Source organism: Phyllobates terribilis, unplaced genomic scaffold (genome assembly GCF_046119375.1).
Source record: "Phyllobates terribilis strain yellow unplaced genomic scaffold, ASM4611937v1 Scaffold_5__5_contigs__length_657084704, whole genome shotgun sequence".
NCBI classification, from domain to species: Eukaryota; Metazoa; Chordata; class Amphibia; order Anura; family Dendrobatidae; genus Phyllobates; species Phyllobates terribilis.
The window spans coordinates 135,204,579-135,409,744 of NW_027362765.1; the positions used below are offsets into that span (position 1 = coordinate 135,204,579).

Sequence of the window (205,166 nt, forward strand, 5' to 3'; positions counted from 1 at the left end):
TGAAAAATCAGACACTCTCAGTACCGTGGTTTCAACAGCCTTGCCATTAAATTGCGCGACTGAGAATTCCGGTGGAAGATGGGGCCCTGAGAAAGCAGGTCTGGCCTGTCTGGGACCTTCCAAGGGGCGTTTGCAAGAGGATTGACAACCTCTGCAATCCAGGGCCTCCTGGGCCAATCCGGGGCGATCAGGATGACCGGCACCCCCTCTGCTTTGATCTTCTTCAGCAGCTGGGGAAGAAGAGGAAGGGGTGGGAACAGATAAGGTAGTGAGACCACCGTCGACGCCCACCGCGAGAGGGTCACGGGGTCTGGAGATGAACTGCGTCACCTTTCTGTTCAACCGGGACGCCATGAGAGCCACATCCGGAGTGCCCCACCTCAGACAAATCTGAATGAAGACATCCTGATATAGGGACCATTCCCCTGCCGCGAGACCCTCGCGACTGAGAAAGTCGACGACCCAGTTCTCTACTCCGGGGATATGCACTGCGGATATTGCTGGAATCCTGCTCTCTGCTCAGAGAAGGATTTTGGAGACTTCGGCTAAAAAAAAGGGACTCCGGGTCCCTCCCTGGTGGTTGACGTATGCCACCGCCATGGCATTGTCTGTCTGGGTTCGGACTGGTAAGCCCCTGAGAAGGGTCTGCCAGTGTCGAAGGGACAGGATGGCCTTGATCTCTAGGATGTTGATTGGCAGAGAGGACTCCTTCTGAGACCAACGACCCTGGACCGCAAGGTTGCGGAAAACCGCTCCCCAGCCAAGGAGGCTGGCGTCCATTGTCAGCACCTGCCAGTGATTCGGAAGAAAGTATCGGCCCTGGCGAGTGAGAGGAAGACAACCACCAGGTCACTGACCCGGTGTGGGATCCGAACTGGATGGTCCAGAGACAGGACGCATCTGTTCCACTGGGATAGGATGGTTTGTTGAAGCGGCCTGGTGTGAATTTGCGCGAAGGGAATCGCCGCTGCCACCACCATCATTCCCAGGACAGCCATAGCCGAGCGGAGGGATGAGGGAGAATAAAAAAAAATGTTTCTCTTTTCCATTCTGTCAGTCTGTTAAAATCGGACCACAGTTGGATTACAAACAAGTGCCGTCCAATTTTTTTTACAGACCCAAAGGCTGTGTGCCCACGTAGCGTTTTACAAGCGTTTATGCTGCGGAATTTACACAGCATAAACGCTTGGGAAACGCTTGGTAATCCGCCCTCCCATGGTCCCCAATGACAAGCCGCACTTTCAATGCCCATGTTTGGATTTTTCCGCAGCGTTTATGCTGCACTCAAAAATCCGCAGCATGTCCATTAATTTTGCGGACACGCAGCGTAATCGCCGCCATTGACTTGCATTGAAATGCGTAATATCCGTGTCAGTACATTTGTACACACGGATATTATGCGTTTCTATGTGCGGATGGTACCCAAGTCTGGAGGAGAGGAGACCCTCATCCAGACCTGGGTACCATAGAAACTGTAAAAAAAAGAATTTAAAATAAAAAATAAAGTTTATACTCACCTTCCGATGTCTTCCCGGTGTTTTGTCTGCTCCGTCCAGTGTCTTGCAATGTTCGCGTAGATGTGAAGGACCTGCCATGACATCACTGAGTCATGTGACCCATCACATGGCTCAATGACGTCACCGCAGGTCCTTCACACAACCGCAAGCAGTGCAAGACACTGGACGGAGCAGACAAAACACCGGGAAGACATCGGAAGGTGAGTATAAACTTTATTTTTTTTATTTTTCACCATTCTTATTCTTTTTTTTAACTAACTTGGTCACACTACTATAAATCCATGCCGGTTGCATGGATTTATATAGTGTGAACAAGTTGTCAAGCACTTTTCCAAGTGATGCTAAAATCGCTTGGAAAAGCGCTTGATAACCCGCATGCAGAAATGCATGCAAAGACGCTTCACAAACGCTTCTACCTGGCGGGAAAACCACATGTAAAAAACGCATGCGTTTTTCCTGCCAAGGAGAAGCGTAAAAAATATGCAGCATTTCTGCATCGTGGGCACATAGCCTAAGACTTCAGTGGCCAAGTGTTCTCCGATCGAAGGCAAATTGTGCATGCTGCCTCATTGAATAACATTGGTCCAAGTAAGATGCTTCATCTGCACGAGCACTTAGACTATTGGCCGAATGATGGTTCGGCTGAACGTTCTGCCAGCAGCCGTCTCTCCAATACACAGAAGCGCTTGCTCTTCCGCTCTATAAGAGAGATGCTGCCAGACTTCTCTGGCGGCTTATCTCGGGGAGAACAAAAGGATCAGCAGTACAAAATCAGACATGTTGGATACTTAACTTCCCTGACAATCATTTGTCAGGGGGGCCCCATACACATTTTGTTGTCTAAAGCCATTGACAGATTTGGCCGATGTTACTCTGATGTATATGGGGGCTCTAGTCTGTAAAGTAGCTGTCAGAACAGATTTTCTATGCCCTAAATATAGGGATGATGATACACACCTCATACACATGATGTAGGATTGTGTAAACATAAGGGCTTATTGGAATGGAGCTCTAGATTTGATCAACCAAGTGTAAAACATCCAGCTGCAAAAGATTTGCATGTTAGGGAGGGAGTTAACCCCTTAGCGACTTATGACGTACTATGTCCATCATAAATCGTTTCCCTGCCTTTGGTGTGGGTTCACACCCCAAGCGCCCATTTTTTCGGGCAGATGATGGCTGCAGTATTCAGCCATCATCTGCCTCTAATAGCCGTGGGTGGAGCAACGCTCCGTCCGTGACTGTTCACATGTTAAATGCCTCTGTCAGTTTGTGATAGTGGCATTAACAGCGTGTCGGCAGGGGGGCGTGCTATTCTATTCTCTTATGGTGCTCCCACAACATGGTCTCGGGACGCCGATGTGTTGCCAGGACAGTCAGGGATCTGCTGAAGACCCCTTTGTCTGTCCACACTGTACTCTGTACTCCCATGAAAGCGATCCCGTGGCTGGCATTCATAGGAGACTGTGATTTCTGCTACATACAGCAAAGCTGTGGCATTGCAGTTTATAGCATAAGCGATCAGACGATCAGAGGTTCAAGTCTCCTAATTGGACTAACAAATACTGTGAAAAGTAAAAAAAATGTTTTAAAAAATATGAAAAAAAAATATTAAAGTTCAAGTCACACTCCTTTTCCCCCATTAAAAATTTAGGAATTAAGTACACATATTTGGCATCGCTGTGTTCGTAAAAGTCCGATCTATTAAAATATAAATTAATTCAATAATAGAAACACGTGACCACTTCTGTATTTATCACCCACTCCTGGTTTGGGCTTACAAATATGGATGTAAAATAATGGATGTGGCTTTAGGCTGTGTGCCCACGTAGCATTTTTCAAGCGTATATGCTGCGGAATTTCCGCAGAGTAAACGCTTGAAAAACGCATGTATATCCGCACCCCATGTTCCCCAATGGGATTCCGCAAGTTCTATGCACATGCTGCGGATTTTTCCGCAGCGTTTATGCCGCATTCAAAAATCCGCAGCATGTCATTTAATTTTGCGTTTCCGCAAGCGGAATTGCCTTTGTCCAATGCATAAAAAACGCAAGGCAATTCCGCATGTGGAAAACGCGTGATAAACGCGCGAAAAATGCGCGATAAACGCGTGCGGAATTCCGCATGCGTTTTTCCGGGAGAGGACTTGCATTTATGCAGCAGAAATTTTCTGCTTCATAAATGCAACGTGGGCACATAGCCTTATACACATTTTTAGTTTTATGTGCTGTAATGCTGTGTTTCCTAAACCCATAACTATCACCCCAATATCTAGATTTAAGGAAGAGCCTGTAAATAAAATTAAGTGCAAATACGACCATTCTAATTCTAATCTGATCAGTATGCAGCTGGCCATTGTCTTTACTTCTTGTGGGGGTTGTGCAGGATGAGAAACCATGGCTGATTGCTTCTAAAAACAGCGCCACACCTTTCTAAGGTTTTATATTGTATAACAGCTCAGCGACATTAATGTGTATAGAACTGAGCTGCAATACAATGTAAATCCTGTTGCCATTTGCGAAGCTGGTTCAGAAAGAAAGCCATGTTTTTGTAATCCTGTTCAGACCCTTTAATATTACTGCAATTATTTTGGATACATTGCATATTTTCCTTTTATTTTGCAATACTGCACTATATTAATTCCTTATTTCTACAGATGCATAATATGAAGGAAAATATGAAGGCCGTTCAGGATCGACTTCTGAAAGAAATGGTAAATGTCTGAATATGTCTCTCCTCCATAGCACTATACACCTTAGGGTTCGCTCACACGAGCGTATAACACGGCCGAGTGCTATTTGATGCTTTATCAGATAGCACTCGGCCCAGTGTTATACTATGGGGCAGTGTCGTTCTGCGATTATTTCTCATGCCGATTCAGCATAAGAAAACAATTGCAGCATGCTGTGAGTGGATCCGATAATCGGATCTCAGCACCTATACAAGTCTATGGGTATGTGTGAAACATCGGACTGCACTCGAATGTCATCCGAGTACAGTCCGACATACGCGCACAAAGACAATGGATAAGATGGAGAAATTATGTTCTCCATCTTCTCCGCACCTGTGATGCGATTCTCTCTTGTGAGAGAATCGGAGCACATGCCGATGACACTCAGATCAAACTGTGACAGAGTTTGAGCCGAGTGTCATTAGAATAAGAGAATCTACGCCAGTGTGAGCGAGCCCTTATTCAAAGGAAATGTTCTTGCTATGTATACCCCTTTCACATGTAAAGTGCATGGAATAAATGTCAGTAGAATAATAAATAATAATTAATTATGTAAACCACCCACATCAGTTTTCCTGTTTTAACCAATTCAGAAAATCGTGTGTGTCATATACATACAACACCCTTAGGGGGCACCAGATAGCTTTTATTGTTTTGTTCCTGGGAAGTCCATGTTGAAATGATACGTCTGTTTGAATTACATGTTATTATTCAGATGCCGATTTTTATTTTTTATATCTGTTTTACATCAGTGTGCTGGATCCAATTTTCATCCATTTTTTGGTCTGTGTCAAGTTTTACGATAAGTGTGGCATCTGTTTTTCGAGTATGCAAAAAAAAAAATGACTACCCATTAAGCAGTAAAAATGGACAGCACATGTTCTGTCTTTTTTTTTTATCACAGGTTCATTTAGTTGAATGGTGGAGTTTGATCCAAAAATGAAATAAAAAATGGATGTGGCAGTTTCTTTCTTTTTTTTTTTTTTGCCTTCTATCAGTCCAAAAAAGGGACACATGAACAGCTCCATAGATTATAATGGGTACATATTCTGTCCGTGGACAGAACACGTACGTGAATCACAGAGGTGTGAATTGGGCCTAGCAGAGCCAGTTGCCTGAACTCTGTTTGTCATTTGCTTTAACACAGATATTTTTGTAATAAGAACCATCAGTGTCATTATGTTCAAATACCCCAAGTAAATATTGTGCAGCTCAGCAGGAAATCTGTTACGTTAATCCTAAAACTAAAAATATCTAATTAGTTGAATGGAGTTACACATTAATCAGGAGATCATAGAGGAAGACGTCGTGCAGCTTGTTAGCGTGCACCACATAACAGTAAGATGACATAGGACCATCTGCAGTATCCAATAATGACGCCATCTGTTAGCGACTCCACATATGGTTAATTTTTCCAGAATGCTCGTCTCTGTTTGCAGCTCTATGGCTCATACAAATGACAGGCATACTGTGAGTTGTAGTTTTGCAGGTCAAATTGTTCGAAAAGTACAAAATTACCAGCCCTTCTCACTCCGGCTGAAAGTCTCAGTGTACTTGGTCTAGCCAGGCTTGGCATGTCACTCTCCACAAGGAGAAACTTTACCCCTTGGATCTAGATCAGACGCCTCTCACCCACCCAAACCAGATCTCACAGTTTGCACTGATGAGGGGCAGTACCCCGAAATACACTGCTTGCAAATTGAGATTCTGGTTTGGCTTTTATCCTAGGTGATGTGGCAAGGGTCGATATTGACTTTTAGGATTGTTACTTCCAATAGGTGGCACTAGAGTTCTAGTCCTCTTCCTCTCTGGAGAGGCAATTTGCATATTGGTTTAGCCTTGTTACATTACTATGATTTAATAACATGCTCTCTTTTCATTGCCTTTTTTTTTGTCTCCTTGTCCTTTTTCTTCAGCAAGAAGATGAGCTGCTCAGCGTCCGAAGAGGACTTCAGTCTCTGTTCATGTCCGGCCCTAGTCCATTATAGTTTGTTTCTATGTATCTGTTGTTGTTTAATGTAGAAGTTCTGCTATTAATTTACCTTGTTTTTTTAATTATATTATTGGTTCATATTGTTGCATACAATTTGCATGTGCTTTTTACTGACCCCATAAAGAGATTATTTTACTGTTTACTGAAAGGTACGTGTAAATTAAAGGTTTTCTTAAAGATTAGTGCATTGCTTATCTTCGAGTTTCTCTTGATAAGATATGGGCTTTTACTGCTTAATGAGAGGTAAAAGATTTAATCAGCTGATGATCTAGTGTTTTGCTCAGTTATCGAATGATGGTCGCCATGTTTACACAGGTGAATAATAGGAATGAGCCTCCTTATGACCATTCGCTTGTCGGTTTTTGGATTTCTAACCTGTGTTAAAGAGCCTTAACATGACTGCAGAATAAGACTATGCATTGTATTTCATGGAGACTATTTGCAAAGTTGCTTCATTTTAATGCAAAAATGCACATAACCTTGAACTATATGGTGAACTGAAGCCGAGTGATGAATTTAGTAGTCCTGTTTCCTGTTCCTACTCTATCAGCTCCAAGCACATAGCTGGTCATAATGAAGTGGTAAAGCCAATGATCTCCAATATTCTTACCAGATCCTTCAAATCTCCTATGGATGACGCTGATATTTTTCCAGCAGCTGTCAGATTTTGCTTTATATTTTTTTCATTATACTTATTGCACTTGAGGTTCATTTTAAGGCCACAGCCCCACTACCATTATTCGGTCAGTATTTTTTCTCAGGAGTGGGAGCCAAAACCAGGAGTGGATGATAAATGCAGAATTGGTGACTTGTTTCTATTATACATTTTCTCTGATTGTTCCTCACCTTGTTTTGGCTCCCACTTCTGAGAAAAAATACTGACCCAATACTGACCAAATGCTGATAGTGGGACCGTGCTCTAAGCCTGATCTCCACCTCTCCAAAGTTAGCAACCTCAACATTGACTATTTATCCTCAAATAACAGGTTTTATTTAAAATAGATGTCTAGAAGCAATAATTCCCTTTGATAGGAACATCACTTCTGTGTACTGCCCAGCGATGTACATTACACGTGACATCATATTTATTATGTGCTATATCTCGTCTATCATAACAGTATAAACTGAGACTCAGATCCACATTTTCAGCAACTCTTCTTTTTTTAATAAGATTAACTTAACCAGGAAAGTGTAACATCTTAAAAAAAGGGAAACGAAATAGAAAACATGAAAATATCTTGCCGAGGCATGAACTTTACAAAGAAAGTGTGATTAGGCTGACATGTCATTGTAATACTGAATGATGTGCTGGCCGCATGTCCATAATGATGTCGCCATGCACAGCGTTTCGCTGCAATATACAGCCTCATACAAGTTTCCTTCCAGTGTCTTTCAGCGACACCCACTTTGTTTTGCGTGTGTATCCTCGAGCTTGATTCTCTCCCCATAAGGGGCTGATCAGTCCCCAGATATGTGCAGTGAACTCATCGCCATTCCATCCTACGTTAGGAAGGGTAGCAGACAATCCCTCCATATCGCCCACAACCGCTCTCCGCGAAAATGGCTGAGCGCCAAGCGCCCAACTTCACAACTGAACGCCATTGCTCCTCGTGGAACATGTTCAGTGGTAACTGCAAAGTAAGACCATACTTCCAGCACGAAAGCGTTTACGGTCTGTGATACCTGGAGAAGAAAAACGTACACTTATATCTCAAGCAAAGTACTTCTATTATATACATCATATATTTATATATATATATATATATACGCACACATTGCACAACATTCCTATTTCATGTAGGTAATATCAAAAATGTATCTGTACTGTAGCTGGCAGCTGATGAATTGCTATGTTTTTCGGTTGACAGATGACATTATTGTTTATTGAACAGCATTTATTTGTAAGCCAAAATTTACAGAGATACAATTTCCTTGCAACCTTTCACATATAGAGCTAACAAGAATGCAATTAAATGGCCCCTGCCACATCATTTAAACCAGGGTTCCCCAACTCCAGTCCTCAAGGCCCACCAACAGGTCATGTTTTCAGGATTTCCTTAGTATTGCACAGGTGATAATTCCATCATCAGCACAGGCAATAGTTACATCACCTGTGCAATACTAAGGAAATCCTGAAAACATGACCTGTTGGTGGGCCTTGAGGACTGGAGTTGGGGAACCCTGATTTAAACGACAGCTCGTCCTAATGATATTTGTGTACACATGACATGAACCTCTGTGTATGGCCACATTCACATGTTCAGTATTTTACCTCAGTAGTTTATATCAGTATTTGTAAGCCAAAACCAGGAGTGGGAGATAAATACAGAAGTGGTGACGTGTTTCTATTATACTTTTCCTCTGATTGTTCCACTCCTGGTTTTGGCTTACAAATACTGACCAAATACTGAACGTGGGAACATGACTGTTAGGCTGTATGCCCACGATGCGTTTTGGTGCGTATTTGCAGCGCGTAAACGCACGAGAAACAAATTGCATACCTTATCCCATGACTTCCTATGACATTCTGCAAGTTCTGTGCACATGGTCCGTATTTTTTCTGCGCAGATTTTACTCGCAGAAAAAATACTGACATGACCAATTCTTGTGCGTTTCTGCATGCGTATTTGCCTATACAATGCATTGGAAAAACGCATGCAAATACGCGTCAAAAAGCATGAACCACATGCGTTTTTCTGCCAAGGACATGCAGAAATACTCAGGAAAATTTCTGCTTCATTTCTGCATCGTGGGCACTAAGCCTTAAAGCACACAGGTTATCTCCTTCACAGAGCTTACAAAACTCCAAACTTAAGGCCCCCATACACCTAAGGCCTCATTCACATGACCAAGATAGTCCTATATTTTGCAATGTTAAATACGTACAGTCCACGGATGCAATCCGTGTGCTGTACGTATTTTTCACAGACCCATAGATTTGTATTGGTCCTTTTCATCTGTGAAGCTGGAAAAAAACGGACATGTCTGTGTGTTTTGCAAGGACACACGGTCCGTTAAAAAACACAGACATGTGCATAGCACCATAGACTATAATGGGTACGTGTTGTATCCGTTCAGTATTGGGTCAGTTTTTTCCATCAGTATTTGTAAGCGAAATCCAGGAGTGGGTGATAAATACAGAAGTGGTGACGTGTTTCTATTATACTTTTCCTCTGATTGTTCCTCACCTGGTTTTGGCTTACACATACTAATGTAAAACACTGATCAAATACTGAACGTGTGAACGTGAACTTATTGTAGATTCTTCCAGTGCTGCTAATTTTTTTTGCCATTTTAACTACCAGTATAGATAGACCTGTAGCAGTAATATGCTGTCCTCATGTAGGGCGGCATATTAAGCTGACAGATCCAGTTTAAATATGTTTAATTTGTGTCCCCTTGTCACAGTGGATGTCGCTATATTGAAGTCCAGAGTCCTAAAAATGTCAACTCCATCATATACAGTTATTTCCAGCTCCACCCTTGTACTATTGTATGTTTTGCACACGTACCTGGTCAAGTGTTTGCTTGAGGCATGTACTTCCATCTCATTGCTTTTATACTCATTAAGTTCTTTACGAATGGCAGCCTGCAAAAACAACATAGAAATGCTGGTAAATGAATTATAAATAAGGTTTACAGATGGCAGCACCATGCACACATCCTATTCCTAAGCTTTGCTGAATGCTCTATACAAGAATCCTCTAAAGCTGTTGACTATATATATTACACTATATATCATTGAGGACATAGAGTTGCATATTATTGCAATTAGCTCACCATCATTTCTAATACTTCTTCCACAAGTGCTGCTCTTAGACATAGTATACCCAAATAGTATTATGGTGTTAGTACCTTGTCTGCTGCTGATAATCTCGTCCAGGGCTTGTCTGCTCGTCTATCATAATCCTGAGCTTTCGCCACCTCCACGTAATCACTAAATCGTATCAGAATTTTTCTCTCCCTCAGTTCATCGACCGTTGGACGTTGATTGAGCTATAAGAAAAAAATAAAAAGATAAAGATTGCATATTATTAATGTGACTCATGGGGTGTCTACATTAAAACCAAACACTAGGATTTCCTAGGTAAAGTGAATGTAAAAAATAACTGAAAAGGGTTTTTTGTCACGCATTTTCAAGGGTAAAAATACGCTACAGTTTACAGTACCAGCAAAATAAATGAGATTTCTGAAATCGCATGCTTATATTTTCCTTGAGGATTTTAACTGTAAATGTGTTTTTTTTCTTTTTCCTTTATTTTCAAATCTTGTCAATTCTTTCAGCATTTTTGCATCATTTTTCACCCATTGAAATGAATAGGAAAAAACGCACTTCAAAAAGGATGTATTGAACTCGTGTTTTTATTACCCTAACATTGCCTTTAAGGTGTGTGGTAAATCTTAGGGCTGATTCGGATGTCCATGATAATCAGTCTGATGTCAGATTGCAATGCACGGGCTGGCCGCACATCTCCTGACCCGAGCGTGATAGCTTCATATATTTCTAAGAGGCTGTCACGTTGGGGTCTAAGGATGTGCGGCCAGCCCGTGCACTGCAATCTGACATCGGACCGATTATCAAGGACGTTTGAAACGGCCCTTAATCTGATGACAAGTGGTTTGGCGGCATAAAATGAAAGTGCATCCATGTTCCTAGGAATTACATGGTACTATATGAGGATATACATATGTATGTATACAGCGACTGACATTCTAGTGTAGCACTGTAGCAGTATTATGTCCAATGTAATTCTCCACTAATCAGGTCTCACAGTAAACACAATCAAGTAAAACTGTGGTTGGCACTCTTTTCCCAAATTGGGTGTTCCACTGCATCATTAGAAATGAATTGCTAACAGGTAGCCTACTGTTCTTGGCTGCATGGTTTCTGCAAAACAATAAAGCTATTTATTAGCAATTAATTTGTAATTATGCAGCGGAAAGTCGCTATGACTTTTAGGAAGATGCATATCAGCAGACGCATGTCTTGTGAATGTGTATCCAAGAGCCCCTTATAAAAGCCTGACAATATAGATGCTAGAGTACACTGTCTATATATACTGTAGCATCATAGTAGGGGAGCACCCACCTTTCTGGTTAACCTTTGTTTGATTTCTCTTCTTTCCTCTTGTTCTATCTGGTCATTTCTTTCTGTGAAGAGAAGGAGATAATAATGATAAGTTCTCTCACTGAAACTTGAACCAAAATATACCTGAAACATAGGAAACTGATGACTGGCAGGAACAGGCAAGTACGGTGCGCATTTATTACCAAAGCTCAGGGCTAGGGGAGAATTTATATTTTACTATATAACATGGAGCCTTTATTGACATGACTTATGGAGCCAAAATTGAGCCCATATAGAATTGAACTGTACCCTGGTATACCTCAAATTTCAATTGGTAGCATATAAACCCCGGATTGATCACTTTGTTTTTTACTGTAATTAGATCCATCCCTAATGACCGGGAAATTCTGTGACCAAGATAATTTTGTACCTCAGCTGTACAGAAATGCCTCATGGTGGTCTATGGCTCTGTTCATGTTGAGTTTTTTGAGGCATCCAAAAACCACAAGTTTCTCAATTGGAAACCTCTTCAAGAAATGCTCCGTTATTGGGAGTTTTTGGAAGATTTTTTTCTTTCTATGAAGCAGTTTTGGAATAGTTTTTGTTTTTTGATTGGACAGTGACTAGTTTGGAACAGATTGTATCAGGATTTGCTTAAAAAGAAAAAGCAAGCGACATGTACTTTTTTTTTTACATGAGGCATTTTTTCAAAACCTCTATAGAGACAAAAAAGCTCAAAAACTCATATGAACAGCAAAGTGGATTTCTAATAGAAATGAATAGGGAGAGTTCTCCAAACATTTTTTAACCATTTTTTATGAAGATTTTGAGGTGGATCTGTTGCAAGATTCTCTAAAAACCCAGTGCGAACATATCATAATCCTTAGGGCTCTTTCACATGTCAGTATCTCCGGTACGAGTGGTGACAGTTTCCACACGTACCGGAGACACTGACACACGCAGACTCATTCAAATCTATGGGTCTGCGCACATGTCAGTGTGTTTCCACGGACCGTGTGCTCCACATGCTGACATGTCTGTTTTTTTTTTGCAGCTACACAGACCGCAAAAGTGCCTCACGCTGAACACACGAATGACATCAGTCATGTCATCAGTGTGACACGGACTAGCAGTTTCCAAGAGCCCTGTGCTGAACACTGCCCTCATCATGGTTCCTGCTGTCTGCTCCCGCAGTGTCCCCACCTGCAAAAATAAGAAATAATCAAATCCATATACTCACCTCTCCTAGGTGTCCCCCGCTGTAATCCATGCGACCGCTGCTGTCAAGGAGCCGGGGAGAATGAGCGGCTCCGGAGCAGCGCTCAGTGAGTGACAGGACACGGCTCCTGAGCTGCAGCTCATTCTCCCTGCCTTCTCTGCAGCAGCGGTCGCATGGATTACAGTGGGGGATACCTAGGAGACGTGAGTACATGGATTTTATTATTTTATTCTTATTTTTAAAGGTGGGGACACTGCCGGAGCATACTACAACGCTTATCATTATCCCTGCTGGTGCTGATCACAGCGCCGGCAGAGAACCATGATGAGGGCAGCGGTCAGCACCTGGCGCTTGGGAACAGCGCTAACTGTACCGCTGATTCCCAGGTGCTGGTTCGTGTGATCCTGATGCGGCACACGGTTGCCCCACGTGTGACACACGGATATCTCCGGTATCGTTTTTTCCGGTACCGGAGATATGCGGACTTGTGAAACCGGCCTTAGTTAGGGACAAGACAAAATTCTCCTGCTTAGGTATGCTTTGGTTATTTGGGGGGGGCGGTTATTATCTACACCAAAAGAAAATACAGCAAAAATAAATCTGCAATTAGTGTATATGAAATGAGCACAGACCCCCCACTAAAGTGTAAAGCCAGTAAAATGCAAAGTGTCATTAACTCCTAATGACTACGAAGCAAATACACCAGCAATACCCCCATGCTAGAAACAGAAGGCGATGCTCACACTTCTCTTTGCTACACGATATGTATTAATACATAGTTGTATGTGCATTATATAGTACAGGGACGGCCTTGGCCAAAACTAATAATGCCTGGCCTTTTTGTGAACCCAGGCGGTGGGGTGGTGATGTTGCTTTTGTAGCAAAGACTTTTCCTGGGAGACAGGGCTTCCTCCTGTAGCAACATTAGCCTCCACACCGCCTCTGCTCTATTGCTATACATAGCTCTTGCTGCAGTGCTGGTGGGTGGAATACATTATCTGCCGTAGGATTGTAGTAAACGAGACTGCTATTTATAGAGCTGTCAGCTAAATAAAGATCCAGGTCAGTGTTACGAGGGCTGCATCAAAAAAAATCCAGGGATGCCATATTTAGGAATTGAGCAAGGGGAAACCCCTGGAAGCATAGTATAAAACCTCTCAAATACCCGGCAGCCTTCTTATGAAAAAACCTGTGTCGTGCAGGTGGGATAAGCACTATCTATAGGGGAATTTTGTACTGAGATATTATACTCTGTATAGTATCTCTATTGTCCTTTATGTACATTATTTTCATCTGATTGCAATGCTTTATGGTGTGTAAGGGAAGGGTGCAGTTTTATTGCAGTAAAGACAAACATCTTGCCATATGGATACTATATGCATTGTGATCAGCTCTATATCTGTATTATTCTACATCTATTCTGCTTTTTCATGCAGGCGTGTTATTAACCACGAATCCGCTATGTGGGAAATTGCTGGCGTCCTTGACACTACTGGTACCTGTGCGAGAAGCGCTCTTTGTGTTATGAAGGCTCACTCCAGGAACAGACTGAACATCGCATGAACACAACTAATTGATATAAAGGCAAGGACATGCAGATCACAATGAAGGCTTTTGTGGGGGTTGATATATGGAGCAAAACATTTGCAAACATCAGAGGGGTCGCCCTCCTAACTTAGCATCATTCTTTCTATGCAAAATAATAAGGAATGTAGTGGAATAAAGCCACACCAGGAGGTGCCCCTTTTTCACTTTTGCTCACTGCATATCCCCAAATATGCAAGTGGTTTAGCCAGTCTATATTATATTCTGCTACTGAAGGGGTTAATATTAGTCACAAGATGTGAATTACAAGCTGCTTGATATAGATGCAAGCTTACCCTGTCCAGAACCAGGGAAGGATTACAGCAGGGAGGAGACAGCATGACCTAATGACTACTGTCTGGTCATCTTCTCCATGGAACTTGTGTTTACTATGGATGGATTTTATATCCATGCCTTCAGGAATAGTGTTATGTTTCTAAAGTGGAAAGGCCAGATCCCTGGGTGACAGTGCAGCTCACAGGTGGCCATTCACCAGAGAGCAGACGATTTTTTTTTTCTATAGGAAGGTCCAGGATTTAGCTGGAAGCTATGTTACTTCCCAGCCAGATACATAGCTCAACTATGTGAATAACTAGAGGCTTTAATTTCAGTTCAGAGGTCATAGAGAAAGCTCTCACAACATAGCCTCCTCCTAACAGGTGGAGAAACAGAGGGATACTTAGATGAGAGCAGAGGAATTCAGGAGTCATTCCTGAGCTCTGGTACTGATGTATTTACATATAAGGGATGGCGATAAGGCAGATAATCACATTGGCCTCTCTGTACTGGAATATTAAAAAATCTTTTGGTGTTAAATGATGGGTGTAATACTAGGCCATAGAGAAAAATGCCATCCGTCTCATCATACAGAATTTAGCTGGTTTACAACAGGAGGAGTGAAAAGTAAGAAATCAGAAATTAGTATTAGCTGTATACAAGATGGCAGAATAGGGTCAGTGACATCATAGAGAAATCTACTGATATTATGCACAGCGAGCTATATTTGGATGCTTCCTAACCCATATACATTACTGCATATACCTCACGGGATGCTTATATCATGACCACAGCCAGTGTCGGACTGGGGTGCCAATTGTCCACCAGTAACATTGATGCTGGGGGCACACTGTTCAGCTGCATGCAAATATTACATTACTCATTCACAAATGTACCTTTGCTTCTATATAATTATACACTGGGCAGTTTGTTAAATGATGAGACGCTGCTTTCTGTACATAGCAAATCAAATGTATTGTGCCAATTATTGCTCATATAGGGTAACAAGGGCACACTCCTGCTCAGGGGCCCACCTGGGAATTTACCTGTTCTCCTGTGGGCCAGTCTGAGCCTGAAAGCTCTCCCTCAAGCACCCCAGGCCTTGAGGACCCTTTGTTGGTAATAAGCTCAATATAAAATATATACGCAGTATAGGAACAATTTCTAGCATATACTAACAAGTGACATAGAAATATAATTCTGTACTTACGCTTCAGTATATTCCTTCTCTCCAGTTCTTCTACAGCTGGTCTTTGGCTCAGTCGCCTGCGGAAAAACACCATAATCACGTTTTGAACCATGCTGGTAGATGTAGAGGTCTTAGTTAGACACAAGAAAGCTGTAGTAATTGTGCCGTGCAGAAAGATCCAGTGATGGAGCTGGGAACAGACAGTGATATTCGGCTACAGGTGACAGGAGCAGCGAATCTCTCTCGGAGTCCCCCTGTAGTGAAGCTGCTGCTTAGCACTGTGTGGTGTTCCCTGCACCGACACACTGGCTGTCTTCTATACTGCTCCATGCTCACTCCCACCCGCACCGCCTGGCCAATCCACAGTCTCTTCACATAATTAATGAGGCTTCCCCCTACTATTCCCCCCCCTCCCATCTCTGTACTGTACATCCACAATCTCACAGAACTAAGCACAAAGTGTCTTCTCACATCGGTTCCAAGTGTTGTGACTCTCCAGTTTACGGAGATACTTGTCCCGTTTACTAAAAAGCTCATGAATATTTCATCCATTAGACACTAATGTTTCTTAAATGCTAGAACAACGCAAAATCTAAATTATTGTGACAAGTGTAGGATGGTGAGATTATGGCTGTTGGCTCCTTGCTCTGAGTAGTTGCTCTACTGGGTGAAACATAAATCTATACAGATGCTTTTGTGCCAGGGAAACAAAGTGCTCAATGACCACATGACAAGGACAGCTAAAGTAAAACAGCTCTCCATATCTCAGCCTCCTGCACTTAGAGTTATACTGTGGGATTAAGATATTAGAGATTTCCAAAATCACACCTATATTTTGAGGTTTTGAGAAACAAAGATATATTCTTATGTGGCAGATTTGTGGCTCTAATTAGTCTGTCCGATATCTGTTCTATACATTTACATGGATTTCTGCAAGGACCATTCAGATTAAATTAACAGATTAAACTATTATATATAGTGGCGCTGGTAGGTCGGCCGGTTAGACCTGCTGCGAATAAGACAATTACCACAGAGTTGTCAATGTAGGAAAGGTAAAACAAAGAAAATTAATTTGCGCTGGTCTGCTTGACCAAGAATGACGTAAGGTTTATTTTCACCAAGCCTTACGTCATTCTTGGTCAACCAGACCAGCGCAAATTAATTTTCTTTGTTTTAAATTAAAAGATTATTGACAAAATATTAAGTTATCACCTAGGGATAGGGGATAAATTTACTGAGAGTCCAACCACTGGGACCCTATGCAATCCTGAAATCAGGGTGGTGGAATCCAGGACTTACCCACCCACCCCTTGTCCCGAGAGACACCCCGCAAAACAACAATATACATTTATGTGTTGATTTGGATACCCAATAGTCAATACAGATTGGGAAAGCTTTATGGCAATACCATAGACAATGAATGAAGTGGAAGTCAAGCATGTGCTTTTTCACCCCATTCGAGACGCCAGTTACCAGGTTTCAGAGCTGTGATCCCTGTGGATAAGGGATGATTTGATATTTTGAGAATTACCCATTAATGCAACAAACCTGTTATTAGTGAATCTAGCCTAAGGCTGGTCATGCTGTCAGATGAACTTGGTGGGAACAGTCTACCATCTAAGGCAGGAGTCACACTAGCGTATAAAAAAAATCGGTCCGATGTTGATCCAGAAAAGAAGTACGAGTGTCATGCGAGTACAATGCGATTTTTCTCAACTAGCATCTGTAATATATCCGTATGACATGCTTATGCAATGCTTTAACATCAGCTTTTACATACTGTAATTCTCAGTCATTTAAAGCTAGTTTACAAACTAATAAAGCAATCTTATATATGGATAGATAGAATAAATAGGTTTGATGTCTTGTAGATATTTAATGTCACAAGCCCCCTACATATAATAAACTAACACTCTTTAGTGCCTTTCATGTAGCACGAAAGGGTGTTTAGCCTTATTTAACCTATTGAATAAATAATTTTTAAAAAATGGCTTGGGGTCCCCCCTTTTTTTAATAACCAGCTAAGTGTAAGCAGACAGCCGAGGACTGATATTACTAGGTTGGGAAGGGCAATGGATATTGGAGCTTTCCCAGACTAATAACACCAGCCATCCCAGAAATAGCGCATCCATTAGATGCTCATAGCTGTCTACTTTCTCTCAGCTGCTTTGTAAAGGGGGATTCTACGCCATTTTTTTCATTTAATTATTTAATTATTAGCTGAATACAAATACAGAAAACTACACAGGCAAAGCACTGATTATATATCTCCCTGACATATTCCTATCTATTCTATTCTGACAGTTTGGGCTGTGAATTTACTGTACTTGGCTGATGAAATGTCGGGTTTCCTTTGAGATGTGTGCGTAAAAATCAGTCCGAATGCCAGGCGATTTGTTTTCTCGCATCCATTGACTTGCATTGGCGAGTGCGATCTGATTCTTGCAGACAATCTCAGCATGTTGCAATTTTTTTCTCAGTCCGATCCAAGCTGAGAAAAAACTCACAGAAGAGCACTGAATCATTCTACAGGGTGGGCCATTTATATGAATATACCTAAATAAAATGGGAATGGTTGGTGATATCAACTTCTTGTTTGTGGCACATTAGTATATGGGAGGGGGAAAACTCTTCCAGATGGATGGTGACCATGGCGGCCATTTTGAAGTCAGCCATTTTGGATCCAACTTTATTTTTTTCAATGGGAAGAGGGTCATGTGACACATCAAACATATTGAGAATTTCATAAGAAAAACAATGGTGTGCTTGGTTTTAACGTAACTTTATTCTTTCATGAGTTATTTACAAGTTTATGACCATGTCGCAGAGGTTAACACGTGAGGAGCGGATAGAAATTGTGTCGATGTCTGGTGAACGCAGTACCCGGGTCATTGCAGCAGATTTCAATGCAAGATACCCTACAAGACCACGAATCTCCCATGCTACAGTTAGCAAACTGCTTGCCAAATTTCGTGAAACAGGTTCAGTGTTGGATTTGCCAAAATGTGGACGCAAGAAAACTGTCACTAATGAAGAAACATCAGTGGCTGTCCTAAGCTTCATTCAGCAAGAGCCCACAGTGTAGCACGCGCCGCATGTCACTGGAGAGTGGCATCAGTCGAACATCCCTTCGGTGGGTGCTACCTACTCACAAATGGCACCCTTACAAAATCCAGCTGCTGCAGCATCTCAACAAGGATGACCCAGATCGTCACACTGAATTTGCAGAATGGGCAAAACAAAAATTGGAACAGGACCTTCAGTTTACACAGAACATTATGTTCAGTGATGAGGTAAACTTTTTTGTGAATGGTGAAGTTGACAAACAAAACCACCGCTATTGGTCTGACACTAACCCACAGTGGATAGATCCTTCCAAGACTGTTGGAACGCAAAAATTGATTGTATGGTGTGGTATATGTCGTACAAAGATAGTGGGGCCATTCTTCATCTATGGAAATCTCAATGCCACTGGATATCTGAAATTGCTATATGATGATGTGTTGCCCTCTTTGCACATATCCCCATGCAACGGCCAATATGTTTCATATTATTAGCATAGAAGTAAGTGAACATAAAACATATAATCACAGATATATTAAAAATATATATAATCACAGATATATTATGTATATATATATTAATCGATTAAAAAGTAAATGTATATAAAACATCCAAAGGTAAAATATACTTATATATATATATATAAACAGTACAGACCAAAAGTTTGGACACACCTTCTCATTTAAAGATTTTTCTGCATTTTCATGACTATGAAAATTGTACATTCACACTGAAGGCATCAAAGCTATGAATTAACACATGTGGAGTTATATACTTAACAAAAAAGTGTGAAACAACTGAAAATATGTCTTATATTCTAGGTTCTTCAAAGTAGCCAACTGTTGCTTTGATGACTGCTTTGCACACTCTTGGCATTCTCTTGATGAGCTTCAAGAGGTAGTCACCGGAAATGGTTTTGACTTCACAGGTGTGCCCTGTCAGGTTTAATAAGTGGGATTTCTTGCCTTATAAATGGGGTTGGGACCATCAGTTGTGTTGTGCAGAAGTCTGGTGGATACACAGCTGATAGTCCTACTGAATAGACTGTTAGAATTTGTATTATGGCAAGAAAAAAGCAGCTAAGTAAAGAAAAACGAGTGGCCATCATTACTTTAAGAAATGAAGGTCAGTCAGTGCGAAAAATTGGGAAAACTTTGAAAGTGTCCCCAAGTGCAGTTACGAAAACCATCAAGCGCTACAAAGAAACTGGCTCACATGAGGACCGCCCCAGGAAAGGAAGACCAAGAGTCACCTCTGCTTCTGAGGATAAGTTTATCCGAGTCACCAGCCTCAGAAATCGCAGGTTAACAGCAGCTCAGATTAGAGACCAGGTCAATGCCACACAGAGTTCTAGCAGCAGACACATCTCTACAACAACTGTTAAGAGGAGACTTTGTGCAGCAGGCCTTCATGGTAAAATAGTTGCTAGGAAACCACTTCTAAGGACAGGCAACAAGCAGAAGAGACTTGTTTGGGCTAAAGAACACAAGGAATGGACATTAGACCAGTGGAAATCTGTGCTTTGGTCTGATGAGTCCAAATTTGAGATCTTTGGTTCCAACCACCGTGTCTTTGTGCGACGCAGAAAAGGTGAACAGATGGACTCTACATGTCTGGTTCCCACTGTGAAGCATGGAGGAGGAGGTGTGATGGTGTGGGGGTGCTTTGCTGGTGACACTGTTGGGGATTTATTCAAAATTGAAGGCATACTGAACCAGCATGGCTACCACAGCATCTTGCAGCGGCATGCTATTCCATTCGGTTTGCGTTTAGTTGGACCATCATTTATTTTTCAACAGGACAATGACCCCAAACACACCTCCAGGCTGTGTAAGGGCTATTTGACCAAGAGGGAGAGTGATGGGGTGCTACGCCAGATGACCTGGCCTCCACAGTCACCAGACCTGAACCCAATCGCGATGGTTTGGGGTGAGCTGTGCTGCAGAGTGAAGGCAAAAGGGCCAACAAGTGCTAAGCATCTCTGGGAACTCCTTCAAGATTGTTGGAATACCATTTCCGGTGACTACATCTTGAAGCCTTTTTTTTGTTGTTCTGGGAGACATCCGTCTTTTGGGTCATTCTCCAAATTGGTTTGGGCTGTGCCTGAGGAGGAGAGTTTTTCCGGTGATTTGGAGAGAGTTTGGACAGATGTGCGTGGTAATCTTCAGGAGGCTAACAAAAAATCTAAGAGGTACTTTGATAGGAAACGGCAAGAGGTTTTGTTTGCTGTTGGTGACATGGTTAGGTTGTCCTCTAAGAATCTGAGATTGAGGATTCCTTCTAAAAAATTGGGTCCCAAGTTCGTAGGGCCCTTTAAGGTAATTCAGATAGTTAACCAATCTGCTGTTAGGTTGGAGGTTCCTACGTCCTGGAAGATTAACCCGGTGTTTCATGTTTCTCTGTTGAAAAAAGCTGATGTGTCGGATGGTGACGCCTCTGCCACTGTTCCTCCGGTGGTGGAGGACGGGGAATATGAAATTTCCCGCATCCTAAATTCTAGACGGTATAGAGGGAGTTTGCAGTATCTCGTCGCTTGGAAGGGTTTCGGACCTGAGGATAACTCATGGGTGAGGGCGGATGATGTTTCTGCTTCCAGACTTGTCAGAGTGTTTCACAGGAGGTTTCCTGGTAAGCCTGGGCCTAGGGGATCCAGAGGATCCTCTTAGAAGAGGGGGTACTGTTAGAACTCTCCTGTTAGGTTTTTTTTAGTTTGCTGGTCACATTACCATTTTTGCCTATTTAATCCGGCTCTGCCCTCCTGGTCTTGCTGGACTTCATTGTATTTACTACTCTTGAGCTAGCTTGGTGCTCTGTTGCCGTTCTCTGTTAGTTTTGCTAGGTCTTCTGACCTCTATGCTTTTCATTGTGTGTTTGTCTTTGACTGCTACTATTTCTGCTGGGAGGTGTCCAACTTATCCCAGTCCCTAGTTCTTGTAGGGATCCCTCCCTCACATCTATAGGTCTTCATACAGACTAGCCGAGGACTTTAGCGGGTCTGATCGCAGGATCAGGTTCCCCGTTACATCGTAGGGATCTAGTTTAGTTCTATTGTAGGGACAGATCTCCTGTCTTTCCTTAGTCCCTGTAGCAGATCATAATACCTTTAACAACTAACGTATCCTCAGCGTGATGATGAACTAGGCATTCTGGAAGTGATGATATGGCACCACACAGTGCCCTGATCTCAACATCATCGAGCTTACGTGGGATTACATGAAGAGGCAAAAGGATTTGTGCAAGCCTACATCAACAGGTTGTTTGGAACAACCTCCCTGCCGAGTTCCTTCAAACACTGTGTGCAGGTACCTTGAAGAATTAATGCTGTTTTGAAGGAAAAGGGCGGTCACACAAATATTGATTTGATCTAAATTTCTTTTTTGCTCGTGTACTTTTCATTTCAATAATAAAAAGAAAAATAGTACCACTTCTAATTTTGAAAGCATTCTTTTCAGCATTTTTTTTCGTACCTGCATGAAACCTTTGTACAGAACTGTGTGTATATCTATCCATCTATCTATAGATTATATAGACACACAAGATTTAGATTCCTATAGGATCAAAGAGGTAGATAAAGGCTCAAGAGGTGTCTATGGCCCGATTGCCCTCATTATAGACTTTCCGCCACATTAGCAGCACTCAGCTTCCTCCGTAGCGCTATCTCTGATTATCACTGTATCGTTTAACACAAACCCACCCAGAAGGAAGCAGTGCCATGGGGGATCGGCTGGAGAGGTAAGTGTTTCTTTTTTTTAACACAAGTGGGGGGTGAAGGCGGAGGAGGAGAGGACAGGGACTGTAACTACTCCATGCACGGCCCCAATGACTGGAAGAGAGCGGCTACAAGGAGTACATAACTTCATTTTTTTCCTGTAGCCGCTGTTCCAGTAAGCCTGCCAGGCATAATGAAAATGCTATTTACCTACAGATTACCCCTATATCTGCAGGTAAATTGCGATTTTGGAGGTGACAAGTTCCCTTTAATGTTCATAAATAGGTATATGAGAGATAGACAGGCAGATACATACTGTAGAGTATGAGCCAGATTACATGTTTATTACTGAATATTATTCATTATATCTCCTACATTAGAATGATTCATATATATAATACAAAGCATAACCTGAATATACAACTGTCTTTTTGTCTATGAAGCTGCTTTCCACCATAACTGCCTTGTAAGCAATGTCAAGTGTGTGCTCAGTGAAGATCTAACCATGTCATCTGGTAATACCTTCCAATCAAAGCCTTACAACCATTGTGCCTTTTACTTTTCCAAGCAGAGAATTCTATTCAAAGAGACACAGAAGAAAAAAAAAAAAAAAAGATTGTGTGTGGAAATCAGGATATTAAAGCGTCGTGACTGCACTTGTGTCTGCGTATGCTAATACTGGGGGAGGGAGTCTGAACTGACTGCAGACACACAGCTTCTATCTGTAGCATCTCTACAGGGTTCCCTGCGCAATGTTACCTGACACACGCCAACCAGCCCAAATTACAAGCTCTATAGGCATTCCAAATGCAGATCCCTTTCTGATAGGCTACCATCAGATTTTAAGAAGTCTGAGAAGGGTTTCCAGCTGAGAATCCTCATCTATTGTTCCAAGCAGTTATGATAAGGAACCCCCACTATAGAAGATCTGTTATGTCCATGCCTTACTGAGACAGCCCATTGATTTCAATAGGAACTATGTATTACTTAATTTCCCCTGTGATGGCACTGCAGAGAAACTGAACATTTACAGCTAGGTTTCCCCATAGACTATTTGAAAAAATTCCCAGCAACTCATCTATTGGTACCAGCTTAATGAGATTCGGTGAATTATTTAGCCATTCAAATATACAGGGTCATCATAGCAATATACTCGATATTCATATCAATAACAGGAAATATTTCTTCCCATCCTGAGACTTTGACAACTGGCCCGAAACTTGTCCTGCTTTTTTATGTATATACTCGATAACCATAAAAATAACAGGACGCATTTTGGGCCCATCCTGAGCCTTCGAAAATTGGAATTCAAATACTCAGGGTCATCAAGGCTATATACTCGATAACCATAAAAATAGCAGGACGTGTTTCAGCCCGTACTGAGCCTTTGACATCTGCCATTTAAATATACTGGGTCATCATGGCAATATACTCGATATCCATAACAATAGCAGGGTGCATTTCTGCCCATCCTGAGCCTTTGACAACTGGCCCAAAATGAGTCCTGATTTTTTTATGTATTTACTAGATAACCATAACTTCAAAAATAACAGGACGCGTTTCGGACTCGTTCTGATCCTTGAAATCTGACATTCAAATATACAGGGTCATCATGGAAATATACCGTACTTGATACCCATACAAATAGCAGGATGCGTTTCGGGCCCATCCTGAGACTTTATCAATTGCCATTCAAATATACAAAGTCACTTGGCAATATACTATACTATATACCCATAACAATGGCAGGATGCATTTCTGTCCATCCTGAGCCTTTGACATTTGGCGTGACAAGTGTCCTGCTTTTTTATGCATATTGCTATGATAACCCTGTATACTTGAACAGCTAAATAAAACACTGAATCTGGTTAAACAGTATGAGAGTGCTGGGAATTTTTTCAAATGATTGACTGGAGCAGCATCCTTATCCACATGCACATCAGAAAGCGGAATGCCGATTGTGAGTTTAATTTCCCCACAGATTACAGCTGATTATTTGAAGGTCATAGTAGTAGACTCTCTGATGAACTATCTATCACTGATAGATGAGAATTCTTCATGTTTGTGTTTGCATTACGTGCTGGTGAAAGTCGCTCTGTTTCGTGCATGCATTCCGTTAGTGGTTCTCATGGATATAATATTTACCCATTATATGCTATGGGCTTGTTTACAGGTATGTTTTATTGTGGACCAATTGTCCATAAAAAAAACAAAAAAATGGAGTCATATCCAATTTTGATCCAATTTGCAGATCCAAGTCAGTGGGTCTGTCAAAAAAAACAACTCAGAGAACATGGATGTCATTCATGAATAGGTGATAACTTAGATTGCTAGTGGTCTGACTGTTAGGACCTCACCGAATACCAAATCGGGGCACTTTTATTCTGTTTAGAATAGAGCGGCAATGTGCATACTCAATCGCCTCTCCAGCTGCCGAGGACCATGTTGGGCTTTTTGTGTTAATCCCCATACAGAATAATTGGAGCAACAGGTGAGCATGTGCAGTTCGGCTCCATTCATACAGGGTTACGCTGTCCTGTTGTGCACATGCTCAGTAGATGCACGGAGCCTTGACGTTATTAGGTTGGGGGCTTGCAATGATTCTTTCAAAGTGCAGAATGCTTCATATTTCACCAGTGAAAAAAAAAAAATAATCACAGCTTTTACATTTCCTAGGTCGCTACACATTATATTACGGCCTTGTTTACACAGTGTATCTGACTCCATTCTACATTTGTGTTATGTCATGGGATGAAGAATATTGCCCCCCCCCCCACCACCACCACCACCACCACCACAAAAAAAATATTTTTAAGACTATTTTTTGGGGGATGGTAGTTGGGGGAGGGTTGGTTCCAGGAACTGATGTATGAACCTAATATGTCTATTTTAGTCACAGAGAAGTCACATACATGTACAGTTACAAGGTGTGGGTATCACACCATTTCTCTGGATAAAATCTGCAATATTAGGTGCAGTGTGGATTACTGGGGACGTCCCCCTGAGCGGACAATGTTACTATGGAAACCTCCGACTCTATAGACTAAAAACTGTGTCAGGGTGTCTGTTCATAGAAGAACTACCTCCCTTCGAGAAATTAAAGGAAATTACTGATGACAACCCTAATTTTCGAAACCAAACTTATTCCAAACACACAGTACATGACCCTAGGTGCTGTATTAGTTAGCATTACAAACGGCGCCTTGCAATTACTCTTCATCTACCTGGCAGCCTGAAACTCTTTATGCCCCAAGGTGCTATAGATACAGTTTCTTAGGCAATTAGCACATTATTAAATCTGTAAACCGGTCTATGAGCCAAAAAGGAAAGCATTTTGAATAGAACGACTCCCACTGCAGTGAATCCAGCCTAATATTGTATTATGTAGAAAAAGCTTTCTTAATACATTGTGGAAATATATGGGCAGACATGGCTCTCTGACAATAACAGCTAATTGCTGGGAGTAAAGACTGTTGATTTGGTCATGAGCTTCCATTTTTTTGTTAAAGTCTGTCTTCATAAGACTACCACTTGAAATTATAAGATTCCAGCAGCCTACTGTCACCACTAGGGGGAGCTTTACTGCCAAGTTTATTGGCTCCAAATAAACTAACTGCCTCTGTTTACAATCTGCCAAGGCTTCCATTTTTACAGATCATAACAGATCCTGTAGGCTTAAAGTGGTTGTCCGATCTTCTTCTAAAAGTCTGTAATGACTCTATGTGACTTCAGAATCCTCTCAACACACGCTGTCAGGATTCTCCGGTGTTGCCAGTAAGCGCAGGTAGTCTCTTAACAGCAATTATGCAACTTGTGTACATTCGGACATGTGCCGACTAGACATGCGCGGCCTCGCTCTAAACAAGTGAATTGAGCGAGGCTGGACACGTCTAGTTGGAATGTGGCCAGAAGTATGCAAATTGCATACCAGAGAATCCTTACAGTTGTGCAGTGCATGTACTGTAAGGATTTAGAGGTCTATAGTCACATAGAGTGACTGCAGACTTTAACAGAAGACCGGACAGCCACATTAAGCCGTTCATATTGTGCTTAAGTCATAGATTTGCCTTGCACATCTGAAGTGAGCTTCTACAATTGCCAACATCTGCAACTAAATGGCATTTAAAGGGAACCTGTTACCCCTATAGTGGTAGCACGCATGTAAATTGCGTTTACATAATTTATGGCAGGCTACCTGGAGCCGCGGCTACAAGGAGAAAATTTACATTCCCCCTGCAGCCGCTCACTTCCAGTCATCCAGTTGCAGGGGGTGGCTATTGTCACCACTCACTATGCAGTGAGAGTGCTGTGCTCACTCCTTGGAACTCTGATTTACAGCCTGCTCTACAGCATATGTGCTCACTGTATAGTGAGTGAAGACTAACAGCTCGCTGTACAGCCCTATTGACTGGAAATAAGTGGCTGCACAGAGAATATGTCTTTATTATATCCCTGTAGCTGCTGCTCCAGTAACATGGTTAAACAGGATTTAAATGCCATTTGCCTATAGAATACTACTATGTCTACAGTTAAATAGCATTTCTGGTAAGGTCAAGTTCCCTTTATACCATATGCTCATACACTGGCACTCTTGAAATAACACTGTACCACCACTACAATCTCAGCACTGCTACATCAGCCTCTGATGCTACAACCCTGTTATTCCTATCATTGTTATTCCAGTGCTAATACATTTACCACTGTGGCTACAGCTCTGTTATTCTAGTCATCATTGTCCCACCTCTGCTATATCAGTCATTGCATCCCTGTCCAAGCTATTCTACATCAGACATCACTGTCCCAGTTCTGCCACACCAGTTTGGTAACACCTCTACAGACCACTATTTCTTTAACTTCACCTCAACCTACTGCACCAGTGTCACTTGTCTGTGTTGCTCATCCAAGCCAGGGGCTTCGAGGATTCACCTCACATGGTGAGACTTAACACCTCTTGTACTTAAAAGCTGATTACGCTTTATAATATAATTTATATATAGGAGGGGGCTGGAGACAGGCACAGCTAGTGGGAAGCCCCCCCATGACCGGGATTGGCCGGGTGGTTTCCTTTTAAAAGTATAGGGCTGTTAGGATTGGATGGGAGGAAGTTTAAGGGGTGGGCAATTAAGAGAGGCTGGGGTATATAGGGAAAAGTGCGGAAAAAAAACGCCATTGTGGGAGGAGCAGCCACAAGAGAGTTCTACCATGGAGTCAGTGGAATCCCTCGTGGTCCGGCTGAGGGACGTCGCCCGGTCTCGGAGTGGTGGATGGCTCGAGTCCCAGCTGTCTGCTTTGCTGGGAGCAGCTGATACCCATGATGCGCCGTCTGTAGCAGCGAGGAGAACCAGGAGGACCCGGCCCCCGGAGATACTGTCACCGAAGGTAACCACGCGCAACAGGCGCAGGCTCCGGAGCCCCTCCGGGGACCCTGCGGGAGGCGAGCGTGATTTGCGGTCCCCTCCCGCCGCGCTCGCCCCGGCAGGAATCCGTCCTGCCTGTGGGCGCAGCACACCAAGGATCTCGGGCCGCGCCGGATGTGTGGCCTGCATCAGTAGCGGTGCCGGAGGTCCGGGCCCCGGCCGAGCGGCGCATGCGCACAGCAGCTGGGCCGCAAAGGCCAGCTGTTAATCAAGGCGGGGGCCATCGGAGCAGGCAAGGGAGCAGGAGGACGCTGGGAGGAGGACCCCATGCGGCAGGCACCGCTGGCGATGCTCCTGTCGGGGTGCCTGCTGGGATGAACACCAAGAGAGCATTTCAGCAAGGTTCTGCGGGCAGGCAGCAGTGCAGGGAACCCCTGCTGCCTGGCTCACCCAGCCGACGCAGAGTGGGGGTGGAGGCGGGCAACGACACCATATTGCCTGGGAGCTTGCGTCCTGTCAGCTCGGACTAGGCCCGTGCGTCTGGGTCTGGTGATCAAAGAGGGTCCAGAGCTGCAGCCAGGAACGCCAGGAGGTCTGTCGGGAGGCGATCCTCTGAAAGAAGCCCGGCAACAACATCTGCAACTGCGCAAGTCCCCCCTGGTGATGGGGAGGCCGGGGGCGCAGGCCTTGAGCAGCGACATGATTCAGAGGGATCTGATTCCAGCGGCGACCGTGACGGAGGAAGAGATCATCAGGATTCAGGATTTCCGGCTGGCGGGGACACAGCACCTGCGCAGCTGCGTGAGTATGACTTTGTCTGGTTTGTTGCCCGCAGGGGCTGTATTGCTATGGGAAGGCGGGGGTCAGTTGGCAGGGCCAGGGGGGAGGAATATAGGCGGGCCTGGTGGCGCAGAGGTATCGGGGATTAGGGATATCTTGCACAGTATGTCACAGATTTTGCTTAGAATGGAGGGCGGGGCAGCAAGTGGGTCAGGGGCATCGCCCTTGGGAGCCTGGTTGCCAGTACAGGCCATGTTGCCACAGTCTAGTTGCGTAGCGGTTGGGTCTGCGGCGGGCGCAGAGGTAGAATCTACGGGGGTTTCAGTGTCGGTTCAGACGGAAAAAGACAAAGGAGATACGGTGAAGCTGGACGATAAGGCAAAAGGTGAGGTGTATGTGTGCTTCGAGGGGCCACTGGGGGCACATTTGAAAAAAGAGGTGAAAGAGAAAATTTGGCGCGATGAGTATGTCGAAATTTTCTCCCTCCTTCCCTTGGAAAAGTTTAATGTAGACAAAGGGAAGAAGGACGATAGCCAGAAAGAGGAGGAGGAGAAGCATAGGTGGCGGTTAATCCCCCAGACATTTGTAAATTGACTTCAAGCGTTTGCTATATTGGCTAGTGTCATTGGGGAGAAGTTTCCTGAGAATTGCTCGGGTTTATTCAGTTATTTAGATTCTATTGGGGAAGCACATCGTACTTACGGGGGTCAGACATGGCTGAGGTATGATGAGCAATTCAGGCAGAGGAAAGCGGTGCGGCCAGAGATTAAGTGGAATCAGAAGGATATTGGTCTTTGGTTAAAAGTTATGGCCCCGGCTAGGTACGGGTAGTCCTTTCATGGGAGTGGAGGTAGCGGGAGTCAACCGTCGGGACATGGGGGGGTGGTCAGGGAGCACAGGGAGGAAAAGAGAAGTATGGGACGTGCTGGCAATTTAATGACGGCCAGTGCAAATATGGGAACAGCCGTAAGTTCAAACATGTTTGTTCCCATTGCAATGGGAGCTCCCATGGAGCCTCCAAATGTTTCAAAAAAGGAAAAGGAAAGCTGTCTGTGGGTACCGGTCAAGGGGGTGACTCCAGTGAAGCTGCTAGGGATGGCCCCCTTTCTAAGTAGATATCCCGATCAATTGAAGGCTACAATTATTCTGAATGTTTTTTTTGGAAGGTTTCAGGATCCTGCCACCTGATCATAAGGTTCCTTTTTCAGTTAAGAATTTGAGGTCTTCTTTATTGCATCCAGAGGTCGTCAGTGTAAAGTTGTCTAAGCAGGTGGAGTTAGGGCATATGGCAGGACTGTTTGAAAGTTTGCCGGGTGAAGGGTTGATCATTTCTCCTTTGGGGGTCGTGCCCAAGAAGGAGCCGAATAAATTTAGTTTGATTCAGCATTTGTCGTATCCGAAGGGGTTTTCGGTCAATGACGGTATCGCGCCAGAATTATGTTCTGTAGAATACACATCATTTGATACAGCGGTGTCATGGGTGCGCAGGTACGGGCCTGAGTCATTGTTAGCAAAAAACTAAATTGAATTGGCTTTCAGGTTACTTCCAGTTCACCCGGCTAGCATTCCTTTATTGGGTTGTTTTTGGAACAAAGGTTATTACCTGGATAGGTGTTTGCCTATGGGTTGCTCAATTTCATGTTCATTGTTTGAGACTTTCAGTACTTTTTTGGAGTGGGTGGTTAGGGATGTTGCAGGTGTGCAGTCCGCTATTCATTATTTGGATGACTTTTTGTTCATAGGTCCTCCAGATTCGTTTGTTTGTGGTAATTTGTTAGCAGCCATGGTGTGGTTTGCGAAACGTTTTGGTGTTCCATTGGCGAAAAAAAAACTGAAGGTCCCTGTACCGTGTTGAGTTTTTTAGGAATATTGATTGATTCGGAAAGAATGGAATGTCGGTTACCCGAGGACAAATTGTCATTGCTCAGGCAGGAGGTTGAGCGAATCGGTAAATTGCGCAAGGTGACATTGAAGGAGCTGCAGTCGCTGTTAGGGAGATTGCGTGTAGGATTATGCCTATGGGCAGAATATTTTGTCGCAGGTTGTCAGGGGCAACAGTAGGTGTGCGGGCATCGCATCATTTTATTCATTTGAATAGAGATCACAGGGAAGATTTGTTGGTATGGAAGCACTTTTTGGACAATTACAATAGTAGGTCATTGATTCAGCAGGAGTTTTTGAACAGCTTTGATTGCGAGATTTATACGGACGCTGCAGGTGGAGCTGGCTATGGGGCCTATTGTAAGGGAAAGTGGAGCGTTGGAAAATGGCCCAATTCGTGGAAGGAGAGCGTTTTACTACACAGTAAGGCCGAATTCAGACATTCATGTATAATTATCCGAGTAAGGACAGCAATGCATGGACTGGCCACTAGTCTCCTGATCTGCAGCCTCAAAGGCAAATTCGAGGGTGTTGAGTTCAGGTCAGGAGACCCACAACCTTTCTGTGCATCACAGTCCGTACTCAGACCGTGATATATGAATGTCTGAATTCGGCCTTACAGATAGCGGAACAGATGGCAGCTTCCAAGGACCTTCCCAACAGCCTTTGACCCATAACCTACCTATAACCTACCTTACATCTACTACTGATAATTTTGAGATTTTTGACGGTTTTTGCTCAATGCTGGGTTTTCAGAAATTTTGATCCCTAAGGTTAATACATCATTGTAGCGTTTCTATATATAAATAGGATATTGACACCAGGCCGTGATGTTCTGCTCATGTTCGCTTCATGGCCTTTAGACACCACACGCTCTCACACAATAATAGCTCATGAACACACTGTTTTACTTTTCTGTTGCCCTTGAGCCAAGAATGCCGCATTATGTCTAATAGAAATCCCTGAGATTCTTTCTGATGATTATTGTCACACTATTTATAAGGAACAGAAGGTGAAAATATTCATCTCCATAGCTAAATATACCCACCAGAAGTTACAGATCTAAATTTACACGCAATGACAAGTCAATCTATTTCAGAAACAGCTTTATACTTTACAAAGGTGTATTTATGGAAACCCACACAATTCATTGACACGTCTGGCAATGTGTGTGATCATATACGACACGTGCCAACATTCTCCTTACATATCACCAAGCACTTAGCATGACAGTAATGTTCACTCAACAGGAGGTGACAAACCTGGGATTAATGCATCAGAGGTTACTGCTACGGAGTTATGAAAAAATACATGCAACCCCTGGTACTTTGATATTTTTTTCTATTAAAATATCATACTCACTCGCACTGTACTAAAGATGTATGGTCCTTGTTACAGGCGTTCTTCCACTATTACAGTTAGGATATGCCATTACTTCCTGATCACAGACCTCACAATGCTTCAAAATTTTTCTCTATGTAGCGGTATTCATGGTATTGATGAACATTGTGCCATAATAGACATTTAAAGCGGATTTCAGGTTTCAAAAATAAAATGTATTCATGTAATCATAAAAAGTATACTATTTTCTAATGTACAATGGGCCTGATTCATCAAAGCTTTCGTACCAGCTTTGGAAAGTTGCAAAATTTAAGCTCAACTCAGAGTTCCGCCAAATATTTTACAACTTTTGTCGCAGGGGCTGGACGAGTGGCGTACATGAATCAGGCTGGAGTCAGACACTCCTATCTACTTATCAAGGCAGGCTTGAACAACAACGGTCTTGATGAATCGGGCCCTATGTGTATAAAAATCCTACTAACTTTTTAAGATCTCTGCTTACAGTCATTGAAAGGCAGTATTCACTGTTTGAGGAAGATGGAAATTAGGGAACACCAATAGAACATGTTTCTTATGTTGACTATTGATGTATTATTATACAGTATACTGCCCACTGGATATGTTACTGGCCACCTCTGCAGTTTATCAGCATTGGCCTGTCTCCTAGGCAAAGAGTGCAGAACTTGCAATCTCTTTGGTATAAAGCTTGTAAGTGCTGCTCTATAGCTGGCTGGATCACTGAAATTGGCCAGGTTCAGTGTCCCTCCGTTTCTCCAGTGTTGCAGAAGCAAAGATACTGTACCTCTGCTTGCAGTATGGGTGAAGCACAATTCAGACCAGCAACATGACCATGCCCTGGTCCAAATTATCAGTCACTCAAGAGTGCACCGTGCACACAGCATTTTGGTAGCCTGGATGCTGGAGAGTAGCGAGTTCCTGAAGAAAAACATTTTGAGACCAACCCTTTGCGTATCAGGTTAATACACACAGTCCTGAAGATGAATAACTACTGGACACTTGGTATCAGACCCCTTGAAGGAGGCCAAGAGAACTGCACATAGATCCACAGCAGAAAACTGCAGTTTGAAGAGCGGAGAACGTGCTCCAGAGGGACGGGTTGAGCTGGCACAGAGACTTCCCACTCTAAAGAAGCTAACTACGTACATTATGTTTGCAAACTGCAAGACAGTGGAGGGATGCACTCAGAGGTGGCCTTGTACATGTTGTGTTCAGGCAGAGAATAGCATACTGAGGGAGGCAGCCCACTAACACTATTCACAGCCATCTAGTGCAGAACAACCTGGATTCCAAGTAAACAGCATAAGGACAGTAATATCTATAGCACCGATCTGGCCTTGGTAGTACTGACTTAACAGATGGCTACTTGCTTACTCGCTTCTTTAAAGAAAAATTGTTCATGTTGATGGACTGGAGGGCAGATGGTCCTTATGAGACCTTGAACAGTCGCTTTTATAGAATTTTGCGAGTCATGTTGGGTATGAAACCAAAATGAAAAAAAAAAAACAATAATAAATTATTGGCGCCAATTTCTGTGATATACCCTTAAGGGGAAAAATCCAAATTTACATTGAAATCTGCATTTATCATAAAATTCACTGCAGAAAATATGTATGTATAATCATACACTAAAAATAAACCAACAGATCCAATATGGCAGATTTACCTGTATACATTATATGACTAGTGGATCCCAAAGGCAGAATTCATACATAGTGTCACTTCAGTAATATCCCAAGTGCCGTGTCCTGAGGCAGATCTCCGCTTCTACTTCTAGGACGTACAGTACTATCATGGGATTCTTCATATTATATTTACTATCTATGAAGCACAAGTGTAATTGCACATACACATACAAAGACAGTAAGGTGCTTTTAGTGCAGAAGGGATATTTTGTGTAGATACCTATATGTATAAAGCATAAAGGATCTTCCTCCTTGCACGTATTCAGAATTCTAACAATAAAAGGGTTAAACCATCAGTCAATAAAGAGGAATCTTCTGGGATTGGCTGTGCGGTGGATTTTCCATGTCAGAGTCAGGGATGCTGTTGTCAGGCAGGATATCTCTTCCTTGGGTCTAGGGCTTCCCTACTACTCGGTGAGACCCCTCCTTACACAGGTTTCTAGATACTGCATGTAGCTCTGTGTATCCAGGCAAGTCCTTGGTGCTGGGGGGTGTGAGGAATAATACATATTGGGTTTGAGTGATTGGATTAGAATTCTGCAGCCGATGCAAAGTATAGGAACAGCTTGCTTCTTGAAATATCTTTTAACTGTAAAGCACATTTCACATCCCTGAGGTTTGGATCCGATATAGCCAATGATATATGCAAAGCATGTTACATATACAAACCACACAAGGGGCTACTCAAACCCGTACACTACAGCCAAGAAAACACTATGGTTTGGAGAATACATGCAAATATATGGTGGCATTCTAATACCACCAAAAATATCTATATTACAGTGTGTTTATCATCAGCACAATGATAATGTATCACCACATATTAGTCGTTGTAATTGCTTGGTCCCTAAAATCATCCCATGATGGGATAGATAGATGGATAGATAGATAGATAGATAGATAGATAGATAGATAGATAGATAGATAGATAGATAGATAGAGTAGATCTATCATAGGGGTACATATTTGGAGAAATCTACAAGTTCTAATGGACATTTACTCCTAAAGATGTTTGTCAATCCTTTTCTGTTACAAAGGTGCCCGATGGTAATCCCATGGTATCCCGTTATAGTAATCAGCTATAAGCAGTGTGAGAACTTTGCAAAATGTGTGCAATTTCTCTGCAGCAACTCCACAGAGAAAATTAAGTATTTCACGCTTCACATTGAAATCAATGGGCCATCTATGTAGTACAAGGGCTTATCAAGTCTAACACAGTAGCTGAGGGACCTTAACAGAAAACCACTCTCTGTTACCTAAGAATTATATACAGGACTACCATATTTAAAGGTGTATTCACATGTTCTTAAATTGCTTTAATTAGTTAGTTAGACAGCATGAAAATAAGCAAGTTTGGAATCAACTTGCTTTTCCTATCTGCTTTCATTGTCCTGCTGTGAGCGCTTTTATCTTTTATAGTGTACAGCTGGTCTCCATAGAGCTTGGCCTCCAGACCCTGGCTGAGAGAATGCAGTAATTACATTCCAGGAGAGAGGTTAACTATTAACATCCCAGTTAGCCCTCTCCAGCCTATTGGTTTCAACAAAGCAGTTAACTGCTCATCTCCCCCCCCCTCCATCCTCTCCCTTTCATCTTCTGATGAGATGCAGTTATAAATCACCAGCCTGCATCTTTCAGAGCATATCCCCAAAGCAGGGCTATCTGTTCTATTTGCTGTCTGGAGCCGTGTGCTTGTTCAAATGCTATGTTATCTCTATGTGTAAATACAGTGATACAGAATGAACCACCACTGAATGTGTTACAGCAGAACTTGTGCTGGGCTATATAGTTCTACTAATACTACGGTATTACTATTCACCAAAGCTGTCACTCAAGGAGTACAACTTGCCTGCTAGAAACCGGGATGTAAGAAAACTAAGAAGAATGCATTTCTCTCAACTGCTGAAGAGACAACTTGACATCACCCCATAAATACCGCCCCCCCCCCCCCACCCAGCCTGAGGAGGAAAAAGAAACACCAAAAAATAAATGTTACTTTTCTTGCCTTTTCTAAGTCATCTGTTTCTGTGGACACATTTTCAGCTCCTTGGTGTTGGTTATTTTGTAATCCTGAAAATCTCATCTGCATAACTGTACTTGCCATTCTTGCCATTGAGTAGTCAAAGAAAGCTTGGTGAAAATCCAACAGAGCAATGGTCAGATTGGTTGGTTGTTCATGCCGGTCTCGATGAGAGGGGTACTGGAGTTAAACATTGCTGATTCATGAAGAGCTACATGCCTCTTCATGAATCTGGAGCATCTGACAAGTGTCGCACTTGAGTGAGATTCCTGTTGTAGGGAATGTCACAGCTCATCATGAATTACACAAGCTGTGGCATCACGTCGCGCTGCGCTTCAATCCCTCCCCAGCTCCACCCATTTTCACAGAGCTGGGAGAAACTGGTGCGGAGATGCCAAAAATCGCAAAAATTTTTTGCAAGTCCAGGTTACTGCTAAATTTTTCTATTTTTCAAAGCTTTTATACCAAAATTTTGGGGTGAAAGCTTTGATGAATTGGACCCAATATGTAGCGATTTATTCCAAGATTTGAAGGTACCAAAAAACCTTTGTCATAGTGACATATCAGAAATTTTGAGGACAGCCAAGCAGAAACATTCAGAAATAAAAAGGCGTAGCGCTCAGCTCAGTACTTCCTGTCAATTAATTTTATAAATCAGTGGGGGTTTAGCATCTGGACCCCAAAGAATCTAAACTTTGTCTCTGTGACATGTACATTTTTTTTACTAAGGGATGAACCACCCCCAGGACCATTAATGTCTTTGCAGTTGCTTCAATCACATGTAGTCTGTAGCGCCGGCGTCCCTGCCCTCTGCTAGGCAGGGACGCTGTTCCCCTCACCTCTCTGCTCCGTGCCCGGCGTCCTCCTCCCGCTCTGCTGGCAGCGCGCGCTCCTTCCCGGCCACTGTGCTTAGGGCGCGCGCGCGCGCTCTCCCTCCCTCTTAAAGGGGCCGCGCGCGCCGTCCTAAGGAGTCCCCGGCCAATGGCCGGAGGACTTCACCATATATAAGGCACCTCCTCCAAAATGGAGGTGCCCGAGCAATGTTGTTGCACTGTTCACTACTCTGCTTCAGCCCTCAGGTCCCGTTGCCAGTTACCTGCCAGATACCTGCCAGATTCCTGCCAGCTTGCTGTCTTATTCCTGCCTGATTTTCTGCTACCTGCCTGCTAGCCTGAGGTCCGACGGTCTGCCTTACTACTCCTGTCAGTCTGTCTAAGGACCAGCTTGCCCGCTCACCTGGGAGCGCACATCAACTACCTGCCTGCTTGCCTGAGGTCCGACGGTCTGCCTTCCAACTCTTGTCAGTCTGTCTATGGACCAGCTTGCCCGCTCACCTGGGAGCGCACATCTGCTACCTGCCTGCTAGCCTACCTGGAGGCTCTGCCGTCACGTGCTGTGACCACCTGCCTGTCCAGTGACTCCTGCCCGCTCACCTGGGAGCGCTCATCTGCTGCCTGTCTGCTAGCCTACCTGGAGGCTCTGCCGTCACGTGCTGTGACCACCCGCCTGTCCAGAGACTCCTGCCCGCTCACCTGGGAGCGCTCATCTGCCGCCTGTCTGTTGGTCTTCCTGGAGGCTCCGCCGTCACATGCTGTGACCACCCGTTTATCCAGAGACTCTCGCCTGCTCACCTGGGAGCTCACGTCTACCGTCAGCCGCCACAGGTCGTACCAATCCTTTACCCTGAGACTGCCCCGGTCACTTGCCGTGACCATCTGCCCGTTCACCCAGAGACTGCCCCGGTCACTTGCCGTGACCATCTGCCCGTTCACCCAGAGACTGCCCCGGTCACTTGCCGTGACCATCTGCCCGTTCATCCAGAGACTGCCCCGGTCACTTGCCGTGACCTCCTGCCCGTTCATCCAGAGACTGCCCCAGTCACTTGCCGTGACCTCCTGTCCGTTCATTCAGAGACTGTCCCAGTCACCTGCTGTGACTGCCTGCCCGTCTACCCTGGTCGCCACCCGCTCCCTTACAAGGACCGCCCCCTTGTATAGTAGCTCAGAGGTTCCGCCTCCCAGACCCGTTACACAGTCACAATTTTTACCAACAGCAGGTCTTTATAGACACCAATGCAACCATGTCCCCACTAATAATCTTCTAAAGAAGCCCTCTCGTCTATATTATCTTTTATTAAATGTGTGTATATATGCGTGTAATGTACTGTTTGAATTAATGTACTCACATACCGCCGCTCTCTATTGTATCCTGCGCCGTTCTTCTCCTTTTCTCAGTGACATCACCGCACTGCAGACTCTTCAGATCACACGGTGTTCTGCATGATCCGGAAGTGGCTTTTACAATGTACGTCTATGGAGCGTCAGAACGAGGCTGTCACACAAGGTGTAGGAAATACTAAGTGCAACATGAAGGGAAGGGGGAAAAGGGGGCCCAGATTCTAGGGAAAGGAGGTAATGGAGACCTCCAAAGCTTATCTACATCACCCTGTCTCCCCTAACGTCCCTAGATTGGTTCCGCACCAATCGCCGCACAGGAAACTCACCCTGTCTTTCCCTGGCGTTTGGCCCTGGCTAGGGAAGGGAGGGAATGAGCACTTGTCGATCCCCACTGACAACTAAAGACAAGGGGGAACAAACAAGGGAAGATAGCTTAGCTTTAGTCGACTTCAGAGAGGTGAACACACGTTCTCTTAGTATCAGAGAGGAAGAAGTACTGCTCTAGCTCCAAGCCTTCACAATGGGTCATGTGAGTATCGCCTGCACTTCGCTGTAGCAAACAGCAGGTATTTATGCACCCAGGCCAGGGTGTTAATTAACAAGAGGAAGATAGACGCTGGGTCCTAGAGAGACAGCTTCTAAGAAGATGTCTGTAATGGCAAAAGAAGAGGTCTCCTGCAACCAACTGCAGGGCGACTATCACTTCTGACACACCCGTGTCAGTACCCCCCTCTACGAGTGGCCTCCGGACACTCAGGACCGGGTTTATCAGGATAAGAGGTGTGGAATAAACTAACCTGGGAGCGTTCACCTCTGATGCTGAAACCCACATCCTCTCCTCAGGACCATAACCCTTCCAGTGCACCAAGTATTGTAGAGAATGACGTTGGAGACGAGAATCTACAATCCTCGAAATCTGGAACTCCAGATTACCATCAACCATTACTGGGGGCGGTGGCAGCAGAGGTTAGGGCTCACGAGGTTCCACATACTTCATAAGTAAGGATCTGTGTAACACGTTGTGGACCTTAAGGGCCTGAGGAAGTTCAAGACGAAATGCTGCTGGGTTAATGACGGTGGTTATTTTATAGGGATCAATAAACCTAGGTCCCAGCTTCCAAGAAGGAATTTTCAATCTTATATTCTTGGTAGATAACCACACAAAGTCATTCACATTCAGGTACGGACCTGGCAAGCATCTTCTGTCAGCCATACGTTTATACCTGACTCCCATGATCTTTAAATTACTCAGAACACCCCGCCATACCGAGGAGAGCGACAAAGCAAACCGTTCCTCCTCACGAACTTCCGAAGCTCCTCCCCTACTAAAGGTACCAAACTGTGGGTGGTAACCGTATGCACCAAAGAATGGTGACCGGCCGGTGGATTCTTGTTGATGATTATTAATGGCAAATTCTTCCAGCATAAGTAGGATGGCCAATCCTCCTGATTTTTGGAGATGAAACACCTGAGGTATGTCACCAAATTCTGATTGACACGCTCGGTCTGTTCATTCGACTGAGGGTGGAAGGCAGAGGAAAAGGACAGCTGCACCCCCAGTTGAGAACAGAATGCCTTCCAGAACTTGGAAACAAATTGGGTCCCCCGATCTGACACCACATCGGAGGGAACCCCGTGAAGCTTCACAATCTCATTTATGAACACCTGAGCAAGTGTCTTGCCATTTGGAAGTGCAGGTAATGCGATGAAGTGAACCATTTTATTGAACCTATCTACAACCACCAAAACCACCGTTTTGACTGCAGAAAAAGGTAGGTCAGTAATAAAATCCATGGACAAGTGTGTTCATGGCCTACTAGGGATATGTAGCGGAAGAAGAGTACCAGACGGCCAGGTATGCAAAACCTTAGAAAGCGTGCAATTACTACAAGCAGATACGTGTTCAATCACATCCCGATGCTGCCAGTAGCATATGTTTGTCTCAAAGATTAAGCCATGCACGTGTAAGTACACACGGACGGTACAGTGAAACTGCGAATGGCTCATTAAATCAGTTATGGTTATGGACGAGAAAGGAGGTCCGCGGTTGCTTTACCACCTGGATGACCAGCAACCACAGAGTTATGATCTTTAATAACCTTACGGCGCAGATTGTATAGTACAATTAACCTTCCTGGAGGGCAGGAGGCAAGGGCATCCCCCTGTGCCTCCAACACCTCACCCTCCAGTTCAGGATATAATGCCGAAATGACTACCCCCTTCTGTAATATCGGGGCAGGGTTCTCATGGTCACCACCACCAGGGAAGTCCGGGACGAAGCATCAGCCTTGATATTTTTGACCCCTGGACGAAAAGTGACAACAAAATTGAACCTACTAAAAAACAGGGACCATCTGGCTTGCCTAGGGTTGAGATGTTTAGCTGACTGGAGATATGACAGGTTCTTATGGTCAGTAATAACAGTAATAGGATGGACATCCCCCTCCAACCAATGTCGTTCATTCTTCGAATGCCAATTTGATCGCCAAGAGTTCCCTATTACCCATGTCATAATTTCTCTCAGTCAAAGACAATTTTTTAGAAAAGAAGGTGCATGGACACCTTTTACCAGGAGACGGACCCTGAGACAACACAGCCCCAACCCCCACATCTGACGCATCAACTTCCACAATAAAGGGCTGGGAAACATCGGGTTGACTGAGTATAGGTGCAGTGGCAAAATAATCATTTAAGGAAGAAAAAGCCTGGCGGGAGACCTCCGACCAGTCGATCCCCACTGACAGCTAAAGACAACAAGGGGGAACAAACAAGGGAATATAGCTTAGCTTTAGTCAATTTCAGAGACATGAACACACGTCCTCTTAGCACCAGAGAGGAAGAAGTAGTGCACTAGCTCCAAGCCTTCATAAGGGGTCATGAGAGTATCGCCGGAACCTCCCTCTAGCAAACAGCAGGTATTTATACACCCAGGCCAGGATGTTAATTAGCAAGAGGAAGGTAGCCGCTGGGTCCTAGAGAGACAGCTTCTAAGAAGGTGTCTGTAATGCCAAACTAAGAGATCTCCTGCAACCAACTGCAGGGCGACTGTCTGTCACTTCTGACACACCCATCCGTGACAGAGGCTCTGTAGACAGAAACTGTAAAACAGACTTTCCATCTAATACACAGAGCATAGAGTGAGCTAGGTTGTCACAACTGCGGTGACATCACAGAGAAGAGAAACAGAACGGCACTGGACACCAAAGAGTGGAAGTAGGTGAGTATATATATACACTTAGACTACATTACATGTATGTATACACAAACATTTAATACAAAAATATAGATAGGAGTGCCTCTTTAAGTATAATACCTTTATTACGATATTATGAGGCATCCATAACAAATAACAAGATCTATATTCTAATCAGCAAAAATAATTATAAGTTGTATTTCTCCAGACAATCAATTCTTCAACCCGTTTTTTGTTACTTTGAAATTCATCTTAATGTAGGGAATATACAGTAGCCTGTCTAATTAAAAGTTCGACAAATGTATCGAAACCTAGAATGTATTGAGTAGAGATAAATAAAAAACATCGTTGGAAATGGGAGTGGGGGAACAAAATTTTGGTAAGTGGAAAATTGGCAGAACACTGAGATTACGCTTCCAAATATCATCAATTTAACACATTATCATCACAGATAAAATAAATAACATCCTGATAACAGTCAAAGCATGGAATAAACAGAAAGCCTAGTGCTTCAAGAGGAAAAATTCTTAATAAGGAAATTTTGAGCTAATGGTGGGAAGTGTTTCAGATCCTCCCCCTCCTCCTCCTTGTTACAGAAAGTCAAGGTCCACAGTCTTCAACAAAAAATACAGACAGCTCTAAAATATAGAATAAAAGTGTCTTATCCACAAAATTCATCTTTTCTTGGATTTTGATACAGATGATGAAAGTGCAACAACTCTCCCAATCCACACCCCACTTACCCTTGCCCAAATTTAGCCAATTTTGCCTAATGGGGGAAAAAGTAACCTTTCTGACCCAATGAAGTATATAATTTCCCTGGATCATATGAACATTATTCAATATTATAGAAAAGGAATGATCTCATCAGGACAACCCTGTCCATAGGCCTAATAAGGATATAGGGACACCATAGAGTAAGGTCCAAGCTCACAACATCCTTTTTATGAGCATACATCTGCTAATAAGAAAGGAATCTGGACATTGAGGACATGTGATGTCTATGTATCACAAGGACATCTATTCATCTGAAGTGCTGCCATGTAATACGACCCATCTTCTGTTTGCCAAAGGTCTGGGGACCCCATGTATGGGGGGGGACCAAAGCATATCTGTAATTTCAGGTACCTTTTCAAAATAATCAACCATTTGTGTTTACATGAGGAATAACATTATTTCTGCCCATAATTTGACTTGCATCCTTCATTTTTCACCAGTTTTCCCCTGTGCAGGCTCTATTTCTATTTTTCAGCTCTCTCTGAGCTAGTGGGTGGAGACTAGCTGCTATGATGTCTGCCATCCAAAATGCACAGAAACAGATGGATTTCTGCTCTTCTTTATCTGTAGCACATGAGACAAATGCAGCAGCGGCAGCATGGATGACGTATCGCAGTACTGAGCTGTGTGGCTGTGAATCCATCACTGGAATGAGGTAAAATAATTTCTTGAAGCTGCAACTGGATCTGTCTGTTGCCGTTTGTCTTTCACTGTGCTAAGTGATCCTCACTCCTCATCCCGCTCATCTCATAGAGTATAAAAGGAGCTGTAACTTAACCATAGTCCATTTTGCTTTGACCAAAACAGAGTTGATCTGTTTTTCACAGTGGATGGTGAGTTCACGATGCAGGAACAGAGTGAGGCTGCTTATAAGTGGAAAAAAAGCAGATTTCTGTGACAAGACATATTACATTTAGTGTCTCCCATTTCCATACTACCTTCTCACCCATCCCTCTCTATGTTGGTGTCCCTCAAGCCACTGTCCTAGGACCCCTACTCTTCTCAATCTATACCTTTGACCTGGGACAGCTCATAAAGTCCCATGGCTTCCATTACCACCTATACGCTGATGACACTCAGATCTACTTCTCTGGCCAGTTGCGTAATTAGAGACTGATGGGCCCCAATGCAAGATTTGAACGTCATCTCTCTGCTGTCCAGAATCCCAGAGGGTCTATCAGCCATATTCTCCTTCACCTCTCGCTTCCTAAAACTCAATGTGGACAAAACTGAACTCATGATCTTTCCTCCATCTCATCTAACTTCCGCACCCGATCTATTTATCTATTACAATTAACGACATCACACTTTCCGCAGTACTGGAAGTCCGCTGCCTCTGAGTAACCCTCGATTCTGACCTGTCCTTCAGACCACACATCCAAGCTCTTGCCGCCTCCAACTCAAAAATATTTACAGAATCTGTCCTTTCCTCAATCTACAAAAATGTTAGCGCATGCCATCATCATCTCCCACTTCGACTACTGCAATATCCTTTTTTGTGGCCTCCCTGCTAAACCTCTCGCACCTCTCCAGTCCGTCATTATCTCTGCTACCTGACTCTCCCCACGCTGCTCCTGTGCAACTCCCTATATTGGCTCCCAATTCCCCAACGTATCCAGTTCAAACGCTGACCTACCAAGTCATCCATCCGTCTTCCCCGTATCTCTGAACTAATCTCCCGATATCTTCCAACACGCAACCTCCAGTCCTTCCAAGACCTCCTTCTCTCCTCCACACTCATACGTTCCTCACCCAATTGCCTCCAAGACTTCTCCCAAGAGTAGCCCATCCTCTGGAATTCTGTGCCTGTGCCAGAAAATCTGCCACACTTACAGCCTGAAATGACCCCCTGCCACATCACCACCACCGAAGCTGTCGCAAACCCTAAACCTACTGTCTCTTTTCCCATTATCCCGTAGACTGTAAGCCCGCAAGGGCAATGCTCTCTACTTTCTGTACCAGTCTGTCATTGTTAGTTTGTTCACCGTATTTTATATATAACCCCTTTTAATGTACAGCACCATGGAATCAAAGGGAAAAAATAAATAATAATAATAATATTCTACTATTTATGCATAGTTTGTTGAAATGACAGTCACTGTTTAAATTTAGTAATGATAAATGTCAGTGTCCTTATTTTGTGAGATAAGTGTCTTGTTCCTTTTTAAAATGCTGTAATCATCTCTGCCATTACTACATCTTGACATAGGGCATTTCAAAGATTAGATGCTTTTACTATAAAGAACCCTTTCAAATATTAAAAGAGTTGTCACTATTTTAAAGGAAATTCTTAATAAGCCCAAGGTGGTGCAAAAAAAAAAATGATACTCAACCATCGGACCCACGTTACTCCACTGTACTATGTACTATATCCCTCAATGGTCTCCTGGCTTCCTTTTCTGATGGGAGACATCAGGTGACTACTGCACTTGATGCCCACTGCAAAAAATACAGTGAAGAGGATGGAGGAGTGGATTGGGTCTGGTAGGCAAGTATGGATAGATATATTACTTTTTATCATCCTGGATCTATTAATAATATATTTTCATATTCTCATTTAATATGTATTTTTACGTTACACCAGACAGACTATGTAACTTACCTGCCTGGTTCCAGTGACAGTGTGCACATCTCTGCTCTTTGGCGGCTGTCTCCCTCTGCTCTCCTGGGTGCTAATTTGCTGTGGTAACCCGACACTTAGGCTTGGACTGGCCCACAGGAGAATCCTCCGGTGGGCCCCTGTGCAGAAGTGGGCAACCACCCTCTTATATGAGCAGTACTTGGCACTATATACTTGAATCACTATGTACAGACAAAGGCAGCATCTTATTCATTTAATAATCTACTCAGTTCATTGTCATACACATTTGTGATTGAGGATAATATCACATATGCATGTAGCTGAAAAGTGGGGCCCTGGAGTTGGTTACTGGTGGACCCTTGTCACCCCAGTCTGACACTGCTGACACTTCTTTGATGTCATGTCCCTAGGCCTTTTAAGGTCCGCTCAGGAGGCTGCACCCTGCCTGAGCATTCAGATAGTGAGGTGCGTACTGACTAACTTGCTTGTACTACAAACTAACTCTACATCATTAGTCCCTGCCTCTGCTCTACACTCCTCTCTGGTGTGTTATAACAAGGTGCCTATTTGCCAAATCGGCTGTGCTTCTCCCTGATGCTTTCCACACACTCTGTTCTGCTACAACAAAATGTCTTTCTGCCAATCTGTCTCTGTTCCTTTGTGCTAACCACACACTCGGCTCTGCTACAACAAGGTGCATGTCTACCAATTGGCTCTGTTACTCCCATCCTAGGTACTGTCTGTATACTCGGCTTTACTACAGCAAGGTTCCTGCCCGTATACCCTGCTTCATGATTCCACATGCTGTGCAGTTATCTTGCTCCCTTATATTCCTGCACCAACACCTCTAGTCCGAGCTGTGCATTGTGACCTATGGCTCAGTGAAGCCACCTCACCAGGTGCTCCATAACAGGCTAGACCTTTAAGGAGGACTTTCTAGCGATACTTCACTGCTACAGATTTGCCATGAAATACATTATATTTATGTCATACATACAACTTTCAGTACCATCGAAATTTCCTTTGTTAAATGACCCCCTATTACCTCTGCTATTTATGTGAGGCCTCTGCACTTTTACACCAAGCTGTGATGTACGCTTTGATAGAATAACAAGACAGCAGGAGTAAATTTCTAGAGACATGTGACGAGCTGGTCTCATGTATTTCTGGTAAATTTCTTGAAGATGACATAGAGAGTAGAAGCGTTGGCGTCGGGTCTGTCAAACAAGATGCACAGTGTAGTAATAGCATCACCCCTGCCAAATTCCAACACAAATGTCACATTTAGAATCTCGCACAAGTAAAGGATGGATGTCGCTATGTTTACACCCAGTCTATGAGAAATACTGCAAGGCAGACCGCTAACATGAAGCCAAGCATTTAGCCTGTGCGTGATTTCATGTACAATATCACCGCATGTCAATATTGTGAAAGGTAATGCATCCTGGAAGGTGTTTGTGGCAACATAAGCGTCGTGATTTGTGAGACGTGATCACTTATTTCCAATAATGCAAACTATTGTATAGCATTATAGAGTTCAGAAACTGCAGTAATGGCCATAAATGACACAGGCATGGAATAGCTATTGAACAGCAGGTGGCATGGCTTTATCAAAGGGTACAAAAAATACCATGCACTTGTACCTTTCTAAGAAAATATCCTGTGGTTATTAAGGAGGCCACGCCTTCCCAAAGCACGATCTGAACTATGTAACAGTTCAGATCGTGCCTTTGTAATACTCTCCACACTGCAGTTATCTCTATCTCATGAGCGTTTGAGTGTTTTAAGGCAGCATGGTGGCTCAGTGGTTAGCACTATCACTTTGCAGCACTGGGGTCCTGGGTTCAAATTCAAGGACATCTTCAAGGTAATTGTGGGTTTCTTCTGTATTATCCACTTTCCTCCTAGACTCCAAATAACTGCTGTTGGGGCTCACAATCTAAATTTTTAACAGGGACAATGATGATGAAGTTTCCAATCTTTAGTTCTTGTAAACATGGCAGCAATCAGCCGACCAATGAGTTAGCGGATCACATCTTTTATACAATCTAAAAAATAATTGCTATTGGCAGCACATATCTCTCTGTTAATAGGGACATGGTGCCAACAATATGGAAACTGATAATATTAATCAGAACAAGCAGAGCCGGCTTTCAACTCACATTAAGGTTTTATAAAACTGCAGCACACCCTGAAAACTGCAATGATGTCTCGTGGTGGCGTGTCGTGATAACATACCACAGTATTGTATTTGTTTGCCTGTGAGGATACATGGTAACAAATTCCTATGAATATTCCTATCTCAGTATCTCAACATTGAAAAACACACAACTTGTTCAACAAGATTCTTTTTATTGACCATGTGCTCCCCGCTGAGGGCAATATTATGTCATCGACATATAATATTGATTGCAGCATTTGTCTGATACAGTCCTGTACTGCGGTCCATATGAAGGGCGTAACTATAAGAAATGCAGATGTAGCATTAAGGCTGTGTGCCCACGATGTGTTTTTTAAGCGTTTCCGCAGCAGCAAAAATGCTGCAGAAACGCTTAAAAAACGCATGGTAGAAGGCCTGCCATGTTCCCCAATGATAATCCGCATGTGCTGTGCACATGCTGCGGAAATATCCGCTGTGGATTATCATTGCGAAAAAAAACGCAGCACTACCAATTATTTTGCAGAAGTGCTGCATTTTTGCCGCCATTGACTTGCATTAGATCGCATGGATTCTGCATCACTGTATATGTAGATGCGCATTCCATTCGTTCTAATGTGCGGATGGTACCCAGGTCTAGAGGAGAGGAGACTCTCCTCCGGACCTGGGTACCAGAGAAAACTGTAAAAAAAAAGAATAAAATAAAAAATAAATATATACTTGCCTTCTGGCGGCCCCCGCTGTACTCGTCATTTCATGCGGATTATCATTGGGGAACATGGCAGGCCTTCTACCATGCGTTTTTTAAGCGTTTCTGCAGCTGCTGCGGAAACGCTTAAAAAACGCATCGTGGGCACACAGCCTTACATATATCTGATAGATGGAGACTCTGTTTCATGATTGTGTAACTGAGGTCCAAAAAAAGTCCTTTCATGTGATTCACACCAATCAAAACCCTTGGCTCCTGGCTTAACTCCAGGAATGTACAAATCCCAAGAGCCTATGCATCATGAAATGTGCTCCCATCACCTAACTTTTGACTGATGACCTTTTTTGCTGTCAAGCTCAAATCTGAGTTTTTCTGATTGAGTCCTATAGCCTGCAATACTATATCCAGCCTGCAGGATCCCACTATTTGCTGGACAGTTAGGTCTCATTCCTATAGTGTACAGTCAAATCCATTTTTACTTGCGTAGTTTGGCTTTCCCATAGGGAGATGCTATGGACAGACTGTATTGCTTGGAGCACCACTAGGGAATAGAGAGGAAGATGCTTACAACCTTGGATTTGATATATCAGTGACAGCCTGACAGCTGTGAGCACCTCAGCATGCTCAGCGTCTTCTTCACAGATCTCGTACATAGGACACTTTGTACAGACTCTGTCAAACAGCAGCCTCAGCACAACAAACACCAAGAAATACATATTCACATTGAGAAGACAAGAGGCGTGCCGGCAACTCCACCTGAGAAAGACTAATGTGTAAATGACCCCGCAAAAACTGGGAACATGCCGTTCAGACATCAGCTCCACACAAGAGATGTTAAGTGGATACAAAATATCACCTTAACCGCAGGAACATTAGGATACATTGTCTAAAGTAACAATAGTTGTCCTGATGAAGGGCTGAATTGTTAAAAAAGACGTGTCAAAGAAGTTCTTGTGAGGGGTCAAGAAGAACATGGAAAAAAAAGTACAATTCATAAATGCAAAAAATCGAGGTCCCAATGAAGACAGAATGGGGGGAACTTTCATTAGACAAACTTACTTCTAGATTAAGACTTTTAATGGACACAATGATGCAGCTTAAAGGACCCCATGGCATGTCAGATGACTAATTTTGAGCCCTCTCCTCTGCTCTACCTGTTTCTCAAGACTTCAGGTAAATATTTTATATGAAATCTCTTGGATCTACTGATTGGTGAATAATGTAGGGGAACAAATGTAGAAGCTGTGTCCCCTTGCACTGATTTGTATTTTTGATGGGTACTTAGATGGTTCAATGCTCTAAGGACAGGTTCGCTAACATACTACACACAGCAAAGCTCAATGTACCCACAGTTTTGACTATTAAAAATTATAGGGACGATCAGAGCACCACAAGAGTGTATCTGCCCCAAGAATGATTTAAAGGGTTCCTGTTTGGTGTACCAAAATGTAAGGAGGTACTGTATATAAAGCAGTGACCCTCTGGTGACATAACAAAAAGCGGTGTGAGTTTCATCAGTGTTTTTTTATCAGAATTTAGTCAGTGTGTCAGTTTTTACCATCAGAGTTTCATCAGCTTTTCTAGTGTAAAAAAACGGATGAAGGTTTCTCATGCTTCCCCTATCAAAGAGTCCATAGACTTGCAGTCCATAGACTTGTTGATACTCGGATCAACAATGGTCATGTGTCTGTGATTTTTCCCCGACTACTCACCCACAAAAATACAGACATGTGAACAGCTCCATAGACTATAATATGTACGAGTTATATCCATGAAAAACTCGGATGAAACCTGTACGTGAAAATCTAACTTCTGAATGTAGGCTAGTCAGTAAACTTGAGCCAAATCTATCATGGTGGCTCTGGCTGGATGATGGGGCATCTTTAAACACTTATGTCTAACATTGTTAAGGCTAATATTTTATGTCAAAATGTTGGGCAATGTTTTTCACTCATTGTCACATTTAAGCCATGCCTCTTTTGGCTAGGTTGCATCTTTTACAGTTAAGACACATGTATTGTCGAAAGGCATAGTAAGGCCCCAATTCATCAAGATTGGCATTTTGTAAGGGAGTCTTGTTCCAGGGTATGCTTAGTAAGATGTGCCAAATTCATTAAGAAATGTGGGCCTGTAAATGCATTTGATGAATCTTTTAGCTTCGTGCGCCTGTGTCTGAAATGTATCAGGAAGAAAAGGTGCGAAACGACTGTTGTCCATACTCTGAATTACTCCATACAGTGCCACACTTTCATTTTACCAACTTGGGATAAAGTTTGCTGAATGTTTATTCACAGGTGAGTGCCGAAATTTCATTCTTCTTCTTTACATTTATATCCTTAGGATAGGTCATCAATATCAGATCGGTAGGGGTGCGGCACCCTGTATCCCTGCTGATCAGCTGTTCCCTGACAGTACCAGCAGGAGTCGGATGTGCTGAGTTGCAGAGCTGCAGAGCATAGCTTCATTAACTTCATAGTGCGCACAACTAGGTACTACACATCCACCCCATATTGATTCGAATTGGGGTAGATCTGCAGTTGCTGGCTGCGACAGCAATTGCACCCCCACGATCAGATATTCATGACCTATCCTAAGGATAGGTCATCAATATAAAAGTCCCAGACAACCCCTTTAAATTGACCTTTTCGTAATGTAAAGACGCATGGCAATCTTAATAAAGGGCTCACTGGAGTATATTGCGCCAAACTCATTTACAGTTGCATGCCACGCCAGTTAATGAATTTGCACACTTTTTGCTGAATTTGACAGGCGGGACTAGCCACGTTCTGTCGCAACTCCTCCCTAGCTTGGTGGAAGTACTTGAAACTGTCGTGAAAAGACCAAACGTAGCAAAATTTTTGTACAATTCCAGAATGAACAAAAATATTGAGACTCTTCAAAGCATTTTACACCAATATCCAAGATTAAAAACTTTGATGAATTGCCTTCCATGTCTTCTGGGGGATCTCATACAGTTTCTTGCGTTTTTTTATAGGTGTTGCACAGGAATATGATTACAGCTTCATTGGGTAAACTGTATTATTCTTGTCATAGGTGCACTGTGCACAGGAACACAGTATTACATGTATGGTCTTATGTAAGAAGAAGGCCACTATACAATGCATATAACAGAACTGAAAATATACAGCCATAGAATCTGGTCTAGATCAGGGGTTGGCTTCTTAACTAGGTGCTTTTCGGGAGAGTTTATTTATCACATGTGACCGGAAAAAAAAATAGAACCTTCGTTTCAATTGACACAGATTTCTATCCAGAGTTCCTGAGCTAATTGTTCATTTAATAGGCTTGTATAATGAGAGCGATAATCTGTTCTAAGACAGCAGCCAAGTGCAAGTGAAAACAGCGAATCATCGCCCTCCCATCTGGATATTTTCCCCGTCTTGTTCCACAGATTTTGTTAATTCTGTGTTAGTTGGGTAAAGGCAGACATCAAAGAAGACATCAGATCTACGCAAGTCTCTCTCCTAGTTGTTAACCTGTCACTCCGCGTGCCGGCTGTTGACAGGACGTGAAGTTAGTCAGTACATGTCAGAAAAAAGTCGCAAAGACGTTATTTTGGAGAAATTATTCATGGAACGTTTAATTGCTTTACATCATAGCTGAGTTTTTTTTATAGTTCTGTGCTGCGTGCCGACGTTACCGAGATAATCAGAGATTTCCAACGTAATTTAGTAAGGGACCCTCGGTTTTCGTAAAGGGTCACACTATATGATTCACATATAATGACTGAGATGGAAAGATGGGGTGAGTGTAGAACGTGATTGGCACCATGTGGAGTATTAACTACCATAAAGCCATAGTTCTCATTGCTATTTAAAGGACAACTCCACTCAAAAAAAGGAAAAAAGATTTAGAGGTATATTTTATCCAGGGTTAACTGTCAATGGTGGGACCTGGAAGTCCATTGATGAAAGTGCTTCCATGTCGATAACCAGAGGAATATTCCAAAGCTCAGAAGATACACATGGCCATAATTGTTACTCCAGTTATGAATCGAAGTGTAAAGGAAGAGTTTAGGACCATACCCCTTGGCCACATGTGCCCCATTACTGTGGTATGGCCTGAGAGGAAATGAAGATATTGCCTTCAATAGGGCTTTGCTTGTAGGCTTTGTGGATGTTAGTGTCACATTAGAATTTAGGAGACCTCTGCCACTTAAAAAGAGACTAGTAATCTTACAGATTTTCCAGTGGGGCCAGGAACTTCAAGAACTTGGTTCCTTGTGTCAAATGGAAAGCCATCAGAAACACCATGAGGGAGAATAGGCCACCGCAATTCTAAACAGAGATGGTCTAAGACAGCAGTATCCAACTTTTGGTGTTTCCGGCCCACATCACAAGAAGAGTATTGTGGGCCGCACATTAAATACACAAAACGCTAAAGATAGCTGGTGAGCAAAAAAGGTCTGTGAATAATTTGATATTCGACACCACATATGAGCAAAAAAGACCTCACATAATAATTCTAATTATGCAATAGCCCATTCAGAGAGTCTTTTAAAATCATCAATTAGGTCCCAAGTTTGAGATCACTAATGTAGAAAATGAACATATCTAAGTAATAAAACGCTACACTGAGGCTAGTGTATATGTTGCATAGGATACACTGACGCTGCTGTATACATCGCATAGAATACAATGAGACTCTGTTGTATACGTCACATGAGAGACACAGAGACTGCTGTATACATCACATGGGAGGCACTGAGACTGCTGTATACATCATATTGGACATACCAAGACTGCTTTACACATCACACAGGAGACAATGAGACTGCTGTATACATTAGATAGGAGACACTGAGACTATTTCATACTTCACATAGGAGATATGAGACTGCCATACACCATAGGATACACTGATATTCTGCTGAATACAGACTCACCTAAACCCTGGAGATGAAGAGCTACGATAGTGGAAACGGGACAGAAGACCAAAGCATGCTAACTCTGACCACATATACCATCCTTTACGCTGGCACTGGCCAGTGTCATTCTTAATCCAGTCCTGTGTGCACCGCGGCGGCGTTCAGTATAGAATGCTGTGTGTGAACACAGTTTTCTGCACAAGAATTAAAAGGCCAGGAGCCTATTATGCATTTTAGCTCTACAGCCCACTGGAAATCTGTTTTGGCCAAGTAAACTAGCCATCTGTGGGATGGACACCCCTGGCCTTAGGTCAAAAACTGGAGGACATGGATCTATGTGGAGATAAGGGGATTACTATACTTTGCAATTGGATATTTGCAGCTGTTAACTGCAATTTCATAGAGAATGAGTCTTGCTGAAGGCAGGAGTGTACCTGTAATGTTTGCAATGTTTCAGTCACATTTGGGCCCTAAAGCCCAATGATGCACTAAAAGTCCCTTTGGCTGATATATTGAAGATCAATTCTATGAAAGACCCTTAATACTTTGGGGGTCCTATGAAAAAAATTTGAATTAGAGCTCATGAGCTCGACACTGTCTGATGGTATAGGTGGTCCCAATTGTTCCAGTGTCATGAACTATGAGGTGTATTATTCAATGAATTTCCACAGTAGACCCACAAATTCTCTTCACACATGCACTCATAGTTCATAGTTAATATCTGTCTGGTCAGGAAGAACTCTGATGGAGGACAGAAATGGAAAAGGTTCCGATGATCAGGAATATGGAGCACTGTGATGGGCCAAATCTCAGTAAATCTTCATGTAGTTAATTAACCCCTTGCCATCTTCCATTGTTTATGGTTCTAGGTACAAATAGATTTGCCATTAGAATTGACTACAGTGCCTACAAGTAGTATTCAACCCCCTGCAGATTTAGCTGGTTTGATAAGATGCAAATAAGTTAGAGCCTTCAAACTGCAAACGAGAGTAGGTTTTATGAACAGAAGCATAAATCTTACAAACCAAAAAGTTATGTTGCTCCGTTGAATTTTATTAAATTTTAAACATAAAAGTGTGGGTCAATTATTATACAACCCCTATGTTTAATATTTTGTGGAATAACCCTTGTTTGCAATTACAGCTAATAATCGTCTTTTATAAGACCTGATCAGGCCGGCACAGGTCTGTGGAGTTATCTTGGCCCACTCCTCCATGCAGATCTTCTCCAAGTTATCTAGGTTCTTTGGGTGTCTCATGTGGACTTTACTCTTGAGCTCCTTCCACAAGTTTTCAATTGGGTTAAGGTCAGGAGACTGACTAGGCCACTCCAACACCTTGACTTTTTCCCTCTTGAACCAGGCCTTGGTTTTCTTGGCTGTGTGCTTTGGGTCGTTGTCTTGTTGGAAGATGAAATTACGACCCATCTTAAGATCCTTGATGGAGGAGCGGAGGTTCTTGGCCAAAATCTCCAGGTAGGCCGTGCTATCCATCTTCCAATGGATGCGGAACAGATGGCCAGGCCCCTTGGCTGAGAAACAGCCCCACAGCATGATGCTGCCACCACCATGCTTGACTGTAGGGATGGTATTCTTGGGGTCGTATGCAGTGCCATCCAGTCTCCAAACGTCACGTGTGTGGTTGGCACCAAAGATCTCGATCTTGGTCTCATCAGACCATAGAACCTTGAACCAGTCTGTCTCAGAGTCCTCCAAGTGATCATGAGCAAACTGTAGACGAGCCTTGACATGACGCTTTGAAAGTAAAGGTACCATACAGGCTCGTCTGCAACGGAGACCATTGCGGTGGAGTACGTTACTTATGGTATTGACTGAAACCAATGTCCCCACTGCCATGAGATCTTCCCGGAGCTCCTTCTTTGTTGTCCTTGGGTTAGCCTTGACTCTTCGGACAAGCCTGGCCTCGGCACGGGAGGACACTTTCAAAGGCTGTCCAGGCCGTGGAAGGCTAACAGTAGTTCCATAAGCCTTCCACTTACGGATGATGCTCCCAACAGTGGAGACAGGTAGGCCCAACTCCTTGGAAAGGGTTTTGTACCCCTTGCCAGCCTTGTGACCCTCCACGATCTTGTCTCTGATGGCCTTGGAATGCTCCTTTGTCTTTCCCATGTTGACCATGTCTGAGTGCTGTTCACAAGTTTGGGGAGGGTCTTAAATAGTCAGAAAAGGCTGGCAAAAGAGATCTTTAATCCACACATGTGAAGCTCATTATTCTTGGTGCCTGAACTACTTCTTAATACTTTAGGGGGACCAAACAGAATTCTTGTGGTTTGAGGGGTTGAATAATAAATGACACTCTGAATTAACTTTTAACGTTTTAAAAAAAAAAAAAAAAAAATTTGCTGCAGTGCATTTCCCACTTCCAGGCTGATCTACAGTACAAATGTCACAATGCCAAGTTAATTCCGCATGTGTCAACCAGCTAAATCTGCAGGGGGTTGAATACTACTTGTAGGCACTGTATATATCAGCAGCCAAACCATAGTAAGTGAAAAACAAAAATCAGTGTGCCTAAGTCCAGCAAACTAGAAAATCAGGGGTAAAATCCCGAGCGTGTCAGCTCTGCTGCATTTTCCACTAATCAATGCCTTGGGAGAAACCACAACTGCATTCATCTAATTCCATGTACTAGAGGATTCCCCAAGCAGCAATATATGCAATTTGCACAGTGAGCATAGACAGATTAGGTAGTCCTCCCCACGGCAGAGGTGGGGGATCTCTTAAAATAGCTTTAGAGAGAAATCACTTTCTGTTCAGTGTTTAAGGGAGGTCTGTCAAATAGAAGGGCTGCAGAGAGGCCACCCCCGGCGAGCTGTGTGGCTCTATACAAACAAATATGGATTAATGACAGCAGGGGAACTCAAGATTGAGGCCCTCGGCTAGGAAAGTATATATCTCACCGAATATCTAAGGATTATATGTGACAAACCTTTTATGAAGAAGTCATTTGAATATAAATATAGCACGAGAGCTGTCAGTGACACAATCCATAACTGGAGGCATAGGATACACTATATGTGTGATACATTGACATGAATGTAAAAGGAACTGCCTCATTATGAATAATAACCCAGTGTAATAGGATTACACTGCCAAATCATCAGTTTTTCATGACTTATAACCGCATGTGTTATGGCAGCCTGAGATATTATACTGAATACATTGAGGATATTCAAACCCTTATCACTCTAAAAAGGGCTTTTCCGGTAGAACCCAAAAATTGCAGCCTCAGATGCAGCATTGTCTGCGGAACCACATCTTATTTAAGACAGAAAAAAAGAAGAACATTAGTAATGTAATTTTCCCAAACCATGGTTCTCCGTAGTGAGAGAGGATCCACCCCTAAGAACAGAAACCTATTGATAAAAAGTGCGATCCCCCCTGGATGTCACAGTGTGTTAACAGAGCTTAACAGGTAACCACCATGAATTAATCGGAATAAACAAGCAAAGTGACTTCTGACTGCATAAGTATAGTCACTCCTACCAGCTACATGGAGAGGGTTTTTTTTTTTTTTGCTATACCATGTGTCACAGGAGCCCGTAGCCATATCATGGATAGGGAAAATAATTTTCCAGTAAGTGATAACGTTTCCCTACACCATGACAGCATGGCAGAGAGACTTGAAAAGGAAGAGTAGTTTTAGGGAGGGACCACTGCCTGGGGAACTTTTCTGCTAAAGGAAAGATCAGAATTCTCCAAATCCAACCTGTAGTGCTAGTAAAAGGTATATGCTCTTTAGATTTATTGATAGAGGCATTTCCCTTTAGCGCCCAAGAAGCTATAGCTCTAGTTGAGAGTGCCTACGGGTCCTGAAGAGGATCCTGATTCTACAAGGAATATATTAGGGAAATAGCTGATCTAACCCACTTAGCCAAAGAGGCCCTATCAGCTGCCTTCCCTTTCCTTGGACTGTGAAATAACACAAAGTTTAGGGGATTCTTTCCAGGCACATGTGGCAGGTAGGTAGTAGAGAAGACATCTTTTTACATATAAAAGTATGAAATTCTTCATCCTTCTTAGACTTTAGGGTTCTAATAAAAGTACAAAAAATAATCTCCTGAGATCTATGGAAAGTAGAGTCAACACTGGGCAAAAAAGTTGGGTCCGGTTTGATGATAACTCTATCCAGGCCATGAAAGGTAGATTCACAGAAATAGCCTGTAACTTTTTAATTCTACAAGGATTGTTTTAAAGATTAGGATATTGAGGGATGCAGAAGATAATGGTTCGAACGGACTCAGAACTTAGAGCCCCCAATAATAAGTTAAGATCCCATGGGGCTACCCTTGGCCCAGCAACAGGTCAGGATGTATGGGAAGCCTTGATAAATCTCATCACCCAGGGGTTATCAGCAATATTATAATCAAATGAGGTCCTTAGGGTTACAATCTGGACTCTAAGTGTAGAGAACTTTTTCCAGCCCTTTTTGCAAAAGCTCAAGGATAGACGTTAAAGGAAGTACCTTACAAGAGAAAAATATCTATAGTAGAACTCGCAAGGAACTTATTCCAGTTTCCAGCATGTATTTTTGCAGTAATTGCTTTCCTCTTTTTTCTTAGACAGCAGTGAAGAAAATCCTCTAGCCTTCAAACACTGCCATTCAAACTTCTGGCTGTCAGGTGGAGATTATGTACCTGATGATGGAGTACTAGTCCCTGATATAACAGGTCTGGAACTTCATGAAGGATCCATGGGTTCAACACATAGTGAGCCAAGTGAACTACGCTCTTCTGTGGCTATACCTATGAGGCTGCGTGCCCACGATGCGTTTTTCAAGCGTTTTTGCTGTGGAATTTGCGCAGCGTAAACGCTTGCAAAACAATTGGTAATCTGTCCCCCATGGTCCCCAATATCAATCCGCATGTTCTATGCCCATGCTGCGGTATTTTATGTGCGGAAAAATTATTTGTGCGTTTACGTATGCGGAATTGCCTACTCAATGCATTTGAAAAACGCATGGCAATTCCGCATGTGCAAAACGTGCGAAAAACGCGTGTCAAATTCCGGGCAAGGACATGCAGAAATGAAGCGGAAATTTTCCGCTTCATTTCTGCATCGTGGGCACAAAGCCTTACTCTTGCCCAGTCCTCCCGAAACTTCCTTAGTACCACAGGGGTCAAAGAGAAGAGGGAAAGGCATGTGCTAGACTGAAATCCCAATTTAACAGCAGTGCATCTAGAGGGATTCCTGATGATTTAGGGAGAAAAATGGTGGGACCTTAGATTTTTTTTTCTGGTAGAAAAGAGATCTATTATCGGTATACTCCAAAGGGCAACAATCTGACTGAACACTGTGGGACACTGTCGAACAGTGTAGTACACTACCCTAGACTTAAATGGTGGCAGTTTAGAAAATCTGCCACCGAATTCTCTGCACCACCTCAGGTGGGGAGATGAAAGAGACAGGGGTCCTGCTTCTGCAATACTGAAGATATTTTCTGTCTTCCTCCTGAGTAAAAATGATCTTGTTCCCCCCTGATGATTAAATGCTGTTGTCTGACAAGATACTGTAAGTACATCTTATCCTGCATTACAAGAGAGCATTCCCCCAGAGCCATCCTAACAGCTGACAGGTTTGTCAGATTTGAGGAGATGTTCCCTAATCTCAGATCCAAACTTCCCTGACGATACTAATCTCCCTAATGAGACATCCACCCAATTGGGACTGTGTATCTCGGGTGACTTGTGCAATGTGAACTCCGGCCTTCGCCTCCCTATCCTGCTGTAGTTAACTGACAGGTCTTTCCGTATGAGGAGAGACCTGTCAGTCATGGGAGCCTTGGCGGGGATTAGCCAACCGCAGGACTACTCATTCAAGATGCATATTCCGCAGCTGGCTTTTAGTAATACATTTGCTCTAAAACACCCCAACATCGAAGAGTTTAACATACTAGGCTTCAATCCTGTAGCCAGTGTCTGATTCATGCCGATCGTGGATCAGGAAGGTTGAATCTGCTGACAGGTTCCCTTTAAGTGCAATATTTGAATGGGGGAATGAGTAATGAGGGGTAAAAACAAAGGAGATATACTATATCTTGCTTCCATATTATGTATTTATCCATCCATACTACTTCTCAATATCTAATGATATCTGCAAGGATCATCCTAATCCCACAAGTACCACCACGGAACCATAAATCCCTCTGTAGACAAAGTTTATACATTTTATTGCAATAACATGCATATAAAAGATTCATTTTCCTGTGTACTTTTACTTAGTTTATAAATAGACATTTCCAGGAATAAAAACTTTACAAGGTCAAATCTACAATACCTGAAAATATAACTAGAGCTAAGAACATATGGTGTAAGTGTAGCACCCTGAGGATTCGGCTGCTACAGGGGTATTGCACCTCAACCCAGAGGTGTGATATTCCACTCCCGGGTAAGGATGGAGTGTGGATCTGAGCTCGGTAGGCTGCATGCACTACACACATCCCATTTCCGAGGAGCAGACCGACGGTACTCCCACTTAGAAATGTGCAGGTACGACCGAGTCTGTTCCTGGCTGGAGTGGGAGGGGGGTGGTACATCCCAAGTAGTGTAGGGGCAGATAGGGGGAGCAGCCTGGGTAAAGATAGGAGCTCATTGGGTGCTGGTCACCTGAGCTCACACATAGAGGGTGTATATAAGGTGGGCACCATCAGAGAACAGGGTCAGTCAGTCAGTCTTTGCAGAGAAGTAAGAAGCAGAGGAGCAGAGCAGCCTGAGCCAGAGTGAGAGAGGAGAAGAAAGAGAGACCCAGAGGGGGAAACAGAAGAAAGGACTCTAAGAACCCAAATCCAATCCACGGGTGAAGAGTCGGCATCAGGGTACCGGAACCCAAGCTGGTGGGGGCAAAAACACACCCCAGCCAGAGACCGGAGGCCGTGGGCAGCGTCTGCCACGGCCACCCACCACATCCACCACGAAGGCATACCACGTGGAGGGTCAGGGAACCCAAGGCCAAGGGTCTCCCAACAGAAGGCCCGAGGGAGCTGGACCTGGGTGGATCACTAGTGGGGACGGCCAGAGAAAGGACAGAAGGAGAGCTCAGGATCACGCTCCGGACTCGCTTGGGGGTTGGCTGGATCCAGGACCTGGTGGATGCAGCACGGCTCGGGAGGTCACTTGAAGCTGGAGTGACCGGAACATCAGCAGTGAGTAAATACCCTTAACTGCATAACCCGACTCTGTCTTCCTTTAACACCTATGCTGCACCACCACAACCCCCATCCTCTGCACCTGACCCCCTGAGGCTATACCCCACCCGTTGGGGGTTATACCATCACAAGCTGCACCTACACCATCAGCCTCAGCGGACCCTGCTGCAGCGGCGGCCATAGTGACCGCAATACGACGGGTGGCGTAGTCGACAATAAAGAACTTAATAACATCTGTAGGACTGCCACATACAACTGAGTTTGACACCCTGGGCACGGACCGGGTCACAGCCACTCGGAAGACTACAACCCCCATCTGATCCGGCTCCGGGTATTCCCCTAAAGAATATGGCCCAGGGGGCGCGTCATAAGCTTAGGGACATAAGTAACTTGGAGAGCTTGAAGAAATACTGAAGGCAAGACTTTAAGTTTAGTTATAGCCTGAAAAAAAAAAAGAGTAAGGATTTGTTCACAAGTTCCGTTTGGTACATTTTTTTGAGTGCGGAGAAATGCAGCATTTTACAGGAACAGGAAAAGTGAATGAGATTTCTAAAATCTCATTCACACAATGCATTTTTTTCTTGCGTTTTTGACCTGTGGTGAGTTATTTAAACAATGCAGCATGTAAATCCTTTCAATGCTTTTACTGCAGTTTTCCCCATGGATATCCATGTCAAAAGTGTCCACAGCCTATAAAGAGGTTGTTCACTACTGGATAACCTCCTCTTAATTGCTTAAGCGCCCCACATAAAATAAAAAAATCATAGACTTACCTCCAGGACTGGCTCCACTCCTGCAATTCCCAGCAGTCACATGACCACTGCAGCCAATCACAGCAAATACACTGCAGGAGTGCAGCCAGTCCTGGAGGTGAGTGTATGATTTTTCTTATGTTATGTTGGCTGTTCTAATGATACGTAACCAATGTGTAATTGGTGGAGGTTTGACCTTGGTCCCCACTAATTGTCAGAATGAGATGTCTGTGGCACTCGCTGGAGTTGCTGTTGACACAGTGCACCCGCATAGGTGGCTGTGCCTGGTACTGCAGCTGAGCCCATTCAGGTACAGATATATGTATGGATGCACAGCCCCCAAACTAGTGATTGATGGGAATTCCACAACCTGCACTTCACTATTATAGGTATGTGTGCTATCCGTGGAAAATAGACATTAGTTCGGGTCAAGAGACCCACAGTCGATCTAGAAATTGCAGTCTGTACACAGACCATGAAGCGGGTACATGTGGACCTGTCCTAATACTTTGTAGAAAATGACCAGAGAGATTTGTGCCGGTGTTGATGCATTTATATAAAGGAGATTTGTCTAGACTGGGTATAATTTTACCCATTTCTTAGCTGAAAGAACCCATCTGACATTGGGCGGGAGACGCACCACTGCACTGTGCCTGCTTGAGCGGTTGAGGCAACAATATGACGCCTGATGGTTCTAATCCAGCTAATGACCAATGTATGATAGTTTAATCTCCATAGACCCAATGTCATATAAGGAGTAGCATAGGCATCAATGCCCTCTGACAGGCAGAGACGCCACCCCCCTTACCGCCGCGCTCCTGGCCCGGCGTCTTCCGGCTCTCCTGCTGCTGCTGCCGGTGCGTGCAGCTTCCCGGGCACTGTGCTTAGGGCGCGCGCGCTCCCTCCCTCTTATAGGGGCTGCGCGTGCCGTCCTAAGGAGTTCCTGGCCAATGGCCGGAGGACTACTCATATAAAAGGCACCTTTTGCCCGTGCAAGGTTGTAGCACTGTGTACTAACTCTGCTTCAGCCCTCAGGTCCCGCTGCTAGCCTGACTACCAGTCCAGTCCGCCAGCCTGACTACCAGTCCAGTTCGCCAGCCTGACTACCAGTCCAGTCCGCCAGCCTGACTACCAGTCCAGCCCGACAGTCTGCTTACGGTCCAAACCCGCCAGTCAGTCTATGGACGAGGCTTGCCTGCCTACAGAGAGAACGTACCAGTTACCTGCCGTGCCTACCAGCCAGCCTACCTGGAGGCTCCTGCCAGTAACTCGTGGTGTCTGCCAGTCCGTCTACCCGGATCACCCGTCAGCCTGCCTGCCGTGCTCATCTGCTGTACCGGTCAGTCCCTGCCTTCTGACCCGTGGGAGTCACCTGCTCTCATACAAGGACTGGTCCAGAGTAGCACCTGGTCCCTCTGCTCGGTCCTTCCCTGGTTCACGGAATCGATTGAGCTGCCGTGCGACCTTGGTCAGTCCGAGTTGATACCTAGTTACGCCCCTCTGGTCCCTCCTTGCACCGCAGCACAAAGGTTCCACCACCCGGATCCGTAACATAAGGCAGAATATATACCCTTAATGTATATACGAAGCTTGATTAATAATCTTTAGGCTGCAGGTGACATATGACAGCAACTCTCAAAATTGACAATAACATTTCTGCAACTTGCTGTTGTGTGATCATTTTAGCAATTTTGCTTAAAAAATGGCAATACAACACTGTGATTTAAGTGTCGCAAGATACCTGTCATCATGTAGCCCTAGCTCTAAACTTACATACATGTACATACAGTTATGTTCAGTCTATGGCACAGGTACAGAGCTACGCCCTCATCCTCATGAGCAGGTGTTGGCTATAACAAGTGGGATCAGAGACAACTCTATCTTTAGGCCACGTGCATACGTTCAGTATTTGGTCAGTATTTTACATCAGTATTTGTAAGCCAAAACCAGGAGTGGGTGATAAATAGAGAAGTGGTGACGTATTTCTATTATACTTTTCCTCTGACTGTTCCTCTCCTGGTTTTGGTTTACAAATACTGATGTAAAATACTGACCAAATACTCAATGTGTGCATGTGGTCATACTGTTTAATGCCTAAATTCCATGATCTATAGAGACCACGACATCTAGCTGGTTAGAGAGGGGGATGTGAATCCTCTGTGACCTAAATGACATGATTAAGGGACACCAATTGAGTTGCAATGGCAGCTCGGAGCCTAACAAAATACACAGGCCAGCCATAGCTATATTACTATTAGGTGTCCCAGAGATTGAAAAGTGGTTATATATTTCACAAAGTGTTAAAATCCCCCAACATATATGGTATCATCCCACCTGTAATAACCTGTATAATAAAGCTAACAGGTAGGGTTAGATAGTCAGTAGAATTGAAACATTATAGCTCTTGGAAAGTGGCAGCATAGAAACAAATTATTTTTTCCATGAAATATACAATTGTAAAGTGGTGCGGGGCGGTAGTGTGACACCCCAGGGGTCTGGTTGCCACAGTGATAGAGATATTATGTCTGAGAGCAGGTGGGAGGTCCTTTGGTCAGGGATCCTGTGCATGCCACACCTCCTGCCCAGTCTTGGGAGGGGAAGAACTTCCCCTGTATAAACCCTGGGCTGAGGCAGGGTTAGTCAGTCAAGGAGAGTAGAGACAAGAAACAGTCACAGGAAGAAACAGCAGAAGCTCAGTGGGAGCAATACTACTACGAGTCAGGGGCTGGCAGCTGCAGAGCTCGCCCTGACTGAGAAGCTTTCTTACCGGACCCGGCGTCCGAGGCTGTGGGGACTAACTCTTACCCAGCAGCAGAAGCCGACCGGCAGGGGATTTCAGGTCCTCAGGCCCAGAAACCCGAAGGCACGGTCACACGCGTGGGACCAGCACCGCCATCGTGGAGCGGAAGCCATTAGAAGGCCCCGAGTCACCGGCCATACGGGTGAGCACCACACGGTACACTCAGGGACGTGGGCTACTTATATCCGCTTCTAGCAAGGTAGCCAGAAGAGTACAGTCAGTTTGGGAGGCCTACAACTCCGCCTGGCCAGGGGAGATCCCATCTGCTCAAGGACTGACCAGGCCCCGTTCACTAGCAAGTACTCCGGGAGGGTCTATCGTTGTTACCAGTAAAGACCCTGAATTACACCGCACCGTCTCTGAGTGGTTCCTGCTACCCCCATCATCCACATCTGCTGCCCTGAGGCCATACCCCTCCCGTTGGGGGTTATACCATCTACGCTGCACCATCCATCCACCGGCCTCAGCGGACTGTCCTGCAGCGGCAGCTCCATAGCTGCATTCAACGGGTGGCGTAGTCGTCCTACATCTACCGCTGTTACATCGCCGCTCAGTTTGACTCCCTGGGCACGGACCGGGTCACCGCCACGAGACTACAACCCTCAAGAGATCCGGCTCCGGGTAAGCTCCCGCGTGCGCAACGCAGCGCGACACAGGCCCAGGGGCACGTCAACTTTGGCGTAGTCGGCAGGATTTCGTGCCCGCGGCCACCGGGTACTGCGTGCCTGAAAAAGAGACTTTTCAAACTTACATGTGGTGAAGATTCCCGCCATCCGGCGCCATCTTCAGCCTTCTTCCCGCCATCGGTGAAGTTTCCCGCCATCCGGCGCCATCTTCTGCCTTCTTCCCGCCATCCGTGGAGTTTTCCCGCCATTGGACGCCATCTTGAGGACGCCGCGCGGGAAGAAGAGGGGCGTGGACTCCGAAAGCGCGCGAGAACTGAAGCCCCGCCTCACGTCCGGACGTTGCGTAAGGTCCTGGAAGGAGCCCAGCAGACGCCGACGTCACAGGAGCGCGACGGAAGGTCCTCAACCCTGACGATCCACTGCGGAGCCGCGGCCTACGGAAGAGGATCATCGCAAGGTAGGCCACGGTCCACTAGGGGGGAGGAAGATGTCGGATACGGAGGAGAGCTTCACTGCCTCAACCCCCGCCAGCGCTACCGCTGCTGCAGTTATGCCCTTCACCATGCCCTATATCCCGGGAGCAGCTTGGCTACCCCAGTACTCAGGGGAGTCACATACCCTGCATGACTTTAGAGAAAAGCTGGATAGCCTCTTCCAGGTGTACCCCCTCACAGAAGAGCAAAAAGTGAGCATCCTGGTGGCCCAACTAACCGGGGCAGCCAAAAGGGAAGTAAAATCCTGGCCACCTGGGAGGAAGACTGTCGCAGGGATACTAACCCGGCTGAAGGACACCTTTGATACCCGCACCTCAGCCGAGATTAAGCTTAGATTCTACGGGTGCAAGCAGCGAGCGCATGAGAGTATAAGGGACTATGCACTAAACCTACAAGAGGCCCTGAGGGCCATTAAGCAGACCGACCCTGATGGAGTGGGAAACGAGGACAGGCTGTTGACCGAACAGTTTATAGAGGGACTGTATTGTAATACCCACCGAACCCAGTTGCGGGCAATGGCCTTACAGGATCCCCATCTGGGCTTTGCACAGTTCAAGGACAGAGCCATCCGGGTGCTCCGAGAACCGGCACCGGGTGGCGTTGTGACCCACAGGCGCCCAGCTATCACTTACCACCAGGAGGCGGCGCCCTTGTCGGCAGGGCCTGTGGGAGCTGATGCGCAGGCTTTGGACAATGACCCAGCTCCAGACCTACACCATCAGGTCCAAGAGCTAGCTAAGAGCGTTGCTGCGCTAACCCGAACTGTGCAGTCTTTACAGGCTTCCACCCCAGGGAAGATCCAGCTGGCATCCGGACCGGAGGACATCCCGTGGCGTCGACCAAGGAGGACCCCACCGGCCAGAGGAAGACCCAGTGACCGATACAGCGAAGACGGACGACCCATCTGCCGCCGCTGCAATCAACCCGGACATATGGCAAGGTACTGTTCTTTAAACGGGCACAACCTGGGGTAGAGGGCCAACCCCCAGGAAAAAGATCACCAGGCCCATCGAACTGGCGCGACAGATATGTGGGAGGACGTCCAGTCTTGCCTGTGGTACTGGATGGCATTCCCATGAGTGCCCTACTGGACACCGGGTCACAGGTCACCACCATCCCGTACGTGCTCTTTAAGCAGTACTGGAATGACTCGGATATTACCCGCTACCCTGACGACGACTTGAGTATCATCGCCAGCAATGGCCAGCCCGTGCCACAGATCGGATTTAAAGAGGTGACCATCAAAATCGGTAGAGTCGAACTGGCAGCACAGGGACTGATCATTGTAGATATTGACAAACATGAGAGTCACCCAAAAATAACTCTAGGAACTAATGTAATTGAAAATTGTCTTGCAGAGGTGATTTTCCTTTTACAGCAGGTTGCCAAGAACGCCAGCTCCGGCGAGCAGCGGGTGCTCCAGAAAGAGATCCGGGCACTGATGCGACGGCAACAGGTGGAACTCTCCGGCGGTGAGATTGGTAGCGTAAGAATGTGTGACCCTTTTCCTATTGCCATGCCCCCAAAAAGTGAAATGATGATTTGGTGCCGGGCAGCTATTGGTCTGAGAGGTAGAGATTACCAGGCAATGGTAGAACCAGTTTACTCAGACAGTAGGCCCACCATCTTGACAGCACGGGGGGTGGTTAATGTACGCCATGGGAGGGTGCCCGTTCGCATAATAAATATCGGGGAGAGGGAAGTGTACCTGCCCCGGTATGCCACGCTAGCCAAATTATATACCATTAACCAAAATTCTATACAATCTGTGGAACCCTTGCCTCCATCTCACCCGGAGGAAGGTAACGGCTCTAAGAAAAACAAGGAGGACTGGTGTCAGCAACTACATTTGGGTACTGACTCCACTCCCTCACATCAGAAACAGGGAGTCTATCGGGTGGTTCAAGAGTACGAGAGAGTGTTTAGTAAACACCCGTTAGACTTCGGGCGAGTCAAGGGGGTAGAACACCACATCCCCACGGGAGACCATCCTCCCATAAAAGAGAGGTATCGACCCGTACCCCCTGCACACTACCAACATGCCAAGGGGATGCTTAGAGACATGAAGGAGGCTGGGGTGATCAGGGATAGCTGTAGCCCCTGGGCAGCTCCACTAGTCTTAGTCAGAAAAAAAGACAACACCATGAGGATGTGTGTAGATTACCGGAAAATCAACCGTATCACACACAAGGATGCGTACCCCTTACCAAGGATAGAGGAGTCATTGGCTGCTTTAAGATCTGCTAACTTCTTCTCTACCTTGGATCTCACTAGCGGGTACTGGCAGGTTCCTGTAGCAGAGGCGGACCGGGAGAAGACCGCATTCACCACCCCGATGGGACTTAGCGAGTTCACCTGCATGCCGTTCGGACTCTGCAACGCACCAGGAACCTTCCAACGACTAATGGAGTGTTGTCTGGGCCACAGAAACTTCGAGACGGTCCTGTTGTACCTGGACGATGTCATCGTATATTCCAAGACGTATGAGGACCACCTGAAACACCTGGCGGAAGTGTTCGAAGCTCTGGCGAGTTACGGCCTAAAGGTGAAACCCTCCAAGTGTCACCTCCTGAAGCCAAAGGTGCAGTACCTGGGACACGTGGTGAGCGCTGACGGAGTGGCTCCCGACCCTGATAAGATCACCGCAATTAAGGAATGGCCAAGCCCCTCCAGCGTAAAAGAAGTGCGGCAGTTCCTCGGGTTGGTAGGCTACTACCGAAGGTTTATTCCCGGTTTCACCAAAAAGACAGCACCTATGCAGGACCTCCTGATAGGCCAGTCCCGGAAGGCCAAGAACCAGAAGCCGCCCTTCAAATGGGAGGAGCTGGAAGAAGAGTCCTTCCGCCAGCTGAAGATGGCCCTCACGGGGGACGAAATCCTGGCGTACCCGGATTATAGCCAGCCCTTTATCCTCTACACCGACGCCAGTAACATCGGGCTAGGAGCCGTACTGTCCCAGATCCAGCAGGGGAAGGAACGAGTAATCGCCTACGCCAGCCGAAAGCTGCGACCCACCGAAAGGAATCCCGAGAATTACAGCTCATTTAAGCTAGAGTTCCTGGCCATAGTATGGGCAGTCACCGAGCGCTTTAAGCATTACCTCGCTTCTTCCCGGTTCACCGTGTACACGGATAACAACCCGTTGACACACCTGGACACGGCAAGACTCGGTGCCCTGGAGCAGAGGTGGATGGCCCGTCTGTCCAACTACGAGTTCACAATCAAATACCGGGCCGGACGCTCCAATACCAACGCGGACGCCCTGTCCAGGATGCCCAACCTGCCGGACGAAGGAGAAGATCCGGAGGGACTGGAAGAAGTTGAACTCCCTGCGTTCCACCGTCATGGGACTATCCAGTACTCCCACCGGGTAAGGAGTAAGCAGGCTGCTACGTTGAACCCCTTACCTCACTACAACTGGGCGGAAACGCAAGACAGCGACCCTGCCGTCCGACTGGTGAAGGAGATGCTGACTCGCCCGGAGGCTTGCCTTGAACCAGACGCTCCGGAGGAAGCCAAACAACTATGGGCGGAGAGGAGTCGACTGTTCCTTTACAAGGGGAAGTTGTGCCGCAGAATGGTTAACTCCCGGACGCATGAACTACTCTGGCAAGTAGTGGTGCCACGAAGAGACGCAGCCATGGTGATGGAGGCATACCACGACGGAGCTGGACACTTCGGGTGGAAGAAGCTGGAGTTCCTGCTGCGCGAGCGATTCCACTGGGTAGGCATGAGGGGAACCATTGAGAAGTGGTGCAGAGACTGTGGCCCGTGCAACCTAAGAAGGAAGGATCGTGCCAGCCAGAAGACTCCCCTGCAGTCCATCGTCACCCGGCAGCCGTTGGAACTGGTAGCCTTGGATCATGTAAAACTGACCCCAAGCAGAAGTGGCTACGTCTACGCACTAACCATCGTGGATCACTACTCCCGGTTCTTGGTTGTCGTCCCCGTCAAGGACTTAACAGCTCGAACAGCAGCGAGAGCCTTCCAGCAGCATTTCTGCCGTCCACACGGGTACCCGGACCAAGTGTTGACAGACCAGGGACCTGCCTTTGAAGCGGAGGTCTTCCAAGAATTCTGCACTCTGTATGGCTGCCGGAAGATAAGGACGACACCCTATCATCCGCAAACTAATGGACTTTGTGAGAAAATGAACCAGGTGGTAATGGATCTTCTGAAAACGTTGCCCCTGGAAGAACGCAGTCTGTGGCCTGAGAAGCTGCCCGATCTGGTGGACCTATACAACCACATCCCGGTAGGTTCCACCAACTGTACCCCGGCTTACCTAATGAGGGCAAGACCTGGTAAGTTACCTGTTGACCTGGAAATGGGAGTCCTGACACCCGAGGACACTTCACCAGAAGCAGACTGGGACACAGAGAGGCAGCAGCAGTACCGGAGAGTACAGGAGAGCGTGGAGCGAAGTCTCTGTCAGGCTAGGGAAAGACAAGAGAAAACTTACAACCAGTATGCTCCCGCTGTTCCCCTGGTACCCGGAGAGCAGGTCTTGAAGAGGAAGAGACGGCTCCACAAGTTGGACGACCAGTGGGAGAAGGACCCGTACACCGTACTGCCCTCAAGCCACGAGAACCCGAAGGTTTGTACCATCAGTAAAGACGGAGGGGAAACTACAGCCATTGTATCCCGGGACCACCTGAAGAAGTGTCCCGAACAACTGAGGAACCCTGAAGAGGAACAAGAAGACCATCGACCCGTAGAGGAAAGGGAAGATATGGTTAGTACTGTGCTCGGGGACTTCCCTCGGTCTTGGACTCAAGTCAATGGTGCAGTTGTGGTACCCGTACTCACCTTCCTCCAACCAGCATCCCAAGCACCTACGGAGCAACAGGTAGAGCTGGAAGAGCAGCCGGTCCAGGAGGCAGAAGACTCCACACAAGCAGAACAGGAGGATCAACCCTCTGCTTATAGTGAGCCTGCCGTACCCCTAGTGAGACAAAGAGCCGGTAGACAGCTGCCCAGTTTACCCTTGACAGCTCCTACACCCTGTAGTTCAGGGCCAGACAGTCAGCTCCGTAGGTCCACTAGGGCCACTAGGGGCCAGTTACCCGCACGCTGGAGGATTTGAAGTGTATAAATTGTTTTATTTATGTTTATCTGTGTATTGTTGCTTGTGTATAATTTTGTGTTTCCAGTTATTTTTAGGAATCCTTGGTGGATTTACCGGGAATCCTTGTACATAGTTGGAGCGTAACCCAGGATGGACTAGAGACTGTTAAGGACTCGGGGTAGGACAGACCCCTACCTGGTTACGTCTCCTTGTTTTGGTGAAATGGACACCTTGCTTTCTTCAAAGACTGCACCCGGTTACGGACATGCCGTGACCACCTTTATGTGTTTCTTTATTGTATTGTTATTGTTATATCTTGTTATGTTTTTCTAAAATATGTTTAGTCCCGGAGTACTAAATTTCACTAGGGGGGAATGTGACACCCCAGGGGTCTGGTTGCCACAGTGATAGAGATATTATGTCTGAGAGCAGGTGGGAGGTCCTTTGGTCAGGGATCCTGTGCATGCCACACCTCCTGCCCAGTCTTGGGAGGGGAAGAACTTCCCCTGTATAAACCCTGGGCTGAGGCAGGGTTAGTCAGTCAAGGAGAGTAGAGACAAGAAACAGTCACAGGAAGAAACAGCAGAAGCTCAGTGGGAGCAATACTACTACGAGTCAGGGGCTGGCAGCTGCAGAGCTCGCCCTGACTGAGAAGCTTTCTTACCGGACCCGGCGTCCGAGGCTGTGGGGACTAACTCTTACCCAGCAGCAGAAGCCGACCGGCAGGGGATTTCAGGTCCTCAGGCCCAGAAACCCGAAGGCACGGTCACACGCGTGGGACCAGCACCGCCATCGTGGAGCGGAAGCCATTAGAAGGCCCCGAGTCACCGGCCATACGGGTGAGCACCACACGGTACACTCAGGGACGTGGGCTACTTATATCCGCTTCTAGCAAGGTAGCCAGAAGAGTACAGTCAGTTTGGGAGGCCTACAACTCCGCCTGGCCAGGGGAGATCCCATCTGCTCAAGGACTGACCAGGCCCCGTTCACTAGCAAGTACTCCGGGAGGGTCTATCGTTGTTACCAGTAAAGACCCTGAATTACACCGCACCGTCTCTGAGTGGTTCCTGCTACCCCCATCATCCACATCTGCTGCCCTGAGGCCATACCCCTCCCGTTGGGGGTTATACCATCTACGCTGCACCATCCATCCACCGGCCTCAGCGGACTGTCCTGCAGCGGCAGCTCCATAGCTGCATTCAACGGGTGGCGTAGTCGTCCTACATCTACCGCTGTTACATCGCCGCTCAGTTTGACTCCCTGGGCACGGACCGGGTCACCGCCACGAGACTACAACCCTCAAGAGATCCGGCTCCGGGTAAGCTCCCGCGTGCGCAACGCAGCGCGACACAGGCCCAGGGGCACGTCAGTAGCAGTGGGCAAGGTATTCGTCTTTGACGCCACGGCACGCTACATAAAGATGGGTGTCCTGGCTGGGTGTGTGGGCTTCGTCCATGAAGTCGCTATGCCCTTGCAGGCAGCTTGATGCCAGTGACTTTGGCTGGCTAGGATCAGGTGTTGAGAGGTTCAATAAGGGAGACCACCAGCCAACAATAAACAGTTTTTTACTTAACAGTAACTTGGCGAGAACTATGTACAATAGATAACGGGTGCATAACTTCACAAACATTTCTTTTAGAACATGGAGCATCTTCACACATATTTTCTGCTTTCCTTCCCCAGGCTCACTTGGCTCTGCCTCAGCTAGGATCTCTATTTTCACCGCCACCCTGCACAGTACTTCGGGAGTCTCTCCGGTCCCCCACTAACAGTACCACTGTCCAGTAAGTGAGAGTCCTATACTTCAACCTGCGGTTCTGCATCCTTCTTTCCCTTAGGGGAACTCGTTTGCCATTATGGCCGGTACTTAGCTGCTTTACTTGCTGATACCTTGGAACTAAAGCTCAGAGCACTCTATTCCTCTCACGTTTCCTGTTCTGTCCTGGCCCGTTACCTCTCTGTTCGGCGAACTTGGGGCTGTAATGCTAGGCGTCTTGTCCAAGCATTCGTCTCCTGTAACTCACTCTGTCCTTCTATCGCTTTTCCTTTCTATGCTCAGGATCAAGGTACCCACTGCCTCGGTGTCTGACTCACTACCAGGAAGTTATGTCTGATCTTGCTACATAGCCCCTCCCTCTCTGGGCTAGTCCCATCTATTACTATTATTAACTATGTACTTATCCACACCTACTCACTACCTGTTGCTGGGCAAAACACCACTCTATCACATAATGTAAAACATTATAATGCATCCCATCACGTATCACCAAGGAGAAATGTGGGCACAACTTCCATCTTCTTACACAATCATTGTGCAAAAGTGGTATAAAGAAAAATAAATATATATATATATTTATATATATATATATATATATATACAGTATATATACATATATGTCATGTCCCGTGATTTGGGAATTTACAGACAGCATTGCAGTTCTTTCACTTGTCACGCATTGCTGTTTTATTGCTATGTAGTAATGTTTGCTTTTCTTAGTAGTTTGTCCTTTCTCTCTCCCTGTCTCCCTCTGATGTGGCTGTGATGTAACTAACCCCTCCCTTCTTCCCCATGCCTTTTCCTCATTCTCCATCTTAACCATGATAGAAGCTCATGTGCTCTCAGCCTGTGTCTGAGAAAAATCCTTTTACCTGCTGCTGTATGCACCTCAAAACAAGTATTCTGCAAGAAAAAATAAAGCTTTTTCTGAATCTTCACCAACATGCCATCCTGAAGTCGAGTTAAACTATCTGAGGACATCGCTTCTATGTGAGTAAGGTTAAAAGAGACAGCCTAGAAACGGTGTCTCACAGTGCCCCATACTTGCAGCACAGCTATGGAGTCAGAATAGTAAAAAGACTTTGCCAGATTCATCTGTAAAGCCAGTGTACAGCTTCTATAAAGCTACAGAACAGTCAGCGGAGCATCTGCTGTCAGCATATAAGAGATCGTCCAGTGTTCCTTCTCCCTGTGAACTACTATGGCTGAGGGGAAGGTTACATGGTCTCTACTAGATCCATTGTTAGATGAAGAATGTATAGAGCTTGATCCACCGTCCAGTGAGAAGGCTAAACGTCTTACAAAACCTACATGGAAAGTTAGAGAGAACTTTGGAACCATTAAACATGAACTTTCCTGTGTTATAGCAGACTTATGGCAATAACTGCTGAGTCACATTAACAGCCTCTCTCAGCCTGCTTCTCTCGAACTACCACTAGAGAGAGCCCTTGCTCAACTGTGTTCAGATTATCAACTGTATGTCAAAAGGACAGATGAATATGCCACAGTTCTACAAAAACTTCATATATCTTTTTCCCGTGAAGAACTGTATGTTTTCCAACAACTTAACTCTGAGAGAGATTGCATGGTGCGTGATATTAAAGCCAAGACAGAGGCAAGAATTGCACTAATGGCCGAGATGTTATCTCACATTTCTGGCTCAGCCAGGCAGTCAAAGCGATCATCTAAATCACGCTCTTCAAAATCTTCAACCCTCAGCGAACAGCTTATAAGAGCATGTGCAGAAGCCGAGGCTACTAAGGTACAAGCCGCTTGTGCGCAAAGGAAAACTGAGATGGAAGCAGAAGCGGCATGCAAGAAGGCAGAAATGAATTCCGAAGCAGCATGCCAAAAAGCAGAAATGGAAGTGAGTGCAGTATGACGCGTCCCCTGGGCCATGGGGTACTTGGTAACCGGGCTGGTCGATGCTGGGGGATGTCACAGTGGCAGTGACCCGGTCTGTGACCCAGGGCGGTCAATAAAAGAGGATTAGAGTAATAGGGGAATGAAGTTTTTATAGATAATGTTCGTGGCGCCACCTGTGGTATCCGGCTATATGGGGCCGCCGCTGCGGTGCAGATCCTCTGGAGCTGATGGTGACGCAGCAAAGTTGGTACAGCTCTCTACAGGCTGAGCTTAGCCCCAGGGCAGGAAATAGTGATGTTATGAGGTAGATGTTGCTGGTGCTGTGTAGTGCAGGGCTGGTGATGGCGCAGCAATAATTCTAGGACACAGTGGGGTGCAGTCTTCAAGGTTTTACTCACAGTTATTCAAGACTCCAGGTTACCAGCGCCAGTGTGTAACCTCCCTCGTCATGCGTTCACCAAGGAAGGGGTTCAGCAATCTCTCAAGTATCTCAGGAGTACTTAAAAGGGACCCCGTTCTATGTGCCTTCCTCGGTCGTCTTCCTGTGCTGGCTCTCACCCTCCTGCCCTGCACCTCACAATCAGTGTCCCAAGCCAGTAGCCTCGGATCTTATCGGGTGACCTGCAGTCCACTGAATCCTATGCGGCCACCTTTTCGGCAATATAATTGTGGTTTTGGGCAGCTGCACCTTGAAAGTACAGTAGCCTCTGGTTTTCTAGCTGAGCCTTGTAGTTCTCCACTAGTTAGGGGCCGGTCCCCTTCTGCGGCCTAATCCCTCCACGTCCGTGTAGATTCGGGCACACGGAAGGCTTCTGCACTCGCCGTGCCCCTGGGATCCCCTCTGTTCCTGGAGCCTTCCCTCTGCTCCCGTCCTCTCTGTCTGTCCTCCTGGGCCTCTCAGACTAGGCCCGCTCCTTCCTCCTCTCCTCCTGAGCAGTGCTCCTACAGAGCTCCTGCTCCCAACTCTCTCTCTCTTCTGACTCTCTCCTCAGACTGCTCTGACTCCTTCAAGATGGCTCCCTTCTTATACTCCTACTGAAGGTGCTCCCCTGTCTACTTCCTCCACCCACACCCACTACATGGTTCCCCCTCTCTCAGTTCCCCCCACTTCCAACCAGGGACAGGGCTCAGCACTTTACGCATGCATCTTGCCCCACCTGCTGGTCTGGAATGGTGTAGTGTTGGATGCAGGTGGGTGGGTTCCGGGCAGTACTCCATTCTTACCTGAGAGTGGGGCACCACACCTCTGGGTGAGATGCAGTACCTCTGTGGCGACTGAACCCGCAGGGGCGCCACAGCAGCAGCCGAAGCAGAACGCAAGAAGGCAGAAATTGAAGCCAGTACAGCACGCAAGAAGGCAGAAATTGAAGCCAGCGCAGCACGCAAGAAGGCAGAAACAGAGACCCTAGAAAAGGAATGTGAACATGCCACAGCAAGGTTAAAGGTCCTGGAACAAGCTATCAATGGGAGCCAAAGAGACAGCATCAGTTTAAGTGATTTTGATACTGAAGACCCTCTTAAGCGTACAAGAGACTATGTACAAAGTCAAAATTATGATTCCAGCAATCATTCCTGATGCCACAGACGTTCCTCTAAAGGTACCGTCACCCTTAGCGACGCTACAGCGATCCTGACAACCATACGACCTGGAAGGGATCGTTGCTGTGTCGCTATGTGGTCGCTGGTGAGTGTTATGATCTGCAACAAGTACTAAGGAAAGATAGGGGAAGGATGTCCCTACAGTAAGACTAAGCTGAATCCCTACGATGTAGCGGGCTGACTGTTCCTAGCGAACAGACCCGCCTTAGTCCTCGGCTAGTCTGAACGAAGACATATAGCATAAGGGGAGGAGTCCCTAAAAGAACTAAGGACTGGGACAAAAATGGGACACCTCCTAAACAGAGAAGTTGTTGCAGAACACAAAAAGACAAACTGACAAAAAGGTACTAGAGGTCCCAGAAGGACCAAGCGAACTGACAGAGAAAGGCAACGAAGCACCTGGCTAGAGAAACAGTCAAACACTGAAGTCCAACACAGCCAAAAGGGCGGAGCTGGAATATAAAGGCAGATGGTCAAGTGACCTCAAAACACAAGATGGAAAAAACAAACAGGAGGGTTCTAACAGTGAGATGTCAAACAGTCAGATCTTCCCAACGACGCAGCAACGATACGGCGACCCATAGCAACCTGTATAACGATGTCGGCGGTCGTTGGGACCCTGTCACATAGCAGCTACTCTGACGATTCAGTTCTGAGTCGCCAACGAGGTTGTTGGTAAGGTGTCAAACACACTGATGCATGCTACCCAGCGGGACCTCAACGATTAAAAAATGGTCCAGGCCATTTCGACACGACCAGCGATCTCACAGCAGGGGCCTGGTCGCTGCTACGGGTCAAACGTAGCGAGATCGCTGCTGAGGTCGATGTTGCGTCACAAAACTTGTGACTCAGCAGCGATCTCGCTTAGTGTGACGGGGGCTTTAGGCAACAAGATGCAGAACATATATCAGCATCCTTCATTCAAGGTCAGTTTAACACACTGCCAACCCTTCATCCTGAAGCTCTTTCTTGCACCAGAATGTACCAGGCACCTGCACCTCACCAAACCCTACACACAGAAGCACACGTGCAAGCCAATATGCAGGCAAGTCATCACTTTCCGGTCAGTCACACAGTTCTATGTGTGGCAGAAACTGTGCACATTAAGCCAGTTACTGGACTGAATGCCTACACTGCACCATACTTTCCTGCATTCCTACATCAAAACACCACAGACTGTATGAATAATACTACCCAGCCAGCAACTGTCTTTCCAAAATCAGAGAATACTGACATGTCTGCCTTTGCAAGGTACATGGTTTGCCGCAAACTAACCAAGACCGGTCTTACAAGGTTTGATGATCAACCTGAAAACTACCAGAGGTTGGAAATGTGCCTTTAGAACCACAATTAGTGACCTCGGCATCACCTATGCTGAAGAGGTAGATCTGTTGATCAAGTGGCTTGGGTCACAATCCACAGAATGGGTTAAGAGACTTAGATCTTTCCACATCAGTAATCCAATTGCTGGTCTCACTCCTGCATGGGAGGAACTAGAATGAAGCTATGGTAGTCCTGAAGCCATAGAAAATGCCCTGTTCAAGCGACTAGAGAATTTTCCAAAAATATCCAATAAGGACAGTTTAAAATTCCAAGAGCTCAGTGACCTTCTGTTACAGCTTCAACTGGTCAAAGCAGACCCACACCTACCTGGCCTCAGCTACCTGGACATAGCACCTGGGGTAAACCCAATAGTTTCTAACCTACCATTCAATATCCAAGATAGGTGGGCCACACTTGGATCAAAGTACAAAAGGGAAAACCAAGTCTCCTTTCCTCCATTTTCCTACTTCTGTGAGTTTATCGAAAATATTGCAGAGTGTAAGACTGATCGAAGCTTTTTCTATGGAGAACCCAGTGGCCCTGGTTCATTCCCTCCCAAGTATGAAAGTCCACGTTCAAGCAACAGAAACCGCAGCAGTCCAGTGTCAGTGAAGAAGACTGATGTTCTTCCCACACCTTCACCAGCTCCAGACAAGAGTGAGGTAAACGAAAAGGTCAAAAATCCTAATCGTATGTGTCCCATTCATAAGATGCCACATCCCCTAAAGAAGTGCATTGGCTTCAGAAAGAAACCGCTCCAAGAACGCACGGAGCTTCTAAAGAAGTTTGGGGTATGTTACAGATGTTGTGCGTCTACTGAACACTTCGCTAAAGACTGTAAAATCTCTATTAAGTGTTTTGAGTGCGACACTGAGGACATTGTACAAGCGCTCCATCCATTTCAACCTGACTCTGCACTTCTTACGCCTTCTCCCACCACAAGGCATGGCGGGGAGGATGCAGAGCAAGTGTCAAGTGCTACCACAGTATCTTCTTCATGCACAAAAGTCAGCGCAGAAGACCTGCGCGACAAGTCCTGTGCAAAGATATGTCTGGTGAACATGCATCCTAAGGGTCAACTAGAGAAAACCTTAAAGATGTACGCCATTCTGGGCAATCAGAGCAACCGATCCCTTGCAAGGTCAGAACTCTTTGAGCTGTTTAACTTAAAGGGAAACGCTCACCCCTACACCTTGGGCACCTGTAGTGGTGTTACGGAGGTCTCTGGAAGAAGAGCCAATGGACTCACAGTATCTTCTCTTGAGAACAATATGAAGATACCCCTACCCAATTGCGACGAGTGCAACCAAATACCATCCAACAGAGAGGAGATGCCAACTCCAGAGGCTGCTCTTCGTCACCCCCATCTAAAGACTATAGACAACAAGATACCAGCTCTTGACAACAGCGTGAACATCCTGATTCTGCTTGGCAGAGACATTCTCCGGCTACACAAGGTAAGTCAGCAAATCAACATGATGCTCCATTTGCTCAACGCTTTGATCTAGGATGGGTTATCATAGGTGATGTGTGCATGGAAAGGACAGAGAGATCTACAAGGATCTTCTCATTTAAGACTCATGTCTTGCCAAATGGTCACAGCACTTACTTTCAGCCATGCATACATCATTACTGGGTGAAAGAGAAGCTGAGTGACAGTAAGTGGCAGCAAGAAACCCCTGACAACATGAACACGTTCCCCTCCTGTGATGACAACCTCGGGTCAACATTGTTCAATACTACAAGTGAAGACAACAGGCTGGTACCAGCAAGAGAAGACAGTGGAAACTACCTCAGGTTCCTACGGCACAAGGACAATGATGTCCACAACGAGGTCATAGACTACCGGACGAAGGTACATGTCTTCGGAAACAGCCCCTCACCTGCTGTGGCAATCTATGGACCGAGATGGACAGCCCAGGAAGGTGAGAGAGTATGGATTTGATGCTCGTCTATCTGTGGAGAAGAGATTCTATGTAGATGATGTGCTTAAATCTCTACCCACAAGTAAAGAGGCAATTGATCCGCTCTCTAGAACGCAGGATATGTTGTCGGCAGCGAACCTCAGACCTCACAAGATCATCTCCATCAGCCAGGAGGTAATGAAGGCATTTCCATCTGAGGACCGTACAACGAGCTTAAAGGATCTCGATCTGGGTTCTGATGTTCCTCCTATACAACGCAGTCTTGGTCTGCTTTGGGACATTATACAGTTCTCATTCCAGGTGTCAGTCTGCGATAAACCCTTCACCAAACCAGGAGTCTTATCTGTTGTGAACAGCATCTACGATCCTCTCGGGTTTACAGCACCCATCACCTTTCAAGGCATGATACTGTTGAGACAGTTGACCGCTGAGAGCACGGATTGGAACACTCCACTACTGTCCCAGAAACCACAAAGGTGGGAGACATGGAAGACGTTTCTGAAGGTCTTAGAACATCTCCAAGTTCCACATTGTTATTCCTTAAGCTCTCCTCCAGCCGCCACTAGAAGAGAAGTCCACATTTTCTCTGACGCAACTACAAAGGTCATACAGTTGTGCTCAAAAGTTTACATACCCCGGCAGAATTTTTCCTTTCTTGGCCTTGTTTCAAGAGACTATGAATGATAACTAAAAAACGTTTTCTCCACTCATGGTTATTGGTTGGGTGAAGCCATTTATTGTCAAACTACTATGCTTTCTCTTTTTAAATCTTAATGACAACCAAAAATATCCAAATGACCCTGATCAAAAGTTCACATACACCAGTTCTTAATACCGTGTATTGCCCCCTCTAACTTCAATGACAGCTTGAAGTCTTTTGTGGTAGTTGTGGATGAGGTTCTTTAATTTCTCAGATGGTAAAGCTGCCCATTCTTCTTGGCAAAAAGCCTCCAGTTCCTGTAAATTCTTGGGCTGTCTAGCAGGAACTGCGTGCTTGAGTCTCCCCAGAGTGGCTCAATGATATTGAGGTTAGGAGACTGAGATGGCCACTCCGGAACCTTCACTTTTTTCTGCTGTAGCCAATGACAGGTCAACTTGGCCTTGTGTTTTGGATCGTTGTCATGTTGGAACGTCCAAGTACGTCCCATGTGCAGCTTCCGGGCTGATGAGTGCAAATTTGACTCCAGTATTTGCTGATAACGTGCTGCATTCATCTTTCCTTCAACTTTTACCAAGTTTCCTTTGCCTTTGTAGCTCACACATCCCCAAAACATCAGCGATCCACCTCCGTGCTTTACTGTAGGAATGGTGTTCCTTTCATCATAGGCCTTGTTGACCTCTCTCCAAATGTAACGTTTATGGTTGTGGCCAAAAAGTTCAATTTTGGTCTCATCACTCCAAATTACCTTGTTCCAGAAGTTTTGAGGCTTGTCTTTGTGCTGTTTGGCGTATTGTAGGCGAGATACTTTGTTGCATTTGCGCAGTAATGGCTTTCTTCTGGCGACTCGACCATGCAGCCCATTTTTCTTCAAGTGCCTCCTTATTGTGCATCTTGAAACAGCCACACCGCTAGTTTTCTGAGAGTCCTGAATTTCAGCTGATGTTATTTGTGGGTTTTTCTTTGCATCCCGGACAATTGTGGCCGAGATTTTTGTTGGCCTACCTGACAGTGGTTTGGTTTTTACAGAGCCCCTGATTTTCCATTTGTTAATCACAGTTTGAACGCTGCTGACTGGCATTATCAATTCCTTGGATATTTTTTTTGTATCTCTTTCCTGTATTATACAGTTCAACTACCTTTTCCCGTAGATCGGTTGACAATTCTTTTGCTTTCCCCGTGGTTTACAATACAGAAACGTCAGTGGCTGGATGAAAGATGCAAGAGTCTGTCTGGATCCCAGACACTCACTCAGCTTTTATGCACACACACTGATTACAAGCAAACAGGTCACAGGTGAGGATGTTACCTTTAGTAGCCATTTAAACCCATTTGTGACAAATTCTGTGCATGTTATCAGGCCAAAATCACCAGGGTATGTGAACTTTTGATCAGGGTCATTTGGATGTTTTTGGTTGTCATTAAGATTTAAAAAGAGAAAACACAGTAGTTTGACAATAAATGGCTTCACCCAACCAATAACCATGAGTGGAGAAAAAGTTTTTTGTTATCATTTACATTCTCTGAAACAAGGCCAAGAATGGAAAAATTCTGCCGGGGTATGTAAACTTTTGAGCACAACTGTAGCTGCAGTAGCCTAACTGAAGACCTCAGAAGCCGTCAACAAGGTACATTGTGAATTTGTCCTGGACAGGGCCAAACTAGGCTCAAGGACTGCTCACACTGCACCAAAACTTGGTCTTTGTGCTGCTGTACTGGCGGTGGAAGTTGCCGAAGTTGCTCCTGAACAGTGGCACCACATCTCCACTGACATGCATCCAACTTACCCAGAAACGGGACTCATGGCTGCATCTAGTCTTTGTGACAACACCGGGCTGTCGTCTCCAAGCTTTATACATGAGGATCCTTGTTCCGTTGATGCTAGCAACACATTTGAACTTAAGGAACCAGTGGCTGACTGAGACATCAGACCAGCTGTCTCCACAGGCTGCGTATCTGTGACACCAAAGTTGAAGCTGAAATCTCACCACTCTGGACGCTTCTCAAGCTGGTCATCGGTTGTGCAGCCTGGTATTCACCGGACTTATACCGCCAAGTGCTTCATGGGAGAAGGCATCACATGAAGGACATTGCTACTGGACACAGCTTACGGCGTTATTGTTGTATGCTTTTCTGTTTCTTTTTTATCTTTCAGGTCGACAATGACATCATCAAAGGACATCTCGTCAAACTAATCATCGTGAAATCGAATTGAACCGCCTCTATCCAAGGAAAGAAATCGGACATGTACACTGCCCCATAGCATAATATTGGTCCGAATGCTATCAGATGTTTGTCAGATCGCACTCTGACCGATAATACGATCATGTGCACGAGCCCTAAAAGTAACACACCATACAACATGATAAACAGCACAAAAAACAACACAGAGTTTTCTTTTCCCTAAATAAATTAGTCAACAAAAGTTCACAAATAAGTTGTATGTACCCCAAAATGGTGCCATTTAAAATAATACAACTATGTTTTCTACAGAAAACAAGCATATGTACAGTTACATAGACATAAAAATAAATCTCGGCCATGCAAAAAAAATATATATTCCTACGGTCCTAAAGGCCAAAATTGCTCACAAGTTCAACAAACTCACATTAATAACTTTAGAAAGTTCTTTCTGTAGAAACTTATAAGTTCAATGTAGAAATTGGTGATAAAAAGCAAGGTGATCGACTACTCCTAACTGCTGAGCATCTTTGTGTGTCAAGTGTAACCTGCAGGGAAAATGTCTCTGCACACATCACATCGCTTGCACATTTAATATGGAGCATTTTGCATCAGCATCATAGTTTGCAGACGCTAAAGTGCAATTACTGTCACTTATTCACATACAATGCGGATCCTTCACCCCTATAGATGTAAAGCATGCGCGTAAGTGCTTCCTACTAATCCTCGGTTAATCCCGTGCTCCATTCTCAGTGCACTGCTGGCTTTTCAGTCATAATTATGGGAAATAGCAGGATATGTCGACCTTATTACTTCCAGCAGGGAAATCAGAGCTATGAGATCCTGTTTGCAGGGTAATTCTGCGATAAATTACTTATTTTTTCTATATTTTATTGCGTAAAACCTGACATTCTGAACTACACGGCTGATACTTTGTGACATAGACAAATGCCATTAGCTACACAGGGGTGGTTAGTCTATTACCAGCCCCTGGAGGCCAGCCTTTCACGTCTGGGTTTAAAGAGGCCACAGTTCCAATATGCATATGTGGGTTTTAGAAGACACCGTGTCTATCTTCACTAATGGCTTACCCTATTTTCATGATACCATATGCCAAAAGTCTGCCAGCCCCAAAATTAGTATGTGCTTTTCCATCAGATTTGACTATGTCTACCACCAACTCCAACTTTTTACATGGTACCTTACTGGAGATGTACAGTATGCTGCTCATCAGCTACCACCTTAAAGGGGTTTTCCATAGGATAGGGGATAACTTACTGATTACTGAGCGTCTGACTGCTGACACCAAATAAATCTGTGTGTGAATCTTGGAAAAACTCCATTGAGGAAGCAACTAAGGAAGCCGTAACTTGAGTCTATAACTTCAGTTTAAGCGATGGTTTAGGCATCAAATTAGAAAAATCCATCCCTTGGAAACTATAACATAGGCATCCAACTAAAAAAAGCCCATACCTTGAAGACTATGTTCTTGGTAACCAACAAAAAAAGCCTAGACCTTGAAAGGCATGATCTGGGCATCCAACCAGGAAAGTCTATTGGGTCTCATGTGAGCAACCAACCAAGAAAGTCCAGACCTTGAAGATTATGATCTGAGAATTCAGCCAGGTAAGTCCATACCTTGAAGACTATGATATCGACAACCAACCAGGAAAGTCTAGAACTTGAAGGGCATCATCTGTTCATCCAACCAGAAATGTCCAAAGGCTATGATATTGGCAACAAACCAGTAAAATCGATACCTTGCAGACTATAAGCTGGATATCCAACTAGAAAAGTACCTTAAAGGCCATGATCTAGTGCCTGAGGGGATGTCAAGCCACTCTGCCACATTAGAAGACACTATTATTATAAATGGCAAGTGATAAGTAAGGGACCTGTTACAATTTTGGTGTCAAAGAGCTTCAAGTTACATCTCTGCTTCTCATCCCAAGTACGCTACCAACAACCATATAGCGATACAATCGCTACTCGTGAATTTCAATAAACTCATGTATGTTCCTGACTAGTGTTGAGCATTCCGATACTGAAATATCGGGTATCGGCCGATATTCACTGTATCGGAATTCCGATACTTAATTCCGATACTTTTATAATATCGAATACCGGAATCGGAAGTTCCCATAATGCCTGCGCTCTGCAGTGTCTGTGAAGGATGACAAGCTGGATGGCAGCGCTCAGCTGCGATCCAGCTTGTCATCAGAATGCCATCCCAGCGTGGGAGAATTCTCCTGATTGTTTAAAAGCCGGCGGGCGGTAAAAAGCCGCCGGCTTTTAAACAATCACACAGCCCCATACTGCTTCCCCGCAGCCTCCCACCCCGATCCTCCGCTCCCCTCGCCACCTCCAATCCCAATCGTAAATTAGGACCGGGCGGGGAGCGCAGCACCAAGGAGCGAAGGACCCGGGCGGGGAAGCCGGCAGTGAAAAGACTTCACCGCCGGCTTTCCCGTTCTGTGCTGCGCTTTCCCGCCGGTTATTTCAAATGAACAGCTGAGGTATCAGGTGATGCCGATCAGCTGTTCATTTGAAGTAGCCGCGGTGCCCTCAGAGGGTTCATGTGAGTTCATGCTTGACTGCATGAACTCACATGAACTTTCCCACGGCCGCACAGGTCAGCCTCACCTCCCAGACCCGTCATGATTAGTGTGTGCGGGGTGTGTGTGTGCGGGGTGTGTGTGTGTGCGGGGTGTGTGTGCGGGGTGTGTGTGTGCGGGGTGTGTGTGTGTGCGGGGTGTGTGTGCGGGGTGTCTGTGCGTGCAGGCAGACATAGGCCGATGTGACACTACTACTCCCATCGGCCTATGTCTGTCCCCCGTCCACTCGTGCCAGCAGGATCAGCTCGATGGGAGCAGTAGTTCCCATCAGCCTGATCCTGCTATATAAATTGCCCTACTGTGTCCCCAATAAATGTTAGATACATGTCATTGGTGGCCAGTGGTTACCTAAAAGAAATTAGTTTATACATTACCTGTCCCCGCCGATCGTCACCTAAAATAAAGTAAAAAATAAAAAACTACACCTATACTCACCTAGACACCTAATTCCCCGAAGCCATCGATCTCCTGTAATAAAATATAAAATAATAAACCACAACCTTATCCTTACCCCTCCGTAGCAGTCCACGAGTGTCCCACGAAGATCTCCAGTTCAGAGCAGCCACATAGAATGTGACCGCTCTGAACCGCTGCCGCCGCTAGAATGACGGGGCCGTAAGGGTTCACCAGAGTTAAGGCAGCGCTGCTCCGGTTAGCTGCTTTACGGCACTGCTGTATCGTGAGAAATTCCCACGGTACAGCACTGCCGTAAAGGAGGTCTCCGGAGCTGCGCTGCCTGAATGCACTCCGGTAACCTCAGTCAGTGGCTCCCGCTGCCGGGAGCGGACGTGTTCCCGGCAGCGTGAGCTTACAGCAGCCATGCACAGCTGTCACCATCTCCAGATGTGACAGCTGTGCATGGGAGATCAGCGCAGGAACGTGGACAGGTAACTATTTTTTTTTAGTAAACTAAGAATTAAATAAAATGGTGTTTTATTTCAAATAAATTATTTTTTTCTGGGTGTAGTGTGTTTTTTCTTTTTAACACTTTGTAGGTTAGTAATGGGGGTGTCTTATAGACACCCATCATTACTAACCTGGGCTTCATGGCAGCTGGCGCTGACATGAACCCCACCACTATTACCCCCTGCCACCGCACCAGGGCAGCGTGGAAGAGCGAGGCTAAGTGCCAGAATTGGCGCATCCTATGGATGCGCCATTTCTGGGGCGGCTGACGGCTGGTGTTTCTAGCCTGGGAGGGGGCCAATATTCATGGCACCCTTCCTGAGCTATTAATATCAGCCCCCAGCTGTCTGCCTAGCCTTTGCTAGCTATTAAAATAGGGGGGACCCCACGTCATTTTTTTTGGGGGGGTCCCCCATTTTAATAGCTAGTAAAGGCTAGGTATTCAGCTGGGGGCTGATATTAGTAGCCTGGGAAGCTCCGTGGGTTTTACCCCCTTCCCAGGCTTCAAACATCTGCCCCAGCCGTCTGCTTAACCTCCGCTAGAGACTAAAATTATGGGGGATCCCACGCCATTTTTTTTTTAAATAAATCCTTTATTTTAACACTAAATGACATTTGAGGACTTAATAAAGATGCAGTCCCTAAATTATTATTTATTTTTTAATAAATTTTTCCCAAAACTTTTGACGTGGGCTTCGCCATATTTTTGTATGCCAGCCAGGTACAGCATCCAGCTTCTATGAACGCGCCATTTTCCGGGGCGGCCGCGGACTGCAATTTTCAGCGGGGGGCAGAAAGCTTGGGCCTCCCTGCGCTGCAGATTCCATCCCCCAGCTGCCTAGTTGTACCTGGCTGGACACAAAAATAGGGAGAAGCCCCACGTTTTTTTTTTTTTAATTATTTCATGAAATTCATGGAATAATTAAGAAAAAAAGGGCTTCCCTATATTGTTGTGTCTGGCCAGGTACAAATAGGCAGCTGGTGGTTGGGGGCAGCCCGTTCCTGCCTGCTGTACCTGGCTGGACACAAATATAGTGTGAAGCCCCACGTCAATTTTTTTTTAATTATTTCAGGAAATTCATGAAATAATTAAAAAAAAATTATGTGGGGCTTCGCCCTATATTTGTGTCCAGTCAGGTACAGCAGGCAGGAACGGGCTGCCCCCAACCACCAGCTGCCTATTTGTACCTGGCCGGACACAACAATATAGGGAAGCCCTTTTTTTCTTAATTATTCCATGAATTTCATGAAATAATTAAAAAAAAATTGACGTGGGGCTTCGCACTATATTTGTGTCCAGCCAGGTACAGCAGGCAGGAACGGGCTGCCCCCAACCACCAGCTGCCTATTTGTACCTGGTTGGACACAACAATATAGGGAAGCCCTTTTTTTCTTAATTATTTCATGAATTTCATGAAATAATTAAAAAAAAAAAATACGTGAAGCTTCTCCCTATTTTTGTGTCCAGCCAGGTACAACTAGGCAGCTGGGGGATGGAATCTGCAGCGCAGGGAGGCCCAAGCTTTCTCCCCCCCCCCCCCCCCGCTGAAAATTGCAGTCCGCAGCCACCCCGGAAAATGGCGCGTTCATAGAAGCTGGATGCTGTACCTGGCTGGCATACAAAAATATGGCGAAGCCCACGTCAAAAGTTTTGGGAAAAATTAATTAAAAAATAAATAATAATTTAGGGACTGCATCTTTATTAACTCCTCAAATGTCATTTAGTGTTAAAATAAAGGATTTATTTTAAAAAAAATTGACGTGGGGCTTCGCCCTATATTTGTGTCCAGCCAGGTACAGCAGGCAGGAATGGGCTGCCCCCAACCACCAGCTGCCTATTTGTACCTGGCCGGACACAACAATATAGGGAAGCCCTTTTTTTCTTAATTATTCCATGAATTTCATGAAATAATTAAAAAAAAATTGACGTGGGGCTTCGCACTATATTTGTGTCCAGCCAGGTACAGCAGGCAGGAACGGGCTGCCCCCAACCACCAGCTGCCTATTTGTACCTGGTTGGACACAACAATATAGGGAAGCCCTTTTTTTCTTAATTATTTCATGAATTTCATGAAATAATTAAAAAAAAAAAATACGTGAAGCTTCTCCCTATTTTTGTGTCCAGCCAGGTACAACTAGGCAGCTGGGGGATGGAATCTGCAGCGCAGGGAGGCCCAAGCTTTCCCCCCCCCCCCCCCCCGCTGAAAATTGCAGTCCGCAGCCACCCCGGAAAATGGCGCGTTCATAGAAGCTGGATGCTGTACCTGGCTGGCATACAAAAATATGGCGAAGCCCACGTCAAAAGTTTTGGGAAAAATTAATTAAAAAATAAATAATAATTTAGGGACTGCATCTTTATTAACTCCTCAAATGTCATTTAGTGTTAAAATAAAGGATTTATTTTAAAAAAAATTGACGTGGGGCTTCGCCCTATATTTGTGTCCAGCCAGGTACAGCAGGCAGGAATGGGCTGCCCCCAACCACCAGCTGCCTATTTGTACCTGGTTGGACACAACAATATAGGGAAGCCCTTTTTTTCTTAATTATTCCATGAATTTCATGAAATAATTAAAAAAAAAAATGCTTGGGGCTTCGCCCTATTTTTGTGTCCAGCCAGATACAACTATGCAGCTGGGGGCTGGAATCCGCAGCGCAGGGAGACCCAAGCTTTCTGGGCCACCCCCGCTGCAAATTGCAGTCCGCAGCCGCCTCAGAAAATGGCGCGTTCATTGAAGCGCCATCTTCTGGCGCTGTACCCAACTCATCCAGGGCCCTGGTGCGGTGGCTCACTGGGTAATAAAGGGGTTAAGGCCAGCTTGGTATTATCAGCTGGCCCTAAGCCCAAAATTCATGGGGTCACGCCAATATTAGACATGACCACCATGAATTTCTAGTAAAGTATTTAAAAAAACACAACACCCAGAAAAAAGTCCTTTATTTCAATTAAAGGACTTTACTCTGGGTGTTTGTGTTTTCTTTTAACTTTGACTATGGGGTTAGTAATGGGGGTGTCTTATAGACGCCTCTCCATTACTAACCTGGGCTTGATGTCAGCTGGCATTATAAGCTGACATCAACCCCAACCCTATTACCCCCTGCCACCGCACCAGGGCAGCGTGGAAGAGCGAGGCTAAGTGCCAGAATTGGCGCATCCTATGGATGCGCCATTTCTGGGGCGGCTGACGGCTGGTGTTTCTAGCCTGGGAGGGGGCCAATATTCATGGCACCCTTCCTGGGCTATTAATATCAGCCCCCAGCTGTCTGCCTAGCCTGTGCTAGCTATTAAATTAGGGGGGACCCCACGTTATTTTTTTGGGGGGGTTCCCCCATTTTAATAGCTAGTAAAGGCTAGGTATTCAGCTGGGGGCTGATATTAGTAGCCTGGGAAGCTCCGTGGGTATTACCCCCTTCCCAGGCTTCAAACATTTGCCCCAGCTGTCTGCTTAACCTCCGCTAGAGCCTAAAATTAAGGGGAACCCCACGCCAATTTTTTTTTAAATAAATCCTTTATTTTAACACTAAATGACAAGTACAGTAATCAACACTGTCACTGTACTTCATATATATGTGACTGACATGTTTCTATCTATCTAATCTATGTGTGATTCTCTATTCTTTCTGTTCTAAATTGTCGGGTACCGCTGCTGAATTGCCGGCCGGCTTTCTTAAAGAGACGGTGCATGAAAACACTATTATTTTTTTAAATAAATCCTTTACACTAAATGACAAGTACAGTAAGCAACACTGTCACTGTACTTCATATATATGTGACTGACATGTTTCTATCTATCTAATCTATGTGTGAAGCTCTATTCTTTCTGTTATAAATTGTCGGGTACCGCTGCTGAATTGCCGGCCGGCTTTTTTAAAGAGACGGTGCACGAAAACACTAATATTTTTTTTAATAAATCCTTTACACTAAATGACAAGTACAGTAAGCAACACTGTCACTGTACTTCATATATATGTGACTGACATGTTTCTATCTATCTAATCTATGTGTGATGCTCTATTCTTTCTGTTGTAAATTGTCGGGTACCGGTGTATGCCGCTGATGAATTGCCGGCTTTTCATGTCATTCTACATTATTCTTAGTTGTTTTACTTCATGTAGAATTAACCTACAAGGAAAGAAAGGGTTTATTTTCATTCCGATATTTGTGTCCCATTGACTTGCATTGGTTTCCGGTATCGGAATCGGCGATATCCGATACTTTTTGGGTATCGGCCCGATCCAATCCGATACGATATTTCCTGATATCGGAAGGTATCGCTCAACACTATTCCTGACTAATTTGCAAATAATGAAACAGCGAAGTAGGTATTCTGAAGAGGCATGTTTCTTTAGTTTATATATTAAATAGGCCAGATACAATTTAAATAGACCAGATACAATTTCAGATCTACAGGTCCGGGAGCATTTGGGAAACAGCGACCATAATATGGTAAGTTTCAATGTAATATTCAATATAACATTTCAAAAAGGAAATGCAAAAACCTGGAACTTTAGGAAAGCTGATTTCAAAAATTAGGGGAAGAGCTTAATCGTGTAGACTGAGACCATGTCATGGTAACTGGGAATACCGAACGTAAATGCGGCATGTTTAAGGAAATACTATTAGAATCCTGTAGAAAATATATTTTTTCCCTGTATCAAAATGGAGGATACCAGAATGTACCGCATCTTCATGGAACTTAAGCCACTTCTGAAGAAACGTGCACAATTGGACAGCGACATTTTTTTCTTATCTAAATGCAAAAAAGGAGAATCTAATTCCTAAAGGACTCTGGATTACAAACCCAATTCTTCATACCTACAATGCTCATTATGCACAAAACCTTTGTCACAGGACTTCTGAGAAACTAAGGAACCACCTTTTGCACGTCTTCTACAGCATCACGAGTAAAGTTCAAGGGCAATTTGAAACTCGGAGGAAAACACTTACAGAAAACACAGAGCAAAAATTACAGCAACACTACAACAAACTACGGACCCTTCTGATTCATAACAAGAAAAGAAGCTACATAGATTGCGCCTAAATTCAGGACGCTATACAAACATATACAAAACAAAGCCAAAACCTGACAACTTGGACAACCACTCCATTCCAGACACAGAAGCATCTAACTGTGTCATCAATCTCTCAGATTATACACCCAACAAAGCGGAGCTGACCATGCTTTCTAGAGGACTCTCATTTTCTCCTACTAAGGCCCTAGATAAAACTGAACTCTGCAGTGATATGGAAAATTATTTCAGGAGACTGCACCTGAGGGAATACTTCAATGCTACAGAAGATTCAGAACTGACCCGAACTGAAGGAAAAGGGATCTTGACAACAAGCAAGTTTCTGGATGCGTAGCGGGTGTTCTTAAACCCCTGGTAAAGAATACACCCAGCTACATTCAGGACACGACGGACCTACTGAATAAACTAGCAGCAATAGGTTCTCTATCAGAAGGAGCCATCCTGGCCACCATGGATGTGGAATCTTAGTATTCTAATATCCCACAACCAGGATGGATTAAATGCCTACAAAATCTTCATGGAAAATACAGGAACTGATGCGAATTCTGTGGTTAAACTTACAAAATTCATCCTCACCCACAATTACTTTGAATTTGATAACAACATATATCTACAGGAGACTGGTACAATGATGGGAAGTAAAATGGCTCCACAGTATGCAAATCTTTTCATGTCCAAGCTTGAAAGTGACTTTTTGTCCTCATATCCCATCAGGCCTCTGGCCTACTATCGTTTCATTGACGATATTTTAATCATCTGGATGGAGTCTGAGCAACAGCTGAAGACGTTCCATGAACACTTTAATCGATTTCATCCCACCATCAACCTAACACTCAACAACTCCTGTACTGAAATTACCTTTTTGGACACCATCATCAAGCTACAGAACAATGAAATAGAGACATCCTTGTACCGGAAGCCAATCGACCGTCCAACATACAGTACCTTAAATGGGACAGTTTCCATCCGAAACACATAAAAAACTCTATTGTCTACAGCCAAGCCATCAGATACAATCGGATATTCTCCAACCCTATGGATAGAGACAAACACCTTGATGGCCTCAGAAAGACCTTTTTGAATCAGGGCTACCATGTACCGTGTATGGAACATAGTCTGATCATACCCCATCTCCTGGGCAGGGGCGGAAGCAAAAGAGTATACAGATATTACATCAGGGGATCACAGCTGATTGATTCTTTTTGTGAGGTAAAAAATTTCACTGCCTGTTTTTAAACAATGTTTTACTTCAAAGAATGAATCAGCTGTGACCCCCTGCTGTAATGTCTGTATACTATTTTGCTTCCTCCCCTGCCCAGGAGCTGTAGTATGATTCCGTACGTGGTCAGACACACCCATTGATTAAAATGAACTTTTGTTCGTGGGAAAACCCCTTTAAGATCTACATTTGATGGTTTGTTGCTATAATCTACATAGGATTTATGTGGATATTCAACAAAAATCTTTCAATGATATTGATCATTTGGAGGCTAGCACCCAAGTGGGTGCTGAATATAGAACAATAATGCTGCCCTTCATACAATCTTTAGTCTTTGCTTTTGGTGAATGTCACCTGCTGAAGTTTTCGGGTACACCTTGGGTACAACAAGTATAAAGAGTTTCATGGTAAGTTTAACCTGCAATATCTACAATGTGCAGTAAGGCTATGTGCACACGATGCAGAAATGCTGCATATTTTTTATGCTTCTCCCTGGCAGGAAAAACGCATGCGGATTTTACATGCGTTTTTCCTGCCAGGTAGAAGCGTTTGTCAAGCGTTTTTGCATGCATTTCTGCATGCGGGTTATCAAGCGCTTTTCCAAGCGATTTTAGCATCACTTGGAAAAATACTTGACAACTTGGTCACACTATATAAATCCATGCAACCGGCATATATAGTGTGACCAAGTAATAGTTTAAAAAAAAGAATAAGAATGGTAAAAAATAAAGATTATACTTACCTTCTGATGGCCCCCGGTCTTCTTCTCCGCTCCGTCCGGTCTCCCCGGTGTCTCGCGGTGGTGTGAAGGACCTGCGATGACGTCATTGAGTCATGTGACAGGTCACGCGACCGCTGACAGCGGTCGCGTGACCTGTCACATGACTCAATGACGTCATGTCAGGTCCTCACACCACCGCGAGCCGCCCAACACATCGCACTCATCGCTGAGGAGGCCGGGTGACATCGGAAGGTAAATATAATCTTTATTTTTTTATTTTAAATTCTTTTTTTTACAGTTTCTATGGTACCCAGGTCTGGATGAGAGTCTCCTCTTCTCCAGACCTGGGTACCATCCGCACATTGAATCGTGTGATATCCGCATGTGCAGATGCAGTGATGCGGATGTCACGCGGTCCAATGCAAGTCAATGGCGGCGATGACGCTGCGTGTCCGCAAAATTAATGGACATGCTGCGTATTGTTCCGCAATGATAATCCGCAGCGGAAATTTCCGCTGCATGTGCACAGCACATACGGATTATCATTGGGGACCATGGGGCACGTATTACCAAGCGTTTTTCAAGTGTTTTCGCTGCGGAAATTCCGCGGCAGAAACGCTTGAAAAATGCATAGTGGGCACGCAGCCTAAACATCAAATAGTAGGCTTGAAGGTCAAAGACTCGGAAAGGTCATTCTCCAGCTGGAAAAGTCATATCTATTAAAAGCATGGAAGACCTAGACAGGAGGAAGTGGCTTGTAGCATGATTATTTACAGCATATTATACAGCTTTATGGGGGAGGCTCAGCATCTGTATAGTATAGAAATCTCTGAAATATAACGATGTGGATCCAGAATAAAGTGAATACTAAGTGCTACTGACACTACTTCAGAATTACACCTAATGATCATAGAGTTGATGCAATTAAGAAGAATGAAGATGTAACCCCCAACCTGACCTGTCCAAGGGACATGACCATAATGCAATCCCATCCTATTCTAGTCTATATACAGTATAACGCATTGCTACTCCCATCATGACGAGACCACTGGACAGGGCTGTAATAAAATGCTGTCACACACCATATAATCTTTCTTTTTTTGTTCTGTGCATTGTATTACTCAGAATAAAAGTTCATTACTGCATGATGATACCACGAGAAGCATTTTTCGGTATGGTATAACAGTACATACTCCTGAAATTCGAGGGTATTTTGTAATGATAATTTCTAGATTTTGTTCCATCCTTTCCATTCAGATTCCTTCCGGTCTGTCAAACTGTTATGCAATGTCACCTCGCACAGATTCTTCCCTGTCATTGTTCTTTCTGCCACAACACAAGCATCGACCTGGTTATGTAACGTTGCTGATTCTCTGTAGGCGGTAGGTTAGGATTGGCAGCTGATGACATTGGCTTGAATTTCCTGTTACTACCCATTGTTATATTTGAAGCAGGATTATGTAGCGTAGAGGGGTCTATGTGGCTGTTAGTGTGGCTATATGTGCCCATATAGATAGGGGGACGTGGACTAGTTGTGGTTTAATCTCCTCTACTATTGAGATCTCTATAAGCCGGTTCAGACCATCTGTATAAGGAAACTGTTCCTTATCAAGCAATAGGGTTGGAAAGTGGCCCAAGGGTCATGGATGGGTGGAGGAAAAACACCTTTTGTTCTTAATGGTAAAACTTGTCACTGTTATAAGAGGCCAATTTTACTATGAGCAGGGGTATCATTAGCCCCGGACACCCAGGGAACATTTGCACCATTTCTAACCCAAAGTCTGGATCTGCAGGGAACCAATACAGCTGAAACCCTAGCATACTTCATGTAGCCACAGGTTACCGGTCCTACCTGTCTATGTTTTGCAGGTCACAGGCTACTTTAGATCCACGGCGTGCATGAGAGTATTACTTTTTGGGGCACTTAAAGGGGGTATCCAGGACTTTAAAAAAAAAAAAAAAAATATATATATATATATATATATATATATATATATATATATATATATATATATGCCTAAGCACTAACCGGCAGGGAGTTGCTACCTACCTGAATGTATTGCCCGGCGCCATTCTCCACTGGCACAGAGGGGTCACAGACTTCTGCTAATATCACGTCAACAGAGCAGCAGTTTTTTTTCCGGTTGACAGGTCCGGACTACTGGTGTGATGATGATTGCCTAATTGGGGGAAGCCATCTGTCAATCAGCATCACTCCAATAGTCCCGCCCTGTCAAATAAGAGAAACTGTTGCTCTGTTGCCAAGGAGCAGCTGAATCTCCGTCAGGAGTGGTCAATGACTGGCGCCAGGTACAACAGGCAGGTAGTTGCCTCTGTTAGCAATTAGTGCTGTTAATGCTAAGGCACAATTTTTTTAAAGTCCCGGATATCCCCTTTAAGGGGCACTATAACATTCAAAGGGGCATACAGGAGATATTATACACTGTTACTGTTTACTTTGCACAAATGTGGCAAAATTACTGTTTGGGGGACAATGAGAATATCACGATTACTCTGTGGTGCAAAAAAGATGGCACTTTTACTATGTGGCACCCCATTACCAACTAGGGCATAATATGAAGCTCTACTTCATTGGCACTATTATTTTTAGATGAAAGAATAAGAAGTAGGGGCGCTCCATGTGTAAAATCGGTGGGATGAGACTGAGGAATAAAGACTGAAAGAAGCCGCTCACCTGGTAAGGTTGTGCAGATTTGCAAGCACAGCACTGCATAGGACTTGGGAACTGGTAGACTTGGCTGCTGCTCCAGTCCAGTGTAATATTTACTGGGCTGTGCATAGCAATTCCTCTACTAGCAAGTGAAGAGAGCTCTGCTCCAGCCACCCTGAGAGGCCATAACCTCGCTTGTCTCATGAGGAGAGAACCATTACATTCAAATGCACAATATACTCTGAACTTTGCCTTTAAGAGAGACTGTACCCTGTTACCTCCTTCAGTAAAATTGTTATGTTTACAAGGTCACCTGCGTGTCTGGCTACTTAAGATTGCACAAACATCACGGGCACTCCCAAAACCGGCACCCAGACACCACTGCTAAAGGAGAGCCCCCAGTGGGTCTCATACCATCGACAAGTACCACCTCCCGCTTTTAACAATTGTTGTGGACAGGAGGGAAGTGTCGAGGGGTCCAGCGACCCACTTCAGCTGCTGTGGCATAATTATCTGCTGCCAGTGAAACTACATACCCCAGCTGGCCCCTCTGTAACACCTGGTGCCTCCCCAGTGGCCCACCACAAATAGAGTCTGGAAGAAGTTGTCATAGTAGTCTGGGCTAGTTGGCAGAAAAATAGAAAAAGTGAACAATCTAACATCAGTTATGAGTTACTGGATTTAACTGAGCTGAAATCGCTTATAGTCTGCAGAGCTGGTTCCACTTTATGATCACTCTATGGTGGTAATATTAGTCTCTATGTAGTGGGCATTTTTTTAGTATGCTGTGGCAATTTTTGGGTGAGGTTACTTGGTGGTTAAGCCCCTACCTAGTCTTTAAAAAAAGCATTGCTCCTGACTACAAGGCCCCCTCTCTTTTCTGTACATCATTCCTTTGAAGGTTCTTGGTCTTAGACTATTCAGTCTACAGTAGCTTCTCTTCCCATATTATATTAAATGCTGACACAAGGCCACTTGTCAGACAAGGGACATCGGAGCCACTAATATTTAGGGACTACTATCACGCATTTATCTCTAGGCGTTTTCTTTGACATGTGACCCCAGTACATCTCTATTTCTTGCTTTTGTACTGCTGAGAAGCCGCGGCAACTTAGAGAAAATAACTACGTAGGAACACAGAGGGTTGTGTTACAACTAGCACTTAAAAGATCCAATCAGTTCAAAATAAGAGATTTTTTTTTAGATGTAATAGTAATCATAGACTACACATAATATGATGTGCGTGTGATTTGGCATACATTGTCTGTAGCATTCATAAACTAAAGATGAAGCTAGCTGAACATGTTTGAAGCACTGACAAACAATTAAATCTATAATGTAAATTACAGCATTTTTTTGCAAAAAAAAAGTACATAAAGAAATGAAAGGATGTAATTAGATAAGGAATGCATAAAACTTTTTGGATTGTAAAGCTAGGAGCCAGGAATCTGGGCGGATTGAGCTATAGGAATGTCCCCCAATACTTTTACTAATAATCTCAGGAGATCCTTAGGCCACTTCCCCAAAGTGGTCTCCATTACCAATCACTAACAAGTGATGGCATCCAAAGTGGCCAAATTTGTTATGCCTATTGAGTCAAGATCTCTAAAGGCACAATTTACTCAACGTGGTAGTCACACAAGACAAGATCACTGATTCGGGAACTCAGAAGCACACCTTATTGCTTGGGTGATGAGCGATGCGAAAAGGGTCCCTTTAAGGGAAGCTTTGATCAGGGGCCAGAAATTCGTCTTCACTGATGACGGTCGATGGGCATCTCCCTGACGCCTCATCAAAGCGACCTCGATGGCGCCATCTGTCCGCACCCTCCATCACAGGTATCCATGGCGACTGCCCCACATAATTATAGTGACTGGCATTGATAATAATGGTAATAATGGCTGTCACCGGCTCCCTTCCTCCACCTCACCATTCCCTTTTGTCATTTGTTATCATGCACACCATTCTGTGCAGAACACTGACTCAAACTGATGGTGTTGCTGTCAGAGGTAACATTCTGTTGTGCGTGAGACAAGTGATGTGACATTTATTCCATAACGCCCTCTGCTTCCTCCCCTTTAAAGCCATGGCCCCACTATCAGTATTTGGTCAGTATTCGGTCAGTATTTTTTCTCAGGAGTGGGAGCCAAAACCAGGAGTGGATGATAAATGCAGAATTGGTGACTTGTTTCTATTATATATTTTCTCTGATTGTTCCTCACCTGGTTTTGGCTCCCACTTCTAAGAAAAAATACTGACCAAATACTGATAGTGGGACCGTGACCTAAGGTGGAAGCTAAGGCTACTCATCAATTATCTGGGCATGGAGACCAATGTTCATTATCTACTATAATTATTTTCATGGAAATGTTTTATTATAATTCTCTTTACACTTGTATGGTCTGCATTTTTGTTTATTTTTTTTGAACTGAGGACACTTTTGTTTCATCTTGCACATGTTATTTATTGCTCTCCATAACAGTGAGCCAGCTGCGCCCCATATGTTTTTATACCACTTTAACATACTATATACCAATTATTTGTGGTACTACTCACTTGAGTATTATTACAATATTTGCATGTAATAATACTAATGTACTGCACATTACATCACATACATGCTGTGTTACTCCAGCTCCATTGTATTAAATTAGTCTTGTGTCTTTGTGTTGTTTATTTAATCTTTGGTTGTCCAGCTATATTTATTAATTCATTAAAATTTAATTTTGTTACCTACCGTATATAATTCTTTGGGTCTTCATTGGCTTTGTAGATTCTACTATCATCAGATTTTTACCTATTGTTTAAATCAACTTTTTGTGTTACATTTATTTATTTATTTTTTTATTTATTTTTGCCTTTTATTCATATTTTCTCACTGGCCACTGGGGCTTTTTTTAGACTCATACTTCCTGTCCTTTCAGGAAGAGTTTTCAGCATGCTCATTATCATCAGAGGTAGGATTACAATGACAATTATCAGCTTTGTATAGAGGTGTTAACCAAAGATCCACCATATCCAATAGGCAATGTCACAACTGACCTTGCTGCCCCTCCCTTTACAATGACCTTTGCATACACTCATTAGATGCCTTAATACAAAAGATAGGGGCAGAGTCTGTTCATGATGGCTCATGTACATGTGGATTTCCTTACACAAGAGGTGTTAGTCTAAAAAAGCCCCCCCAGTGGCAATTGGGAAAACTGCAAGATTTCTCATTTTTATTTTTAATACAGATTGCAATATGGAAAAAAAAACACGTTTTTTTTTTTTAATGCAAACTTTAGGTAATTTTCTAATAATTGCTTCCATTTAAGTATCCTTGTTCATCTAGGCATTGGCTGGGGAAGATGAATTTTAATGCATCCTGAACCTTTATCAGACTGTGAGCGTGGGCCTGCACTTGTCCTTTGGGCAAATCCAAAGTTCCCAGCAGGAAGAGGACACCAGGGTAGTGTATGCTGCCGGATTAATGCTCTCTAAATATTCATACAACATGATATTATGATGATTTAAAAACAAAGGAAAATATTTTATTATAAGTGCTGGATTTACTACAAGTTTCTGGTTATTTTAACTCCTGCAAAAAACTTTGTTCATTATAGGTTCCTGCCAACTCGCTGAGAATATACGGAACATATTGTATTTTTGGAGCACTTGTATGTACGTCTCAGGTTGGCACGTTTGTATAGAATCCTCTAGAGCAGTCAGTATGGACACTAAATGCGTCTGACAAAACATCATGGGTAATTTAATTTGATGCTGTTAGGAAATTCTATACTAGACTATCGGTCTACACTACACACTTCATTGTAGCACTACTGTGCAGGTTTTATTTGGCCCTTGTATAGACACCAGGTGAGGAACAATCTGAGAAAAGTTATAATAGAAACAAGTCACCAATTCTGCATTTATCACCCACTCCTGGTTTTGGCTCCCACTGCTGAGAAAAAATACTGACCGAATACTGACCAAATACTGATAGTGGGGCTGTGGCCTAAGCTTCTCTACCATGAACACTAAGTTTCTTCAGAAGAGAGACACCTAGTGGCCGACACCTTTTTGGATGATTTTTTTTGGGGAGGAGGGAGGTGGGGTTGGTATGACAACATAATTTTTTAAAGGGTTGTCTGGGACGTTAACATTGGTTTGAATAGGTATCAGATGTGCAAAACACGCCCAACCATGGCCACCATACAGTTAACAGATCTATGCTGTGCAGTTGTGGACGCCACCGACACCGGGAACAGCTGGCCGGGGGTTCCGGATGTCGCACCCACACCGATCAGACATATCCGAAAAATGGGTCATCATATGAGAGAATCAGGATGATTATTCTAATCACACTCTGATTAGAGTGTGATCACAGTGTGATCCAATTCTCCCAGATGAGGAGAAGATGGAAAAAAAATGTCTCCATCTTCTCCATTCTGTCAGTAAGTGGAAATTAGACTGCACTGAGATGTCATTCGAGTGCAGTCCGTTGGTTTCCATGGACTCATTGACTTGCATGGTCGAGTGTGATCCGAATATTGGATCAAACTTGGGCACGCTGCGATTTTTTTCTTCAGACAGAGGAAAAATTTGAACATGAGCACGGCCCCGTAGAATAACATTGGTCCGAGTTTTGTCGGATCGCACTAGCACCAAAAATACTGTAGTCTACACGAGTCCTAAAAGACAAAGATGAAAAAAGTTGAAAACTCTCTGTAAGAATAAACTCACTGCTGGATTCTTGGATTACTCATTCTGCAGCCAGCAATAGTGCAACTCAGAGACTATAGAAGGCAAACGGTGTAAACTTTTTAATGAAACCCAATTGGAAAAATTATTTTTAGCCCAAAATACAAGCATTTAATTAAAAGGATAAGCTGTTCATACCCTTTAGGGCTATCAATCAGGTACTTTGGTTTGTGTCCTTGGGCTAAAAACACAGGACTGAGGTTTTGGTTAGGTTGGTTTAGGAGGGATGACCAGGATGGACATACATCACAAAAACATCCAGTGACACCAGCTTCAGGGCTTCCATAACTTGGACGGCGATTGACAATTATTTTGGCCCCGAAAAAAAAGAGGTGTATGACAATAAATGGTAGAATGGACACAGCATCACTAGTATAATCTACATTAGCTGCAATTATGGCTCTCCCACTCCCGCACCTTCTTTGGAAGAATTGTTACTGATTTTGCAGGGATTTGTAGTCAAATGTTAGACACGGCAGCCATAATTCTGCTCAGTGTCATTATGAGACGGCAACATCAGGTGAACCTTGAAGTATTGAACGAGAAATACTGAGAAAATCTGACAAACAAGTCAGGTTCCCCTATAATAATGGCAAGTGTCTGTTGCTTAGCAACTGGGAGCCACGATTCTATCATTATGTGTGTTCCTACATGACGGTGCACACAGCGCATAATTCCCCCGAACAGCCGTGCAATATAAATCCAGGATAACAGTCTAACCATAATTACTAGGATTGCACACATAATAATAATAATAATAATAATATTATAATTCTCTCTCTCTGTGCTGTATTCTGGGTAACTATAAGAGACTAGCCCTCACCACATTCTCTATATTTTGTGCCCTACTAACCTAGTTAAAAATTAATCACAAAAAACTTAAATAACGTACCTCTTAAATAGAATTCAGATCGAAAGAAAACATTTAGGTAAAGAGAAGTTCCCTCCTGTCGCCAGTTGGCGGAGATCACTGCATACAGATTTATTATTGAGTTCAATAAGGGCTATATAAATTCAAGTCTAATGCAGTGAGCTCCCCCTAGTGGTGGGTGTAGGCAGGCAGAAATTTATAATGTAGCTGGACACTAGTGTAATGGGAACTGCAGCTCTGTATCAGGAAAACACAGCTCTGACCCATTTAAAATGCTGGACAGGTCTAGATACACTTTACTGCCCAAGACCACCTCTTTTAACCCCATCAAAATAGTAAAGTATAATAATTATATAATATTTAGTGGTAGCTAAGTAATGACCAGGGATATTATTAATACCCACCCAAAATGAGATAATGGATATCAATATTAAGCCCATTATGAACCTAGACCAACACAGATACTGTACTAGTTATTAATTATTAAGATACTCTAGACCCCCAGGAATGCTATCACTGACCCCTAGACCACCCTAGATACAAATTTGTGATGTATTACAGCGAGTATAAGTAACAGTGGTAGAAGACGTCAGGAAGTTTTGCCAGCTTTTTCATGGACACCAATGCACATGGAAAATCACTTGCACAATTGGTAAAGGGGCTGTCAACAACTCTGATTCCTCCACTAGGATGAAATGTGAAGACTGCAGCCAATCAGCTTCCACTGATTGGATGCAGCGTTTATTGGATGCTCTTGCCAGATGTTGATGACAAGAGACCTTTGGGGGACAAAAAGCTGAGCATGGAGGTGCGGTGCTGATCTGGAACGTTAGTCTCTATTTTTTGTTCACCATCCTAGGGCCAAAAGGGTGTTAAAGGGGTGTTAATTAATGGACAACCCCTTTAAGGATTCATTTATGCTGTTTATCAGATATATCTGTTGGTAACAAAAGAGCCCAGGATAATTTCTAAAGAGATTAGAGGTGAACTTCAAGCTCAAGGAACATCAGTGCCAGATCGCACCATCCGTCGTTGTTTGATCCAAAGTGGACCAAGGAGAACACCATTGTTGAAAAAAACTCATAAAAACGCCAGACTGAAATTTGCCAAACTACATGTTGACAAGCCACAAAGCTTCTGGGAGAATGTCCTATGGACAAATGAGACAGAAATGGAAGTTTTTGGTAAGGCACATCAGCTCTATGTTCACAGACGGAATAATGAAGCATATCAAGAAAAGAACACTGTCCCTACTGTGAAACATGAAGGAGGCTCTGTTATGTTCTGGGGCTGCTTTGCTGCATCTGGCACAGGGTGTCTTGAATCTGTGCAGGGTACAATGAAATCTCAAGACTATCAAGGGATTCTAGAGAGAAATGTGCTGCCCAGTGTTAGAAAGCTTGGTCTCAGTCACAGGTCATGGGTCTTGCAACAGGATAATGACCCAAAACACACAGCTAAAAACACCCAAGAATGGCTAAGAGGAAAACATTGGACTATTCTGAAGTGGCCTTCTATGAGCCCTGATCTAAATCCTATTGAGCATCTTTGGAAAGAGCTGAAACATGCCGTCTGGAAAAGGCAACCTTCAAACACGAGACAACTGGAGCAGTTTGCTCATGAGGAGTGGGCCAAAATACCTGTCGAGAGGTGCAGAAGTCTCATTGACAGTTACAGGAATCGTTTGATTGTAGTGATTGCCTCAAAAGGTTCTTCAACAAAATATTAAGTTAAGAGTACCATCATTTCTGTCCAGGCCTATTTCATCAGTTTAATTTTTTGAAAAATTCTGTGGAAGCAGGGTTGAAAAGCAATGTCTGACTAAATCTATCCCTTTATTAATCACGAAGAAGTGGCTACAAAAATTTCATACACAGCTGGTCACCTTTACCTGGGCTAAAAAGACCTAGGGTAGCTAGGTCTGTCCTAGAAAAGAACAAAAAAAGAGGTGGACTCGCCTTGCCCAACTTAACTGACTACTACCATGCCACCTTAGTCAAACTTAGCCAGAATTGGTGGGCAGAAAAAGAAAAGCCGACCTGGATAGCCATAGAAGAACCATTGAAACCCAGTGGCAGACTTAGCCTAATCACCCTCTTCTACTTATGCGACAAAACTAAGAGACTTCCAGAAGAATTCACAGTTAAATCTGCAATTCTCTCTTGGAGATTACTACTAAAACTATCTCACAAAAGCTACCCCACGGTTTCTCCAACCTGGATAGTTGTAGATATTATTGAACTGTTATCCTCAAGAATCAAACTAGATTCATGGAAGAAGTTAGGCATTAAATTTATCTCAGATATAATGGATGACAAGAAACAACTCATACCTTTTCAATCTCTTAGAGATAAATTCAAGCTCACCATTCTAGAAGAAAAGACATGGAAAAAGATTCAAAACATCCTCAACTCTCACAACCTAAACTTTTTTGGAATGTGCTGTACCTAAGAGCCGCTATATTGCTCATTCTGTAACTCATCCTTGGCTTTTATAATTTGAAATTAAAAGTGAAGTTTTAACAAGATATATACAACCCTGGTCCTGCTGGAGACATCTTTGCTTGCTTTCTCATAAACTTTTTTTCTCCCTCAAAATCTAGCTCAGATGTTCAAATACCCACAAACTCCCCTTTTCTGGAAAACTGGTCACATATATCAGAACTTCAACCAAGACGCTCACTTTCCACATACAACAAATATAGAAGCATGGAAAAAAGAATTAAGTATAGAAATTACGACCGATCTTCTGCACAAAGTCTTCAAATCTATCTATACTGACATTCCCTGCTCATCCCTTGTAGAAACCCACTACAAGATCTACACATGCTGGTATTTTACTCCGCTTAAACTTCATAAAATTCAGAACACTAACTCCCCCCTTTGCTTGAGGAATTGTAATGCTACTGGCAGTCTGACTCACATCTTTTGGCGCTGTAAAGCTCTCAAATCATACTGGTCTGGAATTGAATCCTTAATTAATAACATCACAGGTTTAACCACTTCGCACCAGAGCCTGTTTTTGCCTTCGTGACCGGGCCAATTTTTTCAATTCTGACCACTGTCACTTTATGAGGTAATTACTCTGGAACGCTTCAACGGATTCCCCTGATTCTGAGAATGTTTTTTCGTGACATATTGTACTTCATGATTGTGGTAAAATTTCTTCGATATAACTTGCGTTTATATGTGAAGAAATCGGAAATTTGGCAAAAATGTAGAAAATTTTGCATTTTCAAACTTTGAATTTTCATGCCCTTAAATCAGAGAGATATGTCACACAAAATAGTTAATAAATAACATTTCCCACATGTCTACTTCACATCAGCACAATTTTGGAACCAAAATTTTTTTTTGTTAGGAAGCTATAAGGGTTAAAAGTTGACCAGCGATTTCTCATTTTTACAACAAAATTTACAAAAACATTTTTTTAGGGACCACATCTTATTTGAAGTGACTTTGAGGGGCCTTTATGACAGAAAATACCCAAAAGTGATACCATTCTAAAAACTGCACCCCTCAAGGTGCTCAAAACCACATTCAAGAAGTTTATTAACCCTTCAGGTGCTTCACAGGAATTTTTGGAATGTGGAAGAAAACAATGAACATTTAACTTTTTTTCACAAAACTGCTACTTTAACCTCAAATTTTTTAATTTTCACAAGGGCAGCCAGAAAAAATGGACCCCAAAATGTGTTGAGCAATTTCTCCTGAGCACGCTGATATCCCATATGTGGTGCAAAACCACTGTTTGGGCGCACGGCATGGCGCGGAAGGTAAGGAGCGCCATTTGACTTTTGGAATGGAAATTTGACTGGAATGGATAGCGGACACCATGTTGCATTTGGAGAGCCCCTGAGGTGCCTAAACAGAGGAAACCCCCAACAAGTGACCCCATTTTGGAAACTAGACCCCTCAAGGAACTTATCTAGATGTGTGGTGAGCACCTTGAACCCCCAGGGGCTTCACAGAATTTTATAATGTTGAAGTGTGAAAATAAAAAAACACATTTTTAACACAAAACTGCTACTTTAGCCTCAAATTTTAAATTTTCACAAGGGCAGCCAGAAAAAATGGACCCCAAAATGTGTTGAGCAATTTCTCCTGAGCACGCTGATATCCCATATGTGGTGCAAAACCACTGTTTGGGCGCACGGCATGGCTTGGAAGGTAAGGAGCGCCATTTGACTTTTGGAATGGAAATTTGGCTGGAATCGATAGCGGACGCCATGTTGCATTTGAAGAGCCCCTGAGGTGCCTAAACAGAGGAAACCCCCAACAAGTGACCCCATTTTGGAAACTAGACCCCTCAAGGAACTTATCTAGATGTGTGGTGAGCACCTTGAACCCCCAGGGGCTTCACAGAATTTTATAATGTTGAAGTGTGAAAATAAAAAAACACATTTTTAACACAAAACTGCTACTTTAGCCTCAAATTTTTAATTTTCACAAGGGCAGCCAGAAAAAATGGACCCCAAAATGTGTTGAGCAATTTCTCCTGAGCACGCTGATATCCCATATGTGGTGCAAAACCACTGTTTGGGCGCACGGCATGGCGCGGAAGGTAAGGAGCGCCATTTGACTTTTGGAATGGAAATTTGACTGGAATGGATAGCGGACACCATGTTGCATTTGGAGAGCCCCTGAGGTGCCTAAACAGAGGAAACCCCCAACAAGTGACCGAATTTTACAATCTACTCCTCTGTATAAATTAATCTAGTGGTGGGAAAATAAGTAGATAGGTAAATGGTCACTAAACCCATAGATGAATTCCCAGAGAGGTGTCATTTCCAAAATGGGGTCACTTCAGGGGGGATTCTGCTGTTCTGGCACTTTTCAGAGGCGCTAAGTACCAGAACTAAAGAATCCCCCCTGAAGTGACCCCATTTTAACTCAATGGATGATTTCCAGAAACAAGCAAGCAATGGAAGGTTTAGATTCTGGAGAACCCCCCCTGGAAATTAAGTGAGCTCTACTCGAATGTGTCATTCACTAAATGAACCAAATGTTTGAATGACAAATTGGGATACATTTTTACAGTTTAAAAACGTGGTTCTGTGTGGAAGATTTTAAAGCAGTCAGTGACGCATAAGGCTGGCAATGATGGGCATTGTGGGCAATAGTAGCGGGTATCACGCCTCATTCCTCTCTTAGTACATACACGACATCTTTTCTGGGGGTTCCTTCTTGTTTCCGTTGCTGGAATAAGTGCAATAAAATGTCGCTCAGTGAGTCTTTTCACATCCTCAGATTCTAATGGATGAGCGGGGCTAACACTTTGAAAGACAAGATTTTCAATTACCTTTTCTTGATAATCAAGAAAAGGATCTGAATTTCCTGCTTTTTTGTACAACACAAAAGAATTGTATGTGGCCACCTGAAACAAATAAATAACCTACTTTTTATACCAGGTATAGGACTTTCTTGATACCTGGTATGGCTGTAGAACCTGGTCTGCAAGGTCCACACCCCCCATGTGTTTGTTGTAGTCAATGATTGACACAGGTTTTTGCTTCGGAGTGGTGGATCCTAGTTCTACAGTGGCCCTTGTGGCATCTGTGTGGATCGAGCTGAGGACAAAAATATCCCTCTTATCCCTATATTTCAGGGCAAGCAGCTCTCCGTTGCGTACAGCCCCTGACTGCCCCTTTTGAAACTTTTGGTTGACCAATGGTTGTGGAAACCCCTGACGGTTTTTACGGATGGTCCCACAAGCCCCGATGTTGTGTTCAAGCAGACTTTTAAATAGGGGTATACTGGTGTAATAATTGTCCACGTACAGATTGTAGCCTTTTTGAAAAAATGGGCTTATCAGCTCCCAAACAATTTTTCCAGATGTCCCCAGATAAGTAGGGCATCCTGGTGGGTTTAGCTGGCTATCTTTCCCCTCATATATGCGGAAAGCGGATGTGTATCCGGTTGAACTTTCGCACATTTTATAGATCTTTATTCCAAACCTTGCCCTTTTAGATGGGATAAATTGCTTGAGGTGCAGTCTTCCTTTGAATTTTACAAGGGACTCATCTATAGAAATATTTTGTGTTGGGGTGTAGAGGCTTAAGAATTTTTCTGACAAATTTTCAATGATGGGTCTAATTTTATATAACCTGTCATGTTCTGGGGCATTTCTGGGCAGGCATTGACTATTGTCGTTAAAATGCCAAAACCGCATGAGCATTTCATAACGGGTCCTAGGCAGAACGACTGAAAACATAGGGGTGGCTTGAACAGGGTGGTTGGACCAGTAGGATCGAATGCTCAGTTTTTTAACAAGCCCCATGGCAAATGTAAGTCCTAAAATTTTTTTTATTTCCGGGACATTAGTTGGTGTCCATAAATTTGCCCTAGCATAGTAACATCGAGGATTCTGGCTTATGAATTGGGATGCATATAAATTTGTTTGAACGACAATATGCTCTAGCAAGCTGTCTGTAAAAAACAAATGAAAAAAATTAATTGGTCCAAAATCTTCCACCTCCACATTTATACCAGGAATGGCGTTGAAATCAGGGCTGAATGGAGCAGCCGAATCCGAAGCCTCCCATCTGGGAAATGCTAGATCATGTGGCAAAGCCCCTTGTACACTGGCGTGCGCCAATTCACTAGTAGCAGGGACAGCGCTTGTACTGGGCAGTGTTCCCTGATTTGGAGACGTTTCTCCAGTAGCGCTATTTGCCCCTATTGCTGTACTCGTCCTTGGGCTTGAGGGTGGACCAGAATCACTGCTCATTTCTGAGCTCTCAGTGTCGCCGCTACTAAAGCCCTCAAAATCCATATCTCCATCTGAGATTGCACTGTCATCAGTGTCAGAACATAGCAGGGCATACACCTCCTCTGCGGTATAAGTCTGACGGGCCATTTTATTTTTATATTTTTTGACTGGACTGAATGGACCGGACTGAAAGGACGGGACCGGACCGGACTGACCAGACTGGACTGACCGGACTGACTGATCTGACAGGACTGACTGACTGACTGACCGGACTGACTGATCTGACAGGACTGACTGACTGACAGGACTGACTGATCTGACAGGACTGACTGATCTGACAGGACTGACAGGACTGACTGACAAGACTGACTGATCTGACAGGACTGACTGACTGACAGGACTGACTGATCTGACAGGACTGACTGACTGACAGGACTGACTGATCTGACAGGACTGACTGACAGGACTGACTGATCTGACAGGACTGACTGACTGACAGGACTGACTGATCTGACAGGACTGACTGATCTGACAGGACTGACAGGACTGACTGACTGACAGGACTGACTGATCTGACAGACTGACTAACCCTAACCTTACTTTATTTTTTGATTTTTATTTTTCTCTTTCACAGTGGCAAGGCTGACAGCTCTTGTCACAGTGTTTCTCCTCTGCTCTCTCACTGAGATCGGAGGAGAAACAATGTATTTATCAGGCAGATTGCCTGGGAAAGTTTGTTGCTAAAACAAACTTCCCTGGTGATCTCTCTGATTGGCTGGTGTGACGCTGACATCATCGAGACCTGAGCCAATCAGGTCTCGATGATGTCAGAGGTCACAGCACCGGGATCCCCGCCGCTGGCAGGTATGTGGGGGGTCCCGATCGCCGACCACCGGCTGTCACTATCTTTTAAATGCCGCGATCGCTATGGATCGCGGCATCTAGAAGATAGGAACAGGTTAACATCATGGGGACCTGATCCAATCAGGTCCCCATGATGCCACATGTCAGAGCTATCGCTCTGAACCGGTACCGCAGCGCTAGCAGGACCCTGGGGGTCCTGAGCGCTGCGGGACCACCCACCGTTTTTAAACGTCGGCGCTGCACAGAGCCCAGCAAGTGCCGACGTTTATGTACAGTGGGCGGTCGGGAACCGGTTAAACATACATCTTTCACCAGAACTGGTGCTCCTCCTTTTAGGCCTTGAAACCCTCCCATGCAGATACAGACCTATCATCACTCATACTCCTTACAGCAAAAAGCAATATTGCCGCCCTTTGGAAAGACCATCTTCCCCCAACTGAGGAATAAAACTATAGAAAAATTAGCATGCCACAACACGTATGAATATACATACGCCCTTAGAAACAATCTTTTAAAAAAATGCTTCAGAAAATGGGAGGATTGGAACTCTATTATGATTCCAAAACATTCACCGTAGAGACCTTAGCGTTGTTTAAGACTATATTAGTCTTCTCAATCTAACTCGACTCATCATCCTCATTCATCTAATTGTATCTAACTTACAGGATAGTCATAGCGGGCATATCGTGTCTTAATATCACCATCCGATTTTCCCTTCCCCCTTGTTTTCCTGAAACATTTCTGTGTACTTCCGAATATGTAAATAGTTATCTTTGTATACCTTGGCAACTTATGTTATGAACGAATCAACCAAGTTACCCGTCTATAAAATGCACCTATAAGATATAGCTTACGTATCTAAAGCTATGAATCATATCACCAACCGAATAATTTCAGGTTTACGACGGTATTCACCTTGTTTACTTGTGTACCTCAATTTCACTATATATGTACTGTTTGTATGAAATCTATATATATATATATTTTTTCATTCTACTTGAAAATTTAATAAAAAAAATATTTGAATAAAAAGCAGTATCTGACTTTCATTTGTTCATTTTCATAGATTTTTAATTTATTATTACTTTTGTCAGATTCAAGTTATTTCTGTGACCATTGTGGGTTTTTCTTTCATTAAACGAGGGGTACCAACAATTTTGACCACGTGTGTATGTGTCTCCATAGTTACAGAATACAAAGCAACTTAGCAGTCTAAGGGTATGTGCACATGTTCAGTATTTGCAGCAGACAAATACTGATGTATTGGCAGGAAAGCGCAGCATAAAATAAGTGCGTTTTGACACAATTTTGTATGTGTTTTTGATGTGGTTTTTTTTATGTGTGTTTTTTCCCCATTCATTTAGGCTACGTTCCCATTATGAGCTTTTGGTGAGTTGTTAATGCTGCAGATTTTCTGCACCATTTTTGCACCTATTAAGTAATTTAGGTTAATTGCGTTTTTTTCCTTGCGTTTTTATTTCGTTTTTGATATTGTGTTTTTTTGTCTCTTTTTGGTATGTCATGTTTTAAATAAAGCTGCTTTGTTTTTGATACTTCCTGGCATTTGGCTTTGACAAAACTTTATTGATATAGTCATAAGCAGATGACATGCGTTTTTGGTGCATTTCCGCCACGGATACACACTAAAACAGCATGTGCTTTTTTTTTTTTACCTGCGGGTTTTCTGCATCTAATTCAAGTCTATGAGGAAAATCTGCACAGAAAACTCGGCGTATCCGCAAGAGAAATTACAATATATAGAATTTCTTTGAGGAAAAAAGGAAAGGAAGTAGCGTAGTAAATTGAAAGAATAAAAACCCAATGTAGAGAATATTCTCATCTAGTGAAGTTGTGCTGTAGACTTTTGCCTACAGCACAACTTCGCTAGATGAGAATATCACAACTTTGCTTTATGAGAATATTCTCTAGATGTGCTTTTTATTCTTTTACTTTACTACGCTACTTACTTTTATGGAATTTTCTCCATACAAACACTTGTGTAAAATCCAATGGGTGCAGCCAAACTGGTATACCGTGGAGATTTCCTCCATAAGGAGTTCCAACAGAGCTTGAGAAGGTGAAAGAAACCAGATGTCAGGAGCTCCCATGGGGATGAGGGAGGGATAATAGCGCCAATGCATGAAATATAAATAAAACTGTATAAAAAATATATATAACTGTATAAAAAATACTTTTCTTTTAAAAAAAACACAACGCGTTTCGGCTGCATCCAGCCTTTCTCAGGTACTTAAAAGTTGATCATATAGTGGACTCTTTTATACATCAAGTGGGCAGGGTTATCATAAAATATTATAAAACAACATCCTGATTTTTCTAATGTGCTAAAAATAAAATACTCATATAGTTACAGTCTGGGAAAAAAAACATTATTCAGATAGAAAATGAAAAATAAAAACAGTGGCTGATGAGGCACAATAAACCACAGAAAGCAATGCTTTCTATGGTTTGTGTGGGTTATCATGCCTCATTGGCCACCATAATGAAAATGCATAAAAAACACATGTAATCCGCACATGAATATATCAATAAAGTTCTGCAAAGCCAAATGCCAGCAAGTATCAAAAACAGAGCATTTTTATTTAAAACATGACATACCAAACACAAAATAAAAACACATGTAAAAAAAACGCAAGTAACTTAATTTACCTAATAGGTGCAGAAAATCTGCAACAACAAAAACTCACCAAAAGCTCATCATGTGAACATAGCCTTAGGTTTAATCAGTAACTTCTGATGGAAGGAAGATCTTCCAAGTGCCGAAATTCACAAGGGACAATTTACTTTTGCAGAACAAGAACATGTTGTTATTGTCCTCCTGTTGTTTTGCGCGGGCCGGTGCAGTAATATTTCTGTCGGCTCCTATTTCTGGATTTTCTGGTACATTATGTAATTTTAGATTCCTTCCATCAAAATACCTCAGCAGGGAATGTGGTTTAAAGTAACCGACCACAGCCAATATCTGGTCATGCCCGCTAAAATTCCGAAACTGCAGCTTCGTCCTCATGACTATTGCATTGGGTTGAATGGTAGATGTGTAACACATCTCCCCTAAATGTCAGTCTTCACTGAACTAGCATTCTCTTCATGAACCAGGCAGAAAAAAAAACTATAGATACCACCATGATAAAGTTTAAAAGGATGTTTAACTGTTACCTCCCAATCGGCTTCAGACCCACCCTAGGTTTAGTGATGCCTCTTTGCTTGTGATCCAGTATTATGTTGACAGGCTGCAGCTGTGATATCATAACTATAGCGTAAATGACCGCTGCAGCCAATCACTGCGCTCATCGGATATTGGTAGACACTTTAATGAGCTCATTGTGGTGGGCATTTCAAGGGGCATTTTTGAGGAACGGTAATAACTATGATGAGGAGAGTGCTCCAGCTACCATACTGTGGCTGTGTGCGTTATTTGTAGAGGCAAAATAGACAATATGTCAAACTGACACTTGCAGAAATGCTTTTACCGGTGCAATAGATGCACTGACGGTCTTTAATATGGTCACCGTGGCTGTTACTATTATGGGGCATTTGTAGGGGTACAGTAGGAAAAACTATGAATGGTTTTTATGAGAACAGGGGGCACTGCACCAGACTGCCTATGATAGGAGGTATTGGTATATGAGCACTTGCCCTCTGATGGGCGCACCTACGTACATGTTAGTAATTTTATTTAGTTAGTAAGGCACAGATTATCCCCAGACACTTACTTTGAAAGTTTAATTTCGATTTGCTGTCGTATTTTCTGCCTCTCTTCATCGGTTCTCCGGGGAAAGATGTTTCTGTCCTCCAGCTCTTGTTTGCTGGGACGATTTCTCAGTTTGACTGCCAGCAGCTCCTTCTTGTATCTTCTAGGCAAAGTTCCTGAAACCGAGGAAGAAAGATTTACTTCTGAAATTTACATATAGTCTTATAAAAAAAACTATAGACAACACCTGAAAAAATCAAGGTGTAATATAATAAATCACAAACTCTGTAGAGATTCTCAATTTTTTTGAGATTTGTATTCACCAGCAAATCGATTCACCGTAAATCGCAATATTGCAACATGTCCAAGTTCCCTGAAACAACATGTCTAATACTCTGAGATCTCCTAGAACTTTATCCAACCCTTTCCAAGCTCTTTAAAGGGATTGACAGACAGTAAAATATTTTTTAGGCATGGATTAATAAATATAAAAAAAATAATAAACAGTGTAAGACTTCAGCGGTGTTGTGATTTCCGAAAAGGCTAGACAGTGCTTCCGGAACTGGCAAAGACCTCCAGAGCAACCTGTGCTGGATCCACTGGGGTGCTGGAAGGCGAGTATGCCTCCATTCATTATTTTTAATGAAATCATACTTAAAAAAATATTTTACTGTAGAACAACCTCTTTAACACAAACAGTGCCTTAGTAATGTACAGATGACCTGATACAACCCCTGGCAAAAATTAAGGAATCACCGGACTCGAAGGATGTTCAGTCAGTTGCTTAATGTTGTTGAAAAAAAGCAGATCACAGACATGGCACAAAACTAAAGTCATTTCAAATGGCAACTGTAGGGCTTTAAGAAACACTAAAAGAAATCAAGATTAAAAATGTGGTACTTGGTAAGGGTGATTTTTTTCAGACCAAGCAGAGGGAAAAAATTATGGAATCACTCAATTCTGAGGAAAAAATTATGGAATCACCCTGTAAATTTTAATTTCCAAAACTAACACCTGCATCAAATTAGATCTGCTCGTTAGTCTGCATCTAAAAAGGAGTGATCACACCTTGGAGAGCTGTTGCACCAAGTGGACTGACATGAATCATGGCTCCAACATGAGAAATGTCAATTGAAACAAAGGAGAGGATTATCAAACTCTTAAAAGAAAGTAAATCATCACGCAATGTCTCAAAAGATGTTGGTTGTTCACAGTCAGCTGTGTCTAAAATCTGGACCAAATACAAACAACATGGGAAGGTTGTTAAAGGCAAACATACTAGTAGACCAAGGAAGACATCAAAGTGTCAAGACCGGAAACTTAAAGCAATATGTCTCCAAAACAGGAAATGCACAACAAAACAAATGAGGAACGAATGGGAGGAAACTGGAGTCAATGTCTGTGACCGAACTGTAAGAAACCGCCTAAAGGAAATGGGATTTACATACAGAAAAGCTAAACATAAGCCATCATTAACACCTAAACAGAAAAAAACAAGGTTAACATGGGCTAAGGAAAAGCAATCGTGCACTGTGGATGACTGGATGAAAGTCATTCAGTGATGAATCGTGAATCTGCATTGGGCAAGGTGATGATGCTGGAACTTTTGTTTGGTGCCGTTCCAATGAGACTTATAAAGATGTCTGCATGAAGAGAACATGCAAATTTCCACAGTCATTGATGATATGGGGCTGCATGTCAGGTAAAGGCACTGGGGAGATGGCTGTCATTACATCTTCAATAAATGCCCAAGTTTACATTGATATTTTGGACAGTTTTATTATCCCATCAATTGAAAGGATGTTTGGGGATGATGACATCATTTTTCAAGATGATAATGCATCCTGCCATAGAGCAAAACTGTGAAAACATTCCTTGAAAGAAGACACATAAGGTCAACATCATGGCTTGCAAATAGTCCGGATCTCAATCCAATTGAAAATCTTTGGTGGAAGTTGAAGAAAATGGTCCATGACAAGGCTCCAACCCGCAAAGCTGATCTGGCAACAGCAATCAGAGAAAGTTGGAGCCAGATTGATGAAGAGTACTGTTTGTCACTCATTAAGTCCATGCCTCAGAGACTGCAAGCTGTTATTAAAGCCAGAGGTGGTGCAACAAAATACTAGTGATGTATTGGAGTGTTCTTTTGTGTTTTTGTTTTTCATAATTCCATAATTTTTTCCTCAGAATTGAGTGATTCCATAATTTTTTCCCTCTGCTTGGTCTGAAAAAAGTTACCCTTACTGAGTACCACATTTTTAATCTTGATTTCTTTTAGTGTTTCTTAAAGCCCTAAAGTTGCCATTTGAAATGACTTTAGTTTTGTGCCATGTCTGTGATCTGCTTTTTTTCAACAACATTAAGCAACTGAATGAACATCCTCCAAGCCCGGTGATTCCATAATTTTTGCCAGGGGTTGTAGTAACCAACAGGAACAATGATGAGGGCAGCGTTCAGCACCCGGCGCTTGGGAACAGCGCTAACTGTACACTGATTCCCAGGCGCCGGTACGTGTGCTCCTGATGCGGCACACGGTTGCCACACGTGTGACACACATGGACACACGGGACACAGATATCTCCGGTAACGTTTTTTCCAGTACCGGAAATATACGGACGTGTGAAACCGGCCTTAGACTGATTTCAGATTTTTTTTCTAGCTGCTGCTTTCTTGTGCATTCACAATGAAGAAAAAAAGTTCAATTGTAATATAAATGCAGCAGGACTGATTCCAACTGCACTATATCAATTACATTGAGTCTGTCACTGTTGCTGCTAGCACCACTGCTAAGTATCTCTCTTATTAATTGAATCTCTTTTATTCACAGAATACTACTCTCATCTTCTTCACTGCAGCAGTTGTACAATACATTACTGTCTGGAGTATTTGTTCAATGTTTTAGGGCTTTCTCATCCTATTTCTTTTGCTCTGCGATGAGCTCTGACATCCTCTCACTATCCTAAAATCGCTGTAAAATGGCTGCTGCATTCCCCACTTAGCCTTTTATAGAGGCTATGATAGCTCCTCCTGATTGGTTGCTCTATAACCTTGTGATGTGATAGCCACAAGACATTATGAGTTGCGACGGAGGTTATATGAGCCTTCTGTGGTTGATGTAATCTTCTGCAATGTATAAAATGCAAGCAGGCATTTTTTTGGTGATTTGTTCAAAACAAATTGCAAACTGTTCGAATATCTGCGAATTTCCTAAAAATATGACTCAGCACTATATCTTGACGTGTTTAGATTGTAATGTGATCCTGCAGTACTGTGTTACTCCACTACCTCTGCCCCTGTGGTTATTGACCTACAGCCAGAAGAATAGGGGGCAAAGGGTAGGGAGTAGTACTGTATATAACTGCAGAGTCTATATATACACACGACACTATCACATAAGTTACTTGCAACTGCCACAAGGGGGCGCTCACTGCATTACATATTATATAGCTCCCATTGAGGATACAAATTCTTATGCCGATCTCTCCCCCTAGTGGTAACTGCATGGATTTTTTTAATGTTTCTTTTTTAGTACTAAATTCAAGGGTTCAGATCTGAAAAATATTGTTTCGGATCAACAATATATTTTCCTCAATGCACAAGAGCAGAGCATTCTCTGTACATACACAAAGCAGACATTTAATGATAATTTTGAAGCAGCTTTGGATGTGAATGGAGTCACTAAAATATGAGATATCAGGTGGTAATTCAAATGATGCCATTCTCAATTCTCACCAGAGATAACCGAGTTGTTGAGCTCGTCCTCATCCTCATATAACAGCACACCGTCTTTATGGCTGGAATCCCTGATCAAGTTTTCTTTGTTTTCCTCGGCTTCCTTCATAGAGCCACATTTATTCTCCGAGTCTCCGTCATTCATTACTCCTTCTCGGCTCTTATCCACACTAGAGGGTCGTGATATCCGGAAATCCATCCTCTTCTTTGGAGAAGATTTCACTTCTCGACTATGAAAGCTGGAAAGAAATACAAAGAAAATGTATTTGTAATTCCACCATGGTCTTAAAAAACCTCTATCTGCTTCTTAAATTGTCAGGTTAAAGATGCACTCCAAAGCATATATGTCACGCAGGGACAGCTATGATCAGAGACTGCATTTTCTTATGGGAGCTGTTTGCCTTATTTGACATTCAATCTTCTTCTCTATCATTCATCCATGCTTTACACTGCAGCTTTGCTTGTTTGGCTTGTTGGAAGTAATTGCATGGGGAGCTAGTTGCATCATAGAAAATATAGAAGAATACTACAAGCAACATCTACAAGACAAATAACCCCGGGGATCTGATGTACATGATGCAAGTCCCTATTATAACAATCACACACCAAGGAGGGGTATAGTATATAAAACATTCAATGAATTTAAACCTGCCATTAAGGTGGGGTGTTCTTGTGGCAAAAATATTTCCACAGCATACTAATAATTTAAAGGAATAATTCAGCAATGCAAATTATTAACAGTATAGGTCATGAGAAAGAACCATGGACAACTCCTTTAAGGGAATCTCCTCCGTGCTCCTCTTTCACCAAGTCTTCCTCAGCAGTACCCACCTGTCTTGGCGATGTTTTGTAGCCAGCGCCCGATGGAGTTCCTCAATGACTCGGCTGGGGGGTAAAGGCATATGCATGGCAGGCAGATGGGGAGATCCAGTGGGGGTGGGGTTCTTCACAACCTGACTGCTACTTTCTGGGGCTTTCTGGCTGGATGGCTGGAAGAGATTGCTGTGTCCTGAGATATGGGAGCAGCCGCCAGGGGTGGAGTTCTTCATGATGCTGGAGGGTGGGGATGTGATTTCTTCCAATTCTGTAGAAAGGAAATTGAGAAATATTAGGTGGCACCAGCAAACTTTCCATGAGCAATGAGAAGCCAATCTCCTAAAATTCGATTTGGGCAAATTCGCTTCATTCTTCCAGGAGGTTCGGTCCCAATAAAATCAGTCTAAATTGAAAGTGTCCCGATTGCAGTGAAAAGACGTTTATTAAACTCTGATGTCTCTCCAGACCCTAAAGTGTAATAAACCTAAAGCATCTATTACAGTATATTCATCTATCCTTAAGGTGGCTCTACCGCATTTGCCCTGTCATCCTCTTCTTATGGGGCTGAGTCCACTATCTGTAGTGTTACATCCACTGTTCCTATATCACTGCATATTCCTGCCATGTAGGAGTTTAGAATTGGGGTCTCAGCGCCGGTAATGGTTCCCAAGTTATTGTCATCCAGGTTTTCCAGAAACAAACATATTTCACAATGTCGGCTGTGATTAGAAATATTCCACTAGCGTAAGAATAGATTACGTGAGCTCTTATAATGCAGAATATAATGCATGCTCTTATATACAGGCTGTAAGTCAGGATCAGTACAGGATAAGTAATGTAATGTACTGTATGTACACACTGACTCCTCCAGCAGAATAGTGAGTGCAGCTCTGGAGTATAATACAAGATGTAACTCAGGATCAGTACAGGATAAGTAATGTAATGTATGTACACAATGACTCCACCAGCAGAATAGTGAGTGCAGCTCTGGAGTATAATACAGGATGTAACCCAGGATCAGTACAGGATAAGTAATGTAATGTATGTACACACTGACTCCACCAGCAGAATAGTGAGTGCAGCTCTGGAGTATAATACAGGATTTAACTCAGGATCAGCACTGGATAAGTAATGTAATGTATGTACACAGGGACTCCACCAGCAGAATAGTGAGTACAGCTCTGGAGTATAATACAAGATGCAACTCAGGATCAGTACAGGATAAGTAATGTAATGTATGTACACAATGACTCCACCAGCAGAATAGTGAGTGCAGCTCTGGAGTATAATACAGGATGTAACTCATGAGCAGTGCAGGATAAGTAATGTATGTACACAGTGACTCCACCAGCAGAATAGTGAGTGCAGCTCTGGAGTATAATACAGGATGTAACTCATGAGCAGTGCAGGATAAGTAATGTATGTACACAGTGACTCCACCAGCAGAATAGTGAGTGCAGCTCTGGAGTATAATACAGGATGTAACTCAGGATCAGTACAGGATAAGTAATGTAATGTATGTACACAATGACTCCACCAGCAGAATAGTGAGTGCAGCTCTGGAGTATAATACAAGATGTAACTCAGGATCAGTACAGGAAAAGTAATGTAATGTATGTACACACTGACTCCACCAGCAGAATAGTGAGTGCAGCTCTGGAGTATAATACAGGATGTAACTCAGGATCAGTACAGGAAAAGTAATGTAATGTATGTACACGCTGACTCCACCAGCAGAATAGTGAGTGCAGCTCTGGAGTATAATACAGGATGTAACTCAGGATCAGTACAGGATAAGTAATGTAATGTATGTACACACTGACTCCACCAGCAGAATAGTGAGTGCAGCTCTGGAGCATAATACAAGATGTAACTCAGGATCAGTACAGGATAAGTAATGTAATGTATGTACACACTGACTCCACCAGCAGAATAGTGAGTGCAGCTCTGGAGTATAATACAGGATGTAACTCAGGATCAGTACTGGATAAGTAATGTAATGTATGTACACAGGGACTCCACCAGCAGAATAGTGAGTGCAGCTCTGGAGTATAATACAAGATGTAACTCAGGATCAGTACAGGATAAGTAATGTAATGTATGTACACAGTGACTCCACCAGCAGAATAGTGAGTGCAGCTCTGGAGTATAATACAGGATGTAACTCAGGATCAGCACAGGATAAGTAATGTAATGTATGTACACAGGGACTCCACCAGCAGAATAGTGAGTACAGCTCTGGAGTATAATACAAGATGTAACTCAGGATCAGTACAGGAAAAGTAATGTAATGTATGTACACGCTGACTCCACCAGCAGAATAGTGAGTGCAGCTCTGGAGTATAATACAAGATGTAACTCAGGATCAGTACAGGATAAGTAATGTAATGTATGTACACACTGACTCCACCAGCAGAATAGTGAGTGCAGCTCTGGAGTATAATACAGGATGTAACCCAGGATCAGTACAGGATAAGTAATGTAATGTATGTACACACTGACTCCTCCAGCAGAATAGTGAGTGCAGCTCTGGAGTATAATACAGGATGTAACTGAGGATCAGTACAGGATAAGTAATGTAATGTATGTACACAGGGACTCCACCAGCAGAATAGTGAGTACAGCTCTGGAGTATAATACAAGATGCAACTCAGGATCAGTACAGGATAAGTAATGTAATGTATGTACACAATGACTCCACCAGCAGAATAGTGAGTGCAGCTCTGGAGTATAATACAGGATGTAACCCAGGATCAGTACAGGATAAGTAATGTAATGTATGTACACACTGACTCCACCAGCAGAATAGTGAGTGCAGCTCTGGAGTATAATACAGGATTTAACTCAGGATCAGCACTGGATAAGTAATGTAATGTATGTACACAGGGACTCCACCAGCAGAATAGTGAGTACAGCTCTGGAGTATAATACAAGATGCAACTCAGGATCAGTACAGGATAAGTAATGTAATGTATGTACACAATGACTCCACCAGCAGAATAGTGAGTGCAGCTCTGGAGTATAATACAGGATGTAACTCATGAGCAGTGCAGGATAAGTAATGTATGTACACAGTGACTCCACCAGCAGAATAGTGAGTGCAGCTCTGGAGTATAATACAGGATGTAACTCAGGATCAGCACTGGATAAGTAATGTAATGTATGTACACAATGACTCCACCAGCAGAATAGTGAGTGCAGCTCTGGAGTATAATACAAGATGTAACTCAGGATCAGTACAGGAAAAGTAATGTAATGTATGTACACACTGACTCCACCAGCAGAATAGTGAGTGCAGCTCTGGAGTATAATACAGGATGTAACTCAGGATCAGTACAGGAAAAGTAATGTAATGTATGTACACAGTGACTGCACCAGCAGAATAGTGAGTGCAGCTCTGGAGTATAATACATGATGTAACTCAGGATCAGTACAGGATAAGTAATGTAATGTATGTACACACTGACTCCACAAGCAGAATAGTGAGTGCAGCTCTGGAGTATAATACAAGATGTAACTCAGGATCAGTACAGGATAAGTAATGTAATGTATGTACACACTGACTCCACCAGCAGAATAGTGAGTGCAGCTCTGGAGTATAATACAGGATGTAACTCAGGATCAGTACTGGATAAGTAATGTAATGTATGTACACAGGGACTCCACCAGCAGAATAGTGAGTGCAGCTCTGGAGTATAATACAAGATGTAACTCAGGATCAGTACAGGATAAGTAATGTAATGTATGTACACAGTGACTCCACCAGCAGAATAGTGAGTGCAGCTCTGGAGTATAATACAGGATGTAACTCAGGATCAGCACAGGATAAGTAATGTAATGTATGTACACAGGGACTCCACCAGCAGAATAGTGAGTACAGCTCTGGAGTATAATACAAGATGTAACTCAGGATCAGTACAGGAAAAGTAATGTAATGTATGTACACGCTGACTCCACCAGCAGAATAGTGAGTGCAGCTCTGGAGTATAATACAAGATGTAACTCAGGATCAGTACAGGATAAGTAATGTAATGTATGTACACAGTGACTCCACCAGCAGAATAGTGAGTGCAGCTCTGGAGTATAATACAGGATGTAACTCAGGATCAGCACAGGATAAGTAATGTAATGTATGTACACAGGGACTCCACCAGCAGAATAGTGAGTACAGCTCTGGAGTATAATACAAGATGTAACTCAGGATCAGTACAGGAAAAGTAATGTAATGTATGTACACGCTGACTCCACCAGCAGAATAGTGAGTGCAGCTCTGGAGTATAATACAAGATGTAACTCAGGATCAGTACAGGATAAGTAATGTAATGTATGTACACACTGACTCCACCAGCAGAATAGTGAGTGCAGCTCTGGAGTATAATACAGGATGTAACTCATGAGCAGTGCAGGATAAGTAATGTATGTACACAGTGACTCCACCAGCAGAATAGTGAGTGCAGCTCTGGAGTATAATACAGGATGTAACCCAGGATCAGTACAGGATAAGTAATGTAATGTATGTACACACTGACTCCACCAGCAGAATAGTGAGTGCAGCTCTGGAGTATAATACAGGATGTAACTCAGGATCAGCACTGGATAAGTAATGTAATGTATGTACACAGGGACTCCACCAGCAGAATAGTGAGTACAGCTCTGGAGTATAATACAAGATGCAACTCAGGATCAGTACAGGATAAGTAATGTAATGTATGTACACTGACTCCACCAGCAGATTAGTGAGTGCAGCTCTGGAGTATAATACAGGATGTAACTCATGAGCAGTGCAGGATAAGTAATGTATGTACACAGTGACTCCACCAGCAGAATAGTGAGTGCAGCTCTGGAGTATAATACAGGATGTAACCCAGGATCAGTACAGGATAAGTAATGTAATGTATGTACACACTGACTCCACCAGCAGAATAGTGAGTGTAGCTCTGGAGTATAATACAGGATGTAACTCAGGATCAGCACTGGATAAGTAATGTAATGTATGTACACAGGGACTCCACCAGCAGAATAGTGAGTACAGCTCTGGAGTATAATACAAGATGCAACTCAGGATCAGTACAGGATAAGTAATGTAATGTATGTACACAGTGACTCCACCAGCAGAATAGTGAGTGCAGCTCTGGAGTATAATACAGGATGTAACTCATGAGCAGTGCAGGATAAGTAATGTATGTACACAGTGACTCCACCAGCAGAATAGTGAGTGCAGCTCTGGAGTATAATACAGGATGTAACCCAGGATCAGTACAGGATAAGTAATGTAATGTATGTACACACTGACTCCACCAGCAGAATAGTGAGTGCAGCTCTGGAGTATAATACAGGATGTAACTCAGGATCAGCACTGGATAAGTAATGTAATGTATGTACACGCTGACTCCACCAGCAGAATAGTGAGTACAGCTCTGGAGTATAATACAAGATGCAACTCAGGATCAGTACAGGATAAGTAATGTAATGTATGTACACACTGACTCCACCAGCAGAATAGTGAGTGCAGCTCTGGAGTATAATACAAGATGTAACTCAGGATCAGTACAGGAAAAGTAATGTAATGTATGTACACACTGACTCCACCAGCAGAATAGTGAGTGCAGCTCTGGAGTATAATACAGGATGTAACTCAGGATCAGTACAGGAAAAGTAATGTAATGTATGTACACACTGACTCCACCAGCAGAATAGTGAGAGCAGCTCTGGAGTATAATACAGGATGTAACTCAGGATCAGTACAGGAAAAGTAATGTAATGTATGTACACAGGGACTCCACCAGCAGAATAGTGAGTACAGCTCTGGAGTATAATACAAGATGCAACTCAGGATCAGTACAGGATAAGTAATGTAATGTATGTACACAGTGACTCCACCAGCAGAATAGTGAGTGCAGCTCTGGAGTATAATACAGGATGTAACTCATGAGCAGTGCAGGATAAGTAATGTATGTACACAGTGACTCCACCAGCAGAATAGTGAGTGCAGCTCTGGAGTATAATACAGGATGTAACTCATGAGCAGTGCAGGATAAGTAATGTATGTACACAGTGACTCCACCAGCAGAATAGTGAGTGCAGCTCTGGAGTATAATACAGGATGTAACTCAGGATCAGTACAGGATAAGTAATGTAATGTATGTGCACACTGACTCCACCAGCAGAATAGTGAGTGCAGCTCTGGAGTATAATACAGGATGTAACTCAGGATCAGTACAGGATAAGTAATGTAATGTATGTACACAGTAACTCCACCAGCAGAATAGTGAGTGCAGCTCTGGAGTATAATACAGGATGTAACTCATGAGCAGTACAGGATAAGTAATGTATGTACACAGTGACTCCACCAGCAGAATAATGAGTGCAGCTCTGGAGTATAATAAAGGATGTAACTCAGGATCAGTACAGGATCAGTAATGTAATGTAAGTTCACAGTGACTCCATCAACAGAATGGTGAGTGCAGCTCTGGAGTATAATAAAGGATGTAACTCAGGATCAGTACAGGATCAGTAATGTAATGTACGTACACAGTGACTCCATCAGCAGAATGGTGAGTGCAGCTCTAGGGTGTAATACAGGATGTAACTCAGGATCAGTACAGGATAAGTAATGTAATGTAGGTACAAAGTGACTGCACCAGCAGAATAGTGAGTGCAGCTCTGGAGTATAATACAGGATGTAACTCAGGATCAGTACAGGATAAGTAATGTAATGTAGGTACAAAGTGACTGCACCAGCAGAATAGTGAGTGCAGCTCTGGAGTATATTACAGGATGTAACTCAGGATCAGTACAGGATAAGTAACGTGACTGCACCAGCAGAATAGTGAGTGCAGCTCTGGAGTATATTACAGGATGTAACTCAGGATCAGAACAGGATAAGTAACGTGACTGCACCAGCAGAATAGTGAGTGCAGCTCTGGAGTATATTACAGGATGTAACTCAGGATCAGTACAGGATAAGTAACGTGACTGCACCAGCAGAATAGTGAGTGCAGCTCTGGAGTATATTACAGGATGTAACTCAGGATCAGAACAGGATAAGTAACGTGACTGCACCAGCAGAATAGTGAGTGCAGCTCTGAAGTATAACACAGGATATAGCTCAGGATGAGTAAAGGATATGCAATGTATTGTACAAGATAGCTCAAATTTTTATGATGCATAAATTATAAAAAATGCATACTGTCTTCACAGAGCAGTGCATCTTCTTGACTCTGAGCCCTGTGTACCCCGTAAGTCTTAAATTCTAAACAATGTCACATGACCATTTCAGCCAATCACCAGCTGACATGAAAGGCTCAGATTGGAATATCCCTTTAATGATATGTCTGTGGTTAGCCATGATTTATACGATTGAAGTCATGTACCTGCCAAACACTGGTTCACCCATGAAGACGACTTTGGCTGTGGCATTGGAAGTAATGGCGGACTGCTGATGAGAGTCATACTTCTCTCCGGTGGAGGGGATTCTAGAGATTCGGTGAGCAGTAAGGCTTGTAAAGTTTTTTCCACCGACTCTTTCAGATCTTCCTCCAAGGTCAGCTGAGCTTTACCTGCAGATACAAGGCCCGTGATAAGAATATATAAAGTATCCAAAAATTCTACCTAGTCCTTATTTACCATCTTTATAATATTTATGGTAAGTGGTGAAGGGTCCCCCAAGTGGTAAGCTGATGGAATATCACTGCTGGCGAGTGAGCAGTGATTTGTGAGGAAAGCAAAAATCAAGTGTTTATCTTCCCCACAGCACCCCCACAGGCGAAGTGAAGCATAATGCTGATATATATGGACTCCAGAACAAGATATACTTTTTCTACATGCTTCGGCTCATACAAGGGTTCAGAACATCCCTTTAAAAAAATTAAGCAGTCAGGTGTATTCTTATTAAATGATCACAAAATATTTTCTGCTGTTTGCTATGAAAAGCTGGATGACAAATGCAAAAGCTGCCTATTTCGACATTAAGAGGTGTCTGGGACTAATACATTGAGGGCCTATCTTTAAAATAAGTAATCAATATCGTGAGAGGTCAGGGACGGGGATTGGACACATGTAGCAGATCCGCTTTAAAATTCCACTAAAAAAATTATGTGCGCCCCTAGGCTAGGTTCACATAGAGTCTCTGCTCCAAACTTGGCAAACCGTAGACTATCACGATGTGCGGGTAGCGCTCACAGAAAAGATGAGATCCAGAGGGTATAACCAAGGTATTTAATCACCAACGCGTTTCGGTGCTGGACTGGTAAAAAACAAAGTGTCAAAAGCCAAGTTGTCTCCTCCAAACTTGACATTGTCAAGTCAAAAGGCTGCAAGACATTATGTGGAAAAAAAAGACTTCAAAAACTCCTTGAAAACCGATTAAAAAAAAAAACTTCCAGAAATACAAATCTAAAAAAACCCAGCGTTTTCTGATGTGAATTCCTTTTGAAAAACTTTTATGTGACCATACCCTAAAGGATTTTTAGTTGAGACTTCTCAGTTTTCACACTGACAGCTAAATAAGAGCACAAAGGGAAAACCTGAACGTCTTCTAGCTGTCTGTAAGTCGTGGTACCTTCAGGATCCTCTCCTGTGTCCGTCTGCAGGACCTCGTCCAAAGAGCTGACATTCACTGTGGCTGCTGCAGACGTTTCTGGAAGTGTGTCTTCAGTGAGAGGTGACTGGATCAGAGGGGTTGGTGGATCTCCAGGTGAATCCATTGTGGCATCATCATCTTCTTCTAGACAGTCTTTGGGGTCAAGGTCTAAAAAAAATCATCAGATTATCATCAGATCAACCAGTATAGAGATAGCTGTGGTTGGCCTTCAGGGAGCGCCAACAACATACCCTAAATGTGGGCACAGTGGGCACCTCTAGGGCAAAACTATCTGCTCTTTCCAATGGTCTCCACTAATATGAAGCCATATGAGGATAGGCTTCATTTGCGCCACTTTTTTGTGTCTAACTTTTGGCATAATGTGGCGCTTGTTGTTCCAATATAAGCCATGCCCCTTTCCCGCAAAGCCAGGCCTCTTATCTTTTTTTTAGCCATATCCGTTTTTGAGTATAGCACAAATGGTGTTTTAAACACATGATAAATACCGAATGTATAAAGCAAGAAAACTTGACCAAAATGTGGCAAAATTTGGTCCATTTTTTGTCACAGTCAAGATCCAGACAAAATAGTGAACGTGCCCCAATGACAGTGACAAAGTGAAAAGTTGGAGACGCCAAAGTGCACTTAATTAGCCTCTGCTGCCTGAAAGGATGTTACAATGTGGTGCACTCCCTTCTCGATAAGACAGAAAAACAGGGATGACATACAGGTAGTTGTAAACATTTACACATGTCAGAATATACAGGCACATCAAGCTTAAAGGGTTTTTCCAGTTTTGGAAAACCCTTGTCCCCCGTCTGCAGTTTTCTTAAACAGACAAACAAACTGTGTTCTACCTGCCCTCCCCAGGTCCAAATGTTGAGTCTCTGCCGCTGCTCCCGGTGTCTGTTGTTGACTGCACTGCTCACATCATGTCAACAGCGCTGCAGCCAATCATTGGGCTTATGCCTTCATCTCGGGAAGAGACGTTAAGCTCACTTATTGCCTGCAGGGCTGTCGAAGTGACGTGAGCACTGCAGACAATAACAGACACTGAAACCGAAAAACACCTTTACATTTTCTTCTATGATAGTTCATTTCTTACCCAGCAAGCATAGTTACTACTATGCTCTCAGATAAGACTCTGGTGAAGTCATCTAGTCATTGCCGAGTTTCCTCTTATCTGCATGTAAGCACAGTCCTCCTCCACAAGTGTCTGCAGCTGAGACCTTGGTTCCTCATATATAGGAGCTATGGCCACTCTACTACCTGCTCCCTCATATATAGGAGCTATGGCCACTCTACTACCTGCTCCCTCATATATAGGAGCTATGGCCGCTCTCCTACCTGCTACCTCATATATAGGAGCTATGGCCACTCTACTACCTGCTCCCTCATATATAGGAGCTATGGCCACTCTCCTACCTGCTCCCTCATATATAGGAGCTATGGCCGCTCTCTTACCTGCTACCTCATATATAGGAGCTATGGCCACTCTACTACCTGCTCCCTCATATATAGGAGCTATGGCCGCTCTCCTACCTGCTCCCTCATCTATAGAAGCTATGGCCACTCTACTACCTGCTCCCTCATCTATAGAAGCTATGGCCACTCTACTACCTGCTCCCTCATATATAGGAGCTATGGCCGCTCTCTTACCAGCTCCCTCATATATAGGAGCTATGGCCGCTCTCTTACCTGCTACCTCATATATAGGAGCTATGGCCACTCTACTACCTGCTCCCTCATATATAGAAGCTATGGCCGCTCTCCTACCTGCTCCCTCATATATAGAAGCTATGGAAACCCCTACCTGCTCCCTCATATATAGGAGCTATGGCTGCTCTCCTACCTGCTCCCTCATCTATAGAAGCTATGGCCACTCTACTACCTGCTCCCTCATATATAGGAGCTATGGCTGCTCTCCTACCTGCTCCCTCATCTATAGAAGCTATGGCCACTCTACTACCTGCTCCCTCATATATAGGAGCTATGGCTGCTCTCCTACCTGCTCCCTCATCTATAGAAGCTATGGCCACTCTACTACCTGCTCCCTCATATATAGGACCTATGGCCGCTCTCCTACCTGCTCCCTCATATATAGATGCTGTGGCCGCTCTCTTACCTGCTCCTTCATATATAGAAGCTATGGCCGCTCTCCTACCTGCTCCCTCATATATAGATGCTATGGCCGATCTCCTACCAGCTACCTCATATATAGAAGCCATGGCCGCTCTCCTACCTGCTCCCTCATATATAGGAGCTATGGCCCCTCTCCTACCTGCTCCCTCACATATAGGAGCTATGGCCGCTCTCCTACCTGCTCCCTCATATACAGGAGCTATGGCCGCTCTCTTACCTGCTCCCTCATATATAGGAGCTATGTCTGCTCTCCTACCAGCTCCCTCATATATAGGAGCTATGGCCGCTCTCACAACCTGCTCCCTCATATATAGGAGCTATGGCTGCTCTCCTATCTGCTTCCTCATATATAGGAGATATGGCCGATCTCCTACCAGCTACCTCATATATAGAAGCCATGGCCGCTCTCCTACCTGCTCCCTCATATATAGGAGCTATGGCCACTCTCCTACCTGCTCCCTCACATATAGGAGCTATGGCCGCTCTCCAACCTGCTCCCTCATATATAGGAGATATGGCTGCTCTCCTACTTGCTTCTTCATCTTCTTCAGGCTGTGTGGCAGCAGAGGAGAAAGAGGTCAGGGTATATATTCTTTATCCTCAACTCCATGCCATCACAACAGGTCCGCCAGGCAGAACATCGGCCGTCCCACTCTTCAGTCTGCTCCTCACAGGAAGACTTCAGACACTCTCACCCCACCCCTTTAAGGGGGCATTTATGCATGTAAAAAAAATGATATGTCTATCTATAGCACACATGTTAAACTCCGGCCCGTGGGCCACATCTGGCCCGCAAGGTGGTTTTATTTGGCCCTCGACACCAGGACCACCACCCCTATGTGCGACCATTATTCTATAAGGAGGACTATGTGGGACCCATTATTCTGTATGGAGGACTATGTGGGGCCCATTTTTCTGTATGGAGGACTATGTGGGGCCCATTATTCAACATGGAGGACTATGTGGGGCCAATATTCTGTATGGAGGACTATGTGGGGCCATTATTCTATATGGAGGACTATGTGGGGCCAATATTCTGTATGGAGGACTATGTGGGGCCCATTATTCTGTATGTAGGCTATGTGGGGTCATTATTCTATATAGAGGACTATGTGGGGGCCAATATTCTGTATGGAGGACTATGAGGGGCCATTATTCTGTATGGAGGACTATGTGGGGCCTATTATTCTATTATTCTGTATGGTGGACTATGTGGGGCCCATTATTCTGTAAGGAGAACTATGTGCGGCCCATTATTCTGTATGGAAGACTATGTGGGGCCCATTATTCTGTATGGAGGATTATGTGGGGCCTATTATTCTATTATTCTGTATGGTGGACTATGTGGGGCCCATTATTCTGTATGGAGGACTATGTGGGGCCCATTATTCTGTATGGAGGACTATGTGGGGCCCATTATTCCGTATGGAGGATTATGTGGGGCCATTATACTGTATGGAGGATTATGTGGGGCCATTATACTGTATGGAGGACTACCTGGGGCCCATTATTCTGTATGGAGGACTATGTGGGGGCATTATACTGTATACTGGTTAGCTCACGACTTCATCCGAATTTTTTTATTTCGGCCCTCTGTGTGTTTGAGTTTGACATCTCTGATCTATAGTACTGTATCTTTCCAGTATCTCCCTTTAACAGTTTAAAATATTGTAAACCAAGCATTATCCTGACCTGAGCATATAATTTCCAACATATGTCTCTTTTACAAAGCTTCATAGGATATCTGCATCCTAGAATATCAAATGCATTAAAGGGCTTGTCCAAAAAGTAAAATATATATATTTTTTAGGCAAGGATTGATTAAAAATAATAAATGGAAGCACAGTCACCTTCACAGTCACAGTCACCTTCCAGCGCCACCATAGATCCAGCCTGCCCTGGAGGTCCGCGACAACTACTGGAAGCGGTGTTTACCCCGTTCACAGCACCGCTGCAGGCAGTGTTTATCTGCAGTGGTCAGGTGACTAGAAGAGTGTGTGATTGGCTGCAGAGGTGCTTCACCTCCAAACGAGGTAGACACCACTTCACAGATGAGAGCAGATTGTGCTGGGAAAGTGGGGATACTGGAAGGGTGAGAATGTCTCCATTTCATGTTTTTAATATACCTAAAAGAATTATTTTACTGTAGGAAAACCCTTTTAACGTTTACTGCAATAAACTGTCCCATAACATTCTGCTCTCCCTTACTTTGGGTACCACACATGTAATGCACAGAGATGTTAGGTCCTCCATGGTGGGAAACACTCTTTATAGCCGCCTTGATTGGCGGTAATATTCTCTGTCATGTATGAGGGGTATGGCCATACTGCAGAGGTCCTATACATTTTACAAAATACTGCGCTAAAAGGCTTATCCCATCTAAAGGGGTATTGAAAGTTATCCCCTATGCTATGGTTATGGCTTACCAAACTATTTCCGGCAGTTCCATAGAAAATTAATGGAGTGGAGGTCAAACATTTGCTTTGTTCTCGTGATCCAAAGTTCCATTATCGGAACTGATGGAGGGCACAACTGCTGCATTGCACCCAACTATACTATGGTTAGGCAATAACTTTTACATTTGGGAATACCCCTTTAATGCTGCAGTTGATAAAAAAAATATGGGATCCCTTTAACAATTCCATTCTAAATAACGCCAGAAATAGAATGTGATGTTCCACATTCTACCGCTAGGGGGCAGTGTCTACCTATATGAATATAGTAACAAGCTAAAAGCTGCTATTGTGAACTACAGGAACAGAGATGTGGGCGATTGATACAAAACTGGATTCGGATGGCTCCCACGTAAAACCCATGTGTTTCAGTAACAGAACAGCAGTACATAATTGGAGCGGCGTGACTGAAAAACCCAGCGGGAACCTGCAGACTTCTTTTTAAGAAAACATTCTTATTGTGATGGTGTTATATTGAGCGAGACCAGCAGCCACTACAGTTTTGGCTGATTTTTTAGTTATATTATTTATTAATGGAGCATTGTATGTTATGACAATTTTACACTTGTATAAATCACATCAAGATTTTCCAATCCCCTCAAAAAATCCAAGGCTGGAAGTAATTGTGGCGGGAAACACCATGACAAAAGGATGGATTTGGTACCCCTTTTTAATATATACGCAGGGCAAAAATAAATAAAAAAACTTAATAATTACCTCCCGGACCAGTGCTGTTCCTCCGATATATGTGCTGTGTCTCCTGGTGGTCACATGACATTGTTTATGTCACGTGTCATTGTTTATGTTAGTTGACAGCAAAAGCCTAGCAAAGGCTTCTGATTGGCTGTAGTGGTCATATAACAAGAAAAATGACATATGACAACAGGAGACACAGCGCTGACATCGGAGAAATTATGCAGGCCTGGGAGGTAAGTATTGATCAGTGATATGGTGTAGGTGACATCTGTCCTACTGCATTTGAATTACAATTATACATTTTTTTTATTCTTAGTGCAATAGAAAGCACTAGCATGCCCTACAATATTTTTTACAGGGAAAAAAGATCTGAAATCAATGTCATTCATAGAAGGTGCCCTTGCTTTGCATTTCTTGCACAATCTTTTTTTGTGATTGAGGGAATATTTTTTTTAAAGGGAACCTGTCACGTCCTAGCTGCCCTCTAGACTGCCCCCATAGCATTGTTAGTGATGCAATGTGCATCACTAACAAGCTGTTTTCAAGAAAATTGGTGCAGCTATAATGATTTTATAACGTTTAATATACTTAGATCCTACCTGCGTTTTCAGTCATAGGGGCGTGCTTATCATATTCAGTCATGGGCGAGTGCAGTATTCACTCACTGCTGGCGCCGCTCATGTATTTGAATCCTGCTCCCGGCAAGCGCTGATATTATGGGGCACAGGCGCACTTGTATATGTCCGGCCGCCAGGGCAGTGAGGCTGTGTGATTACCAGCTTCACTGCACATGTGCCGGAAACATAGAGTGTCATAGCGCATGCGCAGTGAAGCTGGTAATCAGACAGCCTCGCATGCATGGGGAATAGAGCGTCATAGCGCAAGCGCAGTGCAGCTGCGAACTACACAGCTCCACTGTGCATGCGCTATGACTCGCTATGTTCCCGGCGCATGCGCAGTGAAGCTGGTAATCACACAGCCTCACTGCGCAGGTGGCCGGACATATACAAGTGCGCCTGCGCCCCACCATATCAGCGCTTGCCGGGAGCAGGATTCAAATACATGGGCGGCGCCAGCAGTGAGAGAATGCTGCACCCGCCCATGACTGAATAGGACAAGCATGCCCCTATGACTAAAAACGCAGGTAGAATCTAAGTTCCCTTAAATTACAAAAGAATGTTCCCCAAAATCCAGACATTTACTTGCGACTTTAACAATTGTTTTACTAGTCAAATTTTACATCTGTACTTATTGTACCAATAAAGCTGTGAAAGGCAATGGGCAGGGTAGGGTGAAGCAAACAAAATCCATACCATGGCTAAATATGGGATATCAGCTTACAGCAGCAGAAACATCACCACCACCACTGGCATAAGCCACCTGTGCAGTAGTACTACCAAACGCAGGCCTCCTTTGCCTGCAGCAAGAGTATAAGAGGGGATGAAGCAGAGGGCGTTATGGAATAAATGTCACATCACTCCCATCAGGCACAGCAGAATGTTACCTCTGGCAGTGACACCAACAGTTTGAGTCAGTGTTCTTCACAGACTGGTCTGCCTGATCACAAATTACTAAGTAGAATAATTTTTGAAACGTCTTTTAATAGAAAAAAGAAAAAAAACACACAAAGTCCGTCAGTGAAGTACCAGGTTACAATCCGTTTCTATGGTGAGGTCACTTTGATATTGCTAAGACTGTTTTATGTTAAAGAGCTTAGAGGAGTTGGATATAGTCCTAGGAGACCTCACACACCTTTTCAGGGCAATGATGGGATTTCCAGTATTCCGATTCATGGCGAATCAAATTTTTGGGAAAAATTTGCTCAACCAGGCGAATTCAAATTTTAAAAAATTTGATCATATCTAGTGGACAACCCTACTGGGGCTCCTTGATACAGTATGCCTCTCCGTTATAAGTTGCAAAACCTATGAGACGCTGCATGTACAAGTGTAATGCCCCAAAGTTGGGGATTACCTTAAAAGGATTTCCAGGACTTTGCTTATTTTTTTGTATGGAGCTAAAAACTTACCAGCATGTAGTTGCTAACTACCAGCATGTTCTGGCTGGTGACAATCTCTGCTGGCTCAGAACAGTCACGGACCGCTTCTCTTTGTGATTCCCTTGCTTCCTGTGATGTCACGTTGACACGGCAGCTTCTTCTTTTGCACTCTGCTCGAAGGGGTATCACTGATTATGTCATGCTGATTGACAGCAGGCTCCCTGCTGCCTAACTGCAGTGACACCCCGTCAACGGAGTAGTCCGGAAGAGAAAGAGCTGCTCTGTTGACGTGAGGTCAAAGGAAACAGGATAGTTACCGTCTGAGTTGGGATAGATCGTCCCTCTTAATCTTAAACTGTTGCTCTGTTTCCTGCAAAGATCTGTATTGTTCTATGAATAGATATTTGCGTTATATTATAATATTGTGCATGTTACTTTATGAAGTACGTGTCAGCACTTTACACACTACCAGAATGCAGATGGTTAAAGGGAACCTGTCACTACGATAAACGTAGCAACAGTTATAACATTAATTTGCCCGACCACCTTACTGAAAGTGTGGCTACCGGGAGAAAACAAACTTATTTCCTCCAGGGAGCTTCCAGCTTTCAGTCATGAGGTTATGCACGGAGTGCTAACAGTCATCTATGTGGTGAGGAGCTCTGTAGTGCATTTGTGTAGTGCAAGCTGTCAATCAAAATACCGGGGCGTGCTTACAGCCATTGCTCACAATATAATAGATGACTGTAATTACTTTGTGCATGACTGAAAGCCGGCGGCTTCCCAGATGGAAGTGAACTGCAGCCACACTTTCAGTAAGGTGGCCAAGCAGATTATCCTTACTTCTGCTGTTAGTGTTTTCCAATGTGTCAGGTTCCCTTTAAAGTCACCAGTTAATTATTTAGAAAGATACAGAAACCTATACCAAATTTACAACCACAGGTTGTAGTTTAGAGTGGAGTAGTAGGACAGTCCACAACAATAAGGACCAGAGTATATAGCTTATTCCTGCAGGGAATGGCTAAGAGACAGCAGAGATCTGATGAAGTATAACCTACCCAGATCCACAGCTGTGGAGGATGCAGAGAAAACCCCATGGGAAAATCCATAAAGATGATGAAACACCATCTTTAATCTGAAGTAAAGCAAGTTCCTGTTACTACCAAGGGCGTAATGACTGTGGTCGCGAACGGGCTTGTGCAGAAGGGGGACCCACCAGCGCCAATTTCTCCTGGATGTGTGTCCTCGAAATATGCAGGTTGATATCACTACATATTATAATATCCTTAGAATTATAATTTACCTTTTTCCATAATTTCTAAAATTCCCTTCTTGATGATGTCATCACGGGTTTGCCGGGAGTTGACCTTCTTAGGAGTGGAGACAATTCCTGGCAATGGATACAATGATTAGAAGACATTGCTTTTTTTCTGTAAATTCCATCACACAACATTTCCTCCAAAATAACAAATTAATCTGACATTCAATAATCTAATATGGCTAATTATCTGGCGAGTAATAGGAAACTCAGTAATAATATTGAATTTCACCAGGAGACTGAACAGGGAAAGTTTTGAGGGATTAAAGGATTTTTATAGTATGCAACAAGGCAAATTTGCCATTCAGAAGCCTAGAAAAACTGGGTGTAATCCAGTATAGCAGAGATATTGGATAAAGACCCTCCCTTTCCCCAACTCTCACCTGCGGAGGACTGTTTAAGCTTTTCACTTTTCTTTTTCCTCCACTTCCAAGGCTTGAAGATTCTTCCCAGTGTTGCCAGCTTACTGTTCCTCCTGGCAGGTGGAGTCCGCATTCCTGTTACCAGATACTCCGTCCGCAGCGCCGGCGACTGGGCCATCTCCTCTATGTGTGAAAAGAGAAGACAGGAGAGTTTAGTATAATGGGTCACCCTACAGCGGGGCTAGTACAATGGCTAGTATAATGGGGCTAGATAAATGGAATATCCTCCACAATGAAACTAGACATCCATTCAGTATACTAAAGGAACTAGTCCTCAATCCATAAAATAATCTGTTAAAGGCACATTTATACCTAGATACTAAAGTGTTTTCGATTATCAAAATTCTAAGGGGAGTTTCAAGATCTTGCAAGAGTGTGATCCTTGCCTAGGAGACCGGCCACCTCTGAGGCAACAAGATGTACGCAACAGAATTATACATCCCTCCATTTTTGACAACCGAGAAGATTTTTACTAATAGGTAAATGGTAAAGTAACTTTCTATTACAAGCACTATATGATAGTTATTATAATAATAATATTTATATAGCGCCAACATAGTCGGCAGCACTTTACGATTAAGCGGGGACTTGTACAGACCATAACGACATTACTGAGTAACACATAATTCAACAGATATCAAGAGGAGTGAAGACCCTGCTCACAAGCTGACAATCTATAAGGAAAAAGGGGGGCTCAATAGGTAGAATGTGCTTGTAATGTATAGTTCAGCCACCATTATAATAGTGTTTTCAAATAAAGCTGCATGAGCCGGACATCAGTCAGGTTCTGTTTAAGTGCAGTTATCAAGTGATATTGGGTGCATGGAGGTGACATGAATTGGAGGGACCAGATTCTGAGGAAAATTTAAAAAGTGGGAACAGGGAAGAGTTAGATTTATAAAATGAGGTGATAGGCCTGTCTAAAGAGATGATGCTTAAAAATGTGGGGGCTATGTATTAATCGGAATGTCAAGGGTAGTGCATTCAAGAAAACTGGTGCATCACGAGAGAAGTCTTGGAGTTAGAAGTGGGAGGTTTGTGATTCGATTCCAGGGATGTGTCTCTTTTTAGGCTGTGTGCTGTAGTTTTCAATACAATCAATATTTTATGAGCAATAAATTACTACTACAGGACTAGGTCTCATGTACAGACCAGTCAGGCTAATCTAGGTAACCCTGCCCCCACCACTGATTGGCAGCTTTCTGACAAGGTACACAGGAAGCTACCAATCAGTGGTATGGGCGGGGTTATACACAGCTCAGCATTCTGAGCACTGCTATATCTAAAGCAGAAAAAACAGGGATTCTATCCAAACTACACCAAGAAGTCCAGTAAGTGACACACTGCTAGAATCATGCTCTCTGCCCCTACATCATGCTACTCTCAGATTACATAGCAAAAACCTGCTGACAGATCCCCTTTAACATGGATGGTGGCTGGGATGGGGATTGTATTTTTAATTTATTGTCCCCTTTTTTATATGTAGCCCTGTTAGGGTTAATACCACTCATGTCTCTCCCTGTATTCATGCACTGACTGTGGTCATCGATTTTAGGAAACCACTGGTGCTATTAATCGTCTGCAGCTTCTCAATTTAATAACACTCTCATTTATCAAAAACGGAGGAGGAATAAAACTCAGCAGATTTGCAGCAGCCCACAGCCAGGATATAAATAATGTACCGGCGGGGCCTGAACACAAGGAACGGAGGCATCCATTATGTATACAGCCGGCCCCAGGGGGAAGAGTCTGCACAGATGCCTCCGCTGACCTTCAAACTACACATGAAGGGATGTCTTGTGTCCTTTTGCACCCACATTTACCGACCCAACCAATGTCAGTGACCGGTGTGACCAAATAATCCAGTTTTATAACTATATTGTCCCATTTACAGTACAGAGGTTGTGACCATGCTAACTGAAAATCCCAAATGGGAAGTCTGCCTAGATAGGCAGTGATAAGAGGATCCTGATATATAAAGATAGTATCCGGTGATATCAAAGATTGTAGGAAAACTGGATCACAATTATGACTGGTAAACATCACAAATTTTAGGATGATAATGATAACAATATAGTCGTGAAGTTTCCAACATCCTCCCCCTTTAAGTGACAACATGTGTACATCCTCTTATCCAGTGACAGCCAGTGCCCCCATAATACTAAAAAATACAGTGTCCCTTTTCTTACAATGTGACAGTCATAGTCTCCACGTAACGGAGACAACAGAGACATGCATAGTGCCCCCCTTACAATGTAACAGTCCTAGCGTCTTCATAACAGTGACCATCACAATGGTAGTTATAGTGTAGCCCCATAAGATGGCAGGGACAGTCACCCTCCTACACTGTGACATTCACAGTGCCCCTATCCTATACTGTGACAGTCATAGTGTCACCATCCTACACTGTGACAGTCATAGTGGCCCCCTCCTTCACTGTGACAGTTATAGTGCCCCCATCCTATACTGTGACAGTCATAATGTCATCATCCTACACTGTGACAGTCATAGTGCCTCCATCCTACACTGTGACAGTCACAGTGCCCCATCCCACAGTAACAGTTATAGTGCCCCCTCCTATACTGTGACAGTCATAGTGCCCCCCTCCTATACTGTGACAGTCATAGTATCACCATCCTCCACTGTGACAGTCATAGTGCCCCCATCCTATACTGTGACAGTCATAGTGCCCTCATCTTAAACTGTGACAGTAATAGTTCTCCCATTCTACACTGTGATAGTAATAGTGCCCCCTCCTACACTGTGACAGTCATAGTGCCCCCATCCTATACTGTGACAGTCATAGTGTCAACATCCTATACTGTGACAGTTATAGTGGCCCCATCCTACACTGTGACGGTTACAGTGCCCCCATCATATATTTTGACAGTCACAGTGCCCCCATCCTATACTGTGACAGTTATAGTGTCACCAACAGATACTGTGACAGTTATAGTGCCCCCATCCTAAAATGTGACAGTCATAGTATCTCCTTAATAGTGACAGCCAGCGTGTCACTTTCTTGCCATTTAACAGCCATAGTGTCCCCCTCCTACGCCTTGACAGTTATATGACAGTGACCGTGTCTGCCTCTTAATAAGTTTGGCACACCTTACTCCAGCAGTTATAGGTTCAAGACTGGGAAAATTCAATCTATTGTGTCTATCATGACGATGACAATCTTAGTGTCCCCTTTTTACAGAGAGTCTCCTACTCCTAAAAGTCATAGGAACCGATTCATCATATGTGGGTTTTTCTCTTTCCTTCTTCTGTCTTGTCATATTCATTGATGTTTTTTGCACCAAATTCTTAAAAATGATGCAGGCTTTTCATTCATTTTGCGAAGAATCAAAAATGCTCTTTTTTTTGTTCAACCTTTCTCGTGACATTTTATCTCAAAATAACTTTTTCAAAAGTTGTCAAACATGTGTAAAAATTCCAGGTGTCCATAAAATCATGCCAGGGGGGACACCGGAAGTGCATTTTGAAATATGAAAACCCCAAACCCCACTCACAATTACGAACATTAACAAAACAAACAGGTGAACGCATATAAAAAAAAGACTTTAAAATAGGTGAATACAAATTAAAAGAAAAATAAGGCACAAATTAAAAACAGGCGAAATACACCAAAAACTAGACAAAAAAAAGGTACAAATGCAATAAGGAATCAGGCACAGTGTCTCCTTACCATTGACTACAAATATTAAAGACTGACCGTCACTTCCAAACAGAAAAACAGGTGCAAGCTAAGAGAGCCACTTCCATATGTAACTAACAAATTAAAGCTGCGTTCTGTAATGCTATATTATGCAAACATGTAATATATGAAATTGGAATTGTATTGCTGCTCTAGAAAAAAAGTTTAAATGAAGATACTTAGTGCATAAATTGGCCTATTGATGTGTGCCCAACAACCAACGACAAGGTGACCTTCTTTGCTGGGACCCTAACCTAATATGATACCTCTCCTGAGCTGAAAGCCTATGGGTAGGTAGGATCGAGATGTGATTAAAACCACCATAGGCTGATGGGTGGTGTGCTCAGTCAGAGAGCCTGTGCATACATAAATACTGACCGTCAATTCCAAACAGAAAAACAGGTGTGAACAAGTGCTAGCTAAGAGAGCCATTTTCATATATAAGTAACAAATTAAAGCTGCACTCTGTAACGCTATAGTATGCAAACATACTATTGTTGGGAATAATAAATATCTGGATAGTTAAAGTATCCCATGATCACTATGTCATACTTTTTTCAGGTTCCCCTGAAAGGCAACAGAATTTCTGCTAAAAAAAAAGCAGCAGAAAATAATGCAGACTAAATGTCCAGATAAGTGAAAGTGATTTCAAGAAAATTTCTGCCCATATTGCGTCTAAAGATGTCGTTGAACTGTGCAGTTTTGGTGCATTTTTTCTCTATAACCTTTTATGTGGAGTGGAGCCTGAAAGAACGCACATAAAACCGCCATTGCATTTTTAAACACAAAATCAAAGCTTTTCTGTACTATAAAAAAGCATTAATTACGCTTCTTCAAATCTGCACCAAAACTGCATCAAATATGGGGGAAAAGACAAATAAGCAATAATCCGAGAAGATTATTATTAGAATATTATACTGTGGTACAGACACAGCTAAAAAGCAGCAGAAAAGACAGCATTTACGATTTGTGTTAATATGGCCTCAGTGTTACATTTTATAACATTTTTTATAGGTTTCATGGAAAAAAATTAATTATGACATTTTTTACGCCACTAACCAATGTAGCAATACCACTGTATTTTACAGATGGTCACATTAGACTATTGTTACACGCACGCCGCTAGGTTCAGATAGGGTGAGACCGGTTTCATGATTCGTTGGAATGCTGGGGAAACCGCTTCCCTCCTGCAATGAATCCTGTTCAGTTGCCTTCTGTGTGATACAGATAACACACCACCTTTCTCTAAGGCTCCAGTCAGAACAGTAAACAACTTCCCCACAATATCCCTGGGGATCTGCTAAAACACTCCATGTCTCCTGTGACTATGTTAACCCCTCTAGTTGCTGGATGCTTTTGAAACAACTGCACTACTTCTGCATGTCACACTCTTCCCTCCTTTTTGAATGTCGTCCTCGACAATCTATTCTCCTTAATTGGTCAATCTGAAGAAAATCTAAGGAAAATCAAAGCATGAAGACAAGTCTTTCCACCAGGCAACATCTTCCATACTGCCTATGGTGATGAATACCACTCAAGTGGGCTTACCTGGTCCACAGGCAGAGATACCTGTCTCCAGTCGACAGTCCTTGGCACTTGACTCGGTTCACCAAGTGTTTCATACGTCAGTATCACGGGCATCCTCACTTCTCGAGTTGACATCCTCCTGGTGGGTTGTTCCTCATATATCACAGGAGTTTCTTCCGGCGCACTCATTTCCCGTGCTTTCTCAGATGCTCTTGGAGCTGCCTCTGTAAGTTCCTGTACTTCTCCTGAATCGCCTGTTTCTGCACGATCTGGTAATTCCGCTTCTCCTGAGTGTCGATTGGTCTCTTCAGGGGCCGGTGTTCGATCATCAGATCTGAATCGGACTTCATCTGTACTCCTTGGTACAAACTCTGGATGCTCGGGACTTAGTTCACTCTCCTGAGGATGGTACATCCCTCTCCTTGCCGGTCCGAGAAATACAACGGTGTGCTCTTCTTCATCGAAACTTTCAAGGTCCCTATCCACCTCCAAAGGTGGTCCCTTATTCGATCTCGGACGATGTCGGTCTACTTCTGGGAAGTCTTGTTGTGGTGGGAGATAATCACAGGGTAGTAGTAAATTCCGATGGACTATTCTGGTTTTCTTATCTCCCGTTTCCAATGGGATTTCATACACTGGACTGTCATCGGCTTTCCTCCTTTACGACCACATACACCTTGTCTTCCCAGTATGAACAAAGTTTTACTGGACCACCTTTCTCACGTACGTTCTTGACTAGCACGCGGCTTCCCGCTGCCAATTCTGCTCCATAACATTTTCGATCGTAGTACTCCTTACTCTTGCTCTGTCCTTGGGTAACCACTTTGGACAATATGTTGTATGCCTCTGCCATCCGCTCCTTTCATTTCCGAACGTACTCTGGATATGTTCTGTAAGTCTCTGACACTGGAGCACGAACGTGATGTCGATTGGCAGTCTTGGCGATCGTTCATACAATAGGAAGAAGGGTGAGTAACCTGTTGCAACGCTCTTTGTACAGTTATAGGCATGTACCACTTTTGACACAGAACTCTTCCAGTCTTTCTTCTCATCAGCTGTTAAAGTGCGCAACATCGACAATAATGTCCGGTTAATATGTTCCACTTGTCCATTACCTTCTGGGTGATAGGGTGTTGTGTGGGATCTCTGAATTCTATAGTACTTTCCTAGGTTGGCAAAGAGCAGGTTCTCAAATTCTCTTCCTTGGTCGTGGTGCAACCTCGTAGGGAACCCAAACCTCAAAGCAAAATCATTGAAGATCTTCTCTGCCGCTGTTCGACCCGCTTTATTGGTGGTGGCATATGCTTGAGCAAATCGAGTAAAATGGTCCATCACCACCAATATGTATTCATAACCACCCTTGCACGTCTCGAGATGTAGAAAGTCTATTGAGACCATCTCAAACGGATACGTAGTTTGGATGTTGTCCATAGGTGCCCGGGTTGATGTGTTGGGACGTTTATCTTTCAGACACCCACACTCCTTGGTCACGTACCTCTGAATATCTCTCTGCATGTACGGCCAAAAGAAATGTTCACGGATCACGTTGGTTGCTTTTTCCACTCCCAGGTGTCCCATGTTTTCATGGAGTTCTTTGAAGACCAACCTTCGGAATACTCTGGGTAGTACCAACTGCCGGTTTTGTCATCCTTTACGATACAGGATACCATCTTCACTGAGGTAGAGTTTCGTCCATTTTTTAAGTAAAACAGATACTGCTGGTGACTCATTATCTCTCTCCCGTTTACTTGGAAAACGATTTTGGTCCACACAAAGTAGTATTCTACCAATTATCTGATCTTCCCGTTGTGCTCTACAGATTTTTCCTTTTGGTAGTTGTTGAATGGACAGGGGGTGATCTTGTTCTCTCGCTTTTATGGTGGTTTCCACCGTCAATGGACACCACAATGGAGTGTCTTCCTCTTGACAAGCTTGTACTGCTTGGGCAGTGCTCTCAATTGCTTCCAGACTGACTTCCTCTGAGCATTCTTGCATGAACTGCTCAGGCTCTAGTGGCATTCTCGACAATCCGTCAGCATCCGCATTGCATTTTTCTGGCCTGTACTTCATGCTGAAATTGAAGTCAGCTAGTTCAGCGACCCATCTCTGACCTGTTGCATTCAGTTTGGCTGTAGTGAGGACATAGGTCAAAGGGTTGTTGTCAGTGTATACCTCAAACTCTTTACAGTAGTAAAGATAATCTCTAAATCATTCACAGATAGCCCATTTCAACGCCGGGAACTCCAATTTTCCGGAATGTAGATGGTAATTCTTCTCGGCGTCTGTCAACGTTCTAGAGCCGTAACCGAAGACTCTCAATTTTCCATCTTGATGATGATACAAGGCAGCTCCCAGTCCAACTTGAGAAGCGTCACAAAGAAGAACAAACGGTAAGTTGAAATCAGGATATCCCAAGATGGGTGGTTTTACCAGGTAGTCTATTAGTTCTTACAATACCTCCTGGTGGTCTGCTGTCCAGAGAATTGGCTGCTGGGACGAAACAACGTTGTTTCTTTTAAGCCCGGTCCTACCAGCGATCTTCGTTTTCTCCGTGGGTGTTGTTGACTCTGTCGTCCCCGCCAAGAGGAGGTATAGTGGGGCAGCAATCCTGGAGAAATCCCGAACGTAAGTACGATAGTAGAAGAGGAATCCTAATATCTGCCTTAAATCCCCGACAGTAGAGGGCCACTTGTCTTTTAAGGCCAGTACCAGAGCGATTTTTGCTGGGTCGATGGTATATCCTTCTCCAGACACAATTTTCCCTAGAAATCGGACTTGCCTTTTGAACAATTCACACTTCTTTGGGGTCAACTTAACTCCATGTTGTTGATACCGCTGTAATACGGTCCCCACATGTTCAACATGCTCCCGTAAGGTTTTGCTGTGTACCACATTGTCATCCAAGTAGATATCGTCCCTCAGTCCTTCTAAACATGTCTCCATGCTCCTCTGGAATTCTGCTGGAGCTGAACTGAGCCCAAACAGTATGCAGATCCACTCGTATAACCCCCACGGTGTGATGAATGCTGTCAAAGGTCTACTGGACTCTTCAACAAACCCTTGATGGTATGCTTTACCCTGATCGAGGACAGAGAACCAGGTACTTCCTGATTTATCTAACCCGAGCAGGTAAAAGGTTCTGTCTGAGTCTGTCACCCATTCAGAGGTTTTGGTCGATTCCTGCAGGGCTGTTGTTAGGGCTTTGAGTTGTTCTTTCAATTTCTGTAGTTCAGTCTGCGGACGGAGATTCACACTTTTGGTAACTGGGCCCCTCCATCCTCCAACTTCAACCTGGTTAGGAACTATGTTAGCTCCTGGAGGAACGGCCCTATGATGTCTTAAGCTTCTTTCTCCCCCAGCTCATCCATTTTTGCATTAATGGCAGCTAACAGTTGTCTGCGGTTGTGTGCTTTAGAAATCTGTTCTTCTGATATCTTTATATGTTCTGCTACTGTTCTCAATTCTTCACAGGTTACCTGAAGAAACAGCTCACTAATTCTGTCCATTTGTATTTCCACATCCATTGCTGCTAGTGAGTTTTCTTTAGGGCTGGTCCCCTTTAACTGGTGTAGCAGAGTTGAATTGAGGTGCTGTGCTGCTGTGTTTTCCAGACACTTTTCCTCTTCTCCCTCTACACGCTAATTCCCGCTCAGGACTCCCCGTACGGGCCACCAATGTTACACGCACGCCGCTAGGTTCAGATAGGGCATGAATTTGTTGGAATCCTGGGGAAAGAGTTACTCAGGGCGACCATAGGCTGCAGCTTCTCTCAGGCACACGATAGATTCAGTTGCGGACCAGACACATCTGACAAGAGTCTTTTTCAACAGTTTAACAGTGGAATTTAACCTGAAGCATGGCCAGTGCAATTCAGGGATATTACAGCAACAATCTTCATTACAGTACAGTCTCATAAAGCAGGCACGGTAACGTCAGTCTCTTCAGTAGCATAATTCATCACAGATTAGATCTCTTGGCAGCACACTTCTATGCATAAACAGCAGGCTTTTCCTTCACAAGGACTCACTAGTACACAGCATTATTTATCCTGCATGGAGATGGGGGGGAGAGTTTGATGAGGGAGATGATCCCTGTGACAGAATTCCTTCCAGTCCTTATCTTCCTGCCATGTTACTCTGCACTGTTAGTTCAGGGAGTTTATCTGACCTGTGTTTAGCTTCCCTCCTGACCTGAATCCTGTTTTATGCAAATCTCATACACACATTGTTTTTTCTTCCTGACTGATTTGGAGAACTGCTGCATGTCACTTTTTTTAGCGTTTTTGCAGTGTTTTTTCACCCATAGAAAGCATTATGCAATAAACTTTATCAGCATGCACAAGAGACAAACTTACCCTGACAAAAATGCTTTTTGTAAGCAGCTTCTTTACTGCCAAGAGAGCAGGTTTTGCTTGCAGAAAAAAAACGCAGCAGAAATGCAACATGTGAACATAGCCTTACAAGGATACCAAATATGTCTGTTATTTACTGATTTGTGATGTTTACTTTTTTTAAAAAAAGAGCATTAGAAATGGCAATATTGTAATTGTTTTTCTTTTTTTTTTAGTAATTTTTTAAGAATAAAAAAATCTGGCTTTTATTTTACCCCTAAAATAGAGGTATACAAAAATGCACTGGTATATAGAGATATATCTGTATGTACCCGTACAATCTGCCTGTAATTTAGGAGAATACAATGCACACTCAAGTAGAGAAAATTATTTGAAGCTGTTCAGTGCCAACTATAGCTCGTGGCTTTTGCTCTTGCCATCCAATGATAAAGGTGGGGTGTTTGAATTCCGAGGAGACCAAATCTCAAGAAAAAAGAAAAACGTGTTTGCGTGGGTTTCCTCTTGGTTCTCCGGTTTCCTCCCACATTCCAAAGACATACTGATAGGGAATCTAGATTGTGAGCCCCAATGGAGACAGTGCCCATAATGTCTGTAAAGAACTGTGGAATTAATGGCGCTATATAAGTGAGTAAAATAAATAAATAGATAAATGCGCTTTTTAATAAATGCAGGTCTTGCCCTCCCAGAGTCAAGATAGAAGGAGGAGGAACTACAGAACTGTGAAGATGGCAAGAATGACACCGCATAGAGTGAGTGGAAGTCAGGACATTGCCCTCACCTCCCGGGACAGCTGGACAGCTCCTCCAAATCCTTGGATCCGGAACAGTTGGGAGATATGTTTCTATGTAAATATAATTTATGCAATACATACTTTATGTTCACATTTCTTATAGTGCTCAAGATTTCTGTTTGCTGTCACCAAATAGAAACATTTATTATCTACAGTAGTGGCCAAAACTTTTTAGACTGACAAATTCTGGTTTCCACAAAGTTTGGGACTTCTTGTCACGCTGGTTGTGGGAAAGACTTAGTGCAACACAGAGGGAAAGGGAGCCCAGACACTAGGGAAAGGGGGGAGTGTAGATCTTCTAGTCTGGTCTAGTGTCACTCTGTCTCAACTACCGTCCCTATATTGGCTCTTCACCAATCATCGCACGCGATTCCCTGGCATAAGGCTAAGGCTAGGGAAGGGAGGAGATGAGCACTAGTGGCTTATGCAAATTTTAAGACGCTCCTGAGTCATTAAGGCTCCAACACCCCCCAGCATCAAGACTGGCATGAAAAACCCCTGCCCTGATGAATCGGGGCCTAAGTCTTTCCAAAATCATCATCTAAAGCTGAAAATAATTCATGCAGTCAGGTGAACGGCTAGGACTTCAGTCATTAAGACAAAAATTTTCTGGTCTGAAACAGGGGGTATACATAAACACTGCCAACAAATGGGGGCTTCTGTGTGGGATTGGTTCTGTGAGGGGAAGGACTGTAGCTTCCCTGAATTGCCACCACCTGCGTCGCTAAGTATGTGAATACAACAATATTCACTTGTAATTATTATTATTATTTATTATTATTATAGCGCCATTTATTCCACGGCGCTTTACATGTGAAAAAGGGTGTATACATACAAATACAATGATCTTTAACAAAACGTGACGGCGACTGGTACAGGAGGAGCGAGGACCCTGCCCGTGAGGGCTCACAGTCTACAAGGGATGGGTGAGGATACAGTAGGTGGGATCTGGCTTTGTCTGAATTCACACAAAGTCTTCATGACAATAGTGCAACTGACAGATATCAGAAGGATACTTGTCATCAGCATATCTCAGTAGTGCAGCCTCAGGATTTGGGCCTGCAACATTACGTCAAGGGACTGCATCTCAGAATAAGAATGGGATATTATATTGTTGTTTACATTTTTATTGTGCAGAGACAGCAAAATATACTACGGGTAAATATTCATGGGACCACTTATGCCATACTGATATAGCAGATCTGATCTAGCAGATACGAATGATGAGTCTCAGTCTTTTGTGTGCAATAATAAGATAAGGGTATACCTCATAACCATCCGAGATACAGCAGGACTGTCTACATTTGGGAGCTGTCCTGCCATGTTGGGAGTCTGTTACTGTGGCGCCCCTGCAGGTTTAGTCGCCAGAGAGGTACTGCATCTCACCCAGAGGTGTGGTGCCCCACTCTCAGGTAAGGAGGGAGTACTGCCCGGGACCCACCCACCTGCATCCAACACTACACCCTTCCGAAGGAGTTCAGTTCAGAGGGGACAGTCTGAGGAAAAGTAGTGGGAGCAGGAGCTCTGCTCAGAGGAGGGGACCTAGATTGAGAGGCCCAGGAGGACTGGCTGGACGAGGAAGGGAGCAGAGGGAAGGCTCCAGAAGCGCGGGGATCCCAGGGGCATGGCAAGTGCGGAAGCCACCCGTGCGCCAAAATATGTGGCGCCCCTGAGGGTTCGGTCGCCACAGAGGTACTGCATCTCACCCAGAGGTGTGGTATCTCACTCTCAGGTAAGGAAGGAGTACAGCTCGGGACCCTAACACCAGCATCCAACACATTCCACTTCAGTGGGGGCAGGGCGAGATTGCTCCTAAGGGAGAGCACAGTCCCTGGTCCCTAGCTGGAGGGTGGAACTATGTAGTGGGTGTGGGTGGAGGAAGCAGATTAGGGGAGCACATGGAAGGAAGTGATATAAAAAGGTGGTGGAACATTCTAGTAGGGGACAGCTTACAGTGAGAGGAGTTGGGAGCAGGAGCTCTGTAGGAGCTCTGCTCAGGAGGAGGGCCTGAGGAGAGGCCCAGGACTGAAGAGAGAAGAAGAAGAGCAGGAAAGACTCCAGGAACGAGGAAGGGACCCCAGGGGTACGGGCAGTGCTGGAGGCCACCCGTATGCCAGAATCTACCAGGAGGTGGAGGGGTCAGGCTGCACAAAGGGGACCGGTCCCTCAACTAGCAGAGTACTTTGTGACTCAACTAGAAACCGGAGGCTGCAGTATTTCAAGTCCTGCAGCCAACAGTCCATATCAGTCTCACCAAGAAGGTAGCCATAGAGGACCCAGGGGACGGAACAGACGTCGCCCGACAAGGCCCGCGGGTACCGGATTGGGACACTAGGTATGAGGTGCAGGGAGACGGCCAGAGAGGGAGAACACACAGAAGGGGGTCCCGCTAAGTACTCCAGAGATATCTGAGGGTTGGCTGAACCCCTCCCTGAGTAAGCGCAGCACGACAAGGGAAGTTACACCGGTACCTGTAACTTGGATTGCAACAACCGTGAGTAAAAACCCTGAAGACTGCACCCCACTCTCTCTGTGATTATCTGCGCCATCACCCCTGCACTACAACGCCCAGCATCACCTATAACATCTACAACATCTCTACGCTGCCCTGGAGCTAAGCTCTGACTGTGGAGAGCTGAACCAACTCTGCTGCACTAAACAAAAGCTCCAGAGGTTCTGCACAGCAGCGGCGGCTCCATATAGCCGCATACCACAGGTGGCGTCACAAACTCTATACAAAGACTATAAATCCCCTGCAAATAATCCCCTTTTAATGACCGCCCTGGGTCACAGACCGGGTCACCGCCACTGTGACATCTCCCCTAGCAACGACCAGCCCGGCACCGAGTACCCCACAGCCGAGGGGGCGCGTCAACTTTACCAGAGCGTGAAGGGATCAGGCCGCAAAGGGGACCGGCCCCTAACTAGTGGAGAACTACAAGGCTCAGCTAGAAACCGGAGGCTTCTGTACTTTCAGGGTGCAGTTGCTCACAACCGCAACTAAATCGCTAAAAAGGTAGTCGCATAGGATTTGGGGGACAGCAGGTTGCCCGCCAAAATCCGAGGTTACCGGCTTGGGACACTGGTTGCGAGGCGCAGGGCAGGAGGGTGAGAGCCAGCGCAGGAAGACGACCGAGGAATGGGGTGCCGTTATGTACTCCTGAAACACCTGGGAGTTTGCTGAACCCCTGCCTTGGTAAACACAGGACGGCGTGGGAGGTTACCCTGGCGCTGGGGACCTGGATAGTGTTGAGCGAGTATGTTCTGTTCTGAGTATGTACATTCCTCACATGTAATAAAGCTGTCAAATAGTCGCAAATCATGCACACGGGAGCGATTCAAACACATCACTGAGCAGCTGTAAATACTCGGAGCTCGGCCCGAGCATACTCGGCGAAAGGGTTAACAGAACATACTCGCTCAACACTAAACCTGGAGTCTGACAACTGTGAGTAAACCTTGAAGACTGCACCCCACTGTGTCCTAGAATTATTATCTGCGCCATCCCCTGCACCACACCGCACAGCAACATCTACCTCATCAAATCATCCCTGCATTGCCCTGGAGCTTAGCTCGGCCTGTGGAGAGCTGTCCCAACTCTGCTGCGTCACCATCAGCTCCAGTGGATCGGTACCGCAGCAGTGGCTCCATATAGCCGCATACCACAGGTGGCGTCACAAACATTAAACTATAAAAACTATTATCCCCTTTTATTAACCTCCCTGGGTCACGGACCAGGTCACTGTCACTGTGACATCCCCGGCACCGACCGGCCTGGCACCGAGCACTCCACAGCCCAGGGGGCGCGTCATTACCACCACAAATGTATCTGTGATCTGAAGACACAGATAAAGTTGAACACAATGGTGGAGCAGTAAGATCTCAGATCCCTGCTACATCATTCTGTCTTGGTAGACACTGAAGTACCTACAAGGAGCTTCTGGTCATATGACTGACAGCAGAGACCATCTCAGTCGCAGAGGAGTTGGTATTTGAATGGACACATGGAAAAGTGGAATGCTTGTGTGGGGGCCACTGTGAGGACTTCATACTGCATGGGGGCCATTGTGGGGAATTCATACTGTTGAGCATTATATTGTGTGGGGTGGCTATAGTGGCATATGTGTTAAGTGGTAATCTAGGGGCACCATACTGTGTGTGGGGCTGTGGGGTCATAATAATGTGTAGGGGGATGTGACTGTGCCATACCTCCCAACTTTTGAAGAATAGAAAGAGGGATGCGTGCCGCGGCAACTTTTGGCCACGCCCCTGGTCACACCCCAATTCACTCCCATTTACCATTATCTTTCTCCCGTGGCAGGAGGAGTTGTCAGAGGAGCGATGGTAGTGAGGGAAATTCAGCAGACGGCAGAGACTGCAGGGCGTAGACCCAAATCCAGGACTGTCCGCTGTATCCAGGACAGTTGGGACTAGAGATGAGCGGATGGATTCCCGGGTCTCCAGTCCAGCGTCCAGGTCAGTGGTACCTGTCAGCTGGACGGGAGGCCGAGAATCTCTTATCTTTCAGGGCACCGTGACATCATCTGTGCATCCTGCTCATCTTTAGTTGGGACCTGTAGATTATTTTTTGTTCCCTCATTCACAGTCAGAGCCGCCAGAACTTTCTCATCATTATGTAGCTTCACTATACGACATCTGGCTTTTTTGTGTCTTTAAGGCCGTGTTCACACATTGCAGAAATACTGTGTTCTTTGTTTTCTGCAGATGTCTGCACCAAACTCCACAATAACAATCCCCCCTTATTTTATGCATTTCTAGTGCAGATGTGAATCCGCGTTTTTAAGGTGCTTTTTATAGTACAGAAATGCTTTGATTTTGCCCTTAATGAAGTATCGGCATTTTTTTTAGAGCTCCACATAGAAGCGTCTGAAAACGCTGCTGAACTGTGCGGTAGTGATGAGCGAGAATGCGTTGTTAACCATTTCGGCAAGCACGCTCAGCATTTATGTTAGTGCCGCTGCGGCTGCATGTGTCACGGCATCCTGCATGTGTCACTGCTGTCTAACAGCCGTGACACATGCAGCCGCCGAGGCTCAAACGTAGATGCTGAGCACGCCGAAAATGCTCGGCGAACACCCGAGCGTGCTTGCTGAAAGGGTTAACAATACACACTCGCTCATCACTACTCTATAAGCTTCTTCTGACAAAAACGAATGGAGAAAAAAAAAAGCTGCTGCATTTTTAAGTGCAGAATCAAATCTTTTATGTCCTATTAAAAAGAGTTAAAAACTCTGCTTCACATCTTCCCCAAAATCGCATCAAATAAGCGGGAAAACGCATAAAAGAAACGCAGCAAACACACAATAGTCAGAGATTGTTACTGCATTGTCTAGTGCGAACGCCTGCAAAAAAAAAGCAGCAGAAAGAACGCAGCATTTACGCTACATGTGAACACGGCCTCAGTGTTACAGTTTTATTACATTTTTTATGGGTTTAATAAAGAAAAAAATTCAATCACGGCATTTTTTATGCCATTTACCGATCCCCGTAAATAATCTGATCATTGTGTTCTGTGGGTCGTTACGATTACAGGGACACCAAATATGTCCATGTTATTTGCTGATTTGTGATGTTCATTTTTTACAAAACGCATTAAAAATGACAATATTTTTTTCATTATCAAATGTTTTTCTTTATTATTTTTTTAGAGTCTGAAAAAAATCTCTTATTCTCCATGTAGAATAAAAATACATAGAAATACACTGCTGTGTACTATGTATCGGTGTATTTCTATTCTAGGCAGGTCCTGCAGTACAGATCAAGTAGACAGAATTCTACCAATGATATCACTTTAGCTTGTGGCTCTGCTGGTTAAGTGTCTTTGTCAGTAATGTTTTATTGTTGTGGGTTCAAGACTCTCAGAAAAAAAAATAATTATTTTTGTAATTTCTCACAAATTGACTACTTTTATTTATAGGATCAAGAAAATAATTTTCTTCTGCTCAGTATACAGGCACCATAAAAATACATTACTATACACAGTGTATTTCTATGGACTTTTATGAACTGTTTCATTGACTGCATTGTAGAGTCAAGATAACTAAATCCTCCTATGTTTACCATTGAGAGCTGTAGCTCAGTGGTTAGAGCTGCAGCCTCTGGACACTGAGTTCCCAGTTCAAGTCCTGGACAGATGCAGTCATAGAAAAAAGAAGAGGTGAGTAATGTAATTCAATTTATTCAGTGAGTGCCCCCCCATCCCCAGAGGAGAAGGTACAGAGCTACATCAGAGAGGTGACTATAAATAGAGCCTGGGGGAATATGTAATGGTTGGGATCTATGTTGTGGGGCATCATGTGTGTGGTGGGGACATAAAAGAGGTATGATGCTGTGTGCAAAAAAAAAAAAAAGGGCTATATTTAAAAATGGGAATATTTCTGTGGGGGTGAATATAAAGATCTAGATGAGGTTAGATAAATAGCTTAGTGAAAAATAAAAATTTCCAATATTTGTCCCCCTTACCTAACTTTCAAAGTTGGGGAGTATGGACAAGGGGGTGTTGTAGTTTCAACAAAAAAGACCTAACAATTAACAAACCAAAAATGACATTAAAGATTGTCTGGATTTTGTGCACATTTCCATTGTATATTGTTTATATTAAGAATATGTTATTTTTAAATGTGTAATAATCAGTATTGTACCAAGCTTCCCCCCTTTTAATGATTAGGTTTATTATCTGTCCCATGATAAACAGCAGATAACAACACATCATGAGTTTTATCAACCCACAGGCTCAGCTCTGCTACATCTGCAAATTTACAGCAATGAGTCGATCACAATAAATTAGATAGAGGGAGCAGTGGCCTGGAACACACAACTCAAACTAACCATCAAAAATAGGAAGCAGCCCAACCCCCATCATATCATTAAATATACAACAAGATCAAGAGGGAACTTTCAACATCACATCTGATTAGACATTTCTATGGGATCACCAATCACATCCCGTCAAGAGCACGCAGCACATGAAGCATTACAGTGCCCCGATCGTTAGATTTTTCCACAGTACTGACTATACAGAAATATACAGAAAAACTCAAGTAATGGTCACTTTACAGTATGTGCATACTGAGTCTTTTTGATAAATTTTTGGAGTGGAAACTAAACTTAAACTCTCCATATCCTCAAATCAAAACTCCTCAAAAACGTTTCCGCTCAGTTTATGCTCCAGAAACTCAGCAAAAAGTTTCAGTGTGCACATAGTATTAGACAGGAAGATCCATTCTTTTAAAGGGAATCTGTCAGCCGATTTTTGCTACGTAATCTGAGGACAGCATAATGTAGGGGTTAAAACAGATATTTCAACTATGTGTCACTTATCAATTTGTGTGCTGTTGTTTACTTACAATGAAGGTGTTATCATTGCTGTGACTGGCTGCCACATGAGCACTAGTCCCTCCTGTGAAAAGCAGCTCACTGGCAATAGGCATTGTAAATACAAAGCCTGGTGTGGGCGGAGTTAGCTTTCTGAGCTCTGCTACTGATTGTGTCTCAACTGTGGCACCCCCTAGTAATCTAAGTGATACATCATTGGATTCAGGATCTCTTTGCCTACATCAGGCTGCTCTCAGATGAGGTAGGAAAAACCTGCTGACGGATTCCCTTTAACCCCTTTACTACCCAAGGTGTGACCATTGTCACTTTACGAGGTAATTTCTCTGGAATGCTTCAACGGATCCCCCTGATTCTGAATCTGTTTTTTCGTGACATATTGTACTTAATGATTGTGGTAAAATTTCTTCGATATCACTTGCATTTATTTGTGAAAAAAATGGAAATTTAGCGAAAATTTTGAAAATTTTGCAATTTTCAAAATTTGAATTTTTATGCCCTAAAATCAGAGAGATATGTCACACAAAATAGTTAATAAATAACATTTCCCACATGTCTACTTTACATCAGCACAATTTGGGAACCAATTTTTTTTTATTAGGGAGCTATAAGGGTTAAAAGTTGACCAGCGATTTCTCATTTTTCCAACAAAATTTACAAAAACATTTTTTAGGGACCACATCACATTTGAAGTCACTTTGAAGGGTCTTTATGACAGAAAATACCCGAAAGTGACAACATTCTAAAAACTGGACCCCTCAAGGTGCTCAAAACCACATTCAATAAGTTTATTAACCCTTCAAGTGCTTCATAGGAATTAATGGAATGTGAAAGAAAAAAATTAACATTTAACTTTTTTCACAAAAATGTTACTTTAGACCCAATTTTTTATTTTTGCAGGGGTAACCGGAAAAAATGGACTCCAAAATTAGTTTTGCAATTTCCCCTGAGCACACAGATACCCCATATGTGAGGAAAAAACACTGTTTGGGCGCACGGCAGGGTTCAGAAGGGAAGGAGCCCAATTTGACTTATTGAATGTAAAATTTGCTTGAATAATTAGCAGAAGCCATGTCGCGTTTGGAGAGCCCCTGATGTGCCTAAACAGTGGAAACCCCCCACAAGTGACACCATTTTGGAAACTAGACCCCTCATGGAACTTATCTAGATGTGTGGTGAGCACCTTGAACCCCCAGGTGCTTCACAGAAGTTTATAACATTGAGCCGTAAAAATAAAATTTTTCCCACAAAAATGTTTTTCAGCCCCCAATTATGCATTTTCATAAGGGTAACAGGAGAAATTGCACCATGCAGTTTGTTGTGCAATTTCTCCTGAGTAAGCAGATACCCCATATGTGGGGGAAAACCACTGTTTGGGCGCTCTGCAGGGTTCGGAAGGGAAGGAGCGCCATTTGACTTTTTGATTGTACAATTTGCTTGAATAATTAGCGGATGCCATGTTGCTTTTTGGGGAGCCCCTGATGTGCCTAAACAGTGGAAACCCCCCCTAAGTGGGGGGTTCTAACGGATCACTACTGAACATGTGCCTTAAAGGGATTATCTGGCCTTAGGCTACAAATCTGCAGTCATTCTATGTGACTGCAGACTTATGAATCTTCCCAGCGCATGCACTCCACTCTAGTACCGGGAGCGGGCAGTTAGGTGATGGCAAGCATGCGATTTTCACACTTGTAAAAGGGTGGACATGAGTCCTGTCCCCCTCAAGAAGATATTGGGGCAAGATGTTAAAGGTTATTTTGTGTGTGATTATATTTCTGTCTATGTTACAAAGAAAAGTATTTTATCCCTATGGCAGTCTGTATGTGTGAGGTTCCTGTAGAGTTAATCCTCTAGGGGAACCTGTGGGCAGGTTATAGGAATATAGGAAGTTGTCAGTGTTGAGTAGACTGTGTGCTGGAGGGGAGGTGGAGGGAGAGGACAGCTTAATAGGTTGAGGAACTACAAGGCTCAGCATTTGAAAGAAGCTAGTTACAGAGGCTTAAGGATATCACAGGCAACTGGGGACCCCCTGCAGAAAGAAAAGCTTATAAGCCTGGGAAGCATACGATCCAGCAGAAAAGGGGGACCTTAGGAAACGGTAGCGCCCTGCTGTGAGTACTAAACAGGGAGCATTGTATTGGGACTGATATAGGCAAAGACTCCAGGTATTGGGATCATAGCATTACACGAGGACCCGTATGACCTAACCCTAAGAAAACACAGATAATTCCAACTTCTCCCCATGCCCCCTGCGGTACCTGTTGCCAGGAACAAAATGCAATTTGTAACGCTGGGAATGGAGCCGGTGTATTGTGTGGAAGATGTAGAAGGAGAATGTGTAACTTGTTATCACCTGTTCACCAGTTTGGGAGTGTATAAAATGGACATTGTTTTTAAGGACTGGTTTGGCTTATTGATCAAAGAGGTTAGAGGGAGTGGGATCAGAAATGACGATGGAGGCAGCAAATCCAGGTACAATGTCGCACACAACCACCAACGACACTCAATTCTCTGTAGCTGGCCCAGAAGTGGAAAAGGTGGCCCGCTGACACACTTCCGGTCACATTCCGACTAGACTGTGTTCAGCTTCGCTCAATACACTTGCATTAATCCCTTCCCTTGGTTGGGAAAAACTTCCCGACCTTGGACATATGGATATCATGGTGATTTTGCGCGCATTGAAGCTGTGCGTGCGCGATCGCTGCTTGGTGTTCAGCGAATATGACAGCTGACACCCGGCTCTCACTACCAGGGTCGATAGTTTTCCTCCACATTTGGAGTATCGACGTACTCGGGTGAAATTGCACAACAAATTGTATGGTGCATTTTCTCCAGTTACCCTTGTGAAAATGCAAAATTTGGGGCTAAAAGAACATTTTTGTGGGAAAAATTAGACTTTTTTTTTCACTGCTCTATGTTATAAACTTCTGTAAAGCACCTGGGGGTTCAAGGTCCTCCCCACACATCTAGATACGTTCCTTGAGGGGTCTAGTTTCCAAAATGGGGTCATTTGTGGGGGGTTTCTATTGTTTAGGCACAGGGGCTTTTCAAACGTGATATGGTGCCTGCTCTCGATTCCAGTCATTTTTGTGTTCAAAAAGTCAAAAGGTGCTCCTTCCCTTCCGAGCCCTGCTATGCGTCCAGTTTTCCCCCACATATGGGGTATCGGCGTACTCAGGAGAAATTGCACAATCAATTTTGGAGTCCATTTTCTTGTGTTACCCTTGGGGCTAAACTAACATTTTTGTGAAAAAAAGTAAAATGTTATTTTTTTCTTTCCACACTGCATTATTAAAGGGTTGTCCACTACTTTTACATTGATAGGGCATCAATGTATGATTGGCCGGGGTCCCGCACGCGACACCCCCACCGATCAGCTGTTATCAGTGCCTGTGGTGGTGGCCGCCAGCTGGAAGTGCTCACCTGCGGGACTCCGCCGTCAAGTGGTAGTGGCCGCAGTGGTGTACTGCACATCCGCCTCCTATTCAATTGAATGGGAGGCGGATCTGCAGTACACCGCAGTGGCCACTACCACTTGCCGGCGGAGCCCTGCAGGTGAGCACTTCCGGCCGCCGGCACAGATAACAACTGATCGGCGGGGATGCCGTTTTGAGGACTTTGAGGGGTGCAGCTTTTAGAATGGTGTCATGTTTGGGTATTTTCTGCCATATAGGCCCCCCAAAGTCACTTCAAATGTGATGCGGTCACTAAAAAAATGGTTTTGTAAATTTTATTGGAAAAATGAAAAATTGCTGATCAACTTTTAACCCTTCTAACTTCCTAGCAAAAAAATTATGTTTCAAAATTGATGCAGATGTAAAGTAGACATGTGGTAAATGTTATTTATTAACTATTTTGTGTAACATAACTCTCTGGTTTATGGGCATAAGAATTAAAAGTTTAAAAATTGCGCAATTTTCGCCAAATTTCTGATCTGTTCTCAAATAAACACAAGTCATATCGAAAAAATTTTTACCACTATCATTAAGTACAATATGTCATGAAAAAACAATCTCAGAATCAATGGGATCCGTTGAAGCGTTCCAGAGTTATTACCTCATAAAGTGACACTGGTCAGAATTGTAACATTTGGCATGGTCATGAAGTTGAAAACTGACTTGGGTGGTGAAGGGGTTAAACGAGGCTGCAGCCATCTAGTCGGCACGTGACCGCACGTATGCAGGTCACATACTTGTAGTCACACTCCTGCCGATCCTGGCTGTCACGCAAGGTGTGGGAAAGACTAAGTGAAACACGAAGGGAAGAGGGAGAGGAACTCAAACACTAGGGAAAGGGGGAGTGGAGACCCCTAGGCAGATCTAATATCACTCTGCCTGCCCTATTGTCCCTATATAGGTTACATACCTATCGCCGAGCAGGACCCTAAGCTCTGGATGTCCCTAGAGATTGGCCCTAGATAGGGAGGGGGAGGGGTGAGCACTGGTCAGGCCCCACTAACAACTAAAGGCAACAATGCAGACAAACAAAGGGGATAAACTTAGCTTGAGCAGACACCAGAGGAGTAACGCCAACTGTCCTCCAAGGGCACCAGAGAAGAAGAAGCTAGCCGACTTCTAGAGCTCCAAGCCTACACAAAGGTACATAAAAGTATCACCGGCAAGGTGAACTCCCAGGCAAGGGTTTGTCAATCAACAGCAGGAGGTAGGTCACCGCTGGGTCCTAAAGGAATAAGGATTAAGAAGGCGCCTGTGATGCCAAGCGCAGTGAACTTCTACAGATCCAGAGCGACTGTCTATTACACCTGACACACCCGTGATAATACCCCCCTTTCTATGAGTGGCCTCCGGACACTCAGGACCAGGTTTCTCAGGATAAGAGGTGTGGAATGCACGAACCAACTTAGGGGCATTCACCTCATATGCTGAAACCCACATCCTTTCCTCCGGACCATAACCCTTCAAGTGCACCAAGTACTGTAGAGAACGACGCTGGAGACGAGAATCTACAATCCTCAAAATCTGAAACTCCAAATTACTATCAACCATGATTGGGGGCGGCGGTAGGGGAGAGGACTCAAGAGCAGAGACCTGTTAAAGACATTGTGGATCTTAAGGGCCTGAGGTAGCTCATGACGAAACGCTGCTGGGTTAATGACGGCGGTTATTTTATAGGGACCAATAAATCTAGGTCCCAACTTACAGGAAGGAACCTTCAACTTGATATTCCTGGTAGACAACCACACAAAGTCATTCACACTCAGGTCCGGACCTGGTGAGCGTTTCCTGTCAGTCATACATTTGTACCTGTCTCCCATGATCTTCAAATTACTCAGAAACACCCCGCCAGACAAAGCAAAACGTTCCTCCTCAGGAACTCCCGAAGCCCCTCCTCCTCTAAAAGTACCAAACTGTGGATGGAAACCATATGCACCAAAAAACGGTGACCTGTCGGTAGATTCTTGGCGATGATTATTAATAGCAAATTCTGCCAGCAGTAAGATGCCCAATCCTCCTGGTTTTCGGAGACAAAACACCTGAGGTAAGTCTTCAGATTCTGGTTAATGCGCTCGGTCTGCCCATTCGGCTGAGGATGAAAGGCAGAGGAAAAGGACAGTTGCACCTCCAGTCAAGAACATAATGCTTTCCAGAACTTGGAAACAAACTGGGCCTCCTGATCTGACACCACATCAGAGGGAACCCCGTGAAGCTTCACAATCTCACTTATAAACACCTGAGCAAGGGTCTTGGCATTCGGAAGTACCAGTAATGCGACAAAGTGAACCATTTTACTGAACCTATCTACAACCACCAAAACCACAGTTTTGCCTCCAGATACCGGTTGGTCAGTAATAAAATGCATGGACAAATGTGTCCACGGCCTGCTAGGAATAGGTAGCTGAAGAAGAGTACCAGACAGACGTGTATGCGATACTTTAGAAAACGCGCAAATACTACAAGCAGATATGTGTTCAATCACACAATCACATCCTGATGCAACCCCGGCCACCAAAAACTACGAGAAAGGAGGTCCGCAGTTACCGTACCATCTGGATGACCAGCAAGCACAGAGTTGTGATGTTCCCTAATAACTTTGCGGTGCAGATTAGATGGTACAAATAACCTTTCTGAAGGGCAGGAGGCAGGGGCGTCCCCCTGAGCCTCCAACACCTCACCCTCCAGTTAAGGGTACAACGCAGTAATGACTAACCCCTTCTGCAAAATCGGGGCAGGGTTCTCATGGTCACCACCACCAAAGAAGCTCTGGGACAAAGCATCAGCCTTGACGTTTTTGACCCCTGGATGGAAAGTGACAACAAGATTGAACCTAGTAAAAAACAGAGACCATCTGGCTTGCTTAGGGTTGAGAAGTTTAGCCGATTGAAGATATGACAGGTTCTCATGGTCTATGATAACAGTAATAGGATGGACAGCCCCCTCCAACCAATGTCGCCATTCTTCGAGCGCCAATTTAATCGCCAAAAGTTCCCTATTACCCACGTCATAAATTCTCTCAGCCGAAGATAATTTCTTAGAAAAGAAAGCACATGGACGCCATTTACCAGGGGACGGACCCTGAGACAACACAGCCACAACCCCCACCTCTGACGCATCAACTTCCACAATAAAGCATTGGGAAACATCGGGTTGACTGAGTATAGGTGCAGTGGCAAAACAGCTCTTTAGGGAGGAAAAAGCCTACAGGGTGACATCTGACCATTTAGAAAGATCAAACCCCTTCCTTGTCATGTCAGTGAAGGGTTTCACAATTACCAAATAATATGGATACATTTCCGGTAAAAAATAGTAAAGCCCAGAAAACGCTGTAGAGCCTTCAGGTTCTCGGGATGGTTCCAATCAAGGACAGCAAGGATCTTCTCCGGATCCATCCGAAAACCCAAAAATGACAACAGGAACCCCAATAACTGCACCTCCTGGATGGGGAAAACACATTTTTCTAGTCTGACATATAGTTTGTTATCCTTTAATCTGAAGCACCTGTCTAACATGCCCCCGATATGTCTCAAAATCAGGTGAGTAAACCAAAATATTATCCAGATAGACAAAAATAAACCTCCCCACCAAACGATGGAAAATATCATTATGAAATGTTGAAACACCGCACGTGTATTGGTCAAACAGAAAGGCATAACCAGACTCTTGAAATGCCCTTCAGGGGTATTGAATGCTGTTTTCCATTCATCCCTCTCTCTGATTCTAACCAGATTGTAGGCTCCCAGTAAATCCAACTTGGAGAACACCTTAGCTTCCACAACCTGGCTGAACAAATCTGGAATCAGAGGAAGAGGGTATGAATCTCGGATGGTAATTTCATTTAATTCCCGGAAATCTAAACAGGGACGTAGACAGCCATCTTTTTTCTTCACGAAGAAGAACCATGGAACCACTGGCGAAGATGAGTGTCTGATATGTCCATTCTCCAGACTTTCCGCAATGAAATCCTTCATGGCTTGTCTCTCAGGGCCAGAAAGATTATACAGTCTGGACTTTGGTAGTTTAGCTCCGGGGTCAGGTTAATAGGACAGTCATATGCACGATGAGGAAGCAAATCCTGACACCCCCTCTCAGAAAAACGTCCACAAAACCAGATAAAAATGCAGTTAAGGTCTCTGTAGAGACTGTAGAAAGGGAAATGTTTAAACAGTTGTCATGGCATTAGTCTCCCCACTCAATGATCTCTCTGGATTGCCAATCCACCAACGGATTATGTTTCACCAACCAGGGTAGACCCAGTACAATTGGAGTGGGCAGACCATCCAGGACATAGCAAGGGATTATCTGACAAAGAACCGACCCCACCCTCAGTCTTACATTATATACAATCTGAGTTAGAGCTCTCTGTGCAAGTGGCACTGAGTCGATGGCAAAGATGGAAATGGGCTTAGCTAAAGTACAGCAAGCAAGACCATGAGTTCTCACAAACTCAGCATCAACTATGCTGACTCCAGCTCCACTGTCAACAAACATACAAATTTTCTCGGTTTTGCTCTCTAGCACCACCTCTGCTGTCAGGACAAACCGAGAACTGCAGGTTGATTATAAACACAACTCTTGATTATCCAACTCCAAACTACCAAGGGTTAATTGGGTTTCCTTTTGCTTAGGAATCAAGGGATAGGCCCCAATAAAATGTCCCTTTTTACTCCAAAAAAACACATGCCCTTTTTTTTGCGGATCTCAGGGAAAACGTACGATGCAGAAGCACCCCCTAACTGCATGGGTTCTTCCACCTTCCCCAATACTGGTTCACCCCCAGACCACTCCCCCGGCAAAGGGGCATTACCCCAAAAAGAAGGCTCCTGAAAAGGTGGTCTCACCCACCTATCCCGAAGGCGTCTATCAACACGTATGGCCAAAGACATGGCAGCCTCCAAGGACTCTGGGGTTTCATACACTGCCAAAGCATCTTTAAACCTTTCAGTAAGGCCCTGACAAAATTGACTTCTGAGAGCCGGGTCATTCCATTTTGTATCAGTTGCCCATCTGTGGAATTCGGAGCTGTATGTCTCCACTGACCGATTCCCCTGCTGAAGGCGACACAGCCTGGACTCAGATGAGGGCTAGAGCCCCGAAAAACCCTTCCACAGACCCTGTGGCAAAGAGAAAGCCCAGGATTGAGGATCTACTTGCAGTAGTGCGATCACAATCCCCACTCGCTGCTCCTCACCTCCAGAGGAGTACGGACGAAGTTTAAAATACAGTTTGCAAGCTTCCTTGAACACAAAAAAACTTGTCCCTACCTCCTGAAAACCTGTCAGGGAGGGCAAGCTTGGTTTCAAGCTGGACTATCCTACCCTCAGAGACCCTAACATTAGGGACCTACAACCACTGTTGCTGCTGCTGAACCTCATAGCGGAGGTCAGTCACCTCCAGAGACAGCCTACGCAGCTGCTCTGCCAGCTCTGCAACAGAATCCATGAACCCGAGGGAGAAAGAAAAAGAAAAACACACCCGAAAAAAAAAAACACACAAATAAAACGTGTCAGTTTTTTTTTCTTTTTTATGCACGGCCGGTGATAATGTCACGCAAGGTGTGGGACAGACTAAGTGCAACACGAAGGGAACAGGGGGAGGAAGCCCAAACACTAGGGAAAGGGGGAGTGGAGACCCCTAGGCAGATCTAATATCACCCTGCCTACCCACCCGTCCCTATATAGGTTCCACACCTATCGCCGAGCAGGACCCTAAGCTCTGGATGTCCTAGAGCTTGGGAGGGGGAGGGGTAAGCACTGGTCAGGCCCCACTACCAACTAAAAACAACAAGGTAGACAAACAAAGGGGATAAACTTAGCTTGAGCAGACACCAGAGGAGTATTGCCAACTGTCCTCCAAGGGCACCAGAGAAGAAGCTAGCCGACTGCTAGAGCTCCAAGCCTGCACAATGGTACATAGAAGTATCACCAGCGATTCCCTGGAGAAAACTGAGTGTTTGGCAAGGGTGTGTCAATCAGCAGCAGGAGGGAGGTCTCTGCTGGGTCCTAATGGAATAAGGATTAAGAAGGTGTCTGTAATGCCAAGCGCAGTGACCTTTTACAGCCAGATCCAGAGTGACTGTCTATTACAGCTGACACACCCGTGACACTGGCGTCAGCGTCGGAGAATCCTCACAGTGCGCAGTGTATGTGATGTGAGGATTCACAAGTTTTCAGTCACAAAGAGAAACTGCAGACTTGTAGCCTAAGGCCAGACAACCCACTGAAGCATAAGCCTGCAGCTGTTGCATACTCCAATCAATCTATCATCCTACCATCTGTCCGTCCTTCCATCCATTTACCTATCTATCTACCTTGCTGGTTGGAAATTATGAGAGTTGTAGTTTCACAATATCATGTTCTCAAACAGAATTATCTATGTTTAGAAGCAGATAACAGAACATATAAAGCTACCAGTTGCCCACACAGCTGCACACCTGCTTTTATAAAAATAGTGCCCATTATCAGTCTCAAAATTTACTAAGCTCTCTCTGCAAGGTCAAATGCCACAACCCTCTGGACAATAGGGGGCAATATTGAAGACCCTAATTCACCAGCATAGTCAATTTAATGGACCACTAATCGTAAAGTCGGCACCTTATAGAGGCAACAAAATAGTGATCATGATGACAGCTGACTTTCAGCCCATCATCCAGTTGAAGAATACTACAGTCAGGCTCTCTTCAGCTCTGCGTGGCTGATAACAGAGAACAATAGATGCATACAATGACAAATGATGTTAATATAGACACGGTGCTTCTGTTTTAGTTCATGTGTCAGTCATGGGCTCAGGATGCATTGGCCTATATGGAGCTGGAGTCGCATCCGGGCTCCTCCTGACTTTGGGTAGATCATGCAGTAGAAATCCATCATCTAAAATGGATTCATTTGATCTGACAATACGTGTTACTTCAGCACTAACCTCAGCGAGATGTTCACAGCTTCCTGGGATGACACAAGCTGGATGAGGACATCCCCAGGGGCATGATCAGGGAACCCCTGTGTCATTCCAGTGACAGCTGCCAAGCAGTGGGTTCTGTCACACGCCTGTGCATCCCTGGGAAGGGGGCGAGGGGCAGCCAGCGTTAGACCCTACAGCAGGCAGCGGCTCGGGGATCTTCAATCGGTTGCAGCACTTGTCCCATCCTGCAGAATAATTTATTTCATGGGGATGTCAGCTCAGTGCTGCAGAATCCTGTATGGAGAGGATTGCAGCCAAAATAACGCCTCCGGACGCCCAATCCGAGCATGTCTCTCTAGGGATGAATCATCTCCACTTCATGCTTCTCTGGACAGGCTCCTATCCTCCTTCAAATAATTCCTGCAGATTGCAGCCCCTCCGCTCTCCAATCATGGATCCTCATTAGTGGCAGGCTCTGTACTCTATACCAGTCTCCACGAGAAAACCAGGTCATTGGATTATATGGAGTGTACAGTGCACAGTATAGAATGTTAGTTACCTGATGTTCGTACCATTGATATTACTTGGAGATCATGGGTCCCTTTGATGAAGCCCCCTCCAGATTGTTTGGGACATCTGTTCAGAAAAGTAGAAGTGACCGCTACCATAAATCCTATGTCATGCAACAGTAAAGTATCCTGAGACCATTCATGTGTGGGGGCTTTTCATCCATGGAGGGGGCTCACTCACAATTTTGCCTAAGAACATGGCCATGAATAAAAAATAGGATCTAAACATCCTACAAGAACACTGATTAGGTCAATGGCCAAGAAACTCCCCAGACTTCAGTCCCACTGAGAACCTGTGGTCAATCCTCAAAATGCAGGTGAACAAAGGAAACACAGAAATTGTGATAACTCCAAGCACTGATTAGTCAAAAATGGTCGGTCATCAGTCAGGATAAGCTGAAATCCAGATGTCAGGGGCGAAGGGCAGATGTCTTGAAAAGTAAAGGACAACACTGTAAATATTGAGTCTTTCCATAAACTTGATGTATTTGTCAATAAAAGTATAAAAACTTATGAAATGCTGATAATTGTACTTCAGTGACCATAGAAACAGCTGACTAAAAGATCTAAAAATACCGAAGCGACAATCTGAAAAACAAAATTTGTGTCAATCTGAAAACTTTTGACCACAACTGTAGACATACCCAGATTTAATATCAATAGGACAGGAAATGTAAGTTATTAAAATTCCCCATTATCGTTGCCTAAATACCCTGCATTGATCATTCATCAATATACCTCTAATAATAATACTTTTTTTGCGCTGATCCTGAGTTACATCCTGTACTATACTCCAGAGCTGCACTCACTATTCTGCTGGTGGAGTCACTGTGTACATACATTACATTACTTATCCTGTACTGATCCTGAGATACCTCCTGCATTTTACTCCAGAGCTGCACTCACTATTCTGCTGGTGGAGTTACTGTATACATACATTACATTACTTATCCTGTACTGATCCTGAGTTACATCCTGTATTATACTCCAGAGCTGTACTCACTATTCTGCTGGTGCAGTCACTGTGTACATACATTACATTACTTATCCTGTACTGATCCTGAGTTACATCCTGTATTATACTCCAGAGCTGCACTCACTATTCTGCTGGTGCAGTCTCTGTGTACATACATTACATTACTTATCCTGTACTGATCCTGAGTTACATCCTGTATTATACTCCAGAGCTGCACTCACTATTCTGCTGGTGGAGTCTCTGTGTACATACATTACATTACTTATCCTGTACTGATCCTGAGTTACATCCTGTATTATACTCCAGAGCTGCACTCACTATTCTGCTGGTGGAGTTACTGTATACATACATTACATTACTTATCCTGTACTGATCCTGAGTTACCTCCTGCATTTTACTCCAGAGCTGCACTCACTATTCTGCTGGTGGAGTTACTGTATACATACATTACATTACTTGTCCTGTACAGATCTTGAGTTACATCATGTATTATACTCCAGAGCTGCACTCACTATTCTGCTGGTGGAGTCACTGTGTACATACATTACATTACTTATCCTGTACTGATCCAGAGTTACCTCCTGCATTTTACTCCAGAGCTGCACTCACTATTCTGCTGGTGGAGTCACTGTGTACATACATTACATTACTTATCCTGTACTCATCCTGAGTTATATCCTGTATTATACTCCAGAGCTGCACTCACTATTCTGCTGGTGGAGTTACTATGTACATACATCACATTACTTATCCTGTACTGATCCTGAGTTATATCTAGTATTATACTCCAGAGCTGCACTCACTATTTTGCTGGTGAAGTCACTGCGTACATGTAATGCCAGTGATGCACTACTCTGCCATAGGTCACACACATGTGGTGTGCGGGTATTACCACTTCACTAAAGCAGGAATAAAAGTGAAAGTGTAGCTTGTGACACCAGGGTGCACTGTATTAACTTCTGTTTCCTGGTGGGATGGTATATAGTGCACCCGATAGTCCAGAAAAACAGAGAGGCCAATAGGCGATTGATAAACTTTACTTGTTGCATACAAACACAGGTAAATCCAGACAGACAATTCAGCAGTTTCAATTTCAATGCAGCAAGCACAGCTACTTTCCAGCATGATAATGCAGCTACATAAATGGTGCAGTGATTCCTAGGTACTATCTTCTGCTTATGTGCATAGTCTATTACAAAGCTGATTGCAGCTGAGGCTATTGTAGTCTCTGATATACACAGGAGATCTGAGTTTCCATACCTGCTCCTTCAGCTACCAGGCAAATACCAGACACTACACTATAACATGTCTCCTTCTCTCTGGATGCTAAACCTGGGACCTGGTTATTATGTGGTCTAACCAACCATGTGACCTTATTGCCATATATGGAAAGCAGAGCTGGATTGTTAACTCTTTAGTAATCTGATAGCAGAACACAGTAAGTACATCACTCTATGCATATATAAACCATTCTGTACATTATCTGCAAAGGGGAAAATTAATATCGCACAAACATAATGAGGCAGCTGCTAGCTCTGCTACATCTTAAAGGTACATACACATCAGCTTTGGGGCACTACATGCATAAATTACATTACTTATCCTGTACTGATCCTGAGTTACATTCTGTATTATACTCCAGAGCTGCACTCACTATTCGGCTGGTGCTGTCACTGTGCACATACATTACATTACTTATCCTGTACTGATCCTGAGTTACATTCTGTATTATACTACAGAGCTGCACTCACTATTCGGCTGGTGCTGTTGTGGCACCCCAGGGGTCTGGTTTCCACAGTAATAGCAATATTACGTCTGTGAGCAGGTGGGAGGTCTCCTGGGCAGGAATCCTAAGCATGCCACACCTCCTGCCCAGTCCTGGGAGGGGAAGAACTTCCCCTACATAAACTGGGGCTGAGGCAGGGTTAGGGGAGAGGAGTTCCAGACAGAGACGGAGTCTGGTCTGGACACGCAGAAACAGGGACAGATAGACATCAGGAGCTCTGTAGGAGCCAAGGAGAAGCGCCAGGGGCTGGAGCTGTGCAGAGCTCGCCCTGGGAGAAGGTACTAAAACCGGACACAGGAGTCCGAGGCTGTGGGGACTAAGATATACCCAGCAGCAGAATCCATCCGGCAGGGGATTCCAGGTCCTCTGGCCATAAAAGCCCGGAGGCTCAGTCACAACGAAGGAACCAGCACCGCCATCCCGGAGCGGAGGCTAACAGGAGGCCCCAGGTCACCAGCCATACGGGTGAGCACCACACGGTATACCCAGGGATGTGGGCTATTTGTAACCGCCGAAAGCAGGATAGCTAGGAAGGGTACAGACTAACGGGAAGGCCTACAACTCCACCTGGCCAGGGGAACTCCGGCTTACTCGCAGACTAACCAGGCCCCAACTACTAGCCAGTACTCCCGGGGGAATTTGCCTTGTACCATCAGTAAAGACCCTGAACTGTACCCTCGCGTCTCCGTGCTTCCTTGTCGCACCATTAGTGCTGGGACATCCACACCATCACTCCCAACATCAACCTCATCCTCTGCCCTGAGGCCATACCCCTCCCGTTGGGGGTTATACCATCCACGCTGCACATCCGTACCACCGGCCTCAGCGGATTGCCCTGCAGCGGCGGCTTCATAGCCGCATTCAACGGGTGGCGTAGTCGGACACTAATACCATCATACCAATAACTGCCACTTAGTTTGACCACCCTGGGCACGGACCGGGTCACTGCCACACGAAGACTACTACCCCCATCGGATCCGGCTCCGGGTATTCCCCGCGCGCACGCGCGCTGCACTACAGCACTGGCCCAGGGGGTGCGTCAACTTTGGCGTAGTCGGCAGGATTACGTGCCCGCAACCACCGGGTACTGCGTGCCTGAAAAAAAGAGACTTTTATACTTACCTGTGGTGAAGTTTCCCGCCGTCCGGAGTCGTTTCCCGCCATCTGGAGCCGATTCCCGCCATCCGACGCCATCTTCTGCCTTCTTCCCGCCATCCGTGGAGTTTTCCCGCCGTTGGATGCCATCTTGAGGACGCCGCGCGGGAAGAAGAGGGGCGTGGACTCCGAAAGCCCGCGAGAACTGAAGTCCCGCCTCACGTCCGGACGTTGCGTAAGGTCCTGGAAGGAGCCCAGCAGACGCCGACGTCACAGGAGCGCGACGGAAGGTCCTCAACCCTGACGATCCACTGCGGAGCCACGGCCTACGGAAGAGGATCATCGCAAGGTAGGCCACGGTCCACTAGGGGGGAGGAGGATGTCGGATACGGAGGAGAGCTTCACCGCCACAGCCGCCGCCAGCGCCACCGCTGCTGCGGTCATGCCTTTCACCATGCCCTATATCCCGGGGGCAGCCTGGCTACCCCAGTACTCAGGGGAGTCACATACCCTAAATGACTTCAGAGAAAGGCTGGATAGCCTCTTCCAGGTGTATCCCCTCACGGAGGCGCAAAAAGTGAGCATCCTGGTGGCCCAATTAATCGGGGCAGCCCAAAGGGAGGTAAAGTCCTGGCCACCTGGGAGGAAGAGGACTGTCAGAGACATACTAACCCGGCTGAAAGACACATTTGACACCCGCACCTCAGCCGAAATAAAACTAAGATTTTATGGGTGCAAACAACGGGCACATGAGAGTATAAGAGACTATGCTCTAAACCTACAAGAGGCCCTGAGAGCCATTAAGCAGGCAGACCCTGACAGCGTGGGAAATGAAGATAAGCTGTTAACTGAACAATTCATTGAGGGTCTACTGTGCAATGCCCACCGAACCCAGTTGCGGGCAATGGCCTTACAGGACCCTGACCTGGACTTTGCACAGTTCAAGGACAGAGCCATCCGGGTGCTCCGAGAACCGGCACCAGGTGGCGCTGTGACCCACAGGCGCCCTGCTATCACTTATCACCAGGAGACGGCGCCCTTGTCTGCAGGGCCTGTGGGAGCTGATGCGCAGGCTTTAAACAATGACCCAGCTACAGACCTGCACCATCAGGTCCAAGAGCTAACTAAAAGCGTTGCCGCGCTAACCCGAACTGTGCAGTCTTTACAGGTTTCTACTGCAGGGAAGATCGAGCTGGCATCCGGACCGGAGGACATCCCGTGGCGCCGACCAAGGAGGACCCCACCGGCCAGAGGAAGACCCAGCGATCGATACAACGAGGACGGACGACCTATTTGCCGCCGCTGCAATCAACCCGGACATGTGGCAAGGTACTGTCATTTAAACGGGCACAACCTGGGGTAGAGGGCCAACCCCCAGGCATAAGACCATCAGGCCCATCAAACTGGCGTGATAAATACGTAGGGGGACGTCCAATCTTGCCTGTGGTACTGGATGGCATTCCTATGAGTGCCCTACTAGACACTGGGTCACAGGTCACCACCATCCCGTACGTGCTCTTCAAGCAGTACTGGAATGATTCGGACATAACCCGCTACCCAGACGACGACCTGAGTATCAGCGCCAGCAATGGTTAGCCCGTGCCGCAGGTGGGATTCAAGGAGGTGACCATTAAAATCGGTAAAGTCGAACTAGCGGCACAAGGACTGATTATAGTGGACATCGACCGTCATGAGAGTCACCCTAGAATCACCCTGGGAACCAATGTAATTGAAAATTGTCTTGCAGAGGTGATTCTCATTTTACAGCAGGTTGCCAAGAACGCCAGTTCCGGCCAGCAGAGTGTGCTCCAAAAAGAGATCCGGGCACTGATGAAGCGGCAACAGGTGGAACTATCTGGTGGTGAGATAGGTAGCGTGAGAATGTGTGACCCGTTCCCTATTGCCATGCCCCCAAAAAGTGAGATGATGATTTGGTGCCGGGCAGCTATTGGTCTAAGAGGTAGAGACTACCAAGCAATGGTAGAACCCGTCTACTCAGACAGTAGGCCCACCATTTTGACAGCACGGGGGGTGGTCGATGTACGCCATGGGAGGGTGCCCGTTCGCATCATAAATATCGGTGAGAGAGAAGTACACCTGCCCCGGTATGCCACGCTAGCTAAATTGTTCACCATAAACCAGAATTCTGTACAGGCCGTGGAACCCTTGCCTCCATCTCAACCAGAGGAAGGTAACGGCTCTAAGAAACCAGTGGGGGACTGGTGTCAGCAACTACATCTGGGTACCGACTCCACTCCCTCACACCAGAAACAAGGAGTCTATCGGGTGGTTCAAGAGTACGAGAGAGTGTTTAGTAAACACCCGTTAGACTTCGGGCGAGTAAAGGGGGTAGAACACCACATCCCCACGGGAGACCATCCTCCCATAAAGGAGAGATACCGACCCGTACCCCCTGCACACTACCAACACGCCAAGGGGATGCTTAGAGACATGAAGGAGGCTGGGGTAATCAGAGACAGCTGTAGCCCCTGGGCAGCTCCACTAGTCTTAGTGAAAAAGAAGGACAACACTATGAGAATGTGTGTAGACTACAGGAAGGTCAACCGTATCACACACAAAGATGCGTACCCATTACCAAGGATAGAAGAGTCCTTAGCTGCATTAAAATCTGCTAACTTCTTCTCTACTTTGGATCTCACTAGCGGGTACTGGCAGGTTCCTGTAGCAGAGGCAGACCGGGAGAAGACCGCATTCACCACCCCGATGGGTCTCAGCAAATTTAACTGCATGCCGTTCGGGCTCTGCAACGCACCAGGAACCTTCCAACGGTTGATGGAATGCTGTCTGGGACACCGGAACTTCGAGACGGTCCTATTATACCTGGACGATGTCATCGTCTATTCCAAGACCTACGAGGACCACCTGAAACACCTGGCAGAAGTGTTCGAAGCTCTGGCAAACTACGGCCTAAAGGTGAAACCCTCCAAGTGTCATCTCCTGAAACCAAAGGTGCAATACCTGGGACACGTGGTGAGTGCTGACGGAGTGGCTCCTGACCCTGATAAGATCACCGTGATTAAGGACTGGCCAAGACCCTCCAGCATAAAGGAAGTGCGGCAGTTCCTCGGGTTGGTAGGCTACTACCGAAGATTCATTCCCGGTTTCACCAAAATGGCAGCCCCTATGCAGGACCTCCTGATAGGTCAATCTCGAAAAGCCAAAAACCAGAAGCCGCCCTTCAGGTGGGAAAACCTGGAAGAGGAGTCCTTTTGCCAGCTGAAGATGGCCCTCCAGGGGGATGAAATCCTGGCATATCCAGACTACAGCCAGCCCTTTATCCTCCACACGGACGCAAGTAACATCGGGCTAGGAGCCGTGCTGTCCCAGATCCAGCAAGGAAAAGAACGGGTAATCGCTTACGCTAGCCGAAAGCTACGACCCACCGAGAGGAACCCTGAGAATTATAGCTCATTCAAGCTGGAGTTCCTGGCAGTAGTGTGGGCAGTGACCGAACGTTTCAAGCATTACCTTGCCTCCTCCAAATTCATCGTGTACACGGATAACAACCCGTTGACACACCTGGACACTGCAAGGCTCGGTGCTCTGGAACAGAGATGGATGGCTCGCCTGTCCAACTTTGAATTCACCATCAAATACCGGGCAGGACGCTCAAATGCCAACGCGGATGCCCTGTCTAGAATGCCGAACTTACCGGACGTAGGGGAAGATCCAGAAGATCTGGAAGAAGTTGAGCTCCCTGCGTTCCACCGTCATGGGATTACCCTGTATTCCCACCGTGTGAAGGACAGGCGCTCCGCGACGTTCAATCCCTTGCCCCACTACAACTGGGCGGAGACACAAGACAGTGATCCCGCAGTCCGTCTGGTGAAGGAAATGCTGACCCAAGCCGATGCCAGTCTGGACCCAGACGCCCCAGAGGAGACTAAGCAACTGTGGAAGGAGAAAAGTAGGCTGTTCCTCTACAGGGAGAAGTTGTGCCGGAGAATGGTTAACTCTCGAACACATGAGTTGACCTGGCAGGTAGTGGTCCCCAGACGAGACGCGGCTATGATTCTGGAGGCGTACCACAACGGAGCAGGACATTTCGGGTGGAAGAAGCTGGAGTTCTTGTTGCGTGAACGGTTCTACTGGGTAGGCATGAGAGGAGCCATCGAGAGGTGGTGCAGAGACTGTGGACCGTGCCACCTAAGAAGGAAGGACCGTGTCAGCCAGAAGACTCCCTTGCAGCCCATCATCACCCGACAGCAACTGGAACTGGTAGCCATGGACCATGTGAAACTGGCTCCAAGCAGATCTGGGTATGTCTACGCCCTCACAATCGTAGATCATTACTCCCGGTTCCTGGTGGTGGTCCCGGTCAAGGACTTAACGGCTCAAACAGCAGCTAGAGCCTTCCAGCAGCACTTCTGCCGTCCACACGGGTACCCGGACCAAGTGCTGACAGACCAAGGGCCAGCCTTCGAAGCGGAAGTCTTCCAGGAGTTCTGCAACCTGTATGGCTGCACGAAGATAAGAACAACGCCCTATCACCCACAAACTAATGGACTCTGCGAGAAGATGAACCAGGTGGTGATAGACCTCCTGAAAACATTGCCCCTGGAAGAACTCAGTATGTGGCCTGAGAAGCTGCCTGATCTGGTGGACCTATACAACCACATCCCTGTAGGTTCTACCAACTGTACCCCGGCTTACCTAATGAGAGCGAGACCTGGTAAGCTGCCTATCGACCTGGATATGGGAGTCCTGACGCCCGAGGACACCTCGCCAGAGGCAGACTGGGATACAGAACGGCAGCAGCAGTATCGGAAAGTACAGGAGAGCGTCGAGCGAAGTCTGTCTCAAGCTAGAGAAAGGCAAGAGAGGGCTTATAATCAGTATGCTCCCGCTGTTCCCCTGGTACCTGGAGAGCAGGTCTTGAAGAGGAAAAGACGGCTCCACAAGTTGGACGACCAGTGGGAGAAGGACCCGTACACCGTACTGCCATCAAGCCATGAGAACCCAAAGATTTGCGTGATCAGTAAGGATGGAGGAGAAACCACAGCCGTTGTCTCCAGAGACCATCTGAAGAAGTGTCCCGAGCAGCTGCAAAGGCCTGAAGAAGAAGATCAAGAAAACCCTCGACCCGCAGAGGAAAGGGAAGAAATGATCAGGACTGTACTCGGAGACTTTCCCCGGTCTTGGACACAAGTAAACGGTGCTGTCGTGGTACCCGTCCTCACTTTTCTCCAGCCAGCCCCGCAAGTGCCTACAGAAGAACCAGTAGAGCTGGAAGAGCAGCCGGCCCAAGAGGCAGAAGAGTCCACACCAGCAGTACAGGAGGATCAACCCTCTGCTAGTAGTGAGCCTGCCGTGCCCCTAGTGAGCCAAAGAGTGCGCAGAAAGCTGCCCAGCCTGCCCATAACACCTCCTACACCCTGTAGTGCAGGACCAGTTAGTGAGCTCCGTAGGTCCACTAGGGTTACCAGAGGCCAGATGCCCGTACGTTGGAGAATCTAAGTTGGCTAGTTGCTTTAACTATTTTATGTTTACCTGTTTTGTTGTAGCCGTTGCTAATTATGTTTTTCAGTTACAGGTTTCTTTATATGGACTGACAGGTTATGGACAGTGAGTAGCCGGAACTCTGTTGTAAATATGTTTGGAGCGTAACCCAGGAATGAACTACAGACTGTTAAAGACTCGGGGCAGGACAGACCCCTACCTGGTTACGGCTCCCTGTTCTTTGGTGAAAGATACCCTTATTGCTTCCCGGTTACGGACACGCCGTGACCATCTCATGTATTTAATTGTTATTGTTTATACCCTGTTATGTTTTTGAAAAAAATATATATGTTTAGTCCGGGAGTACTAAATTTCACTAGGGGGGAATGTGGCACCCCAGGGGTCTGGTTTCCACAGTAATAGCAATATTACGTCTGTGAGCAGGTGGGAGGTCTCCTGGGCAGGAATCCTAAGCATGCCACACCTCCTGCCCAGTCCTGGGAGGGGAAGAACTTCCCCTACATAAACTGGGGCTGAGGCAGGGTTAGGGGAGAGGAGTTCCAGACAGAGACGGAGTCTGGTCTGGACATGCAGAAACAGGGACAGATAGACATCAGGAGCTCTGTAGGAGCCAAGGAGAAGCGCCAGGGGCTGGAGCTGTGCAGAGCTCGCCCTGGGAGAAGGTACTAAAACCGGACACAGGAGTCCGAGGCTGTGGGGACTAAGATATACCCAGCAGCAGAATCCATCCGGCAGGGGATTCCAGGTCCTCTGGCCATAAAAGCCCGGAGGCTCAGTCACAACGAAGGGACCAGCACCGCCATCCCGGAGCGGAGGCTAACAGGAGGCCCCAGGTCACCAGCCATACGGGTGAGCACCACACGGTATACCCAGGGACGTGGGCTATTTGTAACCGCCGAAAGCAGGGTAGCCAGGAAGGGTACAGACTAACGGGAAGGCCTACAACTCCACCTGGCCAGGGGAACTCCGGCTTACTCGCAGACTAACCAGGCCCCAACTACTAGCCAGTACTCCCGGGGGAATTTGCCTTGTACCATCAGTAAAGACCCTGAACTGTACCCTCGCGTCTCCGTGCTTCCTTGTCGCACCATTAGTGCTGGGACATCCACACCATCACTCCCAACATCAACCTCATCCTCTGCCCAGAGGCCATACCCCTCCCGTTGGGGGTTATACCATCCACGCTGCACATCCGTACCACCGGCCTCAGCGGACTGCCCTGCAGCGGCGGCTTCATAGCCGCATTCAACGGGTGGCGTAGTCGGACACTAATACCATCATACCAATAACTGCCACTTAGTTTGACCACCCTGGGCACGGACCGGGTCACCGCCACACGAAGACTACTACCCCCATCGGATCCGGCTCCGGGTATTCCCCGCGCGCACGCGCGCCGCACTACAGCACTGGCCCAGGGGGTGCATCACTGTCACTGTGTACATACATTACATTACTTATCCTGTACTGATCCTGAGTTACATTCTGTATTATACTACAGAGCTGCACTCACTATTCTGCTGGTGCAGTCACTGTGCACATACATTACATTACTTATCCTGTACTGATCCTGAGTTATATGCTGTATTATACTCCAGAGCTGCACTCACTATTCTGCTGGTGCAGTCACTGTGCACATACATTACATTACTTATCCTGCACTAATCCTGAGCTACAGCTTGTATTATACTCCAGAGCTGCATTCACTATTCTGCTGGTGCAATCACTGTGCACATACATTACATTACTTATCCTGTACTGATCCTGAGTTACATCCTGTATTATACTCCAGAGCTGCACTCATTATTCTTCTGGTGCAGACACTGTGTACATACATTACATTACTTATCCTGCCCTGATCCTGAGCTACATCCTGTATTAGGCCACGGCCCCACTATCAGTATTTGGACAGTATTTGGTCAGCATTTTTTCTTAGGAGTGGGAAAAAATTCTGACCGAATACTGACCAAATACTGATAGTGGGGCCATAGCCTTATACTCCAGAGCTGCACTCACTATTCTGCTGCTGCAGTGCACATACACTACATTACTGATCCTGAGCTACATCCTGTATTATACTCCAGAGCTGCACTCACTATTGTTCTGGTGCAGACACTGTGTACATACATTACATTACTTATCCTGTACTGATCCTGAGTTACAGTTAGGTCCATATATATTTGGACAGAGACATTTTTCTAATTTTGGTTCTAGACATTATCACAATGAATTTTAAACAAAACAATTCAGATGCAGTTGAAGTTCAGACTTTCAGCTTTCATTTGAGGGTATCCACATTAAAATTGGATGAAGGGTTTAGGAGTTTCAGCTCCTTAACATGTGCCACCCTGTTTATAAAGGGACCAAAAGTAATTGGACAATTGACTCCAAGGCTATTTCATGGACATGTGTGGGCAATCCTTTCGTTATGTCATTCTCAATTAAGCAGATAAAAGGCCTGGAGTTGATTTGAGGTGTGGTGCTTGCATTTGGAAGGTTTTGCTGTGACGTAAACATGCGGTCAAAGGAGCTCTCCATGCAGGTGAAACAAGCCATCCTTAAGCTGCAAAAACAGAAAAAACCCATCTGAGAAATTGTTACAATATTAGGAGTGGCAAAATCTACAGTTTGGTACATCCTGAGAAAGAAAGAAAGCACTGGTGAACTCATCAATGCAAAAAGACCTGGGCGCCCACGGAAGACAACAGTGGTGGATGATCGCAGAATAATCTCCACGGTGAAGAGAAACCCCTTCACAACAGCCAACCAAGTGAACAACACTCTCCAGGAGGTAGGCCTATCAATATCCAAACCTACCATAAAGAGAAGACTGCATGAAAGTAAATACAGAGGGTTCACTACATGGTGCAAGCCACTCATAAGCATCAAGAATAAAAAGGCTAGGCTGGACTTTGCTAAAAAACATCTAAAAAAGCCAGCACAGTTCTGGAAGAACATTCTTTGGATAGATGAAACCAAGATCAACCTCTACCAGAATGATGGAAAGAGAAAAGTATGGCAAAGGCGTGGTACAGCTCATGATCCAAAGCATACCACATCATCTGTAAAACACGGCGGAGGCAGTGTGATGGCTTGGGCATGCATGGCTGCCAGTGGCACTGGGTCACTAGTGTTTATTGATGATGTGACACAGGACAGAAGCAGCCGAATGAATTCTGATGTATTCAGAGCCATACTGTGTGCTCAGATCCAGCCAAATGCAGCCAAACTGATTGGTCGTGGTTTCATACTACAGATGGACAATGACCCAAAACATAAAGCCAAAGCAACCCAGGAGTTTATTAAAGCAAAGAAGTGGAATATTCTTGAATGGCCAAATCAGTCACCTGATCTCAACCCAATTGAGCATGCATTTCACTTGTTAAAGACTGAACTTCAGACAGAAAGGCCCACAAACAAGCAGCAACTGAAAACCACCGCAGTGAAGGCCTGGCAGAGCATCAAAAAGGAGGAAACAGCGTCTGGTGATGTCCATGAGTTCAAGACTTCAGGCAGTCATTGCCAACAAAGAGTTTTCAACCAAGAGCTAGAAATGAACATTTTATTTACAATTATTTAATCTGTCCAATTACTTTTGGTCCCTTTAAAAACAGGGTGGCACATGTTAAGGAGCTGAAACTCCTAAAACCTTCATCCAATTTTAATGTGGATACCCTCAAATGAAAGCTGAAAGTCTGAACTTCAGCTGCATCTGAATTGTTTTGTTTAAAATTCATTGTGATAATGTCTAGAACCAAAATTAGAAAAATGTTGTCTCTGTCCAAATATATATGGACCTAACTGTACATCCTGTATTATACTCCAGAGCTGCACTCACTATTCTGCTGGTGCAGTCACTGTGTACATACATTACATTACTTATCCTGCACTGATGTTGAGTTACATCATGTATTATTCTCCAGAGCCGAACTCACTATTCTGCTGGTGCATTCACTCTGTACATACCTTACATTACTTATCTTGCAATGATGCTGAGTTACGTCCTGTATTATACTCCAGAGCTGCACTCACTATTCTGCTGGTGCAGTCACTGTGTACATATATTACATTACTTATCCTGTACTGATCCTGAGTTATATCCTGTATTATACTCCAGAGCTGCACTCACTATTCTTCTGGTGCAGACACTGTGTACATACATTACATTACTTATCCTGTACTGATCCTGAGTTACATCATTTATTATTCTCCAGAGCCGAACTCACTATTCTGCTGGTGCATTCACTCTGTACATAACTTACATTACTTATCCTGCAATGATGCTGAGTTACGTCCTGTATTATATTCCAGAGCTGCACTCACTATTCTGCTGGTGGAGTCACTGTGTACATACATTACATTACTTATCCTGTACTGATCCTGAGTTACGTCCTGTATTATACTCCAGAGCTGCACTCACTATTCTGCTGGTGGAGTCACTGTGTTCACACATTACATTACTTATCATGTACTGATCCTGAGTTACATCCTGTATTATACTCCAGAGCTGCACTCACTATTCTGCTGGTGGAATCACTGTGTACATACATTACATTACTTATCATGTACTGATCCTGAGTTACATCCTGGATTATACTCCAGAGCTGCACTCACTAGTCTGCTTTTGCAGTCACTGTGTACATACATTACATTACTTATCCTGTACTGATCCTGAGTTACATCCTGTATTATACTCCAGAGCTGCACTCACTATTCTGCTGGTGGAGTCACTGTGTATATACATTACATTACTGGTCCTGTACTGATCCTGCGTTACATCATGTATTATTCTCCAGAGCTGCATTCACAAATGTGCCAGCTTCAGATTTGTAATCCCATATCATTCTATTATGTGTCGTGCAAAAAAGCATCAGTTATAATATCTATACGCCTCCATCACAGCTCTCATACAGAATATTGTATGATAGGAGAGCAACATGTGGCACTCTCATGTTGGTGATGCAGCACTACTGATCCCAGCATGCTCTACCACTGCACTGGATGACATCCTGGCTCCGCACGTTGCATTATTTACCACGTTCCTTGTGTTATTTGTGTCTCATCTGCTCAATGATATTCAGCTGTAACTCGTTCCAATCATATGGAGAAAATTAATAATACAAGATCCCCATTGTGACCTGAGCGAGTTATTATAGATCAAGCCAAAATATCATTATGTCATCTCCAAGTGCTTCCTCTCATCTTCCAAGTCTTAATTAATTTTCATGTAAATTTGCTGTAATGCAGCTTGTGCTCCAGGAGATGTATAAGGCCGGGGCCATGGGAGGGAGCCGCGAAGCAGAAATTGCATGGGGCCGAGCTCCAAGGAGATTCATATCTGGATTCTGTCTACTAGACACAGTGCATACAGCTAGACTAATATACAGGTGCATCTCACTAAATTAGAATATCATCAAAAAGTTAATTTATTTCAGTTCTTCAATACAAAAAGTGAAACTCATATATTATATAGAGTCATTACAAAGAGAGTGATCTATTTCAAGTGTTTATTTCTGTTAATGATGATGATTATGGCTTGCAGCCAATGAAAACACAAAAGTTATTATCTCAGTAAATTAAAATAATTAACAAAAAAAACCTGCAAAGGCTTCCTAAGCGTTTAAAAAAGGTCCCTTAGTCTGTTTCAGTAGGCTCCACAATCATGGGCAAGACTGCTGACTTGGCAGATGTCCAGAAGGCAGTCATTGACACACTCCACAAGGTCCCAGAGTTCCAATTTTCATTTGGAAATCAAGGTCCCAGAGTCTGGAGGAAGAGTGGAGAGGCACACAATCCCAGCTGCTTGAGGTCTAGTGTGAAGTTTCCACAATCAGTGATGGTTTGGGGAGCCATGTCATCTGCTTGTGTAGGTCCACTGTGTTTTATCAAGATCAAAGTCAGCGCAGCCGTCTACCAGGAAATTTTAGAGCACTTCATGCTTCCCTCTGCCGACAAGCTTTTTGGAGATGGAAATTTCATTCTCCAGCAGGACTTGGCACCTGTCCACACTGCCAAAAGTACCAATACCTGGTTTATAAACAACAGTATCACTGTGCTTGATTGGCCAGCAAACTCGCCTGACCTTAACTCCATAGAGAATCTATGGGGTATTGTCAAGAGGAAGATGAGAGACACCAGACCCAACAATGCAGACGAGCTGAAGGCTGCTATCAAAGCAACCTGGGCTTCCATAACACCTCAGCAGTGCCACAGGCTGATCGCCTCCATGCCACGCCGCATTGATGCAGTAATTGATGCAAAATGAGCCCCGACCAAGTATTGAGTGCATTTACTGACCATACATTTCAGTAGGCCAACATTTCAGATTTTAAAAACATTTTTCAAGCTGTTGTTATAAAGTATTCTAATTTACTGAGATAATGACTTCTGTGTTTTCATTGGCTGTAAGCCATAATCACCAACATTAACAGAAATAAATACTTGAAATAGATCACTCTGTTTGTAATGACTCTATATAATATATGAGTTTCACTTTTTGTATTGAAGAACTGAAATAAATTAACATTTTGATGATATTCTAATTTAGTGAGAAGCACCTGTATATTATGCTCCATATAGTGAAACTAAGCTTAGGTCTAGTTATGAATGAACGGCATTATACTGGATTCTGCCTTCTGCATTTTCTCTGTTTGTGCCCCCATATGGTGCAACCAAATCAAAAGTCACAAATCCATTGAAACGCCACATATCCAACACTTCCATACTGTTTCCTAAATAGCACTGCCATCTAGTTTCTGTAGCATTATACAGTGAAAAAGTAATACACAGTGCCTGACACGCAATGCGTATATCAATACCGCCATATAGTTCTCAAATAATACCAGCATACAGTGGCCAAATAACAATCCTTAATAGTGCCTAACAGTGCCTGAATAATACTGCTATGTAATGAATTTTAGGATCTGTGGTGGACCCAGGACCAGAGGGTATGTATACATTATAGATACCCCCGGCCATTCAATGCCGCCTCACTCCATACACTTGTAAATGTTTCCATTCATTAACAGGAAGCAAAGATCTTGAAAATATTCAGGTATTGAATCAAAAACGCAAGTATATTAGAAAGTGATAGAATTGTTTAAACTCTATTTGATCATGCAAAAAGTAACAATTTTCCATTGGAATCAGAAAAATAAAGCTCATATCTCCAGATATTGATGTTACATTCTTGTTTTGGCGCCCCCTGCTGTTCTTCTGTATTTCTTTTAGAACATCAGACTTTTGTGTCCATTACTGGTGGTCAGACATGCTCAGTGCACCGGCTGTGCTACTGTACAGCAAGCTAATAAGAATCCTAGCTTCTTCTCCCCAGCAGTGGACACATTAGGTGGACATTCTGGGTAGGAATCAAGATAACAGCAGGGGGCGCAGCAACAAGTATGTAAAGGCTATACACAGTAGCATTCGTTTTCCTTTGTAATAAATCCAGTGGAAAAATTATGTTTTGCGTAATCTAAAAGAATAAATGAATATGTAAAAAATGTATGCTGGTCCCTTTTAAAGGGGTTGGGCAGGCTTGAGGTACAAGCCTGCAGTCACTCTATGTGACTGCAGACTTGTGAATCCTCACAGCGCAAAAAGTGCCCACTGTCAGGATTCTCCAGTACTGTGGTCACATAAATGCAGACTTGAACCCCAAGCCTGGACAACCCCTTTAAGGCTTATAACCCACATAGTCCTTGTTCTCCAGCCCCGTGGTCATGTGGTGGTTCACAGCAGACCAGTCAGTTGTATTTACAGTCTGCAGCTAGTACTTACTGTACAACACTCTCTCATGAGACAGCAATAGAGCGCGGATATAAATCATGCACAGACTGTGGACTGTAATGAAAGATCAATGAGAAGAGCATTTAAATTTCTCCCTCTGCAGCGGCCACATTCACGTATCATTACCAACTAACATCAAGAGCTATATCCGTGTGTATATACACCATACAGTTCTCCTTTTAATTAAAGGGTATGTCGACTGTTGCAACCATATTTTATTGATCCAGTGCATCAAAAATAAAAACTGAAGCAATTTTACAAATAGTTAAAAGGCAGCTTTTTTTGTGTACATACAGTACAGACCAAAAGTTTGGACACACCTTCTCATTTAAAGATTTTTCTGTATTTTCATGACTATGAAAATTGTACATTCACACTGAAGGCATCAAAACTATGAATTAACACATGTGGAATTATATATTTAACAAAAAAAGTGTGAAACAACTGAAAATATGTCTTATATTCTAGGTTCTTCAAAGTAGCCACCTTTTGCTTTGATGACTGCTTTGCACACTCTTGGCATTCTCTTGATGAGCTTCAAGAGGTAGTCACCGGAAATGGTCTTCCAACAATCTTGAAGGAGTTCCCAGAAATGGTTAGCACTTGTTGGCCCTTTTGCCTTCACTCTGCGGTCCAGCTCACCCCAAACCATCTCGATTGGGTTCAGGACTGGTGACTGTGGAGGCCAGGTCATCTGGCATAGCACCCCATCACTCTCCTTCTTGGTCAAATAGCCCTTACACAGCCTGGAGGTGTGTTTGGGGTCATTGTCCTGTTGAAAAATAAATGATGGTCCAACTAAACGCAAACCGGATGAAATAACATGCCACTGCAAGATGCTGTGGTAGCCATGCTGGTTTAGTATGCCTTCAATTTTGAATAAATCCCCAACAGTGTCACCAGCAAAGCACCATCACACCTCCTCCTCCATGCTTCACGGTGGGAACCAGGCATGTAGAGTCCATCCGTCGCACAAAGACACGGTGGTTGGAACCAAAGATCTCAAATTTGGACTCATCAGACGAAAGCAGAGATTTCCACTGGTCTAATGTCCATTCCTTGTGTTCTTTAGCCCAAACAAGTCTCTTCTGCTTGTTGCCTGTCCTTAGCAGTGGTTTACTAGCAGCTATTTTACCATGAAGGCCTGCTGCACAAAGTCTCCTCTTAACAGTTGTTGAAGAGATGTGTCTGCTGCTAGAACTCTGTGTGTCATTGACCTGGTCTCTAATCTGAGCTGCTGTTAACCTGCGATTTCTGAGGCTTGTGACTCGGATAAACTTATCTTCAGAAGCAGAGGTGACTCTTGGTCTTCCTTTCCTGGGACGGTCCTCATGTGAGCCAGTTTCTTAGTAGCGCTTGATGGTTTTTACAACTGCACTTGGGGACACTTTCAAAGTTTGCCTAATTTTTCGGACTGACTGACCTTCATTTCTTAAAGTAATGATGGCCACTCGTTTTTCTTTACTTAGCTGCTTTTTTCTTGCCATAATAGTTACATAGTTTATAAGGCCGAAAAAAGACAAGCGTCCATCCAGTTCAGCCTATTTCTTGTGCACTGCAGCTATTCCGCAGCGTTGATCCAGGGGAAGGCAAAAAAAAACCTTGCGGTATAGGCCAATTTACATCATTGAGGAAAAATTCACTTCCCGACTCCAATCTGGCAGTCAGATTAAATCCCTGGATTAATTAACTATCACTAAGCATAAGATGTAATTTTATTGTTCTCAAGAAAGGCGTCCAGGCCTCTCTTGAATTCATTAAGTGAGTTGGACATCACCACTTCCTCTCCCAGAGAGTTCCAGAGTCTCACGGCTCTGACCGTAAAGAATCCCCTTCTATGCTGGTGCAGGAACCTCCTTTCCTCCAGACGCATAGTGTGCCCCCTCGTCTTTGTCACCATCCTTGGTATAAACAGGTCATGGGAGAGATCTTTGTACTGCCCCCTGATGTATTTATACATGTTTATGAGGTCTCCCCTAAGCCTTCTCTTTTCCAACGTAAATAGGCCTAATTTTGACAACCTCTCTGGGTATTCTAGTCCCTCCATTCCCTTTATTACCTTAGTCGCCCTCCTTTGTACCCTCTCTAGCTCCAATATGTCTTTCCTGAGCACCGGAGCCCAGAACTGTGCACAATATTCTAAGTGCGGCCTTATCAGCGCTTTATACAGAGGAAGAACAATGTTCTCATCATATGCCCCTATTCCTCTTCTGATGCATGCCATGACTCTATTTGCCTTCGCAGCTGCTGCCTGACACTGGGCACTCCAATTTAATTTGCTGTTAACCAAGACGCCCAGGTCCTTCTCCATGTCAGATTTCCCCAACGGTTTCCCATTTAATATGTATGGGTGACTGCTGTTTTTCTTTCCCATGTGCATGACCTTACATTTATCGGCATTGAACCCCATTTGCCATTTTTTGGCCCAACTCCCCAATTTATCTAAATCCTCCTGTAGCTGTGCCCTATCCTCATCTGTATTAACTACTTTACAAAGTTTAGTATCATCTGCAAATATTGCTATTTTACTATGCAACCCTTCCACTAGATCATTAATAAATATATTAAATAATATAGGGCCCAAGACAGACCCTTGAGGCACCCCGCTAGTAACCCTGACACACCCTGAGCTTACTCCATTGATAACCACCCTCTGCTTTCTATCACTCAGCCAGCTATTTACCCACTTGCACACATTATCCCCCAGACCAAGTATTCTCATTTTATATACCGACCTTTTGTGTGGCACGGTATCAAACGCTTTGGAGAAGTCAAGGTATGCAACATCCACTGACTCTCCCCGGTCCAGCTGTGAGCTCACCTCCTCGTAGAAGGCCATCAGGTTTGTTGGGCAGGAGCGATCTCTCATGAATCCATGTTGATATGAAGTTAGACAGTTATTATCATTAAGATATTCTACAATAGCATCTCTAAGAAATTCTTCAAACAATTTACCCACAACAGACGTTAAGCTTACTGGTCTATAGTTCCCAGGGTCACTTTTAGACCCCTTTTTGAATATTGGTACCACATTTGCTTGGAGCCAGTCTAGTGGGACAGTCCCTGTCCATAAAGAGTGCTTGAATATAAGATACAGCGGTCTGTCTATCACATTACTTAATTCTTTTAGTATCCGGGGGTGTATGTCATCTGGGCCTGGTGACTTGTCTATCTTGATATTATTTAGGCGTTTCTGAACTTCCTCCTGGGTTAGGTGGGTGATATTTAGCGGAGGGTTTACTTTATCACTCTGCATTTCCTCCGAATACAAATTCTAACAGTCTATTCAGTAGGACTATCAGCTGTGTATCCACCAGACTTCTGCACAACACAACTGATGCTCCCAACCCCATTTATAAGGCAAGAAATCCTACTTATTAAACCTGACAGGGCACACCTGTGAAGTGAAAACCATTTCCGGTGACTACCTCTTGAAGCTCATCAAGAGAATGCCAAGAGTGTGCAAAGCAGTCATCAAAGCAAAAGGTGGCTACTTTGAAGAACCTAGAATATAAGACATATTTTCAGTTGTTTCACACTTTTTTTGTTAAGTATATAATTCCACATGTGTTAATTCATAGTTTTGATGCCTTCAGTGTGAATGTACAATTTTCAAATTCATGAAAATATAGAAAAATCTTTAAATGAGAAGGTGTGTCCAAAATTTTGGTCTGTACTGTAGCTTCTATGCAAACCTTTATGTCCTCATGATACTGCAGTTATGTAATGGTTGCCCTATTTCCTCTTCTTGTTCTATAGACAGAGAATGGTGCATATGGAAGGAAGTAACTCATGATAGTAGGATCAGGCCACACATGTCTGTAAGCATGAAGACACAAAATTCTGTATAGAAGCTGTATACAGTGGTGTGAAAAAGTGTTTATCCACTTCCTGATTTCTTATTCTTTTGCATGTTTGTCACACATCAATGTTTCAGATCACAAAACAGATTTAAATATTAGACAACGATAACGTAAGCAAACACAAAATGCAGTTTTTAAATTAAGGTCTTTATTGTTAAGGGAAAAAGAAATCCAAATCCTGTGTGAAAAAGTGATAGTTTCCCCCTTAAAACATATATTAACTGTGGTTTATCACATCTTTCGGATGCTGAGCTCAATTTCTCTAGCCACACACAGGCCTGATTACTGCCACACCTGTTCTCAATCAAGAAATCACTTAAATAGGACATGTCTGACAAAGTGAAGTAGACCAAAAGATCCTCAAAAACTAGACATCATGGGGCAATCCAAAGAAATTCAGAAACAAATGATTGATAATTGATATCTATCAGTCTGGAAAAGGTTATAAAGCCATTTCTAAAGCTTTGGGACTCCTGTGAACCACAAAGAGCCATTATCCACAAATGGCGAAAACATGGAGCAGTGGTGAACCTTCTCAGGAGTGGCCGGCTGACCAAAATTACCCCAAGAGTGCAGCGGCGACTCATCCAAGAGGTCACAAAAGACCCCACAACAACATCCACAGAACTGCAGCCCTCACTTGCCTCAGTTAAGGAGTTCATGACTCCGCCCTAAGAAAGAGACAGGGTAAAAATGGCATGCGTGGCAGAGCTCCAAGACGAAAACCACTGATGAGCAAAAAGAACATAAAGGCTCATCTCAGTTTTGCCAGAAAACCTCTTGATGATCGCCAAGACTTTTGGGAGAATACTGTGTGGACTAAAGAGACAAAAGTTGAACTTTTTGGAAGGTGCATGTCCCATCTGGCTTAGAAGTAACACAACATTTCAGAAAAGGAACATCATACCAACAGTAAAATATGGTGGTGGAAATGTGATGGTCTGGGCTGTTTTGCTGCTTTGGGACCTGGTAGACATGCTGTGGTAAATGGAACCCTGAATTCTGCTGTCTACCAAAAAATCCTGAAAGAGAATGTCCGGCCAGCTGTTTGTGACCTCAAGCTGAAGCGCACTTGGGTTATGCAGCAGGACAATAATCCAAAACACACCAGCAAGACCACCTCTGAATGGCTTAAGAAAAACAAAATTAAGACTTTGCAGTGGCCTAGTCAAAGTCCTGACCTTAATCCGATTGAGATGCTGTGGCATGACCATAAAAAGGCTGTTCATGCTCGGAAACCCTTCAATGTGGCTGAATTACAACAATTTTGCAAAGATGAGTGGGCCAAAATTCCTCCAGAGCGTTGTAAAAGATTCATTGCCAGTTATCGCAAACGCTTGATTGCAGTTGTTGCTGCTAAGGGTGGCCCAACCAGTTATTAGATTTAGGGGGCAATCACTTTTTCACACAGGACCCTGTAGGTTTGGATTTCTTTTTCCCTTAATAATAAAGACCTTCATTTAAAAACTGTATTTTTTTGTTTACTTTTGTCATCTGTGTCAAATATTTAAATTTGTTTTCTAATCTGAAACATTTAAGTGTGACAAACATGCAAAAGGATAAGAAATCAGGAAGGGGGCAAACACTTTTTCACACCACTGTATATAAAATAGCAAGAAAGTGTTAATTAAAACTTGTCTCAAAGTTATCTCATTTTTTTTAAAAACACTGAGAAAGAAAAAAAAAAGTTTCAAAAATATACACACCCCATTGTGTTTTTTGTGCATGAAGTCTGCTACATTTAACAGTTCAAGCAAAGCGGGTGTCATTTTGTGAAAACTCATGCCCACTGTGCGTTTAGAAACGCTTTTCAACTGTGCTTTTTTAGTGCGTTTCTTTCCGTTTAGGCTTCTATGGGGAGCATGAAAAAATACATGTGAAAAACGGTAGTTGATGTTAAAAGAGCAGAATCCCAATCCCAGTGTTCCTGTACAAAAAAGAAATACATAAAAAAAAACGCTGCTTTAAATCTGCACCAAAAACAAACACAAAAATTAGTAAAACACAGCAAAAATGCACCTGCAGAAATAACGCCGCAGACAAAAAGCTGAGTTTTTGCACACGGGAACGTGTCCTAAGATACCGGAGTGGTCTGGATTCCACTACAATAGAGCAGCAATGCAAAAATTGTAGAGTCCATCAGCTCGCCTACTACAACCCCTGGCAAAAATTATGGAATCGCCGGGCTCGGAGGATGTTCATTCAGTTGTTTAATGTTGTTGAAAAAAAGCAGATCACAGACATGGCACAAAACTAAAGTCATTTCAAATGGCAACTTTAGGGCTTTAAGAAACACTAAAAGAAATCAAGATAAAAAATGTGGTACTCAGCAAGGGTAATTTTTTTCAGACCAAGCAGAGGGAAAAAATTATGGAATCACTCAATTCTGAGGAAAAAATTATGGAATCATGAAAAACAAACACACAAAAGAACACTCCAATACATCACTAGTATTTTGTTGCACCACCTCTGGCTTTAATAGCAGCTTGCAGTCTCTGAGGCATGGACTTAATGAGTGACAAACAGTACTCTTCACCAATCTGGCTCCAACTTTCTCTGATTTCTGTTGCTAGATCAGCTTTGCAGGTTGGAGCCTTGTTATGGACCATTTTCTTCAACTTCCACTTAAGATTTTTAAATTGGATTGAGATCCGGACTATTTGCAGGCCATGACATTGACCTTATGTGTCTTCTTTCAAAGAATGTTTTCACAGTTTTTGCTCTATGGCAGGATGCATTATCATCTTGAAAAATGATGTCATCATCCCCAAACATCCTTTCAATTGATGGGATAAGAAAACTGTCCAAAATATCAATGTAAACTTGGGCATTTATTGAGGATGTAATGACAGCCATCTCCCCAGTGCCTTTACCTGACATGCAGCCCCATATCATCAATGACTGTGGAAATTTGCATGTTCTCCTCATGCAGTCATCTTTATAAATCTCATTGGAACGGCACCAAACAAAAGTTCCACCATCATCACCTTGCCCAATGCAGATTCGCGATTCTTCACTGAATATGACTTTCAGCCAGTCATCCACAGTCCACGATTGCTTTTCCTTAGCCCATTGTAACCTAGTTTTTTTCTGTTTAGGTGTTAATGATGGCTTTTGTTTAGCTTTTCTGTATGTAAATCCCATTTCCTTTAGGTGGTTTCTTACAGTTCGATCACAGACATTGACTCCAGGTTCCTCCCATTCATTCCTCATTTGTTTTGTTGTGCATTTCCTGTTTTGAAGACATATTGCTTTAAGTTTCCGGTCTTGACACTCTGATGTCTTCCTTGGTCTACCAGTATGTTTGCCTTTAACAACCTTCCCATGTTGTTTGTATTTGGTCCAGATTTTAGACACAGCTGACTGTGAACAACCAACATCTTTTGCAACATTGCGTGATGATTTACCTTCTTTTAAGAGTTTGATAATCCTCTCCTTTTCAACTGATATCTCTCGTCTTGGAGCCATGATTCATGTCAGTCCACTTGGTGCAACAGCTCTCCAAGGTGTGATCACTCCTTTTTAGATGCAGACTAATGAGCAGATCTAATTTGATGCAGGTGTTAGTTTTGGAAATGAAAATTTACAGGGTGATTCCATATTTTTTTCCTCAGAATTTAGTGATTCCATAATTTTTTCCCTCTGCTTGGTCTAAAAAAAAATTACTCTTACTGAGTACCACATTTTTTATCTTGATTTCTTTTAGTGTTTCTTAAAGCCATAAAGTTGCCATTGAAATTACTTTAGTTTTGTGCCATGTCTGTGATATGCTTTTTTTCAACAACATTAAACAACTGAATGAACATCCTCCGAGCCCGATGATTCCATAATTTTTGCCAGGGGTTATACAATACAGACTCAGGAGTATGAATGATCTTGTGATCACTGAGTGGCAGATCTATACTTGTACTGCACATTTTGCTTGCATTATAAACTTGCTTAAAGGGTGTGTGTACTTTTGCAAGCGGTTTTTATTTACTACTCCAAAATGAAGCAACTTTGCATATAGTGTAATCTTTGACAGTTTAATGTTCACAGTTGATATGAAGATCTATGTGTTTCCATGGATACAGGCTGCAACTAAGGCCCCTTTCAGATGCCCTATATGAGTGTTTTTCATAGATAGAAAATGTACTAATTATATTCTAGTTAACTGTTCACATAGTGATATGCAATCCATGTTATGTCTATTATTAACATTGTAATGAATAGAAGCTTGGATTTTTTTTATTGGTGTAGAAGGAAATCATTGACAAAACACTGATGGTAAAAAAGGACACAATGACGAAACACTATCTATCTATCTATCTATCTATCTATCTATCTATCTATCTATCTATCTATCTATCTATCTATCCCAAATATCTCGCAGCCTGCAGGTCACACATTTAGGGCTCATACTCATCTGCGTTAAAAAACAGACGACTGCAATCCGATAAAACATCGGATTGCACTCGGACCAATGTTAATCAATGAGTGACATCTCATCTGCGATTTTTTTTCTCAGCTGAAATCGGGCTGAGAAAAAAATCTCAGCATGCTGCGATTTGCCACGTATCTCGAAAGAGACTCGCCAATGCAAGTCAATGGTTGCGTGAAAAAAAACGCACGGCACTCGGACCATGCGAGTGCCGTCTGATTTTCATGCACCCATCTCTTTAAAAGCCGGCAATTCATCGGTACCCGACAATTTAGAATAGAAAGAATAGATCTATACACATAGAATAGATAGATAGAAACATGTCAGTCACATATATAATTGGTACAGTGACTGCGTTGGTTACTGTGCTTGTCATTTATTGTTAAATTAAAGAATTTATTTTAAAAAATTGGCGTGGGGTCCTCCGTAATTTTATGCTCTAGTAGAGGTTAAGCAGATGGCTGGGGCAGATGTTTGAAGCCTGGGAAGGGGGTAAAACCCACGGAGCTTCCCAGGCTACTAATATAAGCCCCCAGCTGAATACTTAGCCTTTACTGGCTATTAAAATGTAACTGACACCTTTCTATCTATCTATTCTATATGTGTAGATCTATTCTTTCTATTCTAAATTGTCGGGTACCGCTGTATTGTAACTGTATGCGACTGATGAACTGCCAGCTTTTAAAGAGACGGGTGCATGAAAATCGCATAGCACTCGCATAACACTCGCATGACACTCGTCCGTTTTTTCGGTCCAGAAAGCGTAACTTTTTTTTTTCACACATATGGGTATGAGCGCTTAGTTGAATTGTATGATGGCGCAGAGAGCCACCAGCTCTCTACACCGCATTACCTTTACCATCCACCGGTCTACCAGAGACTGGCAACTGACTTTGCTGGCCTGTCGCAGGTGGCACATGACGTCACTGCCATGCACCCCCCCACCACCCATATAGGACGCTGTTTGCCATGGGAGCGTGGACAGGTAAGAAGAATTTTCTTTTTTAAATTTTTGAATGTGCATGTGAAGACAAACAGGATGGAGTACATTATTACAGAATGGGGGCCAGGATGGGGAACATTATTACAAGATAGAAGACAAGACGGGGACAATATCACAGGATGGGTGACATTATTGCCTGGAGGAGGACACTATTACAAGATGGAGGCTAGGACGGGGAACATTATTACATAATGGGGGATATTATTACAGCATGAGGGACATTATTACAGGATGGGGGCCAAATTTATTGTAAGATATTATTACTGTATGGGGCTTATTGGGGGCCAACAAAACAAATGAAAAATGTAAAAAATTAAAGTCAAATATGAAAAAAATAACAAAAATATTTTGCCACTATAAATGCTGTAGTATGTAAAAACTAAAGTATAAAAAAAAACCAAGTGTTTGGTATCGCTGCTTCTGGAATGACCTAAGCTATAAAACTATACCATAACTCATACAATGAACACCATTAAAAAAATAAAGAGTAAGAAGTTAGTTCTCCAAGATGTGTGGAACAACCTCACTGCAAGTGTACCTAGAAAAATACATAAACCCCAAATACTAATGTTATTTAGATTTCTCTTTTGTTCATTCACTTTGCATTTTGTTACTTGATAAAACTAAACTATTAACACTTCAATATTTTTAAAACATTCTTCGCAGCATTTTTTATCACACCTGCCTAAAACTTTTGCACAGGACTCTATACGCCATGTCAGTTTAGTTCAATGATTCATTTTTACCTCTAATTCTATATACAGTACAGACCAAAAGTTTGGACACACCTTCTCATTTAAAGATTTTTATGTATTTTCATGACTATGAAAATTGTACATTCACACTGAAGGCATCAAAACTATGAATTAACACATGTGGAATGATATACTTAACAAAAAAGTGTGAAACAACTGAAAATATGTCTTAGATTCTAGATTCTTCAAAGTAGCCACCTTTTGCTTTGATGACTGCTTTGCATACTCTTGGCATTCTATGGATGAGCTTCAAGAGGTAGTCACCGGAAATGGTCTTCCAACAATCTTGAAGGAGTTCCCACAGATGCTTAGCACTTGTTGGCCCTTTTGCCTTCACTCTGCGGTCCAGCTCATCCCAAACCATCTCGATTGGGTTCAGGTCTGGTGACTGTGGAGGCCAGGTCATCTGGCGTAGCACCCCATCACTCTTCCTCTTGGTCAAATAGCCCTTACACAGCCTGGAGGTGTGTTTGGGGTCATTGTCCTGTTGAAAAATAAATGATGGTCCAACTAAACGCAAACCAGATGGAATAGCATGCCGCTGCAAGATGCTGTGGTAGCCATGCTGGTTCAGTATGCCTTCAATTTTGAATAAATCCCCAACAGTGTCACCAGCAAAGCACCCCCACACCATCACACCTCCTCCTCCATGCTTCATGGTGGGAACCAGGCATGTAGAGTCCATCCGTTCACCTTTTCTGCGACGCACAAAGACACGGTGGTTGGAACCAAAGATCTCAAATTTGGACTCATCAGACCAAAGCACAGATTTCCACTGGTCTAATGTCCATTCCTTGTGTTCTTTAGCCCAAACAAGTCTCTTCTGCTTGTTGCCTGTCCTTAGCAGTGGTTTCCTAGCAGCTATTTTACCATGAAGGCCTGCTGCACAAAGTCTCCTCTTAACAGTTGTTGAAGAGATGTGTCTGCTGCTAGAACTCTGTGTGGCATTGACCTGGTCTCTAATCTGAGCTGCTGTTAACCTGCGATTTCTGAGGCTGGTGACTCGGATAAACTTATCCTCAGAAGCAGAGGTGACTCTTGGTCTTGCTTTCCTGGGGCAGTCCTCATGTGAGCCAGTTTCTTTGTAGCGATTGATGGTTTTTGCAACTGCACTTGGGGACACTTTCAAAGTTTTCCCAATTTTTCGGACTGACTGACCTTCATTTCTTAAAGTAATGATGGCCACTCGTTTTTCTTTACTTAGCTGCTTTTTTATTGCCATAATACAAATTTTAACAGCCTATTCAGTAGGACTATCAGCTGTGTATCCACTAGAGTTCTGCACAATACAACTGATGGTCCCAACCCCATTTATAAGGCAAGAAATCCCACTTATTAAACCTGACAGGGCACACCTGTGAAGTGAAAACCACTTCCGGTGACTACCTCTTGGAGCTCACCAAGAGAATGCCAAGAGTGTGCAAAGCAGTCATCAAAGCAAGTACTTTGAAGAACCTAGAATATAAGACATATTTTCAGTTGTTTCACATTTTTTTGTTAAGTATATAATTCCACATATGTTAATTCATAGTTTTGATGCCTTCAGTGTGAATGTACAATTTTCATAGTCATGAAAATACAGAAAAATCTTTAAATGAGAAGGTGTGTCCAAACTTTTGGTCTGTACTGTATAGCAACCTCTAGCCACCCTTGTAGAAAGGCTGCGGCAGCGGTCACCGCTTACTTAGTGAACCTGTGACTTCTAACAGAATACAGTTACCCGGCAGTGAACGGACTATACAATAATAGTGGAGTCATCATATAATAAAAGGTTAAGCATCACGTATTCACTATATAATATAGTCACCTGCCAATGAACACTCTGGAAAAATGATGTTCACGTGGTATATAATTTAATTGGCATTAAAAGAGTTAATATATGGGAATAATACCAGTAATAACATACACTTAAAGAGTTGCCAGTGGCAAATAATAACAATTATGGAGTTACTAAATGGGTTTTAGGAAGTAAAAGAACAGTAACTAGTATGTATTACTCAGCACTGAACAGATAAGATCATGTGTGTGGTATTGAGAGGGTTAAACGGTGTTCTTATATTATATTATTATTGTCCTATAATGTATTCACCTGGCATGGCGGCATGGCCAGTCCGTGGGCATTCCTTTCCTCCTCCTCCTCCCCTCCAGTCAGTCTTTGTTCTTTGGCTCTGTGAAGAACTGACAAAGAAGCTTTGGGGGAGCCCTGGAGAAGCTGTGACATCAGGAGGTCTCACGGGAGCACCTCCACCTTTCACCACTAGTGGCAGCACAACTGCTGAGTAGACACATTCTGACACATTGTAAAGGTTCAGCTCATTGTGAGCAAATCTTCATCAAGAACTGAGAATGAGATAGTCACGCCAGTCCCTGAGACAATGGACTATAAAACATGGGATTATTTTATGGGAGGGGAAGTATTGAGGAGGAACGCACATCGTGCACATACACCCCCTCCCAATACTATCCTCCTTCTCTTTGTTTCTAAACCTTTCTATGTTCTTTGTGTGTCAGAAATAGTGGATCCCATGTATCACACAGGTATAATAAATACATTATGTTCAGGGCTGTGTAAGGACAGAAGCAGAAGATATAGGGTTTTACGTGCAAAACCAACAAATGCATTGGCCCCTCCACATTACACCTAAAGGGGCTTTAATGACCTCCTACACTATATCCATAGGCATTAATATGGAGTTGGACCTCATTTTGCAGCTATAACAGTTTCCAATCTTCTGGGAAGACTTTTTGCAAGATTTTGGAGGTGTCTGTGGGAATTTTTGCCCATTTTTCCAGAAGAACATTTGTGAGGTCAGACATTAATGTTTGAGGAGACAACGTGGCTCACAATCTCTGTTCTGGTTCATTCCAAGGTGTTAGATCGGGTTGAGGTCAAGGCTCTGTGTGACCGGTCATGTTCTTCCACACGAAACTCCCTCAACCATGTCTTTATGGACCTTGTGCACTGGGCACAGTCATGGGGAACAGAAAAGGGCCTTCCCCAAATGGTTTCCATAAACTTAGAAGCGACACTTGTCCAAAATGTCTTGGTATGCTGAAGTGATAAGATTTTACTTCACATGAACTAAGAGGCCAAGGCCGACCCCTGACAAACAACAAGCCCCATAGTATTATCCCTCCGCCACCAAACTTTACACCTAGGACAATGCAGTCAGGTAATGTTCTCCTGGCATTCACCAACCCAGACTCCTCCATCAGATGCTGGAGTAGTATAATCCATCACTCCATAGAACATGTTTCCAGTGCTCCAGAGTCCAGTGACCGCAGCCTTACACCACTTCATCTGACACTTCACATTGTGCTTGGTAATGTAAGGCTTGCATACAGCCGCACAGCCATGGAAACCCATGTCATGAAGCTGTGAGGGACTGTGCAGTGACAGGAGTAGTGGATACAGCGTATCGTGGGTTATTCTGTGTATATCACATGCATTACATACAGGGCTGGGCAGGAATGGTGGATACAGAGCTCTCTATAATGGACGCATTGATTACATGTATATCAGCAATAGATTATGGACTGATCGCCGGTCACATCTGGCAGACCCGGCCTATCTATTACCACAATCACATCACTTCTTCCTGACACAAATGTTAATTGCTGCCCTGATAAGAGACATTTTGAATGGGTGCGCAATTATGACTCTGCTTGTGTCCTCGTCACCATGGAGATGACAAATCCTCCCCCCATGAACCTCTTATGTAAATGGCATAGAGCAGGGTTCCCCAACTCCAGTCCTCAAGGCCCACCAACAGGCCATGTTTTCAGGATTTCCTTAGTATTGCTCAGGTGATAATTCCATCACCTGCACAGGCAATAATTCCATCACCTGTGCAATACTAAGGAAATCCTGAAAACATGACCTGTTGGTGGGCCTTAAGGACTGGAGTTGGGGAACCCTGGCATAGAGGATACCTGCAATGTGAGATTAGTATGTACAGAGGAGGCCTGCACACCCCAATATAAAGGTGACCCTGAAATGTACAGCTCACGTGTGCAGGATACAAGGGGTGAAAGGGAGCTGCTCCTCATCATCATGTGACGGGATGGAGGCCTCTTCTCATTATTGTGGATTACCGCAGTGCAAGTCTTGGAGAATCTGCCACATATTATAGATATTATATCTGGGAGATACAGATCCACACTGAGGAAAAACCTCCGCTGCTTGTCCTAGGTTGCCCTCATCCCTTCCAACACAGGGAACATAAAACTGGACCCCGACCCTCTACCAACATAACCAAGAGGAAAGGTCCCGAGCAGGGGCGGACATGTCATCGGTACAGCCTATGCCGCTGCGCAGGGGCCCAAGAGATGAAGGGCCCATTACTGTAGTGCCGGCGTCCCTGCCCTCTGCTAGGCAGGGACGCTGCTCCCCTCACCGCTCTGCTCCGTGCCCGGCTTCCTCCCCCCGCTCTGCTGTCAGCGCGCGCTCCGTCCCGGCGTCCTCCTCCTGCTCTGCTCTCAGCGCGCGCTCCTTCCCGGCCCCTGTGCTTAGGGCGCGCGCGCTCCCCTCCTCTTAAAGGGGCCGCGCGCGCCGCCCTAAAGAGTCCCCGGCCAATGGCCGGAGGACTTCATCATATTTAAGGCACCTCCTCCAAAATGGAGGTGCCCGAGCAATGTTGTTTGCACCTGTGTCTCACCTGTGCTTCAGCCCTCAGGTCCCGTTGCCAGTTTCCTGCCAGTTTCCTGCCAGTTTCCTGCCAGTTTCCTGCCAGTTACCTGCCAGTTACCTGCCTGATTCCTGCCTGAATACTTGTTACCTGTCTGCCAGTCTGAGGTCCGACGGTCTGCCTTACTACTCCTGTCAGTCTGTCTAAAGGACCAGCCTGCCCGCTCACCTGGGAGCGCATCTCCGTTACCTGCCTGCTTGCCAGCCCGGAGGTCCCGTTGTCACGTGCGGTGACCACCAGCTATTCCAGAGACTCTTGCCCGCTCACCTGGGAGCGCTTCTCCGTTACCTACCTGCTTGCCAGCCCGGAGGCTCCGTTGTCACGTGCCGTGACCACCTGCTATCCCAGAGACTCTCGCTTGCTCACCTGGGAGCACACATCTACCATCTGCCTGCTAGCCTACCCGGAGGCTCTGCCATCACAGGTCGTACCTACCCCTTACCCAGAGACTGCCCTGATCACTTGCCGTAACTCCCTGTCCGTTCACCCAGAGACTGCCACCCGCTCCCTTACAAGGGCCGCCCCCTTGTATAGTAGCTCAGAGGTTCCGCCTCCCGGACCCGTTACAGTTTGCTCGGGCCATGGAACCCGGTGGCACCCAAGCTCCCTCGCTCTCGGACCTCTGTCTTGAACTGTCCCGTCAGAGGTCCCAACAGGAGGCCATCCTGGGTCACCTACGGAATGTTAATACTCGCCTGAACACTCTGTCTGATCCACCAACAACCTCCGCCAGTGCCATATCTTGCAATCCGGCAGCTCCGCTGCCCACTAATACTATGGTATCTTACCCCGGACCCCGGCTTTCTGCACCTCCTCGCTTCGGAGGCGACCCCGTCCTGGCTCGGGGCTTCTTAAATCAGTGCACCCTGCATTTTGAACTTTTGTCCTACCAGTTTAACTCCGACCGGGCCAAAATTGCCTTCATCATGTCCCATCTCACCGGGGAGGCCCTGGCCTGGCTGAATCCTCTATGGGAGAGAGGAGACCCCCTGGTGTCCAACTTGCCTGCTTTTCTCACGGCTTTCCGGAAAGTCTTCGACGAACCCGGACGGAAGACCTCATCTGCATCATCGTTGCTACGCCTCCGTCAGGGGAGTCTCACCGTGGGCCAATATGCCATACGGTTCCGTACCCTTGCCTCGGAGCTGGCCTGGGATAACGACGCTCTGGTTTCCGTCTTCTGGGAGGGTCTGTCCGGCCGTATTAAAGATGAACTTGCCGGTCGGGACATTCCTACCACTCTCGATGACTTAATAACTCTTGCCACCCGGATTGACCTACGGTTCCAGGAGCGTACCAAAGAGGTCACCCGTGAGAGAAGGATTCCACGTTTAGCTCCTACTTTCCAGAAACCCGTCATTCCCTCCATCTCTCCCCAGGTACACTCTCCTGAGCCTATGCAGGTCGACCAGACCAAGATGGTCAAAACCCGTCAGGACTCACGCCGTGCCGAGGGGAGCTGCTTCTACTGTGGCAGTAAGGAGCACCGGATCCGTGCCTGCCCGGAGAGGTCGGGAAACGCCTGTGTCTAGGTTCGCTCAGAGAGGTCCACCTAGACAAGAATAAATCCTCTCCATCCCTGCTGTTGTCAGTTTCGATCATCTACGGGGAGAACCGTTATTTCGAACTAGCCCAACTTGACTCTGGAGCAGCCGGGAACCTTATTTCACAGTCCCTGGTTGAGAAATACCGCATCCCCACCAAACCTCTGGCTGTACCCTTGTCTGTCGCTGCCGTGGATGGGGGCCTCTTACCTCGCCCCATTCAACTCATCACCGAATCCATTACCCTGCAGGTGGGAATGCTGCATTCTGAAAGTATCTCCTTTCATGTTCTGCCTGGACTCTCTCACGCCCTCTTGCTAGGTTTGCCCTGGCTCCAGAGACATGCACCCGTGCTAGACTGGCAAACCGGAGAGGTCCTTCGCTGGGGACAAGACTGTCATAAAACCTGCCTGGTTCCCGTCCATCCCGTCCGTCCCTCTCCTACCCCAGCTAATCTACCTGGACTTCCGATTCCTTATTGGTCTTATGCAGATGTCTTTAATAAAAAGGAGGCAGAGACATTACCACCACATAGACCATACGACTGTCCCATCGATCTGCTACCCGGTACTACTCCTCCCCGTGGGCGTATCTATCCTTTATCCGCTGCTGAGACCCGGTCAATGTCCGAATATATTGAGGAGAATCTGGCCAGAGGATTCATCCGGAAATCTACCTCCCCGGCGGGAGCAGGCTTCTTTTTCGTCAAAAAGAAGGACGGCTCTCTCCGTCCCTGTATAGACTATAGAGGCCTAAACCTGATCACGGTGAAGAATAAGTACCCCCTTCCGCTCATTCCAGAATTATTTGATCGTCTGAGGGGGGCTAGGATCTTCACCAAACTGGACCTTCGTGGGGCGTACAACCTGGTTCGTATTCGTCAGGGGGATGAATGGAAGACGGCATTCAACACCCGGGACGGCCACTATGAATACCTGGTAATGCCCTTTGGTCTCTGTAACGCTCCTGCCGTCTTTCAAGAGTTGGTCAATGACATCTTCCGGGACCTTCTCTACTCCTGCGTAGTGGTGTACCTGGACGACATCTTGGTCTTCTCTCCGGATCTCCAGACTCACCGGAGGGACGTTCGTCAGGTCCTGCTCAGGCTAAGGCAGAACCATCTCTACGCTAAATTTGAGAAGTGCCTCTTTGAGCAGACCTCGCTTCCGTTTCTGGGCTACATTATCTCTCAGACCGGCCTACAAATGGATCCTGAGAAACTGTCTGCCATCGAGAAATGGCCCCGACCGGAGGGGTTGAAGGCCATTCAGCGATTCCTGGGCTTCGCCAACTACTACCGCCTCTTCATACCACACTTCTCTTCCCGGACGGCCCCAATTTCTGCGCTCACCCGTAAAGGTACTAATCCCAAAGAGTGGCCACCCGAAGCAGAGGAGGCCTTTCTTTCCCTTAAACAGGCCTTCTCTTCCGCCCCGGTGCTGCATCGCCCAGATGGCAACAAGCAGTTCTTCCTGGAAGTTGACGCCTCCTCCTCTGGAGCCGGAGCGGTACTTACTCAAAAATCATCTTCCGGGAGGATGGTAACTTGTGGCTTCTTCTCTAAACTCTTCTCCTCCTCTGAGCGCAACTATTCCATAGGAGACCGAGAGTTATTGGCCATCAAACTGGCATTGGAGGAGTGGCGTTACCTGCTCGAGGGGGCTCTTCACCCGGTAATAATTTACACTGACCACAAGAACTTGGCTTACCTCCAGCATGCCCAGAGACTTAACCCGCGCCAAGCCCGGTGGTCCTTGTTTTTTGCTCGTTTTGATTTTGTCCTTCATTTTCGCCCGGCTGACAAAAACGTCAAGGCGGACGCCTTGTCTCGATCCTTTCTGGTGTCTGATCTCGAGGAGGATCCGAAACATATCATCGATCCCGCCAGAGTAATGCAGGTGGCTCCCGTGAGTCTAAATCGTCTTCCTCCTGGTAAGACGTTCGTACCAGTACCTGATCGGGAGAAGATCCTACACTGGGGTCATTCGTCTAAACTAGCTGGCCACGCCGGTCAGAAAAAGACCCTCCAGCTTATTACCCGGCACTACTGGTGGCCTAACCTGCACAAGGATGTAATAGACTTTGTTTCTGCCTGTGTGTCCTGCGCCCGCAACAAAGTTCCGAGACACCTGCCGGCCGGCCGCCTCCTACCTCTGCCAGTACCTGCTGCCCCCTGGCAGCATATAGCGATGGACTTCATTACTGATCTGCCCGTCTCTGCCGGTTGTACGGTCATTTGGGTGGTCGCTGACCGCTTCTCCAAGATGGCTCACTTCACTCCACTGCCAGGTCTTCCGTCTGCACCCGAGCTGGCTAAAGACTTTATCCGCCACATCTTCCGTCTTCATGGCCTGCCCCGTCACATCGTGTCGGATCGTGGGGTACAGTTCACTTCCCGTTTCTGGAGAGCCACTTGTAAATTGCTGGACGTCACCCTGGACTTCTCCTCCGCTTACCACCCACAGTCTAATGGTCAAGTGGAGCGGATCAATCAGAACCTGACCAGTTACCTTCGGCACTTCGTTAATGCCCACCATTCTGACTGGGTGGATCTCCTGCCATGGGCCGAATTCTCGTACAACAATCACGAGAGCGAGTCTTCCTCCAAATCCCCGTTTTTTGTAGTCTACGGTCAGCATCCTCGGATCCCGTTTCCCGTCTCCACCTCGGCGGACAATCCGGCTGCGGAATCTCTTGTTAACAAATTTTCCTCCATATGGGAGAGTACCCGGTCCGCACTCCTTCTGTCATCCGAGCGTATGAAAAGACACGCTGACAAAAAACGTCTGGACCCTCCTCAATTCCGCCCTGGGGATAAAGTCTGGCTCTCGTCCAAATATGTCCGGCTCAAGATCCCTTCCTATAAGTTAGGGCCTCGGTTCATCGGCCCACTGGAGGTCATCAGTCAGATCAACCCGGTGGCCTATAAATTGAAACTCCCGGCCAACTTACGGATCCCTAACTCCTTCCATGTGTCTCTCCTCAAACCTGTGGTGCTTAACTCTTTTTCCAAGTCTACAGGTACGCCTCCTGCTCCGGTTTCTGCTGAGGACGAGTTTGAGGTAGAGAACATTCTTGCCACCAAAAGGGTAAGAGGAAAGACCTTTTTCCTGGTAGATTGGAAGGGGTTTGGTCCTGAGGAGAGAACGTGGGAGCCCCGGGAGAACATCCATGCCCCTCTCATCCTAGCTAAATTTCTGTCTGGCCTAAAAAAGGGGGGGCCTAAAGGGGGGGGTACTGTAGTGCCGGCGTCCCTGCCCTCTGCTAGGCAGGGACGCTGCTCCCCTCACCGCTCTGCTCCGTGCCCGGCTTCCTCCCCCCGCTCTGCTGTCAGCGCGCGCTCCGTCCCGGCGTCCTCCTCCTGCTCTGCTCTCAGCGCGCGCTCCTTCCCGGCCCCTGTGCTTAGGGCGCGCGCGCGCGCGCTCCCCTCCTCTTAAAGGGGCCGCGCGCGCCGCCCTAAAGAGTCCCCGGCCAATGGCCGGAGGACTTCATCATATTTAAGGCACCTCCTCCAAAATGGAGGTGCCCGAGCAATGTTGTTTGCACCTGTGTCTCACCTGTGCTTCAGCCCTCAGGTCCCGTTGCCAGTTTCCTGCCAGTTTCCTGCCAGTTTCCTGCCAGTTTCCTGCCAGTTACCTGCCAGTTACCTGCCTGATTCCTGCCTGAATACTTGTTACCTGTCTGCCAGTCTGAGGTCCGACGGTCTGCCTTACTACTCCTGTCAGTCTGTCTAAAGGACCAGCCTGCCCGCTCACCTGGGAGCGCATCTCTGTTACCTGCCTGCTTGCCAGCCCGGAGGTCCCGTTGTCACGTGCGGTGACCACCAGCTATTCCAGAGACTCTTGCCCGCTCACCTGGGAGCGCTTCTCCGTTACCTACCTGCTTGCCAGCCCGGAGGCTCCGTTGTCACGTGCCGTGACCACCTGCTATCCCAGAGACTCTCGCTTGCTCACCTGGGAGCACACATCTACCATCTGCCTGCTAGCCTACCCGGAGGCTCTGCCATCACAGGTCGTACCTACCCCTTACCCAGAGACTGCCCTGATCACTTGCCGTAACTCCCTGTCCGTTCACCCAGAGACTGCCACCCGCTCCCTTACAAGGGCCGCCCCCTTGTATAGTAGCTCAGAGGTTCCGCCTCCCGGACCCGTTACAATTACCACCTCCAATACAGCAAGCAGCTTCTCTCATAGACAAAACTATTGAACTACAAAGGGCCCATATAATGTTCTTGCACAGGGGCCCTTTTCTGGTTGTGTCCACGACTGGTCCCAAAACACATTATATGAAGAGCACGGCCTGTCCTCATACTACACGAGGGTCAACATGTGCACACAACTGATAGATAACTGGATAGATAGATAGAAAGATAGATAATAAATAGATAATAGATAGATGATTGATATATGATAGATAGATCGATGATTGATATATGATAGATAGAGCGATGATTGATACATGATAGATAGAAGATTGATATATGATAGATAGATACGAGATAGATAAAAGATAGATGGATATATGATAGATAGATAATAGATAGAAAGATAATAGATAGATAGATAGATATGAGAGATGATAGATAGATAGATAGATAGATAGATAGATAGATCGATAGATAGATAGATAGGGAGATAGATAGATAGATAGATAGGGAGATAGATAGATAGATAATAGATAGATAATAGATTGATATATGATAGATAGATAGATAGATAGATAGATAGATAGATAGATAGATAGATAGAGGATAGATAGATAGATAGATAGGGAGATAGATGATTACAGATATTAGATGAAAATTAGTTAGATGAAAGATAAATATTAGATGTATTGATAGATAATGAATGACACATAGCAGAGATAGATAAATATTAGATAGATAGATGATTGATAGATAATACATAGATAAGTGATAACTATTAGATAGATATGAGAGACAGACAGATAGTATTATAGATATATAGATATTAAATAGATACATTTTAGAAATTAGATAGATAAATATTAGAGATATAGATAATACATAAATGATACATAACAGAGAGATAGATATTAGATATACAGTATAGACAGATAACAGATGGATAGATAGATAGATAGATAGATAGATAGATAGAAAGAAAAGGATTCTTTGAAGCAGCACCATAATAGCAGAAAGTACAAATCCCAGGGCCTCATCAAAGTTCTCAAAAAATAAAGCTCAAAAAAATGGCAGCACCCCAAAATCCATGTAAAAGAAAAACTAATAAGTGAAGATGCCTTTATTTAATATATGAGTTTAGCAGTTCCTATAAATTATGGATTAAATAAAAGCCTCTTCATTTTTTTTTGGTGCCTGGATTTTGAAGTGCTGCTATTTTTATGAGATCTAGATATATATTTATATATACAGATACTGTGTATATATATATATATATATATATATATATATATATAAATTTTATATAGATCTCCTAAAAAATGGCAACACTTCAAAATTCAGGCACCAAAAAAAGTGAAGATGCTTTTATTTAATCCATTATACAGCATATATATATATGTATCAGACATGAGATAAGGAGATGGGGATGTCTTGGTCAGTTCCTAGGGGGTGCATGTTCCCAGCACCCTATATACCTATATACCATAACTGTAATGTTACCTTCAGCCCTCTTGTATACAGACCAGGACCCCTCAGCCTCAGGTATGAGAGTATACATGGGGATATGATGCTGCTGCTGTCACACACAATACTGTACATGATCAGACAGCTGCAATGCACTAAAGCAACATCCAGCACAAAGCCCATTGATAGCCTGCAGTGGGGGATCATCATAAGCTGTGCATTATGGGATGGCCATGGATATAATGTGTAAAACAAACCAAGAACTGAAAAGCATAAATGCAGCTGAGCTGTAATAATGTTATAACTGCCTGTGATGTCACTGCTGGTATTAACCCATCCAGGGCCGGGGTCAAGCTCTCCAATGCTGACAGCATCCCCTCCCCCATACACACCCCCTTCCATAGATCTACACAGCAGCCTTTGTGGAGTACCTGTGCAATCCTCTGACTCTGAGCCAATCTCTTGCAGATTGTTGGGGTCACTGTGGACGATATTGGGGTCACTGTGGGATCTACCTCGCTGAAGAAATGATCCAGGAAGCTCTTGAGGTGTTGCCATGAGCCTTAAGGTGCAGTGATACTTGAGCAGGTTGCATTAAAGAGATTGCTGGGTGCCAGACATCCAATGCAAAGCAGAAGAAGGGGGGGGGGGGGACACAATTCAGCTGATGGGGTTCACCTGGAATCCACCCCAGAGAGCAGACTGGGATCCCTGCATCATCCTAAGCTCCAAAAATCGCTGCCCATCATCCAATGAGGCCAGGGAGACACCAGATCCCCCTCCCCAAATCCTCCCCTTCTGTAATGCTCTCTGTAAAGCAGTAGCAGAAAACATTGGGATTTTACCATCATCCCTTGCGAGAGGGATGCACCATGCTGACGTCTGCAGAGCTGTGGATGAAATACCTGCACTGCAACAGTAGAGAGCTGAGCTGAGCTGTGCACGAGCCCAGGTGGGTGCTGGGTGCCCCCCTGTCTGCACAGGGACAGCAAGCACTGGGTGATGTCCTGTGTGCTGGTGAAATGTGAGACCAGAAGACACCCAGGGATGCAGGATTAGGACATATAGCACTTAGTAGTTTGGGATTTTGGCAGACAATATATGCCTTTGTATTGTATTATTCTCTTGTATTTTATTATGCTGCTTGTTTTGCATTTTTATACATTGTGTAATTTCATATTATATTTTGTAGCTTTACATTGGTTATTACATTTTATCTTGTAATATATTATCTTACTGTCTTGTTTTGGAATATTGCCATATATTATATGTTGCATTATGGCTATAGTGTAATATATTGTATTATATATTGCATTACGTTACATTTAATACTGTGATATTATATTTTACATTACGTTACATTTTATTTAATTTCTTTTTGCAATAGTATATATTGCATTATTTTGCAATGTGTTGTTTTGTATCATGTTGCACTGCTTACTTCTGCAATATAATTAGAATTATTATATAGAATCCAATTCCATTACATTCCAATGTATTTTCTTGTGTTATATATTACATTATACTACAATGTCTTATATGTATATTATTACATTGTGTTGTATATTATTATCTTTTAAATAACCATATAATAGTATTGTTTTATGTCTTATTGTATTTTCTTGTATGACTGGTGAATGCTTTCTCTATTTCTTTGAATTGCCATTATTATTAGTTTCTTGCATTGTTTTTATTCATAAAAATCATTTTCAAGCTGGTGTTATAAAATATTCTAATTTACTGAGATAATGACTTTTGTGTTTCCATTGGCTGTAAGCCATAATCATCAACATTAACAGAAATAGACACTTGAAATAGATCACTCTCTTTGTAATGACGCTATATAATATATGAGTTTCACTTTTTGTATTGAAGAACTGAAATAAATTAACTTTTTGATGATATTCTAGTTTAGTGAGATGCACCTGTATGTGTGATAAAACACAGGCGCATTGGGCAGCAATGGATTTAATCACTTTAGATCTTAAATAGCTATTTTATAGGAAACCCAGTGAATTACAGAAAATAAGCCAGACAATCCTAGACCTTTTCCCTGGTCAGATTCCACCTGTAGATCTTATTCCATATGTAGATCACATATTCAGTATTTTACAGTAGTATGTATAAGCCAAAACCGTTTTTTTTTGCGTACAAGAAAAGTCACTGGTGTCTGAATGAGCCCAAATAACGAGGCTCCATAGTCTAAGGCCACGTTCACATGTTCAGTATTTGATCAGTATTTGTAAGCCAAAACCAGGAGTGGGGTGATAAATACAGAAGTGGTGACGTGTTTCTATTATACTTTTCCTCTGATTGTTTCACTCCTGATTTTGGCTTATAAATACTGATGTCAAATACTGACCAAATACTGAGTGTATGAACGTGGTCTTAGCGCTGATAACTGAGTTACCAAACTTTCTGCTGCCCATTTTCTACATGTTCTTTTTTCTTCATTTGTGATTTCTCTCTGTGATCTTCATTCTTGTCTATATATGATTTCTCATTGATGTCGTGGTCTTTTCCAACCAAGAACATTTACCATAGAACTTGCTGGGGTGTCCACCACTGGCTCCATCTCAATGGTAGTTACGTATTTTCTAAGGACATGTGCACACAACATTTTTAGGTGGATCCACTCCGGGACACGGCATGAAAAAGCACTAAATGCTCAAAATTCCTATGTAAAAACAACTCGATGTTCATATTTTCAGACATTTGAGTGTCTTTTAACCGTTTCAGGTTTCCAAAGACACCAAGTGGTTAAAATAAGTGACTTATCCATTTTTCAGGCCTCTTCTGCCTTGAAAACGCTCTTTACTTACAATACAAGTCAATAGGAAGGCTAAAAAGAAGATGCCCGGATGTCCTTTTGAGCATTAACTTTGCTTGGTTTCTTCATTGTTGAATGGAGTTAAAACCTGTCCTGAAAACGCCAGTAAAGAACATACCATAAAAATGCTGGAAAAACGTAAAAAAATCCCCCAAACACCGTAAGTGAAAAATGTAATATAAAAGCGATCAAATTTCATTTGTACATGGACCCTGTAGAACAGAGACTGGTGGTGTCGCGGGAAGTATTAGAAGGTCAGAGTGATTTTTTTATTGCATTCTAAGCTGTTTTTAATTTTTTTCACTATTTTGAAATGTATAATTTTCACTGGAAACAAATGGATTAATTTTTTTTATATATTTTTTTAAAAAACGTAATTTGATTTATTTTGATTTTTTTGTTGTTCTAATATGATACTTGAAAGTGCAATCTTCTGGGCGCTCATATAATACATTGTTAATCTCCTGTATTGCAGTATATTATTCCTGTCAATGATTTACTGAAAAATAACTTAGTGCACCCTGCCATGGCTGAAACGGGAGACTTAGTCTCCCGGGTGCCATGTCAACCCCCGTCAACCTGCAGTTGAGTTGAAAGGTGCCAATGGGGTGACAAAGGGAACAGTCTACCTCTGTTCAACTGCTTAGGTGCAACATTCGCTATTGACCATTACATCTAAGAGGTTATACAGCCAGGATCTGAGTTATCTCTGATCCCAACCTCTGCATCTGGATGTCACTTACAGCCAGCACCCCCTTATCTCTTATGCCACCCCATCACCATGACATAATAGTGCACCAGTGTGTGTTATCAGACTCTTGCCTATAATGTAGTGGTACATCCAGGGGTGAGCGGGGGTATTTGGTGCCATCCATACTTACTGTCTTTAATTTTGGAAAAGGACCCACAAACCCTGGTGTTTTTCCAACCCAGACGAGTGCTGTTATTGTACATGTAATACTAGACACAACATTGTAATGTAGTGACATGAGGCGTAAGGTCGGCGCTGCAGACAAGTATTATGGCCGGGCTGACTCCACCAGTCTATTGTCCCCCTGGGAGCAGTTGTGCGCAGCTCATTATCCTTCCAGAGAGGTTTTCCATCATCTGACCTGTAATAAGGCTCTGTGGCCGCCATCACTGAAAGGGGGCCTGAAGCCTCCTATATTCATTTCATTGCAGGTTATAAGAGCTGTCTGGTCTAGAAATCGTATATTAAAACGCCATATTAGGGAATTCTGAAATAATAAATGGGGGATTATTTATAACTATTATTTATTAATAAAAACAAACGGCAGTTAGAAAGACAGCCGCTCATTCTGGAAGACTCCCCATGACCGTGTAAACAAGGACAGCCCATTGGGGACCACGTAATATATCCTGCGATAGTTCTATGAGGGTATTTCACGTTTGGTGCTTGGATTTCACAGAGTACAACTGATCACCGGGGGTCTATTATACCAACAGGTGTTTTTTCAAATCCCCAAAACCCCTTTAAAGGGAATCCTTCAGCAGGTTTTTGCTTTGTAATTTGAGTAAGCATGATGTAGGGGCACAGACCCTGATTCCAGTGATGCGTCACTCACTAGGCTGTGTGTTGCTTTTTCAATAAAATCAGTGTTTTATCAGCAGGAGATTATCACTACAGGACTAGGCATCTCATGCTTCCTAGTCAATTGCTCTGTATAACCCTGCCCCCTCCACTGATCAGCTTTCTGTAAAAGTACAGTGTACACAGAAAGCTGCCAATCAGGGGTGTGGGCGGGGGTATACACGGCTCAGCATTCAGAGAACTGCTAGATCTGCAGCAGAGAAAAGGATTGTATCAAAATGACAGCAAGCAGCTCAGTAAGTGACACATCACTGGAATCAGTGTCTCAACCTCTATATCTTGCTGCTCTTAGATTACATAACAGAACCCTGCTGATTGATTCCCTTTAAGCTGGGCTATTCTCCCCCTTATCCCTTCAACCTCTAATTGAATATATGGCAATCACTTTTTATTTTTTGAAATATAGGTTTCTATAGGGATGACCTTGCTGCCAATGCATTACCCTTCACTCCAACTTTGAAACAGCTTTATTTAATGAATATGTCTCAGCAAATTAGTTTTTCCCTAATCCTTTCTAATTAGACATGAAATGGGGTGTGAGGGTATGAAAATACTTACAAATCGCTGTCTTCTCCAGTTTCCAGTGACACTCCGTCTTCTTCTGGACCACATTAAAGGGATCCTGTTATGTCCCAAAATGCTACTAACCTGCAGATATGGGGTTAATCTGCAGGTTACTAGCATTCTGAAGCTGTATGGCGTGAGGGAGGAAAAA

The 205,166-nt window shown here is 44.3% G+C and overlaps 1 protein-coding gene across 2 annotated transcripts; it reads right to left on the reverse strand.

The window, feature by feature from the left end:
• Positions 1 to 7,417: 7,417 nt before the first annotated feature.
• PHACTR3 (phosphatase and actin regulator 3) lies at positions 7,418 to 200,855 on the reverse strand. 2 transcript variants are annotated; one of them, XM_073681049.1, is made up of 13 exons: positions 200,441 to 200,855; positions 132,325 to 132,486; positions 131,927 to 132,013; positions 123,313 to 123,501; positions 122,126 to 122,311; positions 114,768 to 115,020; positions 113,937 to 114,175; positions 110,227 to 110,380; positions 15,599 to 15,654; positions 11,331 to 11,392; positions 10,097 to 10,237; positions 9,754 to 9,830; positions 7,418 to 7,924 (listed from the first exon to the last, which is right to left on the reverse strand). In XM_073681049.1, exons 1-13 carry the CDS (start codon positions 200,565 to 200,567, stop codon positions 7,909 to 7,911), a joined length of 1,749 nt encoding a protein of 582 aa, XP_073537150.1. In that variant the 5' UTR covers positions 200,568 to 200,855; the 3' UTR covers positions 7,418 to 7,908. The 2 variants fall into 2 exon arrangements, with proteins under 2 accessions (XP_073537150.1, XP_073537151.1); XM_073681050.1 differs by lacking the exon at positions 200,441 to 200,855 and adding an exon at positions 160,458 to 160,725.
• Positions 200,856 to 205,166: the final 4,311 nt, after the last annotated feature.

Coding starts and splice junctions, on each gene's coding strand:
- PHACTR3 (XM_073681049.1), bottom strand. CDS start 200,567: ATGGCAACACCTCAAGAGCTTCCTGGATCATTTCTTCAGCGAGGTAGA. Junction 132,014..132,324: donor GCTTAAACAGTCCTCCGCAG/GTGAGAGTTGGG, acceptor ATCCATTGCCAG/GAATTGTCTCCACTCCTAAG. Junction 114,176..114,767: donor ACAAAACATCGCCAAGACAG/GTGGGTACTGCT, acceptor ATTTCTTTCCAG/CTTTCATAGTCGAGAAGTGA.